Raw genomic sequence first — 261432 nt, 5'->3', positions numbered from 1 at the left:
GAGCTTCAGGGGAGAGGATATAGCTGCACAGATCTCTCAGGCTCATTGTATGTGAATACGTCACATTCAGTAAGGTTGGTATTTTATGTTTTTATTCATCACAATAGTTTATTTAGCTTGTTTTATGAATGTATAGCACAAAATGTGAGGATATTTCATAGAAATAAGGGAGATTTTATAAAAGAAAGTGTGCTGCTCAGGCATATACAGTAGTTCCCTAACATATTCCTTCTCTTGCTTCAGATTATCTGCTGAAATGGAGAGGAAAATGTATAATTTATCCAAACAACTTGATGTTGAGGAAGTAACAAACATGCTGTTAGATGATAGAGACCTCACACTGAATGAGGATTTAGGAGAGGAAAGTGAGATTGATTCTCATGATGAGGTGGAAGAATGTGTCCTGGATTCTGAAACAGAGCAAGATGGTGACAGTGGTGAGGATGAAGAAGTTGGATCATATTATATTGGAAAAGATAAAAATACTAAATGGAACAAGAAGCCATTCCAGAAAAAACGTAGGGAACCTTTAAACATTATTACTCACCTTCCTGCAGTAATAGGAACTGCACGTAATGCAAAAATTGCAGTTGAATGCTGGAACAGTATATTTACAGATGACATTCTGGACTCTATTGTCACATATACCAACCAATATATAGACATTATAAAGGACAAGTACATCTGCAACAGAACCATCAAGCCCACAGATGAAATAGAACTGCGTGCTTTTTTTGGATTACTGTACCTTGCAGGAGCTTATAGGGCAAATAGACAAAGTTTGGAGGAACTTTGCGGTAAAGATGGGGATGGAGTTGAAAAATTTAGCCTTGTTATGTCCATAAACAGATTCAAGATTCTAATTCGTTGCCTTCGGTTTGACGACAGAACTACCCGAACCGAACGCAAAAACACATGACCGACTTGCTCCAATTCGTGATATATTTCAAAGATTTGTTGTAAACTGTAAACAAAGTTATTACCCTGGAGAGAATCTCACTATTGACGAAATGCTCCCTGGTTTTCGTGGTAGATGTGCCTTTCGTCAATATATTCCATCAAAGCCAAACAAATATGGAATAAAAATGTATGCCCTTGTTGATGCCAGTAAGACCTACACTTACAACCTGGAAGTTTATGCAGGAAAACAACCAGAAGGTCCTTACTGTGTGAGCAACAAACCCATTGATGTTGTAAAAAGACTGGCTGAACCCTTATTTGGATCGGGTCGCAATATTACAGCTGACAATTGGTTTACAAGTTGTGATCTGATTGATTATCTGAAAATTCAGAAGCTGTCATATGTGGGAACTGTAAGAAAAAACAAAAGGGAATTGCCGCCACAGTTTGTAAGTGTGAAAGAGAGACAACAGTACAGCAGTATGTTTGCAATCCATAATGGAAAGGCTTTAGTTTCCTATGTACCACATGCCAAAAAAATCGTACTTCTTCTATCAACACTTCATGATGATGCTGCCATCGATCCTGGGACTGGGGCAGAAAAAAAACCGGAGATAATTACATTTTACAATGCCACCAAAGGTGGTGTGGATACAGCAGATCAGATGTGCTCCACTTTCAACGTCAGCAGAAACATCAAACGCTGGCCAATGGTCATATTTTTTGCTATGTTGAATTTGGGTGGTATTAATTCACAAGTAATTTATCTTGAAAACAAGCTTGAACCACTCCGTAGACGATTGTATCTGAAAAAATTGGCCCATGAACTAGTACTTGGAGAGCTACGCAGGAGAAGCGTGAAAACAATCGGTATCCCCTCTCGCCTTCAAGTTCAGCTCAAAAGGTTCCGCCCAGAAGATGATGGTGAAAAGTCACCATCTGCACCACCTCACAAAAGGAGATGCACCACCTGCCAAACGGAAAGCGGAACCAGAAGGCTTTCAAATTATGAATGTCTCAAATGTCATAAAGCAATATGCCTGACACATGCAAAAATGGTGTGTAATTCTTGCTATTTGCTCTGCAAGTGTGACTTTTCTGGGGAAACCTCAGCATCTACTTCTGATTGAATATGTTTTTAATAGTACTTAAGGTACCTTAAAATTAAGTTTGTGTTCAAAAGTTTTCTTTGTACATTTTTTTGAGAGAGTCGAACTGGGGACTATTTGGCGGGAGTTTTGAAAAGTTTGTATTTCATAGTTATTAGTTTTATGTTAAGTAAATGTTTTTTTTGCAACTGATTATGTGTAGTCTCTTTTATTACATCCCTATGAAGGTCACTGATCACTTTTAGAGCACTGAAATTGCAAACATTAGATATTATAGGTATTTTTCCAGCAGGCGCCTGACAGGCACATTGTATGTGAACTCGTTAGTCCGAATATTGTATGTGACGGAGGGTTAACAATGATAAATGTAAGGTTATACACATGGGAAGAGGGAATCAATATCACCATTACACACTGAACGGGAAACCACTGGGTAAATCTGACAGGGAGAAGGACTTGGGGATCCTAGTTAATGATAAACTTACCTGGAGCAGCCAGTGCCAGGCAGCAGCTGCCAAGGCAAACAGGATCATGGGGTGCATTAAAAGAGGTCTGGATACACATGATGAGAGCATTATACTGCCTCTGTACAAATCCCTAGTTAGACCGCACATGGAGTACTGTGTCCAGTTTTGGGCACCGGTGCTCAGGAAGGATATAATGGAACTAGAGAGAGTACAAAGGAGGGCAACAAAATTAATAAAGGGGATGGGAGAACTACAATACCCAGATAGATTAGCGAAATTAGGATTATTTAGTCTAGAAAAAAGACGACTGAGGGGCGATCTAATAACCATGTATAAGTATATAAGGGGACAATACAAATATCTCGCTGAGGATCTGTTTATACCAAGGAAGGTGACGGGCACAAGGGGGCATTCTTTGCGTCTGGAGGAGAGAAGGTTTTTCCACCAACATAGAAGAGGATTCTTTACTGTTAGGGCAGTGAGAATCTGGAATTGCTTGCCTGAGGAGGTGGTGATGGCGAACTCAGTCGAGGGGTTCAAGAGAGGCCTGGATGTCTTCCTGGAGCAGAACAATATTGTATCATACAATTATTAGGTTCTGTAGAAGGACGTAGATCTGGGGATTTATTATGATGGAATATAGGCTGAACTGGATGGACAAATGTCTTTTTTCGGCCTTACTAACTATGTTACTATGTTACTATGTATGTTCATACATGCCCCCCATTCCCCCATACTGTTTCTTCATACATGCCCCCCATTCTCCAGTAGTGTTTCCTCATACATGCCCTGATTCCTCCATAATGTTTCCTCATACATGCACACCATTCCCCCATACTGTTTCCTCATACATGCCCCCATTCCCCATACTGTTTCCTCATACAGGCCCCCCATCTCCTTCTTTGCTCTTCGTTTTGTGTCCCCCCATCCCCACAACAAATTTCACCCCGCACATTAAACACCCCCATCCACACTCCAATTCTCCCCACACACAATAAATCCCCCCAATCCCCCATATATATAGCCACACCCACATACATGTGTATGTATTTATTATGAATACTGCCGTCCCTTATTATACAGTGCCTTCCCTTGTTATGTAGAGCACCGTCCCTTACATATTGGATTATATAGAGCCCTGTTTTTTATTTCGTACCGTCCACTCTTGTTAGATGTATAATGCAATGATGGCTGATGGAGCATGGGAAAGCTTCTTTTCTAATGGAGCAGCTGATGGACTGGTCGTCTGGTCACCGGCTCCTCCATCAGTAGTCATTTTATATATAAAAAGAGAGGGGACTATGTAATAAAAGTGGGCGCTGTGAATAACAAAATAACAAGAATGCACTATGTAAGAGACAGCACTGTACATAACAGCAGAGGAAGCTATATAATAAGGGATGCACCATACAGTGGGGCAAAAAAGTATTTAGTCAGTCAGCAATAGTGCAAGTTCCACCACTTAAAAAGATGAGAGGCGTCTGTAATTTACATCATAGGTAGACCTCAACTATGGGAGACAAACTGAGAAAAAAAAATCCAGAAAATCACATTGTCTGTTTTTTTAACATTTTTTTTGCATATTATGGTGGAAAATAAGTATTTGGTCAGAAACAAACAATCAAGATTTCTGGCTCTCACAGACCTGTAACTTCTTCTTTAAGAGTCTCCTCTTTCCTCCACTCATTACCTGTAGTAATGGCACCTGTTTAAACTTGTTATCAGTATAAAAAGACACCTGTGCACACCCTCAAACAGTCTGACTCCAAACTCCACTATGGTGAAGACCAAAGAGCTGTCAAAGGACACCAGAAACAAAATTGTAGCCCTGCACCAGGCTGGGAAGACTGAATCTGCAATAGCCAACCAGCTTGGAGTGAAGAAATCAACAGTGGGAGCAATAATTAGAAAATGGAAGACATACAAGACCACTGATAATCTCCCTCGATCTGGGGCTCCACGCAAAATCCCACCCCGTGGGGTCAGAATGATCACAAGAACGGTGAGCAAAAATCCCAGAACCACGCGGGGGGACCTAGTGAATGAACTGCAGAGAGCTGGGACCAATGTAACAAGGCCCACCATAAGTAACACACTACGCCACCATGGACTCAGATCCTGCAGTGCCAGACGTGTCCCACTGCTTAAGCCAGTACATGTCCGGGCCCGTCTGAAGTTTGCTAGAGAGCATTTGGATGATCCAGAGGAGTTTTGGGAGAATGTCCTATGGTCTGATGAAACCAAACTGGAACTGTTTGGTAGAAACACAACTTGTCGTGTTTGGAGGAAAAAGAATACTGAGTTGCATCCATCAAACACCATACCTTCTGTAAAGCATGGTGGTGGAAACATCATGCTTTGGGGCTGTTTCTCTGCAAAGGGGCCAGGACGACTGATCCGGGTACATGAAAGAATGAATGGGGCCATGTATCGTGAGATTTTGAGTGCAAACCTCCTTCCATCAGCAAGGGCATTGAAGATGAAACGTGGCTGGGTCTTTCAACATGACAATGATCCAAAGCACACCGCCAGGGCAACGAAGGAGTGGCTTCGTAAGAAGCATTTCAAGGTCCTGGAGTGGCCTAGCCAGTCTCCAGATCTCAACCCTATAGAAAACCTTTGGAGGGAGTTGAAAGTCCGTGTTGCCAAGCGAAAAGCCAAAAACATCACTGCTCTAGAGGAGATCTGCATGGAGGAATGGGCCAACATACCAAGAACAGTGTGTGGCAACCTTGTGAAGACTTACAGAAAACGTTTGACCTCTGTCATTGCCAACAAAGGATATATTACAAAGTATTGAGATGAAATTTTGTTTCTGACCAAATACTTATTTTCCACCATAATATGCAAATAAAATGTTAAAAAAACAGACAATGTGATTTTCTGGATTTTTTTTTCTCAGTTTGTCTCCCATAGTTGAGGTCTACCTATGATGTAAATTACAGACGCCTCTCATCTTTTTAAGTGGTGGAACTTGCACTATTGCTGACTGACTAAATACTTTTTTGCCCCACTGTATATACTGTGTGCCGAATTATTAGGCAAGTTGTATTTTGATCACATGATACTTTTTATACATGTCGTCCTACTCCAAGCTGTTCAGGCTTGAGAGCCAACGACCAATTCAGTAAATCAGGTGATGTGCATCTCTGTAATGAGGAGGGGTGTTGTCTAATGGCATCACCTATATAAGGTGCGCGTAAGTATTAGGCAACTTCCTTTCCTTTGTCAAAATGGGTCAGAAGAGAGATGTGACGGCTCTGAAAAGTCCAACACTGTGAGATGTCTTGCAGAGGGATGCAACAGTCTTGAAATTGCCAAACTTTTGAAGCGTGATCACCGAACAATCAAGCGTTTCATGGCAAATAGCCAACAGGGTCGCAAGGAGCGTGTTGGGCAAAAAAGGCGCAAAATAACTGCCAAAGAATTGAGGAAAATCAAGAGTGAAGCTGCCAAGATGCCATTTGCCACCAGTTTTGCCATAATTCAGAGCTGCAACGTTACTGGAGTAACAAAAAGCACAAGGTGTGCGATACTCAGGGACATGGCCAAGGTAAGGAAGGCTGAAAAACGACCACCTGTCGTGTCCTCCTCGCCCCGCATCCCATTATTATCCTCTACTCCACCCCATCATTGCCATCTTCACCACCTCCATCATTGCCTTCTCCACCACAGCATCATTGTTTTCTCCCCCACCACCATCATTGCATTCTCCCCCACCACCCGCATTATTTTTCTTTCCATCACCACCACCATCATTGTTCTTTCCACCACCTTCATCATTGCTTTTTCCCCCACCACCCCATCATTGCCCTTAACACCACCTCCATCATTGCTTTTTCCCCCAACACCCCTTCATTACCCTCTCCATCACCCCCATCATTGCCCTTTCCACTACCTCCATCACAGCCTTCTCCTCCACCATCCCCATCATTGCTTCGGTCCCCACCATTCGCATCATTGTCCTTTTCACCACCACCATCATTGCCCATTCCACCACCATCATTGCCCTTTTCACCACCACCATCATTGCCCATTCCACCACCACCATCATTGCCCATTCCACCACCTCCATCATTTCCTTCTGCCCCACTACCATCATTGCATTCTCCCCCCACCACCATCATTGCCCTTTCCACCAATTCCATCATTTCCTCCTCCACCATCCCCATCATTGTCTTCTCCCCATCAGCCCCATCATTGCCCTCTCCTCCCCCAATACACACAACACCATTTACCTCTCTGCACATTCCCCCACAACGCTACGCATGCACGCACACACACACGCACGCACACACACACGCACACACACACGCATGCTCTCCCGCAGCTGAAGCATCACCGTTGGCAGCTTTCTATCTGGTACAGCCGGCCGCTGAATGATGACGTCATCCAGCAGCGCTGCTGTCTGTGTGAGAGACGAAGTGCAGGCAGGAAGCAGGACAGATCGCTGCACACGCGGTATGTCCGCCCATGTCCCTGGGAGCCGGCGCGCTGCAGCTTCTCTGTTCCGGCTGTCAGCTTGACAGTCAGCACAGAGAACAGCCAACTCTCAGTCTGGGGGGCAGCAGAATGCTGCTGCTGGGGGAAACACTGCGGACCGCCGCATTAGGCGGCCTGACTGTGCCCCCCTGCCAGCTGTGCCCCCTTGATATGTCTCTGACTGTTACTACATGTTATACAGCTCTGGCAAAAATTAAGAGACCACTGCAGAATGTTCAGTTTGTCTGATATTTCTCCTTATAGGTATATTTTTGAGTAAGATATAAATTGTTCTTTTAGTCTATAAACTTCTGACAACGTGTGTCCAAAGTTCCAAGCAATAAATTTTGTATTTTCTGAAAAGGAGAAATGGTCACATTTTTTAACCTCCCCCCGCCCCCCCAGTGCTTTCAGACCTCAAATAATGCAAAGAAAACAAGATCATAATCATTTAGAAACAACAATACTAATGTTTTACCTCAGGAAGAGATCAGAAATCAAGACTTTGTGGAATAACCATGATGTTTAATCCCAGCATTCCTGAGTCTTGGCAGCTTTCCATCAGTCTATCACACAGCTTCTGGTGCATAAATGTCGGCAGTTCTTCTTTGTTTGAATGCTTGTGACTATCCATCACCCTCCTGATTACATTCCAGAGGTTTTCAATGGGGTTCAGGTCTGGAGATTTGGCGGCCATGACAGGGATTGTGTGCTGGACTGGATCAGGCGACCCTCAGGAAGGACTTCCCTGATATAAAAGCCCTGTGCGCCCAGCCTCGAGGAGACGTGACGCCAGGGAAGAGAGCGGGGCAGGCGTGCTCCAGAGACACCGCTGAGACCAACGTGACTGGCCTCAGCGGGGAGTCTGCCCCACCTGGGTGTCGATCACCACCTGGCAGGGTGCGGATCCCCCAGAGGATATACCTGACTACTGTTTATGCTGGTCAGAGACGGAATCTGCACCCTGCACTGGTGAAGCCTCTGAGGCCCGGTCCTCTCTGCCCCGAGTCTGAGGGACTTCCACCGAGAAGAGCCGTGTGGTGACTTTGACAGGGGAGGCCGGCCTGCGACAGAGGAGCTGGGCCGTCACTTCCCGATATCACCTCCGGTGCCGGCTGTGACTAGGGTCACAGGGTGGAAGGGGGTCGGTTGGTGCGTGGGGGGCTCAACGGGCTTTAATAGACCATGTCAGGAAGAGACTTGCGGCCTAGCGGGAAAACCCAGTGACTTCGACTGGGGCAGAGCTTTAAGTGAGAACTTGTGGTGACTCCCAGGACTGACGACCACTAACGTTATGTAGTGAGACTTTCTCATTTATCCTAAACCTGTTGTCATTCCCTACACTGTCACATTGCAGAGCTGCTAACACTAATTTTTTCAGAGTTACTGTTGTGTATGAATAGCATTATACCAACCGCCGGCTGTTTCCACCTGATCTCGGCTCCTTGCATCCTGACTCCTCCATTACACTTGTACCTCACACGCCCCAATCCGCACCCAGTTACCGTGTCTTTCTCCCCCAGCAGGAGGAGATGTCAGAGGGGCGGTGGTGGTGAGGGACATTCAGCAGGACGTAGACTCCAATCCAGGACGGTCTGCTGTATCCGGGACAGTTAGGACTAGAGATGAGTGGATCTCGGATTCACGGACTCTGGCCCAGGGTCCAGATCAGCGGTACCGGGCGTCTGGATGGGAGGCGTTCCCAGCAGCTTTTGATCCCCCAGGGCCGGGGCGACTTCATCTGTGCGTCCGCTCATCTGTAGTTGGGACCTGGGGATTATTTTTTGTTCCTTCATTTGTAAGAGTGAGTCAGGGACAAACTTGCTCGCTCTTCTCTCTATAAAACACTTTTATGTATTGCAAATGTATTTCAAGTGCATAGACTATCACGGGCAGTAATGTGAATGTGGTAATATGAATAATTTGATAGAATGTTTTATACACTGCTGTTGTGGATGATTTGCATGTACCTTCATAAAGGTGTAATGTGTTAATGTATTAAAGTGCCCCTGTCAGCAGGATTGTGCTCAGTAACTACAGGCAGTGTCAGGTCAGCGCTGTTATACTGATTGCAATGATAGCTGGTGATGAAATCCGTCTTGTGGTTGTTGTGGAATCTATATTTTCAGTTTTGAGTTAATGATATGCTCGTGCTCCGGGGCGGTCGGTGGGGGGTCTTCTCACAGGTCAATGATCCCACACTGACCTGCCCTCTAGTTTACATAATGAATATTGGATGTAAAAAAAGAATCCCCTTCTGCCGGCGCTGCACCATGATCGCATGTGTAATGTGCATATAAGTATTCTTTTTGATGTTATCCATCGATTCCTTACAAAAAATCAGTTTGCAAATGGCGTCTATCGTGCTTGCCCTATCGGATCACAGGCGGCAGCGGCGCCATCTTCAAAAAGGCAGTTTTTTTTCTCTAGCACGATGGCGCCGCCTGCGTCGTAACATTTTTATTTTTTTTTAATCTATGGATAACCTCAAAAAGAATACTTATATGCATATTACACTTGCGGTCTGCGGTCATGGAGCAGCGCCGGCGCTTGTCTGCAGAACAGGATTTTTAAAAAAAATATATATTATATTCACTATGGAAAATATGGGGCAGGTCACTAAGGGATCAGTGACCTGTACGAAGACCCCCCACTTGCCGCCCCAGAGCACAAGCAGATCATTAACTCAAAACTGAAAATAAAGATTCCACAACAACCACAAGACAGATTTCATCACTACATATCATTGTATTCAGTTTAATGGCGCCGACCTGACACTGTCTGTAGGTTACTGAGCACAATCCTGCTGACAGGTTCCCTTTAAGTATAGGGAAAGTATAAGGATAGCAAATTAGGACATAAGTATAGGAATAGGAAAAAGCAATAGCTATAGATATAGATAAGGATTGGGAAAGTGCAGTGCAGGGCACAGTAAAATCAGGACAGAGATACGTATAACATAGGAACAGTACAAATATTCAGGAACAGCCCCAGTATGGGAGGGGCGGTGTACTTAAAAGAGGAAGTACCCTATTTTTCTGACTATAAGATGCACCGGACCATAAGACGCACCCAAAATTTTCAAGAGTAACATATGGAAAAAAAATTGAATGCGTCAAATAGGGTCCGCTTTACAGTCCGAATTCAGGTTATCGGGGGAATGGTGGCGGTAGTGGAGTGGGGTCACATGAGGTGTTTGGAGGTGTTTCCCCCGAATTTGGTAGAAAAAAAGTGCATCTTATAGCCAGAAAAATATGGTATTTTCTGATTTTAGTCAGATAGAGATGTAGATGAGAAGATTAAATATAAGCAGTGATTAGTAAAGTCGAAGGCCTGAGAAGCACAAGAAAGTAAGAGTTTTAGAAGCAGCATGCGGACGTCCGCCACTAACTTCCCTGGACATCCGGGGCTTTCGGCCCTAATTAGGTATGGCGGAGCGTGCACTTACCACTTTCCAGAATGGAAACTGCATCAGAAAAGAGGGTTGGAACCTATGAAAGCTGCGGAGCTGAACAGAGTGTCTGAGGGGCCAGGGATGCCAAGCAAGAAAGGGATAACTTAGGGTGAAAAACACCTAAATGTAACATCATACTGTGCTGTGATAAAGATGGAGTTTGGATTGTTCAGTAAAGTTTATTTGAAAAGGATCAAGTGTGTCATGGGTTTACCACGACAGAAAAGCCAGAAGACCGCAGCGTGACATTTCTCAAACTCCCGCACTGATTAGAAGCACTTCACCTTCATATTATCACGTCCGCTGTCTCGTCCGCACATACTTACCAGGCTTCTTCCGTCCCTCGGCGCGCTCGCGATCCTGTCCCTCGCCGCTCTGCCTCCACTTCGCTGGCTCGCGGCGTCCGGTGTCTTTGCGCATGCGCGGTCGCGTCTCCTCCGTCACTGAGCCCTCTGGGAGGTCGCGACCCGATGGCTCCGCCCCAACATGGCGGCGCCCATCGGGTATTTCTTCCCGGCGTCTTTCCAGGTAAGACGCCTTTGCTTCGTAGGTGCACTGTCTGCCGTCAGCGTTCCTATGCCCTAGGCTCCCCAGTATTTGTATCTCTTCCCTGCCTGGTTCTCTCTGTGTCTCAGTTCCCGTGTTCCTGCTGTGTCCTGCCTAGTTCCCTGTTCCTGCCGTGTCTTGCCAAGATCCGTATTCCTTCCGTGTCTTGCCAAGATCCGTGTTCCTGCCGTGTCCTGCCAAGTTCCATGTTCCTGCCATGTCCTGCCAAGTCCTGAGTTCCTGCTGTGTCCTGCCAAGTTCCGTGTTCCTGCCGTGTCCTGCCAAGTTATGTGTTCCTGCCGTGTCCTGCCAAGTTCCGTGTTCCTGCTGTGTCCTGCCAAGTTCCGTGTTCCTGCCGTGTCCTGCCAAGTCCTGTGTTCCTGCCGTGTCCTGCCCAGTCCTGAGTTCCTGCCGTGTCCTGCCTCGTGTCGTGTTCCTGTCGTATTCAGCTAAGTCCTGTTTTCCTATTGTTCCCCGCCTTTCTTATAGCTCTGTGGTCTCTTTCTTTCTCTCGGGTCGTCCCTTTGGCTCTAGCTGTTGTGTCTCCATTCCCCCGAGGTCCTGCTCCTAACACTCCCTGTATAGGGGGTGGTTCCATCTGGTCCGCTCGACCCCGGGGGCTCTAGAGTCACGACCCAGAGGGTCCACTCTCGGATTTCTGTCCGAATCCCTACACATATAAAATGGTGTAAATTTCTTTTGGCACTCCAGGGGTTAATCTTCTCTCAGAGCTCCTGGAGTGTTAAGGCTCTGAGCTGTGTACTGTTGGCCATTCCCATTTCCTATATAATCTGGGTCCTTGCTAGCACTAATTGTCAGAGTTAGCTTATGCTGCATGGTTAGGTTGTTGTTGGTTATTATAGGAGAAGGTGTTTGGTGGATTTATCTGTGACTGTTGCTTGGTTTTGAGTGTGTGATAATTACCTTTTTCCTCCTATGCTGGTTTAACCCCATCCTCCACTCCCCTGTGCATTCCTCTGTTTTATGTGAGTGCAAATTTCTGTGTTTGGTATTTTTCATTATATATGTTCGTATTAGCTTGTTAGTCTGGTTGGTATATTGCGATACACTACTACTCCCCGTTTCCCTGGGTGGGGAAAGGTACAGATAGAGGGCGGATTCAGGAGCTAAAGCAAGGTACGGGGCCCTGGCGTCTTCACAATCAGTACTAATCCAGGGAGCAGTGCGAGCTGAGATGCCTCTAGTGCTAGGGACGGGGAAGGAGCCCCTGGTTCCGGGACACCAGACAACAGAGTCGTGACAGTGTCTTCTGTTCAGTGTGCAACTAATCCAGGATCTGGAATCGAGGAGTCAGCAGCAGCTTCCAGCCAAATCATGAGGGTTTATTACTAATGATGGGTGAACCTCTGGATGTTCGGGTCTAGCGAGTTCAGCCGAACATTTAAAAAAACTTTGGTTATGGTACCAGAACAGTACCCGAACCCCATTCAGATGAATGGGGGACCTGAACATCCATTGTTTGCCGCGTTGTCATCTGCAATCACTGCCTCTGACCGGCGGTAAGGACAGAAGGCAGCGTGAGCCAGCAGCTGTGACTGGCGGTAAAAAATTTACCGTCGGACATAGAGGCGTCAGTTAACGTAAGTACTACTCCTACCAGCCTATGCCTGCTGTCGTTGATAGCAGCAAGGGCAGGCACTGCTGATGGGAGAATTCATCAGCTGGCACCTATCTATAAATAAATAAAAAGTAAATAAATGACATGGGGTCTGTTCTATATCTGATAATCAAAACTGACAGCTGCAAGCTGCAACCCTGAGCTGTCAGCTTTATCGTGGCTGGTAAACAAGAATAGAGGAGTCTCCACACTTTTTTAAAATTTATTAATAAAATAATTTAAAAAACAATGTGGGTTCACCTATTTTTAACAACCAGCCAAGCTAAATCAGACAGCTGGGGGTTGGAATTCAAAGGCTGGTAAGGGGCCATGGATATTGCCCCCCCTGCCTAAAAACATCAGCCGCCACAGAAAAGTACAGTGCAATACTGCACGTCTACGAGCTCCTTTACAGTACAGTGCGGTACCACATGTCTAGTAGCTCCTCTCTACAGCACAGTGTGATACTACTTGTCTAGTAGCCTCTTTACTATAAACAGGAGCTACTAGATTTGTAGTACTGTAGAGAGGAGCTACTAGACATGTAGTGCCACACTGTACTGTAGAGGGGAGCTACTAGACGTGTATCGCACTGTTCTGTATAGTGCGGTATTACATGTCTAGTAGCTCTTCTCTACAATAGTGCGGTACTACACGTCTAGTAGCTCCTGCTCTTCTCTACAGAAGTGTGGTACTACTTGTCTAGTAGCCTCTTTACTGTAAACAGAAGCTACCAGTAGGGTTGAGCGACTTTTACTTTTTTAAGGTCGAGTCGGGTTTCGTGAAACCCCACTTTCTCAAAAGTCGAGCCGAGTGAAATCGGCCGATTATTGTGAAAAGTCGGGGATCGACCGAAACACGAAACCCAATGCAAGTCAATGGGAAATATGTAATCCGTATGGCATCCGTACTGCGAGATTTTCTCGCAGGCTTGCAAAACCGACATACGGACATACAATGGATCCATGTGCTCAACAAATCATAAAAACATATGTACTGTCTATATATATATATATATATATATATATACAGGGCTGCCACTAGAAATTTCGGGGCCCCATACTGGCAACATTTTCGGGGCCCCCTTGAGACTCCGCCCAGGCTCCACCCCAGCCCCGCCTCCAGGCTCCACCCCAGCCCCGCCTCCAGGCTCCACCCCTCGAACTGTCCACAGTCCCACCGCTCTCTCTTGGAAAAACTCCACTTCTCACCAATCACACATTAACAGTTCCCATCACCAGATCACACATATAGCAGGCAGCTTTTGTTTTGGCCAAAAGATTTTTTAAGCCGCCACCATAACACGGTAGACACTTTTGGCCGGGCCCTACTCTGCTGTAACCTATTAAATATTTGTTAAAATATGCAATACAATTTAGGTATATTTTTATTTATTTTTCAATTTTTAAAATGCCCAATAATATCACATAGAAGGAACAAATACCACAACACCATGACCAGATGACATATTACCACCACAGTGATCGAATAATATCACATACAAGGAACAAATACCACAACACCATGACCAGACCACATATTACCACCACAGTGATCGAATAATATCACATACAAGGAACAAATACCACAACACCATGTCCAGACCACATATTACCACCACAGTGATCGAATAATATCACATACAAGGAACAAATACCACAACACCATGTCCAGACCACATATTACCACCACATAGTGACTGAATACTACAATTCTGATCAGTAATTTTTAAAAAAGCACCATACTATCACCATAAGTGCCATTATACACAGGAGATCTGTACTTAGTATGCAGTGTCTGTGTACAGATAATATAGTGATCACTAGTGAAATTATACACAGGAGCTCTGTATACAGTGTATAGTGTCAGTGTATAGGTAACACACTGACTCACCAGTGACGTCTCTAGGTGAAGTCCTTCATCTTTCATCCAGCACAGACCGCCATCATTTCATCCAGCCAGGACTCGTCTCTGCAGGAAATAACACAGTTATCTCGTGCTCCGCATGCAGAACACATTACTTAATTTTTCACAACTTCTACATTACACCACATGAAGAAGGCGACATAGTATCACTCTATACAGTAACAGGACCGCCCCCCATTTAAAACAGTATACTCAAAAAATAAAATAAATACATCACTGCAGTAATAATATCCCTAAATTAGCCCCTATGGTATTAATAATATCACCCAGCCTGGCCCCGTGTGTCTCATTCCTGGCGTCAGCCAGATATTCTCCCATCCTGCCCTCATGAGTATCCATTCTGCCCCATATGATCTCCTTATCCTGCCCCATATGATCGCCCCATGTGATCTCTCCATCCTGCCCCATCTGTCTCCATCATATCCATCCTGCCCCATGATCCTGCACGATCTGTCTCCAATTCTGCCCCCAGTGTCTCCAATCATGCCCCATGTCTCCATTCTGCCCCCTATGTCTCCAACCATGCCCCCATGTCTGCAATCCTGACACTTGTCTCCAATCATGCCCCCTGTGTCTCCATTCTGCCCCATCTGTCTCCAATCCTGCCCCATCTGTCTCCAGTCATGCCCCCATGTCTTTCATCCTGCCCCGTGTCTCCAATCATGCCCCGTATCTCCATTCTGCCCCGTGTCTCGCATTCTGCCCCTGGATCTCACAGTCTGCCCCTGTGTCCAGCATTCTGCCCCTGTCACTGTGTCCAGCATTTCTGCCCCACTGTGTCCAGCATTCTGCCCCACTGTGTCCAGCATTCTGCCCCACTGTGTCCAACATTCTGCCCCACTGTGTGTCCAGCATTCTGCCCCACTGTGTCCAGCATTCTGCCCCACTGTGTCCAGCATTCTGCCCCACTGTGTCCAGCATTCTGCCCCACTGTGTCCAGCATTCTGCCCCACTGTGTCCAGCATTCTGCCCCACTGTGTCTCGCATTCTGCCCCACTGTGTCCAGCATTCTGCCCCACTGTGTCTCGCATTCTGCCCCAATGTCCAGCATTCTGCCCCTGTCACTGTGTCCAGCATTTCTGCCCCACTGTGTCCAGCATTTCTGCCCCACTGTGTCCAGCATTTCTGCCCCACTGTGTCCAGCATTTCTGCCCCACTGTGTCCAGCATTTCTGCCCCACTGTGTCCAGCATTTCTGCCCCACTGTGTCCAGCATCCTGCCCCCATTGTGTCCAGCATCCTGCCCCACTGTGTCCAGCATTTCTGCCCCTGTGTCCACCATTCTGTCCCACTGTGTCCAGCATTTCTGCCCCACTGTGTCCAGCATTTCTGCCCCACTGTGTCCAGCATTTCTGCCCCACTGTGTCCAGCATTTCTGCCCCACTGTGTCCAGCATTTCTGCCCCACTGTGTCCAGCATTTCTGCCCCTGTGTGTCCACCATTCTGCCCCACTGTGTCCAGCATTTCTGCCCCACTGTGTCCAGCATTTCTGCCCCACTGTGTCCAGCATTTCTGCCCCTGTGTGTCCAGCATTTCTGCCCCTGTGTGTCCACCATTCTGCCCCACTGTGTCCACCATTCTGCCCCACTGTGTCCAGCATTTCTGCCCCACTGTGTCCACCATTCTGCCCCACTGTGTCCACCATTCTGCCCCACTGTGTCCAGCATTCTGCCCCACTGTGTCCAGCATTTCTGCCCCACTGTGTCCAGCATTCTGCCCCACTGTGTCCAGCATTCTGCCCCACTGTGTCCAGCATCCTGCCCCCATTGTGTCCAGCATCCTGCCCCACTGTGTCCAGCATTTCTGCCCCTCTGTCCACCATTCTGTCCCACTGTGTCCAGCATTTCTGCCCCACTGTGTCCAGCATTTCTGCCCCACTGTGTCCAGCATTTCTGCCCCACTGTGTCCAGCATTTCTGCCCCACTGTGTCCAGCATTTCTGCCCCACTGTGTCCAGCATTTCTGCCCCTGTGTGTCCACCATTCTGCCCCACTGTGTCCAGCATTTCTGCCCCACTGTGTCCAGCATTTCTGCCCCACTGTGTCCAGCATTTCTGCCCCTGTGTGTCCAGCATTTCTGCCCCTGTGTGTCCACCATTCTGCCCCACTGTGTCCACCATTCTGCCCCACTGTGTCCAGCATTTCTGCCCCTGTGTGTCCAGCATTCTGCCCCACTGTGTTCAGCATTCTGCCCCACTGTGTCCACCATTCTGCCCCACTGTGTCCAGCATTTCTGCCCCTGTGTGTCCAGCATTCTGCCCCACTGTGTCCACCATTCTGCCCCACTGTGTCCAGCATTCTGCCCCACTGTGTCCAGCATTTCTGCCCCACTGTGTCCACCATTCTGCCCCACTGTGTCCAGCATTCTGCCCCACTGTGTCCAGCATTTCTGCCCCACTGTGTCCACCATTCTGCCCCACTGTGTCCAGCATTCTGCCCCACTGTGTCCAGCATTTCTGCCCCTGTGTGTCCAGCATTTCTGCCCCTGTGTGTCCAGCATTCTGCCCCACTGTGTCCGGCATTTCTGCCCCTGTGTGTCCACCATTCTGCCCCTGTGTGTCCACCATTCTGCCCCTGTGTGTCCACCATTCTGCCCCACTGTGTCCAGCATTTCTGCCCCACTGTGTCCAGCATTTCTGCCCCTGTGTGTCCACCATTCTGCCCCACTGTGTCCGGCATTTCTGTCCCTGTGTGTCCACCATTCTGTCCCACTGTGTCCAGCATTTCTGCCCCACTGTGTCCAGCATTTCTGCCCCACTGTGTCCAGCATTTCTGCCCCTGTGTGTCCACCATTCTGCCCCACTGTGTCCGGCATTTCTGCCCCTGTGTGTCCACCATTCTGCCCCACTGTGTCCGGCATTTCTGCCCCTGTGTGTCCACCATTCTGCCCCTGTGTGTCCACCATTCTGCCCCTGTGTGTCCACCATTCTGCCCCACTGTGTCCACCATTCTGCCCCACTGTGTCCAGCATTTCTGCCCCACTGTGTCCACCATTCTGCCCCACTGTGTCCAGCATTTCTGCCCCTGTGTGTCCACCATTCTGCCCCACTGTGTCCGGCATTTCTGCCCCTGTGTGTCCACCATTCTGCCCCACTGTGTCCGGCATTTCTGCCCCTGTGTGTCCAGCATTCTGCCCCTGTGTGTCCACCATTCTGCCCCACTGTGTCCACCATTCTGCCCCTGTGTGTCCAGCATTTCTGCCCCTGTGTGTCCATCATCCTGCCCCCCGGGCCCCCCTGGATCGCAGCAGCTCTCAAAGAAAAAAAAAAAAACAACTTCTTACCTGGCCAAGCTCCAGCGCTGGGTGAAGCTCCCTCTCCAGGCTCCACACAGACGCACTCGCCGCCGGGCCCGGCGGCTGACAATGACGTCAGACGCCGGCGACGCCGGCGAGTGCGCACTGCGGCCCTATTCAGCCGCCAGCCTCAGACTGGCTGGCGGCTGTTAACTATTGACGTGCGGGCGCGGGCCCGCATGTCAATAGTGTGCCGCAGCGCCTGCAGGGGGGGCCCGGTGACCAGATGAGACAGGGCCCGATGCGGGCCCCCTCTGCTCACCGGGCCCCATACGCCAGTCACGGCTGTCATGCCCTGATGGCGGCCCTGTATATATATATATGTCAGTGAGACATATATATATATATATACATATATATATATTTATATTTACTTCAGCGCAATATAGCAGAAAAGCCGGTAATTCAATAACCGTGGACCCTCTCCAGGCTATTAATATCTGCCCTCAGTCACTGGCTTTACCACTCTGGCGGGGAAAATTTTTTCCGTGATTTAACCCTTAAATTTAATAGTGCCCAAATTTTGCACATACACACTACTAACATTAGTGGTGTGGAATATGCAAAAAAAAATGGGACTATGAGATGGTTTACTGTATGTAACCATGTCTCATATCATGTCGGGTTTAGGAAGGAGAACGCAAAAGCCGGTAATTGAATTACCGGCTTTTCTGATATATCGCGCTGTACTAAGTATAAATAAATATATATATATATATATATGCGTCTCAATGATATATATATATATATATATGTATATATATATATATATACTAGCTATTGAACCCGTTCTACGCCCGGGTGGCGAGCATTTATATTGGTATATGGTCTCCATCCTGGTATGTGCTGCTCCATCCTGCGCCCCCATCCTGTCATGTGCTGCTCCCATCCTGCGCCTCCATTCTGTCATTTGCTGCTCCCATCCTGTCATTTGCTGCTCCCATCCTGCGCCCGTTCTGTCATTTGCTGCTCCCATCCTGCGTCCCCGTTCTGTCATTTGCTGCTGCCATCCTGCGCCCGTTCTGTCATGTGCTGCTGCCATCCTGCGCCCGTTCTGTCATGTGCTGCTGCCATCCTGCGCCCGTTCTGTCATGTGCTGCTGCCATCCTGCGCCCGTTCTGTCATGTGCTGCTGCCATCCTGCGCCCGTTCTGTCATGTGCTGCTGTCATCCTGCGCCCGTTCTGTCATGTGCTGCTGCCATCCTGCGCCCGTTCTGTCATGTGCTGCTGCCATCCTGCGTCCCCGTTCTGTCATTTGCTGCTGCCATCCTGCGCCCGTTCTGTCATGTGCTGCTGCCATCCTGCGCCCGTTCTGTCATGTGCTGCTGCCATCCTGCGCCCGTTCTGTCATGTGCTGCTGCCATCCTGCGCCCGTTCTGTCATGTGCTGCTGTCATCCTGCGCCCGTTCTGTCATGTGCTGCTGCCATCCTGCGCCCGTTCTGTCATGTGCTGCTGCCATCCTGCGCCCGTTCTGTCATGTGCTGCTGCCATCCTGCGCCCGTTCTGTCATGTGGAGCTCCCATCCTGCGCCCGTTCTGTCATGTGCTGCTCCCATCCTGCGCCCGTTCTGTCATGTGCTGCTCCCATCCTGCGCCCGTTCTGTCATGTGCTGCTGCCATCCTGCGCCCGTTCTGTCATGTGCTGCTCCCATCCTGCGCCCGTTCTGTCATGTGCTGCGGCCATCCTGCGCCCGTTCTGTCATGTGCTGCTGCCATCCTTCGCCCGTTCTGTCATGTGCTGCTGCCATCCTTCGCCCGTTCTGTCATGTGCTGCTGCCATCCTGCGCCCGTTCTGTCATGTGTTGCTCCCATCCTGCGCCACCATTGTATTATATGCCCCCCGCTCCAGTGTGTATGCCCCCGAATGCTGCTGCCATATAAAAAAAAAAAAAAATACCATACTCACCTATCGTCCTGCTCCACTGCAGGTATGTCTTCAAGAAAATGGCGCCGGAAAGCGGGGACTGCGCAGGCGCCGATTCAGGCAGCAGGAATCAGCGCCTGCGCAGTCCGCGCTTTCCGGCGCCATTTTCTTGAAGACACACCTGCAGTGGAGCCGGAGTGTGTCTTCAAGAAAATGGCGCCGGAAAGCGCGGACTGCGCAGGCGCCGATTCCGGCAGCAGGAATCGGCGCCTGCGCAGTCCGCGCCCTCCGGAGCCGGGAGCAGAGGAGCCGGGAGACGGAGCCGCAAGCAGCGCTGGAACCGGGAAAGGTGAGTATACTTACCCTCCCTCCTGGCGGTCCCTGACTCTCCGGTGGAGATACCGCGATCTCCCGGGAGCGTCGCTCTGTGAGGCCCAGACTGCGCCGGCGCTTGCGCTTGCGCAGTCTATAGAGGCTTCGGACAGAGTGACGCTCCCAGCGTTATATTATAGATATAAATGGTGCTGAACGCGTCATACGTAACCCGACTTTGGTGCGAAGATCGCCGACCGCATGGCCGATCCCACACTAAAAAAAAATAAAAAATAAATCTTTATTTTTATATAGCGCTAACATATTCCGCAGCGCTTTACAGTTTGAACACATTATCATCGCTGTCCTCAATGGGGCTCACAATCTAAATTCCCTATCAGTATGTCTTTGGAATGTGGGAGGAAACCGGAGAACCCGGAGGAAACCCACGCAAACACAGAGAGAACATACAAACTCTTTGCAGATGTTGTCCTGGGTGGGATTAGAACCCAGGACTCCAGCGCTGCAAGGCTGCTGTGCTAACCACTGAGCCACCGTGCCGCCCTACACTAGGATCGGCTCGGGTTTCATGAAACCCGACTTTGCCAAAAGTCGGCGACTTTTGAAATTGTCCGATCCGTTTCGCTCAACCCTAGCTACTAGATTTGTAGTACTGTAGAGAGGAGCTACTATACATGTATCGCACTGTTCTGTATAATGCTGTGCTACATGTCTAGTAGCTCCTCTCTAAAATAGTGCGGTATTATATGTCTAGTAGCTTCGCTCTACAGAACAGTGCTGTGCTACATGTCTAGTAGATCCTCTCGCCAGTACAGTGCTGTGCTACATGTCCAGTAGCTCCTCTTTATCTGTAGTATTGTGCGGTATTTCTTGTGGTACCCGTCCCAGTATCAGTTGCAGGTGACGTCGGCTCCTTGGTTTTTGTAGCTGTGTCTGTACCGGGCTGGAGGAGCCTCCTCTACATAGAAGCTGAGGTGCAGATCCCAGAAGATGTTTATGGCGTTTTTCTGTATGACCTTCTTATCTTCTCTATTATTCGGGTCTTGAGGTGTTTTCCGTTTACTATTTCTTCATAGATTCTTGTTGCTTGTTATAGTTACACCTCACTGTACAATGATCGTTTGTGAAGGAATAGAGATTGTAACTTACGGAGAAATGTTTCCTCCTGCTGACATGGAAGACTCATGTTATGTGTATGACTTTGTAATTTTTGCTTGTACAGTATTATGGAAAACTTTTTCGGAAGGTGTGGGAAAAATGCTGCAAAGTCAAAGTTTTCATACATCGAAGTGATAATAGTTTATTTAATTTATTAACAAAATGTAAAGTGAATGAGGAAATGTAAAGCACATTATATTTGGTGACCGCCCGTCTCCACCATCATCAGTATCTGGTGATCGCCCATCACCTCCATCATCAGTATCTGGTGACCGCCCGTCTCCTCCATCATCAGTATCTGGTGACCGCCTGTCTCCTCCATCATCAGTATCTGGTGACCGCCCGTCCTCTCCATCATCAGTACCTGGTGACCGCCCGTCTCCACCATCATCAGTATCTGGTGACCGCCTGTCTCCTCCATCATCAGTATCTGGTGACCGCCCGTCCTCTCCATCATCAGTACCTGGTGACCACCCGTCTACTCCATCATCAGTACCTGGTGACCACCCGTCTACTCCATCATCAGTATCTGGTGACCGCCCGTCACCTCCATCATCAGTATCTGGTGACTGCCCGTCACCTCCATCATCAGTATCTGGTGACCGCCTGTCTCCTCCATCATCAGTATCTGGTGACCGCCCGTCCTCTCCATCATCAGTACCTGGTGACCGCCCGTCTCCACCATCATCAGTATCTGGTGACCGCCTGTCTCCTCCATCATCAGTATCTGGTGACCGCCCGTCCTCTCCATCATCAGTACCTGGTGACCGCCCGTCTCCACCATCATCAGTATCTGGTGATCGCCCGTCACCTACATCATCAGTATCTGGTGACCGCCCATCACCTCCATCATCAGTACCTGGTGACCGCCCATCACCTCCATCATCAGTATCTGGTGACCGCTCGTCTCCTCCATCATCAGTATCTGGTGACCACCCGTCTACTCCATCATCAGTATCTGGTGACCGCCCGTCCTCTCCATCATCAGTACCTGGTGACCGCCCGTCTCCACCATCATCAGTATCTGGTGATCGCCCGTCACCTCCATCATCAGTATCTGGTGACCGCCCATCACCTCCATCATCAGTATCTGGTGACCGCTCGTCTCCTCCATCATCAGTATCTGGTGACCGCCCGTCTCCTCCATCATCAGTATCTGGTGACCGCCCGTCCTCTCCATCATCAGTACCTGGTGACCACCCGTCTACTCCATCATCAGTACCTGGTGACCACCCGTCTACTCCATCATCAGTATCTGGTGACCGCCCGTCACCTCCATCATCAGTATCTGGTGACCGCCTGTCTCCTCCATCATCAGTATCTGGTGACCGCCCGTCCTCTCCATCATCAGTACCTGGTGACCACCCGTCTACTCCATCATCAGTATCTGGTGACCGCCCGTCACCTCCATCATCAGTATCTGGTGATCGCCCATCACCTCCATCATCAGTATCTGGTGACCGCCCGTCTACTCCATCATCAGTATCTGGTGACTGCCCGTCTACTCCATCATCAGTATCTGGTGACCGCCCGTCACCTCCATCATCAGTATCTGGTGACCGCCCGTCTCCTCCATCATCAGTATCTGGTGACCGCCCGTCTACTCCATCATCAGTATCTGGTGACCGCCCGTCACCTCCATCATCAGTATCTGGTGACTGCCTGTCTCCTCCATCATCAGTATCTGGTGACTGCCCGTCTACTCCATCATCAGTATCTGGTGACTGCCCGTCTCCTCCATCATCAGTATCTGGTGACCGCCCATCACCTCCATCATTAGAATCTGGTGACCGCCCTTTGCCTCCATCATCAGTATCTGGTGACCGCCCGTCCTCTCAATCATCAGTATCTGGTGACCGCCCGTCTCCTCCATCATCAGTATCTGGTGACCGCCCGTCCTCTCCATCATCAGTACCTGGTGACCGCCCGTCTCCACCATCATCAGTATCTGGTGATCGCCCGTCACCTCCATCATCAGTATCTGGTGACCGCCCATCACCTCCATCATCAGTATCTGGTGACCGCTCGTCTCCTCCATCATCAGTATCTGGTGACCGCCCGTCTCCTCCATCATCAGTATCTGGTGACCGCCCGTCCTCTCCATCATCAGTACCTGGTGACCACCCGTCTACTCCATCATCAGTACCTGGTGACCACCCGTCTACTCCATCATCAGTATCTGGTGACCGCCCGTCACCTCCATCATCAGTATCTGGTGACCGCCTGTCTCCTCCATCATCAGTATCTGGTGACCGCCCGTCCTCTCCATCATCAGTACCTGGTGACCACCCGTCTACTCCATCATCAGTATCTGGTGACCGCCCGTCACCTCCATCATCAGTATCTGGTGATCGCCCATCACCTCCATCATCAGTATCTGGTGACCGCCCGTCTACTCCATCATCAGTATCTGGTGACTGCCCGTCTACTCCATCATCAGTATCTGGTGACCGCCCGTCACCTCCATCATCAGTATCTGGTGACCGCCCGTCTCCTCCATCATCAGTATCTGGTGACCGCCCGTCTACTCCATCATCAGTATCTGGTGACCGCCCGTCACCTCCATCATCAGTATCTGGTGACTGCCTGTCTCCTCCATCATCAGTATCTGGTGACTGCCCGTCTACTCCATCATCAGTATCTGGTGACTGCCCGTCTCCTCCATCATCAGTATCTGGTGACCGCCCATCACCTCCATCATTAGAATCTGGTGACCGCCCTTTGCCTCCATCATCAGTATCTGGTGACCGCCCGTCCTCTCAATCATCAGTATCTGGTGACCGCCCGTCTCCTCCATCATCAGTATCTGGTGACCACCCGTCTACTCCATCATCAGTATCTGGTGACCGCCCATCACCTCCATCATCAGTATCTGGTGACCTCCCGTCACCTCAATCATCAGTATCTGGTGACCGCCCGTCTCCTCCATCATCAGTATCTGGTGATCACCCATCACCTCCATCATCAGTATCTGGTGACCGCCCGTCCTCTCAATCATCAGTACCTGGTGACCGCCCGTCTCCTCCATCATCAGTATCTGGTGATCACCCATCACCTCCATCATCAGTATCTGGTGACCGCCCGTCACCTCCATCATCAGTATCTGGTGATCGCCCGTCTCCTCCATCATCAGTATCTGGTGACCACCCGTCTACTCCATCATCAGTATCTGGTGACCGCCCGTCACCTCCATCATCAGTATCTGGTGACCGCCCGTCTACTCCATCATCAGTATCTGGTGACCGCCCGTCTCCACCATCATCAGTATCTGGTGACCGCCCATCGCCTCCATCATCAGTATCTGGTGACCGCCCGTCATCTCCATCATCAGTATCTGGTGACCGCCCGTCTACTCCATCATCAGTATCTGGTGACCGCCCGTCTACTCCATCATCAGTATCTGGTGACCGCCTGTCTACTCCATCATCAGTATCTGGTGACCGCCCGTCTACTCCATCATCAGTATCTGGTGACCGCCTGTCTACTCCATCATCAGTATCTGGTGACCGCCCGTCTCCTCCATCATCAGTATCTGGTGACCGCCCGTCTACTCCATCATCAGTATCTGGTGACCGCCCGTCTACTCCATCATCAGTATCTGGTGACCGCCCGTCTACTCCATCATCAGTATCTGGTGACCGCCCGTCTACTCCATCATCAGTATCTGGTGACCGCCTGTCTACTCCATCATCAGTATCTGGTGACCGCCCGTCTCCTCCATCATCAGTATCTGGTGACTGCCCGTCTACTCCATCATCAGTATCTGGTGACCGCCCGTCTCCTCCATCATCAGTATCTGGTGATCGCCCGTCTCCTCCATCATCAGTATCTGGTGACCGCCCGTCACCTCCATCATCAGTATCTGGTGACTGCCCGTCTACTCCATCATCAGTATCTGGTGACCGCCCGTCTCCTCCATCATCAGTATCTGGTGACTGCCCGTCTACTCCATCATCAGTATCTGGTGACCGCCCGTCTCCTCCATCATCAGTATCTGGTGACTGCACGTCTACTCCATCATCAGTATCTGGTGACCGCCTGTCTACTCCATCATCAGTATCTGGTGACCGCCCGTCTCCTCCATCATCAGTGTCTGGTGACCGCCCATCACCTCCATCATCAGTATCTGGTGACTGCCTGTCTACTCCATCATCAGTATCTGGTGACCGCCCGTCTCCTCCATCATCAGTGTCTGGTGACCGCCCGTCTCCTCCATCATCAGTATCTGGTGACCGCCCGTCACCTCCATCATCAGTCTCTGGTGATCGCCCGTCTACTCCATCATCAGTATCTGGTGACCGCCCGTCTACTCCATCATCAGTATCTGGTGACCGCCCGTCACCTCCATCATCAGTATCCGGTCACTGCCTGTCACCTCCATCATTAGTATATGGTGACCGCCCGTCACCTCCATCATCAGTCTCTGGTGATCGCCCGTCACCTCCATCATCAGTATCTGGTGACCGCTTGTCTACTCCATCATCAGTATCTGGTGACTGCCCGTCTCCTCCATCATCAGTATATGGTGACCGCCCGTCACCTCCATCATCAGTGTCAGGAATCCCCTGACCGCTGCCACCAATTGGTCATAATTCACACCGAGACCGTCACCCCTACGTCACTGGTCGGGGTGACTTTAGGCCAACAGACGGCTATCACATGTGCAGGGGGGCTTATCTTAGTTATCCCTCCACTGCTAACAATGTGATGAGAAAACACACACAAGGCTATTGACCTCTTAGTTTACAGCAGGGGCTTATTCTAGGTATCCAACTGTTTTCAATACCACAAACTGCAGGGATTTATGTATATCCCGCTTACAGTTCCACTTAACACTTGCAGCTCTCTGGCGCCCCCCTTACTCTCAGGTCAGATTAGGTACTGCACCCTGGGTAATTAGTCGCCAGAAAGGCTGCCTGCTATGTACTGGCTATTGGGCACGCTGCAGCGACGCGGTAAACTACTCCCACTCAGGCAGGAACAATAATTAGCAACGCCGCAGTCGCTTCAGCATAAGGGTACCGTCACACAGTGGCATTTTGATCGCTACGACGGCACGATCCGTGACGCTCCAGCATCGTAACAATATCGCTCCAGCGTCGTAGACTGCGGTCACACTTTGCAATGTACGACGCTGGAGCGATAATTTCATGACGTATGTGCGATGTAGAAGCCATTGGTTACTATGCGCACATCGTATACAATATCGTGCACACCTTTGTTACACCATGCGATCATGCCGCCACAGCGGGATACTAGACGACGAAAGAAAGTTTCAAACGATCTGCTACGACGTACGATTCTCAGCGGGGTCCCTGATCGCAGGAGCGTGTCAGACACAACGAGATCGCTGGAACGTCACGGATATATCGCTGGAACGTCACAAATCGTGCCGTCGTAGCGATCAAAATGCCACTGTGTGACGGTACCCTTACCCAAAAGTCTGCACGGTTTCACTGCCACCAGCTTCGATTAAACGGGTCCGAAGCTAACCCAAAAACAACAGTAGCGTAATTCTCTTCCAGAGACAGGGTACGTTTAGAGCATGGAGAATGAACTAACATATAATATTATATCCCATAAAAAATTAGGCAGTGCTTTATCAAAAATATTTTATAAAGATGTTACAAATGAGACAATTGCAAATATGTACAAGGGTAATTATGAAATAAACAGGGATTAAATGAGGAAAAAGTAACACTCACACGTTCAAAGCATGGCAGGCAACCAGGCTAGTGGAGTTTTTTCCATACGTCCCAGCTCATTGGACGTGCTGCTGGCTTCAGGAGAAGACAAGAAGTCAAGAAGAAGTCTGAGCTGGGGAAGCCTGCCACAAACTTAAAACTTTAAGGCTGTGACATCACAGAAAGGCTGGCTTATCCAGACCCTCCTCTCTCTACATTCTGACTAAACTTTAAACTATTTTCTCTGATTTCTATAACTTCACTACAAAACATGTCAGAGTCATAACAAACCCAGCATTCATCTCGGATTAACGTGAGCATTCTAATGAGATCAAATATGTCCTATCTGGGATACATATTTACAGAGAAAACCCTACTTCTTTACCAGACGGAGTTAGAAGCCCGTATTTCGGGGAATGGGTAGGTCCACCAAGTGAGAATATGAATATATATTTTCGTGTTCTTAACGTAAACATGGTGCATAATATCGTACAAAAACCAAACAAAGAATCTTTCATGGATCCTAGAAACTTCTAGACACTTCTAAACAGTTCTCTGCTAGAGGAAAATTTGAGCCTAGTCGTAAATACCTCTCGGCCATAAAACTCCCCAGTACATTGGCAAAGCAGCTCTTGGCTGAATGAAAGGGAAGGGGGGCTTGGGAGTTGAAAGTCAGGAATTTGAAGCTACAAACTGTTGCAGCATCACTCCAAGAAGGGGGGCTTAGCCCACGCAGGCTAGCAAGAGAACTACTTATGATATTTCATACCATATCGTGACAATCAGTATCTGGTGACCACCCGTCACCTCCATCATCAGTATCTGGTGACCGCTCGTCTACTCCATCATCAGTATCTGGTGACCGCCTGTCTCCTCCATCATCAGTATATGGTGACCGCCCGTCAGCTCCATCATCAGTATATGGTGACCACCCGTCACCTCCATCATCAATATCTGATGACTTCCGTCGCCTTCATCATCAGTATCTGGTGACCGCCCGTCTCCTCCATCATCAGTATCTGGTGACCGCCCATCACCTCCATCATCAGTATCTGGTGGCCGCTCGTCGCCTCCATCATCAATATCTGGTGACTTCTGTCACCTCCATCATCAGTATCTGGTGACGTCCGGCCGCCTCCATCATCAGTATCTGGTGACTTCCGTCACCTCCATCATCAGTATCTGGTGACGTCCGGCCGCCTCCATCATCAGTATCTGGTAACTGCTCGTCTCCTCCATCATCAGTATCTGGTGACCGCTCGTCTACTCCATCATCAGTATCTGGTGACTTCCGTCACCTCCATCATCAGTATCTGGTGACCGCCTGTCTCATCCATTATCAATATCTGATGACTTCCATCACCTCCATCATCAGTATCTGGTGGCCGCTCGTCGCCTCCATCATCAGTATCTGATGACTTCCGTCCCCTCCATCATCAGTATCTGGTGACCGCTCGTCTACTCCATCATCAGTATCTGGTGACTTCCGTCACCTCCATCATCAGTATCTGGTGGCCGCTCGTCGCCTCCATCATCAATATCTGATGACTTCCGTCACCTCCATCATCAGTATATGGTGGCCGCTCGTCGCCTCCATCATCTATATCTGATGACTTCCGTCTCCTCCATCATCAGTATCTGGTGACCGCCCGTCACCTCCATCATCAGTATCTGGTGACCGCCCGTCTACTCCATCATCAGTATCCGGTCACTGCCTGTCACCTCCATCATCAGTATGTGGTGACCGCCCGTCACCTCCATCATCAGTATATGGTGACCGCCCGTCACCTCCATCATCAATATCTGATGACTTCCGTCACCTCCATCATCAGTATCTGGTGGCCGCTCGTCGCCTCCATCATCAATATCTGATGACTTCCGTCTCCTCCATCATCAGTATATGGTGACCGCCCGTCACCTCCATCATCAGTATATGGTGACCGCCCGTCACCTCCATCATCAATATCTGATGACTTCCGTCGCCTTCATCATCAGTATCTGGTGACCGCTCGTCTCCTCCATCATCAGTATCTGGTGACTTCCGTCACCTCCATCATCAGTATCTGGTGACCGCCCGTCACCTCCATCATCAGTCTCTGGTGATCGCCCGTCTACTCCATCATCAGTATCTGGTGACCGCCCGTCTACTCCATCATCAGTATCTGGTGATCGCCCGTCTCCTCCATCATCAGTATCTGGTGACCGCCCGTCTACTCCATCATCAGTATCTGGTGACCGCCCGTCTACTCCATCATCAGTATCTGGTGACCGCCCGTCACCTCCATCATCAGTATCCGGTCACTGCCTGTCACCTCCATCATTAGTATATGGTGACCGCCCGTCACCTCCATCATCAGTCTCTGGTGATCGCCCGTCACCTCCATCATCAGTATCTGGTGACCGCTTGTCTACTCCATCATCAGTATCTGGTGACTGCCCGTCTCCTCCATCATCAGTATATGGTGACCGCCCGTCACCTCCATCATCAGTGTCAGGAATCCCCTGACCGCTGCCACCAATTGGTCATGATTCACACCGAGACCGTCACCCCTACGTCACGGGTCGGGGTGACTTTAGGCCAACAGTCGGCTATCACATGTGTAGGGGGGCTTATCTTAGTTATCCCTCCACTGCTAACAATGTGATGAGAAAACACACACAAGGCTATTGACCTCTTAGTTTACAGCAGGGGCTTATTCTAGGTATCCAACTGTTTTCAATACCACAAACTGCAGGGATCTATGTATATCCCGCTTACAGTTCCACTTAACACTTGCAGCTCTCTGGCGCCCCCCTTACTCTCAGGTCAGATTAGGTACTGCACCCTGGGTAATTAGTCGCCAGAAAGGCTGCCTGCTATGTACTGGCTATTGGGCACGCTGCAGCGACGCGGTAAACTACTCCCACTCAGGCAGGAACAATAATTAGCAACGCCGCAGTCGCTTCAGCATAACCCAAAAGTCTGCACGGTTTCACTGCCACCAGCTTCGATTAAACGGGTCCGAAGCTAACCCAAAAACAACAGTAGCGTAATTCTCTTCCAGAGACAGGGTACGTTTAGAGCATGGAGAATGAACTAACATATAATATTATATCCCATAAAAAATTAGGCAGTGCTTTATCAAAAATATTTTATATAGATGTTACAAATGAGACAATTGCAAATATGTACAAGGGTAATTATGAAATAAACAGGGATTAAATGAGGAAAAAGTAACACTCACACGTTCAAAGCATGGCAGGCAACCAGGCTAGTGGAGTTTTTTCCATACGTCCCAGCTCATTGGACGTGCTGCTGGCTTCAGGAGAAGACAAGAAGTCAAGAAGAAGTCTGAGCTGGGGAAGCCTGCCACAAACTTAAAACATTAAGGTTGTGACATCACAGAAAGGCTGGCTTATCCAGACCCTCCTCTCTCTACATTCTGACTAAACTTTAAACTATTTTCTCTGATTTCTATAACTTCACTACAAAACATGTCAGAGTCATAACAAACCCAGCATTCATCTCGGATTAACGTGAGCATTCTAATGAGATCAAATATGTCCTATCTGGGATACATATTTACAGAGAAAACCCTACTTCTTTACCAGACGGAGTTAGAAGCCCGTATTTCGGGGAATGGGTAGGTCCACCAAGTGAGAATATGAATATATATTTTCGTGTTCTTAACGTAAACATGGTGCATAATATCGTACAAAAACCAAACAAAGAATCTTTCATGGATCCTAGAAACTTCTAGACACTTCTAAACAGTTCTCTGCTAGAGGAAAATTTGAGCCTAGTCGTAAATACCTCTCGGCCATAAAACTCCCCAGTACATTGGCAAAGCAGCTCTTGGCAGAATGAAAGGGAAGGGGGGCTTGGGAGTTGAAAGTCAGGAATTTGAAGCTACAAACTGTTGCAGCATCACTCCAAGAAGGGGGGCTTAGCCCACGCAGGCTAGCAAGAGAACTACTTATGATATTTCATACCATATCGTGACAATCAGTATCTGGTGACCGCCCGTCACCTCCATCATCAGTATCTGGTGACCGCTCGTCTACTCCATCATCAGTATCTGGTGACCGCCTGTCTCCTCCATCATCAGTATATGGTGACCGCCCGTCAGCTCCATCATCAGTATATGGTGACCACCCGTCACCTCCATCATCAATATCTGATGACTTCCGTCGCCTTCATCATCAGTATCTGGTGACCGCCCGTCTCCTCCATCATCAGTATCTGGTGACCGCCCATCACCTCCATCATCAGTATCTGGTGGCCGCTCGTCACCTCCATCATCAATATCTGGTGACTTCCGTCACCTCCATCATCAGTATCTGGTGACGTCCGGCCGCCTCCATCATCAGTATCTGGTGACTTCCGTCACCTCCATCATCAGTATCTGGTGACGTCCGGCCGCCTCCATCATCAGTATCTGGTAACTGCTCGTCTCCTCCATCATCAGTATCTGGTGACCGCTCGTCTACTCCATCATCAGTATCTGGTGACTTCCGTCACCTCCATCATCAGTATCTGGTGACCGCCCGTCTCATCCATCATCAATATCTGATGACTTCCATCACCTCCATCATCAGTATCTGGTGGCCGCTCGTCGCCTCCATCATCAGTATCTGATGACTTCCATCCCCTCCATCATCAGTATCTGGTGACCGCTCGTCTACTCCATCATCAGTATCTGGTGACTTCCGTCACCTCCATCATCAGTATCTGGTGGCCGCTCGTCGCCTCCATCATCAATATCTGATGACTTCCGTCACCTCCATCATCAGTATCTGGTGGCCGCTCGTCGCCTCCATCATCTATATCTGATGACTTCCGTCTCCTCCATCATCAGTATCTGGTGACCGCCCGTCACCTCCATCATCAGTATCTGGTGACCGCCCGTCTACTCCATCATCAATATCCGGTCACTGCCTGTCACCTCCATCATCAGTATCTGGTGACCGCCCGTCACCTCCATCATCAGTATATGGTGACCGCCCGTCACCTCCATCATCAATATCTGATGACTTCCGTCACCTCCATCATCAGTATCTGGTGGCCGCTCGTCGCCTCCATCATCAGTATCTGATGACTTCCGTCCCCTCCATCATCAGTATCTGGTGACCGCTCGTCTACTCCATCATCAGTATCTGGTGACTTCCGTCACCTCCATCATCAGTATCTGGTGGCCGCTCGTCGCCTCCATCATCAATATCTGATGACTTCCGTCACCTCCATCATCAGTATCTGGTGACCGCCCGTCACCTCCATCATCAGTATATGGTGACCGCCCGTCACCTCCATCATCAATATCTGATGACTTCCGTCGCCTTCATCATCAGTATCTGGTGATCGCCCGTCACCTCCATCATCAATATCTGATGACTTCCGTCACCTCCATCATCAGTATCTGGTGGCCGCTCGTCGCCTCCATCATCAATATCTGATGACTTCCGTCTCCTCCATCATCAGTATATGGTGACCGCCCGTCACCTCCATCATCAGTATCTGGTGGCCGCTCGTCACCTCCATCATCAATATCTGGTGACTTCCGTCACCTCCATCATCAGTATCTGGTGACGTCCGGCCGCCTCCATCATCAGTATCTGGTGACTTCCGTCACCTCCATCATCAGTATCTGGTGACGTCCGGCCGCCTCCATCATCAGTATCTGGTAACTGCTCGTCTCCTCCATCATCAGTATCTGGTGACCGCTCGTCTACTCCATCATCAGTATCTGGTGACTTCCGTCACCTCCATCATCAGTATCTGGTGACCGCCCGTCTCATCCATCATCAATATCTGATGACTTCCATCACCTCCATCATCAGTATCTGGTGGCCGCTCGTCGCCTCCATCATCAGTATCTGATGACTTCCATCCCCTCCATCATCAGTATCTGGTGACCGCTCGTCTACTCCATCATCAGTATCTGGTGACTTCCGTCACCTCCATCATCAGTATCTGGTGGCCGCTCGTCGCCTCCATCATCAATATCTGATGACTTCCGTCACCTCCATCATCAGTATCTGGTGGCCGCTCGTCGCCTCCATCATCTATATCTGATGACTTCCGTCTCCTCCATCATCAGTATCTGGTGACCGCCCGTCACCTCCATCATCAGTATCTGGTGACCGCCCGTCTACTCCATCATCAGTATCCGGTCACTGCCTGTCACCTCCATCATCAGTATCTGGTGACCGCCCGTCACCTCCATCATCAGTATATGGTGACCGCCCGTCACCTCCATCATCAATATCTGATGACTTCCGTCACCTCCATCATCAGTATCTGGTGGCCGCTCGTCGCCTCCATCATCAGTATCTGATGACTTCCGTCCCCTCCATCATCAGTATCTGGTGACCGCTCGTCTACTCCATCATCAGTATCTGGTGACTTCCGTCACCTCCATCATCAGTATCTGGTGGCCGCTCGTCGCCTCCATCATCAATATCTGATGACTTCCGTCACCTCCATCATCAGTATCTGGTGACCGCCCGTCACCTCCATCATCAGTATATGGTGACCGCCCGTCACCTCCATCATCAATATCTGATGACTTCCGTCGCCTTCATCATCAGTATCTGGTGATCGCCCGTCACCTCCATCATCAATATCTGATGACTTCCGTCACCTCCATCATCAGTATCTGGTGGCCGCTCGTCGCCTCCATCATCAATATCTGATGACTTCCGTCTCCTCCATCATCAGTATATGGTGACCGCCCGTCACCTCCATCATCAGTATATGGTGACCGCCCGTCACCTCCATCATCAATATCTGATGACTTCCGTCACCTTCATCATCAGTATCTGGTGACCGCTCGTCTCCTCCATCATCAGTATCTGGTGACTTCCGTCACCTCCATCATCAGTATCTGGTGACCGTTCGTCTCCTCCATCATCAGTATCTGGTGACTTCCGTCACCTCCATCATCAGTATCTGGTGGCCGCTCGTCGCCTCCATCATCAATATCTGATGACTTCCGTCGCCTTCATCATCAGTATCTGGTGACCGCCCGTCTCCTCCATCACTTCTCCTCGTCACTTGTACACAGGTTATGGAGGATCTCTGCAGGAGGTTGTTCCAAACATCTTGGAGCCCTGACCCAAGATCTTCCGTGTATGAGCCTCGTGCAGATCCTTCTGTCCTTTGATGTGATCCCAGACAGACCGGATGATGTGAGATCGGGGCTCCATGGGGCCGGAATATCATTTCCGGGACTCCTCGTTCTTAATGACATTGGCTGGATGTTGGGTGTAGTTGTACAGCTGCAGATTAAATTTGGATCCAATCAGACTCCTCCCTGGTGGCGCATAGTGGATAAGTATCGATTTATAAGGGAAGTAACATGATGCGTCTTTCATCCGCTGCACTAAGTTTCCTTGCCCAATCACTGCGCCTACGGTGCTCCATGTTGCCCATTTCTTGGTGCGTCTTCTTGATCAGCACATCTTGAAACCTCAATCTTTGCCTGGGAGAGACCTTGCCGATGCAGCGTAACTACCTTGCGTCTTGTTCCTGCGCTCAGTCTTCCTATGACCTTTGACATGAAACCGTCTTCCTCATCCTGACCTGTGAAGGTGAGTTTGGCTGGACCTGACCCAATTTTAAACTTCCAATATGGCTATTTCCATTAATAATTTTCTTACCTGATCATTATCACCTGTTCGGTTTAGTTACTCATACACTTGGTAATAATCCCCGAAAATCCTGGAAGATTTGCAAGTGACAGTTTGCTAGAAGTGATGAAGACGACGGGCGGTCTCCAAATATTGATGGTTTTGCATTTATCTTTTGTACCTTCTTTGTAAATTGATAAGCATTGAGATTTTTTATTTTTTTGATTTTGCTCACTTACATAGCGCCATTAATTCCACATGGCCTCACAGACATTATCAGCACTGTCCCTATCGGGGCGCGCAAATTCCCCATCACACTTTGGAGTGTGGGAGGAAACCGGAGAACCCGGAGAACTCCTTGTAAATTGTCAGGAAGTTTACAGAACAAAAGGAACAGAACTATTCATTTTTATATTTAATCCAAAGGGGAGGCATTGTTTGTGAAAAATACACAAAAGATTTTACAAGGGGGATGAAACGATACAGTATTAACACTTACAGAAAATAAAATAGATTAACAGGAGAACATACTACACCACTGGTTGAGATGATTTAGTTTAGCCGAAGGAGAACTCTTCAATTTGGCCTTCAATAGACGGGCTTCATGCGTGTGTATCTCTCTACATGAACACAGATCATAATGTGGCTGGATCTTGTATCAGACCCTGAGGTCCACCCACACAAGTGGTATGCAGTGCCACCACCACGCTGACCTAGTGGTAGTCAGCAGGCAAGAAAATGTATGAGTTGGCAGCTTGTAGGAGGAGGTGCAGGGGTCAGCTCGGGCACAGTTGAGTCTGGCACTGAAGTAGGTGTGAGCGTTGTGGTCCTAGAATTCTTCACCCCAACTTTGGTAGAGAGTGGCAGCAGAGAGGATATTTGGACGCTGGGAAGGCTGTGGCAATGGTAGCCTCCCACATACTCGTGCACATCCAAAAGCAGTCAGATAACGAAAGAGTTAACAAATATGGACACCTGCAGTGTCATTTACTTTTATTTAAATGCAAATATTGTATATGAAAAAATATTGGAGCATTTTTTTTCTACAGCCTCTATGCTTCATTGTACATAACAGACTGCAGAATGAGTTACCAGTGAATCCAGCTGTAGAACCATCTTCTGATTTGACGCTATTAGAGTTCAACAAGCTTTTGATTTGCTGATGACACTCAGATCTACCTTTCTGGCCCAGATGGCACCTCTCTGCTCTCCAGGATCCCGGAGTGCCTATCAGCCATATCCTCCTTCTTCTCCTCTTGCATTCTCAAACTCAACGTGGACAATGTGGACAAATCTGAACTCATCATCTTTTCTCCATCTCATAGATCTTCCTTACCTGACCTATCTATCGCAATTAATGACATCACGCTTTCCGCCGTATCAGAAGTCCGCTGCCTCGGAGTAACCTTCAACTCTGCCCTGTCCTTCAAACCACACATCCAAGCTCTTTTCACCTCCTGTCACCTCCAGCTCAAAAATATCTCCAGGATCCGTCCTTTCCTCAACCGTCAATCTACTAAAATGCTTGTGCACGCCCTCATCATGTCCCACCTTGACTACTGCAACATCCTTTTCTGTGGCCTCCCTGCTAACAATCCCGCACCTCTCCAGTCCATCCTTAACTCTGCTGCCTGACTAATTCATCTCTCTCCTCCACTTCCCACCTCTGCAAATCTCTTCACTGGCTCCCATTCCCTCAGCATAAACAGTTGAACTTACTAACACTGATCTACAAAGCCATCCACAACCTGTCTCCTCCATATATCTCTGAACTAATCTCCCGATATCTTCCCTCACGTAATCTCCGGTCCTCCCAAGACCTCCTCCTCTCCTCCACACTTACTCGCTCCTCATCCAATCGCCTCCAAGACTTCTCCCGAATATCCCCCATCCTCTGGAATCCAGTAGAATGTAAGCCCGCAAGAGCAGTATCCTCGCCCCTCTGTATCAGTCCGTCATTGTTAGTTTACTGTAAGTGATATCTGTAATTTGTATGTAACCCCTTCTCATGTACAGCACCATAGAAACAATGGTGCTATATAAAAATAATAATAATAATTTGGTAATAAATTAGTAGAGATGGGCAGACACCTAGATCTTCAGGTTTGGCTGAACAGTTACAAAAGGTTTGGGTACCAGAACAGTACCTGGATTCCATTCACTTGAATGGGGGGCCCAAACATCCAGTGTTCATGACAGCGCGACAAACACCGCTTTTGATCGGTGGTGAAATCATCACCGATGGTCAGAGAGCCGCAGTTCTCAATCTGTCAAACGTAGGCGTGAGCGCGCAGCTGTAGTTGAAGGTATAAAGTTCATCTCTGGTCACTGGTGTCAGCTGATGAGACTACTGGAGCGCCCCCAAGGGCTAGGGGGTACTCGGAGCCGGGCCCTTCGGTCCTTGTCAGGGATGTCACGGTGACTGACCCAGTCCGTGGCCCTAGGGGAACGTCCGTTGTAAATTGGGGAAAGGTCTTTAAAGGGATAGTGTACGTGACGCCACCTGTGGTATTCGGTCAGGATGACCGACGCTGCTTGAGGGTCCGCTGGGGTGATGGAATGGCAGCCAGATGGTATACCTTCCCACAGGTGAAGTATGTCCCCTGGGCTTCCCAGAGTGTAGATGGTGGATGGTGTAAGGCGCAGTGAAGAACGAGGACACAAGGTTGCAGTCTCTTTACCTTCACTGAAGGCGTCAGCATCCACAGTCCAGGGCACCAGATCACAGGGCAGGCAGAATCCGAAGGCAAATCCAGAGTCCCACTTATCCAGGTGGAAATCAATAGCCTTCCTCTAGTGCCTGAGTGTTGTAGTTCCTCCCTGCTGAGCTTCTCGGTGAGGTCCTCACAACTATTGTAGATGTAATGTCTTTTTCTCTCTGTCCCCCTGATGGACAGGACAAACCCGTATGACTGATGGCCTGAGGCTTTTTACAGGGACCCTACGACGCCCCGGCCCCCACAAGTTGCCAACGTGCCTCCTGGGTATAAATTGAAATAGAATAGGGGTAGCCAACAGCAGAAAGTATCTATGAAATCGCATCTGGGAAGGTTATAATCAAAATATCACAAGGAAAATATATATAATAATCATTCCCAGTAGAACATATTCTGCCCAAGTATCGAATCAAGACGGTTATCAAAAAACATATACTGAAAAAGGTGGGAGGAAATGAATCCAAAAAAGATAACCTTTTGTCTTTATAATAAGATTGCTTTATTTAAAGTGCAAGGCAAGAAGACAGTGATGACAACAGAGTCATCCAATAGTGCATAAAAACAATTGATACATACGGGACACTAGGAGCTTTGCCTGCTGACCCATAATAAGAAAATTACAATAATTAGCATATAGGGTCAGGGTTATAAGACCAATAGGGGGCATAGCCCATGTCACAATAGACCAATGTGCAAAAGCGCTATCTGTCATACAAAAAATGCGATATTTAACATGTCATTTAAACTAGCGTAATAATAGCAGGCTACACAGCAATGGAAAAAGTAGTTAATACATCACCCCAAAGTTGGTACTTAGCAGGTACAGCATCCCAGTGTCCGCCCCAACGCGCGTTTCGGAACACCTTCGTCAGGGGGCGCATAGGTGGTCCAGGGGAAAGCGCCGACGCACTGCTGTGTGTCCCCTGGACCACCTATGCGGACAACGTGATCCCTGTACCACCGATGGATATTCTTTATGGGTTAATCCACGCCACTCTGGTATTCACTCCAAAGGTTATCCTCGGCGTCCATTTCCCACATTCCTCCTGCTCTTGCCAAGCAACACTTGCCGCATAAAGACCCTAGAGCTTTACAGGTGTATCCACCCCACACGGGCACATTTATGCTGCATGGTATCCTCTGCTTCTGCCTTTTACAGTCCTTCCTTGTATTGCCATGGAACATGTGTTATATAAGGACCGTAGCTGAAGCCTACATTGGACTATTGTACTTGAACCACACATATTTTTACTATTAAGAATAAGTACCCACCGACATCCATCTGGGGGATCACGGGGCCGTACTTATTATTGAATACAATATTCACCATACGATTCGATTTGGACTACTACTAAGGCACCACTCTGTGATCAAGGCCACTGTGTGGCCGAAACGTTAGAATTGTTGCCTTGTTACGTCTTCAACTTTTGCACCTTGAATAAAAACTTTCACTTCAGCAAAATTGACTTGCCCTGATGTGTGCAGTGATTCATTTTCTTCAAGTCTCTGAAGTAAAGCATAGAGATCCTTACTCCCTCGGTGTTCTGGCTACCGGCTTCTGCGCTTCAGTAGGAAGCAGCCTGCTCCTGGCTGGTCTCCCTCTGATATTCCTCTCCTTTGCTATGACTTCGTTTGTCACTCACTACAAGACAATTCCCTTCTGATGTTTCTTTCTTTGGATGCTGCCACACGTGGGGCAGGCGCAGCTCCGTGGACCCTCGTCCTCCGCAGACCTCAGTCTGCATCTAGCTCCCTCTCACTCCAGCCAGCTTCAGCTTAAGTCTGCATCTGGCTCCCCCTGGTGGCCTGGAGTGTGAAGTGTGTGGTGTGGTTTGTGATACCTGGTAAGGTGATCTCCTTTATTGCCTTCAGACGTAACATCACTGCCCCTGGTGGAAGAACAACATTACTGCAACGACCAGGACTCTGGGGCGCTGCACTACCACTCCCATCAGCCGATGCCTGCCGCCACTAATAACAGCTAGAGCTGGAGCGGTTGATGGGAGTATTCATCAGCCGGCTCCTGCACTGTAAATAAATAATTAAAAAAACGGTGTGTGTTCCCCCGTATTTTTGATAACCAGCCAGGCAAAACTCAGAGCTTAGGGCTGCAACCCTCAGCTGTGAGCTTCAGCAAGGCTGGTTATCAAAAATAAAGGGGTCCCTACGCCATGCAGACAGCTGGGGGCTGGTATTCTTAGGCTAGTAAGGGGCCGTGGATATTGGCCCTCCTCCCAGCCTAAAAATAGCAGCCCACAGCTGCCCAGAAAAGGCACATCTATTAGATGCACCAATTCTGGCGCTTTGCCGGGCTCTTCTCACTTTCCCTGTAGCAGTGGCAAGTGGGGTTCATATTTGTGGGGTTGATATCACCTTTTGTACTGTCCGGTGAGATCAAGCTCATGGCTTAGGAATGGAGAGGCGTCTATAAGACACCTATCCATTACTAATGCTATAGTTATATTGTAAATAAAGACTGAGAACCACTGGTGAATGAGTTGCTGCGAGCGCAGCCTCAGTGACTAGCGGTGACGTCATTGAGGTTACTGCCGGTCACTGACGCTGCATTCCCAACTGGGCTGAACTGCAGTGACCTCGGGGAGATCCTCGCTAGCACCATGAGAAAGGTAAGTAGGAAGAGGCAAGTAAAGCGACAGAATTGGCACATCTATTAGATGCACCTTTTCTGGGTGGCTGCGGGCTGCTATTTTTTGGCTGGGGGGGGGGGGGGGGCAATATCCATGGCTCCTTAACAGCCTGAGAATACCAGCCCCAAGCTGTCTGCATTAGCAAGGCTGGTTGTCAAAAGTGGGGAGACCCCACACCTTTTTTTTAAATTGTTTAAATATAGATATTAAATATAGATAGATATCTATGTTAAATCTATATTAAATATCCATATAGATATAAATAAACTGGAGCAGTGGGCAACAACTAACAAAATAGTATTTAATATGGAAAAATGCAAAGTACTACATCTGGGCAATAAAAATGAAAAAAGCATGTGGAGTGCCCTCAAGGGTACTCGGGACCCGGTCCTTCGGTTCACAGGGGGATGTCACGGTGGCTGTAACCCGGTCCGTGGCCCTGGGACGTCCGTGTGAAAGGGAAAGGTCTTTAAGGGGAATGTTCGTGACGCCACCTGTGGTATTCGGTCAGGGTGACCGACGCTGCTTTAAGGGGTCCGCTGGGGTGATGTTATGGCAGCTAGATGGTATACTGTTGTGAATTCTGTTGTCGAACTCCCTCCTGTGGTCGTGAATGGTACTTCGGCGAGTTCTGTCTATGGGCTCCCTCTGGTGGCTATGAGTGAAGCTGCTGCTTCTGAGGTTCCTTACACAGGTGACGTGGTTTATCCTTTGGTTGGCTGCTCTATTTAACTCCTCTCAGATCGTTACTCCATGCCAGCTGTCAATGTTTTTGCATTTGTTCAGTTCGCTCCTGGATCTCTCTGGTGACCTGCCTTCTCCTGCAGAAGCTAAGTTCCTGATAGTCATTATTTGTTGACTGTTTTCTTGTCCAGCTGGTTATCATGATTCTGTCTTGCTAGCTGGAAGCTCTGGGATGCAGAGTGGCCCCTCCGCACCGTGAGTCGGTGCGGAGTTCATTTTGGCACACTCTGCGTGGTCTTTTGTAGGTTTTTGTGCTGATCGCAAAGTTACCTTTCCTATCCTCTGTCTATTTAGTAAGTCTGGCCTCCCTTTGCTGAAACCTGTTTCATTTCTGTGTTTGTGACTTTCATCTTTACTCACAGTCATTATATGTGGGGGGCTTCCTTTACCTTTGGGGAATTTCTCTGAGGCAAGGTAGGCTTTATTTTCCATCTCTAGGGCTAGATAGCTCTTAGGCTGTGACGAGGCGCCTAGGTCTGGTCAGGAACGCTCCACGGCTATTTCTAGTTGTTGTGATAGGATTAGGGGTTGCGGTCAGCAGAGTTCCCACATCCCAGAGCTCGTCCTGTATGAGGTTTAACTATCAGGTCATTCCGGGTGCTCCTAACCACCAGGTCCATAACAGTATACCTTCCCACAGGTGAAGTATGTTCCCAGGGCTTCCCAGTGTGTAGATGGTGGATGGTGAGAGGCGCAGTGAAGAACGAGGACACAAAGGTTGCAGTCTCTTTACCTTTTACTGAAGACTTCAGCATCCACAGTCCAGGGTACTAGACCACAGGGCAGGCAGAGTCCGGCCGGTTTGGAGGCAAATCCAGAGTCCCCTTGTCCAGGTAGAAATCAGTAGCCTTCATCTAGCGCCGTGTGTTGTAGTACCTTAATAAAGTTCTCATAAGGTCCTCACAACTGTTGAAGATGTTACAGATGTTATGTCTCTCTCTGTCCCCCAGATGGATAGGACAAACCCGTATGACCGGTGGCTTGAGGTGTTTTACAGGGACTGACTCTATCATGCTCCAGCCTCTAAGCAGTGCCACCTTGCCTCCTGGGTATAGGGCGGGCAGGTAACGTGAAATTAGCTGTCCTGCCGGTCTCTGGAACAAGGCATAAAGGACTGTTGCTCCCTCGGTGTTCCGGCTACCAGGATCCTGCGCCTCAGAAGGAGGCAGCCTGTGTAGGGCAGAACTCCTCTGATATCCACTCCTTTGCTATGACTTCTTCACCCTCTCTACAATACAGTTCTCCTTCAGTGTCTCTTTCCAGAAACTGCCGCACTCAGGGCAGGCACAGCTCCGTGTCCTTCTGTCTCGGCTTTGACAGGATCCCACCCCTGTCAGGGACCAACTAACTGGGCGGAGCTCAGCCAGCAACTATCTTCCTATCCAGGCAAAAAGTTTTAGCTAAGTGTGAGAAGTGCCCTAACAAATAGAAGCATAGCTCCCCCTGGTGGCCTGGAGTGCGAAATGTGTTGTATGTTTGTGATACCTGGATTCAGTTGTCCTTCTTTGCCTCCAAACGTAACATCACTCCCCCTAGAGGAGAACGATATTATTGAAATGACCAGGACCCTGGGGCGCTGCACATATACAGAATGGGAGGAATAGGGCTAAGCAACAGCACATGTGAAAAAGACTTGGGTATACGAATAGATCACAGACTGCACATGAGTCAACAGTGTGATGCAGCAGCAAAAAAGGCAAATACAACTCTGGGAGGTATTAACAGAAGTATACAGTCTAAATTACGTAAAGTCATTATTGGCCTCTACTCCTCCTTGGTCAGACCTCATCTGGAATACTGTGTCAACATTTTAAAAAAGACATAAACAAACTGGAGCAAGTTCAAAGAAGAGAGACCAGAATGGTGAGCGGTCTGCAAACCATGTCCTATGAGGGGAGGATCTGGGAATGTTTAGCTGCAAAAAAGAAGACTGAGAGGAGACTTAATAGCTGTCTACAAATATCTCAAGGGCTGTCACAGTGTAGAAGGATCATCTTTATTCTCATTTGCACAAGGAAAGACTAGAAGCAATGGGATGAAACTGAATGGGAGGAGACACAGATTAGATATCATGAAAAACTTTTTGACAGCGAGGTGATCAATGAGTGGAACAGGCGTCCACGAGAGGTGGTGAGTTCTCCTTCAATGGAAGTCTTCAAACAAAGGCCGGACAGACATCTGTCTGAGATGGTTTAGTGAATCCTGCTTTGAGCAGGGGGTTGGACCAGATGACCCAGTAGGTCCCTTCCAACTCTACCATTCTATGATTCTGTGAAATAATGAAGAAATACGGTGTGGGGACCCCTCTGTTCTTGATAACCAGCCTTTCTGACAGCTGAGGGTTGCAGCCTTCGTGCTAACGCTGTCTTTTGATAGTATGGGACCGCGGCTGTCTGACCGGTGGTTATGATTTCACCGCTGATCAGAAGCAGTGTTTCCTGCGCTGTCATCTGCAGACACCCGGAGTTCTTGCAGCCGAACCCGAACAGTAACATGGATTTCCTGGTGAAGTCCGTGTTCACAGTCCATGCCTGATTAGTAGGTGTTCGGTACGGACGCCAAACTTTACTGTTCGGGTTGGCCCATCTCTATAAATTAGCTTATCAGTGTCCAGGAGAGAAGAGATAAGGGTCTTACTATCAAAATTAGCTCATGGATGGATGTAATGTACTGTGATACATAGAGGCTGTAGAAGATCAGTCCAAAATTTTCAGTGGCAGCTGCCTTTAAAAATAATTTTCGAGTACAACACATGCATTTAGGTACAAGAAAGCTTTGCCCTGGAAATGTGTAAATACGATTCTGCAGCATTGAAGTATTTTGTGCCATTATATGTGTTATACGCACTGAAGATTTGGCCGGGGACCATTGCTGGAGATGAGAGTAGTCCAGTGCCATCCCTGGCCGGCTCTTCCCAGCGCCCACATAGATGAGTGAAAGGAAACATCCATCAACCATCAGCAGCGGCGCCGGGAGGAGTCGGCCGAGGTCGGAGTTGGACTAGTCCAAGTCGCTGTAGTCGAAGGAAAGTCATGGGTTAATGAACCATTCTAAGAAAAAAGAAACGACGAGGAGCTGTGATAAGTTTTTATTTATTTCCGGATCCGTTCATTAAGTGATTGTCGCTGTGTCTGGTGTAAAAAAAAAAGTATATATAGTAGAAAGACCCCCAACGGTGCACGGTATCAAGAGCCTGGCGGCATTTAAAGGTATAGTCCCCCTATGTTTTCGTTTATGATTTATTCAAGCACAAGCACTTGGCACTTTAATATACACACGGTGTGGCACGGTGTGGACGTGTACACATACGCACCTTATATAGTACTCCTATTTCACTCCTAGATGCTACGCACCGTTGTAGGTCTTTCTACCTATATATGTAAATATATGCATATACTTTATGGTTCATACGGAATTTTTCCACATATATATAATTTCCTTCTTTGGTGAAACAAGTTTATATTGGTGAATATATTTTTTTCAATCAATTCTTTTCATTCTTTATTTTATTTATTTATTTTAGATATTTTTTTACACATTTTATATTTTTCAAGCTTGGAGTAACGGGATAAAAACATCCCTTTGGGGAAATAATATATATATGTTATAATAGCGATACGTGCTAGCTGGTGAATTATACCTGATCCACCATATTCAAAATTGATGTTTATATACAAACCTAATATATATTTCTATTAATTTTTTGCATAAATCTTCATACGTGCACATTTGTATTTTTATGTTTTTGTTGCATTGTATGCTTTCCTATTGTCCCCCCAAAAAATTTCAATAAAGATATACCATTTTTATCATACATTCTCTGCTTGGATGGGTTGGTTCTGATCTTTTCATGTTGGGAGCACAAATTCATGTTGGGAGCACAGATTATTGCTCCCCTCTGCACCTCGCTAGGCTCTGTGCGCCCCCTCTGCATGTCGTTAGGTTCTGCGTGCTCCCTCTGCACCTCGCTAGGCTCTGTTTGCCCGCTCTGCATCTCGCTAGGCTCTGCGTGCCCCTCTGCACCTTGCTAGGCTCTGTGCGCCCCCTCTGCACCTCGCTAGGCTCTGTGCGCCCCCTCTGCACCTCACTAGGCTCTGTTTGCCCCCTCTGCATCTCGCTAGGCTCTGTTTGCCCCCTCTGCATCTCGCTAGGCTCTGTTTGGCCCCTCGACACCTCGCTAGGCTCTGTGCGCCCCCTCTGCACCTCGCTAGGCTCTGTGCGCCCCCTGTGCACCTCGCTAGGCTCTGTGCGCCCCCTCTGCACCTCGCTAGGCTCTGCGCACCCCCTCTGCACCTTGCTAGGCTCTGTGCGCCCCCTCTGCACCTCGCTAGGCTCTGCGCGCCCCCTTTGCACCTTGCTAGGCTCTGTGTGCCCCCTCTGCACCTCGCTAGGCTCTGTGCGCCCCCTCTGCATGTCGTTAGGTTCTGCGTGCTCCCTCTGCACCTCGCTAGGCTCTGTTTGCCCGCTCTGCATCTCGCTAGGCTCTGCGTGCCCCTCTGCACCTCGCTAGGCTCTGTGCGCCCCCTATGCACCTCGCTAGGCTCTGTGCGCCCCCTCTGCACCTCACTAGGCTCTGTTTGCCCCCTCTGCATCTCGCTAGGCTCTGTTTGGCCCCTCGACACCTCGCTAGGCTCTGTGCGCCCCCTCTGCACCTCGCTAGGCTCTGTGCGCCCCCTGTGCACCTCGCTAGGCTCTGTGCAATCCCTCTGCACCTCGCTAGGCTCTGTGCGCCCCCTCTGCACCTCGCTAGGCTCTGTGCACCCCCTCTGCACCTCGCTAGGCTCTGTGCACCCCCTTTGCACCTCGCTAGGCTCTGTGCGCCCCCTCTGCACCTTGCTAGGCTCTGTGCGCCCCCTCTGCACTTCCCTAGGCTCTGTGCACCCCCTCTGCACCTCGCTAGGCTCTGTGCGCCCCCTCTGCACTTTGCTAGGCTCTATGCACCCCCTCTGCACCTCGCTAGGCTCTGTGCGCCCCCTCTGCACCTCGCTAGGCTCTGCGCACCCCCTCTGCACCTTGCTAGGCTCTGTGCGCCCCCTCTGCACCTCGCTAGGCTCTGCGCGCCCCCTTTGCACCTTGCTAGGCTCTGTGCGCCCCCTCTGCACCTCGCTAGGCTGTGTGCGCCCCCTCTGCATGTCGTTAGGTTCTGCGTGCTCCCTCTGCACCTCGCTAGGCTCTGTTTGCCCGCTCTGCATCTCGCTAGGCTCTGCGTGCCCCTCTGCACCTCGCTAGGCTCTGTGCGCCCCCTCTGCACCTCGCTAGGCTCTGTGCGCCCCCTCTGCACCTCACTAGGCTCTGTGCGCCCCCTCTGCACCTCGCTAGGCTCGGTGCACCCCCTCTGCACCTCGCTAGGCTCTGTGCACTCCCTCTGCACCTCGCTAGGCTCTGTGCGCCCCCTCTGCACCTCACTAGGCTCTGTGCACCCCCTCTGCACCTCGCTAGGCTCTGTGCACCCCCTCTGCACCTCGCTAGGCTCTGTGCGCCCCCTCTGCACCTTGCTAGGCTCTGTGCACCCCCTCTGCACTTCCCTAGGCTCTGTGCACCCCCTCTGCACACCCCCTCTGCACCTCGCTAGGCTCTGTGCGCCCCCTCTGCACTTTGCTAGGCTCTACGCACCCCCTCTGCACCTCGCTAGGCTCTGTGCGCCCCCTCTGCACCTCGCTAGGCTCTGCGCGCCCCCTCTGCACCTCGCTAGGCTCTGCGCACCCCCTCTGCACCTCGCTAGGCTCTGCGCACCCCCTCTGCACCTTGCTAGGCTCTGTGCGCCCCCTATGCACCTCGATAGGCTCTGCGCACCCCCTCTGCACCTTGCTAGGCTCTGTGCGCCTCCTCTGCACCTCACTAGGCTCTGCGCACCCCCTCTGCACCTTGCTAGGCTCTGCACGCCCCCTCTGCACCTTGCTAGGCTCTGCGTGCCCCCTCTGCACCTCAATAGGCTCTGTGCACCCCCTGTGCACCTTGCTAGGCTCTACGCACCCCCTCTGCACCTCGCTAGGCTCTGTGCGCCCCCTCTGCACCTTGCTAGGCTCTACGGACCCCCTCTGCACCTTGCTAGGCTCTGTGCGCCCCCTCTGCACCTCGCTAGGCTCTGTGCACCCCCTCTGCACCTCGCTAGGCTCTGTGCGCCCCTCTGCACCTTGCTAGGCTCTACGGACCCCCTCTGCACCTCGCTAGGCTCTGTGCGCCCCCTCTGCACCTCGCTAGGCTCTGTGCACCCCCTCTGCACCTTGCTAGGCTCTACGCACCCCCTCTGCACCTCGCTAGGCTCTGTGCGCCCCCTCTGCACCTCGCTAGGCTCTGTGCACCCCCTCTGCACCTCGCTAGACTCTGTGCGCCCCCTCTGCACCTCGCTAGGCTCTGCGCGCCCCTTCTTACCTATCTGCGAAAACTCCATATCTGATGAACCACGTGAGGCCCAGACATTGTGCCCATTACAGGGGCCCGGATTGTGCCCGTCTGCACCCCTGGCCACAGACACACGGGCGCCTGCTGAGGTCGCTGAGCAGCCAGGTACATGCGTCGTCCTGCACAGCGGCAGATTTAGGTCAGCTTACAGGATCTTCCCGGCCCGTTCATGGCTCCGCATGGAAACCGCAGCTATTTTTAGTCGCTCTCTGACGAGCTTTCATGTGGCGTCTTCCTCCTGTCACTCAAATGGCAGAACCTCACCACAACAGAAATGGCAAGGGATCAACCCGAAGAAAGCAAAAATTCTGAATGCAGCCCCCTGCGATTCCTGAAGGGGGCGCCACACTGTGTCACAGATCTTACAGACAGAGGGGAGATCACCAGTCTTCCCACAGTAGCTCTCTGCTACATTTCTTCCATCTGGACAATAACTCCCATCATGCTTAGTGGAGGGGTGCGCATATCATCCTCTCAGGATGTTGGAGGAGCTTTCTCTTCATCTCATTGTCGCCCCCTGTGGAGTTATGTGGTTTGTACATGCTGCTAAAAGAAGCGGAGGATGGGGAGCGTCTACATTCACATGCAGATACATTGTGACAAACCCTGAATATATTACGTCTGGAGTTTCAGTTTTTTTGTATCAGTCTAGGCAATAGTAATTGGTCCTTCTGCTTTCACACAACTTTAATTTTCTAGATAATGTGACACAAAGGCAATATGCTAATTTCATGGTTGTCACTATTTCTCCAAAGTTCCGGACACTAGAGTCTACTGACTGCCTGTTATGTGAGGGCAGGAGTTTACCTCTTTACAGGAAGTGGGGGTGAGTCTTTATATTTGTACAGGAAGTGGGTGTGAGTATTTGTCTCTCTACAGAAAGTGAGAGCAGGTCTGTGTTCCTCTACAGGAAGTGAGGGCAGGTCTCTGTTCCTCTACAGGAAGTGAGGGCAGGTCTCTGTTCCTCTACAGGAAGTGAGGGCGGGTCTCTGTTCCTCTACAGGAAGTGATAGTAGGTCTCTGTTCCTCTACAGGAAGTGAGAGTGTGTCTCTGTTCCTCTACAGGAAGTGAGGGCGGGTCTCTGTTCCTCTACAGGAAGTGAGATTAGGTCTCTGTTCCTCTACAGGAAGTGAGGGCGGGTCTCTGTTCCTCTACAGGAAGTGAGGGTGGGTCTCTGTTCCTCTACAGGAAGCGAGAGTAGGTCTCTCTTCCTCTACAGGAAGTGAGGACGGGTCTCTGTTCCTCTACAGAAAGTGAGGCGAGTCTCTGTTCCTCTACAGGAAGTGAGGGTGGTTCTCTGATCCTCTACAGGAAGGGAGAGTAGGTCTCTGTTCCTCTACAGGAAGTGAGGGCGGGTCTCTGTTCCTCTACAGGAAGTGAGAGAATGTCTCTGTTCCTCTACAGGAAGTGAGGGTGGATCTCTGTTCCTCTACAGGAAGTGGGAGTAGGTCTCTGTTCCTCTACAGGAAGTGAGGGTGGGTCTCTGTTCCTCTACAGGAAGTGGATGTGAGTATTTGTCTATCTACAGAAAGTGAGAGAAGGTCTGTGTTCCTCTACAGGAAGTGAGGGCGGGTCTCTGATCCTCTACAGTAAGTGAGAGCGGGTCTTTGTTCCTCTACAGGAAGTGAGAGTATGTCTCTGTTCCTCTACAGGAAGTGAGGGCGGGTCTCTGTTCCTCTACAGGAAGTGAGGGTGGGTCTCTGTTCCTCTAGTGGAAGCGAGAGTAGGTCTCTGTTCCTCTACAGGAAGTGAGGACGGGTCTCTGTTCCTCTACAGAAAGTGAGTAGGTCTCTGTTCCTCTACAGGAAGTGAGGACGGGTCTCTGTTCCTCTACAGAAAGTGAGGCGAGTCTCTGTTCCTCTACAGGAAGTGAGGGTGGTTCTCTGATCCTCTACAGGAAGTGAGAGTAGGTCTCTGTTCCTCTACAGGAAGTGAGGGCGGGTCTCTGTTCCTCTACAGGAAGTGAGAGAATGTCTCTGTTCCTCTACAGGAAGTGAGGACGGGTCTCTGTTCCTCTACAGGAAGTGAGAGTAGGTCTCTGTTCCTCTACAGGAAGTGAGGGTGGGTCTCTGTTCCTCTACAGGAAGTGGGTGTGAGTATTTGTCTCTCTACAGAAAGTGAGAGAAGGTCTGTGTTCCTCTACAGGAAGTGAGGGCGGGTCTCTGATCCTCTACAGTAAGTGAGAGCGGGTCTTTGTTCCTCTACAGGAAGTGAGAGTAGGTCTCTGTTCCTCTACAGGAAGGGAGGGCGGGTCTCTGTTCCTCTACAGGAAGTGAGGTGAGTCTCTGTTCTTCTACAGGAAGTGAGGGTGGTTCTCTGATCCTCTACAGGAAGTGAGAGCAGGTCTGTGTTTTTCTACAGGAAGTGAGAGCATGTTTCTGTTCCTCTACAGGAAGTGAGGGCGGTTCTCTGATCCTCTACAGGAAGTGAGGGCAGGTCTCTGTTCCTCTACAGGAAGTGAGAGCAGGTCTCTTTTCCTCTACAGGAAGTGAGGGCGGGTCTCTGATCCTCTACAGGAAGTGAGGGCAGGTCTCTGTTCCTCTACAGGAAATGAGGGTGGGTCTCTGTTCCTCTACAGGAAGTGAGGGCGGTTCACTGATCCTCTACAGGAAGTGAGAGCAGGTCTGTGTTCCTGTACAGGAAGTGAGGGTGGGTCTCTGTTCCTCTACAGGAAGTGTGGATGGTTCTCTGATCCTCTACAGAAAGTGAGAGCAGGTCAGTGTTCCTCTACAGGAAGTGAGGGTGGGTCTCTGTTCCTCTACAGGAAGTGAGGGTGGGTCTCTGTTCCTCTACAGGAAGTGAGGGTGGTTCACTTATCCTCTACAGGAAGTGAGAGCAGGTCTGTGTTCCTCTATAGGAAGTGAGGGTGGTTCTCTGATCCTCTACAGAAAGTGAGAGCAGGTCTGTGTTCCTCTAGTGAAGGTGGGTCTCTTTTCCTCTACAGGAAGTGAGGGTGGGTCTCTGTTCCTCTACAGGAAGTGAGGGTGGTTCACTGATCATCTACAGGAAGTGAGAGCAGGTCTCTGTTCCTCTACAGGAAGTGAGGTTGGTTCTCTGATCCTCTACAGAAAGTGAGAGCAGGTCTGTGTTCCTCTACAGGAAGTGAGGGCGGATCTATGTTCCTCTACAGGAAGTGAGAGTGGGTCTCTGTTCCGTTACAGGAAGTGAGGGCGGGGTCTCTGTTCCTCTACAGGAAGTGAGGGCGGTTCTCTGATCCTCTGCAGGAAGTGAGGATGGGTTTCTCTTCCTCTCTACAGGAAGTGAGAGGTCTGTGTTCCTCTACAGGAAGTGAGAGTGGGTCTCTGTTCCTCTACAGGAAGTGAGGGTGGGTCTCTGTTCCTCTATAGGAAGTGAAGGCGGGTCTCTGTTCCTCTACAGGAAGTGAGGTGAGTCTCTGTTCTTCTACAGGAAGTGAGGGTGGTTCTCTTCCTCTCTACAGGAAGTGAGAGGTCTGTGTTTCTCTACAGGAAGTGAGAGTGGGTCTCTGTTCCTCTACAGGAAGTGAGAGTAGGTCTCTGTTCCTCTACAGGAAGGGAGGGCGGGTCTCTGTTCCTCTACAGGAAGTGAGGTGAGTCTCTGTTCTTCTACAGGAAGTGAGGGTGGTTCTCTGATCCTCTACAGGAAGTGAGAGCAGGTCTGTGCTTTTCTACAGGAAGTGAGAGCATGTTTCTGTTCCTCTACAGGAAGTGAGGGCGGTTCTCTGATCCTCTACAGGAAGTGAGGGCAGGTCTCTGTTCCTCTACAGGAAGTGAGAGCAGGTCTCTTTTCCTCTACAGGAAGTGAGGGCGGGTCTCTGATCCTCTACAGGAAGTGAGGGCAGGTCTCTGTTCCTCTACAGGAAATGAGGGTGGGTCTCTGTTCCTCTACAGGAAGTGAGGGCGGTTCACTGATCCTCTACAGGAAGTGAGAGCAGGTCTGTGTTCCTGTACAGGAAGTGAGGGTGGGTCTCTGTTCCTCTACAGGAAGTGTGGATGGTTCTCTGATCCTCTACAGAAAGTGAGAGCAGGTCAGTGTTCCTCTACAGGAAGTGAGGGTGGGTCTCTGTTCCTCTACAGGAAGTGAGGGTGGGTCTCTGTTCCTCTACAGGAAGTGAGGGTGGTTCACTTATCCTCTACAGGAAGTGAGAGCAGGTCTGTGTTCCTCTATAGGAAGTGAGGGTGGTTCTCTGATCCTCTACAGAAAGTGAGAGCAGGTCTGTGTTCCTCTAGTGAAGGTGGGTCTCTGTTCCTCTACAGGAAGTGAGGGTGGGTCTCTGTTCCTCTATAGGAAGTGAGGGTGGTTCACTGATCATCTACAGGAAGTGAGAGCAGGTCTGTGTTCCTCTGCAGGAAGTGAGGGTGGGTCTCTGTTCCTCTACAGGAAGTGATGGTGGGTCTGTTCCTCTACAGGAAGTGAGGTTGGTTCTCTGATCCTCTACAGAAAGTGAGAGCAGGTCTGTGTTCCTCTACAGGAAGTGAGGGCGGATCTCTGTTCCTCTACAGGAAGTGAGAGTGGGTCTCTGTTCCGTTACAGGAAGTGAGGGCGGGGTCTCTGTTCCTCTACAGGAAGTGAGGGCGGTTCTCTGATCCTCTGCAGGAAGTGAGGATGGGTTTCTCTTCCTCTCTACAGGAAGTGAGAGGTCTGTGTTCCTCTACAGGAAGTGAGAGTGGGTCTCTGTTCCTCTACAGGAAGTGAGGGTGGGTCTCTGTTCCTCTATAGGAAGTGAAGGTGAGTCTCTGTTCCTCTACAGGAAGTGAGGGTGGGTTTCTGTTCCTCTACAGGAAGTGACAGGTCTGTGTTCCTCTACAGGAAGTGAGAGTGTGTCTCTGTTCCTCTACAGGAAGTGAGGGCAGGTCTCTATTCCTCTACAGGAAGTGAGGGTGAGTCTCTGTTCCTCTACAGGAAGTGAGCGGGTCTGTGTTCCTCTACAGGAAGTGAGGGCGGGTCTATGTTCCTCTACAGGAAGTAAGGGCAGGTCTCTGTTCCTCTACATGAATTAAGAATGGGTTTCTATTCCACCACAGGAAGCAAGATTGGGTCTTTGTTCCTCTGCATAAAGTGGGGGAGGGTCTTTATATTTGTACAGGAAGTGGGTGCAAGTATTTGTCTCTCTACAGGAAGTGAGGGCGGGTCTCTATTCCTCTACAGGAAGTAAGGATGGATCTTTGTTCCTCTGCACGAAGTGGGGGAGGGTCCTTGTATTGCTACAGGAAGTGAAATCGGATCTTTGTATCTCTACAATTACTTTATTCCTCTATTTTTCCTTCTACATGAAGTGGGAGAGGGTCACTGTTCCTCTACTGGAAGTAAGGGTGGGTCTTTGTTCCTCTGCATGAAGTGGGTGAGGGTCTTTATATTTGTACAGGAAGTGGGTGTGAGTATTTGTCTCTCCAAATGAAGTGAGGGCCGATCTCTGTTCCTCTATAGGAAGTGAGGGCGGGTCTCTGTTCCTCTACAGGAAGTGAGGGCGGGTCTCTGTTCCTCTACAGGATGTGAGGGCAGGTCTCTGTTCTTCTACAGGAAGTGAGGGGCGGTTCTGTTCCTCTACAGGAGGTGAGGGCAGGTCTCTGTTCCTCTACAGTATGTGAGGGAAGGTCTCTGTTCCTCTACACGATGTGAGGGCAGGTCTCTGTTCCTGTACAGGAAGTGAGGGCAGGTCTCTATTCCTCTACAGCAAGTGAGGGGGGCTCTGTTCCTCTACAGGAAGTGAGGGCGGGTCTCTATTTCTCTACAGGAAGTGAGGGTGGGTCTCTGTTCCTTTACAGGATGTGAGGGCAGGTCTCTGTTCCTCTACAGGAAGTGAGGGCAGGTCTCTATTCCTCTACAGCAAGTGAGGGGGTCTCTGTTCCTCTACAGGAAGTGAGGGCGGGTCTCTATTTCTCTACAGGAAGTGAGGGTGGGTCTCTGTTCCTCTACAGGATGTGAGGGCAGGTCTCTGTTCCTCTACAGGAAGTGAGGGCAGGTCTCTATTCCTCTACAGCAAGTGAGGGGGGCTCTGTTCCTCTACAGGAAGTGAGGGCGGGTCTCTATTTCTCTACAGGAAGTGAGGGCGGGTCTCTATTTCTCTACAGTAAGTGAGGGCGGGTCTCTATTTCTCTACAGGAAGTGAGGGCGGGTCTCTGTTCCTCTACATGAAGTGAGGGCAGGTCTCTATTCCTCTACAGGATGTGAGGGCAGGTCTCTATTCCTCTAAAGGAAGTGAGGGGGGGCTCTGTTCCTCTACAGGAAGTGAGGGCGAGTCTCTGTTCCTCTACAGGAAGTGAGGGCAGCTCTCTATTCCTCTACAGGATGTGAGGGCAGGTCTCTATTCCTCTAAAGGAAGTGAGGGGGGGCTCTGTTCCTGTACAGGAAGTGAGGGCGAGTCTCTGTTCCTCTACAGGAAGTGAGGGCAGGTCTCTATTCCTCTACAGGATGTGAGGGCAGGTCTCTATTCCTCTAAAGGAAGTGAGGGGGGGGCTCTGTTCCTCTACAGGAAGTGAGCATGGATCTTTGTTCCTCTGCACGAAGTGGGGGAGGTTCCTCGTATTGCTACAGGAAGTGGAGCCGGGTCTTTGTATCTCTACAAATGCTTTATTCCTCTAGAGGCTGTATGTGTGGGTATTTTTCCTTCTACAGGAAGTGGGGGTGGATCTTTGTGCTTCTACAAGAAGTGGTGGCAGCTATTTGTATCTCTACATGAGGTGGGGGCAGGTCTTTGTCTCTTTACAGGAAATGGGGTGTGGGTTTGTGTTTCTCTAAACGATATGTCTTTATATGTCTTTGTCATTCTACAGGAATTATTGTGGATCTTTTTCTCTATACTTCCTGTAGAGAGAAAGAAACCACCCCACTTAGGCCGGGGTCACACTTGCGTTTGCAATGCGAGAAACTTGCGCGAGTCTCTCTCATTAATACCCGACACAGCCGCCGACACTTGGGACTGGAGCATTCAGGTGCATAGAAATCAATTGCACACTTCTGTTGGATGCAAACAAAATTTATTTTATTACAGTTCAAAACAGAAGAGCAACCTTTGAGTGTCAACGCGTTTCGGCCAAACAGGCCTTTTTCACGGCAGTTGCATTCAGTAGGTAATCTCTTCTAGACAGGGATCTTCTCTTCCCTGGTGGTGCAATTTGTTAAGTCTGAAGGGTATTGTTCAAGAGATATCCATAGGTAGGTAGAAAAGCCTGTATTTCACATGTCCCGGACCGGGTGAGTGCCGGCAGCAGTGCCGGGTATTGATGCGAGAGACTCACACAAGTTTCTCGCATTGTATTCACAAGTGTGACCCCGGCCTTACAGTAAAGATGGCAAGGTTTCTTTCTACAGTAAGTAGAGTGGATTTGTGTCTCTCTGCTTTCCCGTTTGTCAACCTGAATAACTGCATAACAGAATAGTGGGCTTTTAGTTCAAGAGCAAATGAGCCATTGGACAATGCCAGAAGCAATGTATGCTGGGGACTAAGGGGAAAGGAAGTCCCGGTACATATAATGCTGGCAGAATGAAGTGGAACCACTCATTTAGAAAGGATGAATGGAAAGTTACAGAGTATGAGAACTGGGAAAGTTTCTGGACATTTTAGATCGGTGTGTGTACCAGAAGACATTTCATCATGCTGTGCGGTTCTGCAGGAATTGAGTTTGCTTTAAACTCTACGGTGATTTTATCACAACATTGGAAAATAATGGCAAAAAATGCATCAGAAACTCATTGTGCAAATACACCCTTTACCTGCTATATCATATTACTCTCATTAAAAGTCGAGACCTAAGAAGTCATACCCTAAAAGATTGTTAGCCAGCAGGCCACACTCACAATAACTATGAGCTAGTAAACCACACCCACCATAACCATGTGACAATAAGCCACACCCATCATAACCATGTGATAACAAGCCACACCCATCATACCCATGTGATAAAAAGACCCACCATACCCATGTGATAAAAAGACATACCCACCATAACCATGTGCTAATAAGCTATACCCACCATAACCTTGTGCTAATAAGCTATACCCACCATAACCATGTGAAAATAGGCCATACCCACCATAACCATGTGATAAAAAGACACACCCACCATAACCATGTGAAAATAGGCCATACCCACCATAACCTTGTGCTAATAAGCTTTACACACCATAACAATGAGCTAATAAGTCATCCCCTCTATATTTGTGAGCTAATTAACCATTTTCACAAAAAACTATGATTTGATACTACATAAGTTCCAAAATTGACTTTCTTTGTGTTGTAGACGCCATATAAGACATGAACTTAGTAATCCATCCATGAGATTTATACTCCGTGTGACCTGAGACCCTCCTTGACCTGCAAAAACCTAATCCATGAGCAGATCCTGTCTCAGCTATACGTGAGGACGTTCTATCCAATAGTGTCCATGGCCCATCATCTTCTATGTGTCTCCGTGACCTCATGCCATCCTTGGGTCAAATCCAGTAGGTGTTAGTTATCCATATTCTTCTTTTATTACTTCTGATATTCCAAGATATTTACCATTCCTGACATCATATATAAGCCATGAGCTTTACGAGGTGTCTTATGCTCCATCAACTTAATCTTTCCAGTGTCCGATCCTTTCCTTGGACCTCGTCCACCATGTTGCATAATCCACAAACCTCCCCCGGTATGCCATTTTACCCATGATCATTTATTATCCATGAATCTCGCTGTGGACTTTATCCCAATCATCGTCTCTCCATGAAGTGTCACAATTGTACCATATACGTTACACAAGTCATTCATGAAGTCCACGAAATACAAAATTTGACCCAAGAATGTTTGATAATGTTGCATCCATGATTTCCAGTTATTTATCCTTAAAGAAGACAACCTGAAGTTCCAGCTGAAGACCTTTGTACATATCAGTGATAATCTTGTCCTCCACTACGGTCCTCATATCTCCACATACCAGCCATAATCCCATGATCGTAGCGGTTATGTTATAGACCAGGTGTAAGGGCTTCACTTAGGCGCTGGTAGGAGACAGACGGACATTTTCATTTCTTATTTTTTGTCTTCTGTAGAACCACCCGAGAGGTCATGAGACATTTCCATGGGTTAAAATCCTGCAAGACAACAAAACAATCGGATTAATGACTTGTCTCAGTTAAATCTTTGCGGTCTAGCAAAAACATTTCTCTTGTACAAGCCGCGACCCACCGGAAAGTCTTGAACTAAACTCATAAACTTTGTTTTCTTTCTTTTGAAGATTGTGTCTAAGGTGAATTAAGCTCAATTTGCCAAAGGGTGCACCGAAAAACTGGAATTTTTATTAAAATGTTACGTTTGTTACTATGTTCTTGAATGACAGCTCCATTTTGCTTTATGAAAACCTAAGAGAAGAGTCTACATTGCAAGCGGAGTCATGAAAGTGGTCAGTCATATGGGGGGAAGCAGCATTATGGAACATGAAGTGTTAACGAGAGGAACCTCATGGTTTTGCAAAGCTGTATCCACTGATCACCTCATTATTGGTGGACCATTAAACATCGGTGAATGTTGACCAAACTAGACAAACAAGAAAAGTAAAAGAATAAGATTATCGTACATGACCCCTTTAGTCATTAAAAGGTCAAGTAATCAAATGCATTCTGTACGGTTGATAACTAGACATGAGCAAATCTATTCAAGCTTAATCAATTTTACATAGAAATTCAAGGTCTCCAGAATCCAATTTTTTTGTGTGTTTCCATTTGTAGAAATCCAAAAAGATGAGTTGGCCACCATCTTGCTGGAATCAAAAGTTCTCAGGGGGTAAAAAACCTAAAAATTATACTTTACCATTGTTCATCTGTCTTCTTCAGACCTTGGCATCTTTTGGTGTACGGTCTCAGTAGACTCTCCAAAGGCCAAAACATACTAATGTATACAAAGGAGACGCCAAAGATGCCGGGCTCCACAAGATGCTAGTCTGGGAAGATGCTGAAGAAGACCCTGTGATTTCCGCACCGGTGATGGACTGATATAGATGCCTGGATCAGAGCGGGGCCATGTAGCGGGACAATTGAGGTTTTTATCTTTTTTTTTTGTAACCTATGTATATTATGCTCACACCTCACAACATAATAATGTGCATTTGATTTGCATCAAATAAATGTAATTTTCCGGTCAAAATTTTAATGAAATTTCTGAATGTCATGGGTTTATCGCGACAGAGAGGGGCCAGAAAATGGCAGTGTCTATTTTCACATACTCCTGGTCAGAAGCACTTCTCCTTCATATTAAACAGCGCAGGTTTCTGTCACCAGTGCAGGGGTTAAACTGTTCATCTTGGAGCCTCTGAAGCTCCTGCTTGGATGATCTCAGCTGTTCAGTATTGGCCACCCCTCTCTTCTATACATACTCGCCTCTGGAAATTTGGATTGCCAGTGTTAAGTCTTGTACTGCATAGTGTGGCGTGGAGGAGTAGATTGTTGGTAGAGGCATTTGGAGAATTTATCTGTGACTGTTGCTTGGTGTTCAGCTGTGTGCAAAACCCTCATCCTCTCCTACTTTGTTTTCCTTCCCTTTCTCCCGTGTTCTTAACAGTTGTCTGTGAATGTATATTTGCATGATTGGTATTTTCCTTTATCTCTGTAAGTCCTACCTTGTTAGTCACACTCCCATTTCCCTGGGTGAAAAGAGGAACAGATATAGGGCTGATTCAAGAGTTCAGCAAGGTAGCCCCAGCGTCTTCACCATCAGAAGTAATCCAGGGGGCAGGGATATCTCGGACGCTCCTAACCTTAGGGACAGGGAAAGAGCCCCTGGCCCTAGGTATTCTAACAACAGAGTTGTGACACAAAATTTGAGTTTTCAGCATATTCACTTATCACCAGTAATGGCTAAGGCTGGATTGTCTATCATACACAGTTAACTTGAACATGTCAGTGACTCCACTGTATAGGGCACCTGGTTCTCAAAGTTAGAGCATCGTTTTCTTGTAGGCAGCTGGATCCATTCCCTTCTCTACACCTGTAATGCAGTTCCTGATGGAAGAATCCTTAGTTTCCTTGTACTTCACTGTCTCTTATGTAGGTTTGGGGAATCCCTGGATTATTATTAATTTACTGTATATAGCACCATTGATTCCATGGTGCTGTACATGAGAAGGGGTTACATACAAATTACAGTAAACAAACTAACAATGACGGACTGATACAGAGGGGCGAGGACCCTGCCCTTGCATGCTTACATTCTACAGGATGGTGGGGAAGGAGACAGTAGGTTGGGGGTTGCAGGAGCTCCGGTGTTGGTGAGGCGGTAGCTCCGGTAGTGGTGAGGAGGCAGCGGGGTCAGTGCAGGCTGTAGGCTTTCCTGAAGAGGTGGGTTTTCAGGTTCCGTCTGAAGGATCTGAATGAGGTTGATAGTCAGACGTGTTGGGGCAGAGAATTCCAGAGGATGGGGGATATTCGGGAGAAGTCTTGGAGGCAATTAGGTGAGGAGCTAATAAGTGTGGAGGAGACAAGGAGGTCTTGGGAGGACCGGAGATTACGTGAGGGAAGATATCGGGAGATTAGTTCAGAGATATATGGAGGAGACAGGTTATGGATGGCTTTGTAGGTCAGTGTTATTAATTTGAACTGGATACACTGAGTAAATTGAAGCCAGTGAAGAGATTTGCAGAGGAGAGAAGCGGAGGAGTAGCAAGGAGAGAGATTAATTAATTAGTCAGTCAGCAGAGTTAAGGATGGACTGGAGAGGTGCGAGAGTGTTGGAAGGGAGGCCACGGAAAAGGATGTTGCAGTAGTCGAGGCGGGAGATGATTAGGGCATGCAAAGCATTTTAGTAGATTGAGGGTTGAGGAAAGGACGGATTTTGGAGATGTTTTTGAGCTGGAGGTGACAGGAGATGGAAAGAGCTTGGCTGTGCGGTTTGAGTGACAGGGCAGAGTCAAGGGTTACTCCGAGGCAGTGGACTTCTGGTACGGGGGAAAGCGTGATGTCATTAATTCATTAATTGTGAAAGATAGATCAGGTAATGAAGATCTGTGAGATTGAGGAAAGATGATGAGTTCGGATTTGTCCCCATTGAGTTTGATTACCCACCCGTCACCTGTAGGATCGGAATCTTATCAGAGAGCATTGAGCGCCAACAGAATCCTGTGATGTGCCTCTGGTACTGGTAACAATCATGAGGGTCAATGAAGGGTTAATTGATTACACAGAGGAGAAGAAGTGGGGCACCCAGGGCGCACGGTGACCCGATCGTACCCTCGAAGCTCTCGCTAAGCCGCTCAGTCATAGCTAATGTTACACGACACAAAGAGCCCCGTGTGATCATAGAGGCACCAACCGCAGAGACAATTAAGGCTCCTTGTTCTAATAGTGTCAAAATGCAGAAGAGAGAGTGTGAAATGTACATTGAATAAATGATGATCATGTTCACATCTCCGGCTTAGTGTCGCCAGGGTATCACAAGGTGAAAATGCATCAGATCCGGAAAGGAGAAAATGATGTGAACCTTGGAATGGCAGGGCGGTCTGTACGCAGGGTGAACCAAATGTCACAACATGGACCATTTTTTATTTACCTAGGGTCCGTGCTGCAGCCACTCCATCTCCCACCAATTCCTTCCCTGTTGACCAATTCTTTCAGGTCTGCTCTGGTTTACAGTAATGCTGACAGGTCACCGGCTGTAGAACAGAGAACAAAGACTTATATTTCCTACAACTTACACATCTGCTGGAGTACATTACTGGGTTCGTGCCCCTCTCGCCCTCTCCCTATGCAGGAAGTTCATCAGGTCATGGTGCACAATCGACCATCTCGGGAGGGCATAATTTACATGAATTCTCACTATGTACTCTGCATGACCAACTCGGTTTCAATCGCTGTCCGTCAAGCAGATGTGTGCCAGCAGTGACCTCATTACAATGCCCCCGGCGACCGAGCCCCTGTCTGTGTCTGCATGATGTTAATGATGCATCAAAATATTACAGGGGAATGAGAAGATTAGCTCCTCCTAACCCTTTCCTGTCCGGGGAAGAGAATGATCTGTAATAGATTCCATTGTTGTATCTGAGATAAATTGAGATGACAAGCTGGATATTCCTACAATGTCACTCAGGCACTTATCTCGAGGACAAGGACCCATCAAGTACCCATCTTGCCCGCTTGGTTATTTTAGAAAAAGTCAATGGAGGAAGCCATCTCTCCGTGGACAGCGATGCAGGACGGAGCCTGAGAGCCTGACTCTCGAGATTGGTGGTAGTCCTAGCATCCATGTAGTTATATAAAAAAATCTTCAGATGAGACAACACCAATAAACGGGCCAACCACTGTCAGAACCAACCTGCTGGCACATTATTGAGAAGAGTAAATAATTGAGTATTGTTAGTTTTGCCATAAAATCTCCCCAACTTCCAAGATGTTTTTGAGCCCAAGAAACTGTGATCCAGAAATCACAATCTGTAACTCAATTTTTCCATTGCAAATTAGCCCTATGCCAGATGGAAGGTTAGATTCTCTGGTTTGTTTGATTGATAGTCAAGTGTAAAGACATTTCAATGGGTCGGACGTTGGGTAGCTGCCCATAAATGGTAGAAAAGAGAGCTTTTTTTATTATGAAGAGTTATATTGTAAATTTTTCCCAAAAAGCTTTGTCAGTCTGATCTCCGGAAGGAGATCCAGTAACCCCTGAGATCTGTAGAGCAGCAGATCTTTTCAGGGTAAACCAGAAGTTATGGGGTTACTGGGGGTATAAAGAAGCAAACACAGGTTTACCGCGACAGAGAGGAGCCAGAAAACACAGCGTCTTTTTTCTCCTACTCCTGCACTGATTAGAAGCACTTCTTATTAAAAAGTGCAGGTTCTTTTAGCAGTGCAGGAGTTAATCGGCTAAGTTAAGAGCTCTTGGAGCTTTCCTGCATTAAGGTTCTCAGCTGTGCACTTTTAGCCACTCCTACCCCCTATAAAATCTTGGTCCTGTCAAGCACTCATTTTCAGAGATAGCTTATGCTGCATGGTTATGAGATGGTGGTTTGTGGTTGTTGTTAAAAAAGGTGTGTGGTGGATTTATCTGTGACTGTTGCTAGTGTGTGCTAATTCCCCTCCTTCTCCTACCGTGTTTCCCCGATGGTAAGACACCCCCAATAGTAAGATGTAGTGGGGGGTTTTAGGGGGTCGGATAATGTAGGACGTACCCCGAAAGTAGGACATAGTGCAGACCTGGGCAAGATGCGGCCCGCGGGCCGCATCCGGCCCGCCTGACGTTTTTAAACGGCCCGCGGCACTGGCACTGCTCGGCCAGCCGCCAGAGACAGTGAGGCTGCTGCACGTCGCTACTCCAGGTTCCCCTACCCTTCAGGCACTCCAGCGCCTGCGCGCCCTGCATTGAAACACGGACAGGCGCTGACCGCCGCTGGCACTTCCGCATCAGGGAAGCGCCAGCAGCGGGTGACGTCACTGAGCGTGACACAGGCTGCTGCGCCGGACGCCGGTGTTTTGTGCGGCTGTGTATTGCAACTTGTGGGGTCGGTCGGTGCTGGTGCTCCATACCGCGGCCGCGGGGACCAGGTAATGGAGCTGCCTGCCTGCATGATAGGGGGAGGGAGCAGCGGCCAGCCCTGGGGGAGATGCGGATGGGGGCAGCACAAACCGGACCATGGGCTGTGTGGGGCACAATTATCAGGAGTCAGGACAGTATGATGGGGGCATAAGTGACAAATCAGGACAGTATGGGCCCCATACTGTCCTGATTTGTCACTTGTGCCCCCATCCATACTGTCCTGATTTGTCACTATGGGGGCACAAGTGGCAAATCAGGACAGTATGGGCTCCATACTGTCCTGATTTGTCACTATGGGGGCACAAGTGACAAATAAGGACAGAATGGGGGCACAAGTGACAAATAAGGACAGTATGGGCCCCATAACAAAAATCAACATTTTTTCCCCCAATATAAGACATACCCCGAAAGTAAGACATAGTGGGACTTTTGGGGGTAAAAAGAATGTATGACACTGTCTTACTTTCGGGGAAACACGGTATGTTAGTTTTTCCTCATTCTCCACTCTCCTGTGTTTACCTATGTTGTTTGTGTGACTATGTGTGACTATATTTGTAGGATTGTTTTTTTCCTTATCCTTGTTTGCATTACGGTATACTAGTACTCCCTTCTTCCCACGGTGGGGGAAGTGTACAGACTGAGAGGGGATTCAGGAGCTAAGCCAAGGTACGTGGCACCATCGGCTTCACCATCAGAAGTAATCCGGGGAACAGGGTGAGCTAGGGCGCCTCTAGAGTTAGGGACAGGGAATGAGCCCCTAGTCCCGGGACCCCTGACAAGAGAGTCGTGACAAAGTGACTTGGGATAATGGCACGGCACAATGTTTCTATGATGATCCCTGGGTTATTGGAATTAGCTGGGTTACTTGCTAAAGAATTCCCTAATCATCAGCCAAGCCAATATCTACACTCCTCGAAATTGAAAACTGATGGAATCCTGAAAAATCACAGGAGGTTCGATATCTGCAAATTGTGAAAACATGGAAACATTTTTGAAACATCTTCATGTAGGCTCTTAGCCTAGTGCAGAAATCCCAGCAGCTCCGGCCTTGGCTGCTGTCACTGATGTTATTAATGGTCATCTGAAGAAGGTTCTGCCGCTGAATGTACAAATCATCTGGATCCACTGTCGGCAGCTCCTGTGTAATCACCGACCAATGACGTCCCCGATGTGCCCAATGGAGACAAGTCCAGAGATGCTGCAGCCATGGGAGCCAGTGTCAGACATTTTGTTTGGAGAGGATGTCAGGTACTGTATATGAAAGACATACGAAAAGCACTGTACATAGAGGGCATATTGCAGGTACTGTACGGAGGCATGCGCTAGGTAATGTACATGGAGGGCATATTGCAGGCACTGTACATGGAGGAATGAGGCAGGCACTATAAAGAGAGAGCATGTGTCAGGCATTGTAAATGGACAGCATGTGTCAGGGACTGTATATGAATAGTATATGGTGGCACGGTTGTAAGGGCACTGTTATAGGATACTAGCTATTGAACCCGTTCTACGCCCGGGTGGCGAGCATTTATATTGGTATATGGTCTCCATCCTGGTATGTGCTGCTCCATCCTGCATCCCCATCCTGTCATGTGCTGCTCCATCCTGCATCCCCATCCTGTCATGTGCTGCTCCCATCCTGTGCCCCCGTTCTGTCATGTGCTGCTCCCATCCTGCACCCCCGTTCTGTCATGTGCTGCTCCCATCCTGCGCCCCCGTTCTGTCATGTGGTGCTCCCATCCTGCGCCTCCATTCTGTCATTTGCTGCTCCCATCCTGTCATGTGCTGCTCCCATCCTGCGCCCCCGTTCTGTCATGTGCTGCTCCCATCCTGCGCCTCCATTCTGTCATGTGCTGCTCCCATCCTGCGCCCCCGTTCTGTCATGTGCTGCTCCCATCCTGCGCCCCCGTTCTGTCATGTGCTGCTCCCATCCTGCGCCCCCGTTCTGTCATGTGCTGCTTCATCCTGCGTCCCCATCCTGTCATGTGCTGCTCCCATCCTGTCATGTGCTGCTCCCATCCTGCGCCCCCGTTCTGTCATGTGCTGCTCCCATCCTGCGGCACCGTTCTTTAATTTGCTGCTCCCATCCATATGCCCCATACGCTGCTCCATACGCTGCTCCATAGTATATGCCCCGTGTCAGGTGGCGTAAGTAACAAATAGCTGTGGCATGAAGTGCCACAGCCTCATGCCACAGCAATTTGTTACTTGCGCCACCTGATTCCTTTCCGCCGCCATTTTCTTGGTCCTCCTGCTGGCGGAATCGGCGCCTGCGCAGTCCACGCTTTCTGGCGCCATTTTCTTGAAGACACACCTGCAGTGTGTCTTCAAGAAAATGGCGCCGGCAGTGTGTCTTCAAGAAAATGGCGCCGGAAAGCGCGGACTGTGCAGGCGCCGATTTCGGCAGCAGGACCAAGTAAATGGCGGCGGAAAGGAATCAGGTGGCGTAAATAACAAATTGCTGTGGCATGAAGTGCCACAGCTTCATGCCACAGCAATTTGTTACTTACGCCATTCCTTTCCGCCCATTTTCTTCGTCCTCCTGCTGCCGGAATCGGCGTCTGCACAGTCCGCGCTTTCCGGCGCCATTTTCTTGAAGACACACCTGCAGTGTGTCTTCAAGAAAATGGCGCCGGCAGTGTGTCTTCAAGAAAATGGCGCCGGAAAGCGTGGACTGCGCAGGCGCCGATTCCGGCAGCAGGACCAAGAAAATGGCGGCGGAAAGGAATCAGGTGGCGTAAATAACAAATTGCTGTGGCATGAAGTGTCACAGCTTCATGCCACAGCAATTTGTTACTTACGCCATTCCTTTCCGCCCATTTTCTTCGTCCTCCTGCTGCCGGAATTGGCGCCTGCGCAGTCCGCGCTTTCCGGCGCCATTTTCTTAAATACACACCTGCAGTGGAGCCGGAGTGTCTTCAAGAAAATGGCGCCGGAAAGCGCGGACTGCGCAGGCGCCGATTCCTGCTGCAGGAATCGGCGCCTGCGCAGTCCGCGCTTTCCGGCGCCATTTTCTTGAAGACACACCTGCAGTGGAGCCGGAGTGTGTCTTCAAGAAAATGGCGCCGGAAAGCGCGGACTGCGCAGGCGCCGATTCCGGCAGCAGGAATCGGCGCCTGCGCAGTCCGCGCTTTCCGACGCCATTTTCTTGAAGACACACCTGCAGTGGAGCCGGAGTGTGTCTTCAAGAAAATGGCGCCGGAAAGCGCGGACTGCGCAGGCGCCGATTCCTGCTGCCGGAATCGGCGCCTGCGCAGTCCGCGCTTTCCGGCGCCATTTTCTTGAAGACACACCTGCAGTGGAGCCGGAGTGTGTCTTCAAGAAAATGGCGCCGGAAAGCGCGGACTGCGCAGGCGCCGATTCCGGCAGCAGGAATCGGCGCCTGAGCAGTCCGCGCTTTCCGGCGCCATTTTCTTGAAGACACACTCCGGCTCCTCTGCCTGTGACTGGTCAGAGGGCGGCGCCGGCATGCATTAAGCACGTCATCGCGCCCTCTGAACTGTCACAGCAGAGGAGCCGGGAGACGGAGCCGCACGCAGCGCTGGAACGGGGAAACATGAATATACTTACCCTCCTGGCGGTCCCATACTCTCCAGTGGAGATCGCGGTATGCATTCAGTGCTTACGCATACCGCGATCTCCTGGGAGCGTCACTCTGTGGGGGCCAGACTGCGCCGGCGCTTGCGCCAGCACAGTCTATAAAGGCTTCGGACAGAGTGACGCTCCCAGCTTTATATTATAGATCCCGGGGCTAGAGACTCCTTCCCAATTTCTAAAGTTAGGGGCACCCTAGCTATCTCTGCTCTCCAGATTACTTCTGAAGATGCCTCGGTGACTTGGTGAAGATGCCTCGGCCACGTGCGTTGCTGAACTCTTAAATCAGCCCTTATCTGTCCCCTCCCCCACCCAGAAAAGTGGGGAGTTGCAGTGCATAAGAATACACAAACCAGACTAATAGTGCCGGGTATTGAGGTGAGAGACTCGCGCAAGAGGCATTACACACGCAAGTGTGTTCCCGACCTAACACTTGCAATCCCTGATGGCCAAAGGCAAGTATATACAGCAGGGGGAGAGGTCAACTCTGAACAGCTGAGACCATAAAATCAGAAAAGCTCCAGGAGCTTTCAACTGAACAGATTAACCCCTGCACCACTAGCAGAAACATGCACTATTAAATATGATGGTGAAGTGCTTCTAATCAGTGCAGGAGTAGGAGAAATCAGACACCATAGTCTTCTGGCTCCTTTCTGTCTTGGTAAACTGTTGTGAATTCTGTGGTCAAGCTCCCTCCTGTGGTCATGAGTGGTACTGCGGCTGGTTCTATCTATGAGCTTCCTTTGGTGGATGTGAGTGGGGCTGCGGCTTCTGAGTTTCCTTCCTCAGGTGACGAGGTTAAGTCGTTAGGTGCTGCTCTATTTAACTCCACCTAGTTCTTTGTTCCTGGCCTCCAGTCAATGTTCCAGTATTGGTCTTGCTCTCTCCTGGATCGTTCTTGTGGCCTGTCTTCACTGCATAAGCTAAGTTCTGCTTGTGTTACTTTTGTTTGCTATTTTTTCTGTCCAGCTTGCTATATTGGTTTTTCTTGCTTGCTGGAAGCTCTGGGACGCAGAGGGAGCACCTCCGTACCGTTAGTCGGTGCGGAGGGTCTTTTTGCGCCCTCTGCGTGGTTGTTTGTAGGTTTTTGTGCTGACCGCAAAGCTATCTTTCCTATCCTCGGTCTATTCAGTAAGTCGGGCCTCACTTTGCTAAAATCTATTTCATCCCTGTGTTTGTATTTTCATCTTTACTCACAGTCATTATATGTGGGGGGCTGCATTTTCCTTTGGGGAATTTCTCTGAGGCAAGGTAGGCTTATTTTTCTATCTTCAGGGCTAGCTAGTTTCTCAGGCTGTGCCCGAGGTGCCTAGGTCTGGTCAGGAGCGCTCCACGGCTACCTCTAGTGTTGTGTGATAGGATTAGGGATTGCGGTCAGCAGAGTTCCCACGTCTCAGAGCTCGTCCTATGTTATTAGTAACTATCAGGTCACTTTGTGTGCTCTTAACCACCAGGTCTATTGTGGTTCTGAATCACCAGTTCATAACAGTACTGGAGGCCAAAAGTACTAATGCTTCTCAATAGAGGGAAAAGAGAAGTTCTGAGACCATTTTTTTTTCTCTGCACTGTGTTTTGTCTTTCTTTTCCCCTAGACATTTGGGTGATTCAGGACACAGGTGTAGTGATGGACATTAAAGGTCTGTCTTCTTGTGTGGATCATCTCACTGCAAGAGTACAAAATATTCAAGACTTTGTGGTTCAGAATTCTATGTTAGAACCAAGAATTCCTATTCCTGATTTGTTTTCTGGAGATAGAGCTAAGTTTCTGAGTTTTAAAAATAATTGTAAACTGTTTCTGGCTTTGAAACCTCGCTCCTCTGGTGACCCAGTTCAACAAGTTAAGATCATTATTTCTTTATTACGTGGCGACCCTCAAGACTGGGCATTTTCCCTTGCGCCAGGAGATCCTGCATTATGTAATATTGATGCGTTTTTTCTGGCGCTCGGATTGCTTTATGATGAGCCTAATTCAGTGGATCAGGCAGAGAAAAATTTGCTGGCTCTGTGTCAGGGTCAGGATGAGGTAGAGATATATTGTCAGAAGTTTAGGAAGTGGTCTGTGCTCACGCAGTGGAATGAATGTGCGTTGGCAGCAATTTTCAGAAAGGGTCTCTCTGAAGCCCTTAAGGATGTCATGGTGGGATTTCCTATGCCTGCTGGTCTGAATGAGTCTATGTCTTTGGCCATTCAGATCAATCGACGCTTGCGTGAGCGTAAAACTGTGCACCATTTGGCGGTATTATCTGAGCATAAACCTGAGCCTATGCAATGTGATAGGACTTTGACCAGAGCTGAACAGCAAGAACACAGACGTCGGAATGGGCTGTGTTTTTACTGTGGTGATTCCACTCATGCTATCTCCGATTGTCCTAAGCGCACTAAGCGGTTCGCTAGGTCTGCCACCATTGGTACGGTACAGTCGAAATTTCTTTTGTCCGTTACTTTGATCTGCTCTTTGTCATCCTATCCTGTCATGGCATTTGTGGATTCAGGCGCTGCCCTGAATTTGATGGACTTGGAGTTTGCTAGGCGCTGTGGGTTTTTCTTGGAGCCCTTGCAGTATCCTATTCCATTGAGAGGAATTGATGCTACGCCTTTGGCCAAGAATAAGCCTCAGTACTGGACCCAATTGACCATGTGCATGGCTCCTGCGCATCAGGAGGATATTCGCTTTTTGGTGTTGCATAATCTGCATGATGTGGTCGTGTTCGGGTTGCCATGGCTACAAGTCCATAACCCAGTATTGGATTGGAAATCTATGTCTGTGTCCAGCTGGGGTTGTCAGGGGGTACATGGTGATGTTCCATTTCTGTCTATTTCATCATCCACCCCTTCTGAGGTCCCAGAGTTCTTGTCGGATTACTGGGATGTATTTGATGAGCCCAAGTCCCGTGCCCTACCTCCGCATAGGGATTGCGATTGTGCTATCGATTTGATTCCTGGTAGTAAGTTTCCTAAAGGTCGACTGTTTAACTTATCTGTGCCTGAGCACGCCGCTATGCGGAGTTACGTAAAGGAATCCTTGGAGAAGGGTCATATTCGCCCGTCGTCGTCGCCATTGGGAGCAGGGTTCTTTTTTGTGGCCAAGAAGGATGGTTCGCTGAGACCGTGTATAGATTACCGCCTTCTAAACAAAATCACAGTCAAATTTCAGTACCCCTTGCCGCTGCTGTCTGATTTGTTTGCTCGGATTAAGGGGGCTAGTTGGTTCACCAAGATAGATCTTCGTGGTGCGTATAATCTTGTGCCTATTAAACAGGGCGATGAATGGAAAACAGCATTTAATACGCCCGAGGGCCATTTTGAGTACCTGGTTATGCCATTCGGGCTTTCTAATGCTCCATCAGTATTTCAGTCCTTTATGCATGACATCTTCCAAGAGTACCTGGATAAATTCCTGATTGTATACTTGGATGATATTTTGGTTTTCTCGGATGATTGGGAGTCTCACGTGAAGCAGGTTAGAATGGTGTTCCAGGTCCTGCGTGCGAATTCTTTGTTTGTGAAGGGGTCAAATTGTCTCTTTGGTGTTCAGAAGGTTTCATTTTTGGGTTTCATTTTTTCCCCTTCTACTATCGAGATGGACCCTGTTAAAGTTCAGGCCATTTATGATTGGACTCAGCCGACATTTCTGAAGAGTCTGCAAAAATTCCTGGGCTTTGCTAATTTTTATCGTCGCTTCATCAATAATTTTTCTAGTATTGCTAAACCGTTGACTGATTTGACCAAGAAGGGTGCTGATGTGGTCAATTGGTCTTCTGCTGCTGTGGAAGCTTTTCAGGAGTTGAAGCGTCGTTTTTCTTCTGCCCCTGTGTTGTGCCAGCCAGATGTTTCGCTCCCGTTCCAGGTCGAGGTTGATGCTTCTGAGATTGGAGTAGGGGCTGTTTTGTCGCAAAGAAGTTCTGAGGGCTCGGTGATGAAACCATGTGCCTTCTTTTCCAGGAAGTTTTCGCCTGCTGAGCGTAATTATGATGTAGGCAATCGAGAGTTGCTGGCCATGAAGTGGGCATTCGAGGAGTGGCGTCATTGGCTTGAAGGAGCTAAGCATCGCGTGGTGGTCTTGACTGATCACAAGAACTTGACGTATCTCGAGTCTGCCAAGCGGTTGAATCCTAGACAGGCTCGATGGTCGCTGTTTTTCTCCCGTTTTGACTTTGTGGTTTCGTACCTTCCGGGCTCTAAAAATGTGAAGGCGGATGCCCTGTCTAGGAGTTTTGTGCCCGACTCTCCGGGTTTGCCTGAGCCGGCGGGTATTCTCAAAGAGGGGGTAATTTTGTCTGCCATCTCCCCTGATTTGCGGCGGGTGCTGCAAAAATTTCAGGCTAATAGACCTGACCGTTGCCCAGCGGAGAAACTGTTTGTCCCTGATAAATGGACGAGTAGAGTTATCTCTGAGGTTCATTGTTCGGTGTTGGCTGGTCATCCTGGAATCTTTGGTACCAGAGATTTGGTGGCTAGATCCTTTTGGTGGCCATCTCTGTCGCGGGATGTGCGTTCGTTTGTGCAGTCCTGTGGGATTTGTGCTTGGGCTAAGCCCTGCTGTTCTCGTGCCAGTGGGTTGCTTTTGCCCTTGCCAGTCCCGAAGAGGCCCTGGACACATATCTCTATGGATTTTATTTTGGATCTCCCCGTCTCTCAAAAGATGTCGGTCATTTGGGTGGTTTGTGATCGCTTCTCTAAGATGGTCCATTTGGTACCCTTGTCTAAATTGCCTTCCTCCTCTGATTTGGTGCCATTGTTTTTCCAGCATGTGGTTCGTTTACATGGCATTCCAGAGAACATCGTTTCTGACAGAGGTTCCCAGTTTGTTTCGAGGTTTTGGCGAGCCTTTTGTGGTAGGATGGGCATTGATTTGTCTTTTTCCTCGGCTTTCCATCCTCAGACAAATGGCCAAACTGAACGAACCAATCAGACCTTGGAAACATATCTGAGATGTTTTGTTTCTGCTGATCAGGATGATTGGGTGTCCTTTTTGCCTTTGGCTGAGTTCGCCCTTAATAATCGGGCCAGCTCGGCTACTTTGGTTTCGCCGTTTTTCTGCAATTCTGGTTTCCATCCTCGTTTCTCTTCAGGGCAGGTTGAGTCTTCAGACTGTCCTGGTGTGGATACTGTGGTGGATAGGTTGCAGCAGATTTGGACTCATGTTGTGGACAATTTGACATTGTCCCAGGAGAAGGCTCAACGTTTCGCTAACCGCAGGCGCTGTGTGGGTCCCCGACTTCGTGTTGGGGATTTGGTTTGGTTGTCGTCTCGTTATATTCCTATGAAAGTTTCCTCTCCTAAGTTTAAGCCTCGTTTCATTGGTCCGTATAGGATTTCTGAGGTTCTTAATCCTGTGTCTTTTCGTTTGACCCTTCCAGCTTCTTTTTCCATCCATAATGTATTCCATAGGTCATTGTTGCGGAGATACGTGGCACCTGTGGTTCCATCCGTTGATCCTCCTGCCCCGGTTTTGGTTGAGGGGGAGTTGGAGTATATAGTGGAGAAGATTTTGGATTCTCGTATTTCGAGACGGAAACTCCAGTACCTGGTTAAGTGGAAGGGTTATGGTCAGGAAGATAATTCCTGGTTCTTTGCCTCTGATGTTCATGCTGCCGATCTGGTTCGTGCCTTTCATTTGGCTCATCCTGGTCGGCCTGGGGGCTCTGGTGAGGGTTCGGTGACCCCTCCTCAAGGGGGGGGTACTGTTGTGAATTCTGTGGTCAAGCTCCCTCCTGTGGTCATGAGTGGTACTGCGGCTGGTTCTGTCTATGAGCTTCCTTTGGTGGATGTGAGTGGGGCTGCGGCTTCTGAGTTTCCTTCCTTAGGTGACGAGGTTAAGTCGTTAGGTGCTGCTCTATTTAACTCCACCTAGTTCTTTGTTCCTGGCCTCCAGTCAATGTTCCAGTATTGGTCTTGCTCTCTCCTGGATCGTTCTTGTGGCCTGTCTTCACTGCATAAGCTAAGTTCTGCTTGTGTTACTTTTGTTTGCTATTTTTTCTGTCCAGCTTGCTATATTGGTTTTTCTTTCTTGCTGGAAGCTCTGGGACGCAGAGGGAGCACCTCCGTACCGTTAGTCGGTGCAGAGGGTCTTTTTGCGCCCTCTGCGTGGTTGTTTGTAGGTTTTTGTGCTGACCGCAAAGCTATCTTTCCTATCCTCGGTCTATTCAGTAAGTCGGGCCTCACTTTGCTAAAATCTATTTCATCCCTGTGTTTGTATTTTCATCTTTACTCACAGTCATTATATGTGGGGGGCTGCCTTTTCCTTTGGGGAATTTCTCTGAGGCAAGGTAGGCTTATTTTTCTATCTTCAGGGCTAGCTAGTTTCTCAGGCTGTGCCCGAGGCGCCTAGGTCTGGTCAGGAGCGCTCCACGGCTACCTCTAGTCTTGTGTGATAGGATTAGGGATTGCGGTCAGCAGAGTTCCCACGTCTCAGAGCTCGTCCTATGTTATTAGTAACTATCAGGTCACTTTGTGTGCTCTTAACCACCAGGTCTATTGTGGTTCTGAATCACCAGTTCATAACAGTAAACCCATGACAACAGGATGTTGACTTATTGCAGGCACTCTATATGAAGGGCATTTGGCAACAATGAATATGGAGGCATGTGACAGGCGCTATAAAAGGAGGGTATGTGGCAGCACTGTACATGTAGGTGCGTAGCAGGCACTATATATGGGCGATATGTGGCAAGCACTTTAAATGAAGGTTATGTGACAGCACTGTATATGGAGGTATGTGGCAGCACTATACACGGAGGCATGTGCCAGGCACTATATATGGAGGGCATGTGCCAGCACTGCATATGGAGAGCATGTAGCCGCACTGAACGTGGATGGCATATTGCAGACAATCCGAGGCCGCTGCAGACAATCTAGACCCACATTAGAACAATGAAATATTGAAACAGACCTCATAGTGGAATCCATTAGCGGAATCGCCAGTTTTTCTGGGTCACATGCTCTTTTGGACATATATACTGTATATTGCCTGGAGCTGAAGGAACGGCATCATAAAAGCTTCTGTACCCCATCCATCTATAGCTCACGGGGTCACCACCACAGACCGAGTGTAAAATAGCCAAATGTCTTCCACAAGACTGAAGATGTGACCATTATCATTATTTCCTACTTTATTGATTTCCCATGAAGAACTCATGGTGGCAGCGCCATGAAGGAAAGACTCAGTGCGGACCCTCGTGCTATATTGTAGAGTGATAGTCACCATCTAGTGGACACTGCTGGTACTACAGGGAATATCTACTGGTCACGGTCCATGACTAGGTCAAGAGCTAAAACAAGCAGGCAGAAGCCTCCCGACCACCTGCTCTGCAGCTGATGTAACTCCACTGACTTCATGTTTTGTCCACCCCTCCATTAAAGGGACCCCCCTCATTTGCTTTACGATTAAGGATTATTTTCACAAACAGGTACAATGCTAGTGTCATTTCTATAGGGGTATTGCCTCCTACACTGGCATACCACTAATAGTGGCAGACCACGCAGCCACTATGGGACTTTCAACTGTATCGGCATCCTGAAAGCAGTGATGAGAGGGCATCCACTCCCTCCTCTATCATTAGCTCTCTGTGTCTGAGCAATGATGAAGTCATTAATCCGCATGCTCTGCCGTGTATTGGTATCAGATTCCCATCCGACATCTCGAGAATCCGGTGAGGGTGTTATCAGGTAAAGGATAAGCCCTATCTGAAAACAGTCAGGTCACTTCTAAGCCAGATGAGCTCCAGATTGGAGCATTGAATACGGAGAAGATCGCCGTCCATTTGCTGTCTGGTTTATTTCATCCATTTCCCTTAGGTCTTCTGGGGCAGAGAACTCAAGCGCCTGTTCTAGTCTGGAGGTCCATTGATATGCTTCCTTGGGGACAATGTAACAAGTGCTGTCTGGTCCCAGTACATCCAGTTTGCCCACCAGTGTCGCCCTTTCATTTCCCAGGTCTGCTAGTCGCCGACTTGCTGTGTGCTGACGCCTCCGAAAGGAGGGAAGCAAAGAAGAGATCTCCACACAGTCCCAAAAATTGTTCCAATAATCTGCTCCCGGGAACCACCCCGCCTCGAGGACGTATCTTCTTGGACACCAGGTTGAAGTGGGACCTAAAGAAGGTATCTTCAATTTTCTGGTGGTCAGATTATGAGAACATCAAGGCATCTTCCAAGTCTCTACTATCCACCATACAGGAGGAAGAACTCCAGTTTGTCTTTGCATCTTCCAAGTTAGTAGCTAGTTTTGCTGGGCAGTTTTTGCCGGGCAGAGAGAGACTTCGCCATTTATGGTTCCTAGTACTATGCCCATACAGTCCTGCTCTGAGGATGTTTTGGTGGAGAGAGGCGATCTATTCATGAAGGAAGTGAAAGAAGTAACCTTTCTTCCTTTGGACTGGAGAGAATGTAGTCCTGAAGAGAAGTCGTGAGAGTCCAAGAAGAAGACTCTGGATCCTCTTTTCTGCAGACTGTTCTCGCGAGCTTGAAGAAGAGGGGGTATAAGAGAGGGTATTGTAACACATGTACTGGTGTCCCTGCATGGTTCTCCATCAACGTCCATGAAGGGACGCCAACACACTCACCACCTCGGTCACTTCCCCACGCTCAGCACCTCCTCATTCCCTGCTTCCTGCTCTGAGTCTTCCCAATGGTGCACCTAGTGCGCGCGTGTGCTCCCCAGCTCTTGAAGGGGCAGCGAGCACACTTGCAAAATTTCCCCGGCCAATGGCTGGGAGGCATCTTGTATAAAAGGCATTCTCCCCAACAGGGAGGTTTTTGTTCAATTTGGTCCCATTAGTGTTTTTTTGTGCAGCTAGTAAAATGCCAGGTGCCAGTCCTGAACCTCAGACCCTTTTGTGGCCAGGGCCAGAACCTGAACCTTTGGTTCTTGTGTGGCTAGGGCCTAGACCTGAACCTCTGGTCCTTGTGTGGCCAGGGCCCGAACCTGAACCTCTGGTTCTTGTATGGCCAGGGCCTAGCCCTGAACCTCAGAGGGCCTTGTGTGGCCAGGCCCAGACCTGAGCCTCTGGTTTTTGTGTGGCCAGGGCCTGGACCTGAACTTCTGATTTTTGTGTGGCCAGGGCCTGAACCTCTGGTCCTTGTGTGGCCAGGGCTCGAACCTGAACCACTGGTCCTTGTATGGTCAGGGCCTGAACCTGAAACTCTGGTCCTTGTGCGGACAGGGCCTGAATCCTGAAACTGCATCTGTGGTACCGAAATTCTTAAGCCAAACCAGCAGTACCTGAACCCTGATGCTGCAACCAACGGCGTACCTGAACCAGTGAAGCAGCACCGGCGGTATCCGAACCTGGAACCGTTCCATGATCCCAATCAAGCCCTGTCTCTGACTGTGTCAGTATCCATTCTGTGTGTGGGGTTAGGGTCTGGCTAGGAGTGGTACCTGTCGGCAGGGCCGGACTGGCCATCTCGCAATTCTGGCAAATGCCATAAGGGCCTGTCTGGTTGTGGGCCGCCTTGTCTGCTACGTTGTTAACAGAATTGGTGTTCTGAAGACCCTCATACTATTAAGAGTTGTGATGGAGAACAAAGTCACTGACTCCGTCACTTACCTCAGCAGGCCACGGGTATCATGAGAAACATTGGTCTCGTAGTAAATCTTGCTTTCCTCCATTCAGAGTAATATTACTAATATATACCCATCTGGTGTTTGGGGATGAGGACAACATGGGCCTGGGAGATTTCAAATGCCAGGGCTGAATTTTGGCCCCAGTCCGTACCTGCCTGTCGGCTACCTACAGCTCAAGTCAGACTTCACCATCAGGAGCTCCAGTGAACAACTGTGATATCTTGGTACCCATTCTACTGCTGCTGAATTAAGCAGTTGTCATGTGGCAGTAGATTTGTTCCAGTGTGTCAGGATTAGTTTGGAGGCTGTGAGTTAAAAAATGTAATACATTGCATCGTATACCGACCATTCATATATGTGCTTAACTTTGAAAGTTAAGTGATTATTCTTCTCACAACAAGCTGCCATAGAAACTGCTGGGAGGAGCCTCCTGAGGTAACTCCCAGCTCAGGACTATCACACTTCCTGAGGTAACTCCCTCCTCAGGGCTCTCACACTTCCTGAGGTAACTCCAAGCTCAGGGCTCTCACACTTCCAGAGGAAACTTCCAGCTAAGGGCTCTCACACTTCCTGAGGTAACTCCCTCCTCAGGGCTCCCAAACTTCCTGAGGTAACTCTCAGCTCAGGGCTCCCACACTTCCTGAGGTAACTCCCTCCTCAGGGCTCTCACACTTCCTGAGGTAACTCCAAGCTCAGGGCTCTCACACTTCCAGAGGAAACTTCCAGCTAAGAGCTCCCACACTTCCTGAGGTAACTCCCAGCTCAGGGCTCCCACACTTCCTGAGGTAACTTCCAGCTCAGGACTCTCACACTTCCTGAGGTAATTCCCTCCTCAGGGCTCGCACACTTCCTGAGGTAACTCCCAGCTCAGGGCTCTCACACTTCCTGAGGTAACTCCCAGCTCAGGGCTCTCACACTTCCTGAGGTAACTTCCAGCTCAGGGCTCCCAGACTTCCTCAGGTAACTCTCAGCTCAGGGCTCCCACACTTCCTGAGGTAACTCCCTCCTCAGGGCTCCCACACTTCCTGAGGTAACTTCCTCCTCAGGGCTCACACACTTCCTGAGGTAACTCCCAGCTCAGGGCTCGCACACTTCCTGAGGTAACTCCCAGCTCAGGGCTCCCACACTTCCTGAGGTAACTCACAGCTCAGGGCTCCCAAACTTCCTCAGGTAACTCTCAGCTCAGGGCGCCCACACTTCCTGAGGTAACTTCCTCCTCAGGGCTCACACACTTCCTGAGGTAACTCCCAGCTCAGGGCTCGCACACTTCCTGAGGTAACTCCCAGCTCAGGGCTCCCACACTTCCTGAGGTAACTCCCTCCTCAGGGCTCCCACACTTCCTGAGGTAACTCCCTCCTCAGGGCTCGCACACTTCCTGAGGTAACTAACTCCCAGCTCAGAACTCTCACACTTCCTGAGGTAACTTCCAGCTCAGGGCTCCCACACTTCCTGAGGTAACTTCCAGCTCAGGGCTCCCACACTTCCTGAGGTAACTCCTGTTGTGAATTCTGTGGCTGAATTCACTCCTGTGGTCACAAGTGGTACTGCAGCTTCTGAGCTTCCTCCCTCAGGTGTTCTGGTGAGCTCGTTGGCTGCTTTGTTATTTAACTCCACCTGATTCTGTCTTCCTTGCTCCTTGTCAATGTTCCAGTGTTGGATCTGAGCTTCTGGATCTTCCTGTAGCCTGCTGCTCTGCTTAGATAAGTGCTTTTTGCTTTTGTTGCTACTTTTTCTGTCCAGCTTGTCTTTTCGTTTTGCTGGAAGCTCTGAGACGCAAAGGGTGTACCGCCGTGCCGTTAGTTCGGCACGGTGGGTCTTTTTGCCCCCTTTGTGTGGTTTTTTGCTTTAGGGTTTTTTGTAGACTGCAAAGTTCTCTTTGCTATCCTCGCTCTATCTAGAATATCGGGCCTCACTTTGCTGAATCTATTTCATCCCTACGTTTGTCTTTTCATCTTGCTAACAGTCATTATATGTGGGGGGCTGCCTTTTCCTTTGGGGTATTTCTCTGAGGCAAGTCAGGCTTGTTTTTCTATCTTCAGGCTAGTCAGCTCCTCAGGCTGTGCCGAGTTGCATAGGTAGTGTCAGGCGCAATCCACAGCTGCCTTTAGTTGTGTTTAGGATAGGTTCAGGTATTGCGGTCTACAGAGATTCCACGTCTCAGAGCTCGTTCTATTGTTTTTGGGTTATTGTCAGATCACTGTATGTGCTCTGATTGCTGGCACACTGTGTCACTGGATTGCCTACATAACAGTACAAGGAGCCTACCTAATGATTCTCAATAGAGGGAAAAAAGAAGTTCTGACATCATTTTTTTTTCTCAGCTCTGTGTTCAGTCTTTTTTTTCCCCCTAGACATTTGGGTGTTTCAGGACACAGGTGTGGACATGGATATTCAGGGTCTGTGCTCTTCAATGGATAATCTCGTTACACATGTACAAAGGATTCAAGATACTATTGATCAGAAATCTATGTTAGAACCAAGAATTCCTATTCCTGATTTGTTTTTTGGTGATAGAACTAAGTTTCTTAATTTCAAAAATAATTGTAAGCTATTTCTGGCCTTGAAACCTCATTCTTCTGGTAATCCTATTCAACAGGTTTTGATTATTATTTCTTTTTTGCGCGGCGACCCTCAGGACTGGGCATTTTCTCTTGCGCCAGGAGACCCTGCATTGAGTAATGTCAATGCGTTTTTCCTGGCGCTCGAATTACTTTACGATGAGCCTAATTCAGTGGATCAGGCTGAGAAAAATTTGCTGGCTTTGTGCCAGGGTCAGGATGATATAGAAGTATATTGTCAAAAATTTAGGAAGTGGTCAGTACTCACTCTGTGGAATGAATCTGCGCTGGCAGCTTTGTTCAGAAAGGGTCTCTCTGAGGCTCTTAAGGATGTCATGGTGGGTTTTCCTATGCCTGCTGGTTTGAATGAGTCTATGTCTTTGGCCATTCAGATCGGTCGACGCTTGCGCGAGCGTAAATCTGTGCACCATTTGGCGGTATTGTCTAAGATTAAATCTGAGCCTATGCAGTGCGATAGGACTATGACCAGAGTTGAACGGCAAGAACACAGACGTCTGAATGGTCTGTGTTTCTACTGTGGTGATTCCACTCATGCTATTTCTGATTGTCCTAAGCGCACTAAGCGGTTCGATAGGTCTGCCGTCATTGGTACTGTACAATCCAAATTCCTTCTGTCCATTACCTTGATATGCTCTTTGTCATCGTATTCTGTCATGGCGTTTGTGGATTCAGGCGCTGCCCTGAATCTGATGGATTTGGACTATGCTAAACGTTGTGGGTTTTTCTTGGAGCCTTTGCGGTGTCCTATTCCGTTGAGAGGAATTGATGCTACACCTTTGGCCAAGAATAAACCTCAGTACTGGACCCAGCTGACCATGTGCATGGCTCCTGCACATCAGGAAGTTATTCGCTTTCTGGTGCTACATAATCTGCATGATGTGTTCGTGTTGGGGTTGCCATGGCTGCAAACCCATAATCCAGTATTGGATTGGAACTCTATGTCGGTATCCAGCTGGGGTTGTCAGGGGGTACATGGTGATGTTCCATTTTTGTCTATTTCGTCATCTACTCCTTCTGAGGTCCCAGAGTTCTTGTCTGATTATCAGGATGTATTTGAAGAGCCCAAGTCCGATGCCCTACCTCCGCATAGGGATTGTGATTGTGCTATCAATTTGATTCCTGGTAGTAAATTCCCTAAAGGTCGATTATTTAATTTATCCGTGCCTGAACACGCCGCTATGCGCAGTTATGTGAAGGAATCCCTGGAGAAGGGACATATTCGCCCATCGTCATCACCACTGGGAGCAGGGTTCTTTTTTGTAGCCAAGAAGGATGGTTCGCTGAGACCGTGTATTGATTACCGCCTTCTTAATAAGATCACTGTGAAATTTCAGTATCCCTTGCCATTGTTATCTGACTTGTTTGCTCGGATTAAGGGGGCTAGTTGGTTCACTAAGATAGATCTTCGTGGTGCGTATAATCTGGTGAGAATCAGGCAAGGAGATGAATGGAAAACTGCATTTAATACGCCCGAGGGTCATTTTGAGTATCTAGTGATGCCGTTCGGACTTGCCAATGCTCCATCTGTGTTTCAGTCTTTTATGCATGACATCTTCCGTGAGTATCTGGATAAATTCCTGATTGTTTACTTGGATGACATTTTGATCTTCTCAAATGATTGGGACTCTCATGTGAAGCAGGTCAGAATGGTTTTCCAGGTCCTGCGTGCTAATTCTTTGTTTGTGAAGGGATCAAAGTGTCTCTTCGGTGTGCAGAAAGTTTCATTTTTGGGGTTCATCTTTTCCCCTTCTACTATCGAGATGGATCCGGTTAAGGTCCAAGCCATCCAGGATTGGACTCAGCCGACATCTCTGAAAAGTCTGCAAAAATTCCTGGGCTTTGCTAATTTTTATCGTCGCTTCATCTGTAATTTTTCTAGCATTGCCAAACCATTGACCGATTTGACCAAGAAGGGTGCTGATTTGGTTAATTGGTCTTCTACTGCTGTGGAAGCTTTTCAGGAGTTGAAGCATCGTTTTTGTTCTGCCCCTGTGTTGTGTCAACCAGATGTTTCTCTTCCGTTCCAGGTCGAGGTTGATGCTTCTGAGATTGGAGCAGGGGCGGTTTTATCACAGAGAGGTTCTGGTTGCTTAGTGTTGAAACCATGTGCTTTCTTTTCCAGGAAGTTTTCGGCTGCTGAGGGTAATTATGATGTGGGCAACCGAGAGTTGCTGGCCATGAAGTGGGCATTCGAGGAATGGCGTCATTGGCTTGAAGGAGCTAAGCATCGCGTGGTGGTATTGACTGATCATAAGAACCTTACTTATCTCGAGTCTGCCAAGCGCTTGAATCCTAGACAGGCCCGTTGGTCGTTATTTTTTGCCCGCTTCGATTTTGTGATTTCGTACCTTCCGGGCTCTAAAAATGTGAAGGCGGATGCTCTGTCTAGGAGTTTTGTGCCCGACTCTCCGGGTTCATCTGAGCCGGCGAGTATCCTCAAGGAAGGAGTCATTGTGTCTGCCATCTCCCCTGATTTGCGGCGAGTGTTGCAAAAATTTCAGGCGAATAAACCTGATCGTTGTCCGGCGGAGAAACTGTTCGTCCCTGATAGGTGGACTAGTAAAGTTATCTCTGAACTTCATTGTTCGGTGTTGGCTGGTCATCCTGGAATCTTTGGTACCAGATAGTGGCTAGATCCTTCTGGTGGCCATCTCTGTCACGGGATGTACGTACTTTTGTGCAGTCCTGTGGGATTTGTGCTAGGGCTAAGCCCTGCTGTTCACGTGCCAGTGGGTTGCTTTTGCCCTTGCCGGTCCCGAAGAGGCCTTGGACACATATTTCGATGGATTTCATTTCTGACCTTCCCGTTTCTCAAAAGATGTCAGTCATTTGGGTGGTCTGTGATCGCTTTTCTAAAATGGTCCATCTGGTGCCCTTGGTTAAATTGCCTTCCACCTCTGATTTGGTGCCTTTGTTCTTCCAGCATGTGGTTCGTTTGCATGGCATTCCTGAGAATATTGTTTCTGACAGAGGGTCCCAGTTTGTTTCAAGGTTTTGGCGAGCCTTTTGTGGTAGGATGGGCATTGACCTATCTTTTTCCTCGGCTTTCCATCCTCAGACTAATGGCCAGACCGAACAAACCAATCAGACCTTGGAAACATATCTGAGATGTTTTGTTTCTGCAGACCAGGATGATTGGGTGTCCTTTTTGCCGTTGGCTGAGTTCGCCCTTAATAATCGGGCCAGCTCGGCTACCTTGGTCTCTCCATTTTTCTGCAATTCTGGGTTCCATCCTCGTTTCTCTTCAGGACAGGTTGAGTCTTCGGACTGTCCTGGTGTGGATTCTGTGGTGGACAGGTTGCAGCGGATCTGGACTCAGGTAGTGGACAATTTGACCTTGTCCCAGGAGAAGGCTCAACTTTTCGCTAATCGCAGACGCCGTGTGGGTCCCCGACTTCGTGTTGGGGATCTGGTTTGGTTATCTTCTCGTCATATTCCTATGAAGGTTTCCTCTCCTAAATTTAAACCTCGTTTTATTGGTCCGTATAGGAATTCTGAGATTCTCAATCCTGTGTCTTTTCGTCTGACCCTCCCAGACTCCTTTTCCATACATAATGTATTCCATAGGTCGTTGTTGCGGAGATACGTGGCACCTATGGTTCCATCTGTTGTGCCTCCTGCCCCGGTTTTGGTGGAGGGGGAATTGGAGTATATTGTGGAGAAAATTTTGGATTCTCGTGTTTCTAGACGGAAACTCCAGTATCTGGTTAAATGGAAGGGTTATGCTCAGGAAGATAATTCCTGGGTTTTTGCCTCTGATGTCCATGCTCCAGATCTTGTTCGTGCCTTTCATGTGGCTCATCCTGGTCGGCCTGGGGGCACTGGTGAGGGTTCGGTGACCCCTCCTCAAGGGGGGGGTACTGTTGTGAATTCTGTGGCTGAATTCACTCCTGTGGTCACAAGTGGTACTGCAGCTTCTGAGCTTCCTCCCTCAGGTGTTCTGATGAGCTCGTTGGCTGCTTTGTTATTTAACTCCACCTGATTCTGTCTTCCTTGCTCCTTGTCAATGTTCCAGTGTTGGATCTGAGCTTCTGGATCTTCCTGTGGCCTGCTGCTCTGCTTAGATAAGTGCTTTTTGCTTTTGTTGCTACTTTTTCTGTCCAGCTTGTCTTTTCGTTTTGCTGGAAGCTCTGAGACGCAAAGGGTGTACCGCCGTGCCGTTAGTTCGGCACGGTGGGTCTTTTAGCCCCCTTTGCGTGGTTTTTTGTAGGGTTTTTTGTAGACTGCAAAGTTCTCTTTGCTATCCTCGCTCTATCTAGAATATCGGGCCTCACTTTGCTGAATCTATTTCATCCCTACGTTTGTCTTTTCATCTTGCTAACAGTCATTATATGTGGGGGGCTGCCTTTTCCTTTGGGGTATTTCTCTGAGGCAAGTCAGGCTTGTTTTTCTATCTTCAGGCTAGTCAGCTCCTCAGGCTGTGCCGAGTTGCATAGGTAGTGTCAGGCGCAATCCACAGCTGCCTTTAGTTGTGTTTAGGATAGGTTCAGGTATTGCGGTCTACAGAGATTCCACGTCTCAGAGCTCGTTCTATTGTTTTTGGGTTATTGTCAGATCACTGTATGTGCTCTGATTGCTGGCACACTGTGTCACTGGATTGCCTACATAACAAACTCCCTCCTCAGGGCTCCCACACTTCCTGAGGTAACTCCCAGCTCAGGGCTCGCACACTTCCTGAGGTAACTCCCAGCTCAGGACTCACACACTTCCTGAGGTAACTCCCAGCTCAGGGCTCTCACACTTCCTGAGGTAACTCCCAGCTCAGAACTCTCACACTTCCTGAGGTAACTCCCAGCTCAGAACTCTCACACTTCCTGAGGTAACTCCTAGCTCAGGGCTCTCACACTTCCTGAGGTAACTCACAGCGCAGGTCTCTCACACTTCCTGAGGTAACTCCCAGCTCAGGGGTCTCACACATCCTGAGGTAACTCACAGCGCAGGTCTCTCCCACTTCCTGAGGTAACTCCCAGCACAGGGCTCTCACACTTCCTGAGGTAACTCCCAGCTCAGGGCTCACACTTCCTGAGGTAACTCCCAGCTCAGGGCTCTCACACTTCCTGAGGTAACTCCCAGCACAGGGCTCTCACACTTCCTGAGGTAACTCCCAGCTCAGGGCTCACGCTTCCTGAGGTAACTCCCAGCTCAGGGCTCTCACACTTCCTGAGGTAACTCCCAACTCAGGGTTCTCACACTTCCTGAGGTAACTCACAGCTCAGGGCTCTCACACTTCCTGAGGTAACTCCCAGCTCAGGACTCTCACACTTCCTGAGGTAACTCCCAGCTCAGGACTCTCACACTTCCTGAGGTAACTCCCAGCTCAGGACTCTCACACTTCCTGAGGTAACTCCCAGCTCAGGACTCTCACACTTGCTGAGGTAACTCCCAGCTCAGGACTCTCACACTTCCTGAGGTAACTCCCAGCTCAGGACTCTCACACTTCCTGAGGTAACTACCTCCTCAGGGCTCGCACACTTCCTGAGGTAACTTCCAGTTCTGGGTGGTTGAAGCCACCTGAGGGAGCAGACACTATCGCTCCCAGCATAGTTTTCCATGTGAACCCATGCTGATGGGATATCTTTCTCCTCTACAAAGGAGTGAAGCCTCCTCCAGTCAGGAGAGATAATGCTGCACATGTGCTCTCCTCCATGCTGGTTATCCTGTTTGCTTCTAGCCAGGACCAGATTCACGTGGCTGCCACACCACCGACTTTGTTTAACCTACCCCCTGCAATAGGGAACGATAGGTTCAACACCGTGAGTGTTTCCAACAGAGAGCCAATCTGTGAAGATCCCTCCATCAGTGTAATATTTCTTGAACTGCATATAGCATTTCTTCTAATAGCAAGTGAAAAGAACTCTGTTCCGGCCGCCCTGAGAGGCCATAACCTCGCTTGCCTCATGAGGAGATAATCATTACTTTCATATGCACAATATACTGTGAACTTTGCCTTTAAGAGACTGGACCCCGTTACCTATTTCAGTTCACAGGTTCACATTGCGTTAACAGCAGCCCATTCAACACATGCGTTAACGGGCTGCTGTTAACGCAAGTGCCGATGTGTCATCACGCTATCGCAGATAAAGCTAGCACATGCTCTATCTGCGCTAGCGGTGACGGACCCGGAAACGCTGCAGCACGCGTCCCAGGGTCCGTCACTCAATGACGTCACATCGCTAGTGCACGCCCATTGTGGGCGTGCGCTAGCGATGCGTCCGACATAGGACATAATGGCGGCGTTAACGGACTGCGTTACACTGCGTTATGTCGCGGTATAACGTAGTCTGTCTAACGGACGCCACAGACGCAGTGTGAACCCAGCTTAAGACTGCTATGTTTACAAGTTCACCCGCGTGTCTGGCTGCTTGAGATTACACTGCCCTCCAAACACTGCACCCAGACACCACCGCTACAGGAGTGCCCCGGGGGGTCCTATACCATCCACCAGTGCCACCTCCTGCTATTGACAATTGTTGTGGACACGAGGGAAGTGTTGAGGGGTCCAGCCACCCACTTCAGCTACCATGACACCATTATCTGCCTCCAGTGGGACTGTATGCCCCAGCTGGACCTTCCCCAGTGGCCCACCACAAACCTCACCTAGGTAAGCTCGGCCCCGTGGCACAGAGGGTCCATGAACCACGTGCGCCACCTCTGGGCCTGACACTCTCTACACTATATATATACTGAGTATGTAGCACACAGAGATATCCTTGTACGCCGTGCTGAATCTCGGTGTATCAGGGTGCTACCTTTTACACTTAGGCCATGTTCACACAGTGCGTTTTTTTCTGCGGAACCGCAGCGTTTTTGCCGCTGCGGTTCCGCAGCTGTTTTCCATGCAGGATACAGTACAATGTACCCTATGGAAAACAGGAACCACTGTGCACACGATCCTGAAATTCAGAAAAAAAGCCGCGCTGAATAGCTGCGGGAAAAAAGAAGTACCATGTCACTTCTTTTTTCGGAGCCGCAGCGGTTCTGCACCCATAGACCTCCATTGTGAGGTCAAACCCGCAGTAAAACCCGCAGATCAAAAATATATCTGCGGGTTTTATTGCGGTTTGTGGTGCCGAACCGCTGCAGCAGGAAGTGCGGGGAAGCGGGCGGAAGTGCGTGGGCGGAGTGTGGCTGCCCCGATCCCACCCCCCATGCTCCGATGCCCCCCCCGTGCTCCGATGCCCCCCCCCGTGCCCTAATCTCCCCCCCTTATACTTACCGGGACTCCCGGTGTCCGTCCGGCAGTCTTCTCCCTGGGCGCCGCCATCTTGCAAAATGGTGGGCGCATGCGCAGTGCGCCCGCCGAATCTGCCGGCCGGCAGATTCGTTCCAAAGTGCATTTTAATCAAATAAAAAAATAGTAAATGACACCCCCCCCCTTTGTCACCCCCATAGGTAGGGACAATAAAAAAATTAAGAATTTTTTTTTTTCCACTAAGGTTAGAATAGGGTTAGGGGTAGGGTTAGGGTTAGGGGTAGGGTTAGGGGTAGGGTTAGGGGTAGGGTTAGGGTTAGGGGTAGGGTTAGGGGTAGGGTTAGGGTATTTTCAGCCATTTTAACCCTAAAAAACTTCCTAGAAAACACACAGACTCTGCATAGAAAACTGCATAAAAAAACGCATCAAAAAACGCATAAAAAAACGCACCAAAAAAGCACCAAAAAAAGGACCTGCGTTTTCTGCAAAGAGCTGCGGTTTTTAGTCCTGAAAAAAAGGATGGAAATCAGGAACGTGTGAACATACCCTTATACTGTATATTATATATCATTCACCTTTCAATTAAAGGGGTTGCCAGTGTGCAGGCCCTGCGTGTGACTGCAGGCAGTGGATTGTTGGCACTGTGCGGTGTGAGCGAGCAGTCACCTGACCACACGTATGTGATTTCCACACTTGCTGTCACATTTTTGTGGACTACCCCTCTATCCTGTTGTTTTTTTGCCCTCCGCTTCTTCCAGGATCCATAACTTTTTTCTCTGTTTCCACAGAACTCTGCTTTTTTGTACTTTTCAATGACACCGTTTATTTTACCGTATAATGTGCCAAAAAATGGGGAAAAAAATCCAAGTTCGGTGAAAAAAATGCAACTCCGCCATATTTTTTTGTCCTCACAATATTTGTTACATTTTCTTCATGTGGCTGAAGTGACAAATAGGTGTGGTTAAGGATTTGGTAGATGTAAGTTAAAGGCCGGTGTGCCCCCCACCCCCGTGATCCAGCAGTAACTGCACTATCCGGCAGGCAGGGCCCGGATCATCAGGACTATGGCGCCCCCCAGGGGCAGACAGAGAATTACACAGTCTCACAGCTAAAAACATCCATCCAGGAGCAAAGTCATTAATAAGAGAATCTTTTTGTCTGTTTCCGATGTAGTGCAGTGGGGTTGATGCGACTGACAGGCAGGGACCACAGAAAGTCCAGCATAAATGGAGTCTTTATTTTCAGAACTCACACATAGGAGTGCTGTCTTCCGGATCGCAGCCAGGATTCTATAAACACAGTCCAGAATTCAGAATCTGGTGCCGTGGGCAATGGTACCGCCGTGTTCTTTGGGTGCATCAGCCGCCTTGAGTTCCCTGGCTCTGTGTTAGCGCCACACAGTTCTGGATTGCACAGAGCCTCCTGCTCTGCAACTTGCAAACTCCAACACTGACACACCCAGGGCAAAAACTGACAGAATTAAACAGAATCGTGGCCATAAAGCCACTTCAAAAACCTGGAGTGAAGAGAGGGATTCGCCCCACTACCAAACCTGCAAATCCCTCTAAAAATATAAGCCCTAAAAAGCTGAGTAACTGCTTGGACCCAATCCACACTTACTTTTATTTTGCCTTGTGACTCACAGGCGTCCTGCAGTGAACACAAGGCGCCCCAGCGGGTCTAATAGGACCCCGTCCGCATCCTGGGGGACACATATCAACCCTTGCATATGATCCCCCTGACTGCCTCACAGCGACCACACTTGTGAAAAGGACAGTGTAATATTGAGGGGTCTCAAGGCTGAGAGGGGGTCTTCGTGTGAGTTGGGTCTATTAAGGTGTTATTTCCAGTGGGGGGCGCTGCACTTCCCAGGTGTAGCTCAACAAAGGTAGCCATGAGTTTTTCCAATGCAGGTGAATGTGACCTCTTTGGTTTGTTTGTGGCTGAGAATCTGAAAGATACAGCAGAGGCGAGTGTGATAGATACAGCAGGCTGAGTGTGATAGATACAGCAGAGGTGTGATAGATACAGCAAAGGTGAGTGTGATAGATACAGCAGAGGTGTGATAGATACAGCAGAGCTGAGTGTGATACAGCAGAGCTAACTGTGATACAGCAGAGCTGAGTGTGACAGATGCGGTAGTGCTGAGTGTGATAGATACGGCAGAGCAGAGTGTGATAGATACAGCAGAGCTGAGTGTGACAGATGCGGCAGAGCTGAATGTGATAGATACAGTAAAGCTGAGTGTTATAGATACAGCAGAGCTGAGTGTGATAGATGCGGCAGAGCGGAGTGTGATTACATAAAGCAGATCTGAGTGTGATAGATAAAGCACACCTGAGTGATAGATACAGTAGAGCTGAGTGTGATAGATACAGCACAGCTGAGTGTGATAGGTATGGCAGAGTTGAGTGTGATAGATATGGCAGAGCGGAGTATGACAGATGCAGTAGAGCGGAGTGTGATAGATACAGCAGGGCTGAGTGTGATAAATACAGCAGACCTGAGTGTGATAGATACTGTAGAGCTGAGTGTGATAGGTACGGCAGAGTTGAGTGTGATAGATATGGCAGAGCTGAGTGTGACAGATGAAGCAGAGCGGAGTGTGATAGATACAGTTGAGCGGAGTGTGATAGATACAGCAGACCTGAGTGTGATAGCCACAGCAGAGCTAAGTATGATAGATACAGCAGAGCTGAATGTGATACAGTAAATCTGAACGCGATAGAGCAGAGCTGAGTATGACAGATGTGGCAGAGTGGAGTGTGATAGATACAGTAGAGATGAGCGTGATAGATACAGTAGAGCTGAGTGTGACAGATGCGGCAGAGCTGAATGTGATAGATATACAGTAGTAGAGCTGAGTGTGATAGACACAGTAAAGCGGAGTGTGATAGATACAGTGGAGCTGAAAGTGATATACAGTAGAGCTGAGTGTGACAGATGGGGAAGAGCTGAATGTGATAGGTACAGTAGAGCTGAGTGTGATAGATACAGCAGAGCCGAGTGTGATAGATACAGCAGAGCCGAGTGTGATAGATACAGCAGAGCTGAGTGTGATAGATACAGCAGAGCTGAGTGTGATAGATACAGCAGAGCTGAGTGTAATAGATACAGCAGAGCGGAGTGTGATAGATACAGTAGAGCTGACTGTGATAGATACCGTAGAACTGAGTGTGATAGATACAGCGAAGCTGAGTACGACAGATACAGCAGAGCTGAGTGTGACAGATACAGCAGAGCTGAGTGCGATAGATACAGTAGAACGGAGTATGATAGACACAGTAGAGCAGAGTGTGATAAATACAGCGTAGCTGAGTGTGACAGATATGGCAGAGCTGAGTGTGATAGCTACAGCAGACATGAGTGTGATACACTAGAGCAGAGCGTGATAGGTACAGCAGAGCTGAGAGTGATAGATACAGCAGAGTGTAATACAGTAGAGCTGAGTGTGATACAGTAGAGCTGAGTGTGATAGATACGGCAGAGCTGAGTGTGATAGATAAGGCAGAGCTGAATGTGATACAGTAGAGCTGAGTGTGATACAGTAGAACGGAGTGTGATAGATACAGCGAAGCTGAGTGTGACAGATACAGCAGAGCCGAGTGATAGATACAGCAGAGCTGAGTGTGACAGATGCGGCAGAGCTGAGTGTGATAGATACAGCAGAGCTGAGGGTGACAGATGCGGCAGAGCTGAGTGTGATAGATACAGCAGAGCTGAGTGTGACAGATGCGGCAGAGCTGAATGTGATAGATACAGTAAAGCTGAGTGTTATAGATACAGCAGAGCTGAGTGTGATAGATGCGGCAGAGCGGAGTGTGATTACATAAAGCAGATCTGAGTGTGATAGATAAAGCACACCTGAGTGATAGATACAGTAGAGCTGAGTGTGATAGATACAGCACAGCTGAGTGTGATAGGTATGGCAGAGTTGAGTGTGATAGATATGGCAGAGCGGAGTATGACAGATGCAGTAGAGCGGAGTGTGATAGATACAGCAGGGCTGAGTGTGATAAATACAGCAGACCTGAGTGTGATAGATACTGTAGAGCTGAGTGTGATAGGTACGGCAGAGTTGAGTGTGATAGATATGGCAGAGCTGAGTGTGACAGATGAAGCAGAGCGGAGTGTGATAGATACAGTTGAGCGGAGTGTGATAGATACAGCAGACCTGAGTGTGATAGCCACAGCAGAGCTAAGTATGATAGATACAGCAGAGCTGAATGTGATACAGTAAATCTGAACGCGATAGAGCAGAGCTGAGTATGACAGATGTGGCAGAGTGGAGTGTGATAGATACAGTAGAGATGAGCGTGATAGATACAGTAGAGCTGAGTGTGACAGATGCGGCAGAGCTGAATGTGATAGATATACAGTAGTAGAGCTGAGTGTGATAGACACAGTAAAGCGGAGTGTGATAGATACAGTGGAGCTGAAAGTGATATACAGTAGAGCTGAGTGTGACAGATGGGGAAGAGCTGAATGTGATAGGTACAGTAGAGCTGAGTGTGATAGATACAGCAGAGCCGAGTGTGATAGATACAGCAGAGCCGAGTGTGATAGATACAGCAGAGCTGAGTGTGATAGATACAGCAGAGCTGAGTGTGATAGATACAGCAGAGCTGAGTGTAATAGATACAGCAGAGCGGAGTGTGATAGATACAGTAGAGCTGACTGTGATAGATACCGTAGAACTGAGTGTGATAGATACAGCGAAGCTGAGTACGACAGATACAGCAGAGCTGAGTGTGACAGATACAGCAGAGCTGAGTGCGATAGATACAGTAGAACGGAGTATGATAGACACAGTAGAGCAGAGTGTGATAAATACAGCGTAGCTGAGTGTGACAGATATGGCAGAGCTGAGTGTGATAGCTACAGCAGACATGAGTGTGATACACTAGAGCAGAGCGTGATAGGTACAGCAGAGCTGAGAGTGATAGATACAGCAGAGTGTAATACAGTAGAGCTGAGTGTGATACAGTAGAGCTGAGTGTGATAGATACGGCAGAGCTGAGTGTGATAGATAAGGCAGAGCTGAATGTGATACAGTAGAGCTGAGTGTGATACAGTAGAACGGAGTGTGATAGATACAGCGAAGCTGAGTGTGACAGATACAGCAGAGCCGAGTGATAGATACAGCAGAGCTGAGTGTGACAGATGCGGCAGAGCTGAGTGTGATAGATACAGCAGAGCTGAGGGTGACAGATGCGGCAGAGCTGAGTGTGATAGATACAGCAGAGCTGAGTGTGGCAGATACAGCAGAGCTGAGTGTGATAGATACAGTTGAGCGGAGTGTGATAGATACAGCAGACCTGAGTGTGATAGCCACAGCAGAGCTAAGTATGATAGATACAGCAGAGCTGAATGTGATACAGTAAATCTGAACGCGATAGAGCAGAGCTGAGTATGACAGATGTGGCAGAGTGGAGTGTGATAGATACAGTAGAGATGAGCGTGATAGATACAGTAGAGCTGAGTGTGACAGATGCGGCAGAGCTGAATGTGATAGATATACAGTAGTAGAGCTGAGTGTGATAGACACAGTAAAGCGGAGTGTGATAGATACAGTGGAGCTGAAAGTGATATACAGTAGAGCTGAGTGTGACAGATGGGGAAGAGCTGAATGTGATAGGTACAGTAGAGCTGAGTGTGATAGATACAGCAGAGCCGAGTATGATAGATACAGCAGAGCCGAGTGTGATAGATACAGCAGAGCTGAGTGTGATAGATACAGCAGAGCTGAGTGTGATAGATACAGCAGAGCTGAGTGTAATAGATACAGCAGAGCGGAGTGTGATAGATACAGTAGAGCTGACTGTGATAGATACCGTAGAACTGAGTGTGATAGATACAGCGAAGCTGAGTACGACAGATACAGCAGAGCTGAGTGTGACAGATACAGCAGAGCTGAGTGTGATAGATACAGTAGAACGGAGTATGATAGACACAGTAGAGCAGAGTGTGATAAATACAGCGAAGCTGAGTGTGACAGATATGGCAGAGCTGAGTGTGATAGCTACAGCAGACATGAGTGTGATACAGTAGAGCAGAGCGTGATAGGTACAGCAGAGCTGAGAGTGATAGATACAGCAGAGTGTAATACAGTAGAGCTGAGTGTGATACAGTAGAGCTGAGTGTGATAGATACGGCAGAGCTGAGTGTGATAGATAAGGCAGAGCTGAATGTGATAAATACAGTAGAGCTGAGTGTGATACAGTAGAACGGAGTGTGATAGATACAGCGAAGCTGAGTGTGACAGATACAGCAGAGCCGAGTGATAGATACAGCAGAGCTGAGTGTGACAGATGCGGCAGAGCTGAGTGTGATAGATACAGCAGAGCTGAGGGTGACAGATGCGGCAGAGCTGAATGTGACAGATACAGCAGAGCTGAGTGTCATAGATACAGTAGAGCTGAGTGTGATAGATACAGTAGAACTGAGTGTGATAGATACAGTAGAGCTGAGTGTAATAGATACAGTAGAGTTGAGTGTGATAGATACAGTAGAGCTGAGTGTGATAGATACAGTAGAGCTGAGTGTGACAGATGCGGCAGAGCTGAGTGTGATACATACAGCAGAGCTGAGGGTGACAGATGCGGCAGAGCTGAATGTGACAGATACAGCAGAGCTGAGTGTGATAGATACAGTAGAGCTAAGTGTGATAGATACAGCGAAGCTGAGTACGACAGATACAGCAGAGCTGAGTGTGACAGATACAACAGAGCTGAGTGTGATAGATACAGTAGAGCTGAGTGTGATAGATACAGTAGAGCTGAATGTGATACAGTGGAGCTGAGTGTGATAGATACAGTAGAGTTGAGTGTGATACAGTAGAGCTGAGCGTGATAGATACAGTAGAGCTGAACGTGATACAGTAGAGCTGAGTGTGATAGATACAGCAGAGCTGAGTGTGATAGATACAATAGAGCTGAGTGTGATAGATACAGTAGAGCTGAGTGTGATAGATACAGCAGAGGTTAGTGTGATAGATACAGCAGTGCTGAGTGTGATAGATACAGTAAAGCTAAATGTGATACAGTAGAGCTGAGTGTGATAGATACAGCAGTGCTGTGTGATAGATACAGTAGAGCTGAGTGTGATACAGCAGAGCTGAGTGTGATACAGTAGAGCTGAGTGTGATACAGCAGAGCTGAGTGTGATAGATACAGCAGAGCTGAGTGTACCTCTTTCAGTACCACCCCGTGTTTCAGGAGGTCCAATCTGCTTTTCCTAGATTCTGAATGAAGGGCGCTGGCAGGAATTTCTTGATTACATGAGATCATATAAGCAGAGTGTGATAGAACAGTAGAGCTGAGTGTGATACAGTAGAGCTGAGTATGATAGATAAGGCAGAGCTGAATGTGATACAGTAGAGCTGATTGTGATAGATACAGCAGAGCTGAGTGTGATAGATGCAGCAAAGCTGAGTGTAACAGATGCGGCAGAGCTGAATGTGATAGATACAGCAGAGCTGAGTGTGATAGATACAGTAGAACGGAGTGTGATAGATACAGCGAATTTGAGTGTGACAGATACAGCAGAGCTGAGTGTGATAGCTACAGCAGAGCTGAGTGTGATACAGTAGAGCTGAGTGTGATAGATACAGCAGAGTGTGATAGATACAGTAGAGCTGAGTGTGATACAGTAGAGCTGAGTGTGATAGATACAGTAGAGCTGAGTGTGATACAGCAGAGCTGAGTGTGATAGATACAGCAGAGTGTGATAGATACAGTAGAGCTGAGTGTGATACAGCAGAGCTGAGTGTGATAGATACAGCAGAGTGTGATAGATACAGTAGAGCTGAGTGTGATACAGTAGAGCTGAGTGTGATAGATATGGCAGAGCTGAGTGTGATAGATACAGCAGATCTGAGTGTGACAGATGCGGCAGGGCTGAGTGTGATAGATAGAGCAGAGCGGAATGTGACAGATGTGGCAGAGCTGAATGTGACAGATACAGCAGAGCTGAGTGTGATAGATACAGTAGAGCTGAGTGTGATAGATATACCATAGCAGAGCTGAGTGTGACATATGCAGCAGAGCTGTGATAGATACAGTAGAGATGAGTGTGATAGATACAGTAGAGCTGAGTGTGATAGATACAGTAGAGTTGAGTGTGATACAGCAGAGCTGAGTGTGATAGATACAGCAGAGCTGAGTGTGATAGATACAGCACAGCTGAGTGTGACAGATACAGCAGAGCTGATGTCATAGATACAGTAGAGCTGAGTGTGATAGATACAGCAGAGGTTAGTGTGATAGATACAGCAGTGCTGAGTGTGATAGATACAGTAAAGCTAAATGTGATACAGTAGAGCTGAGTGTGATAGATACAGCAGTGCTGTGTGATAGATACAGTAGAGCTGAGTGTGATACAGCAGAGCTGAGTGTGATACAGTAGAGCTGAGTGTGATACAGAAGAGCTGAGTGTGATAGATACAGCAGAGCTGAGTGTACCTCTTTCAGTACCACCCCGTGTTTCAGGAGGTCCAATCTGCTTTTCCTAGATTCTGAATGAAGGGCGCTGGCAGGAATTTCTTGATTACATGAGAGCATATAAAAGCTGACTGCTTCTCTACGTATTTCCAGTCTAAGAACACCCTTTATTTACAGCACACAGAATATAAAACACAGATACACAGGGCAGGCCAATAGGAAAACAGCTGGCCAGACATACATTACAATAGCCGCAGGGGCCCGGAGCCTGCTGGTATTTACTGTGGGAATTACAAAGATGGGGGAGGTCAGAAAGAGAATATCTTGTCCAGGGGTGCAGCCTGTGGACTGATGCATTTCACATGGAAACTATTATACATACATATACTGCATAACATTCTTGGTGCTGGGGGGTTCTGTAACACGGCTCCCCTTTTCAGCGACGCGATCGGCATACAGTCTGATCTTTAACGGATCGGTTTGGGGATGACCGAAGTTTATGGGGTTGGTACAAGTTCCGTTTGTCGACTTAGTCCATCGGCATTACCGTTTTGTTTGCCGAGTCTGTAGTGGATGGTGAAGTCCAGAGGTTGTAGGGCTAAACTCCACCGCAGTAATCTGGCGTTGTCTCCGGAGACCCGATTAAGCCAGACTAGGGGATTATGGTCCGTTAGGAGGGAAAACTCTCGTCCATACAAATATGGTTGTAACTTTTTGAGTGCCCATACTATTGCCAGGCACTCCTTCTCGATGGCCGCATAGCTCACTTCATGGGGCAGTAGTTTCCGACTCAGGTAAGCTACCGGGTGTTCTTGGCCGTCCGGCCCGACTTGGCTCAGTACTGCCCCCAATCCAAACATAGAAGCGTCTGTGTGGACAAGGAATCGTTTAGTTGGATCGGGTGCGACCAATACAGGGGTATTGGTGAGGGCGTCCTTTAGCTGGCGGAAGGCTTCCTCACACTCTGGGGTCCAGGTTACCTGGCAGGGTTGGTTCTTACGGGTCAGATCAGTGAGGGGCTTGGCTACGCTGCTGTAATTGGGAACGAATTTCCTGTAATACCCCGCTGTCCCTAGAAACGCCATGACCTGGGTTTTAGTGCATGGGGTGGGCCATTTGGCTATGGCCTCAATCTTGGCTGGTTCTGGTCTCTGTTTCCCACTTCCCACCCAATGCCCTAAATACTGAACCTCTGCTATGCCCACGTGACACTTGTTTGAGTTCAGGGTGATTCCGGACTTGTGGATCCTGTCTAATACTGTCTCTAGGTGATTTAGATTCTCTTCACATGTCGCGCTGTAGATGGCGATGTCATCCAGGGAGGCACACGCATAGTCCTGGAGACCATCCAGAAGCCGGTCAGCCAGCCTCTGGAGGGTCGCCGGGGCAGTCTTCATCCCGAATGGTATAACTCGAAACTGGAATAAGCCAAACGGGGTGACAAATGCCGACTTGGGAATAGCATCCGGACTAAGGGGAATCTGCCAGTAGCCTTTGCATAGATCAATGGTGGTCAAATACTTTGCCCCCGCCAGCCGGTCTAACAAGTCATCCACACGCGGCATGGGATACGCATCCGTCACTGTTTTCTCATTGAGCTTGCGATAGTCTACACAAAACCATGTAGTCCCATCCTTCTTGGGCACTAACACTACGGGGGATGCCCAGGGACTATCTGACTCTTCAATGACCCCTAAACGCAACATCTCTTGTATCTCTTGTCGCATCCCTTCTCGTACAGACTCAGGGATGCGGAAGGGGGGTTGTCGCAGGGGGTCTGATCCTGGGTCTCAACCCTGTGTTGTGCCAGGTGAGTGTACCCGGGTTTCCCCGAAAACATCCTCTGTCGCTGCCTCAACAACTCCTCCGCCTGCTGTCTCTCCCGGGGACCTAAGTCTTCACCCCAGTGTACCTGGTCCCATGTTCGTGTTACAGAACCCCCCAGCACCAAGAATGTTATGCAGTATATGTATGTATAATAGTTTCCATGTGAAATGCATCAGTCCACAGGCTGCACCCCTGGACAAGATATTCTCTTTCTGACCTCCCCCCACCTTTGTAATTCCCACAGTAAATACCAGCAGGCTCCGGCCCCCTGCGGCTATTGCAATGTATGTCTGGCCAGCTGTTTTCCTATTGGCCTGCCCTGTGTATCTGTGTTTTATATTCTGTGTGCTGTAAATAAAGGGTGTTCTTAGACTGGAAATACGTAGAGAAGCAGTCAGCTTTTATATGCTCTCATGTAATCAAGAAATCCCTGCCAGCGCCCTTCATTCAGAATCTAGGAAAAGCAGATTGGACCTCCTGAAACACGGGGTGGTACTGAAAGAGGTACCCCAGCTTGGTAGACCCCGTTACACTGGTGGCAGCAGTGGGATGTGATATCCCTTCTACAGGAGGAAAGGAATGAATGGAAGACAACTACCAGAAGTTAAAGAGGACTACATTAAAAGATCTGGTGGAAGCCCGAGGGTTAATCGCCAGCAACAAAACAAAAGTTTCCGACTCAGGTAAGCTACCGGGTGTTCTTGGCCGTCCGGCCCGACTTGGCTCAGTACTGCCCCCAATCCAAACATAGAAGCGTCTGTGTGGACAAGGAATCGTTTAGTTGGATCGGGTGCGGCCAATACAGGGGTATTGGTGAGGGCGTCCTTTAGCTGGCGGAAGGCTTCCTCACACTCTGGGGTCCAGGTTACCTGGCAGGGTTGGTTCTTATGGGTCAGATCAGTGAGGGGCTTGGCTACGCTGCTGTAATTGGGAACGAATTTCCTGTAATACCCCGCTGTCCCTAGAAACGCCATGACCTGGGTTTTAGTGCATGGGGTGGGCCATTTGGCTATGGCCTCAATCTTGGCTGGTTCTGGTCTCTGTTTCCCACTTCCCACCCAATGCCCTAAATACTGAACCTCTGCTATGCCCACGTGACACTTGTTTGAGTTCAGGGTGATTCCGGCCTTGTGGATCCTGTCTAATACTGTCTCTAGGTGATTTAGATGCTCTTCACATGTCGCGCTGTAGATGGCAATGTCATCCAGGTAGGCACACGCATAGTCCTGGAGACCATCCAGAAGCCGGTCAGCCAGCCTCTGGAGGGTCGCCGGGGCAGTCTTCATCCCGAATGGTATAACTCGAAACTGGAATAAGCCAAACGGGGTGACAAATGCCGACTTGGGAATAGCATCCGGACTAAGGGGAATCTGCCAGTAGCCTTTGCATAGATCAATGGTGGTCAAATACTTTGCCCCCGCCAGCCGGTCTAACAAGTCATCCACACGCGGCATGGGATACGCATCCGTCACTGTTTTCTCATTGAGCTTGCGATAGTCTACACAAAACCATGTAGTCCCATCCTTCTTGGGCACTAACACTACGGGGGATGCCCAGGGACTATCTGACTCTTCAATGACCCCTAAACGCAACATCTCTTGTATCTCTTGTCGCATCCCTTCTCGTACAGACTCAGGGATGCGGAAGGGGGGTTGTCGCAGGGGGTCTGATCCTGGGTCTCAACCCTGTGTTGTGCCAGGTGAGTGTACCCGGGTTTCCCCGAAAACATCCTCTGTCGCTGCCTCAGCAACTCCTCCGCCTGCTGTCTCTCCCGGGGACCTAAGTCTTCACCCCAGTGTACCTGGTCCCATGTTCGTGTTACAGAACCCCCCAGCACCAAGAATGTTATGCAGTATATGTATGTATAATAGTTTCCATGTGAAATGCATCAGTCCACAGGCTGCACCCCTGGACAAGATATTCTCTTTCTGACCTCCCCCCCACCTTTGTAATTCCCACAGTAAATACCAGCAGGCTCCGGCCCCCTGCGGCTATTGCAATGTATGTCTGGCCAGCTGTTTTCCTATTGGCCTGCCCTGTGTATCTGTGTTTTATATTCTGTGTGCTGTAAATAAAGGGTGTTCTTAGACTGGAAATACGTAGAGAAGCAGTCAGCTTTTATATGCTCTCATGTAATCAAGAAATTCCTGCCAGCGCCCTTCATTCAGAATCTAGGAAAAGCAGATTGGACCTCCTGAAACACGGGGTGGTACTGAAAGAGGGACCCCAGCTTGGTAGACCCCGTTACACTGGTGGCAGCAGTGGGATGTGATATCCCTTCTACAGGAGGAAAGGAATAAATGGAAGACAACTACCAGAAGTTAAAGAGGACTACATTAAAAGATCTGGTGGAAGCCCGAGGGTTAATCGCCAGCAACAAAACGAAAGCGGATTTGATAGCCGCCATCATGGAACACGACAGTGCAGCGCCCCCCAATGTGGACGTGGAGGAGACTGAATTCCAGAGGGAGGTAAAGAACAGACTGGCGTTCTATGGCCCAAACCCTGCAGTAGAGATCATACGAGAGGTGATGGCTGATGTGCGTACTGATCAGAAGGAAGAGATGACCGAGCGGACCAGGATAGAGCTAACCAAGATGGAGATGGCAGAGCGGAGCAAAGTGGAGCTGGCCAAGATGGACATGGCAGAGCGGAGAGAGGAGAGTCAGCGAGCAAGGGGAGCTCTGGCCTCCGCCCAGGTACCTTCAACCGTAAGCCACAAAAAGATCCAGTATAATGCCTTCCGACAGTTGGGGGAGGCAGAGGAAGACATTGATGGCTTTCTGCAGGACGTTGAGCAGCAGTGTGCCCTTCATCAAGTGAAGCCGGAGGAACGGGTTCAGATTCTGGCCAGCAAGCTGACAGGCCGGGCAGCGGACGCCTAACGCACGGTACCCGATGAGGACTATATGGACTATGAACGGATCAAAAAAGTGATCTTGGCCCGGTATGCGCTGACACCAGAGGCATACCGCCAAAAGTTCTGCGGACTTATAAAACGAGTAACCGATACCCACGCTGAATGGGCCTGTAAATTACGGCGGTCACTGCTACAGTGGGTACAAGGGAGCCAAGCAACCACTAAGGAGGACGTCCTCCAGCTCTTCTTGTTAGAACGATTCTTTAATGGACTAAACCCCGAGACACAGGAATGGCTTCGGGACAGGCGGTCAATGACTCTTGAGGAAGCCGCTCGTCTGGCCGATGAACATCATGACGCCAGGAGGCCTCAGATCAAAGATGGTCACTAGGGGTCCCCCATGGACCTGGAGGGCCCCAAACCACCGAAGATTGTAGGGGGATCAGCTGGAAACCCGGCCTACCACAGTTCCCCTGACGTGTGATGCCACACCTGCCATCAGCTGGGCCACCTGCAAAGACAATGTCCCAGCCGGACTCAGCATGCCCAGTGGCCAAAGGCGGGAACAGCTGCCTTCCGCCGGGCCGCTGTACACTGCTACCAAGGCGAAGCTGACCCGGCATTGGGGGCTACAACTAACCAAGGGGTGGAAGACATGGAGGAAGTGCTGCATGAAGTAGACCCCGTGCAGGCAGCCCGGGCAGATAATCGACAACAGCATCGACAGGTCGTGTGGGTTAATGGGAAACGCATGCAGGGACTAAGAGATTCCGGAGCAACTTTGAACCTTGTGAAGCCTCATCTCGTCCGGGACCAAGAGAAGACGGACCGGACCGTGGCAGTCCGTGTAGCAGGGGGAGCCATACATCGACTGCCCACTGCCAGGATTCACCTGAACTGGGGAGTTGGGGATGGCCTTGTTGAGGTTGGCTTGATGGAGGATTTGCCTGCAGACGTCTTGCTGGGAAATGACTTGGGGCCCATGTTGTCTGCCTTCTCGTTTGCCCCTCTGGCTGAGACATATCCTGTGACCACCCGGAGACAAGCTCGAGCTGCGGAGGCGGAATCACACTCAGAGGAGGCCCAGGTAAGACATCTCAGCCCTACACGTATTCCCATAGCCAGACACATTTCTTGGGCCACCCCAGATGAATTTAAGAGGGAGTTACTTGAGGATCCTTCATTGGAGGGATATCGTGGGAAGGCACAGGAGGGGAGAGGGGTACTGGGAGGGGAACAGCTTGTATGGAAGCAGGGACTCCTCTACCGGATCACAGAGCAGCACCACACAGGGACGAGCCCCACTATAAAACGACAGCTGGTAGTTCCCAAGTATAGGCAGGAGTTACTGCGAATCTCTCATGACATACCCTTGGCCGGGCACTTCGGCGTCAGTCGCACCAGGCATCGTCTGACACAAAACTTCTTTTGGCCGGGGGTAACCTGTGATGTTCGTCAATACTGCCAGACCTGTGACAGTTGCCAGCGCATTGGCAAGAGGGGAGATCGATGCAAGGCCAAATTACGCCCCCTCCCCATTGTGGAGGAACCATTTAGCCGAGTAGCGGTCGATCTGATAGGGCCGTTAGCCAAACCCAGTCCGTCAGGGAAAAGGTATATATTGACAGTGGTAGATTATGCCACACGTTATCCAGAGGCGGTTGCGTTACCTAACATACTTGCAGAGACGGTGGCAGCTGCCTTGCTCCAGGTTTTCTCACGGGTTGGATTTCCCCGGGAGATTATCTCAGACCAGGGTACCCAGTTTACAGCAGAGGTGACCAACCAACTGTGGAAGCTGTGTGGCGTAAAATCCATTAGAAGCGCCCCGTACCACCCGCAAACCAATGGGTTGTGTGAGCGCTTTAACGGGACGTTAAAACAACTCATTGGGACTTTTACAAGGACCTACAGGGACTGGGAGAAATTCTTGCCACACCTCATGTTTGCCTATTGGGAGGTGCCCCAAGAATCCACGGGGTTCTCCCCATTCGAACTGGTATACGGGAGACGGGTAAGGGGACCCCTAGACTTAGTGCTAGAACACTGGGGAGGGCACCATAGAAGGGGTACCTATTGTACCCTATGTGCTGGAATTCCGGGACCGCCTACAGGAGCTGACCCAGGCTGTACGTGGGTACATGCAGGTGGCCCAGCGGCGCCAGCGCGTATGGTACGATCGGAGGGCAAGAGAGCGCACCTTGGAAATAGGGCAGAAGGTCCTGGTGTTAGAGCCCACTAGGCAGAACAAGTTCCAAGCTGCATGGCAGGGGCCCTACCAGGTAGTGGGGAAAATAGCCGACACCACCTATAATGTCGCCGATTGTGACGACCCCAGGGTTATCGGCATGTTCCACGTGAATATGCTGAAGCCCTATCGGGAGCGCCCTGAAGAGGTAGTGGCCATCTGTGCACCTGAAGCAGAGGATTTAGCCGGACTTCCCTTGCCGGATGTCTTAGGGGAAAGGACTCAGTCTAAGAACACCCTTTATTTACAGCACACAGAATATAAAACACAGATACACTGGGCAGGCCAATAAGAAAACAGCTGGCCAGACATACATTACAATAGCCGCAGGGGGCCGAAGCCTGCTGGTATTTACTGTGGGAATTACAAAGGTGGGGGGGAGGTCAGAAAGAGAATATCTTGTCCAGGGGTGCAGCCTGTGGACTGATGCATTTCACATGGAAACTATTATACATACATATACTGCATAACATTCTTGGTGCTGGGGGGGTTCTGTAACACACAGCACAGCTGAGTGTGACAGATACAGCAGAGCTGATGTCATAGATACAATAGAGCCGAGTGTGATACAGCAGAGCTGAGTGTGATAGATACAGCAGAGCTGAGTGTGATAGATACAGCAGAGCGGAGTGTGACAGATGAGGCAGAGCTGAGTGTGATAGATACAGTAATAATAATAATAATCTTTATTTATATAGCGCCAACATATTCCGCAGCGCTTTACAGTTTAACAGTTTCAAACACAAAAGTCAGTAGAGCTGAGTGTGATACAGTAGAGCTGAGAGTGATAGATACAGCAGAGCTGAGTGTGATAGATACAGCAGCTGAGTGTGACAGATGAGGCAGAGCTGCGAGTGATAGATACAGTAGAGCTGAGTGTAATACAGCAGAGCTGAGTGTGATAGATACAGTAGAGCTGAGTGTGATAGATACAATAGAGCTGAGTGTGATACAGCAGAGCCGAGTGTGATATACAGCAGAGCTGAGTGTGATAGATACAGTAGAGCTGAGTGTGATAGATACAGCAGAGCTAAATGTGATACAATAGAGCTGAGTGTCATAGATACAGTAGAGTTGAGTGTGATAGATACAGCACAGCTGAGTGTGACAGATGCAGCAGAGCTGAGTGATAGATACAGTAGAGCTGAGTGTGACAGATGCAGCAGAGCTGAGTGTGATAGATACAGCAGAGCTGAGTGTGACAGATGCAGCAAAGCTGAGTGTGACAGATACAGCAGAGCTGAGTGTGACAGATGCAGCAGAGCTGGGTGTGACAGATGCGGCAGAGCTGAGTGTGACAGATGCAGCAGAGCTGAGTGTGATAGATACAGTAGAGCTGAGTGTGACAGATGCGGCAGAGCTGAATGTGACAGATACAGCAGAGCTGAGTGTGACAGATGCAGCAGAGCTGAGTCTGATAGATACAGCAGAGCTGAGTGTGACAGATGCAGCAGAGCTGAGTGTGACAGATACAGCAGAGCTGAGTGTGATAGATACAGCAGAGCTGAGTGTGAGAGATGCGGCAGAGCTGAGTGTGACAGATGCAGCAGAGCTGTTTTAGCTACAGTAGAGCGGTGTGTGATACAGTAGAGCTAAGTGACAAATGCAGCTGAGTGTGATAGGTACGGCAGAGCCGAGTGTGATAGATACAGCAGAGCTGAGTGTTTTAGATACAGTAGAGTGGAGTGTGATAGATACAGCAGAGCTGAGTGTTTTAGATACAGTAGAGTGGAGTGTGATAGATACAGCAGAGCTGAGTGTTTTAGATACAGTAGAGTGGAGTGTGATAGATACAGTAGAGCTAGGTGACAGATGTGGCAGAGCTGGTTTTGAGTGATGTAGCAGAGCTGGTTTTGAGTGATGTAGCAGAGCTGTGTTCCCAATGCAGCACCCCCTCCCACCACAGACATTTCTAGGTCAGACACGTGCCTGTCCCTGTGGTATTCGGCTCTTCAGTCGCACAGCCGCCCTGTGACGTGCTATCTCGGCTGGTTCCTGAGGGGACGCGTATTCTGACTATGATTTGGGGCAGCGGCTGAGCTGCAGTGTCCGGCACACACGGGGTTAAGCAGCGCGGCGCTGGTTTTCTCCTGAGCCCGGGGAGAGGAGCGGTGTATAAAGTGCGCTGATGTCGGCGGCTCCGTCCTCTCTGGCGATGCGAGGCTCTGAAGCGACGCGCGGCTAATGCGGAGAGACACATCCTGGGACTCAGCGTCACTGGTGACCCGGCTCTGTGCGCTGACCGTGAGCTGAACCCTCCGCCGCCTGCGCCTGCGCACTCTGTGCAGCCACCCACCGCGGCCGCCGCAGTCTGTTCGGGCAGCAGCGGGTCCTGTCCACACGGGGGCGCCCTGCCTGCGGCTTCTCTGCTCAGTGACATCTCACTGTGTGTGAACATGGACAGATACAGAGAAGACGGAGAGAAGAAAACCGCAGAGTCCAAGGGAAGCTCGAGTCCTGTCATAGGGAGAGGCGGGTGCTGTGCTGCCCAGTGTTCACACCCCGTGACCTGTGACCCTGTGACCCCGCAACCTGTGACCCTGTGACCTGTGCACAGTCTGTGGCCGGCGTCACACTGGGTGTAAGTAAATAGCGTCTGTGTTTTACGGCCGTAATACGCAGTAATTGTCCCACAATTCTGTATTCAATGCGAGGATGCGATTCTTACGCACAAATTTATCCGTACGGCGATTATTTCTCGCAGGCTTGTAAAGTGGACATATCATGGATCCAGCGGCTCAAATATTCTTAAAAACATATATACAGTCTATATATATAAATACATATGTCAGTGACACACACACACACATATATGTATATATATTAATATTTATTCCAGCCGCGATATAGCAGAAGGCCGGTAATTCAATTATCGGCTTTTGCTTTCTCCTTCCTAAACCCGACATGATATGAGACATGATTACATACAATAAACCATCTCATATCACCATTTTTTTTTGCATATTCCACACTACTAATGTCAGTAGTGTGTATATGCAAAATTTGGCCGTTCTATCTACTAAATTAAAGGGTTAAATGGCAGAAAAAATTGGCGTGGGCTCCCGCACATTTTTCTCCGCCAGAGTAGTAAAGCCAGTGACTGAGGGCAGATATTAATAGCCTGGAGAGGGTCCACGGTTATTGGCCCCCCCCCGGCTAAAAATATCTGCCCCCAGCCACCCTAGAAAAGGCACATCTGGAAGATGCGCCTATTCTGGCACTTGGCCACTCTCTTCCCATTCCCGTGTAGCGGTGGGATATGGGGTAATGAAGGGTTAATGTCACCTTGCTATTGTAAGGTGACATTAACCCCTTCACCCCAAAGCCTGTTTTCACCTAAGTGACAGAGCCAATTTTTACAATTCTGACCACTGTCCCTTTATGAGGTCATAACTCTGAAACGCTTCAACGGATCCTGGTGATTCTGACACTGTTTTCTCGTGACATATTGTACTTCATGATAGTGGTAAAACTTCTTCGATATGACTTGCATTTATTTGTGAAAAAAACGAAAATTTGTCAGAAATTATGAAAATTTAGCAATTTTCAAACTCTTAGTTTTTATGCCCTTAAATTAGAGAGTCATATCACATAATATAGTTAATAAACAACATTTCCCACATGTCTGCTTTACATCCGCACAATTTTGGAAACATCATTTTTTTTTGTTAGGACGTTATAAGGGTTAAAAGTTGACCAGCAATTTCTCATTTTTGCAACAAAATTTGCAAAACCATTTTTTTACAGACCACCTCACACTTGAAGTGACGTTGAGGGGTCTATATGACAGAAAATGCCCAAAAGTGACACCATTATAAAAACTGCACCCCTCAAGGTACTCAAAACCACATTCAAAAAGTTTATTAACCCTTCAGGTACTTCACAGGAATTTTTTGAATGTTTAAAAAAATTGAACATTTAACTTTTTTTCACAAAATTTTTACTTCAGGTCCAATTTGTTTCATTTTACCAAGGGTAACAGGAGAAATTGGACCACAAAAGTCGTTGTACAATTTGTCCTGAGTATGCCGATACCCCATATGGGGGGGGTAAACCACTGTTTGGGCACATGGCAGAGCTCGGAAGGGAAGTAGCGCTATTTGACTTTTCAATGCAAGATTTGCTGGAATTGAGATCGGAGCCCATGTCACGATTGGAGAGCCCCTGACGTGCCTAAACAGTGGAAACCCCCACAGGTGACACCATGTTGGAAAGTAGACCCCCTAAGGAACTAATCTAGATGTGTGGTGAGCACTTTGAACCTCCAAGTGCTTCACAGAAGTTTATAATGTAGAGCCGTAAAAAATTTTTTTTATTAATTTTCACAAAAAATGATCTTTTTGCCCAAAATTTTTTATTTTCCCAAGGGTAAAAGGATAAATTGTATGCCAAAAGTTGTTGTGCAATTTGTCCTGAGTACGTCGATACTTCATATATGGGGATAAACCACTGTTTGAGCGCATGGCAGAGCTCGGAAGGGAAGGAGTGCCATTTGACTTTTCAATGCAAAATTGGCTGGAATTGAGATCGGACGCCATGTCGCATTTGGAGAGCCCCTGACGTGCCTTAACAGTGGAAACCCCCCACAAGTGACCCCATTTTGGAAAGAAGACCCCCTAAGGAACTTATCTAGATGTGTGGTGAGCACTTTTAACCCCCAATTGTTTCACTAAAGTTTAGAATGTAGCATTGTGAAAATTAAAAAATCATTTATTCTTTCCACAAAATGATGTTTTAGCCCGCAATTTTTTTTTCCCAAGGGTAACAGGAGAAATTGGACCACAAATGTTATTGTCCAATTTGTCCTGAGTACGCTGATACCCCACATGTGGGGGGGAACCACCGTTTGAGTGCATGGCAGAGCTCGGAAGGGAAGGAGCACCGTTTGAAATGCAGACTTAGATGGAATGGTCTGCAGGTGTCATGTTGCATTTGCAGAGCCCCTGATGTACCTAAACAGTAGAAACCCCCCACAAGTGACCCCATATTGGAAACTAGACCCCCCAAGGAACTTATCTAGATGTGTTGTGAGAGCTTTGAACCAACAAGTGTTTCACTACAGTTTATAACGCAGAGCCGTGAAAATAAAAAATATTTTTTTTCCACGAAAATAATAATAATAATAATCTTTATTTATATAGCGCCAACATATTCCGCAGCGCTTTACAGTTTAACAGTTTCAAACACAAAAGTCATAAGTAACAACGTTAACAATACAATAATTAAAACAAAATAAGACGACCCTGCTCGTGAGAGCTAACAATCTACAATGAGGTGGGGGAGATACAAAGTACAGGTGTGTATTTACAATCATTGTCCAGCCATCTTCAGGGGTTGGGGAATAGATGGGGATAGTGAATGGGCTACACACACACAAACATGATATTTTATCCCCTATGTTTTTATTTTCCCAAGGGTAACAGGACAAATTGGACCCCAAAAGTTGTTGTCCAACTTGTCCTGAGAACGCTGATACCCCATATGTTGGGGGGAACCACTGTTTGGGCACACAGGAGAACTCGGAAGGGAAGGAGCCCTGTTTTACTTTTTCAAAGCAGAATTGGCTGGAATTGAGATCGGACGCCATGTCGCGTTTGGAGCCCCTGATGTGTCTAAACAGTGGAAACCCCCAATTATAACTGAAACCCTAACCCTAACCCTAGCCCTAGCCCTAACCCTAGCCCTAACCCTAACCCTAGCACTAATGGGAAAATGGAAATAAATAAATTTTTTTACATTTTATTATTTTTCCCTAACTAAGGAGGTGATGAAGGGGGGTTTGATTTACTTTTATAGCGTTTTTTTGGCGGATTTTTATGATTGGCAGCCGTCACACACTAAAAGACGCTTTTTATTGCAAAAAATAGTTTTTGCATCACCACATTTTGAGAGCTATAATTTATCCATATTTTGGTCCACAGAGTCATGTGAGATCTTGTTTTTTGCGGGACGAGTTGACGTTTTTATTGGTAACATTTTCGGGCAGATGACTTTTTTTATCGCTTTTATTCCGATTTTTGGGAGGCGGAATAAACAAAAACCAGCAATTCCTGAATTTCTTTTAGGGGGGGCGTTTATACCGTTCCACGTGTGGTAAAATGGATAAAGCAGTTTTATTCTTCGGGTCAGTACGATTACAGCGATACCTCATTTATGTAATTTTTTTTATGTTTTGGCGCTTTTACACAATAAAAACTATTTTATATAAAAAAATAATTGTTTTTGCATCGCATTATTCTGAGAGCTATAACTTTTTTATTTTTCTGCTGATGATGCTGTATGGCGGCTTTTTTTTTGCGGGACAAGATGACGTTTTCAGCGGTACCATGGTTATTTATATCCGTCGTTTTGATCGCGTGTTATTCCACATTTTGTTCGCCTGTATGATAATAAAGTGTTGTTTTTTGCCTTGTTTTTTTTTTTTTTTTTTTGCGGTGTTCACTGAAGGGGTTAACTAGTGGGATAGTTTTATAGAGCGGGTCGTTACGGACGCGGCGATACCAAATATGTGTACATTTATTGTTTTGGTTTTTTTTTACATAAATGGATTTATTGGGAAATGTTTTTTTTTTTTTATTTGGGGATTTTTTTTTTTTTTTTTTACACATTCTATTTTTTTTTTTTTTACTTTCTAACATTGTCCCAGGGTGGGACATCACTGTATTAGATCAGATCGTTGATCTGACACTGTGCATAGCACACTGTCAGATCAACGATCTGACATGCAGTTTAGCTGGCTTTCCAGCGCCTGCTCTCAGCAGGCGCCGGCTAGCCAGGTCACTTCATGACCCGGAAGGAGTCCGGCAGCCATCTTGGATCCGGGGACTCCTTCCGGGTCACCGGAGCAACACGATCTCATCGCGTTTCTCCGGTGGGAGAGCGCAGGGAGCCCCCATCCCTGCGCGATCCCCCTCTATGCCGCTGTCACTACTGACAGCGGCATCAGAGGGGTTAAATGCCCGCGATCGGCGATAGCGCCGATCGTGGGCATTGCTGCGGGGTGTCAGCTGTCATATACAGCTGACACCTGCACCCGATCACCGCGGCGCTCAGCGCGAGACCGCGGTGATCGGTGCGCCGTACTAGTACTGCTGCTGGCACTAATGCAGTGCCGGCAGCGCAGTACTAGTACGGCGCGTGTCGCGAAGGGGTTAAGCCAGATTAATAATGGAGAGGCGTCAATTATGACACCTATCCATTATTAATCCAATAGTCTGAAATGGTTATAAAAACACAAACACATTATTACAAAGTATTTTAATGAAATAAACACACAGGTTGTTGTAATATTTTATTAGACTCTTAATCCACCTGAAGACCCTCGACCTGTAACAAAGGAAAAATAAAAAAACAACAAAATTCCATACCTTCCGACGATCAGTCTCGTCCCACGCTGTAAATCCATCTGAAGGGGTTAAATCATTTTACACCCAGGAGCTCTGCTAATGCAGCTGTGCTTCTGGCTGTAAAAACCCAGGGAATGAATGGGATGCAGGAGTAAGACTTCATAGTTGAAACGCGTTGATCCTCCTCACTGGTGTGCCAGGTGTTTGCTATGTAAAGATTTTTCTTGTTGAAGAACTTTTTATCGCTTTAGTTGTCTAATAAAGTCTCACAAAGTCTGAACTGCCTCCACCTCCAGCTGGATCATTTCTCTTTTTGTCTTCCTATTAATCTTAAGCTTAATGTTTTATAAAAATTGTTTTTTTTTGCGACCGCTATTTCAGTTTCATACATCTATTAACTGTTGGACACAGTAATGTTTCTGCATTGAAATGAGGTTTATTGTACTAACAGAAAATGTGCAATCTGCATTCAAACAACATTTGACAGGTTCATAAGTATGGGCACCCTTATCATTTTCTTGTTGTAAATACTCCTATCTACTTTTTACTGACTTACTAAAGCACTTTTTTTGGTTTTCTAACCTCATTGAGCTTTGAACTTCATAGCCAGGTGTATGCAATCATGAGAAAAGCTACTTAAAGTGGCCACTTGCAAGTTGTTCTCCTGTTTGAATCTCCTCTGAAGAGTGGCATCATGGGCTCCTCAAAACAACTGTCTAATGATCTGAAAACAAAGATTATTCAACATAGTTGTTCAGGGGAAGGATACAAAAAGCTGTCTCAGAGATTTAACCTGTCAATTTCCACTGTGAGGAACATAGTAAGGAAATGGAAGAACACAGGTACAGTTCTTGTTAAGGCCAGAAGTGGCAGGCCAAGAAAAACATCAGAAAGGCAGAGAAGAAGAATGGTGAGATCAGTCAAGGACAATCCTCAGACCACCTCCAGAGAGCTGCAGTATCAACTTGCTGCAGATGGTGTCACTGTGCGTCGGTCAACTATACAACGCACTTTGCACAAGGAGAAGCTGTATGGGAGAGTGATGCGAAAGAAGCCGTTTCTCCAAGCACACCACAAACAGAGTCGGCTGAGGTATGCAAAAGCACATTTGGAGAAGCCAATTTCTCTTTGGAAGAAGGTTCTGTTGACTGATGAAACCAAGATTGAGTTGTTTGGTCATACAAAAAGGCGTTATGCACGGCGACCAAAAAACACAGCATTCCAAGAAGAACACTTGCTACCCACAGTAAAATTTGATGGAGGTTCCATCATGCTTTGGGGCTGTGTGGCCAATGCCGGCTCCGGGAATCTTGTTAAAGTTGAAGGACGTATGGATTCCTCTCAGTATCAGCAAATTCTTGACAATAATGTTCATGAATCAGTGACAAAGTTGAAGTTACGCAGGGGATGGATCTCTCAGCAAGACAATGATCCAAAACACCGCTCCAAATCTACTCAGGCATTCATGCAGAGGAACAATTACACTGTTCTGGAATGGCCATCCCAGTCCCCAGACCTGAATATCATTGAACATCTGTGGGATCATTTGAAGAGGGCTGTCCATGCTCGGCGACCATCAAACTTAACTGAACTGGAATTGTTTTGTAAAGAGGAATGGTCAAAAATACCTTCATCCAGGATCCAGGAACTCATTAAAAGCTACAGGAAGTGACTAGAGGCTCTTATTTTTGCAAAAGGAGGATCTACTAAATATTAATGTCACTTTTCTGGTGGGGTGCCCATACTTATGCATCTGTCAAATTTAGTTTGAATGCAGATTGCACATTTTCTATTAGTACAATAAACCTCATTTCAAGGCAGAAACATTACTGTGTCCAACAGTTATTAGATATATGAAACTGAAATAGCTGCTGCAAAAAAACAATTTTTATAAAACATTAAGCTTAAGATTAATAGGGGTGCCCAAACTTTTTCATATAACTGTATATATATATACCCCTATACTATGTGTAGACATTTATTCTATTCTATTCTAACCTGTCAGTGTGGTTTTACTGTACACCGCACTGAATTTCCGGCTTTTCTATAGAACACGGCTGCGTATTTCTCGCAAGTCACACTGTTGGTCCGTGTGTAATCTGTATTTTTCTCGCCCCCATAGACTTTCATTGGCGATTTTTTTGCGCAATACGGTGACAAACGCAGCATGCTGCGATTTTCTACGCCTGTAACATACCGTATATTACGGATGCGTAAAATACGGCAGATAGGAGCTGCCCCATAGAGAATCATTGGGCCGTGTGCAATGCGTATTTTCTGGACGTATTTTCTGCGCTCATACGTCCGTAAAACTCGCTAGTGTGACGCCGGCTTGTCTCCTACACCCACAAGTAGTAAACAGGGCTGCCACTAGAAATTTCAGGGCCCCATACTGGCAAAATTTTCGGGGCTCCCTTGAGACTCTGCCCAGGCTCCACCCCAGCCCCACCTCCACGCTCCACCCCTCGAACTGTCCACAGTCCCACCGCTCTCTTGGAAAAACTCCACTTCTCACCTATCACGCATTAACAGTTCCCATCACCAGATCACACATATAGTCAAAAGATTTTTTAAGCCGCCACCATAACACGGTAGACACTTTTGGCTGGGCCCTACTCTACTGTAACCTATTAAATATTTGTTAAAATATCCAATTTAGGTATATTTTTATTTTTCAATTTTTAAAATGACCAATAATATCACATACAAGGAACAAATACAACACCATGTCCAGACCACATATTACCACCAGTGACCAAATAATATCACATGCAAGGAAGAAATACCACAACACCATGACCAGACACCATATTACTACCACATAGTGACCAAATAGAACATACAAGGGACAAATACCACCACACCATGACCAGAAACCATATTATTACCACATAGTGACTGAATACAAAACTGATCAGTAATAAACCCCCCCCCACAATACTAATATCACCATCAGTGCCATTATACACAGGAGATGTGTACTTAGTATGCAGTGTCTGTGTACAGGATATACAGTGATCACTGGTCATATTATACACAGGATCTCTGTATATAGTATACAGTGTATAGGTAGCACACTGACTCACCAGTGACGTCTCTAGGTGAAGCACCGACCACCATCACTTCATCCAGCCAGGACTTGTCTCTGCAGGAAATAACACAGATATCTCGAGCTCCGCTTGCAGAACACATTACTTAATTTTTTCCAACTTTTACATTACACCACATGAAGAAAAAGAGGCGACATAGTGTCACTCTACACAGTAACAGGACCACCCCCCCATTTAAAACAGTGTCCTCAAAAAATAAAATAAATACATCACTGCAGTAATAATATCCCTTAATTAGCCCCTATGGTAATAATAATATCCCCCACCCTGGCCCTGTGTGTCTCATTCCTGGCTTCAACCATATGTTCACCCATCCTGTCCTCATGAGTATCCATCCAGCCCCATCTGTCTCCATCATATCCATCCTGTCCCATGATCCTACCCGATCTGTCTCCAACCCTGCACCATCTGTCTCCAATCATGCCGCCATGTCTTTCATCCTGCACCATGTCTCCAATCATACCGTGTATCTCCATCCTGCACCGTGTCTCCATTCTGCCCCCTATGGCTCCAATAATGTCCCCATGTCTCTAATCATGCCCCCTGTGTCTCCATTCTGCCCCATCTGTCTCCAGTCATGCCCTGTAGCTCCATTCTGCCCCCGTGTCTCACATTCTGCCCCTCATGTCCAGCATTCTGCCCCCATGTCTCACAGTCTTTCCCCATGTCCAGCATTCTGCCCCCATGTCTCAGTCTTTCCCCATGTCCAGCATTCTGCCCCCCGTGTCCAGCATTCTGCCCCCCGTGTCCAGCATTCTGCCCCCCGTGTCCAGCATTCTGCCCCCCGTTTCCAGCATTCTGTCCCATGTCTCAGTCTGCCCCTCGAGTCCAGCATTCTGCCCCTCGTGTCCAGCACTCTGCCCCTGTGTCCAGCATTCTGCCCCCCATGTCCAGCATTCTGCCCCCCCGTGTCCATCATTCTGCCCCATGTCCAGCTTTCTGCCCCCTGTGTCCAGCACTCTGCCCCCCGTGTCCAGCAGTTTGTCCCCCATGTCCAGAATTCTGCCCCCCGTGTCCAGAATTCTGCCCCCCGTGTCCAGCATTCTGCCCCACATGTCCAGCATTCTGCCCCCCGTGTCCAGCATTCTGCCCTGTGTCCAGCATTCTGCCCCCCGTGTCCAGCAGTTTGTCCCCCCGTGTCCACCAGTTTGTCCCCCGTGTCCAGCAGTTTGTCCCCTGTATCCAGCATTCTGCCCCCCATGTCCAGCAGTCTGTTCCACATGTCCATCATTCTGCCCCTCGTGTCCATCATTCTGCCCCTCGTGTCCAGCATTCTGCCCCTGTGTCCAGCATCCTGCCCCTCGTGTCCATCATTCTGCCCCCCGTGTCCAGCATTCTGCCCCTTGTGTCCAGCATTCTGCCCCCCCGTGTCCCGCATTCTGCCCCACGTGTCCAGCACTCTGCCCCCTGTGTCCAGCATTCTGCCCCTGTGTCCAGCATTCTGCCCCTGTGTCCAGCATTCTGCCCCCCATGTCCAGCATTCTGCCCCCCATGTCCAGCATTCTGCCCCCGTGTCTCACAGTCTGCCCCTCATGTCCAGCATTCTGCTCCTCGTGTCCAGCATTCTGCCCCTGTGTCCAGCATTCTGCCCCATGTCCAGCATTCTGCCCCCATGTCCAGCATTCTGCCCCCATGTCCAGCATTCTGCCCCTGTGTCCAGCATTCTGCCCCTGTGTCCAGCATTCTGCCCCTGTGTCCAGCATTCTGCCCCCCATGTCCAGCATTCTGCCCCCCATGTCCAGCATTCTGCCCCCGTGTCTCACAGTCTGCCCCTCATGTCCAGCATTCTGCCCCCCGTGTCCAGCATTCTGCCCCCGTGTCCAGCATTCTGCCCCCGTGTCCAGCATTCTGCCCCCGTGTCCAGCATTCTGCCCCCATGTCCAGCATTCTGCCCCCCATGTCCAGTATTCTGCCCCCGTGTCTCACAGTCTGCCCCCCCGTGTCCAGCATTCTGCCCCCCCCGTGTCCAGCATTCTGCCCCCATGTCCAGCATTCTGCCCCCCATGTCCAGTATTCTGCCCCCGTGTCTCACAGTCTGCCCCCCCGTGTCCAGCATTCTGCCCCCCCGTGTCCAGCATTCTGCCCCCCGTGTCCAGCATTCTGCTCCTCGTGTCCAGCATTCTGCCCCCGTGTCTCAAATTCTGCCCCTCGTGTCCAGCATTCTGCCCCCGTGTCTCAGAGTCTGCCCCTCGTGTCCAGCATTCTACCCCCGTGTCCAGCATTCTGCCCCCCGTGTCCAGCATTCTGCCCCCGTCCATGACATATCAGGCTCTTTAGTCGGGGGATAGGGACATGTCCAGGGTGGGGTATAGGAGTCCATGACATATCAGGCCCTTTAGTCGGGGGATAGGGACATGTCCAGGGTGGGGTATAGGAGTCCATGACATATCAGGCTCTTTAGTGGAGGGATAGGGACATGTCCAGGGTGGGGTATAGGAGTCCATGACATATCAGGCTCTTTAGTCGGGGGATAGGGACATGTCCAGGGTGGGGTATAGGAGTCCATGACATATCAGGCTCTTTAGTTGGGGGATAGGGATATGTCCAGGGTGGGGTACAGGAGTCCATTACATATCAGGCTCTTTAGTCGGGTGATAGGGTCATGTCCAGGGTGGGGTATAGGAGTCCATGACATATCAGGCTCTTTAGTCGGGGGATAGGGACATGTCCAGGGTGGGGTATAGGAGTCCATGACATATCAGGCTCTTTAGTTGGGGGATAGGGATATGTCCAGGGTGGGGTACAGGAGTCCATTACATATTAGGCTCTTTAGTTGGGGTATGGGGATATGTCCAGGGTGGGGTACAGGAGTCCATGACATATCAGGCTCTTTAGTCGGGGGATGGGGATATGTCCAGTGTTGGGGTACAGGAGTCCATGACATATTAGGCTCTTTAGTCGGGGGATAGGGACATGTCCAGGGTGGGGTACAGGAGTCCATGACATATCAGGCTCTTTATTCGGGGGATAGGGATATGTCCAGTGTTGGGGTACAGGAGTCCATGACATATCAGGCTCTTTAGTCGGGGGATAGGGACATGTCCAGGGTGGGGTACAGGAGTCCATGACATATCAGGCTCTTTATTCGGGGGATAGGGATATGTCCAGAGTTGGGGTATAGGAGTCCATGACATATCAGGCTCTTTAGTTGGGGGATAGGGATATGTCCAGGGTGGGGTACAGGAGTCCATTACATATCAGGCTCTTTAGTCGGGGGATAGGGACATGTCCAGGGTGGGGTACAGGAGTCCATTACATATTAGGCTCTTTAGTCGGGGGATAGGGACATGTCCAGGGTGGGGTATAGGAGTCCATGACATATCAGGCTCTTTAGTTGGGGGATAGGGATATGTCCAGGGTGGGGTACAGGAGTCCATGACATATCAGGCTGTTTAGTCGGGGGATGGGGATATGTCCAGTGTTGGGGTACAGGAGTCCATGACATATTAGGCTCTTTAGTCGGGGGATAGGGACATGTCCAGGGTGGGGTACAGGAGTCCATGACATATCAGGCTCTTTATTCGGGGGATAGGGATATGTCCAGTGTTGGGGTACAGGAGTCCATGACATATCAGGCTCTTTAGTCGGGGGATAGGGACATGTCCAGGGTGGGGTACAGGAGTCCATGACATATCAGGCTCTTTATTCGGGGGATAGGGATATGTCCATTGTTGGGGTATAGGAGTCCATGACATATCAGGCTCTTTAGTCGGGGGATAGGGATATGTCCAGTGTTGGGGTACAGGAGTCCATTACATATCAGGCTCTTTAGTCGGGGGATAGGGATATGTCCAGTGTTGGGGTACAGGAGTCCATGACATATCAGGCTCTTTAGTCGGGGGATAGGGATATGTCCAGTGTTGGGGTACAGGAGTCCATGACATATCAGGCTCTTTAGTCGGGGGATAGGGACGTGTCCAGTGTTGGGGTATAGGAGTCCATGACATATCAGGCTCTTTAGTGGGGGGATAGGGACATGTCCAGGGTGGGGTATAGGAGTCCATGACATATCAGGCTCTTTAGTCAGGGGATAGGGATTTGTCCAGTGTTGGGGTATAGGAGTCCATGACATATCAGGCTCTTTAGTGGGGGGATAGGGACATGTCCAGGGTGGGGTATAGGAGTCCATGACATATCAGGCTCTTTAGTCAGGGGATAGGGATTTGTCCAGTGTTGGGGTATAGGAGTCCATGACATATCAGGCTCTTTAGTGGGGGGATAGGGACATGTCCAGGGTGGGGTATAGGAGTCCATGACATATCAGGCTCTTTAGTCGGGGGATAGGGATTTGTCCAGTGTTGGGGTATAGGAGTCCATGACATATCAGGCTCCTCTTAGTCTGTGGCAGGCTATGACATATTCCGTTGCTACGGCCACTGCACTTTCCTCTTCCCCCAGTATTATCAGCAGTTTCTCTTCCTCCTCCTTGGAGGTGAAGTCTGGGAGGAGATCAGACAGTCTCTTGAGATGAGTGTCCCTCACTGCAGAGTATTTGGGGCACCTCAGCAGGAAGTGGGCCTCATCCTCCACGGCCTCCTGGGGGCGCTGCTGGCAGAGTCTGCCTCGTCCTTCACGGCCTCCTGGGGGCACCGCTGGCAGAGTCTGCCTCATCCTCCACGGCCTCCTGGGGGCACTGCTGGCAGAGTCTGCCTCGTCCTTCACGGCCTCCTGGGGGCACTGCTGGCAGAGTCTGTTCTCTCGAGGCTTGTAGTTCTGTCGGTGCCGCCCGGATTCGATGAGTAGGCTGTGGGCGCTCAGTCTGTACCGGCTCAGGATCTGTCGATCTTTGGGGTTTTCTAGTTTCTCTAGATATGGGGCCAGTTTGTACTCCCTCTGTAGATTCCGGTATATTGTCAGTTTCTGGGATTTGTTTATGTCGTTCCTCCAGATGCTGAGATATTCCTCTTTGACTTTGTGTACCATTTTCTGGATTTCACCTTTTGTCAGGCCATGGAGGTTGATGGCTTGGTCAGAATGGCTTTGGGTACTTTTTCTTGGGAGGCTTCCTGAGGCTTCCTGGTGTAGGAAGGCTTTGTGATGGTAGGAGCTGGGACTGCTACTTTGTAGATGAGCCTTGAATGACAGTGCCTTCTTCTTTATTGCGATGTGTAGTGGGAATCTGCCCAGCTCTGCTCGGCAGGCGCTATTTGATGTGCTCCGATGGACTTGGAGAAGATGCTTGCAGAACTCTAGGTGGAATATTTCTGTCGGCCCAGCGTCCCACTTTGGCCAGTTTGGGTATGAGACTGGGCCCCAGACCTCACTGCCGTATAGAAGCATTGGGGCAATGATGGAGTCTAAGATTTTTAGCCATACGGTTACTAGTGCCTTGAGGTGGTACAGACGCCTTCTGATGGCATAGAAGGCTTTGGATGCCTTGTCTTTTAGTGACTCTATGGCTTGCTTGAAGCTCCCTGACTGGCTGAGTTCTAGGCCCAGGTAGGTGTACCTGTTGGTTTCAGTAAGTGGACGGTTGTCTATCATAAAGGTAGGATTGCCAGTGGGTTTCTGCTTTCTTTTCTGGAACACCATATTAGTTTTTTTCTCGTTGATTGGCAGTGCCCATGTGCAGCTGAAGGTCTCTAGGATTTTCAGATGATCTTGGAGGCCTTTCTCAGTTGGTGATAACAGCACGAGGTCATCTGCATACAGCAGAAATTTCACCTGGGTGTCATGGAGGGTGAGTCCTGGTGCTGAGGAGGACTCTAGGGCCACCGCCAGCTCATTGATGTAGATGTTAAAGAGCGTTGGACTGAGGCTGCAGCCCTGTCTCACTCCTCGGCTCTGTTGGAAATAGGCCGTCCTCCTTCCGTTGACCTTCACACTGCAACTGTTCTCAGTGTCAGAGCTTCAGATGACGTCATATAGTTTGCCTCCTATTCCGCTCCCCAGCAGTTTTAGGAATAGTCCTGGGTGCCACACTGAGTCGAAGGCCTTCTTGAAGTCCACAAAACAAGCGTATATCTTCCCGTTCTTTGTATTGTGGACGTGGCTCTTGATGAGGCTGTGCAGAGTGTAGATGTGGTCAGTGGTGCGGTGGTTTGGCATGGACCCTGCTTGGCTCTTGATGAGGACGTTGAGCTCGGTGAGGAAGGTGAGGATCCTCTTGTTCAGGATGCAGTTGAAGAGTTTACCCAGGTTGCTGCTGACACATATCCCTCGGTAGTTTGCTGGGTCGTACTTGTCCCCATTTTTGTGTATAGGGGTTATGAGGCCTTGGTTCCAGTTTTTGGGGAAGCAGCCGGCCTGCAGTACAATATTAAATAGTTTTGTTATCGCAGCCTGGATGTCTGGAGGGCTGTATTTCAGCATTTCTGGGAGGATCCCATCTGGACCGCTGGCTTTTTTTCCTTTTATCTGTGTGATCCTTTCTGTTATTTCTGACAGTGTGATTGGTGTATCCAGAAGATTTTTGGAAATCTTTGAACCTTACCTCCATATCTTTCAGTTTTTTCACAAGTTCTTTTTGTGCCGGGTTCAGGTCTTCACTTGGGATGTCATTGTAGAGGTCCTTGAAGTACTGGAGCCAGATGTTGCCGCTCTGGATGTGGAGGCTGTTGCTTTTCTGGTTGGATCCGAGGTGATTCCACAGTTCACAAAATTTGTTGTCTTCAAGGGCATCTTGGAGTTGGAGGAGTTTGGTGGAGATGTGGTTTTGTTTTTCCTTTCTGAGGATGGCTTTGTAATTTCGTTGTGGTAGGCTTCTCTCAGAGTGGGGTTGTTTGGGTCTCTGTGTGTTTTTTATTTGAGGCCATGCTTAGGGCCTTAGGTATGGTCTTGCATTCTTTGTCAAACCCATTGTTGGGATTTTGTTTACTCGGCCTCTTGTTGATGCTTCTTATCAAGTCAGACATTTCTGCCATGGCATAATGTCATAATGGCATAATTTCGTTAAGGTCTCTTACTGCTAGGTGAACTCCTTCTGGGTTCAGTTCATACAAGTTACCCCTTCATCACCTTGGGATTTTCTGTTTTTCCGTGTTCGTTTTTCGCTCCCCTCCTTCCCAGAGCCATAACTTTTTTATTTTTCCGTCAATTTGGCCATGTGAGGGCTTATTTTTTGCAGGACGAGTTGTAATTTTGAACGACCTCATTGGTTTTACCATGTCTTGTACTAGAAAACGGGAAAAAAATTCCAAGTGCGGTGAAATTGCAAAAAAAGTGCAATCCCACACTTGTTTTTTGTTTGGCTTCTTTGCTAGGTTCACCAAATGCTAAAACTGACCTGACGCTATGATTCTCCAGGTCAGTACGAGTTCATAGACACCAAACATGACTAGGTTATTTTTTATCTAAGTGGTGAAAAAATATTCCAAACTTTGCTAAAAAAAAAAAAAAAATTGCGCTATTTCCCGATACCCGTAGCAACTCCATTTTTCATGATTTGGGGTCGGGTGATGGCTTATTTTTTGCGTGCTGAGATGACGTTTTTAATGATAGCATTCTGGTGCAGAAATTTTCTTTTGGTCGCCTGTTATTGCATTTTAATGCAATGTCGTGGCGACCAAAAAAACGTAATTCTGGCGTTTCAAATTTTTTTCTCGCTACGCTGTTTAGCGATCAGGTTAATCCTTTTTTTATTGATAGATCGGGCGATTCTGAACGCGGTGATACCAAATATGTGTAGGTTTGATTTTTTTTTATTGATTTATTTTGAATAAGGCGAAAGGGGGGTGATTTAAACTTTTATATTTTTTTCACATTTTTTTAAATTTTTTTTAAACTTTTGCCATGCTGGCACAACGCGATCGCCTCTGCTACATAGCAGCGATCATCAGAAATGTAGGTGTGCTATGAGCGCCGACCACAGGGTGGTGCTCACAGCAAGCCGGCATCAGTAACCATAGAGGTCTCAAGGACCTCTATGGTTACCATTCTGATGCATCGCAGACCCCCGATCATGTGACGGGGGTCAGCGATGCACTCATTTCCGGCCGGATGGCTGGAAGCGCCGGTTAAATGCCGCTGTCTGCTTTTGACAGCGGCATTTAACTAGCTAATAGCGGCGGGTGAAATCGCGACATGTCCTGGCTTTGAGGTGGGCTCACTGCCGGAGCCCGCATCAAAGCAGGGGATCTGACCTCGGACGTACTATCCTGTCCGAGGTCAGAAAGGGGTTATGGAAGCGTTGGAGCTTCTCCTTAGTCTCTGGTCTGTTATTGGCATCTTTATATTTTGGGGCCGACATCTTGGACCATTTGAAGGATGGTGGCAGGCTAAATAGGCCGGTCTTCTGCGGGGTTTGTGAGGGCGATTTCTTTGTGGATTTCATGTATAGGAGCAGGCGCCAATATTTGTAGGGTCCCTATCTGTGATGGCATAGTCTATCACACTGCTGCCCACATGGGAGTTTCGGGAATGTCTTCCCAGTGAGTCTCCCTTGGTGCGGCCATTGAGGATACGAAGTCCAAGGCTTCGGCAGACGTTCAACAGCGTTCTGCCGCTCTTATTAACTGTGCAGTAGTAGCTGTTCCTGTCGGTGTGCACTGGGTTGTCTTTTTCTCGCTCCCTCTTTCTCTCTCCCTCTCTCTCTGTCTTTCTCTCTTTTCCTCCCTCTCTCTTTTTTCACTCTCTTTCTCTCTCTCTTTCTTTCTTTCTCTCTCTCTCTTTCTCACTTTCTCTTTCTCTCTCTTTCTTTCTCTTTGTCTCTTTCTCTCCCTCTCTCTTTCTCTCCCTCTCTTTCTTTCTCTCTCTTTCTCTCTTTTCTCTTTCTCTCTTTTCTTTTTCTCTCTCTTTCTCACTTTCTCTTTATCTCTTTCTCTTTCTTTCTCTTTATCTCTTTTTCTCACTCTTTCTTTCTCCCTCTTTCTCTCTTTTCTCTTTCTCTCTCTCTCCTTCTCTCCCTCTTTCTTTTTTCTTTCTTTCTTTCTTTCTTCTCTTTCTTTCTCTCTCTTTCTCTCTTTCTCTCCCTCTCTCTTTCTATTTCTCTTTCTTTCTTTGTCTCTCTTTCTCTCCCTCTCTTTCTCTTTTCTTTCTCTCTTTTCTCTCTCTCTTTTCTTTCCCTCTCTCTTTCTCTCCCTCTCTCTTTCTCTCTCTTTTCTCTCCCTCTCTTTCTCTCTCTCTTTCTTTCTCACTTTCTTTCTCTTTCTCTCTCTGTTTCTCTCTCTTTCTTTCTTTCTCTTTGTCTCTTTCTTTCCCTCTCTCTTTCTCTCTTTCTTTCTCTCCCTCTCTCTCTTCTCTCCCTCTCTTTCTCTCTCTTCTCTCCCTCTCTCTTTGTCTGTCTCTTTCTCTCTCTCTTTCTTTCTCTTTGTCTCTCTTTCTCTCCCTCTCTCTTTTTCTCTCTCTTTCCCGTACGTTGATCACTTCTATAGTGGTCTCTTTCCCACACTTCGGTCTCCTTCCTGTATGGCTGTATTTTTCCCGTAAGTCGGTCTCTTTCCCGTACGCTGATCACCTGTATAGTGGTCTCTTTCCCACACTTCGGTCTCTTTTATGTATGGTGGTATTTTTCCCGTAAGTCGGTCTCTTTCCCATACTCTGGTCTCTTTTATGTATGGTGGTATTTTTCCCGCATGGCGGTCTCGTTCCTGTATGGCGGTCTCCTTCCTGTATGGCGGTCTCCTTCCCATACGTCGGTTACTTTCATATACAGCAGTTTTTTTCCCGTACAGCAGTCTCTTTACCATATTGCGGTCTCTCTCCTGTCGGGTTATTGTGGCCTGGTGACTAGTAGACAAGCACAGATGAGCCTTGTGCATGTTGGGCCAGGTCTCCAGAGAGGGGCGCAGTCTCCTGGAAGTAGGGCAGATCATTAGATTCTGGTGCTCGGTCATGTGGGTTAATGAGATACAAGACATGGAGAGGATTTCGGCTCGGTGTTATGGGTCAGGGATTTGCTCGGGGAGGATCAGACTCTCAAATCTCCGCCTGGCAGCAGGAGCGCACAGAGACCTAATTCCTCTCCCCCCGCGCCCCTCAGTCTCTGGACTTAAGTCTTAATTGTGCTATTATGTATCATTATTTCCAGTAAAATGATGACGGAATCGGACGAGACGTAGATTGGAGCGGCTCTGCTGCCATTGTTGGCGGAGGTGTGATGTGACGACGAGTCATGTCCAATCATCTTCTGTAGAAGACGTCTAATAAGGAGGGCGAAGGAGGATTAGAGGAGGCTACAATGGGGCCAATGAAGAGGGAAGACCCCATCGCATTACCTAGAGCCACCATTGCCCACCAAGCCACAGGGTTCCCATTCACCACTGGTGGAGCTATATTGATGGAAAGGAAAGGAAAAAGTAGAATGAGGCAATATGGACCCTCTAATAGGGGTCTAATACTGGGGCAGCGGAACAACCCATGATTGGAGAACACTCAATGTCAACATTTATCGAACAAATCACAACCATTCAGGAAGCTGAGAGAAGAAACCAAACGCGAGGGGCCAGAATCAAATGTAAGAATCAGAACCACAGAACAAAGTCATGGAAAGCCTGGTCTGAATCCGGGGTCGGCAGGCAGAGTATAGACCGAAGTGGAAGGTCAGACAATCCCAGACGAAAACAAGACCAGGAGGTAATCCAGAAGAGGCGTCAAGTGTTAGCCGCGTCAAAGAACACAAAATAATCCTAAAGAGGGCATGGCCAACTCAAATACGACGGCTGGGCCAAAGGGGGCTACCGAAAAACTCTTACTCTGCTGGTCAGTCCCCAAGGTAGGCCAAGCAAAATGGAGAATGTGCAACTCAACTGGAAAAGATAACCGCCAGTGCCATGCATACGCCGCCTGTTATTTGTCTGTGCCGCCCAGAAGAATAGAGGAATGGCTCCTCGAAAAAAACAACAGCACCAGTGTAGAGTGGAGCAAGTATGTTACTATGAAACTTTCTAATATTTTCAATTTGGAAACTGATTTAAGGAGATAACTTTATTGAATCATTATCAGAATCAAGAGAGTAGTCCACCAAGCTATGTACAAGAATATAACTACTATAATACTGCTCCTATGTACAAGAATATAACTACTATAATACTGCCCCTATGTACTAGAATATAACTACTATAATGCTGCTCCTATGTACAAGAATATAACTACTATAATACTGCCCCTATGTACTAGAATATAACTACTATAATACTGCTCCTATGTACAAGAATATAGCTACTATAATACTGCTCCTATGTACAAGAATATAACTACTATAATACTGCTCCTATGTACAAGAATATAACTACTATAATACTGCTTCTATGTACAAGAAAATAACTACTATAATACTGCCCCTATGTACAAGAATATAGCTACTATAATACTGCTCCTATGTACAAGAATATAACTACTATAATACTGCTCCTATGTACAAGAATATAGCTACTATAATACTGCTCCTATGTACAAGAATATAACTACTATAATACTGCTCCTATGTACAAGAATATAACTACTATAATACTGCCCCTATGTACTAGAATATAACTACTATAATGCTGCTCCTATGTACAAGAATATAACTACTATAATGCTGCTCCTATGTACAAGAATATAACTACTATAATACTGCTCCTATGTACAAGAATATAACTACTATAATACTGCTCCTATGTACAAGAATATAACTACTATAATACTGCTTCTATGTACAAGAAAATAACTACTATAATACTGCCCCTATGTACAAGAATATAACTACTATAATACTGCCCCTATGTACAAGAATATAACTACTATAATACTGCGCCTATGTACAAGAATATAACTACTATAATACTGCTCCTATGTACAAGAAAATAACTACTATAATACTGCCCCTATATACAAGAATATAACTACTATAATACTGCCCCTATGTACAAGAATATAACTACTATAATACTGCCTCTATGTACAAGAATATAACTACTATAATACTGCCATTATGTACAAGAATATAACTACTATAATACTGCTCCTATGTGCACGAATATAACTACTATAATACTGCCCCTGTGTACAATAATATAACTACTATAATACTGCCCCTATGTACAAGAATATAACTACTATAATACTGCTCCTATGTACAAGAATATAACTACTATAATACTGCCTCTATGTACAAGAATATAACTACTATAATACTGCTCCTATGTGCACGAATATAACTACTATAATACTGCCCCTATGTACAATAATATAACTACTATAATACTGCCCCTATGTACAAGAATATAACTACTATAATACTGCTCCTATGTACAAGAATATAACTACTATAATACTGCTCCTATGTACAAGAATATAACTACTATAATACTGCTCCTATGTGCACGAATATAACTACTATAATACTGCCCCTATGTACAATAATATAACTACTATAATACTGCCCCTATGTACAAGAATATAACTACTATAATACTGCCCCATGTACAAGAATATAACTACTATAATACTGCCCCTATGTACAAGAATATAACTACTATAATACTGCCCCTATGTACAAGAATATAACTACTATAATACTGCTCCTATGTACAAGAATATAACTACTATAATACTGCTCCTATGTACAAGAATATAACTACTATAATACTGCCCCTATGTACAGAATATAACTACTATAATACTGCCCCCTATGTACAAGAATATAACTACTATTATACTGCCCCTTTGTACAAGAATATAACTATTGTAATACTGCCCGTAATACTGCCCCTATGTACAAGAATATAACTACTATAATACTGCTCCTATGTACAAGAATATAACTACTATAATACTGCTCCTATATACAAGAATATAACTACTATAATACTGCGCCTATGTACAAGAATATAACTACTATAATACTGCTCCTATGTACAAGAATATAACTACTATAATACTGCCCCTATGTACAAGAATATAACTACTATAATACTCCCCTATGTACAAGAATATAACTACTATAATACTCCTCCTATGTACAAGAATATAACTACTATAATACTGCCCCTATGTACAAGAATATAACTACTATAATACTGCTCCTATATACAAGAATATAACTACTATAATACTGCCCCTATGTACAAGAATATAACTACTATAATACTCCTCCTATGTACAAGAATATAACTACTATAATACTGCTCCTATGTACAAGAATATAACTACTATAATACTGCTCCTATATACAAGAATATAACTACTATAATACTGCCCCTATGTACAAGAATATAACTACTATAATACTGCTCCTATATACAAGAATATAACTACTATAATACTGCCCCTATGTACAAGAATATAACTACTATAATACTGCTCCTATGTACAAGAATATAACTACTATAATACTGCTCCTATGTACAAGAATATAACTACTATAATACTGCTCCTATGTACAAGAATATAACTACTATAATACCGCTCCTATGTACAAAAATATAACTACTATAATACTGCTCCTATATACAAGAATATAACTACTATAATACTGCCCCTATGTACAAGAATATAACTACTATAATACTGCCCCTATGTACAAGAATATAACTACTATAATACTGCCTTCTATGTAACCTGTATAGAGAAGCTGTTATGAATGAAATCATTTTTCAAAAAGTGAACTCAGAATAATCTATTGATTTTTTTTTTCTAATTACGGTAACTTTGGTTGAAATATAAAACACGTTCAGTCTCCTTTATGACTCGGTGGTTGTGGAATGAGTGTACGGCCTTCAGTCTTGGGTTTATACACGTTCTCCTACTGAACTTTGCCCGCTCTGTGCCGGCAGACGTGATCCTTCATGATATGATTGGAGTTCGGCTCCTGCACCCCGGGGTAGTCAGTCGCGGCTTTCTGCCACATAGAATGCCAGCTGGATTTGTAAAAACATTAATTTGCTCATAGTAAGTTAAATCCTGACAAATACAGAGCCATCACCCTTCATTAAACCATGTATATCACATCAGCGGGCAAACTGTTAACCTCTTCTCGGTCACTGGAGGCTGCAGAAAACTGCACTTTGCTGCCGGATGCAACTTCCATTTGCGCTGTTCATTTAGTATGAAGAGAAAAGTGTCTTGGATCGCCCCCGGACACAGGGTCATGCGTTTCGGTACCGGGCCCCTCTGGTTCGGTTCTGAGGCTGTCACGGTGGCTAGACCCGGTCCGCGACCCTGCTAAGGGGCGTCCAAAAAAGGTGGTACAGTCTATCAGGGATTCGTGACGCCACCTGTGGTGTTCGGTCAGGGTGACCGACGCTGCTGTGGGGTCCGCTGGGGTGATGGAATGACAGCTGGATGGTATAACTTCCCACAGGTGAAGTATGTCCCCGGGGCTTCCCAGTAAGGTGGATGGTGATGGTGTGAGGCGCAGTCAATAACGAGGACACAGGGTTGCAGTCTCTTTACCTCTTTACTGAAGACTTCGGGATCCTCAATCCAGAGCACGCTTAACAGGGCTATCTGAGACCGGCCTGTCCGATGGGCACTTCCAGAGTTCCCTTTGCAGGTGGAAATCGTTGCCTACCACTAGCGGCTGTGTGTTGTAGTGCTACCCTGCTGAGCATTCGGAATAGTCCTCACAACTGCTGTTCCCGTTCGTTCGTACTTTCTAATTCTCTCTCTTGTTCCAGATGTTATTAGTTTCTCGTCCCCCAGGTATGTTATGGCTAGGACGCACCCGTATGACGGGAAGGCTCGGAGCTCTTCTGGGACCCTAGAGACGCCCCTCTCCCAATGTTGCCCCCTATGTCTTCGTAGGAAATTTAAGGTAGACAGCCAACCTATAATTAACTGTCCTGCGGAGTTTGAAGTAAGGCCTAGAGTCAGTTACTCCCGCGGTGTTCCGGCCACCGGCTACGCGCCTCAGTAGGATGTTGCCGCTCTCGGGGCATGACTCCTACTGGTACTCCTTTGTGCTTGACCTCGTTTCTCACTGTTCCACAATATCCTTCACTTTCTTAGGATACCGCCGCGGGGTGTGCAGGCGCAGTTCCGTAACGTTCTGCTCTGTTCGCAAGGTACCTGCCAGGTTCCCACGCCTGACAGGGACCCCCCTGTGTCTTCTTCCTGCAACACCCCCTGCCACGGGATGTTGCCTGAATCCAACCCAGTCAGCGTCTGACTAACTTCCTATCCAACCCCTAGTTTTAAAAGTGTGAGGATTGGCCCAATAAATAAAGCCTTTTTCTCCCCCTAGTGACCGGAGTGGGAAGTGTAATGTGTGCTGGTGATACCTGGTCAGGAGATCTCCTTCAGTGCCATCAGACGTACTATCACTCCCCTTAGCGGCAGAGTGTCATACTGCAACGACCAGATCTCTGGGGCGCTGCACTCCCCCCCGGTTAAATCCAGTACTCCTGGACTGGGAAGAAGAACAACAATACATTTCAGCAAAAGACATATAAAATTTTGAAATGCTTAAAACAAGTAAATAGAACAATGCTTCCCTTTATGGGAGGTGTTGTGAATTCTGTGGCTGAATTCACTCCTGTGGTCACAAGTGGTACTGCAGCTTCTGAGCTTCCTCCCTCAGGTGTTCTGGTGAGCTCGTTAACTGCTTCATTACTTAACTCCGCCTGATGCTGCTATCCTTGCTCCTTGTCAATGTTTCGGTGTTGGATCTGAGCTTCTCCTGATTGTTCCTGTGACCTGCTGCTCTGTATAGCTAAGTGCTTTTTGCTTTTTTGTTGCTTTTTTTCTGTCCAGCTTGTCTTTTGTTTTGCTGGAAGCTCTGAGACGCAAAGGGTGTACCGCCGTGCCGTTAGTTCGGCACGGTGGGGTTTTTTTTTGCCCCCTTTGCATGGTTTTGCTTTAGGGTTTTTTGTAGACTGCAAAGTTCGCTTTACTGTCCTCGCTCTGTCCTAGAATATCGGGCCCCACTTTGCTGAATCTATTTCATCCCTACGTTTTGTCTTTTCATCTTACTCACAGTCATTATATGTGGGGGGCTGCCTTTTCCTTTGGGGAATTTCTCTGGGGCAAGTCAGGCCTATTTTTCTATCTTCAGGCTAGCTAGTTTCTTAGGCTGTGCCGAGTTGCCTAGGTAGTTGTTAGGCGCAATCCACAGCCGCTTTTAGTTGTGTTTAGGATAGGATCAGGTGTGCAGTCTACAGAGTTTCCACGTCTCAGAGCTCGTTCTTGTATTTTTGGGTATTTGTCAGATCACTGTGTGCGCTCTGATCGCTAAGCACACTGTGTTTCTGGATTGCCTTCATAACACCTGTCATTAGCAAACATAACAGTACAAGGAGCCCCACTAATGATTCTCAATAGAGGGAAAGAAAAAGTTCTGACATCATTTTTTTTTTTTTTTTTCTGCTCTGTGTTCACTTTTTTTTTTCCCCTAGATATTTGGGTGATTCTGGACACAGGTGTGGACATGGATATTCAGGGTCTGTGCTCTTCAATGGATAATCTCGTTATAAATGTACAAAAAATTCAAGATACTATTGATCAGAAATCTATGTTAGAACCAAGAATTCCTATTCCTGATTTGTTTTTTGGAGATAGAACTAAGTTTCTAAGTTTCAAAAATAATTGTAAGCTATTTCTGGCCTTGAAACCTCATTCTTCTGGTAATCCTATTCAACAGGTTTTGATTATTATTTCTTTTTTGCGCGGCGACCCTCAAGACTGGGCATTTTCTCTTGCGCCAGGAGACCCTGCATTGAGTAGTGTCGATGCGTTTTTCCTGGCGCTCGGATTGCTGTATGATGAGCCTAATTCAGTGGATCAGGCTGAGAAAAATTTGCTGGCTTTGTGCCAGGGTCAGGATGATATAGAAGTATATTGTCAGAAATTTAGGAAATGGTCAGTACTCACTCAGTGGAATGAATCTGCGCTGGCAGCTTTGTTCAGAAAGGGTCTCTCTGAGGCTCTTAAGGATGTCATGGTGGGATTTCCTATGCCTGCTGGTTTGAATGAGTCTTTGTCTTTGGCCATTCAGATCGGTCGACGCTTGCGCGAGCGTAAATCTGTGCACCATTTGGCGGTACTGCCTGAGGTTAAACCTGAGCCTATGCAGTGCGATAGGACTATGACCAGAGTTGAACGGCAGGAATACAGACGTCTGAATGGTCTGTGTTTCTACTGTGGTGATTCCACTCATGCTATTTCTGATTGTCCTAAGCGCACTAAGCGGTCCGCTAGGTCTGCCGTCATTGGTACTGTACAGTCCAAATTCCTTCTGTCCATTACCTTGATATGCTCTTTGTCGTCGTTTTCTGTCATGGCGTTTGTGGATTCGGGCGCTGCCCTGAATCTGATGGATTTGGATTATGCTAAACGTTGTGGGTTTTTCTTGGAGCCTTTGCGGTGTCCTATTCCATTGAGAGGAATTGATGCTACACCTTTGGCCAAGAATAAACCTCAATACTGGGCCCAGCTGACCATGTGCATGGCTCCTGCACATCAGGAAGTTATTCGCTTTCTGGTGTTGCATAATCTGCATGATGTGGTCGTGTTGGGGTTGCCATGGCTACAAACCCATAATCCAGTATTGGATTGGAATTCCATGTCGGTATCCAGCTGGGGTTGTCAGGGGGTACATGGTGATGTTCCATTTTTGTCGATTTCGTCATCCACCCCTTCTGAGGTCCCAGAGTTCTTGTCTGATTATCAGGATGTATTTGAAGAGCCCAAGTCCGATGCTCTACCTCCGCATAGGGATTGTGATTGTGCTATCAATTTGATTCCTGGTAGTAAATTCCCTAAAGGTCGATTATTTAATTTATCCGTGCCCGAACACGCCGCTATGCGCAGTTATGTGAAGGAATCCCTGGAGAAGGGACATATTCGCCCATCGTCATCACCACTGGGAGCAGGGTTCTTCTTTGTAGCCAAGAAGGATGGTTCGCTGAGACCGTGTATTGATTACCGCCTTCTTAATAAGATCACTGTTAAATTTCAGTATCCCTTGCCATTGTTATCTGACTTGTTTGCTCGGATTAAGGGGGCTAGTTGGTTCACTAAGATAGATCTTCGTGGTGCGTATAATCTGGTGAGAATCAGGCAAGGAGATGAATGGAAAACTGCATTCAATACGCCCGAGGGTCATTTTGAGTATCTAGTGATGCCGTTCAGACTTGCCAATGCTCCATCTGTGTTTCAGTCTTTTATGCATGACATCTTCCGTGAGTATCTGGATAAATTCCTGATTGTTTACTTGGATGACATTTTGATCTTCTCAGATGATTGGGAGTCTCATGTGAAGCAGGTCAGAATGGTTTTTCAGGTCCTGCGTGCTAACTCTTTGTTTGTGAAGGGATCAAAGTGTCTCTTCGGTGTGCAGAAAGTTTCATTTTTGGGGTTCATCTTTACCCCTTCTACTATCGAGATGGATCCAGTTAAGGTCCAAGCCATCCAGGATTGGATTCAGCCGACATCTCTGAAAAGTCTGCAAAAGTTCCTGGGCTTTGCTAATTTTTATCGTCGCTTCATCTGTAATTTTTCTAGCATTGCCAAACCATTGACCGATTTGACCAAGAAGGGTGCTGATTTGGTTAATTGGTCTTCTGCTGCTGTGGAAGCTTTTCAGGAGTTGAAGCGTCGTTTTTGTTCTGCCCCTGTGTTGTGTCAGCCAGATGTTTCTCTTCCGTTCCAGGTCGAGGTTGATGCTTCTGAGATTGGAGCAGGGGCGGTTTTGTCACAGAGAGGTTCTGATTGCTCAGTGATGAAACCATGTGCTTTCTTTTCCAGGAAGTTTTCGCCCGCTGAGCGTAATTATGATGTGGGCAATCGAGAGTTGCTGGCCATGAAGTGGGCATTCGAGGAGTGGCGTCATTGGCTTGAAGGAGCTAAGCATCGCGTTGTGGTATTGACTGATCATAAGAACTTGACTTATCTCGAGTCTGCCAAGCGCTTGAATCCTAGACAGGCCCGTTGGTCGTTATTTTTTGCCCGCTTCGACTTTGTGATTTCGTACCTTCCAGGCTCTAAAAATGTGAAGGCGGATGCTCTGTCTAGGAGTTTTGTGCCCGACTCTCCGGGTTTATCTGAGCCAGCGGGTATCCTCAAGGAAGGAGTCATTGTGTCTGCCATCTCCCCTGATTTGCGGCGGGTGCTGCAAAAATTTCAGGCGAATAAACCTGATCGTTGTCCAGCAGAGAAACTGTTCGTCCCTGATAGGTGGACTAATAAACTTATCTCTGAACTTCATTGTTCGGTGTTGGCTGGTCATCCTGGAATCTTTGGTACCAGAGAGTTAGTGGCTAGATCCTTCTGGTGGCCATCTCTGTCACGGGATGTACGTACTTTTGTGCAGTCCTGTGGGATTTGTGCTAGGGCTAAGCCCTGCTGTTCTCGTGCCAGTGGGTTGCTTTTGCCCTTGCCGGTCCCAAAGAGGCCTTGGACACATATTTCGATGGATTTCATTTCTGACCTTCCCGTTTCTCAAAAGATGTCAGTCATTTGGGTGGTCTGTGATCGCTTTTCTAAAATGGTCCATCTGGTGCCCTTGGCTAAATTGCCTTCCTCCTCTGATTTGGTACCTTTGTTCTTTCAGCATGTGGTTCGGTTGCATGGCATTCCTGAGAATATTGTTTCTGACAGAGGTTCCCAGTTTGTTTCAAGGTTTTGGCGAGCCTTTTGTGGTAGGATGGGCATTGACCTATCCTTTTCCTCGGCTTTCCATCCTCAGACTAATGGCCAGACCGAACGAACCAATCAGACCTTGGAAACATATCTGAGATGTTTTGTTTCTGCAGACCAGGATGATTGGGTGTCCTTTTTGCCGTTGGCTGAGTTCGCCCTTAATAATCGGGCCAGCTCGGCTACCTTGGTTTCTCCATTTTTTTGCAATTCTGGGTTCCATCCTCGTTTCTCTTCAGGACAGGTTGAGTCTTCGGACTGTCCTGGTGTGGATTCTGTGGTGGATAGGTTGCAGCAGATCTGGACTCAGGTAGTGGACAATTTGATCTTGTCCCAGGAGAAAGCTCAACTTTTCGCTAATCGCAGACGCCGTGTGGGTCCCCGACTTCGTGTTGGGGATCTGGTTTGGTTATCTTCTCGTCATATTCCTATGAAGGTTTCCTCTCCTAAATTTAAACCTCGTTTTATTGGTCCGTATAGGATTTCTGAGGTTCTCAATCCTGTGTCTTTTCGTTTGACCCTCCCAGACTCCTTTTCCATACATAATGTATTCCATAGGTCGTTGTTGCGGAGATACGTGGCACCTATGGTTCCATCTGTTGAGCCTCCTGCCCCGGTTTTGGTGGAGGGGGAATTGGAGTATATTGTGGAGAAGATTTTGGATTCTCGTGTTTCTAGACGGAAACTCCAGTATCTGGTTAAATGGAAGGGTTATGCTCAGGAAGATAATTCCTGGGTTTTTGCCTCTGATGTTCATGCTTCCGATCTTGTTCGTGCCTTTCATGCGGCTCATCCTGGTCGGCCTGGGGGCTCTGGTGAGGGTTCAGTGACCCCTCCTCAAGGGGGGGGTACTGTTGTGAATTCTGTGGCTGAATTCACTCCTGTGGTCACAAGTGGTACTGCAGCTTCTGAGCTCAGGTGTTCTGGTGAGCTCGTTAACTGCTTCATTACTTAACTCCGCCTGATGCTGCTATCCTTGCTCCTTGTCAATGTTTCAGTGTTGGATCTGAGCTTCTCCTGATTGTTCTTGTGACCTGCTGCTCTGTATAGCTAAGTGCTTTTTGCTTTTTTGTTGCTTTTTTTCTGTCCAGCTTGTCTTTTGTTTTGCTGGAAGCTTTTTTGCCCCCTTTGCGTGGTTTTGCTTTAGGGTTTTTTGTAGACTGCAAAGTTCGCTTTACTGTCCTCGCTCTGTCCTAGAATATCGGGCCCCACTTTGCTGAATCTATTTCATCCCTACGTTTTGTCTTTTCATCTTACTCACAGTCATTATATGTGGGGGGCTGCCTTTTCCTTTGGGGAATTTCTCTGGGGCAAGTCAGGCCTATTTTTCTATCTTCAGGCTAGCTAGTTTCTTAGGCTGTGCCGAGTTGCCTAGGTAGTTGTTAGGCGCGATCCACAGCCGCTTTTAGTTGTGTTTAGGATAGGATCAGGTGTGCAGTCTACAGAGTTTCCACGTCTCAGAGCTCGTTCTTGTATTTTTGGGTATTTGTCAGATCACTGTGTGCGCTCTGATCGCTAAGCACACTGTGTTTCTGGATTGCCTTCATAACACCTGTCATTAGCAAACATAACAGGGAGGTGAGGACACTTGAACGTTACAAACAAAACAAGGTTAAATATTTTTAAATAACATCCTATTCTACATGCTATAAATAACTCTCATTACCCAGCCGGGTATTCTACTAAGTGCAAATTCTGAACAATAATTTAACTTTTCCTTTAAGGGCGTATAAGCTGAACCCACTAAAGGCCTACTATAGAATACTATAAAAATAAGTCAACTTGTCTTTCCTTCCTAGCTTCACCAATGCAGGACCGCCTAGCTCCTTGGCTGGGCCTACTGTCATTGTCTCTCTTTCAGCAGCCAACTGTCATTCGGTTCTCAGGAGGACTCTCTCTCTAACCCCTACGGGATCTCCCGTGACCACACCGAGTGCCCGTGAGTACCCGGTGGGATGGCCCTGCCCGCTGCTGCCGGTGGAGTTGTCACAACCACCAACGTCAAAGAAATAAACCTCGAAGAACCGAAAGAGATGTAAGTAGTTATCTGTTTCCTGTCTTTGCTTTAAACCCGTCCGGGGTTATTTCTTAAAGGGGTCCCTTCGTTTACCCGGGATCCCTATTGTTTTGCATTTCCTTTTCGCACAAGTTATCATTGTTTATCATTGTTTCCAAAGACTGCCGGATCATGAACAGTGAATGATTCCAAAACTGTTTTGTACATAGTTTGCACCTTCTTAAAGGTGCTCCCTACTGGTTTTACAAAAGAAAGAAGACTTTGCAAAGATAATGCTTTTGGACATGACGTAGAAGGTCTTGCTTTCCACGGAGAGAATCTGCACTACCTCATAGAGACTTGGTTCCCTCTTAAAGGGAATGTTCACATGTTACGATAATGTTAATAGAGATTGAGGACAGGAAAGATTGAAAGTGAACCCGGGTGTTATGATCCGGTGACCTTGGAGCAGCATGAAAACTTTCACTGGAGTAGGAGGTAACTATACTGACCGCAAATCCTGATCTTAACACCGCAACTAGAAGTAGCCGTGGGGTGTACCTAACAAGCCCTAGACACCTCGTCACAGCCGGAGGACTAAATACCCCTAAAGATGGAAATAGGAATTCTACCTTGCCTCAGAGCAGAACCCCAAAGGATAGGCAGCCCACCACAAAAATTGGCTGCGAGTAGGAGAGGAAAGACACACACAGTCAGAAAACAGGATTTAGCACAAGAGGCCACTCTAGCTAAAATAGGAAAGGATAGGACAGAGTTCTGTGCGATCAGTATTAAAACCCTTCCAAAAATATCCACAGCAGATTATACAAAAAATTCCTCCATCTAACTAAAGACGTGGAACGTATATCTGCAACTCCAGAGACTCCTACACACAGAGCAGGAATACAATAAAAAAAAACAAGCACACAGCTTGTGTGCCATAGAAAAAGAAACAGACACTTATCTTTGCTGAATTGGCAGCTAAGCAGGAGAAGCCAGACAGAGGTCCAACACTTCCCAAGAAACATTGACAACTGGCAAGGACTAATGAGTCCTGCAAACCTAAATACCCCAGTCAGAATTGCAATCAGCAGATACACCTGTCCAAGACTGCAGCTCAGGGACCACTGCATTACCACCTACAACCACCGGAGGGAGCCTGTTGTGAGTTCCGTTCTGGAGCTCCCTCCTGTGGTTGCTAATGGTATGTTTGCGAGTTCTGCCCTCCCTTTGGTGGTTTCGAGTGGAACTGCTGCTCCGTTAGGTAGCTTATAGGAAAAGGTGTGGAAACCACATGAAACGACCAAAACTGGTAATACAAATATATAAATAATTTTATTGAACATATAAAATATTACATATAGAAAAAAACAGGACATAAATGGTACAAAGTGGGACCATGGTGTGAAATACCGCACAGAGGTGTGATTGTGTCAGCGGATGGAAAGACACAGACTCCTAATAATAAAGAATGGTCATATAGAGGAGAGGACTCCGGAGTACAGTTATAAATAACACAGGTATGGGGCATAGAACAATAATAAACCCTAGTCCTAGAATGTGGGTACTACAATGTGCTCATATTTACCATATAGGGATTAAATGCAATCAGTATCTGTAGCACAGCGACACATGTACACCCCTAGGAAAACCAAGTGGGGAAGACAAATAATAGTGCACCATCCACCTAACCTAATTAGTTCCCCCCATAGTCACGGTAGACAAAATATGGTAAGAGTCTAACTATAACTCCATGGGCTAGCGGCCGCTCAGCCCAAATGTATATTACCTCTCAAGACAAGGGGGGGAAGAAGAAGTACTCCGGTGTCCCTGGGTCCGGTCCGCCGGTCACTCCGTTAGGTAGCTGTAGCAGCTGCCTTCACTAATCGCCTTGCCTGGGTTTGTTATTTAAACCTGCTCTGGGCTTTAGTCCATGCCTGCTGTCAATGTTCTTGGTTGGATTTGATTCTTCCCTTGGATTTCTCATATGGCCAGTCCTTGTCTGCAAAAGATAAGTTTTGCTAGTTTGTTTGTCCATTTGTTTGGACTCTATTGCTTTGCATTTTGTTTCTTTTGTCCAGCTTGCCACTATGTCTTATTTAGGCTAGCTGGAAGCTCTGGGAAAGCAGATTTGCCCCTCCACACCGTGAGTCGGTGTGGAGTTCATTTTTGTAAACTCTGCGTGGATTTTGTAGTTTTTAATACTGACCGCACAGTATCCTTTGCTCTCTGTCTATCTAGTTTAGTATTGCCCTCCCCTTTGCTGAATTCTAATTTCATTTCTGTGTTCGTCATTTCCCTCTCCTTTCACAGTCAATATTTGTGGGGGGCTATCTTTCCTTTTGGGGGTTTCTCTGAGGCAAGATAGCTTTCTATTTCCTTCTTTAGGGGTAGTTATATCTTAGGCTGTGACGAGGTGTCTAGGGAGTGTCAGGAACATCCCACGGCTATTTCACGTGGTATATCTCGATTTTTCCAAAGCGTTTGATACCGTGCCGCACAAGAGGTTGGTACACAAAATGAGAATGCTTGGTCTGGGGGAAAATGTGTGTAAATGGGTTAGTAACTGGCTTAGTGATAGAAAGCAGAGGGTGGTTATAAATGGTATAGTCTCTAACTGGGTCGCTGTGACCAGTGGGGTACCACAGGGGTCGGTATTGGGACCTGTTCTCTTCAACATATTCATTAATGATCTGGTAGAAGGTTTACACAGTAAAATATCGATATTTGCAGATGATACAAAACTATGTAAAGCAGTTAATACAAGAGAAGATAGTATTCTGCTACAGATGGATCTGGATAAGTTGGAAACTTGGGCTGAAAGGTGGCAGATGAGGTTTAACAATGATAAATGTAAGGTTATACACATGGGAAGAAGGAATCAATATCACCATTACACACTGAACGGGAAACCACTGGGTAAATCTGACAGGGAGAAGGACTTGGGGATCCTAGTTAATGATAAACTTACCTGGAGCAGCCAGTGCCAGGCAGCAGCTGCCAAGGCAAACAGGATCATGGGGTGCATTAAAAGTGGTCTGGATACACATGATGAGAGCATTATACTGCCTCTGTACAAATCCCTAGTTAGACCGCACATGGAGTACTGTGTCCAGTTTTGGGCACCGGTGCTCAGGAAGGATATAATGGAACTAGAGAGAGTACAAAGGAGGGCAACAAAATTAATAAAGGGGATGGGAGAACTACAATACCCAGATAGATTAGCGAAATTAGGATTATTTAGTCTAGAAAAAAGACGACTGAGGGGCGATCTAATAACCATGTATAAGTATATAAGGGGACAATACAAATATCTCGCTGAGGATCTGTTTATACCAAGGAAGGTGACGGGCACAAGGGGGCATTCTTTGCGTCTGGAGGAGAGAAGGTTTTTCCACCAACATAGAAGAGGATTCTTTACTGTTAGGGCAGTGAGAATCTGGAATTGCTTGCCTGAGGAGGTGGTGATGGCGAACTCAGTCGAGGGGTTCAAGAGAGGCCTGGATATCTTCCTGGAGCAGAACAATATTGTATCATACAATTATTAGGTTCTGTAGAAGGACGTAGATCTGGGGATTTATTATGATGGAATATAGGCTGAACTGGATGGACAAATGTCTTTTTTCGGCCTTACTAACTATGTTACTATGTTACTATTTCTAGTTGTGTTGTTAGGATTAGGGACTGCGGTCAGTAAAGATACCACCTTCTCAGAGCTCGTTCCATGTTGCGTTTTAGCCACCAGGTCATTTCAGTGTGGCCTCTTAACCACCAGGTCATAACAGGAGCCCAAAAGCAGAATTCACAACACCCGGGCTCCAGTCAGGGGTCTGTGTGGCAATTGTTCTGAACCTCGCAGCAACTGAGGTGCCAACCACTCCTGAGGCTGAGCTTTCTGCCACCACCGTAGTGGTAGTGTCCACGGTACAAGTGGTGGTTTTCACGATGGTGCATGTGGGGGTCACCACCGTAGTCTTAGTGATGGTCGTGGTCCGGTCACAAGGGGGCACCTTCGCTATGGGGGACGGCTTCTCCGACGCTTTGTCTGGCGATGTCATGGGGACTGGCCACTTGCGTACATTCAGGGCGAACCACCCCCTCTCCCCAAAGTGCCGGGTGTAGGTGACCTCGTCCCCCGGGTAGAGATCCCGGTCCGGGTGGCCTTCCCTGAGATGGGACTCCACATCCCTCCGGTTAACGAAAACCTCGGAATACAGATCCGGCTCCTTGATGAAGCCCCATCCCCCATGGAGCTTGAAATCCACAACGGTGCCCTGCCTGCGCGGGGTCTGGTGGGCGGTGCGGTCCTTGCAGGCCCGGTCCTTTACCTCGAGGTCCCGCCAGTAGTGGGCTTTTCGCTGGGCCTGGTGCTGCCTCTCCTGCTCCTCCCACTGCCGATCCAGCTGGGCCTGGTATTCCTCCCAGCTAAGGGCCTCCACCATCTCCCCTTCCTGCGTCTTCACCCCGGGGAACCCCATGATATTCGATCCCGGGTTCACCCAGCGGCATATGGTGCGCTCGGCATAGACCTCGCCTGGCATGGCGATCGGCGAGATCGGGGCCTTGTAGAAATGCTCCATGCCAGTGGCCTGGTCCCAGTGTGGAAGAGGCCTGCGAGCATGGGGCCTGGGGGAAGGGGGTGCCGCAACGAGGCCTATCAGCAGATCCTCCGCTGGCGGGACGGGGTCAGCAGACTCACCGACCAACGCGACTTCCTCCGTTGCAACCGACTCCAAGGATGGCGAAGGATCCGGGGTCGGGAGTTCCTCCGCTGGTGCCTCCTGGCACGAGGCCTTGGTCTCTAGCCGCCACTGGAGAAGCTGCTCCATAAGATCCTCCATCTCACCCTGCAGGAGACCGGTCCCAGATGTGAGGCTCTGGCTGCTGTGCTCGTCCGGGTAGCTGGGGGAGCCCTCTGCTTCAACCCCGCAGTCTGGGTCTGAGCGGCCGGCCATAACGTCCTCCACGTGGGTCACTCCCTGGTCTCTTTCCTGCTCTCTCCTTCGTGGGCGGTTTCGTTTCTTGTTTCTCCGCCCTCCATTGAGGATCAGGAGGCGGATCTCAGCTGCTGACGGACACGTCCTCAAGGTACAGAAATATTTAGACTGGGCGGCCATTATCTTTCGCGCTCTTCAGTTCTTTCACGCCCACTTCCATGCCCTTCTTCTTCTCCTGCGCTCCCTGTGGCGCGGCAATGGCGGCGGTTTTGGTGGGAATCTTGCAGCAAACAGCAATACAAAGTCCTTGCAATAAATCACAGTCCAAACACGTTTCAATCACAATTCCAAGGCACACATGACCTGCTTCTCAGGCTTAAGTACGATCCTGTTCGTGACGCCAAGGTGGAGCGCCCCCAGACACAGGGCCACGAGTTCTTGGTACCGGGCCTCTCTGGTTCGGTTCTGAGACTGTCACGGTGGCTAGATCCAGTCCGCCACACTGCTAAGGGGCGTCCAATAAAGGTGGTACAGTCTGTCAGCGATTCGCGACGCCACCTGTGGTGTTCGGTCAGGGTGACCGACGCTGCTGTGGGGTCCGCTGGGGTGATGGAATGGCAGCTGGATGGTATACCTTCCCACAGGTGAAGTATGTCCCCAGGGCTTCCCAGTAAGGTGGATGGTGATGGTGTGAGGTGCAGTCAATAATGAGGACACGAGGTTGCAGTCTCTTTACCTCTTTACAGAAGACCTCAGGATCCTCAATCCAGAGCACGATTAACAGGGCCTTCTGATACCGTCCAGTCTGATGGGCACATCCAGAGTTCCCTTTGCAGGTGGATATCAGTGCCTACCACTAGCGCCTGTGTGTTGTAGTGCTACCCTGCTGAGCATTCGGAATAGTCCTCACAACTGCTGTTCTCGTTCGTTCGTACTTTCTAATTCTCTCTCTCTTGTTCCAGATGTTACTAGTTTCTCGTCCCCCAGGTATGTTATGGCTAGGACGCACCCGTATGACGGGAAGGCTCGGAGCTCTTCCGGGACCCGAGAGACGGCCCTCTCCACGCGTTGCCCCCTATGTCTTCGTAGGAAATTTAAGGTAGACAGCCAACCTATAATTAACTGTCCTGCGGAGTTCGAAGTAAGGCCTAGAGTCAGTTACTCCCGCGGTGTTCCGGCCACCGGCTACGCGCCTCAGTAGGATGTTGCTGTTCTCGAGGCACAACTCCTACTGGCTCTCCTTTGTGCTTGACCTCGTTTCTCACTGTTCCACAATATCCTTCTCTTTGTGTCACTTTCTTAGGATACCGCTGCGGGGTGTGCAGGCGCGGTTCCGTAACGTTCTGCTCTGTTCACTAGGTACCTACCAGGTTCCCACGCCTGACAGGGACCCCCGTGTCTTCTCCCTGCAACACCCCCTGCCACAGGATGTTGCCTGAATCCAACCCAGTCAGCTTCTGACTAACTTCCTCCCCAACCCCTAGTTTTACCAGTGTGAGGAGTGGCCCAATAAATAAAGCCTTTTTCTCCCCCTAGTGGCCGGAGTGTGAAGTGTAATGTGTGCTGGTGATACCTGGTCAGTAGAATTGCTTCAGTGCCATCAGACGTACCATCACTCCCCTTAGCGGCAGAGTGTCATACTGCAACGACCAGATCTCTGGGGCGTTGCATGTCTCATGGCAAGTCCTCACAAGTATAAAATGTTTCTCCTTTGTTGAAAATTAAAATCCGAGAGGTGACGATAGCCGTCAAGCTTTGCAAAAACAAATTTCATTCGAAAAGTGGAAAAATTTGCTTTCTTCTTTGCACGTTTCAGATCAAGGTGATCCGTTTTTGGTCACGACATGTTTTTTTTGCACCAATAATTTTGGCCAAAATTTCAGTACATGGAGTTAAATAAATGAGTATACAGTACCGCTTTTTGGACAAATTGAGCCAAAATTCTGATATCTTTGGATTTGGAAATCTCCCTGCTTTCTGCTACCCAACTATAAAAACAAAAATAAGCTGAACACGCCATGCAAAGCAGTGCAGAAGCATGAGGTTCATTACATCCCTCACCCTGAATTATTTGTTACCACTTCAAGCCTGAAGGAACCCGTGACCACCATTCCCCAATGGTCTGTTATGAGTACTGGTTCCATGATCTTTTTTACTTTATGCCTGAAATTGAGGACCAAATTCCATCTTAGTTTGTAATATATGACACCAAATCCTGAAAAAGATCCTCATGAGGGAAAAGGTGCAAGGTTACATGATCTTTTTAACTTTATGCCTGAACTTGAGGACCAAATTCCATCTTAATTTGTAATGTAGCACTCAACATCCTGAAAAACATCCTCGTGATGGAAAAGATGCAAGGTTCCATGATCTTTTTAACTTTATGCCTGAACTTGGAGGACCAAATTCCCTCTTAGTTTGTAATGTAGGACACCGGATCCTGAAAAAGATCCTCAAGATGGACAAGATGCAAAGAAAAGTTATCCATGGTGGTCCTATTATAGGACCTTAGGCACAGGCGAGGTTGAAATTAAGGCTTGTGCTTCCCTATCTTCATGTTATTCTCAGATGTACCCTTTCATCTCCAAGAACACTTGCAGTTGATCAGGTGGCCCTAGGTTGCCTTCAGTAGTAATTTAGCCGTCTGTGTATAGCCAGGTCCACATCAATGGTCCATGTGCTGCATCTCAATGGCCGCCACCTGAACCACTGATAAGAACATATAATACTCACTAGCGATTTATACAGTATATTTCAGCCATATAGTGGCCTGTAGACACAGTAATTATATGGCCGACGGCAATCTTCACAACATCGTGTGCACATGTATGATCAACCAAGGGTGCAATTATTCTCAGTGTGGATAGGGAAGATAGCCACTGCCCGAAATCTCTGGTGGTGGTTTATCTCCCACAAGAACATGTCATGGTGAAGAAGAATTGGGCATGTTGGATCACCATCGTCTTTACGGCACCATCTGGGGAAGTTGGTCAGCCCGTATTGCCGACATCAAAGTACTTACGGTAACTTAATGCATATTGTCATCTTTAGGAAAGGCTACCGTTGTGTGATCTGCTGAAGTCTGACTAATGGTCCTGACTTATTTCCGTGACCCCGGTACTGTAGCTCCGTGTTGATGACACTATATCCAGTACCATACATCACACAGACACGAGTGGAGCAGGACTGGTTACCGTTGGTGGTATCCCATTAGATTGACATTTGGATGACAGATTGTAGAATTTTTATACTCCATGTACAGGTTAGGGCCGTGAACGACTTTTTCTCTTTGAGTTGCCTTGTGAAAAAAAAAAACTTATCCAGTGCCGTGACTTGGGGCATCACTTGGCCAAGTAAAGAAGCATTGACATCACGTGTATGGCTCTGAACTTATCAGAAGTCTGCGGAACTTTTCCAAAGACAGCGGTGACGGCAGTGAAAATATTCAGCCTGGAGACTGGCGGTAATTTAGTATTCATCCTCGATCTAACGCAACCTGACATGCAAGTTGCATTTGGTACCTCACACATAAGTGATCTGAACTGCCTGCTATTTTAGTTGATGATAATTTGGTCTGTGTTGGGCTACGGTTCATGGTTCGGTCAGCTTTTCCTGATACTATATTCCCGTTAGTTGCAGTAAAGGTTTTGCTGTCAGCTCCTCTTAGCGTTGATGTGCTCATGAACTGTGAATGCACTGCAGCTTGGGACTGGTCCGCGTGAACTGCTGAGATCTCTCCAATTGCTAAGGGACTGGAGGAGAAGAAGGAGGGAGTCAAAGAGAGGGGAAGACAGGACACAGCAGGGATGGCAGGGTCTTATTCGCTCCTTCCTTCAAGCAACAACAAATGAACGAGAGAAATCAGTTCTTGAGATAATATACCAAATGACAGACTGTAATTACAAGGAAAAGATGGGGCATAAGGGAGGTACTCGGAAGAAAAAGATCTGATGTCCAGATCGTACCCGTACCTGCCATGATCGTTATAGAATTGTGCACAAAATTTCCAGGGTCGGCGCTATAAAGAAAGTATTGCAACTGTTTAGATCAAAAGGCAGACCGGGACTTTGATATCGATGGCATATCCTTGGAATGGGCGAGCCATACAAGTTCAGAAGGATCCGGCGCCATCATTGACCAGCTCATTAACTGAGATAGGGATTCCAGAAAGTGCTGCTTTTCCTTCCTTACTTATCGTGCTTTGCGCAATATGTTCTGTACTCGAGAAGATTGGACGGAGTCGCGATACTAGGCAAAGTGGCTACCAAATGTGCGAAGCTGGGCCTAGTAAGCAATGAAGGAGACCGAGAGATTGTATGCAAGTTGTCGGGGGAATAGATCTTTACGGATATAAAATAAATGATCTATTGTAAAGTTCTCCTATTCTACAATCGTATCCTCAATATCAAAGCTTGGGAAAGTGTGACCTTAAGATATGAATGGCATGCCAGGTGCCCGTCATGATGCTTTAGAAGCAGTTGATCTTCACATAGAAGATGGCACCAAAAAGAGATTACAGAATGGCAAAATCCATCCACAGTCCACATCTGGAAGATTAAAGTCAAGGAAGCCAACACTTTATACTATCCTTTTCTCCGACACGTTATTAATTATAAATACAGGTTCCATGTTAATGATATTCCTTCTCTTTCCAGTGAAGTCCCAAAATTGAGGACCTATCTAATTGGGAACTCGTTCGATCACAGTAATTGTATGGCGCAAAAAAGTAAATAATGGATTTAGTTAGAGATCTTGGTGCAGTGTAGTCTTCTGTAGTGGCCAAAAGAGCACAACGGGGAAAGGTAAATGCGTACAGTGGGAGATGGTTTGTGCATTCACCCACAGAAAGACAAGTTTGCGTTTTATGTGGACTTTCTTCATAGTCTATGTCCCTGACTCAAGTCCTTCATCCTAGCCAGCGCCCGTTATGTACCCAGGTCAGTTTCCCGCTTGTTAGTAAATGTGAACTTCTCCTCTTGAGCTCGGCCATGTCTCATGGTTTGGTGGTGATCTAATAAACGTGGCTCCAAGTACATCGCTAGTTACTACGATGACAAAACCATTCACACTTCAGAGGCACTGACATTACTGAATTATCACCAGACGCTCGGGGTAAACAGAAACCTGCTACCATGGGGGTCATCTTTATGGGTGACTGGAACTCTTCTGATACGGTCATATTGACATTTCCACCATGTCAAAGAACTGTGCAACATGTAAAAAAAAAAAGGTCATGTGGAGGTCTAGAAAGACATAGCTACTCGTGTATACATATGACCTCTTTTCTTACGTTACACAGTTCTTCACCCCTTTCAGTGTACATATGTATATACGGTGAGTTGTATATACAATATACACTATATACACTCATCAACATCGAAATTGTAATACCAAGAAGGAAAATTATGGAAATCACAGGATGGAGATGCTACTGATCTGCAAACGATGGAAAAAAGAATCAAAGAATTCGAAACCTCTGGATTTGTTGACAATTGAGACTGAGCGCCATGTGCAGAAATCTCGGCACCTCCAGCCTCGGCTGCTATCAGTGAGGTTATTAATGGTCATCTGAGGAAGGTTCTGCTACTGAATGCATTTGGGAAAATCATCAAGATCCTCTGCTGGCAGCTCCTGTGTACTCACCAACCAATGACGTCCCAGATGTGCTGGATGACAGACAAGACCGGAGACGGTGCAGCCATGGTAGATTATTTTGTGCCATGTAGGCTGCTCACAGCAGCACCAGCAACATGCGGTCAGATGATTTCGTGTTAGAACACTGGTCCTTGGACACTTTGGAGAAATGGATGTACCACTGGTTCCATGACCAAGTAAAAGGAACGCCGAGCTGTTACTGCACCTGGAATGAAGGCTAGATGGGTCCATCTGCCGTATATTATGCCTCACACATCATAATCCCAGGAGTAGGATCCCATGTGACGTTCCCTCGTGAAGGCCTCTTCATGGCACATAATGATCGATTGTGTGGAATTCAAAAAGTCACATACCAAGCCTAAGGCATCAACCAGTGTTTACTCAAACCATCAGAAGGTGTCTGCACGACATGGGGCTACGAAACAGACGTCCAACTGCATGTGTTTATTGACCTCAAGCCACCACTCTTAAGGGCTATCATGGAGCTGAGCAAGACAGGAAAGGAGGCCTATCCCCTTATCTCACTTTCTATCCTGGTTGCCATGTATCAACATGACAACGCCAGGATCATGTTGCTCGTACTACTGTGAGCAGCCTGCATGGCTTAACTGTGCTATGATGGACTGCAGCGTCTCTGGACTTGTCTCCCATCGTTAACAGTTGGAGTACAGGATAATGATACTGACACTGGGGGTACAGGATAATGACACTGACACTGGGGGTACAGGATAATGACGCGGACACTATGGTACAGATATATGGTATAATATTAGGAGTACAGGGCAAGGACACCGCGCAGCAGATGAGTTTCGATGTCCTTGTATAACACTTTACGCCGTGGGATTATTCTGTGTGGAAAAGCAGATGTTTTCTTTGTCCCTGCAATAAGCGGCGCTGTGCCCTCACGCTCCGCGGTCCTAGCCTGTACACACAGTATTAGCAGTCAGGGGTCAACGCTGTGTCTGTGGATTACAGATTCTGGGGGACTCATCTGTGGTGTCTGATGACGGGACCGCTGTGGATGACAAACACGCTTAATCCAGCCTGACATTTGTGAGAAGGCTGCAGCCATATTGTCTCTCTCTCCACAACCTCATATTGGTGTGATAGGATGAGGAAATGGGACTTAAAGGGAAATTACACCAGAGAGACACAAAGAGATAAAAATAGAGATAAACATAAAGATAGCGATAAAGAGAGCGAGCCGTACCAAATGTAGAAATATTTACACTGTAAATAAAAACATACTATAATAAATGTTAGATTTTTAGATAAGTTTTCTACCCCTAACTTGGTGTAGAGTTAGGGCTACGTTTCCAAAAGGGGTAGGATCGGGTCTAGGGCAATAAAATAGTTACATAAAATGTAATGAAAATAAATAAAAAGTAAAAATGTCCAATAAAACATTGCAATTTTTTATTTTTTACATTTTATGTCATATTTCAACAAAAAGCAAGAAAAAAATAGGATGAAAAGGCAAACTATATTTTCTTAAAACACAATACTTGTGCTTAGGGTCAATAATGATGCGATAGGGGCCACAAAACACTTGCCTTGCCCCGGGCACTGGTAGGCCATTTTGCACCAATAATTGGTCATTCTACACCACCAATTAGCCCTTCTACATGACCGGTTATCTATTCTACCACCGGTTATCCATTCTACACCACCAGTTGGCCGTTCTACACCACCGGTTGGCCATTCTACACCGCCGGTTGGCCATTCTACACCACCGGTTGGCCATTCTACACCATCTGTTTACCATCCTACACCACCAGTTGGCCATTCTACACCACCTGTTTGCCATTCTACACCACCAGTTGGCCGTTCTACACCACCGGTTGGCCATTCTACATGACCGGTTATCTATTCTACCACCAGTTATCCATTGTACACCTCCGGTTGGCCATTCTACACCACCGGTTGGCCATTCTACACCACCGATTATCCATTCTACACCACCGGTTGGCCATTCTACACCACCGGTTGGCCATTCTACACCACTGGTTATCCATTCTACACCACCGGTTGGCCATTCTACACCACCGGTTGGCCATTCTACACCACCAGTTATCTATTCTACACCACAGGTTATCCATTCTACACTACTGGTTATCCATTCTACACCACCGGCGGTTGGCCATTCTACACCACCGGTTGGCCATTCTACACCACCGGTTGGCCATTCTATCCCATCAGTTATCTATTCTACACCACTGGTTATCCATTCTACACCACCAGTTGGCCATTGTACACCACCGGCTATCTATTAGACACCACCAGTTAGTCATTCTTCACCAGTTGGCCGTTCCACACCACCGGTTGGCCATTCTACATGACCGGTTATCTATTCTGCCATGAGTTATCCTTTCTACACCACCGGTTGGCCATTCTACACCACCATTTGGCCATTCTACACCACTGGTTATCCATTCTACACCACTGGTTATCCATTCTACACCACCGGTTGGCCATTCTACACCACCGGTTGGCCATTCTACACCACCAGTTATCTATTCTACACCACTGGTTATCCATTCTACACCACCGGCGGTTGGCCATTCTACACCACCGGTTGGCCATTCTACATGAACGGTTATCTATTCTACCACCAGTTATCCATTCTACACCACCAGTTGGCCATTCTACACCACTGGTTATCCATCCTACACCACTGGTTGGCCATTCTACACCACCGGTTGGCCATTCTACACCACCTGTTATCTATTCTAAACCAATGGTTATCCATTCTACACCACCGGTTGGCCATTCTATACCACTGGTTATCCATTCTACACCACCGGTTGGCCATTCTACACCACCGGTTGGCCATTCTACACCACCGGTTGGCCATTCTACGCCACCAGTTATCTATTCTACACCACTGGTTATCCATTCTACACCACTGGTTATCCATTCTACACCACCGGTTGGCCATTCTATCCCACCAGTTATCTATTCTACACCACTGGTTATCCATTCTACACCACCAGTTGGCCATTGTACACCACCGGCTATCTATTAGACACCACCAGTTGGTCATTCTTCACCACCAGTTGGCCATTCTACACCACCGGTTGGCCATTCTACATGACCGGTTATCTATTCTACCACCAGTTAGCCTTTCTACACCACCGGTTGGCCATTCTACGCCACCGTTTGGCCATTCTACACCACCGTTTGGCCAATCTACACCACTGGTTATCCATTCTACACCACTGGTTATCCATTCTACACCACTGGTTGGCCATTCTACACCACCGGTTGGCCATTCTACACCACCAGTTATCTATTCTACACCACTGGTTATCCATTCTACACCACCGGCGGTTGGCCATTCTACACCACCGGTTGGCCTTTCTACATGAACGGTTATCTATTCTACCACCAGTTATCCATTCTACACCACCGGTTGGCCATTCTACACCACCAGTTGGCCCTTCTACACCACTGGTTATCCATTCTACACCACTGGTTGGCCATTCTACACCACCGGTTGGCCATTCTACACCACCAGCTGGCCCTTCTACACCACTGGTTATCCATTCTACACCACTGGTTGGCCATTCTACACCACCGGTTGGCCATTCTACACCACCAGTTATCAATTCTACATCACCGTTATCCATTCTACACCACTGGTTATCCATTCTACACCACCGGTTGGCCATTGTACACCACCGGCTATCTATTTGACACCACCAGTTGGCCATTGTACACCACCGGTTATCTATTGGACACCACCAGTTGGCCATTCTACACCACCGGTTATCTATTTGACACCACCAGTTGGCTATACTACACCACCGGTTGAAATGTAAATACTGCCACTAACTGCTACAATGTACCAATATAGAAACCATACAGCAACTGTGAATACAAAGCCTGATATATCAGACTAGCTATTGAACCCGTTCTACACCCGGGTGGCGAGCATTTATTTTGGTATATGGTCTCCATCCTGGTATGTGCTGCTCCATCCTGCGTCCCCATCTTGTCATGTGCTGCTCCATCCTGCGCCCCCATCCTGTCATGTGCTGCACCCATCCTGCGCCCCCATTCTGACGTGTGCTGCCCCATCCTGCGCCCCCATTCTGTCATGTGCTACTCCCATCTTGCGCTCCCGTTCTGTCGTGTGCTGCTCCCATCCTGCGCCCCCGTTCTGTCATGTGCTGCTCCCATCCTGCGCCCCCGTTCTGTCATGTGCTGCTCCCATCCTGCGCCCCCATTCTGTCATGTGCTGCTCCCATCTTGCGCCCCCGTTCTGTCATGTGCTGCTCCCATCTTGCGCCCCCGTTCTGTCATATGCTGCTCCCATCTTGCACCCCCGTTCTGTCATGTGCTGCTCCCATCCTGCGCCCCCATTCTGTCATGTGCTGCTCCCATCCTGCGCCCCCGTTCTGTCATGTGCTGCTCCCATCCTGCGCCCCCATTCTGTCATGTGCTGCTCCCATCCTGCGCCCCCGTTCTGTCATATGCTGCTCCCATCCTGCGCCCCCTTTCTGTCATGTGCTGCTTCCATCCTGTACTCCCATTCTGTCATGTGCTGCTGCCATCCTGCGCCCCCGTTCTGTCATGTGCTGCTCCCATCCTGCTCCCCCATTCTGTCATGTGCTGCTCCCATCCTGCGCCCCCGTTCTGTCATGTGCTGCTTCCATCCTGCACCCCCGTTCTGTCATGTGCTGCTGCCATCCTGCGCCCCCGTTCTGTCATGTGCTGCTCCCATCCTGCGCCCCCGTTCTGTCATGTGCTGCTCCCATCCTGTGCCCCCGTTCTGTCATGTGCTGCTCCCATCCTGCGCCCCCGTTCTGTCATGTGCTGCTTCCATCTTGCACCCCCGTTCTGTCATGTGCTGCTGCCATCCTGCGTCCCCATTCTGTCATGTGCTGCTTCCATCCTGCACCCCCGTTCTGTCATGTGCTGCTGCCATCCTGCACCCCCGTTCTGTCATGTGCTGCCCTATTATGTCATGTGCTGCTCCCATCCTGCGCCACCGTTCTTTAATTTGCTGCTGCCATCCATATGCCCCATACGCTGCTCCATAGTATATGCCCCGTATCAGGTGGTGTAAGTAACAAATAGCTGTGAGGCGGAATCGGTGCCTGCGCAGTCTGCACTTTCCGGCGCCATTTTCTTGAAGACACACTGCAGTGAGTCTTCAAGAAAATGGTGCCGGAAAGCGCGGACTGCGCAGGCGCCGATTCCGGCAGCAGGACCAAGAAAATGGTGGCGGAAAGGAATCAGGTGGCGTAAGTAACAAATTGCTGTGGCATGAAGTGCCACAGCTTCATGCCACAGCAATTTGTTACTTACGCCATTCCTTTCCGCCCATTTTCTTCGTCCTCCTGCTGCCGGAATTGGCGCCTGCGCAGTTCGCGCTTTCCGGCGCCATTTTCTTGAAGACACACTGCAGTGTGTCTTCAAGAAAATGGCGCCGGAAAGAGCGGACTGTGCCGGCGCCGATCCCGGCAGTAGGAATCGGTGCCTGCGCAGTCTGCGCTTTCCGGCACCATTTTCTTGAAGACACACTGCAGTGCGCGGGCGCCGATTCCGGCGGCGGAAAGGAATCAGGTGGCGTAAGTAACAAATTGCTGTGGCATGAAGTGCCACAGCTATTTGTTACTTGCGCCATTCCTTTCCGCCAATTTCTTCGTCCTCCTGCTGCCGGAATCGGCGCCTGCGCAGTCCGCGCTTTCCGGCGCCATTTTCTTGAAGACACACCTGCATAATCAGGGTGCAAATATGTGCACGGTGTCCCCCTGCTCCCGACCCCCTGCTCCCGGCAGTCCGCGCCTTCCGGCGCAATTTTTTTTCCTGACACTCTATAATGTAACGCTAGGAGCGTCGCGCCTGCGCAGTCTATAAAGGCTTCGGACAGAGTGACGTTCCCATCATTATATTATAGATATCAATGCAACTACATGACATCAATTTTACTAAATACTACAAATTGAGGTTTTCCCTGTAGAGGATGCAGAATGATATAAGGTGCGGGATTTCAACTGCTTCTCATCATCAGATACATGTCGACTTTTGACTTAGAACCATGCAATTTAGAATTTTCCATCTAATGATCTTTGTCATTTTATGTTTTACCCGACAACGTTCTCCACGCTAGTATAAAACCCTCAGCAGCCTCCGAGCCTCAGACTGAAGTGACCTAAATGGATTCCCAGTTGAGAGTTTTAGGATCATTCTAAGGGTGAATAATTCATGGAGCTTAGCCGAGTTCAGAGCACTTAAAATTAACCCTGCGAGAGCGGCGAGCCAGAAAGAACAGGTCTTGAGGCTGCAGAAACATATGGAGGAAGGAGGTAACAGATTGGACCTCCATGTTTTCAAATTTCTTATGTAGATGATATATGTATGCAGCCCTATAATAAATATATGAAGCCAATAATAAAATCTTCCTATGACCATAGTTGTCAACTTCCGATGGGCAGGGATGCGTGAAGCATAACCGCTAAAAAAGGGTCCAGGATTATGTTCCTTCCTCAGAATCTTCTGTCCATGTCAGATCAATATGGGTTCAGCTCCTTGCACCGCTAAATATAAACTGATTAAACCCAATTTCTGGTTTCGGTTTCAGGATTTTCACAATTTAATCAGTAACATTTCTTATGTAACGCCCGGCATGAAGAACAAAAGCAATAGGTTTAACAGAGTCCATAAATTGTATAACTGTTTACAATATAGTACAATTACAATAAACATTTTACCCCACACCGCCCCCAGGAATTTGTTGTCATAACTCTGTTGTTGGGTGTCTCGGACCAGAGGCTCCTTCTCTGTCCCTAATGCTAGGGGTGCCCTAGCTTGGACTGTTCCCCGGATTACTTCTGATGGGCCACGTACCTTGCCTTAGCTACTGAATTTGCCCTCAGTCTGTACCCTTCCCCCACCCAGGGAAAAGGGGAGTAGTAGTGTATAAGTAGGAGCAGGAAGGGAATTAGCATACAACCAAAACCTAGCAACAGTCTCGGATAAATCCACCAAACACCTTCTCAAACAACAGCAAACCACCATCTCCAAACCATGCAGCATGAAGCTAGCTCTGGCAATGAGTGCTTGCAAGGACCCAGATATTATAAAGGAGAGGGGAGTGGCCAACAGTGAACAGCTGAAAGCCTTAATGCAGGAAAGCTTTCAAGAGCTCTCAACTGAGCAGATTAACCCCTACACTGCTAAAAAAAAAACGCTATCGTTTAATATAAAGGTGAAGTGCGTCTAAACAGTGTAGGAGTAGGAGAAATCCATGACATTTGTATGTTTTTTTTTTCCGCAAAATATGCACGTTCTGTTGCAATAAATCATTCAAACAAAATCAATGCAAATAGCTCAAGACAACCAATATAACAATTGGTTTCTCCAAAATCAGATCAAAATGGCACTTTTACTGACTCTGCAATCTCGTAATTATTCTTCCCTTCATTAATAGCATCTTTACTGCTTAGTAGAGCCCCTCTAATTGTTGTGAAGTGCAGCCCTTCTGGCTGTTAAGATCTTCTGTCCCTCTGATTGTTATGACCTGCTGCCCCTCTACCTGTTATAATCTGCCGGCCTTCCGGTTGTTATGACCTGATGCCCTTCTGAATGTAATGACCTGCTACCTCTCTAGCTGTTATGACCTGCTGCCCCCCCCAAAAAAAACAATGTAAATAGCTGAAGCTAACCAATATTACAAGTGGTTTCTCAAAATCAGCCCAAAATTTTACTTTTACTCACACTTGCAGTCTCCGAATTATTCATCCCTTCATGACTAGCATCTTTATTGCTTAGTAGAGCCCTTCTAACTGTTAGGAACTACCGCCCCTCTGGCTGTTAAGGTCTACTATCCCTTTAGTTATGACCTGCTGCCCCTCTGGCTATTATGACCTGCTGCCCCTCTGGCTGTTACGACTTGCTGTCACTCTTGCTGTTATTACCTGCTGCCCCTCTGGCTGTTATGATCTGTTGCCCCTCTGGCTGGTATGAACTGATTATCTGCTACACACAAGATGCGTAGCCAGGCACCAACTTCTGGCAACATTCCCGAGGAATTGTGGCGCAGTCCTCATGGGCAATGGCCTGCAGGTCACTAATATTTATGAGTTTACAGCTGCAAATGCCTTAACGCCTTCTTAACATCCTACAAAAATGTCATTCAAGGCAGAAGACTATGATGGCCACACCAGAAGCTTCCGAGAATTCTTCTGAAGGCAAGCCTCAATGGACTATGTGGTATGGTTCAGATCATTGTCCTATGTAATAAACTAATGATGTCCAAGCTTCACCTTCCTCACAGGAGACATGATGTTTTCTTCTAGAATTTACTGATTTTTGAATGGATCCATCTTGTCCTCCACACACTACAAATTTCCAGTGCCAGAGGAAGCAAAGTAGATGCAGAGCATCACCGAGCCCCTGCCATGCTTGACTGTAGACATCACTGAGCCACTGCCATGATTTACTGTAGGCATTACAGAGCCCTCAGCATGGTTCAATGTAGGCATCACCAAGCTCCAGCTATGCTTCACTATAGGTATCACCGAGCCAACGCCATGCTTCACTGTGTGTACTGTAGATATCATCAAGCCACTGCCATGTTTAACTGTAGCCATCACTGAGCCCTCACCATGATTCAATGTAGGCATCGAGCCTCTGCCATGCTTCACTGTAGTCATCACAGAGCCACCGCCATGCTTCACTGTTGCTATCAACAAGTACAAACCTTTTGCACTGTAGATATCATCAAACCACTGCCATGTTTCACTGTAGGCATTTCCGAGCCCTCTATGCTTTACTATAGACATTACCAAGCCTCTGCCATGCCTTTCGGTAGGCGTCACCAAGCTATGTCTTGCTTCACTGTAGAAAATGCTGATCCCCTGCTTTACTTCACTGCAGGCATCAACGAGCCATGTCTTGCTTCACTGTAGATATCATTGAGCTACCACCATGTTTCACTGTAGACACCACTAAGCCACAACCATGATTCAAGGTAAGCATCATCAGCCACAACCATGCTTTGCTGTAGGCATCACCAAGCCCACAAATGATTCACTAAAGGCATCCCCAAGCCCTTGTCATACTTCACTGTAGGCATCACCGAGCCACTGCCATGCTTTACTGTAGGAATCGCTGAGCCACTCCCTGACTTCACTGTAGACATAAACAAGCCCTTGTCATACTTCACTGTACGCATCACCGAGCCACTGCCATGCTTTACTGTAGGAATCGCTGAGCCACTCCCTGACTTCACTGTAGACATAAACAAGCCCCCATCATGCTGTACTGTAGGCATCACCAAGCCAATGCCGTGATTTACTGTAGGCATTACGAAGCCCCCGCCATGCTTCACTGTAGATGTCACCGAGCCCCTGATATGCTTCCCTGTAGACATTATCTTTTTGTATCCTTTTGCTTGTTTATATGAGGCAGTGATCTCTTTTTGTAACCTTTTGGACCACCTTTTTGGTAACACATAAATATTAGCAAACTGTAGGACATTGAACATAAGGATTGGGCTGAGATGACTAAGGAACGCTGCCACAAGCCGGTGTCTGGCTATACCTCATGTCTGCAGCTGATCATAACATCCAGAGAGGCAGCAGGTCACAGCAGCCAGAGAGGCAGCAGGTCACAGCAGCCAGAGAGGCAGCAGGTCACAACAGCCAGAGGGGCAGCAGGTCACAACAGCCAGAGGGGCAGCAGGTCACAACAGCCAGAGGGGCAGCAGGTCACAACAGCCAGAGGGGCAGCAGGTCACAACAGCCAGAGGGGCAGCAGGTCACAACAGCCAGAGAGGCAGCAGGTCACAGCAGCCAGAGAGGCAGCAGGTCACAGCAGCCAGAGAGGCAGCAGGTCACAGCAGCCAGAGAGGCAGCAGGTCACAGCAGCCAGAGAGGCAGCAGGTCACAACAGCCAGAGAGGCAGCAAGTCACAACAACCAGAGGGGCAGCAGGTCACAACAGCCAGAGGGGCAGCAGGTCACAGCAGCCAGAGGGGCAGCAGGTCACAGCAGCCAGAGGGGCAGCAGGTCACAGCAGCCAGAGGGGCAGCAGGTCACAACAGCCAGAGGGGCAGCAGGTCACAACAGCCAGAGGGGAAGCAGGTCACAACAGCCAGAGGGGCAGCAGGTCACAGCAGCCAGAGAGGCAGCAGGTCACAGCAGCCAGAGAGACAGCAGGTCACAGCAGCCAGAGAGGCAGCAGGTCACAACAGCCAGAGAGGCAGCAGGTCACAACAGCCAGAGGGGCAGCAGGTCACAACAGCCAGAGGGGCTATGCTAAGTACCAAAGATCCTTGTGATGAAGAGGACTGATTGTTTTTGAGACTGCAGTAGTCAGAAAAAGTGGCATTTTGCAATAAATTTACAGACACCAAATTTAGATGTAAAAATGTTAACGCCAAACAGAACGAAAAATGAGTTCTGCAGTAACCATATATAGCAATTAATTTAGGAAGAGCCCCATGTAGAAAACGAACATTCGCATGATGTATCTGATCAGATAAAAACATGTAACTCTGTGCAGCAATGAAGGGGGCTGAATCTGTGCAGAATTAATTAAAAGTTAGAATTTTAAATGGTGCAGTTACACTGACGGCCACCAGAGGTCACTAATCCTATCATTGGTTTCAACTGCTGAAATACTCCAAGGGAGCACAAGTGTATATTATATTCTGTGTATTGTGCAAGGTTCGCAGCGTTTATTCCATCCACACAGCCGCGCATAGATCTACATCAATGGAGAAGCACCAGCTCTGCACATCCAGCACTTCTGGTCTCGGCTGCCAATGAGAAGACAATAGAGGCTGCTTCTACCAAGGAGAAATCATAGGTTTTCATGTACATCATAGGTGCTTTTTTAGGGAATATTTTGCCTTTGTATTGTTAAGGGTTATATCCGCGGTGTGAAAATTCACCCAATATTACCGGTTAAAGTTGGTTCATTCTGGCAGTTTGTGTTGAAAATAGTTTAACTTAATTTTTAGCTTTTTTTTTTAGAGGGATTTTCCCAACCCAAGAGAATTTGACCAGGCAATTATGGGCTCACCTGATCCGGTGGATTTTCTAGTTTAAGCAGCATGGATCAGAGGCACCGATGCAGCGGAACCAGAATAGCGAGCATGAAAGGTGGATCAGCAGAGGTGAAAGTATTAGATGCAGTAGAGGCAATGTTCCGATAGCACACAGGAATAGCAGAGTTCAGTGGGCAGTCAGGCACCATTTTTCTGAAATTTGGGAAGCACACTGGAATAGCAGAGCTGAGTAGGCAGTCTGGCACATTCTTGAAGGTATGCAGAAAGCACACATGAATGGTAGAGTCGAGAATGAAATCAGGCACTTTTTTTTACTGAAGTACAAGTAGCACACAGAAAGAGCAGAGTTAATAAGACAATTAGGCATTTTATTGCACAAGTGCTGAGTCACTTTTCACGGAAAAGCCGTGAGCAGAGATAGTCAAGGAGTCTTATGTCAGAAGCCAGGAGGGTACGTCATAACAGAGGAAAAAGGCTAAGGGGTAGTCAGGTAACGGTCTGAGGTCAAAATACCAGGACGATAGCGGATCAGAACAATGGGATTAAATAGACGAATGGTCAGAATGAGGTCTAAGGTCAGGCAACAAAAGATCAACAAGCGGAACACAAGGCACAGAGAGACAAACTACCCTTAGCCGAATGTACGTCTGGCAGAGGTCTGGGACTAACAGCCCAGCTAAGTAGAAGAGCAATCACTTGGAAAAATAAAAATCTGTAGAAAGCCAGCATATCCTAGTCTTACATTGGACACCTGAACTGTCTGTCAAAGTACTGACAGCTTCAGCACACCCCTGCACCAGACTGAACACAGAGCTGTCAATCAAAATACTAACAGCTTCAGCATGCCCCTGCACCAGACTGGATACAGAGCTGTCAAAGTACTGACAGTTTCAGCACGCCCCTGCACCAGACTGGACACAGCTGTCAATCAAAGTAGTGACAGTTTCAGCACACCCCTGCACCAGACTGGATACAGAGATGTCAATCAAAGTACTGACATTTTCAGCACACCTCTGCACCAGACTGGAAACAGAGCTGTTCAATCAAAGTACTAACAGCTTCAGCATGCCCCTGCACCAGACTGGACACAGAGCTGTTAATCAAAGTACTGACAGCTTCAGTGCACCCCTGCACCAGACTGGACACAGAGCTGTTAATCAAAGTACTGACAGCTTCAGCGCACCCCTGCACCAGACTGGACACATAGCTGTCAATCAAGTACTGACAGCTTCAGAACACCCCTGCTCCAGACTGGAAACAGAGCTGTCTATCAAAGTACTAACAGCTTCAACACACCCCAGCGCCAGACTGGACACAGAGCTGTCCTTCAAAGTACTAACAGCTTCAACACGCCCCTGTATCAGACTGAACACACAGCTGTCAATCAAAGTACTGACAGCTTCAGCACACCCCTGCACCAGATTGGACACATAGCTGTCAATCAAAGTACTGACAGCTTCAGCATGCCCTTGCACCAGACTGGGCACATAGCTGTCAATCAAAGTACTGACAGCGTAAGCACGCCCCTGCACCAACCTGGACACAGAGCTGTCAATCAAAGTACTGACAGCTTCAGCACACCCCTGCACCAGACTGGACACAGAGCTGTCAATCAAAGTACTGACAGCTTCAGCACACCCCTACACCAGTCTGGACACATAGCTGTCAATGAAAGTACTGACAGCTTCAGCATGCCCCTGCACCAGACTGGATACAGAGCTGTCAATCAAAGTACTGACAGCTTCAGCATGCCCCTGCACCAGACTGGACACAGAGCTGTTAATCAAAGTACTGACAGCTTCAGCAAACCCCTGCACCAGACTGGACACAGAGCTGTCAGTCAAATTACTGACAGCTTCAGCATGCCCCTGTGCCAGTCTGGACACAGAGCTGTTAATCAAAGTACTGACAGCTTCAACACACCCCAGCGCCAGACTGGACACAGAGCTGTCCTTCAAGGTACTAACAGCTTCAACACGCCCCTGCGATAGACTGGACACAGCTGTCAATCAAAGTACTGACAGCTTCAGCATGCCCTTGCACCAGACTGGACACATAGCTGTCAATCAAAGTACTGACAGCTTCAGCACACCCCTGCACCAGACTGGACACATAGCTGTCAATCAAAGTACTGACAGCTTCAGCACGCCTCTGTACTGGATTGCATGGCCGAGCTGTCAGTAACTGCATTCCAGACACACTGAAGGGTGGAATCTTGACAGTACACCCTCTTTTAGGGGGGACCACTGGACCCCCAAGTTTCCCATGGAATTTTAGATGGAAGGTCATGACTAACCTCTCGTACTGGGACCCAGGATCTCACCTGTCCATATCTTCTGTAGTGGATGAGTTGTTGGAGGTAACACAGACCCTATGAGAATCAACAACCCTCTGAATCCCATACTCCAAGTTGCCATTGACAGAAACCAGAGCAAGCAGGGATGACACTGTCGAAGGGATAAACTTTAATTGTGATTTATGCAACATGTTAGGTATTTGAAGGGATGGAGGAAGCTTTAATCTAAATGCCACCGAATTGACTACTTCTAGGATCTCATATGAACCAATAAACTTTCTGTCCAACTTCATCGACAGCACTTTAAGTTTAATATTCTTACACTCCCTGCAAGAAGTTATGTCGCTTATCCATGTTATGTAAATAAAGCTTATAACCTGATGTTAAATTCATCCATTGGTTGTATAAATTATTCTTTTGAAAGCTGAAACCCTCCAAAAGGTAGTTTAGGTTAAGAAAATAAATTGGTGTCAATGCAGAAATATTGATCAGTTAATGGACACAGAATGGTCAGATTTTGGCAAGACAAAAGTTTTGTCGCCCACAGAAAATAATGTCATATTCAAACAAATAATTAACCTAATATACAAATATATGTTGCATAACATTGGTGAATGAAGTTGTGGTGCTATTAGAGTCATATTTAATATTTTGTGTGACTTCCATGAGCTTGAAGGACGGCATCCATGCGGTTCAACAATGATTCATACAATTTATTAATGAAGTCAGGAATAGCAAAGAATGCCGTCTTACATGCCTCCCAGAGTTCATCTAGATTCTTGGTTTTGTTTTCCAAGTTTCCTCTTTCATTCTACCCCAAACATGCTCAATGATGTTCATGTCTGGTGACTGGGCAGGCCAGTCCTTGAGCACCTTGATCTTTTTTGCCTGGAGGAGCTTTGTTGTAGAGATGGATGTATGAGATGGAGCACCGTCCTGCTGCAGAATTTGACCCCATTTATGATTTGGAATATGAGGTAGCTAACACTTCTTGATAGTTTATGCTATTGATATTGCCTTCCACCTTTCAAATGTTTCACACACCCCCATACTGAATGTAACCTCAGACCATGATCTTTCTACCACCAAATTTAACTGTTTTCTGGGTGTATTTTGGATCCATACGGGCTCCAGTAGGTCTTCTGCAGTATTTGTGGCGGCTGTGGTGTAATTCTACTGAAGATTCATCAGAGAAATCCACCTTCTGCCACTTTTCCAGCGTCCATCTGTTTGGCTGTTGGACCTTGCAAATGATACACAGTTTTTTATTTGCCTTTTGTTTAGTGCTGGCTTCTAGGCACTGATTCGACCATGGAGGCCATTTCGAGACAGAATCCTACAAACTGTTCTAGTTGACACAGGGACTTGAGGTGACCAGGCCTGTTAGAGGTCTGCTGCAGTGCAAAAGGGTCTTGCTTTGGATTTTCTAACCAACAAACATTCCTCCTGAGCAGTTGTCTTGCAGGGTCTGCCGCACCTGGGCTTGTCAAACACATCTCCAGTCTCTTCAAATCTTTTTTTAATTCTTTATACTTGACGCTGAGACACATTAAAGGTGCCAGCCATCTCTGCAGTGGATCTGGTTTTCAGCCTCTGGATAATCCAGGCTTTGGTCGCAGGGTAGATTTTTGGCATGGTGTCAGAGCTCAAGTTGTAAACTATGATTGGTTGCATTATATGACCATGCGACAAAACTTTTGTCTTGCCAAAATCTGACCATTCTGTTTCCATTAACTGATCAATATTTGTGCATTGATGCCAATTTATTTTCTTAACCTAAACCACATTTCGGAGGGTTTCGGCTTTCAAAAGAATAATTTATACAACCAATGGATGAATTTAACGTCAGGTTATAAGCTTTACTTACATAGCACGGATAAGCGACATAACTTCTCTCAGGGAGTGTAGATGACAACCAAACCTTATCCCCAATCTTAAAAATAAGACCCACCGAATGTCTTCTATCTGCTTTCCGTTTTTGGGGAATCTGAGCAGTCCCAATATTCTTCTGAACCTCCAAGTCTCAGCATGACGATCTTCATCCCCACCCCAGGACATTCAGAACTAATCCAAGAAAATTCACTAAAATGGGGATGAAAACCATAATTACAGAAACATGATGAGGCTCAAGTATCCTGATTTACTCGACTGTTAAAGGCAAACTCAGACCAGTCCTCCTGTCGAGCTACCACAAAGCACCTTAAAATTTGTTCCAAAGATTGATTTGTCCTCTCTGTCTGACCATTGGTTTCAGGGTGATAAGCAGAAGAAAATGACAAGTCAATCCCAAATTTACTGCAAAAAACTCTACAAAATTTAGGGAGAAACTGTACTCCCCTATCAGACACAATGTTCAGAGGGATCTCATGTAACCTTACAATATGAGAAATAAACAACCTGGAGAGTGTCTCAGCATTAGGTAATCCTGACAAAGGAACAAAATGAACTTGTTTGCTCTATCGATCAACTACCACCCAGATAGCAGTCTTCCCATCAGACAGAGGCAAATCCGTGATGAAATCCATGGGCAGATGAGTCTATGGTCTTTCTGGAATTGACAATGGACCCAATCCCTTGGCCGGCCGGTTATGAATGACTTTAGCGCGTGCACAGACTTCACAAGCAGATACAAAATCTTGTAATCAGTGACCACCATAACTGGATGAACTGCCCCTTCGAAAAATTCCTCCTTTCCTCAAACGCCAGTTTATCAGCAAGTTACTCACAATTCCCAACATCAGAATTCTTTGGAAAAAAAAGCACATGGACGCAGGTTAGTCAGAGTTTTGGGTCCCTGCGATAAGACTGCCCTCACCTCGATCTCTGAAGCATCCACCTCTTAAATGAACGGTTCTTGGAGATCAGGTTGGATCAGAATGGGTGCGGTGTTGTGAATTCTGTGGCAGAGCTCCCTCCTGTGGTCACAAGTGGTACTTCGGTTGATTCTCTCTGTGAGCTTCCGTTGGTGGAGGAAAGTGGTACTGCGGCTTCTGAGTTTCCTTCCTCAGGTGATGTGGTGAAGTCGTTAGGTGCTGCTCTACTTAACTCCACCTGGTGCTTTGAGCCTGGCCTCCAGTCAATGTTCTAGTATTGGACCTGTTTCCTCCTGGATCGTTCCTGTGGCCTGCTGCTCTGCATAGCTAAGTTCTGCTTTGCTATTTTGTTTGCTATTTTTTCTGTCCAGCTTGTCTATTTGTTTGCTGGAAGCTCTGGGACGCAGAGGGTGTACCTCCGTGCCGTTAGTTCGGTACGGAGGGTCTTTTTGCCACCTTTGCGTGGTTTTTGTAGGGTTTTGTGTTGACCGCAAAGTTACCTTTCCTATCCTCGCTCTGTTCAGTAAGTCGGGCCTCACTTTGCTAAATCTATTTCATCTCTACGTTTGTCTTTTCATCTTAACTCACAGTCATTATATGTGGGGGCTGCCTTTTCCTTTGGGGGATTTCTCTGAGGCAAGGTAGGCTTATTTTCTATCTTCAGGCTAGCTAGTTTCTCAGGCTGTGCCGAGTTGCATAGGGAGCGTTAGACGCAATCCACGGCTGCCTCTAGTGTTGTTGGAGAGGATTAGGGATTGCGGTCTGCAGAGTTCCCACGTCTCAGAGCTCGTTCTATGTTTTTGGGTTATTGTCAGATCACTGTATGTGCTCTGACCTCCATGTCCATTGTGGTACTGAATTGCCTTATCATAACAGTACTGGAGGCCCAAAGTACTAATGATTCTCAATAGAGGGAAAAAAGAAGTTCTGAGACCATTTTTTTTTCTCTGCACTGTGTTTTGCCTTTTTTTTCCCCTAGACATTTGGGTGGTTCAGGACACAGGTGTAGCAATGGACATTAAAGGTCTGTCTTCATGTGTGGATCAGCTCACGGCAAGAGTACAAAATATTCAAGACTTTGTGGTTCAGAATTCTATGTTAGAACCGAGAATTCCTATTCCTGATTTGTTTTTTGGAGATAGAACTAAATTTCTGAGTTTCAAAAATAATTGTAAACTATTTCTGGCCTTGAAACCTCACTCCTCTGGTGACCCAGTTCAACAAGTTAGGATCATTATTTCTTTTTTACGTGGCGACCCTCAGGACTGGGCATTTTCTCTTGCGTCAGGAGATCCTGCATTAAATAATATCGATGCGTTTTTCCTGGCGCTCGGATTGCTGTACGATGAATCTAATTCAGTGGATCAGGCAGAAAAAAATTTGCTGGCTCTTTGTCAGGGTCAGGATGAGATAGAGTTATATTGTCAGAAATTTAGAAAGTGGTCCGTGCTCACTCAATGGAATGAATCTGTGCTGGCAGCTATGTTCAGAAAGGGTCTCTCTGAAGCCCTTAAGGATGTCATGGTGGGATTTCCTATGCCTGCTGGTTTGAATGACTCTATGTCTTTGGCCATTCAGATCGGTCGACGCTTGCGTGAGTGTAAATCTGTGCACCATTTGGCAGTATTACCTGAGCTTAAACCTGAGCCTATGCAGTGCGATAGGACTTTGACCAGAGTTGAACGGCAAGAACACAGACGTCTGAATGGGCTGTGTTTCTACTGTGGTGATTCCACTCATGCTATCTCTGATTGTCCTAAGCGCACTAAGCGGTTCGCTAGGTCTGCCACCATTGGTACAGTACAGTCAAAATTTCTTCTGTCCGTTACCTTGATCTGCTCTTTGTCATCGTATTCTGTCATGGCATTTGTGGATTCAGGCGCTGCCCTGAATTTGATGGACTTGGAGTATGCTAAGCGTTGTGGGTTTTTCTTGGAGCCCTTGCAGTGTCCTATTCCATTGAGAGGAATTGATGCTACACCTTTGGCCAAGAATAAGCCTCAGTACTGGACCCAGCTGACCATGTGCATGGCTCCTGCACATCAGGAGGTTATTCGCTTTCTGGTGTTGCATAATCTGCATGATGTGGTCGTGTTGGGGTTGCCATGGCTACAAGTCCATAATCCAGTATTAGATTGGAAATCCATGTCGGTGTCCAGCTGGGGTTGTCAGGGGGTACATGGTGATGTTCCATTTCTGTCAATTTCGTCATCCACCCGTTCTGAGGTTCCAGAGTTCTTGTCTGATTACCAGGATGTATTTGATGAGCCCAAGTCCGATACCCTACCTCCGCATAGGGATTGTGATTGTGCTATCAATTTGATTCCTGGTAGTAAATTCCCAAAAGGTCGACTGTTTAATTTGTCTGTACCTGAGCACGCCGCTATGCGCAGTTATGTGAAGGAGTCCCTGGAGAAGGTGCATATTCGCCCGTCGTCGTCGCCATTGGGAGCAGGGTTCTTTTTTGTAGCCAAGAAGGATGGTTTGCTGAGACCTTGTATAGATTACCGCCTTCTAAATAAGATCACGGTTAAATTTCAGTACCCCTTGCCGTTGTTATCTGATTTGTTTGCTCGGATTAAGGGGGCTAGTTGGTTCACCAAGATAGATCTTTGTGGTGCGTATAATCTTGTGCGAACTAAGCGAGGCGATGAATGGAAAACTGCATTTAATACGCCCGAGGGTCATTTTGAGTATCTAGTAATGCCATTCGGACTTGCCAATGCTCCATCAGTGTTTCAGTCCTTTATGCATGACATCTTCCGAGAGTACCTGGATAAATTCCTGATTGTGTACTTGGATGACATTTTGATCTTCTCGGATGATTGGGAGTCTCATGTGAAGCAGGTCAGAACGGTTTTTCAGGTCCTGCGTGCTAATTCTTTGTTTGTGAAGGGATCAAAGTATCTCTTTGGTGTTCAGAAGGTTTCATTTTTGGGGTTCATCTTTTCCCCTTCTACTATCGAGATGGACCCTGTTAAGGTCCAAGCTATCCATGATTGGACTCAGCCGACATCTCTGAAAAGTCTGCAAAAGTTCCTGGGCTTTGCTAATTTTTATCGTCGCTTCATCTGCAATTTTTCTAGTATTGCTAAACCATTGACCGATTTGACCAAGAAGGGTGCTGATGTGGTCAATTGGTCTTCTGCTGCTGTGGAAGCTTTTCAAGAGTTGAAGCGTCGTTTTTCTTCTGCCCCTGTGTTGTGTCAACCAGATGTTTCGCTTCCATTCCAGGTCGAGGTTGATGCTTCTGAGATTGGAGCAGGGGCTGTTTTGTCGCAGAGAAGTTCTGATTGCTCGGTGATGAAACCATACGCCTTCTTTTCCAGGAAGTTTTCGCCTGCTGAGCGAAATTATGATGTGGGCAATCGAGAGTTGCTGGCCATGAAGTGGGCATTCGAGGAGTGGCGTTATTGCTTGAAGGAGCTAAGCATCGCGTGGTGGTATTGACTGATCATAAGAACTTGACTTATCTCGAGTCTGCCAAGCGGTTGAATCCTAGACAGGCTCGTTGGTCGCTGTTTTTTGCCCGTTTTGACTTTGTGATTTCGTACCTTCCGGGCTCTAAAAATGTGAAGGCGGATGCTATGTCTAGGAGTTTTGTGCCCGACTCTCCGGGTTTGTCTGAGCCGGCGGGTATCCTCAAGGAAGGAGTAATTGTGTCTGCCATCTCCCCTGATTTGCGGCGGGTGCTGCAAAAATTTCAGGCTAATAAACCTTATCGTTGTCCAGCGGAGAAACTGTTTGTCCCTGATAGGTGGACGAATAAAGTTATCTCTGAGGTTCATTGTTCGGTGTTGGCTGGTCATCCTGGAATCTTTGGTACCAGAGAGTTAGTGGCTAGATCCTTTTGGTGGCCATCTCTGTCACGGGATGTGCGTTCTTTTGTGCAGTCCTGTGGGATTTGTGCTCGGGCTAAGCCCTGCTGTTCTCGTGCCAGTGGGTTGCTTTTGCCCTTGCCGGTCCCGAAGAGGCCTTGGACACATATCTCTATGGATTTTATTTCTGATCTTCCCGTCTCTCAAAAGATGTCAGTCATTTGGGTGGTCTGTGATCGCTTCTCTAAGATGGTCCATTTGATACCCTTGTCTAAATTACCTTCCTTCTCTGATTTGGTGCCAATGTTCATCCAGCATGTGGTTCGTTTGCATGGCATTCCAGAGAATATCGTTTCTGACAGAGGTTCCCAGTTTGTTTCGAGGTTTTGGCGAGCCTTTTGTGGTAGGATGGGCATTGACTTGTCTTTTTCCTCGGCTTTCCATCCTCAGACTAATGGCCAGACCGAACGAACCAATCAGACCTTGGAAACATATCTGAGATGCTTTGTTTCTGCTGATCAGGATGACTGGGTGTCCTTTTTGCCTTTGGCTGAGTTCGCCCTTAATAATCGGGCCAGCTCGGCTACCTTGGTTTCGCCATTTTTCTGCAACTCTGGGTTCCATCCTCGTTTCTCTTCAGGGCAGGTTGAGTCTTCGGACTGTCCTGGTGTGGATACTGTGGTGGACAGGTTGCAGCAGATTTGGACTCATGTAGTGGACAATTTGACCTTGTCCCAGGAGAAGGCTCAACGTTTCGCTAATCGCAGACGCTGTGTGGGTCCCCGACTTCGTGTTGGGGATCTGGTTTGGTTATCTTCTCGTCATATTCCTATGAAGGTGTCCTCTCCTAAGTTTAAACCTCGTTTCATTGGTCCGTATAGGATTTCTGAGGTTCTTAATCCTGTGTCTTTTCGTCTGACCCTTCCAGATTCTTTTTCCATACATAACGTATTCCATAGGTCATTGTTGCGGAGATACGTGGCACCTATGGTTCCATCTGTTGACCCTCCTGCCCCGGTTTTGGTGGAGGGGGAGTTGGAGTATATTGTGGAGAAGATTTTGGATTCTCGTGTTTCAAGACGGAAACTCCAGTATCTGGTTAAATGGAAGGGTTATGCTCAGGAAGATAATTCCTGGGTTTTTGCCTCTGATGTCCATGCTCCCGATCTTGTTCGTGCCTTTCATGTGGCTCATCCTGGTCGGCCTGGGGGCTCTGGTGAGGGTTCGGTGACCCCTCCTCAAGGGGGGGGTACTGTTGTGAATTCTGTGGCAGAGCTCCCTCCTGTGGTCACAAGTGGTACTTCGGTTGATTCTCTCTGTGAGCTTCCGTTGGTGGAGGAAAGTGGTACTGCAGCTTCTGAGTTTCTTTCCTCAGGTGATGTGGTGAAGTCGTTAGGTGCTGCTCTACTTAACTCCACCTGGTGCTTTGATCCTGGCCTCCAGTCAATGTTTTAGTATTGGACCTGTTTCCTCCTGGATCGTTCCTATGGCCTGCTGCTCTGCATAGCTAAGTTCTGCTTTGCTATTTTGTTTGCTATTTTTTCTGTCCAGCTTGTCTATTTGTTTGCTGGAAGCTCTGGGACGCAGAGGGTGTACCTCCGTGCCGTTAGTTCGGTACGGAGGGTCTTTTTGCCCCCTTTGCGTGGTTTTTGTAGGGTTTTGTGTTGACCGCAAAGTTACCTTTCCTATCCTCGCTCTGTTCAGTAAGTCGGGCCTCACTTTGCTAAATCTATTTCATCTCTACGTTTGTCTTTTCATCTTAACTCACAGTCATTATATGTGGGGGCTGCCTTTTCCTTTGGGGGATTTCTCTGAGGCAAGGTAGGCTTATTTTCTATCTTCAGGCTAGCTAGTTTCTCAGGCTGTGCCGAGTTGCATAGGGAGCGTTAGGCGCAATCCACGGCTGCCTCTAGTTGTGTTTGGAGAGGATTAGGGATTGCGGTCTGCAGAGTTCCCATGTCTCAGAGCTCGTTCTATGTTTTTGGGTTATTGTCAGATCACTGTATGTGCTCTGACCTCCATGTCCATTGTGGTACTGAATTGCCTTATCATAACAGTGCGGACATAAAACATTCTTTTAATTTTTCGAAAGCCCTGATAGCACCCAGCGACCAAACCTTGAGATTCACCCCTTACGAGTATGGTCAGTAAGTGATTTAGCATTCTCTGAAAACCCTTAATAAATTTTCTATAATAGTTAGTGAATTCCAGAAAACGCTGCAAGTCCTTAAGATCACAAGGTTGAACCCTATCAGTTATGGCCTGCATCTTCCCAGGGTCCATCTTAAACCCTTCGGCTGACAAAATAAACCCCAAAAATGAAACTTCCTGAACAGAAAAATCACATTTTTCTAATTTAGCAAAGAGTTCTCCCTGAATCTCTGTAACCCAACATGGACATGTTTCTGTGAGTGTCCAAATTGGCGGAGAAAATTACAATGTCATCGAGGTAAATCACAACAAATCTTCCAATGCAACCAGAGAAAATATCATTCCTAACATTTTGAAAAACCGCAGGTGCATAGATAATCCAAAGGGCATGACAAGTTTTTCAAAAAGACCCTCAGACGTTAAGAACGCCATTTTCCACTCATCACCCTTCTGGATGCGTAACAAATTGTAAGCCCCTCTAAGATCAAGTTTCACAAACCACTTATTCTTTGGTTCTTGGAAATAAATGTAAGGACAGAGACCCCCATCTTTATTTTTTACAAAGAAAAATCTGCCAGATATAGGGGAGGAGAAAGGACGGATATGACCCTTCGGTAAACTTTCGTTAACATATTCATTGAAGGCCGCCCATTTAGGCGAGCTTTTGGCAATTTGGCATTAGGAATAAGATCACTAGCACACTCAGGGATTATGGGGAGGTAGTATCAACACCTCTTTTTCCGAGAACACATCTCCGAAGTCCTACAGGTACCCCGGAAAACCCTTCAGACTAGCAGAGCATATTTGTACAGATTTTAGACATTTCTTGTAACAATTGGGACTCCATTTCATTGTATTAAAGCATTGCATTGAAAATTGCTTTAATATGATATAGGCGGTTATAAACCACATGCAGGGCCGGTTTTAGGCAAAGTGTGGCCCTAGGCAAAGTTTAAAATGGGCCCCAAATGCTAACATATTGCACATCACACAGAAGCATTTCGGTTGTACTTACATGCACTGATCTCAGGCCGCTAAACGAGTGTGATCGACAATACTGAAGTCGTTGGATGCTTGTTTCCCGGCCTCTTTCCACCGTCTGAGAAAGAATGATGGGGACAGAGTGATCACTAATAGATCACTAACAGATCACCATACAGGATCATGTTATCAGCAGTACAACTACTGTTTACACCGGCGATGTGCTGCTGAGAACAAGGATTTTTATTCCGGCATAAACAATCCAATCACCCAATGAATATGCTGCATTTTGCTTGTTTGGTAAAATACACCCCATAGTCCTCCACATATTATAATGTGCACCACAGTCCTCCATATTGTAAAATGTATAATACACTCCTCTTAATCTTCCATATATTAAAATATACTCCTCAGTCCTCCATATAGCATAATACACTCCTCATAGTGCTCCATAAAGTATAATGCACCGCCATAGTCATCCATGTAGTACAATTCACTTCCCATAGTATAATGCACCCCATAGTTCTTCATATAGTATAATGTATTCCCCATAGTCCCCGATACAGTATAATTCAGCCCACATATAGTATAATGCAGCCACCACCCCACAGAGTATAATGCAGACCCCCCACAGAGTATAATGTAACCTCCCTATAGAATATAATGCAGCCCCCCACAGTAGTATACAGCACTGCCCACAGTAGTATATAACACAGCCCACAGTAGTATACAGCAGAGCCCACAGTAGTATACAGCAGAGCCCACAGTAGTATACAGCACTGCCCACAGTAGTATACAGCAGAGCCCACAGTAGTATACAGCAGAGCCCACAGTAGTATACAGCACTGCCCACAGTAGTATATAGCACAGCCCACAGTAGTATACAGCAGAGCCCACAGTAGTATACAGCAGAGCACACAGGAGTATACAGCACAGCTCACATCCCCCCTTCCCTCCCCGCCTCTCTCCTTCCGAGAAAGGCCGCACAGTCCAGTAAAAAAAAACCAAAAAAAACACAAGCTCCTTACCTCTCCCGAGCCTGCGCTGCTCCCTGCCCCTGTGTCGGCGGCTGCCGCCGCACTGCCTGGGTCACAGTGAGTGTGCGCGCACCCGCTGTGTCAGAGGCAGAGCGGGGAATGATGGGAGAGGGAGCATCAGGTGATGCTCTCTCCTCCCATCATTGCTTTGAACTGTACCGGCAGACGCCGGTATAGTTCAATGCGGCGGGGGAGTTGGCGCTGCCTCACAGGGGCCCCATAGCGGCTACGTGACTTGCCGCTAGCTGGGGGCCCCTGGGGGAGTGGGGGCCCCAGGCAGCTGCCTGGTCTGCCTGCCCCTAACGCCGGCCCTGACCACATGGGTGTTGTATCCAACAATCACAATCACGTGACGAGGATGGGTTGTTACCCTGACATTATGTGGATGGTCTCATCGCCATGGATACCACCGCAGCTTCACTGATGCTTGGATGTCACTTGTTGCTGTGCACCGGCTGCGCAAGCGCACTGTGCCTGCGCGTCATTGGGTATGCGGTTATGTGACTATGGTCATGTGGCCTCTCCCATGTGATGGATGCACTGGTATGGAGTACAGGCCAGACAGGAGAGGGATATAGTAATTGGCTATTGGGTCTATACAAACAATGTATCACTGGCAATAATAGGGTAGATCTGTGTTACGCCTGCTTCACTAGAATTTTGGCGCACTTTCCTTAGGCGATCCTTCATTGGATCCCCTGAAGGTACCTATTACATATTCATGACCCACCCCGAAGTGGTTGGCTTCTGGTATCCATGACTATGGGGATGCCATAACCTGATTGGCTGATTACTGTTCGCGACTTATGTAAATAATGAGTGTACAGTGATTTAGAGGTTTTTATATTGCCATCTTTTTAATACATAACGTGTTAATCTTGTTATTCACAACCAGGGTGTGTACCCTGCATTAATGTTTGTATATCTAATGTATTTAATATACCGTACGTGGGTCTCCACACCATATAAGCCAGCCCTTGGTGATTCTGTGTATACTTGATAAAAACCTGTTGCAGGTCAAAATGTATTTTCATGGTGGAATAAACTTTTTCCTGATTTTTGAAACTCATCACCTGGAATTGGATGCTGTTTTCTTTTCATTTTGAGGTCACTTCTTTTCAAGTGGGTTCCTTGGAGCTTGAACGAGTGTCCTTACTCAATGAGTGCTCTTGGCCTTCCTTTTTATAGAGTCCAAGATCTCGTCTATATTTTCCCTCCACAACATGAAGACTGGCAACTCTAACCTCCAATGGCTCCACCTCCGGTAAATGGACCTGCTTCGAGGAAGTATAACTTGCAGCCTGCTGTTCATCAAATCTCTCACAGATTCTGTGGTCCATTCATATGGCCTGGTTCATGGCCTCCATCAGAAAACAAGGAGTGTCATGAAGGACCAGAGTGTCCTTAAGAGTTTCAGAAAGGTCTGATTCCCTCCACAGAACTTTAGTGGACCACTGCCGGAACTCAGTGCAGTAGTCCTCAGCTGTGCAACCCCCCTATACCAGGTTCATGATCTTAGCCTCAGAGACATGGATTCTTTCAGGTTCGTCATCAATCAGACCTAAACTGTCATAAAAGGCATTAACAGAAGACCACTCTGGGGTTTGTGGGGAAAATGAAAATGCCCAGGTCAGAGGACCCCTTCACAGTAGGGACATGATTATTCCCATCTGCTGTAACTTATCTGCTGACGACTGGGGATCAGGGAGGGCCATTACAGGTTCGGGAGGCATCAACTGTCCATCAGAAAGTACTGATGTCACAACCAATGCCAGCAGTGGAGGGATTAGGAAGTTTTTCATAAAATTAATTATCTGACCCTTCAACTGATAATGTGATGGCTCTAGACTCTAAAATTCCTTAACCAGATTCTGAGTCATCTGCATCAAATTTGCCACCTGGTGTTATGAACTGGTGGTTTAGGAGCAACATGGGACGAGCTCTGAAGGGGTGGCACCTGTACTGACCGCAGTTCCTAAGCTTAACACAACACTAGGAGGCAACAACCCAAGAATTATCCTCCTGGCCATAACCCTTCCACTTGACAAGATACTGAAGCCTCCGCCTCGAAAAACTCAAAAAAAATTTTCTCAACCTCATATTCCAACTCTCCCTCAACCAACACCGAGGCAGGAGGATCAACCGAGGGAACAACAGGCACCACATATCTCCGTAACAAAGATCTATGGAAAACATTATGAATGGCAAAAGACGCTGGAAGAGCCAAACGAAAAGACACCGGATTGATAATTTCAGAAATCTTATAAGGACCAATAAACCGAGGCTTAAACTTAGTAACATAGTAACATAGTTAGTAAGGCCGAAAAAAGACATTTGTCCATCCAGTTCAGCCTATATTCCATCATAATAAATACCCAGATCTACGTCCTTCTACAGAACCTAATAATTGTATGATACAATATTGTTCTGCTCCAGGAAGACATCCAGGCCTCTCTTGAACCCCTCGACTGAGTTCGCCATCACCACCTCCTCAGGCAAGCAATTCCAGATTCTCACTGCCCTAACAGTAAAGAATCCTCTTCTATGTTGGTGGAAAAACCTTCTCTTCTCCAGACGCAAAGAATGCCCCCTTGTGCCCGTCACCTTCCTTGGTATAAACAGATCCTCAGCGAGATATTTGTATTGTCCCCTTATAACTTAGGGGAAGAAACTTTCATAAGAACATGACGAGAAGACAACCAAACCAAATCCCCCACACGAAGCCGGGGACCAACACACCGACGGCGGTTAGCAAAACGTTGAGCCTTTTCCTGAGACAACGTCAAATTGTCTACCACATGAGCCCAAATCTGCTGTAACCTGTCCACCACAGAATCCACACCAGGACAATCAGAAGGCTCAACCTGCCCCGAAGAAAAACGAGGATGAAAACCAAAATTACAAATGAAAGGTGAAACCAAAGTAGCCGAACTAGCCCTATTATTAAGGGCAAACTCGGCCAATGGCAAGAAAGCCACCCAATCATCCTGATCAGCAGACACAAAGCATCTCAAATAGGTTTCCAAGGTCTGATTAGTTCGCTCAGTTTGGCCATTTGTCTGAGGATGAAACGCCGAAGAAAAAGACAAATCAATGCCCATCCTAGCACAAAAGGCCCGCCAAAACCTAGAAACAAACTGGGAACCATTGTCAGACACAATATTCTCCGGAATGCCATGCAAACGAACCACATGCTGAAAAAACAATGGAACCAAATCTGAGGAGGAAGGCAACTTAGGCAAAGGTACCAGATGGACCATTTTAGAGAACCGGTCACAAACCACCCAGATAACAGACATCTTCTGGGAAACAGGAAGATCCGAAATAAAATCCATGGAAATATGCGTCCAGGGCCTCTCAGGGACCGGCAAAGGCAAAAGCAACCCACTAGCGCGGGAACTGGTCAGGATATCAGGGAAATCCAAGCAGAGATGTGAATCCAACCAGGAACTATTGACAAGTGGCACTGGCTGAAGGAAAGAGCCAGGCATAAATAGCCGAGCAGAAAGACAATCAGTGGAAGCAGCTGCAGACTGCTAAATCCAAGGAGCAGCCATTCCACTTAAAACCACCGGAGGGAGCCCAAGAGCAGAACTCACAAAAGCGCCACTTAGAACCACCGGAGGGAGCCCAAGAGCAGAATTCACAACACCTGGTCACTAGGCAAGTGAACAGGATCCATACTGAAAAATGTATAGGCCAGGCGTTATGTGATGCTGAGTCACTTCTTATGGACAAGCCATGAGTCAGAATAGTCAAGGAGTTCAAGGTCAAAAGCCAGGAGGGTACATCACAAACAGAGCGAAGAGACAAAGGCATAGTCAGGTAACGGTCTCAGGTCAAAATACCGGGAAGATATCAGATCGAGAACAAAGGGATTAAGCAGGCGGATGGTCTGAACAAGGTTCAAAGTCAGGTAACAAAAGATCAAGAGCAAGAACATAATGCACAGAGAGACAAACCACACTCAGCTGAGCAGAGGTCTGGGATTAACAGCCCATCAAAGTAGCAGAGTAATCACCTAAGTTAATGAACACCTGGAGACAGCCAGCACCTCCCAGTCTCAGATTGGATGGCAGAGTTGAGGGTGCAAGCAGCCCTTTGGAATAGCAGACAAGAAGTTTGACAGGTAATATAATTCTGCATAGGTGAAGGTGCCGATAACACAAGAAACAGCAAGGTAGAGTTGTTAGTAGAAGCTGGATACTGTCTAGCAGTCATGCTCCTGGTTGGAACACTGCCAAATGGGAAATGTCACTTTACCCCTGAAAAGCATGCACTACTCCTTGATTACTCTGGCGGTGTGCAGTTGCCTGAGCCAGCTTTAAAATGCCTTCAATGATGACATCAGAGGTGCATGCCAAATTACTACAGTGATTCGGCACAGATTATCAAAGATGGAGCAAGCTATAGAGGAAAGGAGAAGCAGAGCCTGGCGCTGAAACAACCAAGCTCTCATAGACTCCTATCGAATGAATAAAAGCTGCAGAAACAGAGCACTTCAGTGGCCATGGGCTGCTTCCATGGCTCCAATCATTTGTGTCAGGTACACAGAAATAGGGGCTAAAAGGTCAATACTAGCTCTTCGTCCTTCGTGTATCTGATATTTTAGGTTTCACAATAGTTTACTTAATATAATAATTCTAGTACAGATTTGAAGGTACTTTTTATTGTAATTATTGGAGACCACCTTGGGACCATCTTTTGTGAAATGTTAATCAAGTTTTCCACATTCAAGACAAAATTTGGGTATTTTTTTATTATTTATTTTCCTTTTTAGTAGATTTTCTGAATGTGAATTTTTGATCGCAGATTCAAGTCCCTTTAATTCAGTGAAAAGTTAAAAAAAAAGTTTTAGAAATATTAAAAAATAAACGTTTAAATCACCTCCCTTTTGCCCCATTAAATAGAAATAAAAAACAGACGTGTGATATCGTTACATCTGTAAAAGTCCAACCTATCAAAACATAAAATTAATTAACCCAATCGATAAACGGCCTAATAATAAAGAAATCTAATTCCAGAATTCAGTTTTTTCAATAAAATGCATGTAAAGACGATCAAAACAACGTACCTAACCGAAAATGGTATTTAAAAAAAAAAAGCAAAAAATAAGTCTTCGCACAGCCCTATTGATCAAAAATTTAAAATGTGACAGGTCTCGGAAAATGGCAACACAAGCAAAAATTATTATTTTTTTAACCCCTTTCTGACATCAGACGTAATATTTTGTCCATGTGCCCTGGGCCTATTTGACCAGGGACGGAATATTACGTCTGAGCGATCGCCCGCACACACGACACCTGACACCCAGCACCTGACAGCCCCTCTGCCTTTGGATCGGAGACCCTGCGGCATGATGACATCCGGGTCACCAGACCAAGCAAACTTGCTGAACACGTCCAGTGCATGATGACCAAGTTTGTCTGTCAGTGCAGAGCTGACATTTTCTATAGCATGGGTATGCTGCTTCATCTCCATGCTGTAGAAGCGATCAGCCCACAAAAAATGGGGACAAAGTAAAAAATTAGAAATAAATGAAAACATTTTTTAAATAATTGAAAAAATATAAAAAAAAACCCTCAAAAATAATAATAAACAAATCAAAAGATATTGTATCTCTAAATAAATATTTGAAAAAAAAACAAACAATAAAAGTACACATATTCGGGATCACCGCGTCCGCAACGACCCGACCTATAAAACTGTCCCACTACTTAACCCCTTTAGTGAACAACATAAAAAAATAAATAAAAAAAGAAGGCAAAAAAACAATGCTTTATCATCATGCCGCCGAACAAAAGGTGGAATAAAGCGCGATCAAAAAGATGGATATAAATAAATATGGTGCCGCTGAAAACGAAATTTTGTCCTGCAAAAAAACAAGCCATCATACGGCTCCATCAGCTGTAAAAAAAGTTATAGCTCTCATAATAAAGCGATATAAAAATAATTATTTTTTCTATAAAACAGTTTTTATTGTATAAAAGCGCCCAAACATTAAAAAACGATATAAATGAGGTATCGCTGTTATCGTACTAATCTGAAGAATAAAACTGCCTTATCAATTTTTCCACACACGGAATGGCATAACCCCCCCAAAAAAAAATTCCCAAATTGCTGTTTTTTGGTTCATTCTGCCTTACAAAAATCGGTATAGAAAGTGATCAAAAATGTTGGTACCAATAAAAACATGAACTCATCCCACAAAAAGCAAGCCATTACATGACTCTGTGGGCAAAAATATGGAAAAATTATAGCTCTCAAAATGTGGAGACGCAAAAACTATTTTTTACAATGACAAGCGTCTTTTAGTGTTTGACAGAAGTTAAACATAAAAGCCCAATGTACATCTGGTATAGCTGTAATCGCACCGACCCAAAGAATAAAGTCGCCTAATCACTTATACTGCATGAGGAATGGCATAAATAATAATTAAAACCAATTCTTCACCTACTGTTCATTTTTTCATTCTGCCTCCCAAAGATTGCAGAAAGGCTCGGAGCTCATTTATCCTGCGCTCTGCGTTGAGCACTTACACCGGGTATAACTGTGTAAATCTCTGAAATAAGTGATACAGATGGAACCCTCGGAGAAGATTCCTTACAATGAGGCAGATGGAGGCACTTTGGACGCTGTCTGGCCTGTGATCCAGTGGTGTCCGTCTTTTTAGGTGTCACAGTTTTGTGCACTTCTGAAAAGAAGGACACCGATGAACAGAGGCCAGACGGAGTCCACAGTAACTCTGCTGCCTTATTATAGAGAATGGATCCCTCGGGGGTTTCATCTGAATGACGTCACTCAGAGGTTTAGATGCAAATTTTCTCTTCAGAGAGGAAGAGGACTAGAACTCTAGTGCCACCTAATGGAAGTAGCAATCCTAACAGTCAACGTCGACCCTTTAACGAGCCTTGTCACATGACTTAGGATAAAAACCAAGCCAGAATCTCAATTTGCAGACACTGTGGAGATCTGGTTTGGCTGAGTGAGAGGCGTCTGACCGGGAGTCGTGATATGGCTCGTTAAAGCGTTAACATTGACTGTTAGGATTGCTACTTCCAATAGGTGGCATTAGAGTTCTTGTCCTCTTCTTCTCTGAAGAGACAATTTGCATATTTCCCGGAGGAGCATTGTGGCTTTAAGTCTCCTCATCTCGACATGCTTAACATGTCACTCTCCGCAAGGAGAAACGATACTTCTTGGATCCCGACAGAGATTTAGATGGAAACCCCAAAGTAAGTGCTCAGCGTAGAGCACCGGATAACTGTGATCCCAAACGTTACGTAAGATGTTCCCAATAAAAGCCAGACTTACTAAATAGAGGATAGGAAAGGTAACTTTGTGATCAGCACAAAAACCTACAAAAGACCACGCAGAGTGTGCAAAAAAGACCTCCGCACCGACTCACGGTGCGGAGGGGCAACTCTGCATCCCAGAGCTTCCAGCTAGCAAGACAAAATCATGAAAACCAGCTGGACAAGAAAACAGAGAACAAAATAAGACTATAAGGAACTTAGCTTCTGCAGGAGAAGGCAGGTCACCAGAGAGATCCAGGAGCGAACTGAACGAATGCAAAAACATTGACAGCTGGCATGGAGTAACGATCTGAGAGGAGTTAAATAGAGCAGCCAACCAAAGGATAAACCACGTCACCTGTGTAAGGAACCTCAGAAGCAGCAGCTTCACTCATAGCCACCAGAGGGAGCCCATAGACAGAACTAGCCGAAGTACCATTCACGACCACAGGAGGGAGTTCGACAACAGAATTCACAACAGCCGAGAGCGAACAAGGAGGGGGCCAGGAAGTAGCAGAGAGCAAACAAGGAGAGGGCCGAGAGCAAACAAGGAGAGGGCCGAGAGCAAACATGGAGAGGGCCGAGAGCAAACAAGGAGAGGGCCGAGAGGGTCCAGGAAGAGGCTGAAAGCAAACAAGGAGGGGGCCGAGAGGGGCCAGGAGCAAACAAGGAGGGGGCCAAGAGGGGCCAGGAAGAGGACGAGAGCAATGCACACAGGGGCTGTAACGTGTATAAATATGTGCCCTTTCTCTATTATTGGGACTGTTTAAAGGGACTCTGTCACCTGAATTTGGCGGGACTGGTTTTGGGTCATATGGGCGGAGTTTTCGGGTGTTTGATTCACCCTTTCCTTACCCGCTGGCTGCATGCTGGCTGAAATATTGGATTGAAGTTAATTTTCTGTCCTCCATAGTAAACGCCTGCACAAAGCAATCTTGCCTTGTGCAGGCGTGTACTATGGAGGACAGAGAATGAACTTCATTCCAATATTGCAGCCAGCATGCAGCCAGCGGGTAAGGAAAGGGTGAATCAAACACCCGAAAACTCCACCCATATGACCCAAAACCAGTCCCGCCAAATTCAGGTGACAGAGTCCCTTTAAGTAGGTTCTATTTGTGTATTAGCACGTAGGATCTGTATCTTAATGTCACTTGCCTTTCCTCCAACCATTGTATGAGCCGGCATTACATAAGACGATGAGGCCCTATTATGCTGTTGTAGTATTGCACTTTGTATTATATGGACCCTTATTTCCCATTGTTTATGGGTGTTTTTAATTGTTTTTACTACAGTTGTTTGTGTGGTGTGGTTCTAATAAAATTTGTTACTTGTTTGTTAAATTGAATCGTAGTGATCCCGTTTCTATGATGCAGTCTTTTTTCTTATGAATTGTATGTTCCCAATAAAAGCTTCAACTCAATCCTCAAGAAAAGCAAATCCCACTCAGATCTGTTTTCAGTTAATAGAAATATAGGGGGCTCCTCACCCGCCAAAAGAAATTAAGTAAATTCTGTGCTTCCAAATCCAAATTCCCTTTTCCCTTCTGAGTCCCACATATAGCGTCCAGGTTTGGCAGTTCTGAAGCGATGAGAGCCCACCTAACTTACAGGTGCATGCCTCCAGAAACACGGGCTGGGTATAACGTGCCGGTGACTGCAACGTACTGGTCACTACAGTGGCAGTTTGCAATTTTCACTTGGCAACATTCATTGCTGCTTGTTTCTGGAAAATACCCATGGAGTCAAAATCAGCACTACACCTGTAGGCAAATTCCCAAAGGAGTATAATTTCCAAAATGGGGTCACTTGAGGGGGGATTCTACTCTTCTAGCAATTGGGAGCTTTGTATATAGAGTCCACAAACTGTTCCAGGAGGCAAATGGCGCTCTGTTCCTCCTCTCCGTATGGCTAAGTAGTACTGAACAGCCACATGTGGGGTATTGCCACGTTCACTAGAAATGGTGGAACAGTTTTTGGTGCCATTTTTACCCTTTTCTTTTGTGAAAATGTAAAATTTGGGGCTAAAACTATATTTTGTTGGTAAAAATGTAATTACCGTATTTTTTCATCACTTCTCAATGGTATAAAATTCTGTGACACACCCGTGGTGTCGATCTGATCACTGCACCAATACATGAATTCATTGAAAGGTGTAGTTTGTAAAATGGGGTCACGTATGGGCGTTCTGCTGTTCTGGCACCTCATGGGCTCTCCCAGTGGGTCATGGCACCTGAAAACCATAGCAGTAACATCTGGCCCTCCTTGCCTTCTGAGCTTTGCACTGTGCCTGAAAAATGTTTCCCGGTTACATGTAGGGTATTAGCGCACTAAGGAAAAAATGGACCTCAGTTTGTTGTAAAAACATGTCCTATTAGCCCTTAGAAAAATTAAACACTTGGGGCTAAAACAACATTTTTGTGAGGAAAAAGTGATTTTATTATTTTCGCGATTTAAAGTTATAAACTTCTGTGAAGCACCTGGGGGTTCAAGTTGCTTACCATCTAAATACGTTCCTTGAGGGGTCTGTTTTCCAAAATGGGGTCACTTGTGGGGGTTTCCATTGTCTAGGCACATCAGGGGCTGTTCAAATGGGACATGACGTGCGCTAATGATTCCAGGAAATTTTACATTCAAAAAGTCAAATGACGCTCCTTCCCATCCAAGCCCTGCCGTGCGCCCAAACAGTAGTTTTCTCCCTCATATTGCACTACAAATTTTGGGGTCCATTTTTTCCTGTTACCCTTGTCAAAATAAAACATTTTGGATCTAAAGTAAATTTTTCTGAAAAAAAGTTAAATGTTAATTTTTTTCCTCCTTCCATAAATTCCTGTGAAGCACCTGAAGGGTTAATAAACTTCTTGAATGTGGTTTTGAGCACCTTGAGGGGTGCAGTTTTTAGAATGGTGTCACACTTGGTTATTTTTTATTATGTAGACCTCTCAAAGTGACTTCAAATGTGATGTGGTCCCTAAAAAAAATGGTGTAAAAATGAGAAATTGCTGGTCAACTTTTAACCCTGAAAACTCCCTAACAAAAAAAATTTGGTTCCAAATTTGTGCTGTTTTAAAGTAGACATGTGGGAAATGTTACTAAGTATTTTGTGTGACATATCTCTGTGATTTAACGGCATAAAAATTCAAATTTGGAAAATTGCGAAATTTTCAAAATTTTTACCGAATATCCGTTTTTTTCTCAAACAAGTGCAAGTCACATCAAAGAAATGTTACCACTAACAATATGTCACAAAAAAACAGAATTGATAACCGGGATCCATTGAAACGTTCCAGAGTTATTACCTCATAAAGGGACAGTCTTCAGAATTGTAAAAATTGGCCCGGTCATTAACGTGAAAACCACCCTCGGGGGTAAAGGGGTTAATTTACAATTTTTTTCTGCTATTTAAATAAAAAACTGTCCATGTTTGGCATTGCTGTCTTTGTACTGACCTGGAGAATCATAATGCCATATCAATTTTACCATATGGTGAACATGGTAATTAAAAATTATAAAAAAAACTTGTGGAATTGCACTTTATTTTGCAATTTTGCTGCACTTTTACTTTTTCCGGCTTTCCAGTGCATCGCACAATAAAATAAACTGTGTCATTCAAAAGTACAACTCGTCCTGCAAAACAACAAACCCTCATACGGCGACACAAAAAAAAAAGAAGCTATGTTAGGAAGAGGTTAAGCACATCCCATAACACCTGCTGTAGAGAGAGAATAGCCCACAAAACTGGCAGTATGTCAGGGACATTTCACAAAATCTGCTAGATTCTTCAAACACTTATTAGGGCTTTCCATATGCTAGAAAGACCCCATAAGACCTGCCATGTACTCGAAAAAACCCCTATAACCAACTATATTCCGGGCACACTCAACAAGACCTGCCTTATGTTAAGAACACCCCACAAGAAAAGCCTTATGCACTCGCAATATTTCTATATTGGGAGCATCCCAATAAGCCTATTGTATAGTGGAAACACCCCACAAAACTTGCCGTAAATCAGGAAAACCCCTCAAAACTTGATGAAAATCAGGAACACCCCACAAAACTTACTGTAAATCGGGAACACCCCACAACACCTGATTTGATATTGAGAACACCCCACAAGATCTGATGTGATATTGGGAACATCCCACAAGACCTGCTGTATAGCGGGAACATCCCACAAGACCTGCTGTATAGCGGGAACACCCCACAAGACCTGCTGTATAGCACGAACACCCCACAAGACCTGCTGTATAGCGGTAACACCCCACAAGACCTGCCGTATAGCGGGAACATCCCACAAGACCTGCTGTATAGCGGGAATACCCCACAAGACCTGCCGTATAGCGGGAACACCCCACAAGACCTGCTGTATAGTGGGAACATCCCACAAGACCTGCTGTATAGCGGGAACACCCCACAAGACCTGCTGTATAGCGGGAACATCCCACAAGACCTGCTGTATAGCGGGAACACCCCACAAGACCTGCTGTATAGCGGGAACACCCCACAAGACCTGCTGTATAGCGGGAACACCCCACAAGACCTGCTGTATAGCTGGAACATCCCACAAGACCTGCCGTAAAGTGGGAACATCCCACAAGACCTGATGTGATATCAGGAACACCCCACAAGACCTACTGTATAGCGGGAACATCCCACAAGACCTGATGTGATATCAGGAACACCCCACAAGACCTACTGTATAGCGGGAACATCCCACAAGATCTGATGTGATATTAGGAACATCCCACAAGACCTGCTGTATAGCGGGAACATTCCAAAAGCCTCACCATTATGGAGCTGCTTTGGCTCAGTTGATTAGGAGTCACATATTGACCCTTGTCACTGTCCTCACATCCTTTTGCGTGATCATACCTGCTTCCACCACATTAACTTCAGAAATGAACTGTAGTTATCATCTAATATACCCCACCCCTGACAAGTGCCTAATATACACCACCATTGACAATTGCCTATTATACACCACTCCTGACAAGCGCCTAATCTATCTCACCTCTGACAAGTGCCTAATATACCCCACCTCTGACATGTGCCTAATCTATCCCACCCCTGACAAGCTCCTAATTTATCCCACCCATAAAAAGCACCTAATATACCCCATCCCTTACAAGTGCCCAATCAACCTCAACCCTGACAAGCGCATAATATACCCCAACACTGACAACTGCCTAATCTACTCCATCCCTGATAAGTGTCTCAAATGCCCCACGCCTGCCAGGGGTCTAAAATACAACATCCCTGACAAGCGCCTAATCTACCCCACCCCTGACAAACACGTAATATACTCCACCCCGACCAGTGCCTATTCTATCCCACCCCTGAAAAGCGCCTAATATACCCCACCCCTGACCAGCACCTAATATTCTCCACCTCTGACAAGTGCCCAATCAACCTCAACCCTGACATGTGCATAATATACCTCACCGTTGAAATGTTCCAAATCTACCTCATCCCTGACTAGTGTCTCATATACCCCATCCCTGCTAAGTACCTAATCTACCCTACCCTGATAAGTACCTAATATACCCCACCCCTGGCAAGCACGTAATATAGCCCGCCCCTGAAAAGCATCTAATCTATCCCATCTCTGACAAGCACCTAATATACCCCACCTCTGACAAGTGCCTAATTAATATACCCCACCTCTGACAAATGCCTAATATACCCCACCTCTGACAAGTGCCTAATATACACCACCCCTGACAAGTGCCTAATATACACCACCACTGACAAGTGCCTAATTAATATACCCCACCTCTGACAAATGCCTAATATACCCCACCTCTGACAAGTGCCTAATATACACCACCTCTGACAAATGCCTAATATACACCACCTCTGTCAAATGCCTAATCTATTCTACCCCTGACAGACGCCTTATCTATCTTACCTCTGACAGGTGCCTGATATAATCCAACTCTGACAAGTCTAATGAACCCCACCTCTGAAAAATACCTAATCTATCCCACCACTGACATGTGCCTAATCTATCCCACCACTGACAAGTGCCTAATATACCCCACCACTGACATGTGCCTAATCTATCCCACCCCTGGCAAGCGCCTAATATACCCCACCCCTAACAGGCACCTAATTTATCCCACACCTGAAAAAGCACCTAATATACCCCACCCCTGACAAGTACCCAGTCAACCTCAACCCTGACAAGCGCATAATATACCCCAATGCTGACAAGTGCCTAATCTACTCCACCCCTGATAAGTGTCTAATGCACCCCACCTCTGACAAATGCCTAATCTATCCCACCACTGACAAGTGCCTAATATACTCCACTCCTAACAAGAGCCTAATATACCCCACCTCTGACAAGTGCCTAATATTCCCCACCCAAGAAAAGCGCCTAATCTACCCCACATCTGACAAATGCCTGAACTATCCTACCCATGACCAGTGCCTAATATACCCCACCCCTGACAATCATGTAATATACCCCACCCCCACCAGTGCTTATTCTATCCCAACCCTGACAAGCGCCTAATATACTCCACCCCAGACAAGCACCTAATATACCCCACCCCTGACAAGCACCAAATATACTCCACCCCAGACAAGCACCTAATATACCCCACCCCTGACAAGCGCCTAATATACCCCACCCCTGACAAGCGCCTAATATACCCCACCCCTGACAAGCACCTAATATTATACCCCACCCTTGACAAGCACCTAATATACCCCACCCTTGACAGCACCTAATATTCCACACCCCTGACAAGCACCTAATATACCCCACCCCTGAGCAGCACCTAATATATCTCATTCCTGAGCAGCACCTAATATACCCCACCCTCGACCACCACCTAATATACCCCACCATTGACCAGCACCTAATATACCCCACCCCTGACCAGCACCTAATATACCCCACCTCTGACAAGCGCCTAATATACCCCACCCCTGACAAGCGCCTGATATACCCCCCCTGACAAGCACCTAATATTATACCCCACCCTTGACAAGCACCTAATATACCCCACCCCTGACAAGCAACTAATCTACCCCACCCTTGAAAAGCACCTAATATACCCCATCCTTGACAAGCACCTAATATACCCCATCCTTGACAAGCGTCTAATATACCCCATCCTTGACAAGCGCCTAATATACCCCACCCCTGACCAGCACCTAATATACCCCACCCCTGACAAGCGCTTGTCAGGGGTGATATACCCCACCCCGACCAGCACCTAATATACCCCATACTTGACAAGCGCCTAATATACCCCACCCCTGACCAGCACCTAATATACCCCACCCCTGACAAGCGCCTAATATACCCCACCCCAACCAGCACCTAATATACCCCACTGCTGACAAGTGCCTAATATACCCCACCCCTGACCAGCACCTAATATACCCCACCCCTGACCAGCACCTAATATACCCCACCCCTGACCAGCACCTAATATACCCCACCCCTGACCAGCACCTAATATACCCCATCCCTGAGCAGCACCTAATATACCCCATCCCTGAGCAGCACCTAATATACCTCATTCCTGAGCAGCACCTAATATACCCCATACCCGACCAGCACCTAATATACCCCACCCCTGACCAGCACCTAATATACCCCACCCCTGACCAGCACCTAATATACCTCATTCCTGAGCAGCACCTAACATACCCCACCCCTGACCAGCACCTAATATACCCCACCCCTGAGCAGCACCTAATATACCTCATTCCTGAGCAGCACCTAATATACCCAACCTCTGACAAGTGCCTAATATACCCCACCCCTGACCAGCACCTAATATACCCCACCCCTGACCAGTGCCTAATATACCCCACCCCTGAGCAGCACCTAATATACCCCACCATTGACCAGCACCTAATATACCCCACCATTGACCAGCACCTAATATACCCCACCCCTGACCAGCACCTAATATACCCCACCCCTGACCAGCACCTAATATACCCCACCCCTGACCAGCACCTAATATACCTCATTCCTGAGCAGCACCTAACATACCCCACCCCTGACCAGCACCTAATATACCCCACCCCTGAGCAGCACCTATTATACCCCACCCCTGACCAGCACCTAATATACCCCACCCCTGACCAGCACCTAATATACCCCACCCCTGACCAGCATCTAATATACCCCACCCCTGACCAGCACCTAATATACCCCACCCCTGACCAGCACCTAATATACCCCACCCCTGACCAGCACCTAATATACCCCACCCCTGACCAGCACCTAATATACCCCATCCCTGAGCAGCACCTAACATACCCCACCCCTGACCAGCACCTAATGAACCTCATTCCTGAGCAGCACCTAACATACCCCACCCCTGACCAGCACATAATATACCCCACCCCTGACCAGCACCTAATATACCTCATTCCTGAGCAGCACCTAATATACCCCACCCCTGAGCAGCACCTAATATACCCCATCCCTGAGCAGCACCTAATATACCTCATCCCCGACCAGCACCTAATATACCCCACCCCTGACCAGCACCTAATATACCCCACCATTGACCAGCACCTAATATACCTCACCCCTAACCAGCACCTAATATACCCCACCCCTGACCAGCACCTAATATACCCCACCCCTGACCAGCACCTAATGAACCTCATTCCTGAGCAGCACCTAACATACCCCACCCCTGACCAGCACATAATATACCCCACCCCTGACCAGCACCTAATATACCTCATTCCTGAGCAGCACCTAATATACCCAACCTCTGACAAGTGCCTAATATACCCCACCCCTGACCAGTGCCTAATATACCCAACCCCTGAGCAGCACCTAATATACCCCACCCCTGACCAGCACCTAATATACCCCACCCCTGACCAGCACCTAATATACCCCACCATTGACCAGCACCTAATATACCCCACCCCTGACCAGCACCTAATATACCCCACCCCTGACCAGCACCTAATATACCCCACCTCTGACCAGCACCTAATATACCTCATTCCTGAGCAGCACCTAACATACCCCACCCCTGACCAGCACCTAATATACCCCACCCCTGAGCAGCACCTATTATACCCCACCCCTGACCAGCACCTAATATACCCCACCCCTGACCAGCACCTAATATACCCCACCCCTGACCAGCACCTAATATACCCCACCCCTGACCAGCACCTAATATACCCCACCCCTGAGCAGCACCTAATATACCCCACCCCTGACCAGCACCTAATATACCCCACCCCTGACAAGCACCTAATCTACCCCACCCTTGAAAAGCACCTAATATACCCCATCCTTGACAAGCACCTAATATACCCCATCCTTGACAAGCGTCTAATATACCCCATCCTTGACAAGCGCCTAATATACCCCACCCCTGACCAGCACCTAATATACCCCACCCCTGACAAGCGCTTGTCAGGGGTGATATACCCCACCCCGACCAGCACCTAATATACCCCATACTTGACAAGCGCCTAATATACCCCACCCCTGACCAGCACCTAATGTACCCCACCCCTGACAAGCGCCTAATATACCCCACCCCAACCAGCACCTAGTATACCCCACTTCTGACAAGTGCCTAATATACCCCACCCCTGACCAGCACCTAATATACCCCACCCCTGACCAGCACCTAATATACCCCACCCCTGACCAGCACCTAATATACCTCATTCCTGAGCAGCACCTAATATACCCAACCTCTGACAAGTGCCTAATATACCCCACCCCTGACCAGTGCCTAATATACCCAACCCCTGAGCAGCACCTAATATACCCCACCCCTGACCAGCACCTAATATACCCCACCCCTGACCAGCACCTAATATACCCCACCATTGACCAGCACCTAATATACCCCACCCCTGACCAGCACCTAATATACCCCACCCCTGACCAGCACCTAATATACCCCACCCCTGACCAGCACCTAATATACCTCATTCCTGAGCAGCACCTAACATACCCCACCCCTGACCAGCACCTAATATACCTCATTCCTGAGCAGCACCTATTATACCCCACCATTGACCAGCACCTAATATACCCCACCCCTGACCAGCACCTAATATACCCCACCCCTGACCAGCACCTAATATACCCCACCCCTGACCAGCACCTAATATACCCCACCCCTGAGCAGCACCTAATATACCCCTCCCCTGAGCAGCACCTAATATACCCCATCCCTGACCAGCACCTAATATACCCCACCCCTGACCAGTGCCTAATATACCCCACCCCTGACCAGCACCTAATATACCCCACCCCTGACCAGCACCTAATATACCCCACCCCTGACCAGCACCTAATATACCCCACCCCTAACCAGCACCTAATATACCTCATTCCTGACCAGTGCCTAATATACCCCACCCCTGACCAGCACCTAATATACCCCACCCCTGAGCAGCACCTAATATACCCCTCCCCTGAGCAGCACCTAATATACCCCACCCCTGACCAGCACCTAATATACCCCACCCCTGACCAGTGCCTAATATACCCCACCCCTGACCAGCACCTAATATACCCCACCCCTGACCAGCACCTAATATACCCCACCCCTGACCAGCACCTAATATACCCCACCCCTGACCAGCACCTAATATACCTCATTCCTGACCAGTGCCTAATATACCCCACCCCTGACCAGCACCTAATATACCCCACCCCTGACCAGCACCTAATATACCCCACCCCTGACCAGCACCTAATATACCCCACCCCTGACCAGCACCTAATATACCCCACCCCTGACCAGCACCTAATATACCCCACCCCTGACCAGCACCTAATATACCCCACCCCTGACCAGCACCTAATATACCTCATTCCTGACCAGTGCCTAATATACCCCACCCCTGACCAGCACCTAATATACCCCACCCCTGACCAGCACCTAATATACCCCACCCCTGACCAGCACCTAATATACCCCACCCCTGACCAGCACCTAATATACCCCACCCCTGACCAGCACCTAATATACCCCACCCCTGACCAGCACCTAATATACCCCACCCCTGACCAGCACCTAATATACCTCATTCCTGACCAGTGCCTAATATACCCCACCCCTGACCAGCACCTAATATACCCCACCCCTGACCAGCACCTAATATACCCCACCCCTGACCAGCACCTAATCTATCCCTCCTCTGACAAGCGCCACTGTCACTAAATACTCACTCAGGGTTCAAAAATGTAAATTTTGAGAGAACCTCACTTCCACCATTTGTGAGCCTTCCCCGGTTCTCACTGATCCTTTCACACCAACAATCGCTAGTCCTGTCTGTTTGTGGGAAGACATCCTGTGCCGGTGTGCCACAGGTAACCCCAAGCCTTACTTCTAATAGGACAAGTAGATGCAATAACAGGACGAGGGGCATTTACTTATAAACACATCTATATTAGCCATTACAGAGGTTTTTTTTTCGCATTTTATGGATATTCTTTTAATTTTAATGTGCACCTATAACAAATGGGGCTTCTCACGATGATAACAGATGATTGTAGGATGTTTCCACCTGCAAAATCCTGGGTACAAGCGGGAGTGTTTAATTTTCCTGCAGTGCCCCCGCAGTAAAAATAAAGTATTGCACAAATTATTAAAATGCAGAAGAGTACAGGTCCTGCAAAGAGATTGCTGCTCTGTATTACTGCTCTCCACTCTTTCCAAGAAATGAAGACCCTCCTCTATACCCCCTCGCTTCATAACATTGTAGTAAATGGGTTTTCTTAGTTGGCCAACCATTTACAAAAGCATTCCGTTCTTATAATGTCTTGCCTGGAATTTCCATTATATTAAGGCTTCTGGGGATTCGATCTTTGGAAACCTGCATTAATTCCAAGACCAATAGGACCAAGCATCCGTTTTTTTCAGGGCCACAGCAACCTGAACAGTGGCTGCTGGGAGAAATTGGTAACATGATGGCTCAGTGGTTATTAATATGTGATGGCTCAGTGGTTATTATTATGTGATGGCTCAGTGGTTATTATTATGTGATGGATCAGTGGTTATTATTATGTGATGGCTCAGTGGTTATTATTATGCGATGGCTCAGTGGTTATTATTATGCGATGGCTCAGTGGTTATTATTATGTGATGGCTCAGTGGTTACTATTATGTGATGGCTCAGTGGTTACTATTATGCGATGGCTCAGTGGTTACTATTATGCGATGGCTCAGTGGTTATTATTATGTGATGGCTCAGTGGTTATTATTATGTGATGGCTCAGTGGTTATTATTATGTGATGGCTCAGTGGTTACTATTATGTGATGGCTCAGTGGGTATTATTATGCAGTGGCTCAGTGGTTATTATTATGTGATGGCTCAGTGGTTATTATTATGTGGTGGCTCAGTGGTTATTATTATGTGATGGCTCAGTGGTTATTATTATGCGGTGGCTCAGTGGTTATTATTATGCGGTGGCTCAGTGGTTATTATTATGTGATGGCTCAGTGGTTATTATTATGTGATGGCTCAGTGGTTATTATTATGTGATGGCTCAGTGGTTATTATTATGTGATGGCTCAGTGGTTACTATTATGTGATGGCTCAGTGGTTATTATTATGCAGTGGCTCAGTGGTTATTATGTGATGGCTCAGTGGTTATTATTATGTGGTGGCTCAGTGGTTATTATTATGTGATGGCTCAGTGGTTATTATTATGCGGTGGCTCAGTGGTTATTATTATGCGGTGGCTCAGTGGTTATTATTATGTGATGGCTCAGTGGTTATTATTATGTGATGGCTCAGTGGTTATTATTATGTGATGGCTCAGTGGTTATTATTATGTGATGGCTCAGTGGTTGTTATTATGTGATGGCTCAGTGGTTATTATTATGTGATGGCTCAGTGGTTATTATTATGTGATGGCTCAGTGGTTATTATTATGTGATGGCTCAGTGGTTATTATTATGTGATGGCTCAGTGGTTACTATTATGTGATGGCTCAGTGGGTATTATTATGCAGTGGCTCAGTGGTTATTATTATAGTAACATAGTAACATAGTTAGTAAGGCCGAAAAAAGACATTTGTCCATCCAGTTCAGCCTATATTCCATCATAATAAATACCCAGATCTACGTCCTTCTACAGAACCTAATAATTGTATGATACAATATTGTTCTGCTCCAGGAAGACATCCAGGCCTCTCTTGAACCCCTCGACTGAGTTCGCCATCACCACCTCCTCAGGCAAGCAATTCCAGATTCTCACTGCCCTAACAGTAAAGAATCCTCTTCTATGTTGGTGGAAAAACCTTCTCTCCTCCAGACGCAAAGAATGCCCCCTTGTGCCCGTCACCTTCCTTGGTATAAACAGATCCTCAGCGAGATATTTGTATTGTCCCCTTATATACTTATACATGGTTATTAGATCGCCCCTCAGTCGTCTTTTTTCTAGACTAAATAATCCTAATTTCGCTAATCTATCTGGGTATTGTAGTTCTCCCATCCCCTTTATTAATTTTGTTGCCCTCCTTTGTACTCTCTCTAGTTCCATTATATCCTTCCTGAGCACCGGTGCCCAAAACTGGACACAGTACTCCATGTGCGGTCTAACTAGGGATTTGTACAGAGGCAGTATAATGCTCTCATCATGTGTATCCAGACCTCTTTTAATGCACCCCATGATCCTGTTTGCCTTGGCAGCTGCTGCCTGGCACTGGCTGCTCCAGGTAAGTTTATCATTAACTAGGATCCCCAAGTCCTTCTCCCTGTCAGATTTACCCAGTGGTTTCCCGTTCAGTGTGTAATGGTGATATTGATTCCCTCTTCCCATGTGTATAACCTTACATTTATCATTGTTAAACCTCATCTGCCACCTTTCAGCCCAAGTTTCCAACTTATCCAGATCCATCTGTAGCAGAATACTATCTTCTCTTGTGATGGCTCAGTGGTTATTATTATGTGGTGGCTCAGTGGTTATTATTATGTGATGGCTCAGTGGTTATTATTATGCGGTGGCTCAGTGGTTATTATTATGCGGTGGCTCAGTGGTTATTATTATGTGATGGCTCAGTGGTTATTATTATGTGATGGCTCAGTGGTTATTATTATGTGATGGCTCAGTGGTTATTATTATGTAATGGCTCAGTGGTTATTATTATGTGATGGCTCAGTGGTTACTATTATGTGATGGCTCAGTGGTTATTATTATGCAGTGGCTCAGTGGTTATTATGTGATGGCTCAGTGGTTATTATTATGTGGTGGCTCAGTGGTTATTATTATGTGATGGCTCAGTGGTTATTATTATGCGGTGGCTCAGTGGTTATTATTATGCGGTGGCTCAGTGGTTATTATTATGCGATGGCTCAGTGGTTATTATTATGTGATGGCTCAGTGGTTATTATTATGTGATGGCTCAGTGGTTATTATTATGTGATGGCTCAGTGGTTGTTATTATGTGATGGCTCAGTGGTTATTATTATGTGATGGCTCAGTGGTTATTATTATGTGATGGCTCAGTGGTTATTATTATGTGATGGCTCAGTGGTTATTATTATGTGGTGGCTCAGTGGTTATTATTATGTGATGGCTCAGTGGTTATTATTATGTGGTAGCTCAGTGGTTATTATTATGTGATGGCTCAGTGGTAATTATTATGTGATGGCTCAGTGGTTATTATTATGTGATGGCTCAGTGGTTATTATTGTGTGGTGGCTCAGTGGTTATTATTATGTGATGGCTCAGTGGTTATTATGTTGTGGCTCAGTGGTTATTATTATGCGGAGGCTCGGTGGTTATTATTCTGTGGTGGCTCAGTGGTTATTATTCTGTGGTGGCTCAGTGGTTAGCACTGCAGCCTTGCAGTGCTGAGGTCCTGGGTTCAAATCCCAACAAGAACAACATCTGCAAGGAGTTTGTATGTTTTCCCCATGTTTGTGTGGGTTTCCTCCCATGGTCCAAAGACATTCTGATAGGAAATTAGATTGTGATCCCCGATGGGGACAGCGATGGTGTCTATAAAGCTGTGGAATATAATAGCACTAAATGAGCGAGGGAAAGAAATAACCTGATAGCCCTGCTGATGGAGGGAAGAACACTGATGAGGACAGAACATAAAATTAGCATTTGGTGGGAATCCCAGGAGTCAGGGGCCGGCTGGCAAATTTTAGCCTTGGGAAGCGAACACAGCCGGGTCCAGTGGCGTAACTACCGCGGTCGCAGCGGTCGCCACTGCGACAGGCCCGGCAGGTCAGGGCCCCGCCGTCCGGCAGGTCAGAGGCACCGGCCGACACCATGTTGCAGTGCAGGAGATCCCTCCCGCACGGCAACAGTCTGAGGCGTATCTAGGGGGGGCAGGGCGCAGCCGGCAGGGGGGGGCGCAGTCGGGCCGCCTAATGTGGCGGTCCACAGCGTCTCCCCCGGCGGCTGCATTCTGCCGCCCCCCGCACTGGGAGTCAGCTGTTCTCTGCGCCGACTGTCAAGCTGACAGCCGGCACAGAGAAGCTGCAGAGCGCCGACTCCCAATGTGAGCAAAGGTGGAGGGGAGCCCCTGCAGAGTGGCTGCGGCAGGCAGGGAGAAATCCTTGCAGCGCTGCTGCCCAGCGATCTGTCTTCCTGCTTCCTCTCACACAGACGCGCCGCTGGATGACGTCATCAGCCAGCGGCCGGCTGTGTCAGAGGAAGGCGATGAGATGCTGTGGCAGAGCGTGAGGAGAGGTGAGGTGAGGTGTGTGTGTGTGTGTTGCGCTCTGCAGGGGAATGTGCAGAGAAGTAAATGGTGTGTGTGTGTTTGTAGAGGGAGGAGAGGGCAAGGATGGGATGGTGGTGGAGGAGGAAATGATGGAAGTGGTGGAATGGGCAAGGATGGGGATGGTGGAGGAGGAGGAAATGATGGAAGTGGTGGAATGGGCAAGGATGGGGATGGTGGTGGAGGAAGAAATGATGGAAGTGGTGGAATGGGCAAGGATGGGGACGGTGGTGGAGGAGGAAATGATGGAAGTGGTGGAATGGGCAAGGATGGGGACGGTGGTGGAGGAGGAAATGATGGAAGTGGTGGAATGGGCAAGGATGGGGATAGTGGTGGAGGAGGAAATGATGGAAGTGGTGGAATGGGCAAGGATGGGGATGGTGGTGGAATGGGCAAGGATGGGGATGGTGGTGGAGGAGGAAATGATGGAAGTGGTGGAATGGGCAAGGATGGGGATGGTGGTGGAATGGGCAAGGATGGGGATGGTGGTGGAGGAGGAAATGATGGAAGTGGTGGAATGGACAATGATGGGAATGATGGGGGAGGAGGAAATGATGTAAGTGGTGGAATAGGCAAGGAGGCGTATCTAGGGCAGTGGCGTATCTAGGGGGGGGCAGCCGGGGTATGTAGGGAATTAATTAATAGGGAATTAATTAATAGGGAAAATGTGAATTTGGGTGGAAAATATTTTGGCATGGTGGGGGGGCCCCATTTGAAAGTTCGCACCGGGGCCCATAACTTTGTAGTTACGCCACTGGCCGGGTTCATGGGCTGCATTGAGCTAAGAATGATTAGATCATCCCCCTCATGTGAACATTTATCATTGCACCCAGCCAGCGACTGTGGTTCAAAAAAGTATATCAATGTTATTAGAAAAATACAGGTAAGGGGAGCAAGAAAAGTGCATGTGTGCGGTACAATTATGCATGGGGTGCACAGGGAAGGAGGTGTGTATATATATATATATATATATATACATACATATATATATATATATATATATATATATATATATATATATATATAGACCTATGTATATATATAGGAATCAACACAATGGTACTCTGTACTATCGGTTTGTATCTTTATATCCCATCCATTAAAGCCAATTGGCAGGGCGTGAGAATAATAACAATAATAATAAGAATCATTCTCTTTTTTGTTCTCCTATGTATTATGTGTAATCTATGACGATTTGTTCTTTATAGTCTTAACGTAGGGTAGCATTATGGATATTCTTCAAGAACTTACCAGTAACATAGTATTACATTGATCATGTTACCATTTCTGTTTATGAGCAATATTTACATAGATATAGAACCATAACTGTGCTTTCTACCTTGATATGAGAACACGCCAAAGTTTACTACATAGAAATGGGAAGAGAACCAATCTTGCTACATAGATACAGGAACAAAATCATGCTTAATACATAGATACCAGAACAGAACCAAGCTTACTACATAGAGGAACAGGAGCCATCTTACTAAATATGGGAACAGAGCTGAGCTTACTTCAAAAGTACAGGAACACACCCAAGCTTACTACAAAGATATGAGAACCGAACCAAGTTTACTACATAAATAAGAGAACAAACCCAAATAACTACAGTAAATATGAGCACTATAGAGCAAAGTTTAGTACATTCATATGGGAACTCAGCTAAGATTACTATATGTGTGTGTATATATATATATATATATATATATATAAAATCATGAGCAAGATCATAGCATAGATACAAGAACAGAATTGTTGTCAGAAACTTAAGTATTCACCTGATGTAATGAGAGTCAGACATAAGCATTAGAGTTGAGCAACTTTTACTTTTTTAGGATCGAGTCGGGTTTCGCGAAACCCGACTTTTTCAAAAGTCGGGTCGGGTGAAATCGGCTGATTATTACGAAAAGTCGGTGGCCGACTGAAACACGAAACCCAATGCAAGTCAATGGGGAATCAAAGTCGGCAGTGAGTGGAGGCCAGGAAAACACCTACAGTGCCCATTTTAATGCCAAAAACATCAATTCGTATTACTGAAGCTTGTCAATCTTAATTTACTTTATAATAATAGTTTGGCATTGAAAACAAGGGGTCATTTGGCTAAAGTTGTGGGGGAAGGGCTGGCTCAAGATTTTCGTGGGCCCAGGAAACGCGGAATACGTCATGGCAATGGAGCAGGGAGAGGTAAGTATTTCAACTTTGCAAGTGCTGTGATCCTGAGCAAGCAGGGGGGCCCACTAGTTGGCATTGGCACAGGGCCCCTTATAGTACGGCAGTGTGTTTGATGGCGGGTGGTGCCTCCCACTGCCAGAGACACTTTTGCGTACTATGAGGGGCCCTGTGCCAGTGCCAACGAGTATGCCCGCCCACCTGATAAAGGAACCTTTTAATAAATAATAATAATAATAATAACCTGCACTTTCATCTGCACCTTCCTCTTTGTCCCGTGTAAGGTGGTATAGTATGCAGGAAGGGGAACCTGACTTTCAGCAGGGTCAGATTCTGGCTGTGTAGAGTGCAAGGGGAATGTAGCCGTCTGGGTCAATGTACCAGCAGACTCATGAAGCAGTGGCTGGGCAATGGGCAGGATGAGGAGGAAACACAGATATAGGCCCAAAGAATAAAGTGGGCTAAATTGGTAACAGGAGTACACAGGCGGCATTGCTTTGTTCAGTGGAGGACAACTGTAAGGAGTGGCTGACACAGTTACTAGGCCCAAATAAGTAAGTAGGCTAAATCCACTTCAAAATTGGTAACAGGACTAAACAGGTGGCATTGCTTTATTCAGTGGAGGACAACTGTAATGAGTGGCTGACACAATTAGTAGGCCAAAATAATAAAGTGTGCTAAATGTCTGCCAAAAAATAGTTCATAAATAAATAGGTGGCTTAGCTAGGTACTGGGATGGGCTCCTCTGCTGAGTAGCAGACAGTGGTAGTAGGCACAAAGTATTAACTGGTCTAAATGGAGGCCAGGGCCCCTGTATATTTTTACTGTCATCTATCATTTCAACAAATTTGTATTCGCAGTGCCATTGAAGGATTTAACAGCACAGACTACACAGTGGAGGAGCAGTGAGAGGTAAGTATTGCAAGTGGTAGAGCACTGTTCGAGCTGGGGGGGGGAACACTCTCTTGTGGGCGGCGGTACTGGCACAGGGCCCCTCATATTACAATGGTGTGTCTGACGTTGGTTGTGCACCACCATCAGGGACACTTCATTGTACTATGAGGGACCCTATGCCAGTGCTATCACCCAAGAGTGGGCACACCCACCTGTCCAGGCAAACGGCACTCACATGGGTGCTTGCGCCAAGTGGTGACCACGGCCCTGTGGGGGGAGTCAGCCCATTTAGGGAGCTATAAAAATGGCCTATGGTGGACATTCAGCAGCTGCAAATGGAGGAATTGGAGCAGTCAGTAAGAGGAGGCCAAAAGCAAGACATTTTTCAGGCAAGCTACGTGTCAGCAGGAGAAGGTGGGGCAAAATAATTTGAAATCCATGATTGGTTTATTTTAATGAAGGTTAGATCATCAACATTTCGGGGAGCCAGACGTGTCCTTTTTTCGGTCAGTATTGAACCAGCAGCACTGAATACTCTTTCTGATAGCACACTAGCAGCTGGGCAAGCAAACTCCTGCAATGCATATTCTGCCAATTCAGGCCAGGTGTCTATTTTAGATGCCCAGTAATCAAAGGGGAATGACCTGTGAGGGAGAACATCGATAAGGGAGGAAAAGTAGTTCATAACCATACTGGACAAATGCTGTCTCCTGTCACTTTGAATCGATGCAGCAGTACCTGTCGTGTCTGCGGTCATTGCGAAATCACTCCACAACCTGGTCATAAAACCCCTCTGTCCAACGCCACTTCGGATTTGTGCACCTCTAACACCTCTGCCATGTTGCCCCCTACAGCTCGTGTGAGAACAATCACCGCCGCTGTGTGCTGGGAATGCCTGAACCAAACGGTCTACAAGAGTTGCTCAAGGTTCTCATGTGGCATGATATTTTGTAATTTTCCTTTATATCGTGGATCCAGGCCAACCAGTAATTGTCATCGGTCATCATTTTGATAATACGGGGGTCCCTTTTTAGGATACGCAAGGCATACTCAGCCATGTGGGCCAATGTTCCAGGTGTCAATTCACTGCTTGTGCTGGATTGAGGAGCACTTTCTTGCAAATCAAAATCACTTGTGTCCCGCAAAAGCCCTGTACCTGACCTTGCAATGCCACCAGTTTCTATTGCCCCCTGAGAAGCATCCTCCTCCCATAAGTATTCATCCCCATCATCCTCCTCCTCCTCCTCTTTGTCCACCACCTCGTCCAGGAGAGTTCCCTGAGCAGACAATGGCTGACTGTCATCAAGGCTTTCCTCTTCCTCTGCTGCAGACGCCTGCTCCTTTATGTGCGTCAAACTTTGCATCAGCAGACGCATTAGTGGGATGCTCATGCTTATGATGGCGTCGTCTGCACTTACCAGCTGTGTGCATTCCTCAAAACACTGAAGGACTTGACAGAGGTATTGGAGCTTCGACCACTGCACACCAGACAACTCCATGTCTGCCATCCAACTGCCTGCCCGTGTATGTGTATCCTCCCACAAATAAATTACAGCACGCCTCTGTTCGCACAGCCTCTGAAGCATGTGCAGTGTAGAGTTCCACCTTGTTGCAACGTCGATTATTAGGTGGTGCTGGGGAAGATTCACCGATCGCTGATGGTTCAGCGTATGGCTGGAGTGTATGGGCGACTGGCGGATGTGCGAGCAAAGTCTTCGCACCTTCAGGAGCAGGGCTGGTAACCCCGGATAATTTTTCAGGAAGCAGTGCACCACCAGGTTCAAGGTGTGAGCCAGGCAAGGTATGTGTTTCAGTTCTGAAAGGGCTATGGCAGCCATAAAATTCCTTCCGTTATCACTGACTACCTTGCCTGCCTCAAGATGTACACTGCCCAGCCATGACTGAGTTTCTTGCTGCAAGTACTCAGCCAGTACTTCCACGGTGTGTCTGTTGTCGCCCAAACACTGCATTTCTAACACAGCCTGCTGACGCTTACCACTAGCTGTTCGATAATGGGACACCTCGTGTGCAACACTGGCAGCTGCGGATGGAGTGGTTGTGTGACTGCACTCTGTGGATGAGCTTTCGCTTCTGGAGGAGGAGGAGGGGTGGCGAACGCCTACAGCCAACTGTTTCCTAGACCGTGGGCTAGGCAGAACTGTCCCACTATGGCTGTCCCCTGTGGACCCTGCATCCACCACATTAACCCAGTGCGCCGTGATGGACACGTAACGTCCCTGGCCATGCCTACTGGTCTATGCAGCTGTTGTGAGGTGCACCTTTCTACTCACAGATTGCCTGAGTGCATGGACAATGCGGTCTTTGACATGCTGGTGGAGGGCTGGGATGGCTTTTCTCGCAAAGAAGTGTCGACTGGGTAGGTCATAACGTGGTACTGCGTAGGCCATCAGGGCTTTGAAAGCTTTGCTTTCAACCAACCGATAGGACATCATCTCTAACGAGATTAGTCTAGCAATGTGGGCGTTCAAATCCTGTGTACGTGGATGAGATGATGAGTACTTTCCTTTCCTAACGAGAGTCTCTTGTAGGCTGAGCTGGACTGGAGAGATGCATATGGTGGAATTATCGGGGGGGGGGGGTGGTGGTGGACATGGCAGATTGAGAGAGGGTTGGTGATAGTATTCTTGATGTTGGCCTACATACATTGTTTCCTACCAAGAACCTTGTGATTCCCTGACTGCTTTGGCCTTGCGACGATATCTCCATATTTGCTGCTGGTGGTGTCCTAACCGGTGGGCTTACAGTGAGGGAAGCAATGTAGCATTGCTGACTAGCTTCATTCTGAGCAGGTGCACCAACGGTACGGGACGTTTGGTAGTTAGTCCAGGCTTGCAAGTGCATGCTGGTTAAATGTCTAAGCAAGCACGTTGTATTTAAATTTTGGAGATTCTTCCCTCTGCTTAAGGTCTTTGAGCATTTCTTACAGATAACTCTGCACTGATCATAACGGATCTTGGTTAAAAAATTCCCACACTGCACTCTTCCTACTATGGATTACCTTTTCAGGCATTGCACGCTGTGCTACTTTCACCGGATGGCCACGCTGTCCTAAAACTGTTTTTGTTTTTTTGACAAACGTTTTTGGCCTGAAATGGGCCTGCCAGATGAAAGCTGTTGCGATGTAGATGGCTGCTGTGGATCATCCTCCTCCGCTACTGGCAGCTGCACCCTCTACCCCCAATGGCTGCCAATCTGGGTCAACAACTGGGTCATCTATCACCTCCTCTTCAATGTCATGTGCACCTTCCTCTGTGTCACCGTGTAAGGTGCTATAGCGTTCGTGGCGGAGCACCATAGTCTCATCAGGGTCATATTCTGGCTCAGTACACTGCAAGGGCAATGTAGTGATCTGAGTCAATGGAACAGCATAATAATCTAGCTGTGGCTGTGCATCCGATTCTTCTTGTAATGGGCTGTTAACAATTTCCCTTTCTAACCCAGGCACGGTATGTGTAAAGAGCTTCATGGAGTAACCTATAGTGTCGCCTGACGCATCCTTCACTTTTGGTTTGGGTGAAGGACACAAGGAAGTGACTTGTTCCTGACCGGGAGCATCCACTGACAACTCGCTGCTTTTATATTTCGAGCTTTCAGAAGAGGAGGCGAAAGAGCTAGAGGCTGAGTCAGCAAGGAAAGCCAAAACTTTTTTTCTGCTGCTCCGGCTTTAAAAGCTGTTTTCCTACTCCCAGATAAGGGAGCCTTCGAGGCCTTGTGTAGCCAGACGATGACGCTGGCTCAACACCTCGAGCTTTTGGTGCTATTTTGCTTTTCCCACTACCACCAGATGCTCCACCACCACTACCATCATTACCAGCTGGCAACGACCGTCCACGGCCTCTTCCACCAGACTTCCTCATTTTTGCTAAAATCTAACCAAACTAACAACTGCTATATGGTACTGTAAAACAATGTAGAAGGTGTATATAAACTTGTTGAGAATTTAAATCTCCCTTTTTTTTAGGGAGACTGAACCAAAACTCAGGCCCGGTGTATAACACTACACAATCTAAGTGGCAGAACATGGCTGGAAGATATACGACAAACTAACAGAACTGACGTAGATCCACTTTGTGACAATTTGAATCTCCCTTTTTTGGGGGGGAGACTGCACCAAAACTCAGGCCCAGTGTATTACACTACACAATGTAAGTGGCAGAACGTGGCTGGAAGATATATAAAAAAATTCAAGGACTGTAGTACAATTTCAATCTCCCTACAATGATCTCAGGACAAGTATGGCAGCAATAAAAAGGACTGCTGCACACAAAAGTGTGGACAAATAAACAAGAGAACTGTGCAGAAAGGAGCAACAGGATTTTTGCTTTTAAAAAAGCAGTTGGTTTGGACAGCAGCGTACAAACAGCAATGCAGCTATCAGGGAGCCTTATAAGGCAGGCTAATGAGCTACAGAGCTGATGCACAAAAATATTAACTCCACTGTCCCTGCAAAGAAAAGGTGGTGTTGGACAGTGGAAATCGCTACAGCACAAGCAGTTTCGGGGTTAATCTTCCCTCCCTAACTATATCCCTTCTTCAGATGCAGCCACAGCAACCTCTCCCTATGCTCAGATCAGCAGCAGTAAGATGGCGGTCGGCGTGTACGCCCCTTTATAGCCCCTGTGACACCACAGAAAGCAAGCCAATCATGCCATGCCCTTCTCTAAGATGGTGGGGACCGAGACCTATGTCATCACGCTGCCCACACTCTGCGTCCTCCTTCATTGGCTGAAAAATGGCGCTGAAAATGTCATACAAAACGCGACTTTGGCGTGAAGATCGTCGACCTCATGGCCGATCCCACACTTGGATCGTGCCTCAGCACTACAACGGGTCCAAAAAGGTTTTTTGGACCCGTTGAAGTACTGAGGCACGAAACGGCCGTTGTCCGCTTTTTTTCACATCCCTCCCTGCACGCTTTGTAATATGTCCGAATAAATATTGTGACTACTATATACGGGTAAGTGCACTTCTTTTCTACCTCTTCATAGACTACAATGTATCACTTTGGAGGTTGCACCCCGTTTCTATTGTAAAAGGTATTTTTTCATGCCGACTCTCGTAGTGATTTGGGTTGTGTTACGTACAGAATCTATATAGCAGCTGTGCGGAGGATCCTTTTCTGCTGTTGTCCACACTAGGATCGGTTCGGGTTTCACGAAACCCGACTTTGCTGAAAGTCGGCGATTTTTGAATGTGTCCAATCCGTTTTGCTCAACCCTAATAAGCATGTTTATACTATGTTTGACCATCAAAGTCAATGGCTAGTATATGATATTCTGTGACTACAGACATACGATGTCATGTATAGTATAGTCTGTATTTAACATATAATGTTGGATGTCTGTGCGCACAATATACTACATACAGTGTACAAGGTAATACGTGACTGGTATAAGATACAATATAGAGGTGTACTGGTATGATGATACGCAGACGTCAGATGTTATACAGTATACACACTGTGATATATATCTATATACATAGAACAATGTGTATGCTGTATAACATCTGATGTCCGCATCACCGTGTATCATATACCAGCACTATATGTACTGTACTGTGCACTGACATTAGGCGGGATATGCGCTGTACTGATCAGGAGCCTGGCTAGATGGCGGTATATATATATATGTGTATATATACAGTGGGGCAAAAAAGTATTTAGTCAGTCAGCAATAGTGCAAGTTCCACCACTTAAAAAGATGAGAGGCGTCTGTAATTTACATCATAGGTAGACCTCAACTATGGGAGACAAACTGAGAAAAAAAAATCCAGAAAATCACATTGTCTGTTTTTTTAACATTTTATTTGCATATTATGGTGGAAAATAAGTATTTGGTCAGAAACAAAATTTCATCTCAATACTTTGTAATATATCCTTTGTTGGCAATGACAGAGGTCAAACGTTTTCTGTAAGTCTTCACAAGGTTGCCACACACTGTTGTTGGTATGTTGGCCCATTCCTCCATGCAGATCTCCTCTAGAGCAGTGATGTTTTTGGCTTTTCGCTTGGCAACACGGACTTTCAACTCCCTCCAAAGGTTTTCTATAGGGTTGAGATCTGGAGACTGGCTAGGCCACTCCAGGACCTTGAAATGCTTCTTACGAAGCCACTCCTTCGTTGCCCTGGCGGTGTGCTTTGGATCATTGTCATGTTGAAAGACCCAGCCACGTTTCATCTTCAATGCCCTTGCTGATGGAAGGAGGATTGCACTCAAAATCTCACGATACATGGCCCCATTCATTCTTTCATGTACCGGATCAGTCGTCCTGGCCCCTTTGCAGAGAAACAGCCCCAAAGCATGATGTTTCCACCACCATGCTTTACAGTAGGTATGGTGTTTGATGGATGCAACTCAGTATTCTTTTTCCTCCAAACACGACAAGTTGTGTTTCTACCAAACAGTTCCAGTTTGGTTTCATCAGACCATAGGACATTCTCCCAAAACTCCTCTGGATCATCCAAATGCTCTCTAGCACACTTCAGACGGGCCCGGACATGTACTGGCTTAAGCAGTGGGACACGTCTGGCACTGCAGGATCTGAGTCCATGGTGGCGTAGTGTGTTACTTATGGTAGGCCTTGTTACATTGGTCCCAGCTCTCTGCAGTTCATTCACTAGGTCCCCCCGCGTGGTTCTGGGATTTTTGCTCACCATTCTTGTGATCATTCTGATCCCACGGGGTGGGATTTTGCGTGGAGCCCCAGATCGAGGGAGATTATCAGTGGTCTTGTATGTCTTCCATTTTCTAATTATTGCTCCCACTGTTGATTTCTTCACTCCAAGCTGGTTGACTATTGCAGATTCAGTCTTCCCAGCCTGGTGCAGGGCTACAATTTTGTTTCTGGTGTCCTTTGACAGCTCTTTGGTCTTCACCATAGTGGAGTTTGGAGTCAGACTGTTTGAGGGTGTGCACAGGTGTCTTTTTATACTGATAACAAGTTTAAACAGGTGCCATTACTACAGGTAATGAGTGGAGGAAAGAGGAGACTCTTAAAGAAGAAGTTACAGGTCTGTGAGAGCCAGAAATCTTGATTGTTTGTTTCTGACCAAATACTTATTTTCCACTATAAAATGCAAAAAAAATGATAAAAAAACAGACAATGTGATTTTCTGGATTTTTATTTCTCAGTTTGTCTCCCATAGTTGAGGTCTACCTATGATGTAAAATACAGACGCCTCTCATCTTTTTAAGTGGTGGAACTTGCACTATTGCTGACTGACTAAATACTTTTTTGCCCCACTGTATTTGTGATGCCCTGTACCTGGTGCAGTGTCGCTCCTGTGTAGGGGTCTGTATGCTCAGGTCTTCAGTGGTTTTATTATCTGGGGCTCATACTTACAAAGGTGCAACGGTGTCTGAGCTCCCGCACTGCTAACTCTGAAGCTCTTTTCCCGCGGGAGGAGTAAGGTCAGTGTGAGGTGAGTATTGTCGGCGGCTGCCTCGGCCGGCACATGTATACATTTTAAAGTACAGTGTCGGCCCCAGCCTCTAAAGCAGCAGAGGACTTGGCGACCCTTAACAACTGCTTGGGGACAGGCCCGGGGGCATTTGCCCCTCTGCCACCCGTCCCAGTCCGCCCTTGCCAGAGGTTATCTACTGTATGTCCTAGTGCTCTGCCATCTCTTTATACAATGAAAACAACCACCTGTGAATTTCTTCTTAATATTTCAATGCAATTTGTATTTATGGAACATAAAAATGTCAACTTACCGCTCGCGTGCTCTGAAAATGTACAAATCCATTGAGTGGTTTAGAATTCACTTTGTGCAGACAGTGGCCAAAAGGTTTCATGAAAGTGTTGTATCCAATAATTACAGGAATCATATAAACTTACAAAGTGCAGTGGCTTCTTGGTTTACCAAATTGTTATTTACGATCAAACCAACCCGGAATTTAGTTGCCTTTATACATTTAATTCCGAAAAGATGACAATCCTTTTTGATGTTCTTCTTGTGCGGTTCTTATCATTTATCCAAGATCTTCAAAAATGATGTTAGCACTAGATCCACTACTTATTCCTTCTTCCAGCGATTCCTCCGCTCCGAGTGACAGAAAAAAAGCTACGCAAATTGCAAAGCAGTTCCACCAAATAATTGTAATCCAACGTGACCAACGCTCGTTTGCCGGTAAATCCATGGTGAAGTCTTTGATTTGAAAGGTAAGTGTTTCTGTTTGGAGGAGCTCCCAGAAAATGCTTTTACTCGATGAGTTCAGAAAGTGAACTAAGAAGTGTAGAGTCATACAGATAAAGGAAAGAGAGGAACAGAGAGTTAGAAAAGAAAGACGAGAATGGTCAGGATATAGATGTCAAAAAACATTGCTAAGTTCTGAAAAACGCAAATGAAAAGTCTTAAAAGTCCATCAAGTCCAAAGTCTCAGGAGTTGTATCACAACAGTACAAAATACAAAACATACACGGTACTGTGCAAACATTTTAGACAGGTGTAAAATGAAATGCCATGTTTTTATCAATTAACAAACTGCAAAGTGAATGAACAAAAGGGAAATCTAAATCCCATTAGTATTTGGTGACTGCACTTTTCCTTCATTTGTTCTCCTAGGTAGACTTGGGCAAAGGCAGGGATTTGTAGGATTATAATCAGGGGCATGAGTAACCAATTATACCAAACAAGTGATAATCATTATTTTCATATATGAAGTGAAATATAGTCATTACCTGAAAAAGCTGGATTGGAGACTTAAAACTGGGTGAGGAACAGACAAACTCTTCAACAAAGATAAGGTTGTGGAACACCGTCTCTTTATAGCAAGACTGAGCACAGCAATAAGACGCAAGGTTCTTATACTGCATCAGATAGGTCTCTTCCAGGCAACTATTTCAAAGCAGATGTGGGTTCAAAATGTACTAATCAATCACCTTAAAGAAGTCCCAAGAAATTGGCATAGTTGAGGAATGTAGAAGCAGTAATTGGCCAAGAGAACTTAGTGCAGCACATGAAAGACACATCATGCTTACTTCTCAGCAGATGTCCAGCAGTGGCATCAACTCGACATCGGCAGCAACCAGTAGGTCTGAGTTATACCCATCTACTGTTTGGAAAAGTTTGGTCAGAAGTGGTCTTCATGAAGGAACTGGGGCTAATAACCATGCCTTTCACATGGAATCAAGACCAGGTGACTCAACATAAACCTAGAAACTTGAGTAAAGAAAAATGACAGCCGGAGATCTGGACTGATAAGTTAAAATGTGAAATATTTGGCTGTAACAGAAGGCAGTCTGTCCTCTGAATGGCTGGAGATCGGCACAATAATGAGGGTCTACAGTCAAGTTCAGTGGAGGGTCCTGGCAAGTTTGGGGATTTGGTCAGGAATAATGGTGAAAATACAGGCAGATAATTACCTATCATGCAATTCAATCAGTGAGGCATCTGGCTTCAAATTTATTCTGTAGACGGACAACAACACAAAACGTCCATCATATGTCATTAAGAACTAGGAGTCCCAGAAGTGATGATCTGGCCCCGACAGAGCTCTGATCTCACATCATCCCATCTGTCTGGGATCACATGAGACAGAAGGATCTGCACAAGCCTCATACACATAAGTTCTGGGCTCAGTTCTCCAAGATGTTTGGCACAACCTCCTGCCGAGTTCCACCGTGTGCAAGTGTATCTAGAAGAATTGATGCTGTTTTGAAGGCAAATGCTAGTCACATAAAGTGTTCATTTGAATTCTCTTTTGTTCATTTACTGTGAATTTTGTTAATCGATTAAAAATACACTATTAACAGTTCTATTTCTCAAGGCATTCTTACTTTACAGCATTGTTCACAGCTGTCTAAAACTTTTCCACAGTACTTTAGATCCAATAGATGCACTCAGCATAAAGCTTGCTCCTTGAGATGGAGAAAGGTACCAGTGGCAGGACCCACATCTATTAGACATTCATGACCTACTCTATTTATGTACCATACATGATCTAAAATACAACACCTAAAATCATGTTGAAGCATTGAGAAAAAGAGAAAAAAATATGGAGACGGTGATGAAAAGGTGATAAAAAATACCAAGCTTTCGAGAGTGCTTTGGTCTCGAAAATCAGGCATAGACCTAAATAGACTTGAAAGCTTGCTATTTTTCTTCCTGTGATAAGCAGGTTTTTGAAAAAATGAAACGTTAAAACGTAACCTTTACTCTGTTACTAGATAAAAAGTGGTATAAACAAATAGTGCCACTAAGGTGCTAGTGCTGACACATACATAAACAGAAACAAACAACCCATAAAATATCTCGGATCACTCCAAAGGGCCACAAAGATGGTCACCGTTGTACTTTATATCCCCTATAGAGCACCTTAGGGAGAGGTACCCCCCGTTATATTTACTGCTTCAGAGTGTGTGATCCCCGATGGGCTTGGGGTAGTTCACTACTACTCATTTGATGATATTAGTAGGGGGGTTTTTTTCCTCTTATGTGGCATGAGGTATGTCTCTAGCGTTGGGATATTTTCTTGTGTCTCCGAACGGTGACCATCTTTGTGGCCCTTTGGAGTGATCCGAGATATTTTATGGGTTGTTTGTTTCTGTTTATGTATGTGTCAGCACTAGCACCTTAGTGGCACTATTTGTTTATACCACTTTTTATCTAGTAACAGAGTAAAGGTTACGTTTCATTTTTTCAAAAACCTGCTTATCACAGTACTTGTTTCTTCGGTTTTTGACCTATTTGTTCTAAGCCAGGCTAATTTAAGCTATTTTTCTTCCTTCAGTTAGCCATTAAAAGATAGCAACCATAGAGGAATCTGTGGGGATATTTTTTTGTTTCTACTGGTTGAGAGAGGGCATTAATTTTCTCCTAAGAACAAGATGGAGAAAAAGAGAGGACTACAAGGCGCTTATGACCAATCTGGATTGCCATTATTTCCTGTTTACACTTAGGAGCTAAGACTTAGCTTTTCTCAGAGCATTTGTGTAACTGGAGAGGAACAAACAAGACTGTAGCCTATAAATATCTGAAGATTTTATACTTAATCTATGACTACTTTGGATCTATGAGGACTCTAACCTTAAAGCTCCGGGAATCGTGTTAAGAGGACATTTCTACATTTGTGTTTCAATAATATCTTCAACCAAGATATAACTATTTTTTAAATGTTACTATAAAGAGACTTCCATATTCTTAAGTGTCACCATTGTGATTGTGCGAAAACACAATGGAAGGTGATTCATCAAAGCTTTTTATCTAGATTTTTGCTCACCTGTCCAATTCACCAAAACTGTCAACATTTTTGCCTACAGAAATGCTACTGCAGTCTTCTTAATTGCATTTCTTGCATGACGCATGAAGGCGCAAGCCACTCAGAAAAAGCACCAAATTCATAAAAATGGCGTATGCCTCTTCATTTATTTGGCGTTTCTTGTACTGCCATAGCGTGAGTGTGCACTACACCAGTCTGGATGAATGTGCCCCATTGAGTTTATCATACTACAAGTAAAGAAAATCTGAAAATTTTATATGCTGGCTATTCGCTAATAGGCAAGTTTCTTTTTCATATTTGCCATATTTCTCGTATTTAAGGCAACTAAACCAATGATCCATATATGATTCTGGAATATTTGTCGGGGATACATACTATTCTAAGAAAGCAGGTTCTCTTGTTGGACCTAACAAAGAATTTGCTTCAATTAAGGACTTAAGCATGGATAAAACACGGACTGGAATGGAATGAAAGAGTTAATTCTGTGCCACCAGATGATCAAGTTCGAAGTTCAAAATGTCTTCATCAGGATGAACTACAATTGGTTTGTCCTGATGAAGACGTTTTGAACTTCGAAATGCGTCAACAAACGGTATTCCTGGATACCATTTCATCTTCAATCTTTCATCTACTGGTGGCGCAGAGTTAACTTTTTCATTCCATTTCAATTTATATCAGTTGTGGTTCTGCAGCAGCCATAAGCTTAATAGTAGTTGTGGTCACGCAACCATGCCTGGTGAGTATCATTTCTCTTGGTTTCTCCATTGTTACTCAGAAAAAGACCCTTTTTTTCACATGAAATGGATAGAAGTATCAGAAAAGTCAAATGAGGAAAAGATTTTTAAAGGATGTTGACTGGACTGGACAGATTATTTATAAACCATGTTAGTTGGTTGTGGAGGGTTGTTTCAATGTAAAGGACAAGTGGTGGTGGCGAAGTTGACACTGACTTGAATACATGACTATACTCAACCAACACAATGAAGCATCAAAACCACCGGGAGTTTTACCCATCTCAATTTGGAAAATTAAAGATTGAGAAACTACTCTCTTGAAATTGTACACAAGTTTGAATAGACCCGTTATCATCTCCGGAAAGCCTCTCCAACCAAAACCAATTCCGGCATAAAGTCAGTCTAATGCCTTGTTATAAAAAAAAAAACTTCACAACCAAGAGATAAAATATATTACAAGTGTTAATTTACTGGTGGAGCCATTCTATTAAATTTCGAAGGCAATTTGGTGGATACTACCAATAGAATCTAGTAAAAAGAATAACTGTCAAGTCATTTCCGCCATTACGTGAAGCAGCCAACGTATTCATAAAGGAACTTAAGTAACAATGTTAGTGATTAAGTTAAACTACATTAGTATAAAAAAAATCCATGTTTAAAACTCCGAAACCTTCAGTCACTTTAAAACCAGTTCTATATGTTGCAAAATCGTGGCAATTTTTCAGTACATTTGGATTGAGGTTTTGAAAAATGAGTGTAGAAATCAGAACGCGTTGAAGATTTTTACGTTTTCATCACGTTCAATCTTTCTCGGAAACGAGCAAAGCTTTTTGAGTAAATTTCGCTCAATGCAATGAATAAAGGGAGATACATGGCAGAGTAACACGAACAATTATGTGTGAAACGTTCAGATTTTGGTGAAGATTTTTCCGAAATTTGCAGCAAAGTCTTTGATGAAAAAACTCTGTTATGTTTGGACCTATCCTTTCGATAGCAAAGGGTAATACTAGACTGGAACGACGTGGGGCAAACATAGACATTTACAGCCATATCTTTATGATCTATGACATACGTACTAGACTAGGCACTATGTCATTTAGCATAGCATTTATCATACCGTTTGATATATACAGAGGTTTTTTTGCGTCTATATGCTTATTTTATATCTTCTGCTTTCTTAGATCTGCGACCTACAATATAACCAAACTTTTATTTGAGTGAGATTTTAGATCAATTGAAAAAAATAAATCACTGATATTTTGCCAACTTAGAAATTTTTGTCAAAACTTAGCTCTACTGTATTAAATTAAAAAAAAAGTTGAATTGTCGCCCGCGGGCGATATTTTTTAATTCGTACTGTAAAATTATTTTTTTTATATTTTAATCTCTTATCTTTCTGCGATTAATTAAACTCGTTTGAATCATTATCATTTGGCGCTGTCAATGGTTTACTGATTAAATGTATATTTTTACATCCTATTCTTGAAACGGAAGCATTTTTTTTAATGAGGTGTGACTTGTTACCCAACAAATTGAAAATAAATTGCATCCATAGATTTTTTTCATTCCGAAAAAGTGAAGAACAAATTGAATTTTCCTTTTTACTTTCCTTTCATTGTATTTCAGGGGAATTTTTTAAATACGATGATTAAAACTAAAACGAGCGTTTATGGGTCAGACACTATGATATAAAAGAAATGATTAAAGTATAGGAACATAAGTAACAAAAAATTCTCTTGTAAGGAATTACAATCTTTGATAGAATTATAGGCAGGCGACTAATACTAGTCATCTAAATTTGAGCTAAAAAATTGGCACATTTTCGATGAAGCGGAATGTTTTTAAAACATTCCTTTTTAATATTTATTGAAACAAAAGGCGAAAATTACGATTTTTTTTTTTTCAGTGAATCTCCGATGCAACTTTTCATTCAATGTTGAAACTAGGTACACAAAATATTAGCTTTTTTTATTACCTTTTATGTATTTTTTTTATTATCTCTTATTTATGATCGTAATTTCCTCAATTTCTAGTAAGCGATGAGTAAAATAATGGAACTTTATTCGAATCTGAATTTCTAAATCCTCCGCACAGTAGTACATTTATTTTTGAAAATCGTAATAAGCGAAATGATTAATTTTAATCCGCCCCAATGTCCTTTTCCGTTTTTAATTTGAACCTGTAAAATGGCATTTTAGGAATTCATTGAGTAATGAAACAATCCTCGAAAATATAATATTCTTATTTGCGCTTGTAAAAAAGAAAAAACAGAACAAAAATCATCTTAAAATACCCGATATACACTTTTTAGAAATCAAAATGTAAAAACCATAAGCTTTTGTATATGCGACCCGCTCTGACGCAATTTCTACGAAATTAACGAAAAATGTACAACCAACTCTAAGGTGACAGATTAAGATACAAGATATGATACAAATTGCTTGATAAAGTCGCGGAATGTATCGATAAAAAAAAGATCAATCGCAGATGGGTATGAAATACATAATTAGATAGCGATATAAGTAGATGACCTATCCACTTCTTGATACAACATTTGTACGGCAATCTACAAAAAGAACCCACCTGACCAACTGTAGAATCAGCAAAGAATCGTAGAATCATTATGAGATTGCTCAACAATTAACCATAAAAAGAAATCATACCCTATAAAATAGAGATTTAATTTCGTCAAACAGTAAATACATCACTTTTGATACTCATACTCACTCTTGACATTGAAACATTCCAAGAAAAGGCCTGATAAATCAACGCTGGCATGGCAGTAGGCAGGTCCTCCTCCCGACTCTCCGAACTCGAGAGTGTATCCTGATGAGTGAGGTAGAGCTCTACTCACTGACAAAGACACTTCCATCAGTGACGCTTAGGATGCAGCTAGCCAATGTATTTACGTTTTGAGATATGTCGTCCTTCCTGGGGACGAGCTTCATAATCTCATACCAAAGAAGAAGATTCTACTGGTCGGACCAGAAACTGTTGCCTTTTATGTCGAAATGTCTAGTCAGCAACAACGAGCTGAACTCTAGCTGACCTGAGAAAGTTTGTGGCATTGAAAAGTTCACGTAGCCAAAGTACAGCACTCTTTTTTGATGTCCTAGCGAAGGTTTTTTGAGATCTTACTGCTCATGTTTGACATTATTTTACAATTCTTACCGGTTGGAAATGGTGGCGTTCTTAGGAAAGTGTAAAAAAAGCCTAAGTTACAGCAACAAATTAGAAGCCTGTGTATCCTGCCGGTCCGTCAGCCGATCCAGGATCATACATCGTACTGTACTTAGATTACATAGATGGACACCACATAGATGCCGATCGGTACACTAGTCAGTGAATTTTTGCTTTTTTTCCCTCAATGTCGGATCTGAGTCTAGTTTACTCTATGCCTCCATACTTCTACGCATACGTCCGCATTATAAAAGATAAAGGAATAAAAAAAATTTCATTTTTTAACAAGGCATCTCAAGTGGATCTGGCGAGTATCAATTTATTAGAGTATAAATTTGGACCAAAAAAGTAAAATTATTAAAAAATTGTAAAAAAAAACAACAAATGATTCCATGTTTACAACTCATCATTTAAAAAAAAATAAATTAAATATTATTAGTAGATGATAAAATTCACTATGCAAAGCCGGCATGAGCAATGTAATTAACAGTTTACATGATATTATGTTATTATTGTGGGGTGAGTGTTGTTTATAGCCCCAAAACCGTTTTATTTCTTTTCAAAAATTGATTATTGATAGAAAGAGAAAGATATCGATATAGTCAGAAATCATGAGAATAACGAATAATATTCTTACAACTATATAAATTCATATTCGATAGAAAGATAAAAAGTCTGAAAAGACGTGGTCGTACCTTAAGGGCGGGAAAACGTCATACACGAGTAATCAAAGGGGTAAAAATATAATGCAGTGACAAACTTTAAAGAAAAGTAAAGAAAATTCAATGGCGACAACTTCTTGACTTGTTTCCATCAAATTTTAATTTTGAGTTTTAACAGATAAATTCGACCGTAAATCAGATTTTATTCAGCTCCATCCACCAATCATTATGTGATTACGGGAATTACAATAAATAATCTAAATAATAATGTAATTAATTGAATGATCTTTTGTCAACTTATATTAGTAACTTATTGACATCTTTACACCTATCCGCGCACGTATGTATTGAACATTTTGCATTTCGTAGATCTTTAACATTCATTATTTCAAGAGGAAAGACTGACAAGAAATGGACCGGCATATATGTGATTATTGTGTACGAGATGCACATTGGACCGCCGGACCAGAATCGCTTGATAATTGTGATTTTGAGATTTTTTAGAATTTATTCTACTTTTGTTATTTTGGCTTAATAGCATTAGCAATATTGCGGCTATGGTTTCAGAATAATAACATCATAACAATAATTTTATAACATTTTACAGGATTTTTTTTTAAATAAATTTTTGAAATGAATTATCAATTTGTTGATTGCAGTTCCTTCTACTCATTGGTACAAGTGCATTAACCATAGTGTGACTTATTAAGTCTTTTTAGAAAAGCTATACATTTTTCCCCCTTAAAAAAAAAAAAAAAAAAAAAGTTTAGAAAAATCTCCAGGATGTCACACTAAAACAGCAGAGTAAAACTGAAGGACTAAGTAATATGTAACAATAATAAAGAATAACCACAATTGACCACACTTATTAATGAAAATTTTGTCCGAACACAAAGTTATTAAAAAAAGAAAAGAATAAAAGTGAAATCATTTTGTGCGCTTTTCTTCACGTCAATGAAAATTGAATATGTAGAAACCTAGAGAAACGCATATACGCGATGACGTGCGATACCAAAACTTTAGCAAAATTAAAAAAAAAATTGAAAAAACAAATATGTGAAAAATTAGCTGAAAAATTAAGAAAACGTTCGAAATTGTAAAACTTACCGAGCTGGAATAGGAATAAGTTGTATTAAATCCAGTGAGTGTTTTTCTTGTGTCTGCCCGGATTGAGAACTTGGAAGTTTGTGTGCGGATGTTCTCAGACTTCTCGGGCTCCAGCTATTGGAGCATCAGTGTCCAGACATTGTGGTGCCAGCGAGCTAATGAGGTGTTGCACTGTATAGCTTTCCTATGACCATCTCTCCCTCCCACTGCTTCTTCTGTAACCCTTGCTGGATCAGACTTCAGGATCTGTTTTCGGGCGACAGAATATATTTTCTTTTCTAACAAGCGGCTAAGCACATTTTTGAATTTTTTGGCCGCTGGACGACACTTTTTTTAAAATATTAATTATTAGCAGAGGGTGATGTACCCGCTTTCTTACTTTTGTTTGTTTATTTCAGGATTAATGTCATTTCAGATTTCTCCCCCCGTGTTTCTGATGGTTCTCTATGTAGATCGTAGACATTTTATTATGATACCAAAAAATATTTATTGAATCGCGTATATATTTAAGCAACATTTTGAGTCATGAAGATGACCTCGACGTTCATGTATCATATTCACAAGTAAATCTCCCAGTTCTTATCAAACACTCAGTAATGCGATGATTGCGACTCGTGTCCGGAATAATTTTGCCATTTTTAGTCTGTTTTATACTGTACAGTTGAAAAACAGGTTTTACTTTATCATTCAGAACCTTAATAAGTATATGTACACTGTAATTACAAGATTATACCTACTGTGGTGTTTCTCCACTATCTGTGGACGAGGAGTACTCACTTGGCTGGTCATCGAGGCATACGCTGAGACGCTAAGGGTTAAAACAAAAAGTCCATTCAGTTTATTCACACACAGCATAAACCGAATCTCAGGTACTTGGTAACCGGCAGCACACCGTGCACCGTCCGGCAACTGTTCGGCTCTACAGTACCCGCGGTCCTCGCTGAGCCTTGGTGTGCATAACACGGATTAGTGTCCATTAACTGTCCATGATGATCTCACAGGTTCCTGGATACCTCTTATCCTCAGAGGCGTCCTCTCCGGAGGTATACCACAGGCCTCCTTTCTCTGGCTCAGTCTAGCCAGCACTGCCCGTGCACAAGCACACAGACTCCATCTTGGGTGTTCTACACACACCCTTGGGTGGGGTATGTAGGTGACTGGACCCACCCATCTCTCCAAGTCACCTGGAAACCTTACCAATGTATAGTTAGACTCAGCAGTAGATTTGCAGAGCAAAAAAAGCCCAGGCTTCCATAACAGGGCCACCCACTTCTGTGATACATAATGCCCATTAACCACATGGCCACTCACCATACCACATACCTCCCCCTCTGCCTAAAATTGCGAGGCTTGGCACTTTCTATTAACTGACCAGAGACCCTTCTCAGTCGCCTTTGAAAGTCACACCATCTGTCACAATTGGGTCCTGTTACTGAACCCTTTTGGAACCATCTGTCATCCGACTCTGTCACCTCCTCTGAGTTGCCCCTTTGTCAGACCACCCCCATCCCTGGCGGTCAGTATGGTGTGGTGATTCCCTGGCACCCATACCTTCTGTCTGGTCTGACCCTTTGTCACCATGGCCACTATGGGGTCTCCTGCCTAGGACACTCAGCACTGAGCTCACAGAAGAGTCACTACTTCTAACTCTTCCTTGTCCTCTCCCATCAGGCCACCTACGGTTGTCTCTCTTTTGACAATTTCTCCTCTTGTCTTTATTACCCAGATAGCAGTTGTTCAATGCGTTGAGTACTTCCACCCTTTAAAGAACTCCTTCGTCTCTCCATACCTCGGGTTGAAAGTGGCTGCCATCTTCTTTGCCATTCCTGCAGCTGTTTAATTTGCAGTCTCTCAAGTCCCAGCTGCTCTACCTCTCTTAGGTACGCCATGCGATATTCCAGGAGCAGTCAGATATTCTCAAGGCTCTCGATTGATCTGACAACAAAGAATGCAACCATCCCAGCTTCCCCAGCTACCTGGGTTTTGTCATCAGCCGGAATCCTCACTCTCGCCACACCGGACTTATCTATGATTTCCTGCATCACTCTTCCCAGTTTCCCAATAACTTTTCTCACCAGATTTCTGGCCACTTGAATGATGTCCTCTGCCAATTCCAACCAACTTTCAGCTTTGTATGCACATTCCTGAGGTCGAGCCACCTCCTCATTCCTCAATAGGATCATCCATTTCTTGCGAAGACAGTGTAGGTGCATGTCAGTCAAGATAGCCAAACACTTCACTGTGACTTCCCTAGTTGACAGTATAATCAACTGTTACAGGGTTGTGCATTTGTGCACATTTAATCGAAGTACATTTTTATCAAGTACAGGCAGTTATACCATGGCAGAATCTAACAATCATCTCTATTCTCTTCATACAGGTATCCAGCTCTTTCAACTCCTGCATTGATCCTGTATGTCTTCAGTCACTCTATTCTATGTCAGAAAGCAACTTCTAATGGTATTCTGCTCTTTCAACTCCTGCATGTCTCCAGTCAATTCTATTCATCTTTGCAAGCATATGTAATGCTATTTAGGCAATTCAACTTACTCTGCTTGTCCCTTTATGCTGTAAGGTCATGCAACTTTTTCAAAGTAGTTTATGATCCATGTAGGCCTGCATAGTTGTTTATTTGTTAGTTCATTTATTGCCTCCTGCTGTCATAATTTAGTTGATTGATTGCTAATGAGGTAAAATAGTGGGAGATCTTAGAGCTAGCCTCCTATATATTGAGACATAGCCTGGGGAAGCAATTATGCAGGGGTGCATTTAATCGAAGTACATTTTGTGAAAATACCGGCAGTTATACCATGGCAGTTAGACAGGGCAGGAGACAGGTAAGACAATTAAACAAACCAATTCCCAGTACATATGCATTTGTATAATGTATGTCTTGGCTGCTGCATTCAGTCACATCCACAGTCCTTGCATTAACTCTTTAAACTCCATCCATATCAGCCCATCAGTCTTCTCCTCTGCTATGTATAGGACTCATGCTCTTTTCACATTGCAAAATTGCACAGATCCATTCAGTTCCACCACCCAACACAAGAGACACTCTCACAAATCACTTAACCTTGCTGTTGTCTTCGGTCTGGGGAGACCGATTTTGAACTTTGGTATTTTTTGGGGTGTTCAAGATGCGATTCTGAAACTTGTGGTTGATTGACTTAAATGAGGATGGGTCAGTCGGCCACGGGTTTCAGAGCCGCATCTTGAATATTTTAAAGAATTTTGAAGTTCAAGATCGGTCGTTTTTGACCGAAGACAACAGCAGGGTTAACCATCTGCTCACTCTTTCTATCCTCCTTCTACTAGTCGCAGGAGATATCTCTCCCAACCCCAGCCCCTCATGTTATAGCAAGTCAAACCCTCCAATTGCTACTCCCAGAAAACCCTCTAATCTTATTAATATACCCTGCATGCCTTCTGTCTCTTTCAACTGTGCCCTTTGGAATTTTCGCTCAGTGTGTAATAAACTCTCCTTCATTCATGACTTCTTCCTTTCTAATTCTCTTAACTTCCTTGCTCTTACTGAAACTTGGATCCAGCAGTTAGACACCACCGCTGCCGCTGCTCTCTCATATGGTGGACTACACTTCTCTCATACTCCAAGATCATATGACAGAGCAGGTGGAGGCGTTGGTCTGCTCTTATCAACCAAATGTACCTTTCAGGTTGTCCCTCAAGTACCCTCACTTCCCTTCCCTTCCCTTCTTTTGAGGTCCATGCTGTCAGACTCTATATCCCCATCTCCATGCAGGTGGTGGTGGTGTTTTGTCCTCCGGGTCCCTCCCATCAATTCCTGGATCACTTTGCCACCTGGCTTCCACACTTTCTCTGCTGTGACATCCCCACCCTCATCATGGGTGATTTCAACATCCCCATTGCTTTTTCCCTCTCCCCATCTTCTACTCACCTCATCTCTATCCTCCTTTTTCCGCCTTTTGCAGCTTACTAACTCTCCAACGCATAAAGATGGGGACTCCCTCGACTTGGTCTTCTCCTGGCTTTGCTTAGTGGATAATTTTACAAACTCCCCTCTCCCGTTTTCTGACCACAACTTTATTTCATTCTCTATCAAGAACTGCCACCCCGCTCAGACCACCTCTACTTTCCACACTTATAGAAACATACAGGCCATTAACACCCAGAAACTCATGAAGAACTTGCAGTCATCATTGGCCCATAGCTCCTCCCTCTCATCTCCCGATTCTACACTGAAGCATTACAACAAAACACTGCAAAGTGCCCTGGATGAAACTGCACCTCCTATACATAGAACAGTATGGCACAGACGGCGACAACAGTGGCACACGCTGCTAACATGTTTCCTGCAGCGGTGCTCCATGTGCGCCGAACGCCTGTGGAGAAAATCTATTCTACCTGAAGTTTATGCTTAATTAAAACATACAACACTGCCCTTCCCCTCTCCAAACAAACCTATTTCAACACCCTCATCACCTTACTATCCAATAACCCTAAACGTCTCTTTGACACTTTTCATTGCCTACTCAACCCAAGAGTACAGGCCCCAAACACGGATCTCTGCGCTGACGATCTAGCCAATTACTTCAAAGAAACAATTGACCATATCCAACAGGAAATTTTTTCCCAATCTCCTCATACCATGCACTCTCCTCCCTCCCATACATCTTGCTCACTCTCTGACTTTGAACCAGTCACAGAAGAAGAAGTAATCTGGCTCCTTGCATCTTCCCACCCAACTACTTGCACCAGTGACCCCATTCCGTCATATCTCCTCCAGTCCCTTTCGCCTGCTGTCACCGCTCACCTAACAAAAATATTCAACCTCTCTCTCTCTTCTGGTATCTTTCCCTCATTTAAGAACGCCATCATACATCCATTACTTAAAAAACCATCCCTCAACCAAAACTGTGCCGCTAGCTATAGACCTGTCTCTAATCTTCCCTTCATCTCTAAACTCCTGGAACGCCTGGTCCACTCCCGTCTTATCCGCTATCTCTCAGATAACTCTCTTCTCGACCCTCTTCAATCCGGTTTCTGCTCTTTACACTCTACTGAATCTGCCCTTACTAAAGTCTCTAATGATCTACTAACAGCTAAATCTAATGGTCACTACTCCATGCTAATTCTCTTGGATCTTTCTGCAGCATTCGACACTGTGGATGATCAGCTCCTCCTCACTTTGCTCCGCTCCATTGGCCTCAAGGACACCATTCTCTCCTGTTTCTCCTCCTATCATTCTGACCGATCCTTCACTGTATCTTTTGCTGGCTCCTCCTCCTCTCATCTTCCACTTACTGTTGGGCTTCCTCAAGGATCGGTTCTAGGCCCCCTCCTCTTTGTATACTGCCCCTATTGGTCAAACAATCATTAGATTTGGATTCCAGTACCATCTCTGTGCAGTTGACACCCAATTATACGCCTCTTCTCCTGATATCACGCCTGCCTTTCTAGAAAACACCAGTGATTGTCTTACCACTGTCTCTAACATCATGTCCTCCCTCTATCTGAAACTGAACCTGTCAAAAATTGAACTCCTTGTGTTTCCTCCCTCTACTAACGTACCAATGCCCGACATTGCCGTTTCTGTGTGTGGTTCCACCATTACTCCCCAGCAACATGCCCGCTGTCTTGGGGTCATAATTGATTCTGAGCTTTCCTTTACCCTCCACATCCGATCACTGGCTCACTCTTGTTATCTGCACCTCAAAAACATTTCTAAAATTCGACACTTTCTTACTTTCGACTCGGCAAAAACACTTACTCTTTCTCTTATTTATTCTCGTCTGGACTATAGTAATTCTCTAGTAATCGGCCTCCCTCTTACCAAACTCTCCCCGCTCCAATCTGTCCTGAATGCTGCAGTCAGGATCATAATCCTCACCAATCATTATACCGATGCCTCTACCCTGTGCCAGTCATTACACAGGTTACCCATCCACTCCAGAATCCAGTACAAACTTACGCTCACCCACAATGCACTCCATGGTTCAGCACCACCCTACATCTCTTCCCTGGTCTCAGCCTACCACCCTACAGGTGCCCTCCGTTCTGCTAATGACCCGAGGTTAGCATCCTCAATAATCAGAACCTTCCACTCCCGTCTCCAAGACTTTTCACATGCTGCGACAATTCTTTGGAATGCACTACCTAGTTTAATATGATTAATCCCCAATCCCCACAGTTTTAAGCGGAGCCCTAAAAACGCATTTGTTCAGACTGGCCTACCGCCTCCATACATTAACCTAACTATCCCTTTGTTGCCCATTCAAATTTTTTTTCCATAACCAGGTTCCTCGCATCATGTTCTCACATGCTTCATGCATCTAAGAGCCCTTTGTGTCTGTATTGTTACATACTTAGGCTGATAACTGGTTCATGCAGCTTTACATGAACACCAGATTCTTACACTTTGGCCGGTCCGAACAACGAAAACAATTGTTACCATCCACCTCTCATGTCTCCCCTTTTCCTCATAGTTTGTAAGCTTGCGAGCAGGGCCCTCACTCCTCTTGGTATCTGTTTTGATCTTTGTGTTTATTGTTATGTTGTAATTTCTATTGTATGTACAAGTCCCCTATAAAATGTAAAGTGCTGCGGAATATGTCGGCGCTATAGAAATAAAATTATTATTATTAACTGTTAAGTTTCTGGGGCCCAGTTCACCCTACACGACAAAGTCAATTTTTACAATGCTGACCGCTGTCACTCTATCTACTATATAATTGTCTAAGGGTCACTTCCGTGTGTCTGTCTGTCTTTCTGTCTGTCTGTCTGTCACGGATATTCATTGGTCGTGGCCTCTGTCTGTCATGGAATCCAAGTCGCTGATTGGTCTCGCCAGCTGCCTGTCATGGCTGCCGCAACCAATCAGCAATGGCCACAGTCCAGCGGAAAAATGGCCGCTCCTTCCTCCCCGCAGTCAGTGCCCGCTCCGTACTCCCCTTCGGTCAGCGCACACACAGGTTTAATGGCAGCGTTGACCGCGGTGTAACGCACTCGGTTAACGCTGCTATTAACCCTGTGTGAACAACTTTTTACTATTCATGCGGCCTATGCAGCATGAATAGTAAAAAGATCTAATGTTAAAAATAATTAAAAAAAAAAAAAATAGTTACATACTCACCCTCCGTTGGCCCCCGGATCGAAGCGGTCGGTTACCGATGCTCCTCGCGACGCCCCGGTGACCGCTCAATGCATTGCGGTCTCGCGAGATGATGACGTGCGGTCTCACGAGACTGCTACATCATCATCTCGCGAGACCGCAATGCACTCTTCAGACCGGAGTGCGCGAGGAGCATCGGTAACCGGCCGCTTTGATCCGGGGGCTCCGGAAGGTGAGTATGTAACTATTTTTTATTTTAATTCTTTTTTTTTTAACAGGGATATGGTGCATACTAGGTGACTGGCCAATATACTACATGACTGGCCAATATACTACGTGGCTGGGCAATATACTACGTGGCTCTGTGCTTTATAGTACATGACTGGGCAATATACTATGTGGCTGGGCAATATACTATGTGGCTGGGCAATATACTATGTGGCTGGGCAATATACTACATCACTGGGCAATATACTACGAGTCTGTGCTGTATACTACGTGGCTCTGTGCTGTATACTACGTGACTCGGCAATATACTATGTGGCTGGGCAATATACTATGTGGCTGGGCAATATACTACGTGGCTGGGCAATATACTATGTGACTGGGCAGTATACTACGCAATATACCACGTGGCTGGGCAATATACTATGTGGCTGGGCAATATACTAAGTGGCTGGGCAATATACTACGTGGCTGGGCAATATACTACGTGGCTGGGCAATATACTACGTCGTTGGGCAATATACTGCGTGGCTGGGCAATATACTACGTGGCTGGGCAATATACTACATGACTGGGCAATATACTACGTGACTGGGCAATATACTACGTGGCTGGGCAATATACTACGTGGCTTGGCAATATACTACGTGGCTGTGCAATATACTACGTGACTGGGCAATATACTGTGCGGCTGGGCAATATACTACGTGGCTGGGCAATATACTACGTGGTTGGGCAGTATACTACGTGGCTGGGCAATATACTACGTGGTTGGGCAATATACTACGTGACTGGGCAATTGTTATGACCTGGTGGTCAGGACAATAATGGACCTGGTGGTTAAGAGCACACGGAATTACCTGATAGTTACTGATAATAAAGGACGAGCTCCGGGACGTGGGAACTCTGCTGACCGCAATCCCTAATCCTATCAAACACACTAGAAATAGCCGTGGATTGCGCCTAACGCTCCCTATGCAACTCGGCACAGCCTAAGGAACTAGCTAGCCCTGAAGATAGAAAAATAAAGCCTACCTTGCCTCAGAGAAATTCCCCAAAGGAAAAGGCAGCCCCCCACATATAATGACTGTGAGTAAAGATGAAAATACAAACACAGAGATGAAATAGATTTAGCAAAGTGAGGCCCGACTTACTGAACAGACCGAGGATAGGAAAGGTTACTTTGCGGTCAGCACAAAAACCTACAAAAAGACCACGCAGAGGGCACAAAAAAGACCCTCCGCACCGACTCACGGTGCGGAGGCGCTCCCTCTGCGTCCCAGAGCTTCCAGCAAGCAAGACAACAATAAAAATAGCAAGCTGGACAGAAAAATAGCAAACCAAAGAAATACAAGCTGGAACTTAGCTTCTGCTGGGAAGACAGGTCACAAGAACGATCCAGGAGTGAACTAGACCAATACTGGAACATTGACAGGTGGCATGAAGCAAAGATCTAAGTGGAGTTAAATAGAGCAGCAGCTAACGAATTAACCTCGTCACCTGTGGAAGGAAACTCAGAAACACCCACCAGAGGAAGTCCATGGACAGAACCAGCCGAAGTACCATTCATGACCACAGGAGGGAGCCCGACAACAGAATTCACAACAGGCAATATACTACGTGGCTGGGCAATTTACTACGTGGTTGGGCAATATACTACGTCGCTGGGCAATATACTACGTGGCTGGGCAATATACTACGTGGCTGGGCAATATACTACGTGGCTGGGCAATATACTACATAGTTGGGCAATATACTGCGTGGCTGGGCAATATACTACGTGGCTGGGCAATATACTACGTGGCTGTGCAATATACTACGTGACTGGGCAATATACTACGTGGCTGGGCAATATATTACGTGGCTGTGCAATATACTACATGACTGGGCAATATACTACGTGACTGGGCAATATACTACGTGGCTGGGCAATATACTACGTGGCTTGGCAATATACTACGTGGCTGTGCAATATACTACGTGACTGGGCAATATACTGCATGGCTGGGCAATATACTACGTGGCTGGGCAATATACTACGTGGTTGGGCAGTATACTACGTGGCTGGGCAATATACTACGTGGTTGGGCAGTATACTACGTGACTGGGCAATTGTTATGACCTGGTGGTCAGGACAATAATGGACCTGGTGCTAAGAGCACACGGAATGACCTGATAGTTACTGATAATAAAGGACGAGCTCTGGGAAGTGGGAACTCTGCTGACCGCAATCCCTAATCCTATCAAACACACTAGAAATAGCCGTGGATTGCGCCTAACGCTCCCTATGCAACTCGGCACAGCCTAAGGAACTAGCTAGCCCTGAAGATAGAAAAATAAAGCCTACCTTGCCTCAGAGAAATTCCCCAAAGGAAAAGGCAGCCCCCCACATATAATGACTGTGAGTAAAGATGAAAATACAAACACAGAGATGAAATAGATTTAGCAAAGTGAGGCCCGACTTACTGAACAGACCGAGGATAGGAAAGGTTACTTTGCGGTCAGCACAAAAACCTACAAAAAGACCACGCAGAGGGCACAAAAAAGACCCTCCGCACCGACTCACGGTGCGGAGGCGCTCCCTCTGCGTCCCAGAGCTTCCAGCAAGCAAGACAACAATAAAAATAGCAAGCTGGACAGAAAAATAGCAAACCAAAGAAATACAAGCTGGAACTTAGCTTCTGCTGGGAAGACAGGTCACAAGAACGATCCAGGAGTGAACTAGACCAATACTGGAACATTGACAGGTGGCATGGAGCAAAGATCTAAGTGGAGTTAAATAGAGCAGCAGCTAACGAATTAACCTCGTCACCTGTGGAAGGAAACTCAGAAACACCCACCAGAGGAAGTCCATGGACAGAACCAGCCGAAGTACCATTCATGACCACAGGAGGGAGCCCGACAACAGAATTCACAACAGGCAATATACTACGTGGCTGGGCAATTTACTACGTGGTTGGGCAATATACTACGTCGCTGGGCAATATACTACGTGGCTGGGCAATATACTACGTGGCTGGGCAATATACTACGTGGTTGGGCAATATAATACGTTGATGGGCAATATACTACGTCGCTGGGCAATATACTACGTCGCTGCGCAATATACTATGTGGACATGCATATTCTAGAATACCCAATGCGTTAGAATCTGGCCACCATCTAGTGAGGTTATAAGGTTTCAACTTTCTCAATTTTCCAACTTTGAATTTTCATGCCCATAAATCAGAGATATGTCACACAAATTACTTAAAGAATATTCTACTCATACATGTCTACTTTACATCAGCACAATTTTGGAAACAAAATTTTTGTTAGGGAGTTATAAGGGTTAACATTTGACAACACCAATTTTTTAGGGACCACATCACATTTGAAGTCACTTTGAGGGGTCTATATGATAGAAAATACCCAAGTGTGACTCCATTCTAAAAACTGCACCCCTCAAGGTGCTCAAAACCACATTCAAGAAGTTTATTAACCCTTCAGGTGCTTCACAGGAATTTTTTTTAAATAACATTTATCTTTTTTGACAAAAAATTGTCTTCAGATCCAATTTTTTTATTTTGACAAGGGTAACAAAAAAAAATGGACCCCAAAATTTGTTGTGCAATTTCTCCTGAGCATGCTGATATCCCATATGAGGGAGAAAACTACTGTTTGGGCGCACGACAGAGCTTGGAAGGAAAGGAGTGTCATTTGACTTTTTGAATGTAAAATTTCCTGGAATCATTAGCGAATGTCATGCTCCATTTGGAGAGCCCCCGAGGTGCCTAAACAGTGGAAACCCCAGACATGTGATGCCATTTTGGAAACTAGACCCTTCAAGGAATTTATTTAGATGTGTGGTGAGCACCTTGAACTCCCAGGTGCTTCACAAAAGTTTATAAGGTTGAGAAGTGAAAATAAAAAAATCAAATTTTTCCCCGAAAAATGTTATTTTAGCCGCAAAATATTGCATTCACTATAATGAGGCATCAGAGTTTCTCTGGACTCTGTCTGTCCTCTGTTCAGTGGTGTATTTCTATTCAGAAGTGCACAAAACTGTGGCTGACGGCACTTTTATACAATCCTAAAAGTACGGATACCGCCGGATCACAGGTCAGACAGAGCCCACAGTGTCTCTATCTGCCTCATTATAGGGAATCTTTCCCCAGAGGTTTCGTCTGAATCACGTATTTCAGAGATTTATACAGATACCCTGGTGTAAGCGCTCAGCGCAGAGCCCAGGATAAATGTGCATCGAGCCTTACGATCTCTAAGATCTTAAGATCTTTGGGAGGCAGAATGAAAAAATAAACAGCAGGTGAAGAATTGGTTTTATTTATTTTTTACGCCATTCCTCATGTGGTGTAAGTGCTTAGGTGACTTAATTCTTCGCATTGGTGCGATTACAGCGATAGCGGATTTATAGTGGGTTTTTATGACTGGCTGCTGTCACACACTAAAATAAGCTTTTTATTGCAAAAATAGTTTTTGCATCAACACATTTTGAGCTATAATTTTTCCATGTTTTGGCCCATAGAGTCATGTGAGGGCTTGTTTTTTGCGGGACGAGTTGATGTTTTTATTTTTTACTTAACTATGTACGGGTTGGCGACTCTGGGTTCAGCACCTGTTCACACTCAGTCTATGTTTGGATGTGCGGGTCAGGTTTTTGAAATTTATTCTTTAGCCTTCTGATCGTGCACTCCGTCTCCTAGCCACAGGTGTTTTAATTACAGCAGGTCCAGTACCCCTCCACAGAAAGAGAGAATTTGAGTCCAAGAAGAGATTTTACATGTACCCATTCAGATGGAGACGTTTATTCTCAGTGAGGTAGGTCAAGCGTAGGACCTCGTATAAGAGAGATGCCGTAAAGTGGCTACGAGGTACACATAAATATGGCCATTTTTATGCGCTAAAAGCTCTCATTTTTCATATTTCTAGTGCAGTAATGCAGTTCAAATTTCGTGTTTTCAAGTTTGCATGTTTTGGCGCTGCAGTGTCCTGCCCTTTTTACTTAACTATGTACGGGTTGGCGACTCTGGGTTCAGCACCTGTTCACACTCAGTCTATGTTTGGATGTGCGGGTCAGGTTTTTGAAATGTTGATGTTTTTATTGTTACCATTTTTGGGCGCATGATCTTTTTTGATCGCTTTCTATTCCGATTTTTTGGAGGCAGAATGAACAAAAACCAGCAATTCAGGAATTTCTTTTGGTTGGTGGATTATGTAGTTTCGTGTGTGGTAAAATTAATATGGCAGTTTTATTCTTGGGTCAGTATGTTTACAGAGAAACGTCATTTACATCTTTTTTTTTATGTTTTGGCATTTTTACACAATAAAAACTACTTTTTAGAAAAAATAATTATTTTGCATCGCTTTATTCTGAGACCTATAACTTTTTTATTTTTCCACTGATGAAACTGTATGATGGGTTTTTTTTCAGGACAAGATGACATTTTCAGCGGTACCATGTTTATTTATATCCGTCTTTATCATCACGTTTTATTTCACTTTTTGTTTGGTGGTATGATGATGAAGCATTGTTTTTTTGGCTTGTTTTTTATATTTTTTTTATGGTGTTCACTAAAGAGGTTAACTAGTGGACAGTTTTATAGGTAAGGTTGTTGTGGACACGACAATACCAAATATGTGTACTTTTATTGTTTATGTATTTTTTTCATTCAAATATTTATTAATAGATACAATAACTTTTGATTTTTTATTATTTCTTTTTTTTAAATTATTTCTAACTTTTTTACTTTGTCCCACTATGGGACTATCACTTTTTGCAGGCTGATCGCTTCTACAGCATGGAGATGCAGAAACATCCCCATGCTGTAGAAACTGTCAGCTCTGCACTGACAGAGAGATTTGCTGATCATGCGCAGTGCATGATCAGCAAGTTTCCCAACTCAGGTGACCCGGATGTCGTCATGATGACATCGGGTCACCATAGCAATGATCGAGACCCCACGTCACACCATGGGGTCTCCGATCCAAAAGCAGAGGGACTGTCAGCCCTCTGCTTGCAACCAGAACGCTGCATTCATGTTCGATCGCAGCATTTCGGTGGGTAAAGTTCCTGGAGCGGTGTGTAACCACTCCTGGCACTTAGTGTGGGGTGTCTGCTGTCAGAATCAGCTGACACCCGGTGGCGATCACCGGCGCACTCCCCGTGTGCTCGGGCGATCGCAATGACTTAATATTCTGTCCCTGGTCAGATAGGTCCAGGGCACATGGACAGATAGTTATGTCAAATGTCAGGAAGGGGTTAATCATCACTGGATCATTTTGTTCCCAGAGTGGGGAGCACTATGACTTCAAAGTGGATGCAGACACTCTCAAAGAATAGTTGTCGTAGGGAGGAGGCATTGTATGTGGAACTGTCCGTGATTGTCTGCGGAGGACATATAGGTGGAGGAATCGGCACAGGAACAATGGCAGCAGCATGAGAAGAAAGGCTTTATAGAATCTAGAATAGCTTATCTTGATGGCATTATCATTCTCACGACTCTGTTGTCAGGTGTCCCAGGGCCAGGAGCTCCTTCCCTGTTCCTAATGCTAGGGGCGCCCTAGCTCACCCTGTTCCCCAGATTACTTCTGATCGTGAAAACACCAGGGCCATGTACCTTTCCTTCGCTCCTGAATCTGCCCTCAGTCTGTACCCTTCCCACACCCAGGGAAGGTGTGTACCGTAATAAACCAAGCAGACTAACAAGGTAATACAAACAGGGATAAAGGAAAATCATACAAAAATTCACCAAACACCTTCTCCAATAATAACCACCAACAACAATTTCCAGCCATGCAACATAAGTTATCTCTCTGACATTGAAAGCTTACAGGAGCTCTCAACTGAGCAAATTAACCCCTGCACTGCTAAAAGACCCTGGACCGTTTAATATGAAGGTGCAGTGCTTCTAATCAGTGCAGGAGTAGGAAATCAGATGCTGCGGTTTTCTGGCTCCTCTGTGTTGCAGTAAACCCATGAGAATCATGCTTGCTTTATTATGGCATCACAGCAGCAACGGTTCAAGCCAATCAAAACCCCTGTATTAATCCACCAATAGAAACAATTTTTATAGCACACATAAAGCAGTATAGCAACATTACCATTACAAAAAATATAGACGTTCAAAGCCAAGAGTGAAGATTAAAGGAAAGGCCGGAGCGAGCCGCCCCCTCCCCCCCATGACGTAAGCAAAGCCTGCATGACAGGGGTTTGGAGGGGGTGGGGTATTGTTTAACAGGGAGGGGTATGTAAATTTTGGGGGTATTTAATTTATTACGGGGGCGGTTACCTCATTTCCCGCTCCGGAATTCACAAGAGCAATCCACTCGTCCAGCAGTGGGCGTCATGGCATCGGTGGCACGGTCCTGGAGAGGCTCAGAGCAGCAGCAGAGTCGCAGCCTCCCGGTTGGCTGGAGCTGCAGGTGTCGGGGATTTTAGGAGATACCAGTGGGGTGAGGCCCGAAGATTCCCCCATGTTCGGCGTTCATGTCGAAGTGAGTGAGGCCCCCGGAGCGGTTATCCTCAGACGTGGTTCTCCGGACTCAGTATCGGCATAGGAGCCCCTCCAGGGACCCTCCAGCCCAGGTGCCTGGCCGCACGCACTCCAGCAGGTCCCAGTCTGGGAGGAATCCATGTGCCACACTGGATCCAGCGGCGGTATGCAGGCCTTCGCCTCTGATTGACCGGGGTCGGGGCCTGCACGCGCCAGAACATCAACTTCCGGTGACGTCACGGCGGGTCTCCGCGTTGAGGGCCCAGAATGGTGGCCTGCTTTTACTGCTACGGGGATTAGCCAGGATGTTCCGGTGGTGGACAGCACTCCTCATCAGCCGGGGTTACCGACTCCGAACTGGGATTCAGGAGATGCTGCGGGCACAGTTGTCGGGTCGCACGGGAGCCTTCCTCCTCGGATATCGGCAAGTGGATTGGGCTGTGGGCTTGCACCTGGGGGGTTATCTTCTCGGGTGCAGCTGGCTGGCCCTGGAATCGCCAGCGGGCAAGTACAGTCGAGAGTGGATCATCCCAGTGGTGCTTCGGCATCGGCCTCAGGAGCTGGGGGTTTTAGATCTCTGGTCTCCAAGGATCCTGCGGGGAGGACCAACACGGATGGGCAGCCGGATGCAGGATTTGCGGCTGGAGGGATCACAGCTTCCTCACAGCCCGGTGAGTATTATTCCATGTCTTATGTGTTTCCCCCGCTAGTTAGGTTCCCGGAAATTGGGTATAGTAGTGTGGTGCAGTTGGTCTTTTCAGGGCAAGGTGCGGGGGCTCAGGTGTTTCCAGGGGTCGACGGGATTAGCAAGCTCCTTAGGAATGTTCGGGAGTTACTGTCACGTTTGGAGGGGGGGAGAGCGACCCCGGTACATCTAGCCGCATGGATGGCTTCACACTATCTGGGTTTTGGTCTGGCCAGTGGTGGTTCTGGGGCGCCAAGCAGAATTTAGGACCTGGTGTCAGTTTCGGTTCAGACAGAGAAAGAAAAGGACTATCGTATTTATTTAGATGATAGGGCTCATGGCGAAGTTTACGTTTGCTTTGCGGGTCCGTTGGGGCTTATCTTAAGAAGGAGGTGCACCAAAAAATATGGAAAGATGAATACGTTGAGATTTTTTCATTGTTTCTTTTGGAGACATTTAATTTAGACAAAGGAAAAAAGGATGATAGCAAAAAGGAAGAGGAGGAGAAGCGTAGGTGGCGCTTGATCCCTCAGATGTTTGTAAATTGGCTTCAGGCGTTCATGATTTTGGCAAGTGTTATAGGGGAGAAAGTGCCCGAGAATTGCTCTCCTCTTTTCTGTTATATGGATTCTATCGGGGAGGCATATAGAGTATATGGGATTCAGGCATGGCTTCGTTATGACGAGCAGTTTCGGCAAAGGAAGGCAGTTCATCCGGCGATACGGTGAGATCAGGAGGATATTGGTTTGTGGCTGAGTGTTATGGCACTGACTAGGTTTGGTCATTCCTTTCCTGGGGTGGCCCCTTATCTAAGTAGATATCCAGATAGGTTTTCGGCGGAATTGTTGTCGTCTGGTTTTAGGGATGGTTTTAGATTTCCCGCTCCTCCTTTTGAGATACCTCGGGCGCTTAAAAATCTTCGGTCGGCAGGCCACTTTGCGGACGCTGTGATGGAAAATTGAACAAGGTCATGTTAGGTTGTATGTCTGGTCCATTTAGCGCCGCACCGTTTGAGGATTTAGTTGTTTCACCGCTAGGAGTTGTTCCTAAAAAAGAGCCAAATAAATTCAGGCTGATTCATCATTTGTCTTTTCCTCGTGGGAGGTCCGTGAACGATGGGATTGACCCGGAGCTTTGCTCCGAGATTTATACATCTTTTGGCAAAGTGGCGTGTTGGGTTCGGACTTGTGGAAGAGGGGCGCTTTTGGCTAAGATGGATATTGAATCGGCTTTTAGATTGTTACCGTTCATCCAGTGTTAAATTGTTGGGTTGTTATTGGGGGGGAGTTTTTTGTTGACAGATGTTTGCCAATGGGTTGTTCATTGTCCTGTGCGGTTTTTGAGGCCTTCAGCTCGTTTCTCGAATGGGTCGTTCGTGACGTATCGGGTATTGATTCCCTGATACATTATTTGGACGCTTTTTTTGTATATTGGTCCTGGTGCTTCCGGGTGTAGCGAGAGGATTTTGAGGGCAGTGGAATTTGTAGCAGAACGTTTTGGTGTCCCTTTGGCTCCAGGAAAAATGGAAGGGCCTTGAACGTGCCTTTCCTTTTTGGGAATAGTAATTGACTTGGTTGAATGGGAATTCAGATTGCAGGCGGATAAGTTCAAGGTTTTGCAAGAAGAGGTGGCTCGGGCCCAGCGTCTCAAGAAGTTGTCATTATGTGAGATCCAGTCGCTTTTGGGAAAGGTGAATTTCACTTGTTGCATCATCCCATTTGGCAAAGGGGCCAAGAGGAGGTGAGAAAGCATGGCTACAGAGCAGTGAAACGCGCGTCGGGGTGCATCCAGCGGTGTATCTCAGAACCTGGTAAGGTCACCCTCTGCCTAATACAAAATATGCCGATGAGATGGCTATATTTAAAAATTTGGTGTCATGGGGGATTGGTCTTTAAATGTCATTATATGCTATCGTTCAGCCACATGGACTTGAGGTTTCCTCAAAATAACATTTAGGAGCATGGTGATGTTTACTGACCTTGAGCGTGTTTCCTTCTGCCAAGTGAATTATAAGGGTATTTGTAACAGATTTTGGGATTGCATGTGTATAAAGAACTGAGTGCCACCTTTTTCTGGTGTTTTTTTCTAAACACATCTTTTTATTCCTTAATAAATAAAATACACTGGCGCTATAACTAGAAGTAAAGGTCACACAAGTGCTGCCGGTTGAAGGAGTGCGTTACACTCTGAAACGCGTTGGTTAGAATCGGCCCTGCCAAGGCTCCATAGGCCAGTGACGTCACATGCTGCTTGTCAGCGTCGGCCATTTTTTTCCTCGTGCATCCAGGGACACCTCCGGCCGGGACGTCTCTGGCGCTGCACGTAGCTCCACTAGTCCCCACTACTACGGACGTCGGTACACGCGCGCTCACCCTGAACGAGGGTTATCCTCAGCCGCAGCGAGTGCCGCCGTAAGTGGGTATCTCATCTCGGTTCTCTGAAAGGAGACCAGCTGCATGGTACTCGACACACACCTCCACACGTTGGGCAGGTAAGCTAATCTATGACAAGCAGGCACTATGAACTGTTGTGGTATCATCGTATGATATAGCAAGTTATAATAATAGTGGGTGAAAAATATAGGAAGGTTGGAGTTTTTTCTTTTCCCTCACTTTATATAGGGTAAGCAAGAAGCGGGCTTGCCAAATTAACATTATGTACTAGGTGGTGTTTGCAACCTTCGTGGACAGGAAGGTCTGTTATGGTCTTATTTTTTAAATAACTACGGATTTGTTCTAGGTTAGGTCTTAGACACTTGTAGCGCAGTATTTCACACTGTTTAAATTGATCTTTTTATTCCTGTTTGTATTTGTTGGATTGTATGAATAAAGATTGTAGTAAGATTTTTTAACCAAAACTCCTGCGGTTCTCCTTTTTGAGTATGTTGAATATGGAGTGGTATATAAGTAGCTAAGTGATTTCTGCTTTACGTACTTTACAATTTGAGTCTGGGCATTTTTCGTCTCCGAGCTTTGGTTCATTCCACAAATTTCCGATTGGATTCAGATCCGGTGATCGGCTCGGCCATTCTAGCAGCTTTAGCATCTTTCTCTGAAACCAATTGAGGGTTTCATGCTCTGTGTGTTTGGGACCATTATCTTGCTGAAATGTCCTCCCTCGTTTCATCTTCATCATCCTGGCGCATGGGAGCCGGTTTTTATAAAGAATGTCTCTGTACATTTGTCCATTCATCCTTCCTTCAATTACATGAAGCTGGTCAGTGCCTAAGGCCGGAGTCACACATGCGAGAAACACGTAAGTGTCTCGCATGTGAGCAGCAAGCTCTGGCGCCGGCACTTCGGAGCAGAGCGTGCGGCCGCATAGCAGCACATGGAGCCGCACGCTCCGCTCCGAAGTGCCGGCGCCAGAGCTTGCTGTTCACATGCGAGACATGGACGTGTTTCTCGCATGTGTGACTCCGGCCTTATGCTGAAAAACCCCACGGTGTTCCCACCTCCAAACTTCATTACTGGTAGGGTGTTTTAACACGGTGTGAATTATGGCATCTAAAGAGTTCAGTTTTTGGTCTCATCTGACCAGATCTTCTCCCAGTAATTCACAGGCTCGTCTAAAATGTTGTTGAGCAAACTTTCAATGCACTTGAACACGCTTTTTGCTCAGCCATGGAGTCTTGCACGGTGAGCGTGCATACAGGCCGTGGAGATTATGTGGTGAGCGTGCATACAGGACATGGAGATTACGTGCTGAGCGTGCATACAGGGCATGGAGGTTGAGTGCATTACTTATAGTTTTCTTTGAAACCATTCTACCTGCTCATTCTAGGTCTTTCTGGAGCTCTCCACATATGGTCTTTGGCTCTTGGACAACTCTTCTGATAATTACTTTCCCTCCTCTGCCTGAAAGCTGAGATGTTTTGCCTCTCCATCTTGTTAGCTCTGTGTGTCAGATAGGATGGTGGATTTGATCACCCTTTTGAAAAATGGTAGACTTTTATCGGGGATGGATGTAGTTGACTCTTGTAGAGTGAATCACTTTATCGGTAGTGAGAATATCAGAAGTCTGGTTGCCCTGTAGGCCCCAGATGTGGTCTGGAATCTCAGTCTTAGATCAAGAAACATGGTCTAAGAGAACGGTTACTTAGCTTTGTGCGTCCATGGAAAAAGTCCTGAAGCGTTATTTGGATATCTTGTGATGGGAAGGCATGATTGTTAGAGGAACCTAATAAAAATCATGGAGCGGTGGTGTAAAGTGACTGAGGGCAGTAGCCGTGGTCGAGCTGCTGCTCCATAATGTCCTGGGACTTTTTGGGAAAATTATATCCCAGTGTCTCATATAGGGTGCGTTACATTCACTTGCAAGCCTCAGGCCCCTAGTGTCTTTAATTCTCCATATTCAGGAAAAGCCGTACACAGTCCAGGGGACACCCGGCTTGTTCCAACACATAAACGTCTATTGGACAGTTCAAGTTCATCAGATATTAACATGCAGTATCGGACGCGGCACCCTCCGGTTCTTGTTTCCTTAATACAGTACATTTCCAGCTTTTCTTTCCATTTTGCTCGGACTATCCCTCAGCATAATGTTCCCGTCAGCCCCAGGGTTTTCACTTCTGGCTCCACATTACACCAGAGAGCGATTACCTTTCCCTCACGCAGTTCCATGTCCATCTGCCTCTGCACAGAAAGGGTTAAGGTGCTCTCCATAGCACTAGTTTTGGGCCTTAGCCTCTTTAACTTTAAAATCCAGAATGATTCGCGGTTCAAAAATTTGCGCCTCAGATCACCTCTTCTCTTAGGTCTGTAAACTTTTTCTATACCATAGAATTTCAGGGAGCTAGTATTACCCCGATGTGTTTGAGAAAATGTCTGTGGAGCTAACCACATCAGACATATGCCTTCTTCCAATTTATCCAATAAAGATTCTATGTTTTTAAATATTTACTTTTTCACTGATTGTCATCGCTGGAGGTTCCCTCCATTTGTCATTTTATTGCTGGTGTTTAGACTCTGTGCGATTCTACTCCAACCATCAAGATGCTACAACATATGATGAGCTGACTTTGCCCTCGTTTTCCTTCCCTCTATTGCTTCATTATATTATATTGGGCTGTGAGGGAACATTATACTATATAGGGGTTCGGGTTATGAAGGAACATCATACTATATGGGGACTGTGGGAGACCATCATACTATTTGGGCATACTATATGGAGGCTGTGGGGGAACAACATACTATATGGGGGCTGTGGGGCAACAACATACTTTATGGGGGCTGTGGGGGAACAACATACTATATGGAGGCTGTGGGGGAACAACATACTATATGGGGGCTGTGGGGGAACAACATACTATATGGAGGCTGTGGGGGAACAACATACTATATGGGGGCTGTGGGAGAACATCATACTATATGGAGGCTGTGGGGGAACAACATACTATATGGGGGCTGTGGGAGAACATCATACTATATGGAGGCTGTGGGGGAACAACATACTATATGGGGGCTGTGGGGGAACAACATACTATATGGATGCTGTGGGGGAACAACATACTATATGGGGGCTGTGGGAGAACATCATACTATATGGAGGCTGTGGGGGAACAACATACTATATGGGGGCTGTGGGAGACCATCATACTATTTGGGCATACTATATGGAGGCTGTGGGGGAACAACATACTATATGGGGGCTGTGGGGCAACAACATACTTTATGGGGGCTGTGGGGGAACAACATACTATATGGAGGCTGTGGGGGAACAACATACTATATGGGGGCTGTGGGGGAACAACATACTATATGGAGGCTGTGGGGGAACAACATACTATATGGGGGCTGTGGGAGAACATCATACTATATGGAGGCTGTGGGGGAACAACATACTATATGGGGGCTGTGGGAGAACATCATACTATATGGAGGCTGTGGGGGAACAACATACTATATGGGGGCTGTGGGGGAACAACATACTATATGGAGGCTGTGGGGGAACAACATACTATATGTGGGCTGTGGGAGAACATCATACTATATGGAGGCTGTGGGGGAACAACATAATATATGGGGGCTGTGGGGGAACAACATAATTTATGGGCATACTATATGGGGGCTGTGGGGGAACATTATACTGTATGAGGGTTGTGAGGAAACAGCATACTATATGAGGGCTGTGGGGGAACAGCATACTATATGGGGGCAGTGGGGGAACAACATACTATATGGGGGCTGTGGGGGAACAACATACTATATGGGGGGCTGTGGGGGAACAACATACTATATGGGGGCTTTGGGGGAACATCATACTTTATGGGCATACAATATGGAGGCTGTGGGGGGACATTATACTATATGGGGACTGTGGGAGATCATCATACTATTTGAGCATACTATATGGAGGCTGTGGGGGAACAACATACTATATGGGGGCTGTGGGGGAACAACATACTATATGGAGGCTGTGGGGGAACAACATACTATATGGGGGCTGTGGGAGAACATCATACTATATGGAGGCTGTGGGGGAACAACATACTATATGGGGGCTGTGGGGGAACAACATACTATATGGAGGCTGTGGGGGAACAACATACTATATGGGGGCTGTGGGAGAACATCATACTATATGGAGGCTGTGGGGGAACAACATACTATATGGGGGCTGTGGGGGAACAACATAATTTATGGGCATACTATATGGGGGCTGTGGGGGAACATTATACTGTATGAGGGTTGTGAGGAAACAGCATACTATATGAGGGCTGTGGGGGAACAGTATACTATATGGGGGCTGTGGGGGAACAACATACTATATGGGGGCTGTGGGGGAACAACATACTATATGGGGGGCTGTGGGGGAACAACATACTATATGGGGGCTTTGGGGGAACATCATACTTTATGGGCATACAATATGGAGGCTGTGGGGGGACATTATACTATATGGGGACTGTGGGAGACCATCATACTATTTGGGCATACTATATGGAGGCTGTGGGGGAACAACATACTATATGGGGGCTGTGGGGGAACAACATACTATATGGGGGCTGTGGGGGAACTACATACTATATGGGGGCTGTGGGGGAACAACATACTATATGGGGGCTGTGGGGGAACAACATACTATATGGGCATAATATATGGGGGCTGTGGGGGAACATTATACTTTATGGGCATACTATATGGGGCTGTGGGGAACATCATACTATATGGGGGCTGTGGGGGAACATCATACTTTATGGGCATACTATATGGGGGCTGTGGGGGAACATTATACTTTATGGGCATACTATATGGGGCTGTGGGGGAACAACATACTATATTGGGGGCTGTGGGGGAACATCATACTTTATGGGCATACTATATGGGGGCTGTGGGGGAACATTATACTTTATGGGCATACTATATGGTGCTGTGGGGGAATATCATACTATATGGGCATACTATATGGGGGCTGTGGGGGAACATTATACTGTATGAGGGTTGTGAGGAAACACCATACTATATGGGGGCTGTGGGGGAACAGCATACTATATGGTGGCTGTGGGGGAACAACATACTATATGGGGGCTTTGGGGGGAACATCATACTTTATGGGCATACAATATGGAGGCTGTGGGGGGACATTATACTATATGGGCACTGTGGGAGACCATCATACTATTTGGGCATACTAAGGGGCTGTGGGGGAATAGCATACTATATGGGGGCTGTGGGGGAACAACATACTATATGGGGGCTGTGGGGGAACAACATACTATATGGGGGCTGTGGGGGAACAACATACTATATGGGGTCTGTGAGGGAACAACATACTATATGGGGACTGTGGGGGAACAACATACTATATGGGAGCTGTGGGGGAACATCATACTTTATGGGCATACTACTTTATGGGCATACTTTTAGTATAGGGTCCTGTAATTTCTATATACACCCCTGCTCAGGGGCATTATTACAATAAAGAGGCACTGTGGGTCATCATTAGAAGGAGGCAAAATGGGGAATCATTATCATTATAGGGGAAGTAAGGAGGAATTTTTATTATTATAAGAAAACATAGGGGTGATTGTATTATTATAAGAGGTTCAGTGTCATTATTATTATAAAGGGTCAAAGGGAATTATTATAAGGAGGCACAGGGGACTTTTTTTGTATAGGATGCTGTATAACTGTAAGGAGGCATCGGGGGCATTATTACTATGAGGAACTACAGAGGAGACATTATTACTGTGTAGGGGCATAGAAGGGGCGCTGCTATTGGGTGGGGCACAACAGAAGGGCACTACAACGGGTATATTGGGCACAGCAGGGGCATGGTTATAGCATTATATGGTTTGTGTAAAGGAGAGGGAATGTGAGGACGGGGCTGGAAAAGCAGTAAGCCAAAGTTGTTTCTGTGATACATTTTGCAGGGATGAGTTACGATGGAAGAAGTCATGGTGGTCTGGGCCGAATGGAAAAGAAAAAAGGAAAATGAATGACAACAATCAGCGAGAACGTCACTGGTGAGGACGGGCACAGTGCGCACATACAGTATACAGTCTGGAGAGCTCTGGGTAGACCAGTTATTACCATTATATGGTCACTGTATGGTGGTGATATCAGTCCTAGTACAGAGGTTTTGGTTACTGATCAGTATGGCGGTATTATCACTATTGGATGTGCTGATGATATTTAGTTATGTTATACAAAAAAGGTTGCACTCTATCATGCTAAAGCATGTCAATTTGGAATATGTGAAATTTGAAGAGCAATATTGCCAAATATTATGTGCCCATCAACCAACGTCAAGGCATTGCTGACAGAGGTGTCCACATTCACCCAGGAATTCAGTCATCAGCCTTAGAGAGGTATTCACACAGGCCAGGGACCCATCAGACTGAGACCACCTTGATGTTGGTTGATGGGCACATAATATTTGGCCAAATTTTATGCTAAGCGTCTCATATTTTTTCCTAATTCTCCAAAGCCATATTGCTCTTCAAATTTCACATATTCCAAATTGACATGCTTTAGCATGATAGAGTGCAATCTTTTTTGTATATTGTATATGGAGGTAGCTCCTCCTGGTATGCACCTATTCACACTAGTCTGGAAGTGCCAGTCAGTTTTTTGTCTCTTTATGATATTTAGTTATGGTCTGGTGTCATTTGTCTGTTTATTGCAGACATATATAGTAGTATAGGTCTTGTAAATCTTGATTTCTTGCATGTACGGTAATATACGGTAAGTAATGGAGACCCCAATCTGGGGAAGGGATGGAGCCGGCATGTGCTGCCAGATTTGAGGTTTAGTCCCAGTGCATCCCTGCTTACAGCTTATTGGCCATAAAGCTAAATCCTTGGCCTTTATGCATCATCTGTCACAGGGCGCCTTCCGTATCATGTGCCGGTTATAATACTGGTGCTACACCCTGGCCCCCCAGGTGTGACTTCTACGCCTACCAGTCCTTTGGTATTTTTGTCACACTTGATCACCTGTGGCCACCACGATTTTCCTCCGAGCTACTGACATTTCCCTCCTCTTTGCTTTACTTCCCTGGCCACTGCCCTCCACCTTTGTTGCTGCCTCTAGTGTGCGTGGGTGCTGGTTCCAGGTCTAATAAAGGGCTGGGCATGCCAAAGATCCTGCCAAACCAGGAGGCCTTTTTTTAATGATTGTTGTCTGAGCTTCAAAGATTCTTTTCAGTTTATTTCTCCTATTGGATGTGACCAGACTTGGTGTGAATGGATTTGCATGACCCAGTCCATCGGCCACAACAGTAATCGGTGGGCGTAAGAAGAGAGCCTTGAGAACCGCCTTTTAATGTGATGTCATCCACCGCTCTAGTTTTGATTAGCTGGACAGATTTGCCTGACCCTTATAGAGGCAGTTGATATCAGTTTGCCAAAGTAAATAAGTAGACTGTTAGTTTGCAACGCCGACATCCCTGCATGATCCTACCTCCTCCTCTTGGCAGGGACGCCGACATGATCATCGCCATGGCCGTTCTGTTGTTCCTTTTGATCTGGTCCTTGCGACGGCTTCCTGTTCCCAGGGTCTGCGCACTTCATGCAGGGCTACCAGCAATGCTCTTAGGGCGCATGAGCCTGCATGCTCCCCACTTTTTAAAGCGGCAGCTTATAGCTGGGAGCCATCAGGTACTCAAGGCACCTTTCCCTGTTGGGTAGGGTGCCTGATCAACTTTAGATTCTAGTTAGAGTTTGTACCTAGGTCTCAGTTCCTGAACCTGTCCTGTCTGAACCTGAACCTGTCCTGTCAGAACTTGTTCCTGAACTCGTCCTCTCTGAACCTGTTCCTGTTCCTAATCCCATCCTGTCTGAAAAAGAACCTGTTCCTAAGCCCGTCCTGCCAGAACCTGATCCTGAGTCCTGACCCCATCCTGTCTGAACCTGCAACTGCATCCTCTGCCAACATCCCAGAACCTGTCTCCTCGAAGTCTTGGTCTGTCCTAAACTGATCCTGTTCTGTCAGAACTGGCTCCGATATCCATTGTACCCTTGATTCCGAAACCTTTTCTGCCATTGACTCCGAGTCTGTATCTGTGATCCTGACCCTTTGGGTCAGCTGCTGCAGTACCGGGGAGTACTACCTGGTGGCTACCTGAAGCTCAAGCCTAACTCCACCATCTAGTAATGACCAGGTAGTTTCTTAGCCATGCGCCTGCAGGGTAAGCCTGGCCTGTGGTGCACAGGGTCCACGATCCACCAGCGTGACAAGTTTGTAGTCTAACAGACAGAAGGTTGGGGTTGGCAGAGGTCTTGCACCACAAGTAGCGAGCAGAAGGTCAGAGCAGACGGCAGACAAACAACCAGTCAGAAAAGTACCGTAGAGGTGTGAGTTGACTTGCTCATCCTGGTCCATTGACCACGACAGTAATCTAGACGTAAAATGGGAGCTGTGAGAGCCGCCACTTATATGATGACATCTGCAGCTCTTATTTTTGTTACCAGGCCTTGCGTGACATTCCATGTATGTCACACCGCAACGATGAAGTCATTAACAAACGTTTGTTATATCTCCCGTCCAGTGATCAGAGATTACAGTCATGGCTGATGGACCAGGTCCTGCAAATCAATTCACACCAATTCCAATCTAGTTTCCTGACTGTGGTCATTTGTCTACCGCCTGCCCTGACCTCCTGCTTACTACCTGTTGTGTATGAACTCCGGCAGGGTCATCCAAATATGTAGAAGCACATTGGATTCTAATTTTTACTGGTGACAATCGGAAAGGTACTAAGTCTACTAGCAAAGCAGTTTTTCGGCCAAAATATTTGCAGCCTTTCCAACCCTCCATGTCTCCGACCCCCGGATGACTAACAACGCGTCCGACTTGACGGCTCCTTATATACAGCATTTTCTTTATGAGACGGAGGACAAGCCGGCACTTATTATCAGCTAATGCTTTTAATCGGAGCTTCTCACACTTCCATTTCGAAGCTAATGGATGGTCAAATTACATAGGAGGCCGTCATTTTTTTAATATATTTTAATTACAATGATTTTTTTTTTCAAGGAACATAAATTGCGGTAGAAATTAGCATTACACAGATAGATGCTGCGTTAGTTACTTCTTAGCTTTTAGTCGCCCCTTCCCCATTTGAGAATTTATTTTTTTTGGGGTGTTATTTCCATTGAAAAGGTGATTTTGCATTAAAACCGTTGTCAGTTTCGACCATTAAGTTGTCATCTACATTTAAAGGGTTGATTGAAATGTTTGTCCTGGAGGAACGGGAACAGCTGCGGCTCCAAATCATAGACTGCCAGGGCGGACAAAGGACAAGACTGATGCCGACAAGAATCTAATATTGTTTAAGCAACACGATGTTTTCATTACATTCATTAGTCCTTGCCTAATGGAAAAGCAAATTGACACTCATTGCAGGGGGAAAGAAATTAAAACCAATTAAAAATATTTGCGGCGGAGGCATTAGTGCCAAGGTTACCATTTTTTTTCCTCTCTCTCGCGAGCTGGCGGGGACTTAATAATTTTATATAGATATTATCCCTTTGTTTGGGTGAAAACAAAAACGCCGAGATGTTCTGCTTTTAACGGGGCAATGGGCTAACACATGTTTTGAGTTCATTTAGTGATTTGACATGAAAAGTGGAATCTGTCAGTCCGTTCCACCGGTCGTCTTTTGTTTCCACGCCGCTTTTGCCTCGGCTCTCTGAATGCTGCATTTTGAGGGGGGTAAAGTGCACAAATTAAAGCAAATAGGAAAAAAAAAATGAAAATAATAATAATGGCTTTAAATGCCTTTAATCTGCGCTTTGGAAACTTTAACACTGGTTTATCGGATTCAGAGAAAGTTACCGGCAGAATTTATGTCTCTACCGTAAATAATAAAGATGAGCGGATACATTCTTAATGGGATTCCTTTATCATTTCCCAAAATTTGGGATAATATTTGATTTGCACATATCCAGAAAAGTGTTGGCCGTCCGGTGACCGCCATTTTGCTTTGCTCATATGGACCAGGAAGGGGTAAAAAAAAAACAATTAAAAAAATCATTCTCGCGTAGCCAGTCACCTGTCCTTGCCGCCACATCTCCCCCCCCCCCGGCCCTCCGCCATCTTCTTAGGCTTTGCACCTGTCTCTTTTTTGGTGGCTTTGAGGCGCGTTCGGACGTCACCCAACGTGGTTCCATGTGGGGGCACAGGCTGTGATGACATGCTGTGTGTCAGGAGAGCCGGCGAAAAAGAGACCACCATCGAGGCATAATGGGAGGTCTACGGAGACAGTAGAGGGCTATCAGGGAACAGAGATCGGAGCGAGATTGGACCCGGGCGTGACAACCGACCGCCGGCCAGTCCATGCATTGCAGTCCGATCTCACGCCTGTTGATACAGCTGTTTTTAATTAAAAAATAACCAACAAATTATCTCACCACCCAGATCGGCAGCGCTCCTCTGCACTGAGCACTGAATCCTCCCGTCACTCTGCTGGCACCAAAGTCCGACAGGCGCGTCATATGACTGCTGCAGTCAATCAGTGACTGCTGATTGGCTGCAGCCAGCACAGAAATCTCCTGTTTGGAGAATATGAGAAGGCTGCAGTTCATCGGGCATCTATACCAACGTGCCAGCCAACAGGGAACATAGAGACAAGTGCGAAGGAGCATCACCTGTCCGGGAAGGAGCATCACCTGTCCGGGAAGTGCAAATTTTCTCACAGCTTGTAACATAGGGGACCCTTCTTCCCAGAGCTATAACATTTTCATTTTTCCATCAATATGGCCATGTGAGAGCTTGTTCTTTTGCGGGACGAGATGTACTTTGAATGTCACCATCGATTTTCCCATATAATCTACTGGAAAATGTTTTAAAAAATTCTAAGGGCTGTGAAATTGCAAAAAAATGCAATTTTGCAATTTTTTTTTTTATATTTGCCATGTTCACAAAATGTTAAAACTGAGCTGCCATTATGATTCCCCAGGCCAGTACGAGTTTGCAGACACCAAACATGTCTAGGTTATTTTTATTTAAATGGCGGAAAAAAAAATCTGAAATTTATAGGAAACAAAAATTTCTTATGTCGCCATTTTCCAAGACCCATAGCGTCTCCATTTTTCCGGACCTGGGGTTGGGTGAGGGCTTGTTTTTTGCGTGCTGAGCTAATGGTTTTATTGATACCATTTTGATGTAGATGATGTAGATACAATATTTTGATCGCCTGTTATTGCTTTTTTTTTCAGTATTGGGGCAGCCAAAAAACATAATTCTGGCTTTTGATTTTTTTCTCGTTACGCCCTTTACCGATTGGATTGATTCACATTATATTTTGATAGATCGGGTGTTTCTGAATGCAGCAATAACAAATATGTGTATTTTTTAATTGTTTTATTTTTAATGGGGCAAAAGATGTTTTTTATTTTTAGTTTTTTCACTTTCTACTGTATTCAATAGTCCCCTGTGCTCATCTCCTATGAACGCCGGTGAAGTGGGAGCAGGGAGTGTAAATCAAGGAGCACTGAGCGCTATACACTGGAGCGGGGAGGATCAGGCTGTGTGCACACAACATCTTTTTCATGCAGATTCCACCACTGAAAAAAAAAACCAGAAAACATATAAAAGAATGAACATTTGTGTTTCTACATAAGTACGACTTGCCGTTCACATGTTCAGGATTTTGTTTCTAAAACCACCAAACGGTTACAGAAGTGACGGCTCCGTTATTCTGCCCTTCACATGTCAGCGGGAAAGCTCAATAGAAGCCCGGATGGTTTTCGCAGCGTTTTGACATCTTTCTTGCTTGGGAAAACCACCAGCAGTTTCTTCATTATCCAACAGAGTGAAAAAAAAAAAAAAACTACTGGAAAACAACAGTAAAAAAAAAGACATCATAAAAATCACAAGAAAAGCCTCCAAAAACAATCAGTGTCAAAATCTGCTGGAAAAACGCTCAGGAAACAGCACGAAAGATGCTTCAGGAAAAAAAAAATCTGTATCTTAAAGAGTCTTCTGCCTGAAAAATTCACTGGGTTCGTCTGAGTTTACAAGACGTTGTGCGCACCGAGCCTGAGCATGATCTTCTTTATTACTTTATTACAAGCATTTATAAAAATAATATTCCCTGGAATGCCCCGTTAAGCCCCTTTAGTACATTTTTTTTCCTCTCCTTATGATACCACAATTGCGGGCACTTCTGATGTTGCACATACAAAGTCTTCAGATATCCATTCCTTGACTTGTTTTACTTGTGTCCACTTTTTTTTATTATCCGTTTCTTGACCAGCAGATCACCATCAGTGGTCTTAACTTGGCTTCCATTGGAGTTCCAAGGAGGTTTGTGTTAGGGCTAGCGGAACGCACCAAATAATTAGAGAAAAGAAATAAGGTGCGTTCGCAGCCCGGGGTCCACCATGCAGAGATGGATCCTGCTGCTAAGCAATGACGGACTATATGGTGGTACAATGAGGATACACACACAGGTTAACGTCACCCTGTGTGAAAGAAGCGAACCCTGTTGCCTCACAGGGCCGCAGTACCGCACGTAACAGAAATAATAATTAAGTAGCACGAGAGTGCATGCGGTGCCGTACTGGCGGACGCCACTAACCACCCAGACCTGGGTTTGGAAAGCACGGTGATAGCGCACAGCGCCACACTGGTGGTCACAGTAATAGACGCTGTTTGTGTGCCAGTGTTGGTAACAAGTCGGGCGCTAGATAACAATCATCCTCCTTATGGGAGGGGATGATTAAAAAGCAACTTTCACTCACAACACACACACATAAACAAGTGTATAATAGTGCATGACCGTGCGGCCATGCAAACCTTTTATAGCTGTAGCAAGTTCAGGACCTTCCTAGAGGACCAATAGGAGCTACTGCAGTACCTGAGCACGTGACCCCAGACCTCCACTGAGAGGTCTTCCTTTGGGCATGCTCAGAAGAGGAAAAGCAGGACTTAGTCCCAGAGACTTCTGCTCACCGCTGATCAGTACAGGCTACAATGGCAGAGGCTGGAAAGGCAGCAGTAACCCTTTGCACAGAATCAGACTGAGCGAGACGCTGGGACCAACGTCTCCGCTGAGCAGAGCCCACTGCGGATGATGCAGAATGAGATACCGCAGCAGACATGGTTTGAGATTCCCCCTGTGCAGCGGCGGGAACTTGACTCCTAACACTTTGTGATCCTTTTCCTGGCAAATCTATCTTCTGTAATATTCTACTTATTTTTATGCAAGAAAATGAATTTTTCATTGAAAAAGGGATCTGGCACACAGGCCAATGGATCCTGTGAGAAATGTACCTGAGGATCCTGTCAGACATGCCCTGAAGATCCTGTCAGACATGCCCTGAAGATCCTGTGAGACAAGCCCGAGAATCCTATGGAACATGCCCCTGAGGATCCTGTGAGACATGTCCCTGAGGATCCTGTGAGGCACACCCCTGAGGATCCTGTGAGGCACACCCCTGAAGATCCTGTCAGACATGCCCCTGAAGATCCTGTGAGACATGCCCCTGAAGATCCTGTGAGACAAGCCCGAGAATCCTATGGAACATGCCCCTGAGGATCCTGTGAAACACGTCCCTGAGGATCCTGTGAGGCTCACGCCTGAGGATCCTGTGAGGCACACCCCTGAAGATCCTGTCAGACATGCCCCTGAAGATCCTATGAGAAACGCCCCTGAGGATCCTGTGAGACATGTCCCTGAGGATCCTGTGAGGCACACCCCTGAGGATCTTGTCAGTCATGCCCCTGAAGATCCTATGAGACATGCCCCTGAAGATTCTGTGAGACATGCCCCTGAGGATCCTGCGAGACATGTCCCTGAGGATCCTGTGAGGCACACCCCTGAGGATCTTGTCAGTCATGCCCCTGAAGATCCTATGAGACACGCCCCTGAAGATCCTGTGAGACATGCTTCTTTGTTAAAGACCATACAAATTAGTGCTAACTGGAACTGTTTGTCAGATTGAAAACAGCAGAATATTTATTAGAGCGATGGAAAGAAAAAAAGAGCAAAAACTGGACACTTAGGAGCTGGTGTGAGATCCTTGTTAGGCTATATTCACACTTAGCGGTTTTTACCGCGGAACCGCCGCGATTTTGATGCTGTGGGTCCGCAGCAGTTTCCATAGCGTTTACAGTAACATGTAAACCCTATGGAAACCGCAAACCGCTGTGCACATGCTGCGGGAAAAACCGCGCGGGAACGCAGCGGTTTACAACCCGCAGCATGTCACTTCTTTGTGCAGAATCGCTGCGATTCTGCACCCATAGGAATACATTGAACCGCTTACTTCCCGCATGGGGCTGTGCCCACGTTGCGGGAAGTAAGCGGATAATGTGCGGGTGGTACCCGGGGTGGAGGAGAGGAGACTCACCTCCTGGCCCTGGGAACCATATTTGGGGTTAAAAAATAAAAAATCTGGTTATACTCACCCTCTGATGTCCGGAGCTCCTGGGCGCTGCACGCGGCCGTCCGGTCAGAGTTGCTGTGCGACCAGGACCTGCGGTGACGTCGCGGTCACATGATCGTGACGTCACGAAGGGTCCTTCTCCCACAGCATCTTTGGAACCGGACCGCCGGGTGCAGCGCCCAGGAGATCCGGACATCAGAGGGTGAGTATAACCAATTTTTATTATTTTTAACATTACTATTGATGCTGCATATTGCTGCATATGCAGCATCAATAGTATAGGCGGAAACCCGCAGCGGAAAACGCGGAACAAACCGCGATAAATCTGCAGGGAGAACCGCAGTTGTTTTGCCCTGCAGATTTATCAAATCCGCTGCGGGAGAACACGCAGGGACCCGACGCAAGGTGTGAACATAGCCTTAGGGTATGTGCACACGATGCAGATTTAGTGCAGAACTGCAGCAGATTTTTCTGCAGCAGAAACGCTGCAGAACTGCACTGTGATCACAGTACAATGTAAATCAATGGGAAAAAAAAAAAGCTGTGCACATGGTGCAGAAAAATCTGCGCAGAAACGCTGCAGATTTCAAAGAAGTGCCTGTCACTTCTTTTGTGCAGTTCTGCAGCGTTTCTGCACCCCTCCATAATAGAAATCTGCAGGTGCGTTTTTGATGCGTTTTTCATGCGTTTTTGATGCGTTTTTGATGCGTTTTTTGTGCAGATTTGTGCTCAAAAAACGCATCAAAAACGCATCAAAAACGCACCTGCAGATTCTGCCAGGAGATGCAGATTTAGTGCAGAACTGCAGCAGATTTTTCTGCACTAAATCTGCATCGTGTGCACATACCCTTAAAGTGCGATCTAATAAAAATGACAGTTTATTTGTAAGGTAAAGCACATTTGCTCGGTAAATCTGGATTCTGCCTTTACTCTTCTCCTTTTTTTTTATATCTTCGCGTTTAATTACATCGTCGGTGGAGCTGTACGGAAACATTATCTTATGGAGAGCAGAGTCTCCTGTCTCGGTGGATTACTCGAGTGTTACGACAGGCTTGATCTGTGTAGTCTTCATCTTTCTAATCTGGCCGGTTATGTAACCGAGCAGCAGCAGCCTCACCGTGAACTCTGCTTCACCTCCCGAGAGACCCTTCACTCAAGGTTGTCCTGATCTCCACTAGCAGAATGAGGGTTAATCAGGCTAGAAATAAATTAAAAATAAAATATGAATAAGTTGCTTATATGACCACTACTCGCGAGGCAGGAAGCCGACGATTGCCCCCATAATCTCCGGACTCCACTGCTCTCCTCCTATCACTGGCTGCAGGATTATGAGATGGATTCTGCACAGTAATACGACAGGAGCCGCTGTGAATGGTAAAAATCAGCAAAAAGCCAGGATGGGGATGGCATCTAAGGGATTTCTTGGTTTTCACCCATTAACCTCCCTACGGCGATGTGAGCTTCACTGCAATGATTTCTGAAGTCATTACCCCAGAGCAGGATTATAGATGCATAAAAAACGCTAATGCATAGTATATACAGTGGGTACAGAAAGTATTCACACCCTTTGCTCAGTATTGAGTAGAAGCACCTTTTGAGGTAGTACGACCATGAGTCTTCTTGGGAATGATGAAACAAGTTTTTCCCCCCTGGATTTGGGGATCCTCGGCCATTATTCCTTGCAGATCCTCTTCAGTTCCGTCAGGTTGGATGGTGAACGTTGGTGGACGCCATTTTCAGGTCTCTCCAGAGATGCTCAGTTGGGTTTAAGTCAGGGCTCTGGATGGGTCGGTCAGGAATGGTCACAGAGTTGTTCTGAAGCCACTCCTTTGTTATTTTAGCTGTGTGCTTAGGGTCATTGAACCTTCGGCCAACTCTGAGGTCCAGAGCACTCTAGAAGAGGTCTTCATCCAGGATATCTCTGTACTTGGCCGCATTCATGTTTCCTTCAATGACAACCAGTCGTCCTGTCCCTGCAGCTGAAAAAAACCCCATAGCATGATGCTGCCACCACCATGTTTCACTATTGGGATTGTATTGGGCAGGTGATGAGCAGTGCCTAGTTTCTTCCACACATACCGCTTAGAATTATCACCAAAAAGGTCTATCTTCATCTCATCAGACAACAGAATCTTATTTCTCATAGTCTCGGAGGCCTTCATGTGTTTTTAGCAAACTCTATGCGGCTTTCATATGTCTTGCGCTGAGGAGAGGCTTACGTCGGGCCACTCTGCCATAAAGACCGGACTGGTGGAGGGCTGCAGTGATAGGTGACTTTGTGGAGCTTTCTCCCATCTCCCTTCTGCATCTCTGGAGCTCAGCCACAGTGATCTTGGGGTTCTTCTTTACCTCTCTCACCAATGCTCTTCTCCCATGATTGCTCAGATTGGCAGGACAGCCAGGTCTAGGAAGACTCCTGGTGGTCCCAAACTTCTTCCATTTAAGGATTATGGAGGCCACTGTGCTCTTAGGAACCTTGAGTACTGCAGAAATTCTGTTGTAACCTTGTCCAGATCTGTGTCTTGCCACAATTCTGTCTCTGAGCTCCTTGGCCAGTTCCTTTGGTCTCATGATTCTCATTTGGTCTAACATGCACTGTGAGCTGTGAGGTCTTATATAGACAGGTGTGCGCCGCTCCAAATCATGTACTATCAGAATAATTACCCACAGCTCAACTCCAATGAAGGAGTAGAACCATCTCAAGGAGGATCACAAGGAAATGGACAGCATGTGACTTATATATGAGTGTCTGTAAACAGCATAGTGCATGAAAATAATGTACGATATTTGTTTAACATGTTTTTTGATAAAAAAAAAAACGAAAGCCATCCTGCCTCATCACGGTGACCGTAATTGAGACAGTCCTAACTCTAATATTAAAAACTTTACCATTTTTCAAGTGACATACAGGTGTATAAGGACTGAGAAGGACTGGACCCAACTAGTGGACGCACAGTCATGGGAGATCATTTCAATATAATGCCCTTTATATGCTGCTTATTTATATACTGCAGGGTATTTAATCATTATGTTTCTGTTTATGTTTTTTTCTGTTCAGTGGCCGGTGTGAACGTGCGCTTACACGCTGCATGCACACCAGTTCATATCCCAGACATACCTTCTTTTATATATATATATATATATATATATATATATATATATATATATATATATATATATATATTCTTTATTTAGAAAATTTCAATAATATAACAGGAAAGGAAAAAAGGGTAAATATTTTCCAGAAATAGTAAAAGAAAAAAAAACAAAAAAGAAACAATCGTAATAAACCACAACGATAACACTACAAGGCTGCTTTGTTTTTGTTTTTTTAATTGGAAAACTGCTGCGTTTTTGCAGACTGCAGCATGTCACTTCTTTCAGCGTTTGTTCACCTGTACAAAGCAAAAATGAAGCAAAAAAAACGCAGGTATCAGGTTTTGCTGCGTTTTTGGTGCGAAAACCTAAGGAAGTTTCATAGTGTTTTTTGGAGGCACTAAATTTTATCAACATGGACAAGTGACAATGAAAATGCAACAAAAAATGCAGCAAAACCTGCTTTTTGTAAGTAGCTTCTTTACTGCCAAGAGAGCAGGTTTTGCTTGCAGAAAAAAATATAGCAAAAATGCAGCGTGTGAACATAGTCTACTTCAGTAACTATACTATGAGGTTTGACTCCAGACTCATGGAGTCGCAGGAAACAAAAAAGATGCACTCTGTAGTGCTAAAGCATGTCAATGTGAAATATATGAAACATGAATAGCCGTTCTGGATACTAAGAAAAAATGAGACGCTTAGCACTTAATTTGGCCACTTCATGCATGCCCAGCAACCAACAACAAGGCGGTCTCAAAATTGATGGGTCCTAATCAATCTAATGTGAATACCTCTCTAAGACTGAAGTCTGAATTCTTGTTTTCTGAGACCACCTTGTTGTTGGTTGCTGGGCAGGCATGAATTGGCCAAATTTTGTGCTAAGCGTCTCATTTTTTACTAGTATTCAGAATAGTATTGCTATTCATATTTCCTATATTTCACATTGACATGCTTCAGCCCTACAGAGTGCAACTTTTTTTCCTTTTTGTTTATTGTATATGGAGGTAGCTGCTCCTAGTTTGCACCTGTTCACATTAACTTGGAAGTGCCAGTCAGTCATTTTGTCATGAAGTTGTAGGGTCAGAGTGGCCTTCACATCTGCTCCACCTTCTTAGGCCTCATTAACACGTCCATGTCTAAACATGTACGGTAAAAAATGGTTCCGGTGTCATCAGTGTTTGGTCCATGTCATCAGTGTTTGGTCCATGTCATCAGTATTTGGCCCATGTCAACAGTGTTTGGTCCATGTCAACAGTGTTTGGTCCATGTCAACAGTGTTTGCTCCATGTCAACAGTGTTTGCTCCATGTCAACAGTGTTTGGTCTGTGTCAACAGTGTTTGGTCTGTGTCAACAGTGTTTGTTCTATGTCATCAGTGTTTAGTCGGTGTCATCTGTATTTGGTCCATGCCATCTTTGGTCCATGTCATCAGTATTTGGTCCGTGTCATTAGTGTTTAGTCCGTGTTATCAGTGTTTGGTCGGTGTCATCAGTATTTGGTCCGTGTCATCTTTGTTTGGTCCATGTCATCTTTGTTTGGTTCGTGTCATCTGTGTTTGGTCCGGGTCATCAGTATTTGGTCCATGTCATCTTTGTTTGGTCTATGTCATCTTTGGTCCGTGTCATAGTGATGAGTGAGTATACTCGTTGCTCGGGTTTTCCCGAGCACGCTCGGGTGGTCTCCGGGTATTTGTGAGTGCTCAGAAATTTCATTTTTGTCGACACAGCTGCAAGATTTGTGGCTGCTAGCCAGCCTGGGTACATGTGGGGGTTTCCTGGTTGTTAGGGAATCCCCATATGTATTCAGGCTGTCTAGCAGCCGTAAATCATGCAGCTGCGTCAACAAAAACTAAATCTCTGAGCAGTCACAAACACTCGGAGACCACTCGAGCGTGCTCGGGAAAACCAGAGCAACGAGTATACTCGCTCATCACTAATCCCCACATGTATTCAAGCTGTCTAGCAGCCACACATCATACAGCTGCGTCAACAAAAACTAAATCTCCGAGCATGTCAAAATGCTCGGAGGTCACCTGAACATGCTCGGAGAAACCCAAGTAACGAGTATGCTCGATCATCACTACTCCCTATAGCATGTCAGTGGGGAGAGCCGTCCTCTTTCCTACGACAGTGAGGCTAGTGATGGCCGCATACGCACTGGGGCTCGCCAGTAGTAACAGATGTCATCAGCCTATTATCACTGGTGCAAATAGATACAGAAAGGACAGGCTAACGGAGCGCCAGGCTGGCGGTCAAGGGAGATGTTGATTGAGAAAGGTCCGATGCAGCTCCTGCCGGGTGCCTCAGGAGAGGAATAAACTGTAAGTTGCAAAATACTCCGGTCACATGGAAGTGCACAGGACACAGATGAAAGGATTAAAAGTTTCTTTGTTTATTGAAATCCACAACGCGTTTCGACGGAACAGCTCCGTCTTCATCAGGTGGCAGTAACTGCCACCTAATGAAGACGGAGCTGTTCCGTCGAAATGCGTTGTGGATTTCAATAAACAAAGAAACTTTTAATCCTTTCATCTGTGTCCTGTGCGCTTCCATGTGACCGGAGTATTTTGCAACTTATATTATCACTGGTGAACAGTCTCCTGCCTGTGCGGCCGTTACTAGCACTCACTAAAAAAGCAGTGGATATAGTAGCACTTACACATTTTGTCTCCCGCTCTTTAGTCTGCGGCTCCCAGTTACTGCGCTACTGATATGGCAGTGCTCTTGATGCCTCCCATGTGCTCCTCTCATGTCGGCAGTGTGAAAGAAGCCTGACTTTTGTAGACGGGTGCAGCCATATCATAAGGGTGCAGAATGTTTAAAGCATCAGGGGGCATAAAATTGCCTCTAGGAGACGATCCTGGGGGGTACCTACCCCTCTGCCTCCCAGGCCAGCCCACCCTGCTATGATAACAATAGACAAGGTGAAGGTCATTCCACACAGAGTACTATAACAAATGTAAACTTGGTGAAGGACAGGGCAGACAGAGTACTATAACACAGATAATCATGGTGAAGGACAGGGAAGGCAGAGTACTATAAAAAAGGTAATCATGGTGAAGGACAGGGCAGACAGAGTACTATAACAAAGGTAATCATGGTGAAGGACAGGGCAGACAGAGTACTATAACAAAGATAATCATGGTGAAGGACAGGGCAGTCAGAGTACTATAACAAAGATAATCATGGTGAAGAACAGGGCAGACAGTACTATAACAAAGATAATCATGGTGAAGAACAGGGCAGACAGTACTGTAACAAAGATAATCATGGTGAAGAACAGGGCAGACAGTACTATAACAAAGATAATCATGGTGAGGGACAGGGCAGACAGTACTATAGCAAAGATAATCATGGTGAAGAACAGGGCAGACAGTACTATAACAAAGATAATCATGGTGAGGGACAGGGCAGACAGAGTACTATAACAAAGATAATCATGGTGAAGAACAGGGCAGACAGTACTGTAACAAAGATAATCATGGTGAAGAACAGGGCAGACAGTACTGTAACAAAGATAATCATGGTGAAGAACAGGGCAGACAGTACTGTAACAAAGATAATCATGGTGAAGAACAGGGCAGACAGTACTGTAACAAAGATAATCATGGTGAAGAACAGGGCAGACAGTACTGTAGCAAAGATAATCATGGTGAGGGACAGGGCAGACAGTACTATAACAAAGATAATCATGGTGAGGGACAGGGCAGACAGAGTACTATAACAAAGGTAATCATGGTGAAGGACAGGGCAGACAGAGTACTATAACAAAGATAATCATGGTGAAGGACAGGGCAGACAGAGTATTATAACAAAGGTAATCATGGTGAAGGACAGGGCAGACAGAGTATTATAACAAAGGTAAACATGGTGAAGGACAGGGCAGACAGAGTATTATAACAAAGGTAATCATGGTGAAGGACAGGGCAGACAGAGTATTATAACAAAGGTAAACATGGTGAAGGACAGGGCAGACAGAGTATTATAGCAAAGATAATCATGGTGAGGGACAGGGCAGACAGAGTACTATAACAAAGGTAATCATGGTGAAGGACAGGGCAGACAGAGTACTATATCAAAGATAATCATGGTGAGGGACAGGGCAGACAGAGTACTATAACAAAGGTAATCATGGTGAAGGACAGGGCAGACAGAGTACTATAACAAAGGTAATCATGGTGAAGGACAGGGCAGACAGAGTATTATAACAAAGGTAAACATGGTGAAGGACAGGGCAGACAGAGTATTATAGCAAAGATAATCATGGTGAAGGACATGGCAGACAGAGTACTATATCAAAGATAATCATGGTGAGGGACAGGGCAGACAGAGTACTATAACAAAGGTAATCATGGTGAAGGACAGGGCAGACAGAGTACTATAACAAAGGTAATCATGGTGAAGGACAGGGCAGACAGAGTACTATAACAAAGGTAATCATGGTGAAGGACAGGGCAGAAAGAGTACTATAACAAAGATAATCATGGTGAAGGACAGTGCAGACACAGTGCTATATGTTGTGAATTCTGTGGCTGAGTTCACTTCTGTGGTCACAAGTGGTATTGCAGTCTCTGGGCTTCCTCCCTCAGGTGTTTTGGTGAGCTCGTTGGCTGCCTTGCTATTTAGCTCCACCTGAGTCTGTCTTCCTTGCTCCTTGTCAATGTTGCGGTGTTGGATCTGAGCTACTGCATCTTTCCTTGGGCCTGCTGCTCTGCTAGATAAGTGCTTCTAGTTTGTTTTCTGTTTTTTCTGTCCAGCTTGCTATTAACTTTTGCTGGAAGCTCTGAGAAGCAAAGGGGTGCACCGCCGTGCTGTTAGTTCGGCACGGTGGGTCTTTTTGCCCCTTTGCGTGGTTTTCGTTTTAGGGTTTTTGGTAGACTGCATAGTTCTCTTTGCTATCCTCGCTCTGTCTAGAATATCGGGCCTCACTTTGCTGAATCTATTTCATTCCTACGTTTGTCTTTTCATCTTGCTAACAGTCATTATATGTGGGGGGCTGCCTATTCCTTTGGGGTATTTCTCTGAGGTAAGTCAGGCTTGTATTTCTATCTTCAGGCTAGTCAGCTCCTCAGGCAGTGCCGAGTTGCATAGGTAGTGATAGGCGCAATCCACTGCTGCTTATAGTTGTGTGAGGATAGATCAGGTACTGCAGTCTACAGAGATTCCACGTCTCAGAGCTCGTCCTATTGTTTTTGGTTATTGCCAGATCTCTGTATGTGCGCTGATTACTGCACGCTGTGTTGCCTGATTGCCAGCCATAACAGTACAAGGAGCCAAACCAATGATTCCCAATAGAGGGAAAAAAGAAATCCTGACATCATTTTTTTTTTCTTAGCTCTGTCTTCAGTCTTTTTTTTCCCCTAGACATTAGAGTGCTTCAGGACACAGCTGTGGACATGGATATTCAGGCTCTGTGCTCCTCAATGGATAATCTCGTTGTAAATGTACAAAAGATTCAAGATACTATTGATCAGAAATCGATGCTAGAACCAAGAATTCCGATTCCTGATTTGTTTTTTGGTGACAGAACTAAGTTCCTGAGCTTCAGAAATAATTGTAAGCTATTTTTGGCCTTGAAACCTCATTCTTCTGGTAATCCTATTCAACAGGTTTTGATTATTATTTCTTTTTTGCGCGGCGACCCACAGGACTGGGCGTTTTCTCTTGCACCAGGAGATTCTGCATTGAGTAATGTTGATGCATTTTTCCAGGCGCTGGGATTGCTTTACGATGAGCCTAATTCAGTGGATCAAGCTGAGAAAAATCTGCTGGCTTTATGCCAGGGTCAGGATGATGTAGAAGTATATTGTCAGAAATTTAGAAAGTGGTCAGTACTCACTCTGTGGAATGAATCTGCACTAGCGGCTTTGTTCAGAAAGGGTCTCTCTGAAGCTCTTAAGGATGTAATGGTGGGATTTCCTATGCCTGCTGGTTTGAATGAGTCTATGTCCTTGGCCATTCAGATCGGTCGTCGCTTGCGCGAGCGTAAATCTGTGCACCATCTGGCGGTATTGTCTGAGAGTAAACCTGAGCCTATGCAGTGCGACAGGACTATGACTAAAGTAGAACGGCAAGAACACAGACGTCTGAACAGACTGTGTTTCTATTGTGGTGATTCTACTCATGCTATTTCTAATTGTCCTAAACGCACTAGGCGGTTCGATAACTCTGCCGTTATTGGTACTGTACAGTCCAAATTCCTTCTGTCCATTACCTTAATGTGCTCTTTGTCATCATATTCTGTCATGGCGTTTGTGGATTCAGGCGCTGCCCTGAATCTGATGGATTTGGATTATGCTAAACGTTGTGGATTTTTCTTGGAGCCTTTGCGGTGTCCTATTCCGTTGAGAGGAATTGATGCTACACCTTTGGCCAAGAATAAGCCTCAGTACTGGGCCCAGCTGACCATGTGCATGGCTCCTGCACATCAGGAAGTTATTCGCTTTCTGGTACTGCATAATTTGCATGATGTGGTCGTGTTGGGGTTGCCATGGCTACAAACCCATAATCCAGTATTGGATTGGAACTCTATGTCGGTAACCAGCTGGGGTTGTCAGGGAGTACATGGTGATGTTCCATTTTTGTCTATTTCGTCATCCATTCCTTCTGACATCCCAGAGTTCTTGTCGGACTTTCAGGATGTATTTGAAGAGTCCAAGTCTGATGCCCTACCTCCGCATAGGAATTGTGATTGTGCTATCGATTTGATTCCTGGTAGTAAATTCCCTAAGGGTCGTTTATTTAATTTGTCCGTACCTGAACACACCGCTATGCGCAGTTATGTGAAGGAGTCCCTGGAGAAGGGACATATTCGCCCATCGTCGTCACCATTGGGAGCAGGGTTCTTTTTTGTAGCCAAGAAGGATGGTTCGCTAAGACCGTGTATTGATTACCGCCTTCTTAATAAGATCACTGTTAAGTTTCAGTATCCCTTGCCATTGATTTCTGACTTGTTTGCTCGGATTAAGGGGGCTAGTTGGTTCACCAAGATAGATCTTCGTGGTGCGTATAATCTGGTGAGAATCAGGCAGGGAGATGAATGGAAAACGGCATTTAATACGCCCGAGGGTCATTTTGAGTATCTGGTGATGCCGTTCGGACTTGCCAATGCTCCATCTGTTTTTCAGTCTTTTATGCATGACATTTTCCGTGAGTATCTGGATAAATTCTTGATTGTTTACTTGGATGACATTTTGATCTTCTCAGATGATTGGGAGTCTCATGTGAAGCAAGTCAGAATGGTTTTCCAGGTACTGCGTGCTAATTCCTTGTTCGTGAAGGGATCAAAGTGTCTCTTCGGTGTGCAGAAAGTTTCATTTTTGGGGTTCATCTTTTCCCCTTCTACTATCGAGATGGATCCGGTTAAGGTTCAGGCCATCCAGGATTGGACTCAGCCGACATCTCTAAAAAGTCTGCAGAAATTCCTGGGCTTTGCTAATTTTTATCGTCGCTTCATCTGTAATTTTTCTAGCATTGCCAGACCATTGACCGATTTGACCAAGAAGGGTGCTGATTTGGTTAATTGGTCTTCTGCTGCCGTGGAAGCTTTTCAGGAGTTGAAGCGTCGTTTTTGCTGTGCCCCTGTGTTGTGTCAACCTGATGTTTCTCTTCCGTTCCAGGTCGAGGTTGATGCTTCTGAGATTGGTGCAGGGGCGGTTTTGTCACAGAGAGGTTCTGGTTGCTCAGTGTTCAAACCATGTGCTTTCTTTTCCAGGAAATTTTCTGCTGCTGAGCGTAATTATGATGTGGGCAACCGAGAGTTGCTGGCCATGAAGTGGGCATTCGAGGAGTGGCGTCATTGGCTTGAGGGTGCTAAGCATCGCGTGGTGGTTTTGACTGATCATAAGAACCTTACTTATCTTGAGTCTGCCAAGCGCTTGAATCCTAGACAGGCCCGTTGGTCGTTATTTTTTGCTCGTTTTGATTTTGTGATTTCATACCTTCCGGGCTCTAAAAATGTGAAGGCGGATGCTCTGTCTAGGAGTTTTGTGCCCGACTCTCCGGGGTTATCTGAGCCGGCGAGTATCCTCAAGGAAGGAGTCATTGTGTCTGCCATCTCCCCTGATTTGCGGAGAGTGTTGCAGAAATTTCAGGCTAATAAACCTGATCGTTGTCCGGCCGAGAAACTGTTCGTCCCTGATAGGTGGACTAGTAAAGTTATCTCTGAACTTCATTGTTCGGTGCTGGCCGGTCATCCAGGAATCTTTGGTACCAGGGAGTTGGTTGCTAGATCCTTCTGGTGGCCATCTCTGTCACGAGATGTGCGTGCTTTTGTGCAGTCCTGTGGAATTTGTGCTAGGGCTAAGCCCTGCTGTTCACGTGCCAGTGGGTTGCTTTTGCCCTTGCCGGTCCCGAAGAGGCCTTGGACACATATTTCGATGGATTTCATTTCTGACCTTCCCGTTTCTCAAAAAATGTCGGTCATTTGGGTGGTCTGTGATCGCTTTTCTAAAATGGTCCATCTGGTGCCCTTGGTTAAATTGCCTTCCTCCTCTGATTTGGTGCCTTTGTTCTTCCAGCATGTGGTTCGTTTACATGGCATTCCTGAGAATATTGTTTCTGACAGAGGTTCCCAGTTTGTCTCGAGGTTCTGGCGAGCCTTTTGTGGTAGGATGGGCATTGACCTATCTTTCTCCTCGGCCTTCCATCCTCAGACTAATGGCCAGACCGAACGAACCAATCAGACCTTGGAAACATATCTGAGATGTTTTGTTTCCGCTGACCAGGATGATTGGGTGTCATTTTTGCCGTTGGCTGAGTTCGCCCTTAATAATCGGGCCAGCTCGGCTACCTTGGTCTCTCCATTTTTCTGCAATTCTGGGTTCCATCCTCGTTTCTCTTCAGGACAGGTTGAGTCTTCGGACTGTCCTGGTGTGGATTCTGTGGTGGACAGGTTGCAGCAGATCTGGACTCAGGTGGTGGACAATTTGACCTTGTCCCAGGAGAAGGCTCAGCTTTTCGCTAATCGCAGACGCCGTGTGGGACCCCGACTTCGTGTTGGGGATCTGGTTTGGTTATCTTCTCGTCATATTCCTATGAAGGTTTCCTCTCCTAAATTTAAACCTCATTTTATTGGTCCGTATAGGATTTCTGAGATTCTCAATCCGGTGTCTTTTCGTCTGACCCTCCCAGACTCCTTTTCCATACATAATGTATTCCATAGGTCGTTGTTGAGGAGATACGTGGCACCTATGGTTCCATCTGTGGAGCCTCCTGCCCCTGTTTTGGTGGAGGGGGAATTGGAGTATATTGTGGAGAAGATTTTGGATTCTCGTGTCTCTAGACGGAAACTCCAGTATCTGGTCAAATGGAAGGGTTATGCTCAGGAAGATAATTCCTGGGTTTTTGCCTCTGATGTCCATGCCCCAGATCTTGTTCGTGCCTTTCATGTGGCTCATCCTGGTCGGCCTGGGGGTTCTGGTGAGGGTTCGGTGACCCCTCCTCAAGGGGGGGGTACTGTTGTGAATTCTGTGGCTGAGTTCACTTCTGTGGTCACAAGTGGTATTGCAGTCTCTGGGCTTCCTCCCTCAGGTGTTTTGGTGAGCTCGTTGGCTGCCTTGCTATTTAGCTCCACCTGAGTCTGTCTTCCTTGCTCCTTGTCAATGTTCCAGTGTTGGATCTGAGCTACTGCATCTTTCCTTGGGCCTGCTGCTCTGCTAGATAAGTGCTTCTAGTTTGTTTTCTGTTTTTTCTGTCCAGCTTGCTATTAACTTTTGCTGGAAGCTCTGAGAAGCAAAGGGGTGCACCGCCGTGCTGTTAGTTCGGCACGGTGGGTCTTTTTGCCCCTTTGCGTGGTTTTCGTTTTAGGGTTTTTTGTAGACTGCATAGTTCTCTTTGCTATCCTCGCTCTGTCTAGAATATCGGGCCTCACTTTGCTGAATCTATTTCATTCCTACGTTTGTCTTTTCATCTTGCTAACAGTCATTATATGTGGGGGGCTGCCTATTCCTTTGGGGTATTTCTCTGAGGTAAGTCAGGCTTGTATTTCTATCTTCAGGCTAGTCAGCTCCTCAGGCAGTGCCGAGTTGCATAGGTAGTTATAGGCGCAATCCACTGCTGCTTATAGTTGTGTGAGGATAGATCAGGTACTGCAGTCTACAGAGATTCCACGTCTCAGAGCTCGTCCTATTGTTTTTGGTTATTGCCAGATCTCTGTATGTGCGCTGATTACTGCACGCTGTGTTGCCTGATTGCCAGCCATAACAGCTATAACAAAGATAATCATGGTGAAGGACAGGGCAGACAGAGTACTATAACAAAGGTAATCATGGTGAAGGACAGTGCAGACAGAGTACTATAACAAAGGTAATCATGGTGAAGGACAGGGCAGACAGAGTACTATAACAAAGGTAATCATGGTGAAGGACAGGGCAGACAGAGTACTATAACAAAGGTAATCATGGTGAAGGACAGTGCAGACAGAGTACTATAACAAAGATAATCATGGTGAAGGACAGGGCAGACAGAGTACTATAACAAAGATAATCATGGTGAAGGACAGGGCAGACAGAGTACTATAACAGAGGTAATCATGGTGAAGGACAGGGCAGACAGAGTACTATAACAAAGATAATCATGGTGAAGGACAGGGCAGACAGAGTACTATAACAAAGGTAATCATGGTGAAGGACAGGGCAGACAGAGTACTATAACAAAGGTAATCATGGTGAAGGACAGGGCAGACAGAGTACTATAACAAAGATAATCATGGTGAAGGACAGTGCAGACACAGTGCTATAACAAAGATAATCATGGTGAAGGACAGGGCAGACAGAGTACTATAACAAAGGTAATCATGGTGAAGGACAGGGCAGACAGAGTACTATAACAAAGATAATCATGGTGAAGGACAGTGCAGACACAGTGCTATAACAAAGGTAATCATGGTGAAGGACAGTGCAGACAGAGTACTATAACAAAGATAATCATGGTGAAGGACAGGGCAGACAGAGTACTATAAGAAAGGTAATCATGGTGAAGGACAGGGCAGACAGAGTACTATAACAAAGGTAATCATGGTGAAGGACAGGGCAGACAGAGTACTATAACAAAGGTAATCATGGTGAAGGACAGGGCAGACAGAGTATTATAACAAAGATAATCATGGTGAAGGACAGGGCAGACAGAGTACTATAACAAAGGTAATCATGGTGAAGGACAGGGCAGACAGTACTGTAACAAAGATAATCATGGTGAAGGACAGTGCAGACACAGTGCTATAACAAAGATAATCATGGTGAAGGACATGGCAGACAGAGTACTATAACAAAGATAATCATGGTGAAGGACAGGGCAGACAGAGTACTATAACAAAGGTAATCATGGTGAAGGACAGGGCAGACAGAGTATTATAACAAAGGTAATCATGGTGAAGGACAGGGCAGACAGAGTATTATAACAAAGGTAATCATGGTGAAGGACAGGGCAGACAGAGTACTATAACAAAGGTAATCATGGTGAAGGACAGTGCAGACAGAGTACTATAACAAAGGTAATCATGGTGAAGGACAGTGCAGACAGAGTACTATAACAAAGGTAATCATGGTGAAGGACAGGGCAGACAGAGTGATATCTCAAAGGTAAACATGGTGAAGGACAAGGAAGACAGAGTACTATAACAAAGGTAATCTGGTGAAGGACAGGGCAGACAGAGTACTATAACAAAGGTAATCATGGTGAAGGACAGGGCAGACAGAGTGATATCTCAAAGGTAAACATGGTGAAGGACAAGGAAGACAGAGTACTATAACAAAGGTAATCTGGTGAAGGACAGGGCAGAGAGAGTACTATAACAAAGGTAATCATGGTGAAGGACAGGGCAGACAGAGTACTATAACAAAGGTAATCATGGTGAAGGACAGGGCAGACAGAGTACTATAACAAAGATAATCATGGTGAAGGACAGGGCAGACACAGTACTATAACAAAGGTAATCATGGTGAAGGACAGTGCAGACAGAGTACTATAACAAAGATAATCATGGTGAAGGACAGGGCAGACAGAGTACTATAACAAAGGTAATCATGGTGAAGGACAGTGCAGACAGAGTACTATAACAAAGGTAATCATGGTGAAGGACAGTGCAGACAGAGTACTATAACAAAGGTAATCATGGTGAAGGACAGGGCAGACAGAGTGATATCTCAAAGGTAAACATGGTGAAGGACAAGGAAGACAGAGTACTATAACAAAGGTAATCTGGTGAAGGACAGGGCAGACAGAGTACTATAACAAAGGTAATCATGGTGAAGGACAGGGCAGACAGAGTACTATAACAAAGGTAATCATGGTGAAGGACAGGGCAGACAGAGTACTATAACAAAGATAATCATGGTGAAGGACAGTGCAGACACAGTGCTATAACAAAGATAATCATGGTGAAGGACAGGGCAGACAGAGTACTATAACAAAGGTAATCATGGTGAAGGACAGTGCAGACAGAGTACTATAACAAAGATAATCATGGTGAAGGACAGTGCAGACACAGTGCTATAACAAAGATAATCATGGTGAAGGACAGGGCAGACAGAGTACTATAACAAAGGTAATCATGGTGAAGGACAGTGCAGACAGAGTACTATAACAAAGATAATCATGGTGAAGGACAGGGCAGACAGAGTACTATAACAAAGGTAATCATGGTGAAGGACAGTGCAGACAGAGTACTATAACAAAGATAATCATGGTGAAGGACAGTGCAGACACAGTGCTATAACAAAGATAATCATGGTGAAGGACAGGGCAGACAGAGTACTATAACAAAGGTAATCATGGTGAAGGACAGGGCAGACAGAGTACTATAACAAAGGTAATCATGGTGAAGGACAGTGCAGACAGAGTACTATAACAAAGGTAATCATGGTGAAGGACAGTGCAGACAGAGTACTATAACAAAGGTAATCATGGTGAAGGACAGTGCAGACAGAGTACTATAACAAAGGTAATCATGGCGAAGGACAGGGCAGACAGAGTACTATAACAAAGGTAATCATGGTGAAGGACAGTGCAGACAGAGTACTATAACAAAGGTAATCATGGTGAAGGACAGTGCAGACAGAGTACTATAACAAAGGTAATCATGGTGAAGGACAGTGCAGACAGAGTACTATAACAAAGGTAATCATGGTGAAGGACAGGGCAGACAGAGTACTATAACAAAGATAATCATGGTGAAGGACAGGGCAGACAGAGTACTATAACAAAGATAATCATGGTGAAGGACAGGGCAGACAGAGTACTATAACAAAGGTAATCATGGTGAAGGACAGTGCAGACAGAGTACTATAACAAAGGTAATCATGGTGAAGGACAGTGCAGACAGAGTACTATAACAAAGGTAATCATGGTGAAGGACAGTGCAGACAGAGTACTATAACAAAGGTAATCATGGCGAAGGACAGGGCAGACAGAGTACTATAACAAAGGTAATCATGGTGAAGGACAGTGCAGACAGAGTACTATAACAAAGGTAATCATGGTGAAGGACAGTGCAGACAGAGTACTATAACAAAGGTAATCATGGTGAAGGACAGTGCAGACAGAGTACTATAACAAAGGTAATCATGGCGAAGGACAGTGCAGACAGAGTACTATAACAAAGGTAATCATGGCGAAGGACAGGGCAGACAGAGTGCTATCTCAAAGGTTAGCATGGTGAAGATCAGGGCAGGTGCAGTGCTATCACAACAGTAGACATAGTGAAAGTCAGGGCAGGTGAAGTTACTAACATAATAAACATGGTGAATGTTAGGGGAGGTGGAGTGCGATCACAGCAGTAGATATGCTGAAGGTCAGAGAAGACAGAGTGCTATCATAAAGGTAGACATAGTGAAGGTCAGTGCATACAGAGTTCTATCACAATGGCAGACATAGTGAAGGTCAGAGCAGACAGAGTTCCATCACAATGGTAGGCATGGTGAAGGTTAGGACAGGTGGTGTACTATCACAAAGGTAGAGAAGGTGTAGGTCATGGCAGGCAGAGTTCTATCACAAAGATAGCCATAGTGAAGGTGTCATGACTCTGCTGTCCGGTGTCCCAGGACCAGGAGCTCCTTCCCTGTCCTGGCACCCTAGTTCACCCTGTTCCCCTGATTACTGCTGATGGTGAAAATGCCAGGGCCATGTACCTTAGCTCCTGAATCCGCCCTCAGTCTGTATTCTTTCCCCTCCCAGGGATGAAGGAATAGTAGTGTACCATAATACAGCAACCAGACTAACAAGCTAATACGATCAGGGGTAATAGAAATTACCAATCATCAGGGGTGGATTAAGGGTAGCCAGGGCCCCGCGCTGTTCAGACACTGTGGGCCCCCCCGGTCATGTGACGGGGCCATGTGACGGGGGTCATGTGACGGGGGGCATGATATACCCGAACCAGATTATTCCAGAAAAATGGCCGGGCCCTACTCTACTGTAACCTATTAAATATTTGTTAAAATCTGCAATACAATTTAGGTATATTTTGACCAATAATATCACATACAAGGAACAAATACCACCGCACCATGACCAGACCACAAATTACAACCACAGTGATCGAATAATATCACATACAAGGAACAAATACCACCGCACCATGTCAAGACCACATATTACCACCACTTGGTGACCAAATAGCACATACAAGGGACAAATACCACAACACCATTTCCAGACCACATATTACCACCACATAGTGACTGAATACTACAATACTGATCAGTAATAAAAAAAAAAAACACAATACTATCACCATAAGTGCCAGTATTCACAGGAGATCTGTAATTAGTATGCAGTGTCTGTGTAGAAGTAATACAGAGATCACTGGTGACATTATACACAGGAGCTCTGTGTATAGTATACAGTGTATAGTGTCAGTGTATAGGTAACACTGACTCACCAGTGACGTCTCTAGGTGAAGTCCTTCATCTTTCATCCAGCACAGACCGCCATCATTTCTTCCAGCCAGGACTCGTTTCTGCAGGAAATAACACAGTTATCTCGAGCTCCGCTTGCTGAGCACATTACTTAATTTTTCACAACTTCTACATTACACCACATGAAGAAAAAAAGGCAATATAGTGTCACTCTGCACAGTAACAGGACCGCCCCCACATTTAAAACAGTGTCCTCAAAAAATAAAATAAATACAACATCACTGAAGTAATAATATCCCTTAATTAGCCCCTATGGTAATAATATTCCCCACCCTGGCCCCGTGTGTCTCATTCCTGGCTCCAGCCATATGTTCTCCCATCCTGCCCTCATGAGTATCCATTCTACACCATATGATCTCCCCATCCTGCCCCACCAGCCTCCATTGTATCCATCCTGCCCCATGATCCAATCCTGCCCCATGTCTTTCATTCTGCCCCGTGTCTACATTCTGCCCATGCCTCCAGTCCTGCCCCCAGTGTGTCCAGCAATCTGTCCAGCAATCTGCCCAAGTGTGTCCAGCATATTACCCCCAGTGTGTCCAGCATATTACCCCCAGTGTGTCCAGCAATCTGCCCCAGTATGTCCAGCATTGCCCCCAGACAGTGTCTCCAGCAATCTGTCCCAGTGTCTGACTCCAGCATATTGCCCCCAGTGTGTCCAGCAATCTGCCCCAGTGTGTCCAGCATTGCCCCCAGACAGTATGTCCAGCAATCTGCCCCAGTGTGTCCAGCATTGCCCCCAGACAGTGTGTCCAGCAATCTGCCCCAGTGTCTCCAGCATTGCCCCAGTGTCTCCAGCATTGCCCCAGTGTCTCCAGCAATCATCTGCCCCAGTGTGTCCAGTAGTCTGCCCCTGTGTCTCCAGCATTGCCCCAGTGTCTGCAGTATTGCTCCAGTGTCTCCAGCAATCTGCCCCAGTGTGTCCTCTAGCATTGCCCCAGTGTGTCCAGCAATCTGCCCCAGTGTGTCCAGCATTGCCCCAGTGTCTCCAGCATTGCCCCAGTGTCTCCAGCAATCTGCCCCAGTGTGTCCTCCAGCATTGCCCCAGTATCCAGCAATCTGCCCCAGTGTGTCCTCCAGCATTGCCCCAGTGTGTCCAGCAATCTGCCCCAGTGTCTCCAGCATTGCCCCAGTGTCTCCAGCATTGCCCCAGTGTCTCCAGCATTGCCCCAGTGTCTCCAGCATTGCCCCAGTGTCCTCCAGCATTGCCCCAGTGTGTCCTCCAGCATTGCCCCAGTGTGTCCTCCAGCATTGCCCCAGTGTGTCCTCCAGCAATCATCTGCCCCAGTGTGTCCAGCAATCATCTGCCCCAGTGTCTCCAGCAATCATCTGCCCCAGTGTGTCCAGCAATCTGCCCCAGTGTCTCCAGCATTGCCCCAGTGTCTCCTCCAGCAATCTGCCCCAGTGTCTCCACCAATCTGCCCCAGTGTCTCCTCCAGCAATCTGCCCCAGTGTGTCCTCCAGCGATCATCTACCCCAGTGTGTCCTCCAGCGATCATCTGCCCCAGTGTGTCCAGCGATCATCTGCCCCAGTGTGTCCAGCGATCATCTGCCCCAGTGTGTCCAGCAATCTGCCCCAGTGTCTCCAGCAATCTGCCCCAGTGTCTCCAGCAATCTGCCCTAGTGTGTCCTCCAGCATTGCCCCAGTGTGTCCAGCAATCTGCCCCAGTGTCTCCAGCATTGCCCCAGTGTCTCCAGCATTGCCCCAGTGTC

The 261432-nt window shown here is 46.7% G+C and overlaps 1 long non-coding RNA gene across 1 annotated transcript; it reads right to left on the bottom strand.

The window, feature by feature from the left end:
• Positions 1-54978: 54978 nt before the first annotated feature.
• On the bottom strand, positions 54979-207272 carry LOC138658393 (uncharacterized). The gene is made up of 3 exons (XR_011317484.1): positions 207156-207272; positions 200188-200699; positions 54979-56004 (listed from the first exon to the last, which is right to left on the bottom strand). It is a non-coding gene; the product is annotated as an uncharacterized lncRNA (long non-coding RNA).
• Positions 207273-261432: the final 54160 nt, after the last annotated feature.

This window comes from Ranitomeya imitator, chromosome 1 (genome assembly GCF_032444005.1).
Source record: "Ranitomeya imitator isolate aRanImi1 chromosome 1, aRanImi1.pri, whole genome shotgun sequence".
In the NCBI taxonomy this organism is placed as follows: Eukaryota; Metazoa; Chordata; class Amphibia; order Anura; family Dendrobatidae; genus Ranitomeya; species Ranitomeya imitator.
The sequence above is the reverse complement of the archived record's forward strand: the minus strand, read 5'-3'. Positions and strand labels throughout refer to the sequence as shown.